This window comes from Schistocerca serialis, chromosome 2, assembly GCF_023864345.2.
Source record: "Schistocerca serialis cubense isolate TAMUIC-IGC-003099 chromosome 2, iqSchSeri2.2, whole genome shotgun sequence".
NCBI classification, from domain to species: Eukaryota; Metazoa; Arthropoda; class Insecta; order Orthoptera; family Acrididae; genus Schistocerca; species Schistocerca serialis.
In genome coordinates this window covers 148,119,342-148,391,796 of record NC_064639.1, presented here as the reverse complement: position 1 = coordinate 148,391,796, position 272,455 = coordinate 148,119,342, and the positions used below count along the sequence as shown (strand labels likewise).

General features: G+C 42.0%; 1 protein-coding gene across 6 annotated transcripts; it reads right to left on the bottom strand.

The window, feature by feature from the left end:
- Positions 1-99,210: 99,210 nt before the first annotated feature.
- On the bottom strand, positions 99,211-267,438 carry LOC126456864 (protein transport protein Sec31A). Of its 6 annotated transcripts, none has more exons than XM_050092683.1 (26): positions 267,351-267,438; positions 266,925-267,141; positions 264,403-264,595; positions 249,724-249,859; positions 238,762-238,859; positions 230,165-230,307; positions 219,206-219,308; positions 212,957-213,118; positions 207,330-207,455; positions 195,098-195,412; positions 191,828-191,914; positions 181,285-181,399; positions 181,042-181,196; positions 178,791-178,941; positions 177,901-178,046; positions 173,632-173,796; positions 161,817-161,957; positions 147,160-147,544; positions 144,371-144,469; positions 133,009-133,212; positions 131,208-131,323; positions 127,237-127,260; positions 116,203-116,292; positions 105,492-105,731; positions 103,081-103,152; positions 99,211-100,365 (listed from the first exon to the last, which is right to left on the bottom strand). In XM_050092683.1, the coding sequence occupies exons 2-26, from the start codon at positions 267,125-267,127 to the stop codon at positions 100,177-100,179; spliced, it is 3,858 nt and encodes a 1,285-aa protein (XP_049948640.1). In that variant the 5' UTR covers positions 267,128-267,141; positions 267,351-267,438; the 3' UTR covers positions 99,211-100,176. The 6 variants fall into 6 exon arrangements, with proteins under 6 accessions (XP_049948640.1, XP_049948637.1, XP_049948639.1 ...); XM_050092680.1 differs by lacking the exon at positions 127,237-127,260 and adding an exon at positions 118,587-118,667; XM_050092682.1 differs by lacking the exon at positions 127,237-127,260 and adding an exon at positions 118,587-118,667 and having other exon boundaries at positions 178,791-178,938.
- Between the last annotated feature and the right edge of the window lie 5,017 nt (positions 267,439-272,455).

Below are 272,455 nucleotides of genomic sequence, written 5' to 3'. Positions count from 1 at the left end.
AATACCTTTAGTAGATTTTCGATACGACCTCACTCAATATTGGCGTTTATCTGATAATAAATATGCTACCAGTAGCTTTTTTGCGATTTATTCAACCACGAACATGTTTTCGAGCCACTGCAGGCTCATCTTCAGATGGAGGTGTTACAGAAACATTATCTTGTGGGCCAAGTGTAGCTACACAGTGTGGTCCACTGATCGTGACCGGGCCAAATATCTCACGAAATAAGCGTCAAACGAAAAAATTACAGAGAACGAAACTTGTCTAGCTTGAAGGGGGAAACCAGATGGAGCTATGGTTGGCCCGCTAGATGGCGCTGCCATAGGTCAAACGGATATCAACTGCGTTTTTTTTAAATACGAACCCCCATTTTTATTACATATTCTTGTAGTACGTAAAGAAATATGAATGTTTTAGTTGCACCACTTTTTTCGCTTTGTGATAGATGGCGCTGTAATAGTCACAAACGTATAATTACGTGGTACCACCTAACATTCCGTCAGTGCGGATGCCATTTGCTGGGTGATACATTACCCGTGTTAAAATGGACCGTTCACCAATTGCGGAAAAGGTCGAAATCGTGTTGATGTATGGCTATTGTGATCAAAATGCCCAAAGACATCATCCAAGTGTGCGGACCGTTCGCCGGATAGTTACGTTATTTAAGGAAACAGGAGGTGTTCAGCCACATGTGAAACGTCAACCACGACCTGCAACAAATTATGATGCCCAAGTAGGAGTTTTAGCTGCTGTCGCGGCTAACCCGCACATTAGTAGCAGACAAATTGCGCGAGAATCCTGAATCTCAAAAACTTCGGTGTTGAGAATGCTACATCAACATCGATTGCACCCATACCATATTTCTGTGCACCAGGAATTGCATGGCGACGACTTTGAACGTCGTGTACAGTTCTGCCACAGGGCACAAGATAAATTACGGGACGATGACAGATTTTTTTGCACGCTTTCTATATATCGACGAAGCGTCATTCTCCATCAGCATAATATGCACTATTGGGCAACGGAAAATCCACGATAGCTGCGACAAGTGGAACATCAACGATCTTGGCGGGTTAATGTATGGTGCGGCATTATGGGAGGAAGGAAAATTGGCCCCCATTTTATCGATGGCAATCTAAATGGTGCAATGTATGCTGATTTCCTACGTAATGTTCTACCGATGTTACTACAAGATGTTTCACTGCATGACAGAATGGCGGTGTACTTCCAACATGACGGATGTCCGGCACATAGCTCGCGTGCGGTTGAAGCGGTATTGAATAGCATATTTCATGACAGGTGGATTGGTGTCGAAGCACCATACCATGGCCCGCACGTTCACCGGATCTGAAGTCCCCGGATTTCTTTCTGTGGGGAAATTTGAAAGATATTTGCTATCGTGATCCACCGACAACGCCTGACAGCATGCGTCAGCGCATTGTCAATGCATGTTTGAACATTACGGAGGGCGAACTACTAGCTGTTGAGAGGAATGTCGTTACACGTATTGCCAAATGCATTGAGGTTGACGGACATCATTTTGAGCATTTATTGCATTAATGTCGTATTTACAGGTAATCACGCTGCAACAGCATGCGTTCTCAGATATGATAAGTTCACAAAGTTACATGTATCACTTTGGAACAACCGAAATAAAATGTTCAAACGTACCTACGTTCTGTATTTTAATTTAAAAAGCCTACCTGTTACCAACTGTTCATCTAAAATTGTGAGCCATATGTTTGTGACTACTACAGCGCCATCTATCACAAAGCGAAAAAAGTGGTCGAGCTAAAATATTCAAATTTCTTTACGTATTACACGAATATGTAATAAAAAATGGGGGTTCCCTTTTTAAAAAAACCTGTTGGTATTCGTTTGACCTATGGCAGCGCCATCTAATGGGCCAACCATAGTGCCATCTGGTTTCCCCCTTCAATCTATACGAGTTCCGTTCTTTGTAGTTTTTTTGTTTGATGCTTACTTCGTGAGATATTTGGCCCTATCACTATCAATGGACCACCTTGTATACAGTTCTGATGAGTGCACTGCCTTGTGTATTCACATCAGATTGCTTCTTAACGTGCATTATTAAGCTACTTACACAAATAACCACAGTATGTAGCTACACTTGGTTTTACACTGGCACACAACAAAACGTAAGTACAAATATGAGCACCACACCGTTACATTCCATAAAAACAGGTGACATTAGTCACAAGCGTCACACAGTAAACAATATTGGGCGATGTAGAACATATGGGCGTCTAATATTAATGGAAACTATTACTTACATCGCTGAACAGAAAAAAATTTTACGTCAGAGATGTGTGGTGCCCTCTATTGAGACACCGGTGAATAATTAAATAATAGTCAAGTTATATAACTTTTAAATTTTTTTAAAATTTTCTGGGCAATAAAACAACAAATAATGGTTAAACTATGGGGAAAAAATCACATATGTGGACCCACAAGTATAGCATGCTCAATAACAATTAATTCAGGATGGCATGTAATTTATTTTTGCATTACAAACTAATCCATTTACAATTCGATACACTCCAAAAGAGTAATATTAAAAATAGTGTACCAAAATAATTAAAATTTAAAGGAATGAAAATGGCACAAGAAAATACGTTGTGCCCTTCCTGGGCATAAATTAACATCATAGAGATCGTAAAAATACATTATCAGCATCTGTGAGCTTACAGTATAAACACTACAATGACGGCAGCTGTCTGGCTAGCCAGTGGCGCATAAAAATGAGCAAATAAGTAAAATAAAGGCAATAAAATAGTACAATAAAACATCATGTGCCCTCCCTGATCATAATCATACAGATTGCAAAAACATATTAACGCCATAATTCCACTGTTATTTAGCTATTCACCAATCCTTCAATAGAGGGCGCCACACATCTCTGACATCACATTTTCTTCCTATTTAGTGATGTTAGTATCAGATTTAGTTCCTGTTACACTCCTGTACGATCTACATCAACCAATATTCCACAATGTGGTGCTTATGTTTGCATTTAAGTTTCGTTGCTCACTACCTTATATTTGTTCCAGATGCTCCTGTTGTGTAATTTTTAACACTGAAGATAAAATATATATCTCTTGTAATAAAACGACGGGTTTCGCGATCGATAGCTGTTTTGTTTTGTTTCTCTCTCTCTCTCTCTCTCTCTATTGTGTACATTCAGTGATCGCTGCATGTAATGGGACCATACGGATTCCAATCTAATTATTACATATCTTTCCAATGAAACAACCTTTCACACTCTTAAAACTGCTTACCATGCTCATTTGCCCAGTGTTTTTCAGCATGAAATTTTAACCTCAAAATCATACTGTTGGGAAAAATACCAACTATGCTAGATATTTTGTAAGAATAAAGAAGACAGTATTGAGAGCAATACATCATTTTCAAGAAAGTGAAACGAGCATAGATCACTTGATTCTGCACATTTGTGCAATAGCAAACAAGTGAGTAAAAAAAAAGAACTTGGATCTTCATGAGCATGATACAAGACAAGGTAAAAATTCCATGCCAATTCAGCTCATACATCCTCTGTTACAATTTTTGTTGTATGATTTTAGAGTGGTTTGGCGTATAAAACAAAAATATTTCTTGTTTCTTGCTGTACAGTAAAATCATAAACCATTTTTTGTAGGTTATTGATTATGTTAAAAGCAAGGGTTTTTAGAAAGTATAAATCCAAGAAATATTTTTTCCAGTTACCTAAATAGTTAAAAATTAATTTCTTTACTTCATTACTGCTTAATGCCTTGTAAATGAGAGGTCAGTTTCATTTTCCATTAAATTCTTGCAGTTTTACTTCTGTTATCAAAAATGTGTCATATAACCTGTCACAGTTTGTTGTTGGAATAAGGAAACGAAGTGTTCTGCAGTGGCTGTCATTACCTGGACAGTGTTGCACAGCAAAAAAGTATAGGAGTTCCAGCAGAACCACACCATAATGTAATTCACATACCAGAATGCCTCTCCTACTTATTTCTCGTGATATCACCTTCACTGTGACTAGAGCATGTTTTCCATTTTTATCCTTATTGTTTCAGTAAACTTTCTTTTCCAAACTCGTGAAGTTTTTGTGTCACTCAGTGTAACTTGATTGCTACTTCCTTTCTCTTTGTGTTTATTCCCTGTAGTGTCATTATCAGTGTTAGTCTTGAATTGGTATAAAATCTTATTAAATTTCTGACAACAGCTTATGTGTCATATTTCATTTATACCCAAAAAACGAACTATAGTTGTTTACATGAAAGAGTGAATTTCGCAACTATGTTTCAAGAGCAAGCAAGCAAGCAAGCAATCACTCAAAAGATAATTTTTGAAAGAAATTTCTGCCTTTGACTGTTAATTTTTCATTTATTTTACACAATCATGTTTTCGGATTTGTAGCCATTCCCAGGTGCATATTTGTCAGTTGATGAAAAGAGTGACAAATGCAGGTCACGAGAATGCATTGGCTGTTAAATACGCTATACTGTGAACAATGTCAGCCATATTACGTATCTTAGATATGTACTCACATCCTGTAATACGACAGCTGGTCTATAAAACCATAAATCTGTTTTTTTCAACGATGACATGTTGCAGACGGGTCAGATTTATATTGACTTCTCAATGTGCACTTGCGAATGGCTATAAGCTAAAATCATGATTGTGTATAACAAATGAACAATTAAAAGCCAAATGGCGGAAATTTCTGTCAAAAAAATTCTACATGAATGTGGTCCACCACGAAGGAAAGATCATTAACTTGGAAGACAATTTAACAGGTAACGCATAGATCGTATCACACTTTGCAAACGTCAGCACATGGCGAGAGTTGAGTGTCTCTACCTTCACACTCTTTGCATGGACGGCTCTCTTCTGTGTCAAAGCCAGTGCAGCAGAAAGAACGCCCACTCGGATGCGAGCTCGCTCGTCTGTCGTGATTAATTCCGTGGAAGTCGGCGCACAAAGAGATAAAACCCCAAGTAATCGTTTAGCTGAATTCAATTTCCATCTATCGTCCGGCCCTCGCGCAGTCCGACGAATCGCCGGCGGGCAGCCAAGTGTAAACAAGTCCGCATCTTCAAAGAATAAGCTAAGCCGCAGGGCCAAGTCAGAAACAAATTGAATTAGATCGTTTATGCGATGTAGAAAGGGATCGCGGAGAATCGTAGTTTAAATGTAAATGGGACTCCCTCGGGGCCTGACGCTCTTTCTAAAACTGCCCACATGAGCAAAACCAGTGTTCGGGAAACATCGTCGACTGAAGGACCGGCTTATATCTCGGAAAGAGCGTCTACAGCACACGGTGAATTGCATGTCCGTGGCAATGGCAGATCTCTGACAATTTTACCGAACTTGCCAGAAAGAAATTGTGTGATTAAATTCATCATGCGCCGGTGAATGACATTTTGTCCATCTCGACGCTCTTGTCTTTTTACCACATGAAAACCAGTCTCAGTTAGTTCAGTTGCACATTACAGCACAGCAAAATGGCGATTTCCCGTAGTTGCAAGACTTAGGTTGATTTACTGGGTCAGAAACAGAAGGAAAAATTCTGTGTTTGAAAATGCAATTAACCATAACGATCCAACCACTACATACATCGAGTCCCACGTGCATTCTCAAATGGGAAATACTGAAATAAGGTCAATTACTATTGACAAACAGTCCGCCTCCGTAGAGTAGCGGTAGCGTTACCGCCTACCACGCAGGGGGCCCGGGTTCGATTCCCGGCAGGGGACGGGTGTTGTGCGTCCTTTTTCATCATTATCATCATCATTGACTCGCAAGTCGCCGATGTGACGTCAAATAAAGAGGACTTGCAATACGGCGGCCCAACTCCTCCGGATCGGGCCTCCCGGCCAACAATGCCATACGATCATCTCATCTCATCTCTATTCACAAAAAACATGCTTAGACTGCTCAGGGCTAACAAGGCGCCAGTACGACATAATTTCGATTACTTTCTATAACCGAACATGATGTAGAATTAGCCCTTTTCCAAACTCAGGCACATCAAAGATCTATAATGCAGCAAACAATCTAACGCAACTGGAAAAAAACGCTGGTGCATTACGTTTAAAAGTTTAGGGCGTATACAAAGAAACACATATACACAAACGTATATTTCTTCCAGAATCCTAGAGCTTATTCTAAGTTTAATGGTGTTGCTCTGAAAGAAGTCCCTCCTCTGACAAAATCAAAAAAAAAATGGCTCAAATGGCTCTAAGCACTATGGGACTTAACATCTGAGGTCATCAGTTCCCTAGACGTAGAACTACTTAAACCAAACTAACCAAAGGACATCACACACATCCATGCCCGAGGCAGGATTCGAACCTGCGACCGTAGAAGCAGCGCGGTTCCGGACTGAAGCGCATAGAACCGCTCGGCCACATCTGACAGAATCGGCTTTGGCTCAGGAAACACAGCTTTTTCACGCGCATCATTTTTCAAACAGAATAGCTACGTTTCGTCTGCGTACACTGCTCAATGGCGTTTCCGTTGCGACACACTGGCGTCTAATAATGAAAATCTGATCATATGGAGAAATTTTTGAAATTTATAATTGTTTGGAAGAACTTTTGACTCTTCAAAGCCAGTAAGTTTGGCTAGATGCGAATGTCGACCACAAACGAAAGCAATATTGCATGTACTCCAACAAAACGTAACAGTGTGCATATAGAAGTTATCAGGTCTGACCATCAAGAGCCTCAGACTGATGCTGATGCTGTCGTTTAGTGAAAAGTACCATCTCTAACTAACTGTAGAGAGGTAGACAGAAAGACTTTTCGTTTTATAGATCCATGACATGTATAGATTCACAAGAATGTAGAACATGTCATAAAAAGTTACGTAATATAAATTTACAAAAGAACAGATACTCTACTGCTTCCTTCAAAAATCTTAAGTGACGTGATCCTCCTTTGACTCACTTGATTCATGTAATAGGTCTCATTGTGGTCAATTAAGCATTCCTGTAATTTGAGCTGTGGCATCAATGACATGTCTCTCTGTGCTGAAAATGTAGTTTTATTGAACCTGTCTCATCTGTTGGATTTTGAATTCAGGAACGTACTGAAATAGCTAGGTACACTAACTACTGCTTTTAATTTTAACAGGGCCAGCGGAAAAGTAATGTGAAAACTCTTAAATATTTTTTAAATGAAACAAATTTTATTAACATTTACATCTTTATTCCTCATATCTGCATATTTGTCTCTCGACATAGTCACCCTGGCGACGAACAGATTTCTCCCAACGAGATATCTGTTTGCTAATACTATCACTGCAGAATGCTTGACTTTGATGACCGAGTCACAACCTCACCTGTGCTTACTATCAAAGTGAAGTCCTCGAAGGCGTCCTTTAACTTCTGGATCGGTTCTAAGCGCTACAGTCAGGAACCGTGCGACCGCTTCGGTCGCAGGTTCGAATCCTGTCTCGGGCATGGATGTGTGTGATGTCCTTAAGTTAGTTAGGTTTAAGTAGTTCTAAGTTCTAGGGGACTGATGACCTTAGAAGTTAAGTCCCATAGTGCTCAAAGCTATTTGAACCATTTAACTTCTGGAAACAGATAAAAATCGGATGGAGCCAAGTCGGAACTGTATAGAGGATGATCGAAGATAATGACCCGAAAGCGTCGGATTATTGCCGATGTCATAGCGCTCGTGCGTGGTCTGGCATTGCCATGCTGAAATTGAGGGTCTTCCATGTGTGGACGAACTCTTCGTGTTCGTAACTCAACTACAGCACGCTGTTCCTCGCGCACCGACCCGACATAGATTCATTACACACCGCCATGTTACACGCTACAACTCGGAGCTCTCCAGCGGTAGAGGACTGGAAATATGTAGAATTGAACAACAAAGATATATTATAGAACGATAGCAAAAATTCTTTATGTAATGAGCCGTAAGTGTTTTCACATAACAAATTCCGAAAGATTACTTTTCTGCAGGCCCCTCGTACTTCTTCCTTAATGAAATTTGCAATAGTTAGTGTATCTCTTTCTTTCAACACCCTCAAACATCATCGTCTCTCTTTCAAATAAATAGATCAGTTCACAGATCCACACATATTATAAAAGCGGATATATGCATGTATGTATGTTCTACATGTCCTCCTAAACCAATGGTGTGAATTCAACTAAACTCGGGACCCACATCACTTACTGTCTGGAAATAATCTCTGTGGCGCTAAGAACCACCTACCTATCAAAGGGGTTGGAGCACGGGCAAGGGTGGGAGTGACGATTTAAGTTATTATTTCTTTACTACTAACTCTATTCACAACACATTTCGCCAACAGTAGCCAAATGTACCACTGGATGTACCTGCAAAATGATATCATTGTGCAGCACACAGCCGGCCGCATGGATGTGTGTGATGTCCTTAGGTTAGTTAGGTTTAACTAGTTCTAAGTCTAGGGGACTGATGACCTCAGATGTTAAGTCCCATAGCGCTCAGAGCCATTTGAACCATTTGTGCAGCACACAGTTCAGGAAATATCACGTCATAAACATTCAGCTACATGAAAATAAAATTGCAGGATGAAATATTTTAATTATAATTACACATGAAATACATTTGATATGTGGGTACGCGGGAAAATCCATGGGTAAAGAGCTCATCCTAAACCTCTGGGACGATTTCAATCAAATTTGGCACACATTTATTTATGGTGTGGAAAGAAATCCTATGGGATTAGAACCATCAGCCTCATATTGGAGTGAGCATGATAGCGTGGAAAGAGAGGGGCGGAGGAGGAGACGGACAGAGGGGGGAAAGTAGTAGGCGAACTAATAGCAGACTGGAGTAAATACATACCCAGTCAATGCTGAGTACTCAGCTCGTCATTAATATAAGTATGTATAATCATAATGAGATCGACAGGAAGTGCAAAATGGCTAAGCAGAGATGGCTAGAGGACAAATGCAAGCATGTAGAGGTTTATCTCACTAGGGGCAAGATAGATACTGCCTACAGTAAAATTAAAGAGACCTCTGGAGAAAATAGAGCCAATTGTATGAATATGAACAGCTCAGAGGGAAACCCATTTCCAAGCAAAGAAGGGAAAGCAGAAAGGTGGATGGAGTACATAGAGGGTCTATACAAGGGCGATGTACTTGAGGACAATATTATGGAAATGGAAGAGGATGTAGATGAAGATGAAATGGGAGATATTATACTGCGTGAAGAGTTTGATAGAGCACTGTAAGAGCTAAGTCGAAACAAAGCCCCGGGAACAGAAAACATTCCATTAGAACTACTGACGGCCTTGGGAGAGCCAGTCCTGACAAAACTCTACCATCTGGTGAGCAAGATGTATGAGACAGGTGAAATATCCTCAGACTTCAAGAAGAATATAATAATTCCAATCCCAAAGAAAGCAGGTGTTGACAGATGTGAAAATTACCGAACTATCAGTTTAATAAGTCACGGCTGGAAAATACTAACGCGACTTCTTTACAGACGAATAGAAAAACTGGTAGAAGCCGACCTCGGGGAAGATCAGTTTGGATTACGTAGAAATGTTGGAACACGTGAGGCAATACTGACCCTACGACTTATCTTAGAAAATAGATTAAGGAAAGGCAAACCTACGTTTCTTGCATTTGTAGACTTAGAGAATGTTTTTGACAATGTTGACTGGAATACTCTCTTTCAAATTCTAAAGGTGGCAGGGGAGCGAAAGATTATTTACAATTTGTGAGACAGGATTGTAGCCTCTCCCCGATGTTTTTCAATCCGTACATTGAGCAAGCAGTAAAGAAAACAAGAGAAAAATTCGGAGTAGGTATTAAAATCCATGGAGAAGAAATAAAAACTTTGAGGTTCGCCGATGACATTGTAATTCTGTCAGAGACAGCAAAGGACTTGGAAGAGCAGTTGAACGGAATGGACAGTGTCTTGAAAGGAGGATATAAGATGAACATCAACAAAAGCAAAACGAGGATAATGGAATGTGGTCGAATTAAGTCGGGTGATGCTGAGTGTTTGCAGTGTTTGTTGTTGTGGTCTTCAGTCCTGAGACTGGTTTGATGCAGCTCTCCATGCTACTCTATCCTGTGCAAGCTTTTTCATCTCCCAGTACCTACTGCAACCTACATCCTTCTGAATCTGCTTAGTGTATTCATCTCTTGGTCTCCCTCTACGATTTTTACCCTCCACGCTGCCCTCCAACACTAAATTGGTGATCCCTTGATGCCTCAGTACATGTCCTACCAACCGATCCCTTCTTCTGGTCAAGTTGTGCCACAAACTTCTTTTCTCCCCAATCCTATTCAATACTTCCTCATTAGTTATGTGATCTACCCATCTAATCTTCAGCATTCTTCTGTAGCACCACATTTCGAAAGCTTCTATTCTCTTCTTGTCCAAACTATTTATCGTCCATGTTTCACTTCCATACATGGCTACACTCCATACGAATACTTTCAGAAATGACTTCCTGACACTTAAATCAATACTGGATGTTAACAAATTTCTCTTCTTCAGAAACGCTTTCCTTGCCATTGCCAGCCTACATTTTATATCCTCTCTACTTCGACCATCATCAGTTATTTTGCTCCCCAAATAGCAAAACTCCTTTACTACTTTAAGTGCCTCATTTCCTAATCTAATTCCCTCAGCATCACCCGACTTAATTAGACTACATTCCATTATCCTTGTTTTGCTTTTGTTGATGTTCATCTTATATCCTCCTTTCAAGACACTGTCCATTCCATTCAACTGTTCTTCCAAGTCCTTTGCTGTCTCTGACAGAATAACAATGTCATCGACGAACCTCAAAGTTTTTATTTCTTCTCCATGAATTTTAATACCTACTCCGAATTTTTCTTTTGTTTCCTTTACTGCTTGCTCAATATACAGACTGAAAAACATCGGGGACAGGCTACAACCCTGTCTTACTCCCTTCCCAACCACTGCTTCCCTTTCATGTCCCTCGACTCTTATAACTGCCATCTGGTTTTTGTACAAATTGTAAATAGCCTTTCGCTCCCTGTATTTTACCCCTGCCACCTTTAGAATTTGAAAGAGAGTATTCCAGTCAACATTGTCAAAAGCTTTCTCTAAGTCTACAAATGCTAGAAACGTAGGTTTGCCTTTCCTTAATCTTTCTTCTAAGATAAGTCGTAAGGTCAGTATTGCCTCACGTGTTCCAGTGTTTCTACGGAATCCAAACTGATCTTCCCCGAGGTCCGCTTCTACTAGTTTTTCCATTCGTCTGTAAAGAATTCGCGTTAGTATTTTGCAGCTGTGACTTATTAAACTGATAGTTCGGTAATTTTCACATCTGTCAACACCTGCTTTCTTTGGGATTGGAATTATTATATTCTTCTTGAAGTCTGAGGGTATTTCGCCTGTTTCATACATCTTGCTCACCAGATGGTAGAGTTTTGTCAGGACTGGCTCTCCCACGGCCGTCAGTAGTTCCAATGGAATATTGTCTACTCCGGGGGCCTTGTTTCGACTCAGGTCTTTCAGTGCTCTGTCAAACTCTTCACGCAGTATCGTATCTCCCATTTCATCTTCATCTACATCCTCTTCCATTTCCATAATATTGTCCTCAAGTATATCGCCCTTGTATAGACCCTCTATATACTCCTTCCACCTTTCTGCTTTCCCTTCTTTGCTTAGAACTGGGTTTCCATCTGAGCTCTTGATATTCATACAAGTCGTTCTCTTATCTCCAAAGGTCTCTTTAATTTTTCTGTAGGCGGTATCTATCTTACCCCTAGTGAGATAGGCCTCTACATCCTTACATTTGTCCTCTAGCCATCCCTGCTTAGCCATTTTGCACTTCCTGTCGATCTCATTTTTGAGACGTTTGTATTCCTTTTTGCCTGTTTCACTTACTGCATTTTTATATTTTCTCCTTTCATCAATTAAATTCAATATTTCTTCTGTTACCCAAGTATTTCTACTAGCCCTCGTCGTTTTACCCACTTGATCCTCTGCTGCCTTCACTACTTCATCCCTCAAAGCTACCCATTCTTCTTCTACTGTATTTATTTCCCCCATTCCTGTCAAATGCTCCCTTATGCTGTCCCTGAATCTCTGTACAACCTCTGGTTCTTTTAGTTTATCCAGGTCCCATCTCCTTAAATTCCCACCTTTTTGCAGTTTCTTCAGTTTTAATCTACAGGTCATAACCAATAGATTGTGGTCAGAGTCCACATCTGCCCCTGGAAATGTCTTACAATTTAAAACCTGGTTCCTAAATCTCTGTCTTACCATTATATAATCTATCTGATACCTTTTAGTATCTCCAGGGTTCTTCCATGTATACAACCTTCTTTCATGATTCTTAAACCAAGTGTTAGTTATGATTATGTTGTGCTCTGTGCAAAATTCTACCAGCCGGCTTCCTCTTTCATTTCTGTCCCCCAATCCATATTCACCTACTATGTTTCCTTCTCTCCCTTTTCCTACACTCGAATTCCAGTCACCCATGACTATTAAATTTTCGTCTCCCTTCACAATCTGAATAATTTCTTTTATTTCATCATACATTTCTTCAATTTCTTCGTCATCTGCAGAGCTAGTTGGCATATAAACTTGTACTACTGTAGTAGGTGTGGGCTTCGTATCTATCTTGGCCACAATAATGCGTTCACTATGCTGTTTGTAGCAGCTTACCCGCATTCCTATTTTCCTATTCATTATTAAACCTACTCCTGCATTACCCCTATTTGATTTTGTGTTTATAACCCTGTAGTCACCTGACCGGAAGTCTTGTTCCTCCTGCCACCGAACTTCACTAATTCCCACTATATCTAACTTCAACCTATCCATTTCCCTTTTTAAATTTTCTAACCTACCTGCCCGATTAAGGGATCTGACATTCCACGCTCCGATCCGTAGAATGCCAGTTTTCTTTCTCCTGATAACGACATCCTCTTGAGTAGTCCCCGCCCGGAGATCCGAATGGGGGACTATTTTACCTCCGGAATATTTTATCCAAGAGGACGCCATCATCATGTAATCATACAGTAAAGCTGCATGCCCTCGGGAAAAAATACGTCTGTAGTTTCCCCTTGCTTTCAGCCGTTCGCAGTACCAGCACAGCAAGGCCGTTTTGGTTATTGTTACAAGGCCAGATGAGTCAATCATCCAGACTGTTGCCCTTGCAACTACTGAAAAGGCTGCTGCCCCTCTTCAGGAACCACACGTTTGTCTGGCCTCTCAACAGATACCCCTCCGTTGTGGTTGCACCTACGGTACGGCTATCTGTATCGCTGAGGCACGCAAGCCTCCCCACCAACGGCAAGGTCCATGGTTCATGGGGGGAGAAGTGCAGTGTAACTAACCACCCTCACATATGAGGCGCAATTTGTCAGCACCCATGGAATATTTAATAGTGCAGTGTAACTATTAAATATTCCATGGGTGCTGACAAATTGCGCCTCATATGTGAGGGTGGTGAGGGATGACGCAACTATGAGAGACCTCTGAGTGGCAATAATGGCTTAGGTTGGTTGTAGTTGCCAAACACAGGGCTGTACTGAAGCGGTACTGGAAGGATTAGGACATTCACGACGTAGAACGGCAGTGGCAGAACAAAGTTTCTAACACGGCCACTAACAAGTCGAATAGTTGCCTCTATTCATGACAACCTCGAAGCCGACGGAGCTGTTACAGTTGTCCAGTAGCCAACAGGTAGATTACTAACAGGTACAACTCCAGCGTCCAGTACGCGATGTTGCAGAAATTATATCTCATCATCACAAAAATTGTTGAACCAACGGAGCTCGTGAAAGTGGCATGATGTAGCCAAGTGTAAGGAGCATTCTTAAGGATGCAAAGTGGAACCTGTGAATTCCAAGACTGCTACACACGATGGACGAGGGCGATTCGGATCGAAGTATGAATACTGCGAAATGTTTCCGCACATAGTTCGCAAAGGTGTGGACTTTGAAGAAAATGTGTGTGGTCTGGCGAGACACAGGTCATATATATATATATATATATATATATATATATATATATATATATATATATATATGTGTGTGTGTGTGTGTGTGTGTGTGTGTGTGTGTGTGTGTGTGTGTAAATCTCTTTTCACCTAGACGAAATAACGGCCAATGGCTGTGTTTTCGTCTTGGTCTGGTCTCAGATCATGAACAAGGTATTTTGTGAACTTAAAGGGGTTGGACAAAATTATGGAAACACTGTGAGAAATACATGCTTGAACATAAACGCAGAATCTACCCAAGCCTTCATTTTGTACTGTTCCATTTGACCACAAACAGCACCTGTGCAATATTATCAATATGTTTCAAGTGTCAGTCGTAGTAACTGTTCTGTGAATTACGTTGGAGCTAAATGAATTCGAATGTGAGCGAATTGTTGGTACTCTTATAGGGTGTGGTCCCATAACCAAACTAGCTGAAGTGTTCAGTATATCAAAAGACACCATATCAAATGTTTGTAACACATACTGGGAAACTGGAAAAACATCGTCCGCTAAGTCGTTATGTGGTCGAATGTGTTTGTTACGCGCTTGTTGCAGATGATCTTTCAAGACAATTGTGACGAAAAGTAAGATGACAACTGAAAAATTAGCTACGTAACTGAATGACGCACTCACAAACCCTGTCAGCACAAAAGTAACACGAAGACAGCTTCATAAGCAGATAATTGCAGGCTCGCCTGGTTTTCTAAAATCAAACATCAGCAACGCAAATGCTGGTAATAGGAAATGTGGTTCAAAGCTGTACAATTTGGGCTATAGAGCAATGGAAGAAAGTCGCTCGGATGAGTCTTGTTTCGCACTGTTTCCATCTTCTGGTCGAGTTTGCATCCTGAGAGTGAACAATGGCGGGGGTTCGGTGATGGTTTGGACAGCCATATCATGGTATCCCATGGGCCCCATGATTACTCTGCATGATCACATTACTTCCAAGGCTGGCCAGGTCCATCGCATGGTACAATGTTTGTTCCCCCATGGTGATGCTGTGTTCTAAGAAGATAGATGACATTACTTCCAAGGACTATGTGTCCATTTTGGCTGGCCAGATCCATCGCATGGTACAGTGTTTGTTCCCCCATGGTGATGCTGTGTTCTAAGAAGAAAGATGACATTACTTCCAAGGATTATGTGTCCATTTTGGCTGGCCAGATCCATCGCATGGTACAATGTTCGTTTCCCCATGGTGATGCTGTGTTCTAAGAAGAAAGATGACATTACTTCCAAGGATTATGTGTCCATTTTGGTTGGCCAGATCCATCGCATGGTACAATGTTTGTTCCCCCATGGTGATGCTGTTCTAAGAAGAAAGAGTTGCTGTTCACACAGCTCGCATAATCCAGGTCTGAGTTTGTGAGTTGTCCCATCTCCTCTGGCCATCATAGCTCCCATACCTCAGTATTTTTGAGCCTTTGTGGTCTACTTTGGAGAGGGAGGTGCGTAATCGCTGTCTACGTCCATCATCGTTCTCCGAAATTGTCACTGTTTTGCAGGGAGGATGGTATAAAATTCCCTTGAAAGGCATCAGGCCTGTATTTAACCGAGGCGTCTGGAAACTGTTCTGAATGCCAACGGTTTTCCTGCTCCACATTAGGGGTTGTAATGTGTTGTATTTTTAGTGTTTCCAAACTTTTGCACGCCCACTGTATCTAACTTGGTATTTCAGTTAGTTCGTATAAGTCGTTCAATAAGTCGTTAATTGTGAAAATTTGTACTATTCGCGAATCGTGGTTATTCGGCATTTTCGGTGTAAATTCATGTGACTGATCGTACCATGCTTTGTTCTAAGAAGTGACCGTTAGACCCAAGTGTTGTGTTAGAATCTGCAGCGTAAAGATGAAGCAGTGCACTGCATTGCAAATTGCGTTATTATTCATTCGTTTGGTCCCAATTCTGTTTAGTCATCAGCGATCACGCATACTCAGAGTTCATGCTAATCCACTTCAACTAAGTTTATCCCACAGATCTTATCTTTCTGAATTCATTGAGTCCCTGCACATCCGCCTAAAAAGAATTTTGACGAATTTATATGATGTTATGCAACTGATAGATTCTGGCCGTCAGCATCACATTTTCCCAAGATTCTTGAAAACTCCTTTTAACTATGTTTATAAGACAGATATTTTCTTTCGGAGTTCAGTGAGTCCCCGTATACCCATCTAAATCGCATTTTGACGGAGCTATAATATTTTTACGCACCTGAAAGATTTTGGCTATCAAACACCATGTATACTCCAACTACACGCTATTTCATTTTAACCGTGTTTGTTACACGGACCCATATTTTCAGCGGTCAATGAATCCCCATATGCCCCCGTAAATCGAATCTTGACAGATTCATGAGTTTTATGTGACGTGCATTTTGTCCATCCACCACCAAGTGCCCTATGGTAAGTGTGCCCGTTCCCATAATATTAATCGGCTCATGTTTTAAAGAAGAGCTAGTAGGAAATTGGTTACGCACATATGTGGAAGGTTCGTGCCATTTTTGTTCTTTAGTATGTGTCAGTGACAAATTCGCGAACAACGCAAACCTCTTTGTTGCACCGCGGTGTGCTCTAGGTCCTATCATAAGTTCCAGTTTAGTCAGATCACAGAAGCATGCATCTCTTGTGTTTGTCACACGTGTGAATCTGATTCTGACATCCGCCTCGTCGTCCACACTCTGATAAATCAACCTGTTTCTGATTAATTTATAACCCGGCTGTTTCATTCCGAAATGTATGTGTCGTTTTAGCTGCATGACAGATTCCACTTGACATTAGTAATAGATATTTGTGAAATAGTGAGAGGATCCTGATGTGTTTAGTAATAAATTAACGATATAATCATGCAATTTAGTAAACGTCCGCTGAACTTCTTCGCCATTTGTTTGTCCCAGTCATTTTAATGAAATCGCAAATGAGAATAACAATGATAATGAGCTTCATAGTAATTGATAAGTAAGGAAGATTGTCCCCTCACCTTGTTACTGTTATTTGCACGAGATTATCTTCCATTTGTGCCTGTATGCCCATAGTGTATTCAAACGAGTCGTTAAGTCATTATACATTGCGCTACAGATATTCAATATAATCATTTTACTGGCCTTCTCATGCCACCTATTGTCAAGGGTTGGCACACAAGCTACTGAAGAGCGTGCACATTAGCCACGTCTGGCTACAACAGTAGGTTAGAGCCAGCATCTAAATCTAACAAATGTCCCTGAGATTAATTTCCCATCCAGTACGAGGGCTCTCACATGAGGAGAGCCTTTCACAAGTGCATATAATTTGGAAACCTAACGACATTCCAAAGTCTTCTGAAACTTGCTCCACCGAGATGCTTTATGATGGAAACATGAGGACCCGCCATTCTCTCACTGCACCTCAGAGACAGGGAGGAACCACTGGTAAAAGGGCGGGATTCAGGAAGCGATATTTCGACGTTCCTGTAAAAGTACCTTGCTCTGAGGTGCGTCACAGGAAAATAGAATGGTATCCTGGGGCTGTGATCTGCAGACTGGCTGCAGATGGCGATGACCCTCGTAAATACGTGGACCAGATCCACTCTCCGTATCACGCAATTGCTCCTTCCAGAAACTACAGGCAGTTCTCAGTTTTAGGTGAAGTCATCCTATATTCTTGGAAGGGGAATGAGGATTCACAGAACTACAAGTGCTGTTGCCCCACCATGAATGGAACCTATGGTGTTTGAGCCAATCCGGGATAATTCTGCCCATCATACTGGCTGCAGAAGAAGAAGAGGCTTTGCCTCTCTAACTAGGAGGAGAATAGGGGAATGGGTAGGAAGGGAAGTTGTGACCCATATCACAGCCTGTAGTGCATAGACTACCCGGTAACCACAGGTAGCCACAGGGGTGCATATGCATCAGGCGGAACTGGGACGGCAGTATTCTGGCTACACTGAGCAGAGGTCGCCAACGGCAAGTGACTACGTTGCACGTGATACGTCTCTACTCAAGGCATAGAGATAAGAAGGTAGGAAACGGTAAGCTAGAATTTGTTTTCTAGTCTATATAGCGGGATTGAAGACGGTATAGTAAGAAATACTTGTTGCTTGGTGGCCGTATTTATGCCATTTCGTTGCGAGCAGCCGGTTAATGATGGTACTACACTGAGATAGTGCAGCTCCGTATTCTATGCCACTCATACCCTTATCTCCCTGTGAGAATACAAAAACAGCAGTGGGTGTATTTTGACCGCATATATAGTCATGAAGTTTTTACTATCATCTCCAAAAACTCTGCAGTCGTGGTACACTTTTAAACCTCCGCGCCACAGAACTGCAGCACGCCAATACTGGAGCCAAGAAACAGGGCGCAGCCCATTGAAATAATGGAGTACTGTGTGGTAATTTGGTTTCCGTATCAGAAGGGGAAAACACAAGAAATATCCATACTGAGTTCGTAGAAGTGTACGGTAACAATGCATCATCATATGACACCCTACTAAGGAGCCGCAGACGCTTCCATTATGGTCAAACGTGTCTGAACGACGAATAATGAAGTGGCAGACCATCTCTTTGTGGAGATGCTCATGTGCTTAAAGACCAGTGTATCACAATCGAGGCAATAGTGGGAAAAGAGGAAATCAGTCACGGATAAGTTTTCAGGGTCTGGCATAACATTTTGATCATGAGAAAGGTTGTTGTCCGTTGTGTACCGTGACTGCTCACACCTATTCGGAAAGCCCAGCGATCCACGGCAGCAGTGGAAATGTTGTAGCTGTGTCAGGCCAATCGAGATGACTTTTTTAGGCGCCTACTCACCATGGACGAGTACTGAGTGTATCACTATGGCTCCGAGACGAAGAAACAAAGCAAATAGTGGAAACATGTTGATTCACCACCTGTGGAAAAGGCACAAGATCATCCATTATCAGACAAGATGATGCTGAGTGATTTTTGGGGCTCTATGGTGTGGTGCTAACAGATTATGCTAGCCAGTACAAACAAAAACAGGAGCATACTACCATAATCCCCTGACGAAAACAGTGGAGACTGTCAAGACGAACACTCACGGGAGATTGTCGAAGGTGATCCCTGTGTTCCACAACAAGGCCTAGTTCATTACGTACGTATACAGCCGCACATGCTGCTTGTCTGGGCTGTCAAATTTTGCCTCGCTACCGTGTCCTCCGGACATGGCCCCCAGTGACTTCTTCCACTTTCCTCGCATGAAGAAATCATTGCATGACTGCTACTTCCATGTTGAGAACGAGTCAGTTTTTAACGTATAACGCTTCCCGAACAGCCAAAATGCAGTCTTACAGAACAAAAGTCACCGCCAAGTCATCAACCGTTGGAAAAAATGTGTCACATTGCAGAGTGAACATGGAGAGGACTGATTATCAGTAAATTTTATGGTTGTAGCTTGATTTTTTCGATCTCTATTGATCCATAGTGAGTACAGGACAGTAGCCTGTCAGATATTTACCAAAGAAAAATCACCAAACGGCCGTATGTTTTCAGAAATTGTTATTTTATTTACACGACCAGTTTCGGCATCTCATTAATGCCATCTTCAGGTGAGGTGATAATCAGAGCTTCACGACTACCCATCATAGTGTAACAGCTTGTCTCAAAATGGTGCTGTACAACAAATCGAACTGAAATATTTTATGATGTAGGAGAAGTCAAATGGTGTGGGCTATCATCTCCAGCGATGGATTACTGAAGAATATTTGATGGTAGTACAGACGCTAATTACTTCCAGGCCACATCAGTTCACTTAGAAACGTACAGGGTGGTCCAAAAAAACGTAATAGAAAGTATGTTAAGTCCCACAGCCGGCACGGTAGCTCAGCGTGTTCGGTCAGAGAGCCGGTTGGCCTCTGTAATAAAAAACTGAGTGGAAGGATCAACCACCGAACTAGAACAGGATGTCTTGCGACGTCCGCAACGACTAAACACAACGATCAATAAAAAAAAAAAAGGTAACGTACTTGCCTCCCATGCATCGAGCCCGGGTTCGATTCCCAGCCGGGTTGGAGATTTTCTCTGCTCGTGGACTGGGTGTTTTGTTGTCCTCGTCATCATTTCATTCTCATCACCGGCATGCGAGTCGTCTAGTGTAGCGTCCACAGGAATAACATTCGCACTCGGCGGCCGAACTTCCCCGGATGGGACCTCTGGGCCAACAATACCATACCATCATTTCATTTTTTTGTGAGAATAGCCGCAGTAATGTCACCGTTAGACGGACATGTCTCTCAGAATTCGGGAAGAAAAGAGCACCTACTGAAGTGGCTATCACGTGGTAACATATAGCACTCGAAAGTCGCAGTGATTTTGAAGCCATCAGATGGTCGACGTTCTGGTCCTCATTTCATAATGATTTTCTTTGTTGACAGGTTGATGGCCAGATCTGAACCTACCGGGAGTGTTTGGGATGCAAGAATCAAGGCGTCGTGACGAAAATTCACAGTCGTTACCGATGACAACTGGGAGCATGTCCGCGCAGTCTTTGAGAATCAGCCAACCACATCCACTCGACAGGCGTGCGAACAATTAAGCATATCCATAACATCATTACAAAGGCTAGAAGGCGATGTTGTTGCGTCCGTACAAGATCCAAATGTGCCAGGCAGTCAAGGAGCGGCCGGCCGGTGTGGCCGAGCGGTTCAAGGCGCTACAGTCTGGAACCGCGCGGTCGCAGGTTCCAATCTTGCCTCGGGCATGGATGTGTGTGATGTCCTTAGGTTAGTTAGGTTTAAGTAGTTCTAAGTTCTAGGGGACTGATGACCTCAGATGTTAAGTCCCATAGTGCTCAGAGCCATTTCAACCATTTTTTGAACCAGTCAAGGAGGGGGACACTGTGCGGCGGAGAGATTCCGCAAACCACATGATAGAGGAACTTGGAAATGATGCTATCAGAGACCACAAGATTTGGTTCAGTGATAAGGCCATTTTCGGTTGAATGGTTATGCAAACAAACAAAAACTGGTGCCGTTGGGATATGGAAAATCCTCATCTCAGTGTCGTCTCACCACTGCATCCTAAAGGGTCACAGTATGGTGTGCCATATCGTCATTGGTCCGATATCCATTGGCGGAATGGTCACGGAAGTGAAGAGTTGCTGGAACGGTACTTTGGCCGAGAAGCGGGTCGTCTCAACATGACTCTCCAGAACTGCTTCACGTAGGATGGGGCTCGTCCCGAACTGCTGACGTCTTCAGGCGGCTTGAAATGACGTTCGATGACCGTCTGATTGCACTGCATGCAGAGAAATTCACGGGGCACGGTATAGAGTAACCCCCATACAGTCCAGGCCTCAATCAGTGCGACTTCTTATGGGGATGCATCAAGGACAGGATCTATAGGAGTTACCTTAAGTCACCGGAGGACCTGAAATCCGCAGTTAAACATTTCGAAGATCTTCTGCATTAATTGCCATTCACATCTTTATTCAATAAAATAGGGTTCATGTTATTGCGTGTTGTCTTTTTTCCGCAACGACGGCTTACTTGCTTTTTTGGATCACTCTGTACTCATAGACAATCATCGAGAAAAACAGAAGTAATATCTGGCGCTCTCCAAGGTAGTGCTTGTGCCATGTGCGCGTGACATCCTGGTGCTAGGTAATAGACTGCACATGCCCTATGTGCGTCTCTGCCCCATTGCTGGGATACCTGAGGATGGCTGCCCAGAAGAGGGCGTTTACGCAGCGGCGGACATTGCTTTCTATTACAAAACGTTTTATTATGGGAGCAGAATGAATGACTCTTACAGCTCAAAGAATTTTTTTAAAAAATTGAAGGACTGAGAGTGCTAGTTAGTGAGTAATAATAATTTAGTAAAAGACTTCTCTGTTGAATAGTATTTAAGCAATTGAGAAACAACTTAAAAACATTGAGAAATTAGTAACATAATTAGAGGAGGTAGGTGAAGGTGAAATTTAATTAGTTGTGTTTTTCGTAGCCCCTGGTTCAATCTATATCAGACAAGCAACACTAAAACAGAGAAAAATATTACACAAGACATACTAATGAGAAGTAGCTTTCAAGAACGATCAAGAATCGGCCCGGGATCAACCAGTGAGCCGTCGTAACCAATGACTATAACAACCAGTGGGCGCAATACAATTTATAAATGCTAATAAGTGTACATATCAAGATGGTATCAGGTGCTCAGGTGGGTCTCCGAGGCGTTTTTCCTACACGTAAAATGAGAAATGCCTGGATTCAGAGAAAAATGTGTTTTATTCCCAAGAACTACCACCAAAGGGTACAATGTTCATGAAAACTTGTTACGACCGCGGAGCTAATCGCACATGGTACGGAAAGAGCACTTCACCCTCAATAGGAAGGACTGGTGGATCCATCCAGAGGGTAAGGAAGCTGGCAGGCAAGAGAGCGACCGGCTGTTGAGGCCGCTACCTCGCCGACGCTCTTGCGTACCTCACGCGACCACACCCGGTCCACCCATTGGGGGGGTTGTGGCAGAAAGTTGGCGTCTCTCACTCAACAGTACCTTGGTGGTGCGCCTAGCTCAGTGTAGTAGTGTAGGAGCCGGCCACAAGTACTGCGGAGTAGTTTACGTAACTGCTCACTGAGCCGTGCCTGGCTCGCGTCACGTCTTCTTTTAATTATCATTGGTTGCAGTCCTGACGTATCTTATTTCTTCTTCGGTTACCGCCATAACCGTGCTGTTTTCTCTCCGTGAGTGGCAGCAGCAGCGTGTATCGATACTATTACTGCTGTACCACCTTTGAGGTGGCGGATATATTTTCCGGGTGTGCGGTGTGTGGCAGTCGATCGCTTGGCACAGAGCAGCCAGGAGGTCCCCGTCGCGCGGAGTCGGGCCGGAGCCGCTGGCGGCGTGCACGCGAGGTTGGAGTTACGAGGCGCTTCTTGCGAGGGTTACGAAGTTCGTCGCCCACCGATCCTGGACACTAAAGTTGAGTGCTCACTTAGCCTACTATCAAGCCTCAACTGCTATCACTTCTCTTCGTTTGATCGTGGTGGTTGCTTTCTGCGAGATTCCCACGAGCAACAACGTATGTGCATTGAAGTCGGCTAGAATTGCAGCCGTTTTCTTGGATGGGGTTTAACTTTATTTAATTCACTCCTTCATTAACGAAGTGCACCTGCGGTATCTTCTGCCTTGTGCCCGTTAACATTCCAGTTACCTGCCCTGGTCATTGACGTAGTTTTTGGCAGTGTATTTTCCTCGTCGTGTTGTTGCTGTCCAGCGTGGCCTGTAGTTCGACAGCCGAGGTGTGATAGTAGTTTTGGGCGTTTATTCTGACTGGGATGGATTGGGCACCAGTATCCAGAACGTTGAGATATTGACGTCTTCTTGCCGTCTTGCTCGTCGGGTGGAGCAGAACTGATTTTGTTGGTTGGTTTGTCGGCTGGTCTTCGGCAGGGTTGCCTTCCGATTAAGAGATTGTCAGTCTGGCTGCCTGTCTCACCTAAACGTGCGTTACTGTTACCTACTCAGACGGACCCTTGGATCCTTCTGGGCGCCGCTCCTTGCGTTTTACGTAGTGATTCCCTTCTGGTCTTAAGTATTCTGTGTGGCCTTCAGCTGAGTTTTGGTTTGTTAAAATTGTAGGATTTTTTTCACTTTAGGCCTTAAGCCGTGAAATTGTTTTCTCCATGGTGTGTGGCCTTCAGTCGAGTTTTAAACTCTCTTAAACTGAAAATTCAAAATCTTGCTCTTGCCGTTAAGTCATAACACTGTTATTTTTTGGGTATGAGACCTTCAACCGACTTTGCATGAAATGTTTTAAGCTAAGGCCCTCAGCCTTTTCAAATTGAAAGTTCTTCTTCCTAGGCCTTAAGCCGTAAAATTGCTTTGACATGGTGTGTAGCTTTCAGCCGAGTTTTAATTTCTGTTGAATTAAAATTTCAAAATTTTGTTCTTACCCTTAGGTCATAAGATTGACATTCTTTAGTATGTAGCCTTCAGCCGAGTTTAATCTCTCTTAAACTAAAAAATGTAATTTTGACTTGCCCTAAAGTCATAAGATTGTTATTCTTTAGTATGTGGCCTTCAGCCGAGTTTTAATCTCTCTTAAACTAAAAATTTAAAATCTTGGTCTTCCCTTAAGTCATAACATTGTTATTCTTTAGTATGAGACCTTCAACCGAGTTTGCATGAGATGTATTAAGCTAAGGCCCTCAGCCTGCTAAATCGAAAGCCCTTCTTAAGCTATTAAATTGTTTGGTTGATATGCGGCCTTCAGCCGGTTTCCAGCCTATTTAGAACTAACATTGAAAATCTTTGTTTTGGCCTTAAGCCGTAACACTGTTCTTGCTTAATGGGTGGCCTTCAGCCTATTTTTATTGAAGTAAAAAAAATTTTTTTTTGAATGAGGTGAAACTTCCAGATGAACACCTATACCACAATTCCTTGCTTAGGCCTTGGGCCCTGGATTTTCGTATGTGGCTTTCAGCCGATTTAAATCAAATCAAAGGAGCTCTTTCGTTAAAACTTTGAGAGTTTTTAATTCTTGTTTATGTTATTGTGTGTTTTAACTAATAAAATTTGTATGTTGAGAGTAACTGACAGCAACTTATTTTGGCCCCTTTCCACAAATATAATTTCACCCGCTCAGTCCCGCCAAACCAGGGATTTCCCTCACACCACTGCGTGAGGCTAAATTAAAATGATGGAAGCAGAATACAATAAAAATTTTGACCATTATTACCCGTTATCATGTACATAATAAAATGGGATCGCAGCTACTGCACGAAGAAAGATACTGAGGTTCAAACGAAGTCCACACTAAACATTCAAGAAAGTCTTTTCAATAATCATGAACTTCAAGCAAATTACCACATTACACCAATTTCTTTTAATGGCAATTATTGGGCAACTAAAATTTGACTCAAAAAATGGTTTTTCAGTTTAAATAATACTTAAACAAATGAACAGAGGATTAAAATATAGTATCAATGACTTAGAGTTTGAAAGACATAACTGACTGACGCTTAACAAAACCACTTCACCTGCTCCAGCACGCGTAAATATGGCGATCACAGATCACTTCAGTGAGCTAAAAAATAAAATAAAATAAAATATTAGAAAGCATGAGCTTGACCGTGCACTATACACATGTGGCAGACACAAAGGCAAGTGCTGCCGTTGGACGTCGATAAAGTAACCCAATAACGCCACAACTCGTAAACCTGCATAACGACTGAGCACAAGCACGCCACAGGACCAAGCAAGATGCTCACCAAACAAATCCGTATGCGTCCACGGCTCCACTCTGTCCGTATACCCATGGACTAAGCAACAGAGGCGAACCAAGGCCGCGCTGAAACTCGAGTGTCGTGTTTCGCAGTCAAGTGTGCTTAGCAGTCCAAGACAGCACAATGCCGAGAAATGCTCGTCGATTTTCAGATCCAAGGAACAACCACTTGTGGCTGCTCAGGAACTTCCTTCTCCGATTGGTGACGAGACGGTCCTCCCCAAGAGCCAATGCAGCTCGGTGCTAAGTCACCGCCGCTGGTCACTCGCGCAATCTTGCGAGACGTCCGGTTGGTTGGTTGTTTGGGGGGAAGAGACCAAACTGCGAGGTCATCGGTCTCATCGGTTTACGGAAGAACGGGGAAGGAAGTCGGCCGTGCCCTTTCAAAGGAACTATCCCGGCATTTACCTGGAGCGATTTAGGGAAATCACGGAAAACCTAAATCAGGATGGCCGGACGCGGGATTGAACCGTCGTCCTCCCGAATGCGAGTCCAGTGTGCTAACCACTGCGCCACCTCCCTCGGTAGACGTCAGGAAGGAGGTTGCTTAGCGACCGCCAAAACCGTAGCCTCGCGCAATCGATAAGGAATCGATAGTCTGCGCGGCTCAGAGAGGTAGTCTCGATACAAACAAATGGAATGTTGACGATCCACAATTGCAGTCTACACAGGCAATCTGCAGACAAGTTGTGGGCCAAGCCACAACTACACGAAAAGACATAAAAATCGAACATAAAGAACGATAACTATTCCAGTCCCTGGAGAGAGTTCTGATGCAGCATAATAAAGACGAACTACAGGATTAGAGTCACAAATGAAGGTAAAGAGTCTTGATTAGAAACAAACTGCATGACATAGACAGGGGCACAGCAAAACTTACCAATTTAACATTGATAAAAGTGCGTAACTATTGCCTTGCCAATCGAATATATGCATCTTAAACATGGTCGGCTTGGCTGTCAGCATTCTGCTTGATAAAAATTGGCCTTAATTCTGCAGGGCTGCTTCCAAGGCGGTGGAAACGAACAGATGAATTGCAAAATGGCAGTTACAATCATGTGACTATTGATCACGATGTAAAGCCTACCAAGTAGTGAAACGAACTGCTGCGAGAGGGCGTCTCTCAGCTGTTTTGCAACATCGCATCAATGCACACTCTATGCTTCCTCTGACAGCAAAAGGTCCCTGTTGCCAATATGAGTGGGGGCAGGAACGCCGATGGTCACTTACGCCTTCAGCCGAGGGCCAACCAACCCGCCCACACACAGGTTGGTGTTACTGGTGTGGCACCAGGCGTCTGTCAGCCATGAAGGTCGGCGTCCCTCCTCACAACCGTCGCGTCGCCTTGGCTTGGATTTTTTAAACCAACAGCGTATTTGTACCATGTTGAGGAATTTATGAATTAACTGATTGGTGATCACAGAAATTTCTCCAGCCCACCATTTGACAGTCCTGTGCTCAGGCAAGCTATCTGTTGTTAAAGGCGGCTTAAAAAAATCACTTTAAATGCACAACCAAGCAAATTCAATTCATTATATTTTTAAAAAAAGTGTATGCAGTCCTGTGCCTACTACCACTGAACTCATAATTTTACAAACAACCCGAACCTGAAATTGTCAAAGTAGCTGTAATTTTATTTTATTCTCTCTCTCTTTGAAAATGGGCTGAGTTGAACAGCTATAGAGACTTCGACACATGCTCTAAACGTCTCTGGAAAGTCTGCGTGTTGCAATAGGTTTTCATTCTGGAAGAGAACCACGAGAGGAATAAATAATGTGATGTAGGGGTACGGCCAATCCTGTCACAAGGGATCAAGTACACTATCAGCTATAAACAAGAGGATTGCCATGCGCCACCGCCTCCGGCAGAAATTCGTGGTCCGAATATGATCTGATAAAAAGATCGAAACTGATAAACACTAAAAAAGTTAACGATCAAGACTGCTTCCAGTTTATTCATTGTATCTCCCTTAATTTCAACCCCGCTACCACCACTCATTTCATGCCAGTGACATTAATTCAGCTGATATGTACAGCTTCGCGGTAAGGCATAGTTTCCTGTCAAATCTGTCCCTCTAGTGGTACTATTCCTGAGTGGAGAATCCCAGAAGCTTGTTCAGAAGCAATAATTGGAAATCCTGTAACAGCGAAAGGTCATTAATGCCTCGAGCTGTGCCAAGATACCATTGTCGTCTACTGTGGTGCACCGGTTATAATTGTAAGCTGGTGCCTTGCACGTTCACACCCATAGCAGTTATTTATAAGTACGTAATGTACTGTTATTGGCTTTTTGTTTATGGGTGCTAAGACTCTTCCGTTTTTGTGTGTAATCTTGAAACACTGGAAATTGTCGTCTTAAGTACCCACCTCCTACAAAAGACATAAAACACCAACAGTGCGTTACTGTAGCATACATTAACAACAGAGTAATTTGAAAGACCTGCCTTGATAAGTGAGGTGGCTAACTCACGCCTCTGGAGAGGCGCTCATTTAGGAAGTAAATTAACTCCGTCAGAAAAGGCCTCTGAAATCCCGAAGTACCGACCGACCGCAGTGTCATTCTCACACTATAGATGTCACCAGACGCGGGTAGGGAGGGGGCGTATGGTCAGCACATCGCTGTGCCGGACGTCGTCAGTTTTCGTGACCTGAGCCGCTATTTATCAGTGGGCCTCACAAGGGCTGATTGCACCACGCTTGCCAACAGTACTGGACAGACCGGGACGGCCACCCGTCCAAGTGTTAGCCAAGCTCGACAGCACTACGACGCTCTGACCATTGCAGCAAGGTCATAGTTCCGGTTAGGCGATACGCAGGTTTAATCCTGGTGGTGGAACATGCTCACTGCCAATATTTGGCCAACAAGGAGAAGATATGTAGTGGCCTAAAGTTCCTCATCACCAGTATTTGCGCCAGTCTTTCCGCAGTGCATGAAGTGAAGGCACGCGACACTATCGATGGGGACCTCCTTGGTGCGATTCGAGAGGAGCAGCTATGTGCTGGCACTGGGTTTCGCCCTTTCCCTTCCCTTCAGGCATAACAACATAACACCAACACCACACTGTTCGTCGCATTTAGGCACGAGATAGCGATACACATTTGACACCTGATAACAGGTCGGAGACAGGCAACAGCAAACCACCACCACTAAGGCCGTGCCAAGAGCGACGATACAGGATTGATGCCTCTGCACCCTTGCGCTCGTTTGCTGAATATGTCACCACACTGAATGGAAAAGGCACTTGGTTTTGCGCCGGCCACTGTGGCCGAGCGGTTCCAGGCGCTTCAGTCCGGAACCCCGCTGCTGCTACGGTCGCAGGTTCAAATCCTGCCTCGGGCATGGATGTGTGTGATGTCCTTAGGTTAGTTAGGTTTAAGTAGTTCTAAGTCTATGGGACTGATGACCTCAGATGTTAAGTCCCAGAGTGCTTAGAGCCATTCGAACACTTGGTTTTGCAAGAAGCCCCCACTCGTACTAAACGTCCCTTGTTAAATGGAGACGCTCTCGTAGTGTCATGACCCTTGTACAGCCCTTGCAGCACCATCAGATTCTGAAAGTGCAATACTACTGTCTATGTTTTACGTAATGAAGCGAGAAATAGTTCTTTTTTTTGTACAAATAATTTTTACATGGGATGCCATTATGGTGCGTTTATTTAAGAAACACCATAAAATGAACTTGTTCACACTGATTATAAGCTAACTATTAACGGTACGAGAGCATAGTCTACCGCATGACTAGATCGAAGGGCATTCTATCCACAACTGCCGACTATGACCCGCAGTCTGTAACTTGAGTGTAGACTCGGTATAGTTCGTATAAGATCGTATAGCTTTCATTATTCCAAAGTTATTCATTTATTTATTAATATCAACGTTTCCTGGCATTTTAAAATTATTGAAAGATTTTATTTATGACCCGTAGACTGCTCCTAAGGTCTGAGTGGCAAAAGGCAAGTTTTGTTAGTATACACTTATTATTAACAATTACTTGATTCGCGCCAGAATAAGTACAATTTCCCTACGTATCTCTTTGCTGACGTAACGAGCTATTTCTGCATCGACATCTCATCCCACTGGCTCTGAAAGTGCTGATACAGTCACTTCACGTATGTGAAATAGTAATACTGGAAATGAAGTAAAATGCACTCTTATCTGCAAATACGAGATACTTTACAGCCTCTAATAGGCAAACGACTGCGTTGGTTAGCTGTTTCCTTACAGTACCCTTGCATTGCTTGTAACACAACTGCGAGTATACAGTGCCTCACGTATTTTAAAGTCACTTCATTCTATAATTTTAAAACCATTTTTAATTACGTGTATTTATGAGTTTTGTCAGTAGTTTGTGTTTACGGAACCGTAGTATGAAGCTAGAAAACAGGTAAGAAATAATAATGTCAAAGATTTCTACTAAACAAGCTGCCAATGTCAGGGAAATTCATAGTGTACAGAGCCCAAAGAATCTCTTTTACGGTAACAATAACATCGATGGCATGAGCGCACGCAGTCGTTGTAGTGGAGGCAAAGGAGTGAGTTGTGAATCATCTGTGGCAGGAGGGGCCCAAATGGCCTGCGCAGATCGGCGAATATTTCGTCGTTCTGCGCATGACGTCAGCATAGGAGCACGTTGTGTCGAGGCGCCAAAAGAGCTGTTTTACCGGTGTTGTTTTGCTTTAGTTTGTGGTGTTGTTGCGGTGATTTGTAAAAGTGTTGCGTTAAAATGCCTGGGTGTGCTGTAACAGGGTGTCTGTCGTACAGCGGAAAGACAAAAGGCACGGATATAATTTATCATTCGTTCTCAAAAGACGTTAAAGTGCAGAAGGCCTGGATTATGAAGTGCCACCGAAAAGATCGCTTCAATGTTGCGACGTCAACTGTTTGTTCATTGCATTTCACATCCGATGATTATCTACGTGACTTGCGAGCAGAACTCAATCTACCGCCGAAGAAAACACTTAAACCACACGCAGTGCCGAGTGTGAATATACCAGGAAGTGTTCCCAGTGTTAGTGGAAATTCAGGCCCTGATGACACAGTTTCTCCGAATAGAGTAGACAGGTTGCAGGCAAGAAAGACAATGAAAAATGCAATTGAGCACCTGGTTCGTGTGTCTCCGAAAAAAAGAAAAATAGACCAGTCAACAGCGACAGATGACTGTGACACTGATAGTAAACAGATCAGCGAACTCTGTAAAGGTATAGAAGAATTGGAATACAGGAACCGCAGACTGACAGCTATGTGTGCAAATCTCAAGTGTAGTGAGAAGCGTTTGAAACTCAAAGTGAAAGCTTGTGGTGAGAAAATAAAATATCAACAAAAGTGTCAAAAGAAGCAAGTAGAGGAGAAAGTGACTCAAATATTAGGCAAATTGTTTTCGAAAACACAGATAAACTGCTTGTTGGGTGGAAAGAAACGAGCAAAATGGCAAAGGGAAGATATTTGTAAAGCGGTTGCAGTTCGTGCTGTGTCTAGGAAGTGTTATTTGTTTTTAAGAAATCAGGTCGGTTTCCCACTTCCAGGACTGTCAACACTTAAGAGATGGACGTCACGCTCTTTCAGATGCTTTCCTGGTGTGCTGACATACGTTTTGCAACTAATGAAAGCCCACTCATCTGTATTGACAAAAACTGAACGTATGTGTGTGCTATCATTCGACGAAATGAATGTAGACAGCAATATTATTTATGATCCTGTTGAAGAGCGTGTTGTAGGGCCACACAGTAACGTGATATTTGTTAGGGTACGTGGTTTGTTTTCTGGGTAGAAGCAACCCATTTACTATGATTTTGACACACAAATAACAACTGATCGGTTAAACAATATTATCTGCTCTGTACAAGATGTTGGTTACGATGTTGTTGCGGTAGTGTGAGACCTTGGAACAAAAAATCGATCTGTGTGTAAAGATATTAATGTGACAGAAACAAATTCCTGCTTTTCCAATCCGCAGTATGAAAATAAACGAATCTGGGTGTTTTCAGATGTTCCGCATTTGTTTAAATTAATGAGGAACCACTTTCTGGATGACGGACTAAAGCTTCCAAGTGGGAAAATTGTTAATAAATCTATTGTAGAAAGACTGCTCGCATTAGATAGGAGTGAAATGAAGTCGTGTCCTAAACTGTCACAGCTTCATCTCAGTGTCAAGGGGACAGAGCGTCAAAGGATTTATTTGGCAATGCAACTTTTTTCGAGTACCACAGCTAAAGCCATAAAGTACCTAATGCCTGAAGAAGAGGAAGCAGCAAATTTTTTTCCAGTTAGCAAACGACGTATTTGACATTCTGAATGCTCGGAGGTACAATAAGAATGTGTTATCATGTGGTTATGGGATACATAAGGATGTTCAAGAAAGAATATTGAGAGAACTGTATACGTGTGCCGAAAAAATGCGCGTAGGCAATGCAAATCACTTGCTCCCATTCCAGAAAGGCATTATGACAACTGTTCGGTCATTATTTGGACTGTTTTCAGATCTTCAGCCATTACAAATAACATATATTTTAACTGCAAGATTGAACCAGGATGCACTGGAAAATTTTTCCTCACAGATCAGAGAAATTGGTCATTTCCATTTGAACCCTTCTCCAACAGAAGTAAAATATCGATTACGGCTGTTACTGCTGGGACACAATGCTCATGACATTTCTCTGTCAAGTGATACATCACTAGAGGCATATGAGTGTGACGGATTTTTGACGTCACATCTGTTCACAGGAATTTTGCCTGACATGAGCGAAGCACTGCAAATGATAGATGATGAAAAAGAGCTACGAGATATTAACTTTCCTGTTCAACCTGCACCAGAAGAATCTGCTGTCAAAGAGGGATGTGACTGCTCTGCAGAAGGATTCCGTTACCTGGCTGGCTACATTGCATATCGTGCAAAGAACTGTGACAAGACACTGGGAACGCCGTCTGCTGATATTTTAAGTCCTCCAACAAATGAAAATTATGGTTGGATTGAATTTCTATCTCGCGGTGGGCTTACAGTTCCAACAGATGAGTGGCTACATAAGGTGTCTCAGTTTGAACTAATTTTTAATGAATTTAATGGTTCTAGGCGCGCAGTCCGGAACCGCGCGACTGCTACGGTCGCAGGTTCGAATCCTGCCTCGGGCATGGATGTGTGTGATGTCCTTAGGTTAGTTAGGTATAAGTAGTTCTAAGTTCTAGGGGACTGATGACCACAGATGTTAAGTCCCATAGTGCTCAGAGCCATTTGAACCATTTGAATTTGAATTTAATGGATTGGATAGTATTTCCAAGGAAAAAATATAGTGAAAACAATATGCACTGCTGTCCAAACTAAATATCCGGAATTTTCGTCACACGTTATAGAACTGTATGTCAGACCACGACTTTTCATTCGTATGCGGTGCCTCAATACGAAGCACAAAATGCAGAAAGCAGCAGCAGCACAGAAGCGGAAATCAAGACAGTGGCACTTTTCTTCTACTGCAAACATCTAAACAGGTAAATCAACTATTTTAAATAATTTCCTGAGAACTTATTGGTGTTATAAGTAGTTGCTTGTCCTTAGTAAGAGTCGGTTGCTGCGCTAGCCGCTGCCTCGCTTTGCTCCTACAGTGACGTCACTGCGCCAGTCAATCACAGCCGATTTAGCTTCGGGCCCAACCTCCCTTTTAAATAACCTTGATCTGTGGTGTGTTACGGACGCGAAGTGCTGGCGCACTAATGGCGAATGGAGATTGTTTTGGAGTTGGTTTTGTAATATGTGCCAAAGCAAAATGTGTAAGCGAGTGAGCATGTGTTTGGGAGCAGTATATAGCTATAAGAAGATATGGTAATTAAGGAAGATTACTGCATGAACCAAAGTTATTCAAGCTGCTGGCTAACAAGGAAGAGCCTCTTGCCAATAATCGATATCATAAAAAGTATTATGTCGCACCACAGGCACCTCGTCGCAAAATAAGCTCAGGCCAGTTATTTTGTAATTGCATACAAGGCTTTCCAGCCTAGTAGCTTTTTTTTACACTATAGTGTTGTTTAGTCAAATCATAAACTTAGTGATTCAAATCATTACCCATCAGCAGTGTCCTGCCCTTTCACCAAACCTTCCGAGAAACTCACAAGTGAAATAAAAATTAAAAGAAAATAAATTCAATTAATTTTAAAGTTAACTTTCATTCAAATAATTATTGGAATCAGAGGCAGCAGTAATTATAATTCTGCATTACTACTTCAGACAATCAGTCAAACCAAAAGTTATTTAAAAGCCGTTTATATTTCAATGATAATCGTATAAAGGCGGTACAGCAGCCAAAGTACTTTTATGATTTTACACTACTGGCCATTAGAATTGCTACACCAAGAAGAAATGCAAATGATAAACGGGTGTTCATTGGCCAAATACAGGGTGTTACAAAAAGGTTCGGCCAAACTTTCAGGAAACATTCCTCACACACAAAGAAAGACAATATGTTATGTGGGCATGTGTCCGGAAACGCGCACTTTCCATGTTAGGGCTCATTTTACTACTTCTCTTCAAATCACATTAAACATGGAATGGAAACACACAGCAACAGAACGTACCAGCCTGACTTCAAACACTTTGTTACAGGAAATGTTCAAAATGTCCTCCATTAGCGAGGATACATGCATCCACCCTCCGTCGCATGGAATCCCTGATGCGCTGATGCAGCCCTGAAGAATGGCGTATTGTATCACAGCCGTCCACAATACGAGCACGAAGAGTCTCTTCATTTGGAACCGGGGTTGCGTAGACAAGAGCTTTCAAATGCCCCCATAAATGAAAGTCAAGAGGGTTGAGATCAGGAGAGCATGGAGGCCATGGAATTGGTCCGCCTCTACCAATCCATCGGTCACCGAATCTGTTGTTGAGAAGCGTATGAACACTTCGACTGAAATGTGCAGGAGCTCCATCGTGCATGAACCACATATTGTGTCGTACTTGTAAAGGCACATGTTCTGGCAGCACAGGTAGAGTATCCCGTATGAAATCATGATAACGTGCTCCATTGAGCGTAGGTGGAAGAACATGGGGCCCAATCAAGACATCACCAACAATGCCTGCCCAAACGTTCACAGAAAATCTGTGTTGATGACGTGATTGCACAATTGCGTGCGGATGCTCGCCAGCCCACACATGTTGATTGTGAAAATTTACAATTTGATCACGTTGGCATGAAGCCTCATCCGTAAAGAGAACATTTGCACTGAAATGAGGATTGACACATTGTTGGATGAACCATTCGCAGAAGTGTACCCATGGAGGCCAATCAGCTGCTGGTAGTGCCTGCACACGCTGTACATGGTACGGAAACAACTGGTTCTCCCTTAGCACTCTCCATACAGTGACGTGATCAACGTTACCTTGTACAGCAGCAACTTCTCTGACGCTGACATTAGGGTTATCGTCAACTGCACGAAGAATTGCCTCGTCCATTGCAGGTGTCCTCGTCGTTCTAGGTGTTTCCCAGTCGCGAGTCATAGGCTGGAATGTTCCGTGCTCCCTAAGACACCGGTCAATTGCTTCGAACGTCTTCCTGTCGGGACACCTTCGTTCTGGAAATCTGTCTCGATACAAACGTACCGCGCCACGGCTATTGCCCCGTGCTAATCCATAAATCAAATGGGCATCTGCCAACACCGCATTTGTAAACATTGCACTGACTGCAAAACCACGTTCTTGATGAACACTAACCTGTTGATGCTACGTACTGATGTGCTTGATGCTAGTACTGTATAGCAATGAGTCGGATGTCAACACAAGCACCGAAGTCAACTTTACCTTCCTTCAATTGGGCCAACTGGCGGTGAATCGAGGAAGTACAGTACATACTGACGAAACTGAAATGAGCTCTGACAAGGAAATTAAGCGTTTCCGGACACATGTCTACATAACATCTTTTCTTTATTTGTGTGTGAGGAATGTTTCCTGAAATTTTGGCCGTACCTTTTTGTAACACACTGTATATTAAACTAGCACTGACATGTGATTACATTTTCACGCAATTTGGGTGCATAGACCCTGAGAAACCAGTACCCAGAACAACCACCTCTGACCGTAATAACGGCCTTGATACGCCTGGGCATTGAGTCAAACAGAGCTTGTATAGCGTGTGCAGGTACAGCTGCCCACGCAGCTTCAACACGTTACCACAATTCATCAAGTATAGTGACTGGCGTATCGTGACAAGCCAGTAGCTCGGCCACCATTGACCAGTCGGAGGTGACCGAGACACGTAACCAATGGCACCCCATACCATCACGCCGGGTGATACGCTAGTATTGCGATGACGAATACACGCTTCCAATGTGCGTTCACCGCGATGTCGCCAAACACGGATGCGACCATCATGATGCTGTAAACAGAACCTGAATTCATCCGAAAAAATGACGTTTTGCCATTCGTGCACCCAGGTTCGTCGTTGAGTACACCATCGCAGGCGCTCCTGTCTGTGATGCAGCGTCAAGGGTAACCGCAGCCATGGCTCCGAGCTGATAGTCCATACTGCTGCAAACGTATTCTAACTGTTCGTGCAGATGGTTGTTGTCTTGCAAATGTCCCCATCTGTTGACTCAGGGATCGAGGCGTGGCTGCACGACCCGTTACAGCCATGCGGATAAGATGCCTGTCATCTCGAATGGTAGTGATACGAGGCCACTGGGATCCAGCACGGCGTTCCGTATTACCCTCCTGAACCCACCGATTCCATATTCTGCTGACAGACATTGGATCTCGACCAACGCGAGCAGCAATGTCGCGATACGATAAACCGCAATCGCGATAGGCTACAATCCGACCTTTATCAAAGTCGGAAACGTGATGGTACGCATTTCTCCTCCTTACACGAAGCATCACAACAACGTTTCACCAGGCAACGCCGGTCAACTGCTGTTTGTGTATGAGAAATCGGTTGGAAGCTTTCCTCATGTCAGCACGTTGTAGGTGTCGCCACCGGCGCCAACCTTGTGTGAATGCTCTGAAAAGTTAATCACTTGCATATCACGGCATCTTCTTCCTGTCGGTGAAATTTCGAGTCTGTAGCACGTCATCTTCGTGGTGTAGCAATTTTAATTGCCAGTAGTGTATGTTCCATTTTAGAAATAATTTCATGTGCTTATATTCTCGTGCCAATGGCACTGCCAAATGATTATTGCTAAGTGAAACCATTTAGGAAATTAATCTGAGAAATACCCATTAAGGAACAGTCATTAGTTTTGGTCATTGAAATGTCGGTGGACGGCTCAGGACAAAGGAACAACTGAACAGGCATGGGAGGGAGCAAGCCATAAATCACAATTCATTTGTTACTTCACGCAAGTTCAACTATACAGGGTTATTACAAATGATTGAAGCGATTTCACAGCTCTACAATAACTTTATTATTTGAGATATTTTCACAATGCTTTGCACACACATACAAAAACTCAAAAAGTTTTTTTAGGCATTCACAAATGTTCGATATGTGCCCCTTTAGTGATTCGGCAGACATCAAGCCGATAATCAAGTTCCTCCCACACTCGGCGCAGCATGTCCCCATCAATGAGTTCGAAAGCATCGTTGATGCGAGCTCGCAGTTCTGGCACGTTTCTTGGTAGAGGAGGTTTAAACACTGAATCTTTCACATAACCCCACAGAAAGAAATCGCATGGGGTTAAGTCGGGAGAGCGTGGAGGCCATGACATGAATTGCTGATCATGATCTCCACCACGACCGATCCATCGGTTTTCCAATCTCCTGTTTAAGAAATGCCGAACATCATGATGGGAGTGCGGTGGAGCACCATCCTGTTGAAAGATGAAGTCGGTGCTGTCGGTCTCCAGTTGTGGCATGAGCCAATTTTCCAGCATGTCCGCGGGCTACGCGTGAAACTTGCCCGCACGCGTTCAACCGTTTCTTCGCTCACTGCAGGCCGACCCGTTGATTTCCCCTTACAGAGGCCTCCAGAAGCTTTAAACTGCGCATACCATCGCCGAATGGAGTTAGCAGTTGGTGGATCTTTGTTGAACTTCGTCCTGAAGTGTCGTTGCACTGTTATGACTGACTGATGTGAGTGCATTTCAAGCACGACATACGCTTTCTCGGCTCCTGTCGCCATTTTGTCTCACTGCGCTCTCGAGCGGTCTGGCGGCAGAAACCTGAAGTGCGGCTTCAGCCGAACAAAACTCTATGAGTTTTTCTACGTATCTGTAGCGTGTCGTGACCATATGTCAATGAATGGAGCTACAGTGAATTTATGAAATCGCTTCAATCATTTGTAATAGCCCTGTATTTTATTGCACAGATAAATCTTGATTCAGCTGCCTGACAAAACACATCCCCATTGAATCCTGTTATCCAATCTTACAACCACAAATATAGAGCATTGTTCAAACATACAATAAAAATGGAAACTCTTCAATTCAGATTTACAGGTAAACAGGACACCAATAAGTTCAATATAAATAAATAAAAAGTTGTTTATAACACTGGCCAAAGATAACTCACAATTCTGAAATCCTATTTGATCAATCAGAAACGTCTACCTGGCGAAACAGGTTTCTTCTGAATTTTTTTACTCCATCTTACCATCATTAATACACAGCATTTCTCAAAAACACATTAAAAATAGAAACTGTTCAATTGAGATTTACAGATAAACAGTACGCAATAGGTTCAATATAAATAAATAAATAATAGAAATTGTTCATAACCCTGGCCAAAGTGAATCACAAAATTTTAAAACATATTTACAATTAGGGAAGAGGAACTTGATAGTCAAGGAAGGCAGGATTCGGTTACGATTGTGGATGGGGCAGTAATCAGTTACTAATGGTCCCCTTTTGCAATTACACACATTTATTTTAAATCGGTAATTCCAGACTCAGCAATAAATAAAGATACCACACGTTATTAATGTAGGAATAAACAGCCGTCTAATAAATACTGCTTTCAGTGCATTACAATTTACCAAATGAGTATAAAATACAGACAGAGCAAATAATGTTTTTAAAACAAGCCAGTGTAACCCCAATTAGAATTTTAAGGCAAGTAACCACTGTCACAGCTGAAGGCTTTTAACGCCAAGAACGGCAGGTATAAAAAAATTTAACAAACATACTGTAAAACAACAATGCTATAGCAAGGCTGATTTTTAAAGGACAAGCAACTGATCAAACAGGTGAGACAAAATGATGGTAAACTTGGTAGCACAATCATTTAAACCTGCTGTAACGCCAAGAACGGCAATTATATAAAAAAATTTAGAAACATACACTAAAACAGCAAATACAATAATAAAACACAAGGGCCAGTCTCACAAGATGGTAACTCAGACTAGTGGCAGTCTAACAAATGACTAATGATAACCTTGCTGAGGCTACCTGACGTCCAATAAACCAAACGCAAAGATGTGATAATACGCCAAAGCCGGAACCGGCGGTCTTGACTTCGCCCGCAGAATACAGTGCTTAGGGCGCCCAGAACGAGAAAGGAATCACTACCACCAAACTAGAAGAATCGCCTACCAACCTACAATCAAGAAAACTGTCAAAACTACGCCCCTCACAGGACAGCAGCGGCAAGGCGAGGCAACGTACCCTGCTGTTACATACACTAACACCCAGGGCAGGTAACTGGAGCATTAGCGGCCATGAGGTAGGAAAAATACCGCTGGTTGAACTTAACAAATAGTAAAAACTGAATGCAATAAATAGCAATTAGAAGTCCAGGAAAGCTAATCAGATCCGCCTTCCCCACGCACTCCACTCGCCCCTCTTCAAACTTGCAGGGTCCGGTTACGACGACGTCGTGCACCCTCGTGATCACTGCCTTCGATCTGGCAGTCCATATGCGCCGCAAGCGGTCCCGGCATGCTCCCGTACTGCGCTGACCTCACTCCTCTTCAGTCCCCAACCGAACTGCACACTGACACAACCCAGAAGAATTACGACGTCGCCCCAAAGATAGGGCCACAGTTACTATATATCGATAAACGCCGCTGCTGCCACTAGCGGACAGGCAACGCTTGCGAAACCAAGTGGCGCCAGTCAACACGAGAAGAAGACAAGCAACTGCAACCATGTCAACTAAACGATACGGTCTGGCCTCCAACAGAGGACAGAAACCTACAAACAGCACCAACGCTAGCCGCAGCACGGCTCAGGAAGGCTCTTCACCATTTTCAAGATACTGGCGTGGAAAAATAATTATAGACAATTTAACAACTGAGCATTACATCAATATTGAGCATACACGTGTACATAAAAAAAAAGAACTTCAGACAGGAAAACGACGGAAGGGACAGAAGCGACAGGTCAGGTCTAAATAAGATGAAAAAATAACTGGCACTACTGGGTAAATTAACAGCCGACTGACACGAGATAGGAACTCGATTTATAAAGGATGCTGTAGCAAGCCAGGAGGCCGTAACGTCTCAGAGGCTACGGTGGGACGGGAAGCGGCGCGCCGCCCGCACACATGACTTGCACAGCCGACGCGGACAGGCTACGCCCGGTGGACCGGCGCGTAACAAATAGGACCCCGGAGCAGCGCCGCCAAACGCTACGAACAGCTCGGACGGCCGAGAGAAAACAAGCAAACATATAAATCATGTGTAATGATCATGGAACATATGAAAATGCTCAGACCAAAACAAGAAGCTCAACGGGAGCGTGGCTCCAAGCCACAACTAAACCTTACGTGTAACTACCAGAATTTTACCAAACGTTATTAATGATTAACCGGTTAATCCTACAATAAAACATAACAATTTCTTGTAATAGTCACACAGAACCCTCAGTCAAATTAACTTAAGTGGCTTGGAAGGTAACAGGCGAATCTCAATCAAATACAATCGTACTCATATTTGAAACAAATATTAATTTTCCTAGAAGGGTAAATCTCACCAAAGAAACCCAATTATCCAAAAAAGCCAAGATTCACTGGCCGCTAGCATTTGCTTACCGCAGCTGTAGGAAATTTTATATTCGCTAGATTGGTCAGGGAAGCAACAACTTCCATTACAAAACAGGCTCAGTTTCGATCACAGTGACCATTAACTTACGTGGCGGCCTAGAACATTTGACAATTAATATCAGACGCAGCTGAAAAACAAGCAGATATTGAAAAAGTTGTAATTAAAAGAAATTTTGAAACACGCAAATGTGGCACTCAAATAAAGCCAAACAGAGGCACCATACGGTAAATTCAGTTGTTGAAAAAGAGTGTTGGAGAAACACAGGCAATCCAGAGTAGCGGGAGCAACTTCAACAAGGGGGCACATGCGGCAATCCAGTAATGAATACCTTACCCGCAAGGACAGACCAGACGGCATTAGAAAACGAACAGCTCTCCAACGCCCGAATCAGCAACTGTGCTTCCTTAATGCAGGGTGGATCGGCTACGTCGAGCTTTGGCTCAAGTATTGGCGACCAACAAGACTTTAGTGACGACCGGCCGCCCAGACAATCGTGCGCCAGTAATCTCCGTCCACTGCCCGCCTACATCACACGTCTCTCTCCCCTGACTACCACCGACCGAATCCAATGTCGTCAACACGCTGCCCAAGGAACTACAACCAAAGACAACTGCATTGGGCAGCATTGCTTCGACGAGAGGGTAGCTAACGTAACAAGTATTGTTCTTTGTAGCGAAAAAAATATTCTGCTGAATAAAGATTTACAAGATAACACCACTTCATATGTTAGTAAGGAAAATATTAATTGAGTAGTAGTTGAAACTAAAATGGCATGCGAAGCGGCTGGGGTGACGAAATTAGAAATTGCGGACACAGCTGTTAATATCAATAAAGCTTTATCTGTTTAAAATGTTTCTTGTGAAGTGGTGAATCACGAGAGCCATATTTTAATGGGCTCAATATCAAGTTGGAGAAGAAGAAAACAACGGTCATTCGAGCTGACAAGTGGAATACGGCAGTTCTTATACACACATCAAAAAGAGTTTTGCATCACCTCGGTTCCGAGAGTTCTGGAACCTGTACAGAAAATTGTAATAGAGACCAACATAAACATCACTTCCACCCTTTTTATTGCTCATGTAAACCACACATTGCGTGTTGTACCAACACACTGCGAGACCTTCAGAGGTGTTGGTCCAGATTGCTGTACGCACCAGTACCTCTAATACCCAGTAGCACGTCCTCTTGCATTGATGCGTACCCGTATTCGTCTTGGCATACTATCCAAAAATTCATCAAGGCACTGTTGCTCCAGTTTGTCCCACTCCTCAACGTCGATTCGTCGTAGATCCCTCAGAGCGGTTCGTGGGTCATGTCGTCCATAAACAGACCTTTTCAATCAATCCCAGGCATGTTCCATAGGGTTCATCTCTGTAGAACATGCTGGCCACTCTAGTCGAGCGATGTCGTTATCCTGAAGGAAGTCATTCACTAGATGTGCATGATGGGGGCGCGAATTGTCGTCCTTGAAGACGAATGCCTCGGCAATATGCTGTCGATATGGTTGCGCTGTCAGTCGGAGGATTGCATTCACGTATCGTACAGCCGTTACGGCGCCTTCCATGAACACCAGCGGCGTACGTCGGCCCCACATAATGTTACCCCAAAACATCAGGGAACCTCCAACTTGCTGCACTCGCGTAAAAGGCGTTCAGCCTGATCGTGTTGCCCCCAAACAGTCTCCAATGATTGTCTGGATGAAGGCATATGCGACTCTCGTCGGTGAAGAGAACGTGATGACAATCCTGAGTGGCCCATTTGGCATGTTGTTGGGCCCATCTGTACCGAGCTGCATGGTGTCGTGGTTGCAAAGATGGACCTTGTCATGGACATCGGGAGTGAAGTTGTGTATCTTGCAGCCCATTGCGCACAGTTTGCACGACGTCCTGTGGCTGCACGAAAAGCATTATTCAACATAGTGGCGCTGCTGTCAGGGTTCCTATGAGCCATAATCCTTGGGTGCCTTGAGCGAGGCATGTCATCGACAGTTCCTTCCTACCTGTATCTCCTCCATGTCCGAACAACATCGCTTTGGTTCACTCCGAGACGCCTGGACACTTCCCTTGTTGAGAGCCCTTCCTGGCACAAAGTAACAATGCGGACGCGATCGAGCCGCGGTACTGACCGTCTAGGCGTGATTGAACTACAGACAACACGAACTGTGTACCTCCATCCTGGTGGAATGACTCGAACTGGATGGCTGTCGGACCCCTGTAAGTAGGCTGTTTAGGTTCTTATATTGGTAACGCCACCGCCACGTAGCGCTCTGTATGAAAACCACTGGTTGTGCTGTGTGCAGTCTGTGGCTGGGTGGCATTGTTGTAATATTCGCTATTGTAGTGTTGGGCAGTTGGCTGTTAACAGTGCGTAGCGTTGCGCAGTTCGAGGTGAGCTGCCAGCAGTGGTGGATGTTGGGAGAGAGATGGCGGAGTTTTGAGAGCGCATGATCTGGGCGTGTGTCCATCAGAGACAGTAAATTTGTAAGACTGGATGTCATGAACTGCTATATATTATGAACTTTGAACACTATTAAGGTAAATACATTGTTTGTTCTCTATCAAAATCTTTCATTTGCTAACTATGCTTGTCAGTAGTTAGTGCCTTCAGTAGTTAGAATCTTTTATTTAGCTGGCAGTAGTGGCGCTCGCTGTATTGCAGTAGTTCGAGTTACGAAGATTTTTGTGAGGTAAGTGATTCATGAAAGGTATAGGTTATCGTTAGTCAGGGCCTTCTTTTGTAGAGATTTTTGAAAGTCTGAGTGCGTTGCGCTAAAAATATTGTGTGTCAATTTAGTGTTGATCAGGACAGGTAAAGAGCGAAATGTCTGAGTACGTTCAGTTCTGCTCGGCTGTTTGAAAATCAAATAATGTAAGAGGTTTATCAGCACAGTCATTCATAAATTTTTCTAAGGGGACGTTTCAATCTTAGTTCTGGGCCTAATTAACGCCACCTGACCAATCATCAAACAATGCTAACTAAGAAACAATCCATAAAGGACAAAGTGAGGATTAATTATCAGCGGGCGAGAGAGCTCACAATGCCTTGGTATGTTATAAATTCCTTCAAAAATTCTATCTTCTTCATTGTCCTCGCAGTTTTCTGGTGTATGGGGATGCATAGCCTGGCATTCACGTTTGTATGGTAGACTGGGACTGGCATTCCCTTGTTATCGGGTACAAAATTCGTTTTGCATCGTTTCAGGATTTTGTTAACATTTTCATCAGGCTCGGTTTCTCCTTCTCCATCTATATGCGTGGTCAACATGATGTCAGTGAACTTCCGTGGATCCGACTGCTAATCCTTTTATATTGCAAGCAGAGCCTATAACGTACCTACTCTAATCCACCAGAACATTACGATCACCGACTACTACCGATATAAGCCCGTCCAGGCGATAGCAACGTCACCTTGCGAGGGATGACTGTTAGTCAGATAAGCGAACAGTCAATGTAGTACGAGTGTGCTGTCCGTGAGTAGAATGGAGAAGGCGCGCGATCTATCTGAGTTTGACCTGGGGCAGATTGTGATGGCCCGCAGATTTGGTACGAGCATTTCGGAAACGACACGACTTGTCGGGTGTACGAGGACTGCTGTGGTGAGTGTCTTCAAGACGTGGCGAAACCAAGATGAAACCACGTCCAGAAGTCCTGTGTTTCGGCGGCCACCCCTCATTACAGAATTCGGACGTCGTAAGATTGGCCGGCCTCTGTGGCCGAGCGGTTCTAGGCGCTTCAGTCTGGAACTGTGCGACCGCTACGGTCGCAGGTTCGAATCCTGCCTCGGGCATGGATGTGTGTGATGTCCTTAGGTTAGTTAGGTTTAAGTAGTTCTAAGTTCTAGGGGACTGATGACCTCAGAAGTTAAGTCCCATAGTGCTCAGAGCCATTTTAACCATTTCGTAAGATTGTCAGACTGATTAAACAGGACAGGCAATGAACTGTGGTGGAACATCAGACTTTAATGCTGGGCAGAGTACAAATGTGTTTGATCACACAGTGCACAGAACACTCCTAACGATTGGTCTCCGTAGCTGACGACCCATGCATCTGCCAATGTTAAGACCACAATGTCAGCAATTACGGCTGAAATGGACACGTGACCATCGGCACTGCACTTTGGTGCAGTGGCAGAGCATTGCGTGGTCTGATGAATTCCAATGTCCACTCCCGAGAGCTGAGAGGTTCGATTCCCGGCCGGGTCGCGGATTTTCTCCACTCAGGGACTGGGTTTTGTGTTGTCTTCATCATCATTTCATCCCCATCCCCAGGTCGCCCAATGTGGCGTCGAATGTAATAAGACCTGCACCAAGGTGTCCGGACCTGCCCTGCAAGGGGCCTCCCGGCCGATGATGCCAAACGCTCATTTCCATTTCCATGAACCCTGATACCTTCTTCATCATGCTGATGGGAGCGCGCGAATCCGTCGTCTCCCAGGGGAGCAGCTCCTTGAGACCTGTACTGCGGGACAGAGACAAGCTGGCAGCGGCTCCATTACGCTCTGGAGAACTTTGACATGCGCATTCATAGGTCCAGTGGAGCTCTTGCAGGGCACCATGACGGCTAAGGAATATCAAACACTGGCAACAGACCGCGTACACCCATTCATGATGACCATGTTTGCCGACGGCAGTGGCTTTTTTCAAGAAGATAATGCGCCATGCCATAAGGTCAGGTGTGTGATAGATTGGTTCGAGGAACACAGCGGCGCGTTCCAATTGATGTTCTGGCCCCCCAACCCGCCAGACCTGAACCCGATCGAACACATTTGAGATGTGATGGAAAGTTGCGTCATAGCTCATCGCTCCTCTCCCCGGAATTTACGGGAACTAGGTGTATAGTGTGTTCAGATGTACTGTCAGCTCCCACCATCGACCTACTAATGCCTCATTGCTTCCATGCCACGACGCGTCGACTCTTTTATCCGGACCAGAGGTCAACATGCCGGCTTTATTACGTAGGTGGTCATAATGTTCTGGCTGATCAGTGTATACTCTCCGTTGGAGAGTATATATATATATATATATATATATATATATATATATATATATATATCAGTTCATGACATCCAGTCTCACAAATTTACTGTCTCTGATGGACACACGTCCAGATCATCCGCTCTCAAAACTCCGCCATCTCACTCCCCACATCCACCACTGCTGGCGGTATATATATCAGTTCATGACATCCAGTCTCACAAATTTACTGTCTTTGATGGACACACGTCCAGATCATCCGCTCTCAAAACTCCGCCATCTCACTCCCCACATCCACCACTGCTGGCGGCTCACCTCCAACTGCGCAACGCTACGCGCTGTTCACATCCAACTGCCCAACACTACAATAGCAAATATTGCAACAATGCCGACCATCCTCAGACTGCACGCAGCACAGTCAGTGATTTCCATATAGAGCGCTGCGTGGTGTTACCAAAACAAAAACCTAAACAGCCTACTTACAAGATGTCGTAATTAGTTTACTATATCCTTTGTCGAAAGTTTCTATTGGCTTATAGTAACACAACCATGCCGCAAGATTCGAAAAAAAAACTTCAACTTTTGTTAATGTTTCAATCTTGGACGACACTACTCGGCTACCGTTGGAATGCTTCCTCCCGACGACTGTTCCATGATTGTCCACATCTATTGACCCCACTGTAACGACTGCTGTGCTGGTATACGCCCAAAGTAAAGCAACAGAGCTTAATTTTTGGACCTAGAGATGCTTAACCTAACAGGTTGTACTCGTATAAGATCTCATAAGATGTGCCAATTATCATTAACAATTTTTCATTAATTGCTGCAAAGGACCACCAGCAGTAAGAACAAGATTAGCCACTGCAAAGAAGAGTTAGGCAGTTTGGAGCTCTTGTTTGTTAGTCACATAATTAAGAACTTACTAGTATCAAATCTTTCCTGTTCCGTTCTTTTTACTTGTTATCTACATTTTCTCATTTACGTTTGCTTATAAACATAACTTCATGAATCTATTAGGCTGGAGAATTAGTTCGTGGCGATTTTGTTTTGCCTGTTGCTATTCCGGTTGCTATGGATTTTTATTCTAGTTCAGTGTTGCTGTTTGAGTTCACATACTGTCATTTTGTCTTTTGGAAATAGTGAGTGGAGCTGTGGGTGTTAGAAAATGGAGTGCCAAGGGAAAAAATCTGAACATTTACGACATATTCTCCTGTTTGAGATCAGTAGATGGTTGACATAGGCAACCAGAAACATTTGCGCAGTATATGGGGATAATGCCATTGGGTAGTACATTGCAAAAAAAAATGGTTTTCTCGTTCTAAGGAGAATCATCTTGACATTAGTGACTCTCCACGTTCAGGAAGACGTTCGGGGTTTGATGAAGATCGTTCAAATGCATTAATCTATCATGATCCACGTCATTGTACTCGAGAATTGGGAAATGTGATGAACTGAGATCACTGCACCATCATGCAACATTAGCATGCAGTGGGGAAGGCTCAAAAATTGGGTGTACGGGTACCGCATGCTCTAAGCCAAAATCACAAAAATCAGCAGGTGACCATTTGTGCATTTGTGCTTGTTTGTCGTCAATTGGCTCGTGAACAACACCGACCATTCCCAGCCTGCATCGTTAGTGGACAGGACAAATTGTATCTTTATGCTAAAATGAGGAAGAGAAAGGAGTAGTTTCGCCCCAACATAGCACCAGCACCCCGTACAAAGACTGCGAGCATCCACGAAAGACAATGTTGTGCATCTGGTGGAACAGCGGCGGTGTGCTGTACTAAGAATTGCCCCCCCCCCTTCCCCCAAGATGTTACCATCACTACTGACACTTATTGCCAACAAATAAGAGACGTCTTGCAAACGCGTTCCAAGAACAACGGCCAGGAAGACTGGTTGAGGCGGTGCTACTCCACGATTATGTCCGCCCGCACTCTGATAGACTGAACCGGCCGCTGTGACCGAACGGTTCTAGGCGCTTCAGTCCAGAACCGCGCTGCTGCTACGGTCGTACATTCGAATCCTGCCTCGGGCATGGATGTGTGTGATGTCCTTAGGTTAGTTAGGTTTAAGTAGTTCTAAGTCTAGGTGACTGATGACCTCACATTTTAAGTTCCATAGTGCTTAGAGCCATTTGAACCATTTGCTAGACTGACAAAAAAAACACTGTTCTGTAGTTGGTTTGGGAAGTCATTCCGCACCCACATTATTAGCCTGATCTTTCGCCCTCAGATTTTCAGCTTTTCTGATCTCTGTAGAAAATCTTCAAGGAACTGCCGTCGGGATGAAAATGCGCTCCGAATATGGCTCTACGAGTTCAAAACCACGTGATTTCTACTGTCGTGTAATCGAAGAGCTACCCCAGCATCAGCCGACTGTTGTAAATATTGAAGGAGTATATATTGTTGATGACTAAAGTCTCTGTTACTTGTACCTGTTGGGTTTATGAAAAGACGCTAAGAACTTGTGGACCAACCCAATACTATTCATTTATACAGCAGCAAAACATTTCTGATTTTAAATTTTAAACATTATTCTTATTTCTTTTACAAAGTGGGAGACCGAATGTTGGAGTAGTCCCCTTAAACGGGGAGAAAATTCTAAATTTCCTCTGTAATAAAGTAGTCAATAACTACGAGGGTAATCCCAAAGGTAAGGTCTCCTATTTTTTATAAGTACATAGACCTGTTCATTTCTACAATGGTTTACATCAGTTTACAGCTTGAACATTTAGCTATTTTTCGACATTATCACCATTTCTGTCGATGCATTTTTGTAGACGCTGTTGCAGTTTTTATATGCCCATGTCATACATGCTCGCCGCCATGCTGTTCAGAAAGTTTTGAACCTCTTCTTCCACCTCGTCGTTGGAGCTGAATCGCATTCCGGCCAAATGTTCTTTTAACCTAGGGAACAGGTGACAGTCAATGGCGCCACGGCAGGACTATAGGGTGGGTGGCTGAATATGTTCCACCGAATCTACTGCAGGAGAGCAACGGTTTGCTGAGCGTTGTATGGGCGAGCGTTGTCATGGAGAATGTGTACGCCCTTGCTCAACATTCTTCTTCTCCGGTTCTGAATTGCCCGTTTGAGTTTTTTCAGAGTCTCACAGTACATGTCAGCGTTAATTGTGGTCCCAGCGATTCAGCTCCGACGACGAGGTGAAAGAAGGGGTTCATAACTTTCTGAACAGCATGGCGGCGAACTGGCATGACATGGGCATACAAAAACTGCCACAGCGTCTACAAAAATGCATCGACAGAAATGGTGATTGTGTCGAAAAATAGCTAAATGTTCAAGCTGTAAACTGATGTAAACCATTGTAGAAATAAACAGGTCTATGTACTTATAAAAAAATAGGAGACCTTACTTTTGGGATTACCCTCGTATAAACGTAGGCTTCTGTGGCCATTGTCACAATCAATAAAACTTTAATGGGTTTGTGACCGCATTGTGAATATTTAATCTACCGACGTTTTGATCACTATTGCAAGTGACCCTTCAGAGTGTTTTTGTTTACAAACACAGCCTGAATAAGGTCACTTGCAAAAAATGGTTCAAATGGCTCTGAGCACTATGGGACTTAACATCTGAGGTCATCAGTCCCCTAGAACTTAGAACTACTTAAACCTAACTAACCTAAGGACATCACACACATCCATGCCCGAGGCAGGATTCGAACCTGCGCCCGTAGCAGTCGCGCGGTTCCAGACTGAAGCGCCTACAACCGCTCGGCCACACCGGCCGGCAGGTCACTTGCAATAGTTACCGAAACGCCGGTAGTTTTACATAAACCGAGAGCCTAATGCTCAAGTCAGCTTCACGCGAAAAGGAGGAAATCCGGGTTCGTGACCCGGTGGAGCTCAGACTGTCAGTTGTCATGAAATTTTCAGTCTTAGTTATTTCTTTACGCAGAATTTACATCTAGGAGATAAAACTGTTCCAAAATTTTCCTGAGTGTGATTAGTCTGAGGAATTTTCGACTAAGGGTGAAAGGTAAAAAAAAAAATAATAATTTCGCCCGTCTTCCGCCTAAACTGAAAGGCTGCTAAGACACAGTGTTGGGGGGCCGGGAGGAAAGAACAAGTTCAGAGAGTGGTGGTTTCCGGTTATTGGCGGACTTTTTACCTGTGGGAAGGTGGACAGGAGCGGAAGGCGGAGGCGCCGTCGCGCGCCCCTGTGTAGGGAGAACCCCTAATTGCCAGATTCCTGCCGGCAGGGGGCGCCAGGGTTGGAAGAACAAAGGACGGCCGAGAACGAATGCATAAAGGGCGCGCCGCAAGTGTGGGGGACGAGGGCGATAAGGGGTGCTGGAGCTTAGGCCCCGGGGAAACGAACGCTGCGGAGGGGGCGATTTAGCGCCGCCAATGACGCGAAACCTGACGCCGCTGCGGAAGGACAGAAGAAAGAAACTGCCGAGACCGAAACGAGTTTTACGCCGCATTAAATGTTGTTTCCTTCTACCTGCGGTGGCATCAGCTCGTCCTCGCTTCAGTACCAACGAGCTGTTCTGTGTGTCATTTTTTCTGCACTGCTAATGCTGTAGAACACGGAACTGACAAAAGTCATGGGATATCAACTAATATCGTGTCGAGCCTCCTTTGCCCAGCACAATGCAGCAACTCGATGTGGCATGGACTCGATAAGTCCGCTGCAGAAATACTAAGCCATACTGCCTCTATAGCAGTCCATAATTGCAAAGGAGTTGCTGATGCAGGATTCTGAACACGAACTGACCTCTCGACTATATCCCATAAATGAGATTCATGTCGGGCGATTGGGGAGGCCAAATCATTCGCTCTAACTGCCCAGGATGTTCTTCAAATCAGTCGCCAACAATTGTGGCCCAGTGACATGCCGTATTGTCATCCATAAGACGTCCATCGTTGTTTGGGAACATGAAGTCCATGAAATGGCTGCAAGTGGTCCGCAAGTAGCAGAAATGACTATTTCTAGTCAATGATGGGTTCAATTGGACCAGTGTATCTAGTCCATTCCATGTGAACAAAGCCCACACCATTATGTAGCCACCACTACCCTGCACAATGCCTTGTTGACAGGTTTGACCCATGGCTCCATAGGCTCTGTGCCACATCCGAACCTTTCCATTAGCTCTTTTTTTTTTTTTTCGTCATCAGTCTACTGACTGGTTTGATGCGGCCCGCCACGAATTCCTTTCCTGTGCTAACCTCTTCATTTCAGAGTAGCACTTGCAACCTACGTCCTCAATTATTAGCTTGACGTATTCCAATCTCTGTCTTCCTCTACAGTTTTTGCCCTCTACAGCTCCCTCTAGTACCATGGAAGTCATTCCCTCATGTCTTAGCAGATGTCCTATCATCCTGTCCCTTCTCCTTATCAGCGTTTTCCACATATTCCTTTCCTCTCCGATTCTGCGTAGAACCTCCTCATTCCTTACCCTATCAGTCCACCTAATTTTCAACATTCGTCTATAGCACCACATCTCAAATGCTTCGATTCTCTTCTGTTCCGGTTTTCCCACAGTCCATGTTTCACTACCATACAATGCTGTACTCCAGACGTACATCCTCAGAAATTTCTTCCTCAAATTAAGGCCGGTATTTGATATTAGTAGACTTCTCTTGGCCAGAAATGCCTTTTTTGCCATAGCGAGTCTGCTTTTGATGTCCTCCTTGCTCCGTCCGTCATTGGTTATTTTACTGCCTAGGTAGCAGAATTCCTTAACTTCATTGACTTCGTGACCAACAATCCTGATGTTAAGTTTCTCGCTGTTCTCATTTCTACTACTTCTCATTACCTTCGTCTATCTCCGATTTACTCTCAACCCATACTGTGTACTCATTAGACTTCATTCCGTTCAGCAGATCATTTAATTCTTCTTCACTTTCACTCAGGATAGCAATGTCATCAGCGAATCATATCATTGATATCCTTTCACCTTGTATTTTTATTCCACTCCTGAACCTTTCTTTTATTTCCATCATTGCTTCCTCGATGTACAGATTGAAGAGTAGGGGCGAAAGGCTACAGCCTTGTCTTACACCCATCTTAATACGAGCACTTCGTTCTTGATCGTCCACTCTTATTATTCCCTCTTGGTTGTTGTACATATTGTATATGACCCGTCTCTCCCTATAGCTTACCCCTACTTTTTTCAGAATCTCGAACAGCTTGCACCATTTTATATTGTCGAACGCTTTTCCCAGGTCGACAAATCCTATGAAAGTGTCTTGATTTTTCTTTAGCCTTGCTTCCATTATTAGCCGTAACGTCAGAATTGCCTCTCTCGTCCCTTTACTTTTCCTAAAGCCAAACTGATCGTCACCTAGCGCATTCTCAATTTTCTTTTCCATTCTTCTGTATATTATTCTTGCAAGCAGCTTCGATGCATGAGCTGTTAAGCTGATTGTGCGATAATTCTCGCACATGTCGGCTCTTGCCGTCTTCGGAATTGTGTGGATGAAGCTTTTCCGAAAGTCAGATGGTATGTCGCCAGACTCATATATTCTACACACCAACGTGAATAGTCGTTTTGTTGCCACTTCCCCCAATGATTTTAGAAATTCTGATGGAATGTTATCTATCCCTTCTGCCTTATTTGACCGTAAGTCCTCCAAAGCTCTTTTAAATTCCGATTCTAATACTGGATCCCCTATCTCTTTAAATCGACTCCTGTTTCGTCTTCTATCACATCAGACAAATCTTCACGCTCATAGAGGCTTTCAATGTATTCTTTCCACCTATCTGCTCTCTCCTCTGCATTTAACAGTGGAATTCCCGTTGCACTCTTAATGTTACCAACGTTGCTTTTAATGTCACCAAAGGTTGTTTTGACTTTTCTGTATGCTGAGTCTGTCCTTCCGACAATCATATCATTTTCGATGTCTTCACATTTTTCCTGCAGCCATTTCGTCTTAGCTTCCCTGCACTTCCTATTGATTTCATTCCTCAGCGACTTGTATTTCTGTATTCCTGATTTTCCCGGAACATGTTTGTACTTCCTCCTTTTATCAATCAACTGAAGTATTTCTTATGTTACCCATGGTTTCTTCGCAGCTACCTTCTTTGTACCTATGTTTCCCTTCCCAACTTCTGTGATGGCCCTTTTTAGAGATGTCCATTCCTCTTCAACTGTACTGCCTACTGCGCTATTCCTTATTGCTGTATCTATAGCGTTAGAGAACTTCAAACGTATCTCGTCATTCCTTAGTACTTCCGCATCCCATTAGCTCTTACCAACTGAAATCGGGGCTCATTTGACCAGGCCGCAGTTTTCCAGTCTTCTAGGTCCAAGTGATATGGTCACGAGCCCAGGACAGGCGCTGCAGGCAATGTCGTGCTGTTAGCAAAGGCACTCGCTGTGGTCATCTGCTGCCATAGCCCATTAACGTACAATTTTGCCGTACTGTCCTAACGGATACGATCGTCGTACGTCCCACATCAGTTTCTGCTAGTTCACTCAGTGTTGCTTATCTGTTAGCACTGACAACTCTACGCAAACGCCGCTGCTCTCGTCAGCCACTGCGTTGTCCATGGTGAGAGGTAATGCCTGAAATTTGGTATTCTCGGCACACTATCCACATTGTGGATCTCGGAATATTGTGTGACATCTCTGCCAATGTGCTGCCTTTTATACCTTGTGTACACGGTACTACCGTCACCTGTATATGCGCATATCGCTAGCCCTCTGTGTAACGAGCGGATAAAGTATCCTGAACCTCTGAACTTACAAATATCTTTTGATAGAATGCATATGTAATTGTAGAATTAAATACAGTAAGAAGTAAGATAAGGACACCAGACACAAAATTATCAACCCCAGGAGATATCTTGCTAATACCAACGCTGTCCTTGATATTGTTGTGGTCTTCAGACCGATGACTGGTTTGAAGCAGCAGCCTACGGCAATCTATCCTATGCAAGCTACATCATCTTTGAATAACTACTGCGACATACACCCATTTGAACTTGTTTACTTTATTAGTGCATTGGTTCAAATTGTTCAAATGGCTCTGAGAACTATGGGACTGAGGTCATCAGTCCCCTAGAACTTAGAACTACTTAAATCTAACCAACCTAAGGGCATCACACACATCCATGTCCGAGGCAGGGCTCGAACCTGCGACCGTAGCGGTCGCGTGGTTCCAGACTGAAGCGCCTAGAACCACTCGGCCACACCGGCCGGCCGTGCATTGGTCTCCCTCAACTTTCCTCCATAACCAAACTGTCGATTCCTTGACGCCTCAGGATGTCTGCTGTTAACGGATCCCTTCTTTTGCTTGACTTGTGTCATAAATTTCTTTCTTGCCGAGTTCGATTCAGTACCTCTTTAGTAGTTATTTGATTTATCCATCTAATCTGCAGCACTCTTCAGTAGCACCACATATCAAAATCTTGTAGTCTCTTTTTGTAAGAACTGTTTATCCCCCACATTTCACTTTCATACGAGACAACATTCTGTACAAATACCTTGAGAAAAGATCTGCTTACTTGTCAACTTATATTCGATGTTAAAAAATTTCTCTTTTTGAGAAACGCTTCTCTGGCTATTTCCAGGCTGTATTTTACGTCCTCTCTAATTCAGGCATCATCAGATATTTCAGAGCCAAAGCAGCAAAACTCTTATACTACTTTTACTCTCTCGGTTCCTAATCCAATTCCCCCAGCATCGACTGATTTAATTTGACTACATTTCAATACCTTTAGTATACTTCTGCTGATTTGCTTTATAGGGGGGTCCATTGATAGTGACCGGGCCAAATATCTCACGAAATAAGCATCAAACGAAGAAACTACAGAGAACGAAACTCTTCTACCTTGAAGGGGGAAACCAGATGGCGCTATGGTTGGCCCGCTAGATGGCGCTGCCGTAAGTCAAACGGATATCAATTACGTTTTTTTTTAAGTAGGAACCCCCATTATTTTACATATTCGTGTAGTACGAAAGGAAATACGAATGTTTTAGTTGGACCACTATTTTCGCTTTGTGATAGATGGCGCAGTAATAGTCACAAACGTATAAGTACGTGGTATCACGTAACATTGCGCCAGTGCGGACAGTATTTGCTTCGTGATTCATTACCCGTGTTAAAATGGACCGTTTACCAATTGCAGAAAAGGTCGATATCGTGTTGATGTGTGGCTATTGTGATCAAAATGCCCAACGGGCGTGTGCTATGTATGCTACTCGGTATCCTGGACGACATCATCCAAGTGTCCGGACCGTTCACCGGATAGTTACGTTATTTAAGGAAACAGGATGTGTTCAGCCACATGTGAAACGTCAATCACGACCTGCAACAAATGATGATGCCCAAGTAGGTGTTTTAGCTGCTATCGCGGATAATCCGCACATCAGTTGCAGACAAATTGCGCGAGAATCGGGAATCTCAAAAACGTCGGTGTTGAGAATGCTACATCAACATCGATTTCACCCGTACCAGAGTTCTATGCACCAGGAATTGCATGGCGACGACTTTGAACGTCGTGTACAGTTCTGCCACTGGGCACAAGAGAAATTACGGGACGATGACAGATTTTTTTGCACGCTTTCTATTTAGCGACGGAGCGTCATTCTCCATCAGCATAATATGCACTATTGGGCAACGGAAAATCGACGATGGCTGCGACACGTGGAACATCAACGATCTTGGCGGGTTAATGTATGGTGCGGCATTATGGGAGGAAGGATAATTGGCCCCCATTTTATCGATGGCAATCTAAATGGTGCAATGTATGCTGATTTCCTACGTAATGTTCTACCGATGTTACTACAAGATGTTTCACTGCATGACAGAATGGCGATGTACTTCCAACATGACGGATGTCCGGCGCATAGCTCGCGTGCGGTTGAAGCGGTATTGAATAGCATATTTCATGACAGGTGTATTGGTCGTCGAAGCACCATACCACGGCCCGCACGTTCACCGGATCTGAAGTCCCCGGATTTCTTTCTGTGAGGAAAGTTGAAGGATATTTGCTATCGTGATCCACCGACAACGCCTGACAACATGCGTCAGCGCATTGTGGATGCATGTGCGAACGTTACGGAAGGCGAACTAGTCGCTGTTGAGAAGAATGTCGTTACACGTATTGCCAAATGCATTGAGGTTGACAGCCATCACTCTGAGCATTTATTGCATTAATGTGGTATTTACAGGTAATCACGCCGCAGCAGCATGCGTTCTCAGAATTGATAAGTTCACAAAGGTACAGGTATCCCATTGGAACAACCGAAATAAAATGTTCAAACGTACCTACGTTCTGTATTTTAATTTAAAAAACCTACCTGTTACCAACTGTTCGTCTAAAATTGTGAGCCATATGTTTGTAACTATTACAGCGCCATCTATCACAAAGCGAAAAAATGGTCCAACTAAAATATTAATATTTCTTTACGTACTACACGAATTTGTAATAAAAATGGGGGTATCTATTTTAAAAAACGCAGTAGATATCCGTTTGACCTATGGCAGCGCCATCTAGCGGGCCAACCATAGCGCCATCTGGTTTCCCCCTTCAAGCTAGACAAGTTTCGTTCTATGTAGTTTTTTTCGTTTGACGCTTATTTCGTGAGATATTTGGCCCGGTCACGATCAATGGACCACCTTGTATACACTGCTTGACAGTTGCTGAGGAATAGAGACATCGTTGGACGAGGATAATCAAAGGCAATGACGGGCGCCATGGAACATACTACATACGTAATAAAGGTGGACTGGTATATTTATAATGACAAATGGTACAGATTTCACCACATGTGAAAGCAGAATAAGAAGCATTTACAACGTTCATGTTAGACATAGATCAAATTGCCAACATGAAGTTCGATATCGGACTCCCAGTAAGGAATACTTTCTTCCGGGGCACTAGTGCACATTTTGCAGAAATTAGTCTGCTGGCTACCAAACTGTTGAGTCCTTTGAGGATATTGTCGCACTCCCGTCTCAAATCGATTTCAATGCATGCGCTTTTCAGGGGGAGGTGTTCGTTGACAAACGCGTCTGCCAAGAGCCTCCCAGAAATGCTCTATAGGGTTTAGGTTCTGGGAGTACACAAGACGTCCCATACGTTCAGTATCTTCACCTACCTCTGCGATCCTGTATGGGCGGGCATTGTCTTCCATAAACAGAAAGGCGGGATCTGCCGCACGCTTAAACAGACGGACATGATGGAGAATAGTCTCCCTGTAATGCCACTGTGCTGTAACGGTACCTCGCGGGAAGATAGGTAGCAGTGTTCGGCCATTGTGCAGACTGTCCTCACCATAACGCCTAGGCCATAACGATGAAATCATGAATTGTTTGTGGTACGTGACGTGTTCCCCTCTGTTTCCGCTCTAACTGGTGGCCAGAATCACCTAGCCATAATGAAGCGGGATTCGTCTGGCCCATAGTTGTCGACCGCATCCTCTATGCTCTCTACACAAACGAACTATTTCTCGACGAGGGTAAGGTTGAAGTGAGATACATTTAACTGGCTTTGAAGCTTGCAAACCAGCCTGATTTAATCGTCGCGAAATGGTCTTGGCAGAGACGCGGGTACCTGTAGCAGTTTCAAGGTTGCAGCGGTCTGCCTAGGGGTGAGATGTCTGTTACTATTCGCCACTAGGACTACATACCGACTTTCTTGAGGTGTGGTGATCCGTCTACGACTACCGGCCACTTTGACCGGCTTCAGAGAAGTTCAGCTACTCGTCCATGAATGTAAGCACTCAAAAGATGTCGTACACACTTTTTGCCGTACAACGCAAAATGTCGCACTAATCGGTTCCACAATAACCTTCGTCACACACCGTATGGCATGAACTGTCGGATGCATAAGGAGTATTTGTGCACGGGTTTCGCCGCAGTGAACACATCCCGTCTTTTACATTTCCTTGGTCGGGTTTTCTGTAGCAATTGCAGATTGTTCCGTAGCAGCTGGATGACAATGGCATTGAAACAGAGGATGACACGCGCAAAGCTGAAATACTAAACACCTTTTTCCAAAGCTGTTTCACAGAGGAAGATCGCACTACAGTTCCTTCTCTAAATCCTCGCACAAACGAAAAAACGGCTGACATCGAAATAAGTGTCCAAGGAATAGAAAAGCAACTGAAATTACTCAACAAAGGAAAGTCCACTGGACTTGACGGAATACCAATTCGATTCTACACAGAGTACGCGAAGGAACTTGCCCCCCTTCTAACAGCCGTGTACCGCAAGTCTCTAGAGGAACGGAAGGTTCCAAATGATTGGAAAAGAGCACAGGTAGTCCCAGTCTTCAAGAAGGGTCGTCGAGCAGATGCGCAAAACTGTAGACCTATATCTCTGACATCGATCTGTTGTAGAATTTTAAAACATGTTTTTTGCTCGCGTATCATGTCATTTCTGGAAACCCAGAATCTACTCAGTAGGAATCAACGTGGATTCCGGAAACAGCGATCGTGTGAGACCCAACTCGCTTTATTTGTTCACGAGGCCCAGAAAATATTAGATACAGGCTCCCATGTAGATGCCATTTTCCTTGACTTCCGGAAGGCGTTCGATACTGTTCCGCACTGTCGCCTGATAAACAAAGTAAGAGCCTACGGAATATCAGACCAGCTGTGTGACTGGATTGAAGAGTTTTTAGCAAACAGAACACAGCATGTTGTTCTCAATGGAGAGACGTCTACAGACGTTAAACTAACCTCTGGTGTTCCACAGGGGAGTGATGTGGGACCATTGCTTTTCAAAAATGGCTCTGAGCACTATGCGACTTAACTTCTGAGGTCATCAGTCACGTAGAACTTAGAACTAATTAAACCTAACTAACCTAAGGACATCACACACATCCATGCCCGAGGCAGGATTCGAACCTGCGACCGTAGCGGTCACGCGGTTCCAGACTGAAGCGCCTTTAACCGCACGGCCACAACGGCCGGCTATTGCTTTTCACAATATATATAAATGACCTAGTAAATAGTGTCGGAAGTTCCATGCGGCTTTTCACGGTGATGCTATAGTATACACAGAAGTTGCAGCATTAGAAAATTGCAGCGAAATGCAGGAAGATCTGCAGCAGATAGGCACTTGGTGCAGGAAGTAGCAACTGACCCTTAACATAGACAAATGTCATGTATTGCGAATACATGGAAAGAAGTATCCTTTATTGTATGATTATATGATAGCGGAACAAACACTGGTAGCAGTTACTTCTGTAAAATATCTGGGAGTATGCGTACGGAAGGATTTGAAGTGGCATGATCACATAAAATTAATTGTTGGTAAGGCGGGTGCCAGGTTGAGATTCATTGGGAGAGTCCTTAGAAAATGTAGTCCATCAACAAAGGAGGTGGCTTACAAAACACTGGTTCGACCTATACTTGAGTATTGCTCATCAGTGTGGGATTCGTACCAGGTCGGGTTGACAGAGGAGATAGAGAAGATCCAAAGAAGAGCGGCGCGTTTCGTCACAGGGTTATTTGGTAAGCGTGATGGCGTTACGGAGATGTTTAGCAAACTCAAGTGGCAGACTCTGCTAGAGAGGCGCTCTGCAGCGCGGTGTAGCTTGCTGCTCAGGTTTCGAGAGGGTTCGTTTCTGGATGAGGTATCGAATATATTGCTTCCCCCTACTTATACCTCCCGTGGAGATCACGGATGTAAAATTTGAAAGATTCGAGAGCGCACGGAGACTTTCCGGCAGTCGTTCTTCCCGCGAACCATACGCGACTGGAACAGGAAAGGGAGGTAATGACAGTGACACGTAAACTGCCCTCCGCCACACACCGTTCGGTGGCTTGCGGAGCATAAATGTAGATGTAGATGTAGCTGGCTGTTGTTCCTTAGCAAGTGTCGGTTGTCCCTCAGCAGTTGTCAAGCATTGTATTATTATAGTGTTGATGCTCTATAGCAGTGTTTTTCAACCTTTTTGAATACGCGACCCCTTTCCAAGTAAAATTCTCTGGCGACTCCCAGAACCATAATAAAAGTATGTCAGCGATTTCAAAAGCAACGTATTTAATTATCTTTCTATTGATACTATACTGATCGAGAAATCAAGTGTAATGTGAAAAAAGGTCACAGTGCTCTGCGGGCAGAGATATAATTATATTCTTTGACGCGGTAGAAGCGTGGGGGTGAGAAGAGGTCAGCGGGGGTATAGTCGCGCGTATTCGGTCACTACAATCAGTTGTCCTAGTACGCCAGCAAGGACGGACGCGATTATTGTCTTTGTGTTTCGCTCTGAGCGAGCATAAAATGGACAAGGTTCTTAAAAGATCTGTGCAACCCTCCACGTTTGGTGCAAGTGGCAGTGGCGGAAGCGAATCAAAATCGGAAAAAATAGACTTTATGACGACAGTTATAAGTATGGTTTTACTGTCATGAACAATAAACCTCAATATGTAATTTGCGGCAAAGTATTGTCACGTGAGAGTATGAAACCATCAAAGCTTCTGCGTCTCCTCTCAACTAAACATTCCAAGGAAACTGATAAACCGTTGCATTTATTCTAAAGGGTCCGGCCCCGGTAGCTGAGTGGTCAGCGTGACGGAATGTCAATCCTAAGGTCCCGGGTTTGATTCCCGGCTGGGTCGGAGATTTTCTCCGCTCAGGGACTGGGTGTTGTGTTGTCCTAATCATCATCATGTCATCCTCATCGACGCGCAGGTCGCCTAAGTGGCGTCAACTCGAAAGGCCTGCACCAGGCGAACGGTCTACCCGACGGGAGGCCCTAGCCACACGACATTTCATTTCATTTCTTCAAAAGGAACCTGAAAACACCTACCCAGCAGCAAACTATTATGATTCAGGTAATAAAATAGTAACGTTATTTGTTGATTTAAAAAAGTATTAATTTTTCAGGGTTTTTATTCGTTTTTCTGATTTAACGATTTTTTAATCTGGTTTTAGATATCCAGTGTCAACGAGAAAGCGTTCCTAGTAGTAGCTGCCGAGTCGCATTCCCAGTCGCTAAGGCAGGGAAGCCGCATAAAGATGCAGAGAATCTTATTTTGCCAGCAGCCCTGGATATGGTTGAAATTATGTGAGGTAACAAGAGGCAAGGGAGCTAATAATCATACCACTTTCTGATAATACCACTGAACGCAGAATAAACGATATGGCCGGTGAGATTCGAGAACAGTTAGTCGAAAAATTAAAGAAGAGCCCACATTTTGCTCTGCAGTTTGATGAATCCACTTATGTTTCAGACTGTGCTCAAAATGGCTCAAATGGCTCTGAGCACTATGGGACTTAACTTCTGAGGTCGTCAGTCCCTTAGAGCATAGAACTACTTAAGCCAAACTAACCTAAGGACATCACACACATCCATGCCCGAGGCAGGATTCGAACCTGCGACCGCAGCGGTCGCGCAGTTCCAGACTGTAGCGCCTAGAACCGCTCGGCCACCCCGGCCGGCCAGATTGTACTCAATTTATAGTATTTGTGAGCTTTGAAGCGGATGAGAGTATCGCAGAGGACATTTTATTTTGCAAAGCACTCCCTGCGAACACTACTGGCCACTGTTTGTGCGACGTGTTTTTGGAAAGCACTGCAGCTACGAAATTGATTGGACAAAGGACCTTAGTAGTGATGGTGCTAAAGCTATGACTGCCAGTAAAAGTGGGCTCGTCGCGAAATTAAAATCAATAATGCCAAATTTTCCGTGAACACACTACTTTCCTCAGCGACAAGTTCTGGCAGCCACGATTTTAACTTCTGGTTTAAATGATGTGCTTAAGGAGGTGATCAAAGTTGTAAACTCTATCAAAGGTAAAGCGTTGCACACTCGACTGTTTAGGATCGTTTGTGAAGACATGGGTTCGCTCCATCTAAATCTCCTTTATTAGACAAAGGTCAGGTGGCTTTCCAAAGGGAAGGTATTGACACCAGTTCTGGAACTACTGCAAAAGATGAATTTTAATGTTCTCACAAAATTCTAAATCTGGATATGCGAATTAATTTTGTGGCCCTGTTTGGCTATTAAAATTAGCATTTCCCGCGTATCTTTTTAACCACCTAAATATTTTAAACAAGAGCCTCCAAGGGAAAGAAGAAAACATTATAACAGCCAAGGCTGAAATTAAAGGATTCCTCGCAAAACTTAGTTTGTGGTCAACGTTTTTACAAAAGATGATGTTTGAGTCTTCCCTTGTATTCAGACGATTGTCGAAGAAATTGCAATGGACCAGTCGGTGGTATTAAGTTCTCACATTCCTTACATGATACAGAGCTTGCAAAATTTGGAAGAGAAACTGTTAAGTTACTTTCCAGAGCCGAACTCTGACACTGACAACGGTCATAGATGGATACTAAATCATTTCTTAGATGTATCAGTACAACTGGCTGATCTGAGCACAATGACGAAAGAAACACTTGTAGATTTAGCAGATGATGGGATGCTTAAAATGGAATTTAATTCGAAAAAAATTGACGTCTTCCTGATGAAGAGAAAAGAAGAGTATCCACAGCTAGCAAAGGAAGCTTTGAAATTATTAGTGCCCATTTGCCACTTCCTACCTTTGTGAATCAGCGTTCTCTTCAATGGTGAGCATAAAAACTAAGAAGAGAAATAGACATCAACTAGAAAATTGTTTGGTGATCTGTGTCTCAAAAATAGAACCACGATTTGACAAATTATTAATAAATAAACAGGCACAGCCTTCTCATTGAAACTGTTGTATTCTCATTGTAGTCTAGTACCTATAACCCTTGCTTACTTTCATCTGGCTAAGTGGCACCCTTGCAGATATCGCTGGTGTCACCCAATGAACGAAAACTGTTCAAAACAATAAAATCTTATTAGGTGTCAAGTATGCTTTCTAATAATACAAATGAGAGACATTAATCATCAGACATCAAATTGCAGTTGTGCGGATAAAGCGCTGTGCATTTGCGTATAATCACTGGATCGTAACATCATTGATATTGACTTTACTCTTGACGGTATGGCTTATGTTACGCAGGAAAGAAATGACACTGAAATAACGGAAAACGCGGAGGAAACAAGAGCGTGTAATGTTTTACATCAGTGTTATAATAGTAATAATAATTATTATTATTACTAAGAACAAAGAACATTAGACGCTCCGACAAAGACATCGCCGCCGTCAATACAGTATTCAGCTGTACCATTAGCGACAATCCTCACATTGCAATTGTTGTAGCCGATACCTCCGCAAAGAAAGTTGTACACATGGAAGAATCCTGGAAATGCTAGAAGGTATCAGATAGATTATATAATGGTAAGACAGAGACTTAGGAACCAGGTATTAAATTGTAAGACATTTCCAGGGGCAGATGTGGACTCTGACCACAATCTTTTGGTTATGAGCTGTAGATTAAAACTGAAGAAACTGCAAAAAGGTGGGAATTTAAGGAAATGGGACCTAGACAAACTGATTAAACCAGAGGTTGTACAGAGTTTCAGGGAGAGCATAAGGGAACAATTGTCAAAAATGGGGGAAAGAAATACAGTAGAAGAAGAATGGGTAGCTCTGAGGGATGAAGTAGTGAAGGCAGCAGAGGATCAAGTAGGTAAAAAGACGACGGCTAGTAGAAATCCTTGGTTAACAGAAGAAATATTGAATTTAATTGATGAAAGAAGAAAATATAAAAATGCAGTAAATGAAGCAGGCAAAAAGGAATACAAACGTCTCAAAAATAATATCGACAGGAAGTGCAAAATGGCTAAGCAGGGATGGCTAGAGGACAAATGTTAGGATGTAGAGGCTTGTCTCACTAGGGGAAAGATAGATACTGCCTACAGGAAAATTAAAGAGACCTTTGGAGAAAAGAGAACCACTTGTATGAATATCAAGAGCTCAGGTGGAAACCCAGTTCTAAGCAATGAAGGGAAAGCAGAAAGGTGGAAGGAGTATATAGAAGGTCTATACAAGGGCGACGTACTTGAGGACAATATTCTGACAATGGACGAGAATGTAGATGAAGACGAAATGGGAGATACAATACTGCGTGAAGAGTTTGACAGAGCACTGAAAGACCTGAGTCGAAACAAGGCCCCGGAAGTAGACAACATTCCATTAGAACTACTGACGGCCTCGGGAGAGCCAGTCCTGACAAAACTCTACCAATTGGTGAGCAAGATGTATGAGACAGGGGAAATACTCTCAGACATCAAGAAGAATATAATAATTCCAATCCCAAAGAAATCAGATGTGAAAATTACCGGATAATCAGTTTAATAAGTCACAGCTGCAAAATACTAACACGAATTCTTTACAGACAAATGGAAAAACTGGTAGAAGCCGACCTCGGGGAAGATCAGTTTGGATTCCGTAGAAATGTTGGAACACGTGAGGCAATACTGACCCTGTGACTTATCTTAGAAAATAGATTAAGGACAGGCAAACCTACGTTTCTAGCATTTGTAGACTTAGAGAAAGCTTTGGACAATGTTTACTGGAATAGTCTCTTTCAAATTCTAAAAGTGGCAGGGGTAAAATACAGGGAGCGAAAGGCTATTTACAATTTGTACAGAAACCAGATGGCAGTTATAAGAGTAGAGGGGCATGAAAGGGAAGCAGTGGTTGGGAAGGGAGTGAGACAGGGTTGTAGCCTCTCCCCAATGTTATTCAATCTGTATACTGAGCAAGCACTAAAGGAAACAAAAGAAAAATTCGGAGTAGGTATTAAAATCCATGGAGAAGAAATAAAAACTTTGAGGTTCGCCGATGACATTGTAATTCTGTCAGAGACAGCAAAGGACTTGGAAGAGCTGTTGAATGGAATGGACAGTGTCTTGAAAGGAGGGTATAAGATGCACATCAACAAAAGCAAAACGATGATAATGGAATGTAGTCGAATTAAGTCGGGTGATGCTGAGGGTATTAGATTAGGAAATGAGACACTTAAAGTAGTAAAGGAGTTTTGCTATTTGGGGAGCAAAATAACTGATGATGGTCGAAGTAGAGAGGATATAAAATGTAGACTGGCAATTGCAAGAAAAGCGTTTCTGAAGAAGAGAAATTTGCTAACATCGAGTATAGATTTAAGTGTCAGGAAGTCGTTTCTGAAAGTATTTGTGTGGAGTGTAGGCATGTATGGAAGTGAAACGTGGACGATAAATAGTTTGGACAGGAAGAGAATAGAAGCTTTCGAAATGTGGTGCTACAGAAGAATGCTGAAGATTAGATGGGTAGATCACGTAACTAATGAGGAGGTATTGAATAGAAGTGGGGAGAAGAGGAGTTTGTGGCACAACTTGACAAGAAGAAGGGACCGGTTGGTAGGACATGTTCTGAGGCATCAAGGGATCACAAATTTAGCACTGAAGGGCAGTGTGGAGGGTAAAAATCATAGAGGGAGACCAAGAGATGAATACACTAAGTAGATTCAGAAGGACGTAGGTTGCAGTAAGTACTGGGAGATGAAGAAGCTTGCACAGGATAGAGTAGCATGGAGAGCTGCATCAAACCAGTCTCAGGACTGAAGACCACAACAACAACAACAACCTCCGCTTGGGTCTTCTCGACGAAGTTGCCAAATTCTCTGTGACGGTGTTGCAAATGAGACTCGTGTTACTTCATGGCCTTGATATACATCTATATGAATTCAATTTCAGATATGACGTCGTTAACCTACACGAATTCAATAAAGCTGCCCATTAACCAGTACGTAGGCAGATATTTCATTCAGCTAGCCGTCTTCTGTATTTATGACTCATTTTGAAGAGAAGGTAAAAACGAATGTCTTTAGACGACTTCTTTTAAAAACGGATGAACGTTTTATAAACCGGTTTTGTATTTTTTCGGAGTGGAATGCATTATCCTTTGTTTTACGTGAATTCCAACACAAAAATGTGTTTCGCATAACGAGTGTTTCGCAATGTTGGTAAGACTCAGAAATGAATTGTTCTCGTTAAATGAGGTCCCACTGTATAGTCAGTTTGTAAACAAGACGATCTCTTTTCGAATTTCTCACAGTTACTTATGGGATGTTCTTCATTTAGTTATCAATCGGTTCCTGAAAACGGTTTTCCAGTTTTGCGTTTATTTATCGTTAACACGGTGTATTTACTATAAAACAGTCTACATTATGCTTAATTAAGAATTAATGTTAAACAAGGAAGTACAATTTTAATACAAAACAAATACCACTTTCCATACGCCTATGTTTTTTGTATTACAGAACCCCTTGTTTTGAGACATGTAGCGGGATGGTTATTTCATTTACATTCATTCAGTTTCAAAAGAAGACAACATTTCTTTTTAATTGATTGCGAGAATACGTAGTATATATTTCTACAAATGATGGTGCAAAATTTTTTGTAAGATATTTTTCAGCTCATTTATAAGGCACTATCAAAAAAACAACTACACGAAAGAAATGAGAAATGAACCAGGTGACCAGCAACGACGATTTTCTGGTAATCCTGATAAAGCCACAGAACTAAGAAAATAGAAACAACGTCAACATGTAGTGCGTGAATTTAAGTCTGAGTTGAGCTCAGGCATCCTAGATCCGCTCGGCAGAAATTGCTGTACTTTGTGCCTTGCCTCACTGCTGCCAATCCTAGCGATCTGTTGTTTGGTTGGAAGCTTGTTACTGAAAGGCATTCTAGTAACCGTGGTGCCAAATCTTGCAAGTGAGCTGTATGAGTGTTGTTGCAGCCATTTTGTATCACATTTGAACGTGAGCATCTTTTAAATACGCTTTCATAAATTGTTCTCGTTCCGTGTGATATTTTTATCACAGCAGGTGATTTACACGTAAATTGTCAGTAACACATAAACCCTGCCACTGCACCGCCGTTCCAGCCCGGAAGTTAATACGGTCCTTTCCCTCTCCCTGCAAACCTCTCAGAGGTAAATACTATCTATACAAGACTTAGTGACTCTTGCCGCCCTAGTTCCATTCCGCAGAGTGGTAAGAGATCGATAGACATCGTGTTGCTTCTGACTGCTGCAAGTGTTTGCGTATTTGAACTCTTCCACAGGTTTAAATTAAATTCGTACTCATTATTATAAATAAGTACCGGATCTGGACCTGAGCGAATTTGCAAGGTGCCTTCACAAAACATTGTCACTTCCGTGTGACATTTATACCATAGCAGATGATAGTCATGAAACGTACGTTACCAGCAGCTATGCTGGAACTGCTTTCTACTGCGACCGCGACTCCCTGAACAAGGCTTTGCCAACCCCCAGGGGATCGCGACCCATAGGTTGAAAAACACTGCTCTATGGGATTTGCGCAGCCTCTCTGAGCAACCGTGGAATCTTAGAGAGTAGAGTTCGTTTTCATCTAGAAAGTACTGAAGTGTAAGGTGCTTGTGGTGTATCTCCTTTCTCTCGGGGAAAGGATGTATTCAGCTGTTGCCTCCTTCCCTACAGAAACGGGGAAGAAGTGGTAGCATTCTCCTCCCGACATAAGGTTTGCTTAAAGCAGGAGAGAGGCCTCTCCTGTTCTTCTGCCGACGGCACATGTGTTTAAGAATGTGACAGCTCACCAGAATAAATTTCATATTGTAAGAGATGTGGAAATCTGCCCAGTCTTTTTCTAATGAGAACAAAACGGCTTATGAGCTTCGTAAAAATTGAACTGCTGCCTGGATTACTGTTTAAGTTTTTAAGTTCAAGAAGATCTTCCGCTGTTTTATCCTTGAGAGCAGTCGCCCTTATATTTCTACTGTTTCTCTCATGAAATTTTAACGTATGTTTAACTATCAAATCAAACTTTATTACGCATCTACCGCACATAAGTTATACAAAATATACCGGTTCGTCTGATACCGGTTCTGATTGCAGCAATACGAAATTATGGCATCAAAATTTAAGAATACTCAATACGAATCGCGAAAGTTGATTTTTCCAAGGTCTGATGCACAGTGTAGAATCTGTTAAAGACAATACGAGAGTCATTCTGAAAATAGTAAGAAGTCCGTTGTTAAAATACCAACTCCAACAATGTAACAAAAACGATTGCAGGATCGAAATCTACAGCTTGTCCGCCACATGTTGCCAGATTGTGATCTCATTAGCGTCTACCACGGAACCACAGACAGTACTTCCAAAATGGCGGATATCGATGATTCGCTTCGACAACGCGGTATCATTGAATCTCCTAATGAAGAAGGAAAGTTTGCTGCTAAAACCCACCTCTGACTTCAACGTTCCTATGGTGATGTCTGAATTGATGCTAGCAGTGTTTCTAAGATAGGAATACGGGGATATCCAAGATGGGCCTCGTAGCGGTCGCCTGCGAGCTTCCTCGAAAGAATGCAACCAGAAAAGAGTGAGCTCATTAGAGATGACAGGTGTATCACATTGAATGAAATCGCCGCTAAATAGGACACAGGGCAGAGCAAGATATTCAAAGCTTAGGTAATCGAAAAGTTTGTGCCAGTTGAGTCCCACGTTTATTGACTGAATACCACAAACTTCAGAGAAGAACCATCAGCCAAAGCCTTCTTCAGAGATTTCAAAATGAAGGTGATGGCTTTTCGATGAGAATTGTGACAAGCGATGAAAGCTGACTCCATCATTACTAACCTGATACAAAACGCCAGCGTATGGAACAGCACGCACGACCGCTACGGTCGCAGGTTCGAATCCTGCCTCGGGCATGGATGTGTGTGATGTCCTTAGGTTAGTTAGGTTTAAGTAGTTCTAAATTCTAGGGGACTTATGACCACAGCAGTTGAGTCCCATAGTGCTCAGAGCCATTTGAACCATTTTTTTTTTATGGAATAGCATCATTTGGCTTCGCCATAGAAGAAGAAAGGAAAGACAGTGCATTCTGCTGGAAAGGCTATGGGTAGTGTCTCCTGGGATACACGGGGCTGCATTCTGGTCGATTTTCTTGAACCTGGTCAAACCATAAATGCTGCCCGCAGGATGCAGACACTTAGAGAGCAATAGTTGTGCATTGCGCGATAAGTGCCGTAGAAAGAAGACAATCCTGCAACACGATAAAGCGCGTCCTGACACTGCCTGTGTCACAAGGGACAAGATCAGAACATTTGAGTGGGAAACTCTCCGACATTCTCCCTACAATCCCGACTTGGCACCCACCGACTACTCTCTTTTTGGTTCTGTAAAGGAACAGATGTGAGGCCAACACTACGACACGGTGGAGCATATTCAGAATGCAGTGCATCAGTGTCTCTGTGCAAACATGCAAAACGATGGGGAAAATGTGTGCAATGAAATGGAGACTATGTTGAAAAGCGAGAGAAAAGTCTGTAGATTACGATGATCTACTTGCTTTCTCCAAAAAAAAATTAAGATATTTATAAACTTTTAGTCACTACTTTCAGCACGACCCTCATACATTGTTTGAATGCACTAACCTACGTTTCAGATGTCAATGATTACTTCTAGTACTTTGGAATGTATGTTCTGTAACCTGTAGGATTTTTATTATACATTTACCAAGATTATTTTCAAAACTTTATAAAAACCGTGGAAAAGGAAGGACCTATGACTGATAATCATCCAAAACAATGATTCTTGAGGGCTAAATCATGGTGATCCTTTCCAATCTCATGGACCCTCCTACATCCAGATTCATGAAAATTTAAAATTCAACCAGAAAATTTAGTTAGACGAGACAGGTAACCCATCGATACTTCATGTCTTTCCGAAACTCGCCTAAAGTCTACAAATCACTTCTCTTTGTGGCATTAAGTGGTCTGCACATCTGCCTGTGTAGAAGAGATGTTGCGGTAGGGCAAGGCCTGCTTTCGCACTCTAGACCTACCACAGGTACAGTCACTCAACACAGCCATTCTAACATACCACGTTCTATTCCCTCCCGAGAATTCCAAACAAAGACTGATAAATTGATTTCTAATGTTACTTGTCAACAGCATATAATGCTTCTTCGGAGAATACAATCGTTATCACAGCACTGTCCTACTTGTGTTTGTAACACGCCTGAATAATCCTACAAATTAGTTGACTAAAATAAAAAAGAGAAGCGTTTATCTTAAATTTATTGAAATTTTTTGTCTAGGAGAACAACCACTTGTTGTAAAAGGTACGGGGCTGGATTTTTCCAATATCGATTTGTAAATAAACTGCTGATACATTTTCTATTATCTCACATTCAAATTTATTTATCCAATTATCGAACTATTATTCATTTTAACATCAAATTATACTGTTGCCAACCTTCATAAATTCTTAAATATCATAACATAGAGTGCAAGACGTAGATGTCCCTACCACACAGTGTCTAGAAATGAGTTCAATCATCATACATGCTCATAGGCACTCTTGAAAACTTGACTGCTTGTACAATGTAAGTTTTAAATGTAAATTTCTTATAGCAATAAATATCGTTTGAATATGTTGTACATGTGTGTAAAGTTACGTATTCCCTTTCAGGTAATTTTAATATAAAAGTTAAGAACGGCATTATGCAGTCCACATCTGTAACGGTATACTTTATTAGGGACAGTCGATTTCGGTCTAGGATCAGACTATCACCAGGTCCGGAAACTATCTCAGCTATGCATTGGCGTAACTGGAATAAAAGTTATCAGATGTAAATTCTTTCATCGTTGATGTTAGCTGTTTACGCATAACATCATGTCCCTTTATCCTCATAGACGTTTATCAAGTTAAATGGGCAAAATGTTACGTAAATACGGCTAATATTAATGATGGAACGATGTTCATCCGACAACTGTTGTTCCAGTTACGCCAGAGCATAGCTAAGATGGTTCTTGGACTCGATGATAATCCGATCCTTGACCGAAATCGATCTTCTCCAATAAAATATACCGTTAAAGCTGTGTGTTGCATAATGCAGTTCTTAACATTTTTTAAAGCTATTTTTCTCATTTCCTCTACAACTATTACGTAATCTGCATGAAATATACAATGTACGATGGTTTAGACGTTTGCACCAAAATGTCACACTAAAATCGCACAGCCAACCGTTAGCCCAGTAGCTTCTGTGCCTGTGCGTAGCGTTCAGACCGTGACGCCACTGGAGGCAGTCATAGACCTCCCTCCACGTAGGTCTCGACTCTACCCGCCTACGCGGGTAGAGTCTACGGCTCCATAACAAGCTATAAACGGTGTAACATGAAATCATTGTTGACAGAGCAGTTATTATAGTCGAAGTATTCAAAATGAAAAGTTATATCAGTATAACTTTGGTCCCAAACGAATAATCTGTGTCTAAATAATCGCAAGTGACAAAATGACAAATGTAAATAAAGTGTGTCACAGCACTGAAATTGCAGACATTAAAACGTCAATACAAATAATTAGCTAGTGTCAACCATTAGGATTTTATCATAAACTACATTTTTAGGCCTAAGTAAAAATGGTAAAATTCCATTACACGGTACAGAAATCAACGTATCTGGAAAATCACTTCGGCCTATCGTGCAGTACAGCCATATCAGAACAGAACATTCAGGCAACACCAATCGTGCATTCATAACATCCGACCCATGATTACACGATTGGCGATGCCTTAACTCGAAAAATAGAGCGTGGGGCTGTCGTTCAGAGACAGTAAGTGGACGGAGGATGTTTAGACCTGTCAAGAGACGTGCCACCTTTTGACGTCATTACGCCCGATGAGCCTACACACATACCTCTCTATTCGAGAAAAAAAATCCAGACGTTTTGGGTATTTTCGTGAGAAAATGTTTGGTTTTAGACGCAGCAGCCAATGTGCGCTATGGGATGGATTCCGATCAAAATCCGGTCGTTCTGGACTCAGCCAGTGTAGAAGATGGAGCCGAGAGGGTGTCGAAAACACAAATCATAAACCACTGGAGGAAGAACATCCGGAGGATATCCTACTGCTGCAGACTGAAATTGATGTGAACTCGATAGTTGAGTATTTGACTGGATACTCCACTGTACGATGAACAAGAAGTTAAAAAATAATGGCTAAATCACTAGAGCTGTAATTCTCAGCTCATGTCAGCGACGTTGACGCCATTGTCAAGAAGGCAACAACAGTATTCTTATATGTACTTATAACTCACAATCAGATAAGAAAAACCAGGCCAACAGTTACAACAAGCCGTCACTTTTGGTGTTTCTGTTAGGTAAAGTAAGTACAGTGCGAATTACACTGCACTGGCTGTTACCCCCTGCTTCTGACATTTCTTCGAGAGGAAGGTGTTGTGCTTTTTCAGCAGAACAATGCACGTTCACATACGGCTGCTTCGTCGCAATGTGCTCTTCATTGCTTAGACTGCCCTAGCCAGCAAGATCACCAGATCTCTCGCTAACAAGCACGTATCATGATAAAGCGAGAACTTGTTCTCCAGAGTCTGCGAGAACCATTGTCGAACTGCAACAAAAGGTGCAAGGTGGTGGGACAATCTATCGCAGGATGCCATTCGGCATCTTTGTGATCATTTTCATGCTAGAATACACGCCTGCGTTGGCGTCAGGGGAGGAAAGGGAAGGGGGATTCATTTTTTAATGTGCGACTGTCTGGACAGCCTTTACTGCGATGTGTGTGTTTCATTAGGTCTGAATTTGTCACGGTATACTCCTACAATGATGAACTATGTCACTTCTCTTGTGTGAAAGTTGACCTTGTCCTAGAGGATGTTGAATCTTTTTCCGGTCTTGTTCGACGTCTATTCAAACAATAGCGGAACGCTCGTAGTTTCGCGCCAATGGTGAGCGAAATGCCGTTGGTATCCCTGCACACGCCTGTGTTTAATATAACTGCCGGAAGTTTCACTGCTGTACGTCTGTTGCTTATTGTTCAGTGCTGCATTGGGTAGAACGTTGTGTCGCACGGTTTGCTATTTTCGAGACGACAGAGTTAGAGGAGCAACGCATCAAATCTTTGCATGAAACTCAAGAAAACCGTTACAGAGACACACCAAATGATGCAGGAACCCTACGGTAATGAGTGCTTAAGCCATACTCTGTGTTGCAAATAGTTCACATGGTTTAAACTGGCTGGACGGAAGTTAAAGATGATCCTCGTTCAGAAAGCCCTTTGACGTTTACAGATGACACTCACGTCGGGGACATCGACGAAATTGTGTGTGCCAATCGAAGACTGACTGTCCGAGAGATTGCAGAAGAATGTAACATTTCAGTTGGATCATGTCATAAAGTACTGACACAGCATCTTGGAACGCATCATGTTGCCGGCAAGTTCGTCCCACGGCTCAAGAGTCAAGACCAAAAAGATCTTCGCCTCGCAATCTGTGAAGACCGTTTGGATCGCGCAAATGAGAACGGGATGTTCCTTAAGAGAAACATAACTGGTGATGAGATGTAGGTCTACGGTTACGATGTTGAGACCAAAGTTCAATCTGCACAGTGTGTCGGGAAAGGTTCTCAAAGACTAAAAAAAGCTCGTCTGGTGGGGTCAAATGTCAAAGCCATGCTGATAGTTTTCTTTGACTTTGAAGGATTACTTCCTCGTGAATTCGTGCCACAAGCAAACTTTTGATCGATGGTACTGTAGGACATGTTGCGATGCCTGAAAGGAAACGGCCTGAAAAGTGGCGAGACAATTCATGGCTCTTGCAGCGCGATAACGGATCCCTGTTGGTTGTTGGGACTACTGCACAAAAAACGAAATCACTGTGCTGCCTCGTCCTCCGTACTCTCCAGACCTGACTCCTGTGGACTTTTTATTTTATTTTCAAAGTTGAATACTCCGTATCAACGACGAAGATTTGCAACGATAGACGAGACAACTTGCAGACAGCACTTCGTGCGGTCCAGCAAGAGGCGTACCAAGATTGCTTCCGGAAATGAAAATGGCGTTTGGAGCGGTGTATCAATTGTGGAGGAGAGTATTTCAAAGAAGACCATGCACAATAAATAAAAGATAGCCATAAAAAAAATTTGTGCACGAAGTTCCGGATTTTTTTTTTAACAGACCTCGCATATTACTAAACGACTATAAAATGTCACCCCGTCAACCGACCGGTGTTGCAGGTTGCATATCTGACAGCTTCCAGGGGTAACAAAAATTTGATTTTTAGTATACCACGTAATTATTGACCGAATTTAAAAACTTAAAATGTTGTCATAATCTACTCATTAACAGGTATAATCTTACGCTGGAGGTTTAACGCAGTAAGTCTAGTATCAAAGTTAAAAACTGTGTACATTTCTAGAGGCAGTGTAACTCCCGGCGCGTAAATTACACAGACTATATTTGTCCAGCATTTGAAAATGAGAGCACTTAGCGACTTGCGGTAGACTTTATACATAATTTCGGACCTTTGTGAAACTTTTTCTCGTTACAACCCCCACAAAATAAGAAAACGAAAAAAGTTTGTTGCTTACTGTATTTTCCATGTTCGTGTAGTAAGCTTCAGCATCAGGTACGACGTTTTAATTTGTTAATTCTTTACTACTAACTCTTTTCCAAATATATTTTGCAGATAGTATACACATATACCCCTGAACGTATCTGCAAAATCATATCATTGTTCGACAATACTTCAGGAGATATGACGTCAAGGACATTTGTGCGTCTTGCTTCCCGTAGGATTCACTTTCCCCCTGAAATGAAAACGAACGAGGTATGACGTAAGGTACCACCAGACGCCACAAAAAATATTTTTAAAACTATCAGGCTTCTGAAGATGTTTTACACATGGGAATTAGATACTTTAAAGAATCAGAAGTGGTGGGACGGGGGAGGGGGGCAGGACGAGGAGGGGGGGGAGGGGGGAGGAGGTTGCTGCTACGCCGTAATCATCAAGCAAAAAGATAACGACAATCTACGCTTTTACCTTTTTTTCCACTGCCGCTACTCTTTTTAACTACCCGCCATCTTTCTGCATGAGACGGGTCCTTTCTAAACTTATGGGCTGGTCTCTTAGCCGACACACTGTTTGTGTAACGACAAACTACAGCAGCAACTGGACAAACTTATCCAGAGGTACAATACTGGGATTATCAAAATAAAATCGATCATGTTTCAACCTTATATTTCACGGCCAATTAAAAACTCCCCGACTGCTAACTCCGTATTGGTGACAAGGGTTTCATTTGGCGTGAATCGGTAACGTATTTGAAACCGACAGACGTATTACACGGAAGAATCCTGTGGTTAAAATTACCAACAAAAATTACTCACTCTTATTGCTCTCATATCTTCTGTTCAAGTGGCAAAAACTAACCACAAACTGCAGATTCCGACTCTGGTCCCAATTCATACTTCCGGCTGTTATGCACGGCTTGGAAGTGTAGTGTATGCCATCGCACACAAATCTCTCGCGCCCGCATACCCTTCCGAATAGATCCTTTCAGGATAATGTTAGGTGCTAACAGATACGTCACCAAGTTAGATATGGGAGCACAGGTATACAAATCCATTTGCTTCTTCATTCATGAAACATTAGATAAATTCTGAAATTACTTACTTCGGTTGACAATCTTACCAAGAATGTAGGTTATGAACCCAATTATGCTTATTTTCAAAGACAAAACTGACCCATACGATATTTTAGGGATTAACACACGTCTGTGCACAACAAAAATAGTTACCCGACACGCAGGATAGGAACAGCACAGAGGCTCTGAAAAATTACCAAAATATTCTGGGTGAGAGACGAGATTATTTGCTACTTTCCTTATTCTGAGCTTTGTTTTACTACATATATCTCGATATCGCAAGACTTCCTTTACATAAAAGCAGATACGTAATCAATTTAGCCTCGATGCTGCTAGTATGCACTGCGTGATTGCATCTGCATTACAGTTTACTTAAGTGCCAAAGTGCAGTTACACGCCTCTTCACGCGCCTCTATCGCACGTCACTGGAATTAAAATTTGTTTATTTTGTAATGGAAGCCATCAAACCTGTATTCAGGATAGTGGAAATTAAGATGTCCTCTGGTGCCTCTCCGCTCCAAGTCGGCCGGTTTGATATCCTGCCCCCCTTTAAAAAAAACTCACATTTAATACTGGGTGAGATTATTTGTAACCGGGAGAATAAGAACTCTTCAGAAAATTTCTATTCTTTATTGTCTACTAGGTAATAACTTTCTCTTTTGTGTGACATAAAATTAAATATAGGAAACAAAAAACTAGCAAACACAAGAGGAAAGGAAGACAGTACACGTTTCTTCAATCCTTAGGTCCCAGCCATTTTTTATCTCTAATCTTGCTGCAGCTTTATACGGCGTGCTTTCCTTTCTGCGAAGAATCTGTTACCTCATCAAAATTCGTCAAACATTTTGCTACATTGAAAAATCAAAATGTCGTTGTCTAATATTGAAAAAGCTGTTAATACGAATAGTACCCCAAGACTGGTGTGGTTTCTCGATTTCGTTACGTTTATTTTGTCAATGTCTGCTATATAAAACGAAATAGTCCTTTCTAAGATTACAGCAGTTGTAACACACGACAAATACGCGAGACTATTTTGGCACAAATGGTGGTTTTTATATACTTCATGAATTACACGACAGAATATAATTCACGATGTGGTAGATTCTTTTATGTGTTTGTCTATTTTCTGTTTGTCTGTTGTCGATGTATTATGCTCGCAGTAAAAGGTCGTTAACAACGTGATAAAATTGTCTCAGATAGTACTGTTAAAAGAATTACTGTTTGTTGCGCGTATGAAGAGTCTTGGGAGAGACGGCTGGATATTTTTAGGAACTATTCATACATGAGATTGCAGGTTCGAGTGCTGTTGTCCACGTCTCTTCCCGTACACGTCGCATTCAATCTGAAACAATTCTGCTATTTCAATACTTCCAAAAATACTAATAAAGGACGTGACGCTCACCTTTGTTCTCATGAAATAATAACGGTTTATTGTGTCTCTTGTACAATTCTCCACATAACATCAAAAGAAGCGAGCAGAAAACTCTAGTTACCCTAGTTACGAGTAAACCACCGAGAGAGTAATATTCCGAGTCAACGATATAATTGTCATAGAGTCTCTCAGATAACGTCTTTGCCATTTAGCTTTCTCACAGTCGATTCAGTACACTGCATATTTATTACACTACAACGACGTACCAGTATCAAATGCCAATTATTTCACGTTTCATTCATACACTCCAGTTTCTCAAGCACGAGACCGAAAAGATATAGTACGAAATTTTTATATAAATTTGGTATCGCCATATTCTTCCATGTAAGTTGTGTGATGTACTCGTTTCTTCTTCTTCCTCGTTCTAACAAACAATCTTCTCGTCGCTTATTCTGCAACTATTCTTTCCTTTGACAAAACTTTTTCTCCGGTTAGCTTCACTAACCCTGCGAAAATCATCGGTTTAATTGTCCCGTGTGTATTCTCCGGTTAGGCGTTATTACGTGTTCGTACTACGCGTTTTCCGCCGTATTCCTAGAACAGAAAACTGCTGCTATCCAAGGACTAGCCCTTAGTAGTGTAGTTATCTGGTAAAAATTTTCAGTCACGATTTCATTTTCTTGGTCACATCGAGAATATAATATGTATTCTTTCTTACCCGTTATTCCTGTTAGTCGTTTAGTTTCACTCTGATAGTCTGAATCTATGGGTTTTGTGAATTATTATAACAACGCTGATCATTTGCACACCCAGTCAACCGCATAAACAAACAGCGATCAGCATTCGCCTCGGGTCGTATATAGCCCCGTCCCGTGTTGTCTGCGGTAAAGTTTTGTTATTTCAAGATGCGACGGTGATTCCCTTGACAGAGACATCACGTACACCAAGCACGCATTGAAAAATCATCTTATGATTCGTTTAGAAATCAGCTTACAGTGTGTTCAAAAATGTTCAGAAACCAACATAGATGCGTTTCAAAATAATATGAACAATCGATAGACCCACGTGCGCTGGATGCCATATCCTTTGTGCATCAAGGGTTTTTTTTCTTTTTTTTTTTCGAGAATATGAATTTGGCGCACCCTGAAATTGCCACTCGGGGCAGATACTCTGGTTTGCACTCACCACAACCACCATACACCTGGGCCTGTTTCCTGGCAGATCAACACTGTGCAACGGACAGGGCCTCGAACCCAGGATCTTGCCTCTCAAGAACATTTCTCTTATGAATTGAACAGTCCATGCGTGAGTCGTGACCTGGCCTCACAGTTTCAATTCTGCGAAAATCACTTACCAAACTTCACAGAAGGTCCTGCACATTGTGCTGAACTGGCGCTACTTTCTCCCAGGAGTATTTCTTTATGTTCCGATTTTGTTCTACATCATCACTGAATCGTATAATGTTGCCAGATTTACTCGAAGTGATAACAGATGGAGGTGGCAGTTCTAATACACGTTTTATTTCCTCTCAAAAGGCGAAAAAGCTCGTGTACCTCAAAGAATGTGCAACAAAAGGTTTGACGGGATAGTAATAAGTTCAGTGTGTAGTTCTCGCGGCAAATTACTGCCATTAATGAGAAATTTCACGGAATGAGGAAAGGAAGCGCTGTCTGCCGTTAATGAGTGTCTTTTAGTTCTATGAAAGCAACGAGGGTCGTGAGCTCCGACTGAAAGAAAAATGAAAGGCCGGAGCAACTTTCCCCACAACTGTCGTTCCTCCAGTGCACAAATCCTCCCCTTACCCCATCCTCCCGTCTACCTCATGGATCTTTTAGAGTCGCTTTAAATATTCATCTTGCACCTCCCCCCCCCCCCTCCCTCCCTCCCTCCCTCCTTCCCTCCCAGACGCATAACTATATCGAGGGCATTAATGAGTTTCTTGTTCTGATATTTTCCCTTCCATAACGCCCCAAGTCCTTTCCTTCACAAAAGTTGTATCGGTCATTATGTTATGAAGACTTGTAACTTTTTGGACCAATATTGTCTGTGTGTCGTACTGTTCATGGCTACAAATCTCAAAACTTACCAGTCCATACCTTTCTTTCACTTCGTCAGTATAGCTGGTAACAGTGACGTCAGCCCGTCGTGTATTAGGTAAGCACTATTAATCAACAAAAACTAGTCAATGAAGAACCACGTTTATTTCTGTTCGCCTTTTCTTCGTTCTATTTTTCAGATTCCTCACTCTAACCGGTGAGCGTCCGCAGTATTTTATTCCAGAGCGAGCAAGACTTTGAAATTGCCATTTTTTGTCTAATTGATTCAGTGCCTTTGAGAATGTGCCGTGCCCAAGAAGTAATAGTTAAACATTCAAAATGGCTTTGAAGCTAAATTACTTCATTGTATATGCAAAATACATTTTTATGTTATTAATGTGATTGTGGAAGACACTTGTTTTTGTCAATGGACTAAAATTATATCCTCATTTGATTCAATGCAGCGTATTCCAACGAGCTATTAAATTAAGTTAGAAAACAATCACAAAGATATTTTATTGATTACTGACAATGTTGGATCGACACCGAAAATCAGATTCATGAAATCCTGTTGGATATCAACAAAAATAAACATCAGAAGATTCTTCTGATTAATACTCTTCACAGTGGAGAGACAGGAAAGGAACTTCAGCAAAAGCTTATTCAGCTTTGAAGCTGTCTATAACTATGTTTGCTTACAAAACTTTGCATCTGATCATGTTAATAGAGGTATGAGGGTGGTTTGAAAAGTTATCGGAACGGAATAGAAAAAAAGTACTTATATCACTGAAACTTTTTTTTTACTTTTCAATGCAGTCTCCTTGTAGAGTAATTCACTTGGTCCAATGATGTTACAGTGCCTTGATCCCATCTCGATTATGAGTTTCCTCCAGGCCTGCAAAATAGTTGTCAACTCTGGCAATCAATTCTTCGTTTGAAGTAAATCTTCGTCCACCAAGAAAAATTTTCAGTATTTGTAAGAGATGGAAGTCTGACGCACCCGTATCACGTGAATAAGGCAGGTTTAGCAACAATTTATACCTTGGTTCGTGTAATTTTGGCATCGCGATGGCACATGTGTGCGGGCCGGAATTGTCTTTGTTTCTTTGGTGGCGGAGAATCAGCATGTTTCCACTGCTTTGACTATTGTTTTGTCTCTGTGGTGTAGTAGTGCACCCAAATTTCATCTGTGGTCACAAACTGGCGTAAAATATCTTGTTCGCTTCTCCTAAAATGGGCCAAACATTGTTGCAATATGTTCATTCTCATGCGTTTTTGATCCAGCGTCAAGAGTCGCAGCACCCATCTTGCAGATAACTTTTTCATTTCCAGTTCTTCAGTTAAAATGTGATATACCCTTTCAGATGACATCTGGAAAGCGTTAGCAATTTCACACTCTTTCAATTGGCGATCCTCCATAACCATTTTGTGCACTTTTGCAATGATTTCTGGAGTAGTGATGCCATCTTGGGCGACCATTGCGCGTATCGTCACCTAAGCTCTCCCGACTAAATTTAAATTCATTTGTCCACTTGGCAACAGTTGAATATGAAGGACCAGTCCCCCCCCCCCCAGTGTATTCTGGAAATCGGCATGAATGTTCATTGCTTTCATACCTTTCTTTACGAAGTACTTAATCACTGTTCGAATTTTTTTCCATCTTCACAAATCACTACACGGGAGCAACAACAGAGCCACGTAACCTCACAGCTCTCTTCCAAGAGCACTGACATGGCACTTGTTTACAGGCAACAGTCCAATGAATATCACATGAACAACTGGTTGCACTAACGCTGACCTCTCGTGGTGATTCCGAGAACTTTTCGAACCACCCTCGTAGGTTCGGCATCGTTTTGATGTCTTGCACATTTTGATGTTGACTGGCGGAATTAAAGTTGAACAAACCTGTTTCAAACGCTATATTTTTTATAGTTGTTTGTGTAAAGCGTAGCTGATGTCCAGAATTTAACAACGGTACATGAATGCGTGAAACTGACCCAAACCAACCAGCAGTCGGTTAGCAGAACTGATAGGTAACAGTCTATAATTGAAGCAAGGCGACTCTCTTCTTTCTGTCTGACACATTGTGTAGCAAGGCTTTGTAACGCAGAAAACAGTATGTGTAGAAGCATGGGATGATCTGCTGTTTTTATCAAGTTGTGCAACTTGAGGAAGGAGTGGCCTTGTGGTAATCGTATACACCAACGCCAAAGTTATGTGCATGTGCGGACTCAGGGAAATGTGCTGCGAATTGGAGATAGACTCAGTGCGCCATTTTGTTGGTCCGGCTATTTTCTCCAGCATGATGAAGGTTGCATGAGGAAATATATTGAGGTGTCTGTTTCGACACTAGCTGTATAGGTTTATATCCATCTAGACTGCAAGACAGCATTGTAATGCCAAGGAAAAAGCATAATTTCCCATCAGCAGCCAGACAACCAAACAGACCAGCGTTACACAGTGATTGTTAAAAGCACATTAATTCTCATTGCACATGACTATGCTGAATGCGATTTAGTAAATTCACAATCATTTCTAGAAATGCGAGAGAATTCTACAGAATGATTTTGCGATGATGCCACAAACTTTTGGGGATGATGGAGAAGGGCGAATGTTTCAGTTTGAGGCAAATCATTCTGATACCTCTGACAGTGGAACTGATGTACTGGTAATATTGTTGCTAAGATAGTAGGGAAGGCAACTTTCTAGTAAATGGGCTCTACAATGCACACTGTAAGAGCAATGATCACTTTTACACCTTTGATGCCTGCACACCTTTGATACCTGCATGTGAAACACATCTCTTTCACACGTCACGTGCCCATAGCCCTTAAAGGTATGCATTTAGAGCATATATTTACAGGACTTTTTTTTCTTCTTTTAGTCCATACTACCACCTCTGAAAGTTATCTACCCTACAATCTCAGAAACAACAGTACCATTGCTTGTATTTCACTGTCAAAGGTATCAGAACAGTCTTCACTTACAACTTCCACTCAGTCATTTCCACACCACGGTCCCTTGCCTCAAATTCATACATTCACCCTTCTCCACCATCCACGGAAGTTTCCATCATTATCTCAGAATCACCCTGTATAGTGAATAATCGATTGCTGATGGGGGACAAAAGTGGCCAACATCATGCACCCCCTCCACTCCCCTCCATTTCATCCTGGAATTCACTCACTGCTCACACCACAAGAAATATTGTCATGAATACTTCTCTGGGGTCTCCCACAATCGCAGTGACAGTTTTCTACAAGTTTTGTGTGCAGCACCTCTCAACATGTAACGCATAGCCAACCACTAGCCTCCACAAATCTCAACACATATGCTTGACCTGCGCATGTGTAGAGGCATTGTGAATTATGTAAGACCAGACAACTGTCTCATCGCCTGTGGCCATTATGCCACTTTGGGCCCTGTGTTGTCTGCCACTATCATTTACACTATTTGACAAAGAGCAACAGTGAATGCTTACCTTCTCTCAACACTTACTATTACGTTGCTGGCCCTTAAGATTGTCACACCATAAACGCAGCGTGCAATCCGTCAACATAGCATGCCATTTTCTTCACATAGTAACACTCCCTTGCAGTCTACGTGGATATGAACCTTTACAGAAAGTACTTGGATATGCAAATATTGGCAATGCTCTGTAGCCCCACAAAGAAGATAGTACAGATAAGAGTAACACCATGTGCATTCTGTATATAAGGAATGATCACACAATAGGTTTTTCATCTAGCACTACAAAATATTGGTTGTTTGTGAAGGAATAGTGTTATGTCTTGTGTAAGGTGGCAAACCGTCTACTACCAGCATGTGTCATACTCCTAAAGCAGCAGGATCGTGGCCTATCAAGACTGCAGTATTGCTGCTTGAGCTAGTCAGGAACCCACAAATGCCATGCAAATATTCAATTGTTGGGTTCAAGAGGCTCACACACTATGCCACACAGGATCGCAATAGCTGCAAATGATTAGCGCACAGTAAGACAGACATATTGCTCACTCAGCTGTGCAGGATCATACAGCCATGTTACGTACCAAGTCCTACCAGCAGACAAGCATCCACTTGGACAGTGTGACGTCTGTATCACTGCCGATTGTCAGCACAGCAGCAGAGACAGGTGTGCAGACAGTTGCACTTAATGACAACACTGTACACTGAAGTGATAACATTTCATCTTTTCAGATGAACTGGTTCTGCAATTGTGTCATGCTGTGAGGAAGACAAACATGGCAGATTACATTCGTCATATTCATATGGTCCTTGCACCAGTCATGATGGTATGGTATGCTGTGGGATTTACAATGACACAAGACCCCACATGGCTTGTGCTGTCCTTACCTACTTCAAGACAAGCATGTTTAACTTTTGGCCTGGCCAGCATATTCTGTGGACCTCACACACACTGAAAACATCTAGACAATCATGGGTTGCCAAGATACCGGCATGCCACAACTCACCAGCTGCTACAATTAATGAACTCCGACAAATAGTTGAAGAAGCATCAAATAACATACTGTAACATACCAGACAGATTCCTTCAGTTTATCACTTAATACCAACACTGAAGCAACTGATCCTGTGTTGTAAACACCACAGTTTCGCAAACTTATGGTAAGTGCTTTATAAGTCAGCACCCAATTTTATAATTACCTGCAAAAATCATTATTTAACTTATAATGCATTATATTTATTCTAAATTTGTGTCTCAGTTGAAAAAATACCGTGATCTTTCGTACACATTCAAAACCAATTTATTTTATTTTATTTTTTTATTTAGAAAGTAACTGTTACAACACATTAAATATTCACTTTTGTCTTCAAAAATATATCAGAAAATTATATATTTATGTAATTAAAATGTATTTTATGTCTAAATTGAAAATATTGCTAAACATACTAATTTTGTAAATTTTAAACTACAGAAAATTGCCTTCAAGAACAGTTTTTGTAATAAACTTTGCCAGATGGTATGTAGACAGTATCAATGTAACTCATGTTCTGTAACATTATAATTTGTAATTATAAGTCCAGTTAACTGTGAAATCAAACAATGTAATATAATACCTGATTTATTGCCATGTTATATATTTCAACAAAAGCACTAGGTACTAACTACTGTATTGTATGAGTACATTATTCTTCTTGCACCTGTCAAATTTAGTGCAGTTAATACAGAGAGTGTTAAGTGCAATGTAGTTGGAAAGATGTATGGATTTGTATAATGAAGAAATATTGTTTTATTTAAATTGAAATGACAAAATGGCTAAAAAAACCATGTTCATCATTTAGTGAAGTGTATGGAAGAGATCCTAGATGTAAGAACTTTCAGGCTTTCTATTTGCAGTGAAATCACCACCACCAACACGCCGTTAATGTAATTATCAAAATTTAGATATCCATTGTGTAACATTCTCCTACTATTTTATTGGAATCTGTGATAAACTTTGAAACTCAAAAGAACCAAAATAGAATATTACTGGATTTTAATTTTAATGAAACTACCATTTGTACTGGAATGTTAGAATCATCATCATCTGACTGATTTTCATTAGTTTCCCACTACAAGATTGTACAACCAGGGCCAGTCTTAGGCATGTGCAAACGGTGCAACTACACCGGGTCCTGCACTTCTAGGGCCCCACATAAAACATTATAAGGTATTTTTAAAACAGTCACCTGAAATTTTGTTATTACAGAAAAAAAAGTAAGATGTTCCTGAAACCACTTTTGGTGTAACTTAATTCAATTATATACCCATTGTGACGTGACTATGGCCACTGGAGTATGTCTTGGAAAATTATGCCTGCATTGGAGTCGAGGGAATCAGGGGCTAAGATACTGATGTGCTACAGTAATAACTACTGTCAATACGACTATGGCTCAAGCGTACATTAAGAGGTTTGTAAGTCATTGTTTCTCAGCACCTCTCCACGTCCTTTGTACTCATTTTTGTGACTAATAATCAAGCATTACATTCCTCTGCCAGTAGGTGTTTCCCACAGAATGATTTGTTCATTGTTGTCAGTTTAAATGTACTGTACTTTTCCAGTTCACACAATTTCACACGTTGTGTGTGCACTCTGTGTGAAGAAATAGTGTTTCTGCCTGTCCTATGCAGTTCAAAGTGCCAGTAGGGAAATGTCTCATGAAAGGGTCATTTAGAAAATATGATTCAGATGCTCAGTAGATAAGGAAAAAGCTACAACATGAACAATTTTTGAACTTACTAAAAGGCATTTACAAAAAATTTCTTCAACCAACAATTTCAGACTAAAGGATGATGTCATTAACAGTAGCCTCTCATCATATGATACTTTAGATACAAGTGAACATGTAGAATTGGAATGCGGACCTCCTGCTATCCCACATTCAGGCAGACCTAGTAGTAGCAGTTTTGAAATAATCACAAATTTGGACCCATGCACTTGGCCTAATGTGTTAACATCCTCCATGATAAATGAAATTGTACAGAAAGGTGCTACTAAAATTCTAAATTTTGAGTATTCATTACATGAGAGCAGAAGAAAATTTTTTACATAAGAACTTTACCAAATGGAGAAAAAAGGGATTGGCAGTGGCCTGCACTATTCAAAATCTACCGATAAAGTTATATGTTTTTTTAGTATATGTTTTGGATCTCCTTCAAACAAGCTGTCAAGTGATTGACTTTGTGATTAGGTTCATTTAAGAATCTGCTTCAAGAGCATGAACAATCATTTAACCACAAAAACTGTACAAAAAAATGGATAGAATGTTAGATAGTTTGAAACAAAAAAAGTGGTACTGATGAAATTGATCTTGAACTACTGGAAAAAGAGAAGGAACACTGGCATCAGGTTGTAAAAAGAATTATTCTCACCATCAGGTACCCAGTTCAACCCAATATGGCCTTAAGGGGAACCAGCGACCAGCTCATATCAAGAAAATAATGGTAATTTTCTTGGTTTGATAGAAACGATAGCAGAATTTGCCCTTGTTTTGTAGGAACATTTAAGGTGGGCAAAAACTCAAGAAATTCATGAGCATTATCTTGGGAAAAACATTTAAAATGAACTCAGAAATTTGCTTGCCAACAAAACAAAAAACAGCATTGTTAATTTTGTAACAGAAAGTAAATTTGTTCTGTCATACTTCATTGTACTACTGATACAAGCCACAATGAACAAATGACAGTGATTTTCAGGTTTATAAATTTATCATAAGGTACAGTGACTGTAGAAGAACACTTCCTCTTCTTTCTGAACATCACATCAACAACAGGAGAAAGTTTGACTGAAACCCTTCTGTCGAAACTAGATCAACTACAACATGATATTCATGATTGCAGAGATCAGAGTTATGATAATGGCACAAATATGAAACGTTATCGAAGTGGTGTTCAAGTCAGAATCCTAAACTGTAAACCAAGAGCATTTTGTATGACATGTGCCAGCCACAGTTTTAATCTTGTATTATTGGATGCAGCAAAATCTACAGTGAAAGCACTCACGTTTTTTTATGTAATTCAAATAATATGCATTATTTTCACTGCATCCACACAGAGATGGAAAATATTATTGAACAGGATACCAACAGTGAAGAAGTTTCCATATACTCAATGGGAAAATAGGGTGGAGAGTGTCAAAGCTCTAAGGTACCAGACAAGAGAACCCAGAGATGCCCTTTTTGAGATGAGCAGATGCGCTGTTGAATCAAAAGCAAACAGCAAAGCATACTAGCTTGCTACGAACGAATTAGAAAGCTTTGAGTTTACTGTGGGCATTGTCATATGCTATGACCTCCTCTTTGCCATTAATGCAGCAAGCAAGGCACTTCAAGCAGAAAACATGGATGTGAAAGTAGCAACTAAATCCCTCAGAAATCCAGTGAATTTTATTGAGAATTTCCATGAAGTAGGTTTCATTACGGCACAGATAACAGCAACAGAGATACCGGTAACTGAAAGTTCATGGATTAAACCAAAACCTGGAAAAAAGAGAATTAGCAAGGCAAAGCAATTTGATTATGAAGGAGACAGCATGGTTTGCAGATATCAACCTTCAGAGGAGGAACACAAATTTTCTTTTTCTACCCTGTCATTGACACAATGTTAAAATGTGTGAAAGAAAGATTTGGCCAAATAGCTAAGTATTTCAAAATATCAGACTTTTTGTTTTCTCCAGAAAGTTTAAAATACATACAGGATGATGAACTGAAAATGCTATGTAAAAACCTTCAGGAGGAACTAAGTGTAAATGTAATGGTGAATATTTGAAAGATTGTATTGTATTGTATTGTATTTTTATTGATCCAGGCAATCATAGTATTGTACAGCTGTACATATGATATTGGATAGAGCATTTTGTATGACATGTGCCAGCCACAGTTTTAATCTTGTATTATTGGATGCAGCAAAATCTACAGTGCAAGCACTCACGTTTTTTTATGTAATTCAAATAATATGCATTATTTTCACTGCATCCACACAGAGATGGAAAATATTATTGAACAGGATACCAACAGTGAAGAAGTTTCCATATACTCAATGGGAAAATAGGGTGGAGAGTGTCAAAGCTCTAAGGTACCAGACAAGAGAACCCAGAGATGCCCTTTTTGAGATGAGCAGATGCGCTGTTGAATCAAAAGCAAACAGCAAAGCATACTAGCTTGCTGCGAACGAATTAGAAAGCTTTGAGTTTACTGTAGGCATTGTCATATGCTATGACCTCCTCTTTGCCATTAATGCAGCAAGCAAATGGTGTTGCATCAGCCCTTCTGACAGAAAGTGTTCAGAGAAATGATGCCCAAGAATGTGAAAACTCCTATGTTAACACTGAAATACTTGAATGACATTGAAAACCCATTTCCTAACATTTATATTGCATACAGAATTTTGTAACCATGCCAGTGACAGTCACCTCTGCTGTACAATGGTTTTTGTAATAAACAGTTTTCAATGCCAAGTATTGCATTACAGTGATGACCTTGCTTTCAATTTGGAACTTACTGTTGTTGCTGTTGTTGTTGTTGTTTTGGTTGTTGTGGTCTTCAATCCAGAGACTAGTTTGATGCAGCTCTCCATGCTACTCTATACTGTGCAAGCTTCTTCATCTCCCAGTACCTAGTGCAACCTACATCCTTCTGAATCTGCGTAGTGCATTCATCTCTTGGTCTCCCTCTACAATTTTTTTCCTCCACAGTGCCGTCCAATACTAAATTGGTGATCCCTTGATGCCTCAGAACCTGTCCTACCAACCGATCTCTTCTTCTAGTCAATTTGTGCCACAAATTTCTCTTCTCCCCAATTCTATTCAATAGCTCCTCATTAGTTATGTGATCTAACCATCTAATCTTCAGCATTCTTCTGTAGCACCACATTTTGAAAACTTCTATTCTCTTCTTGTCTAAACTATTTATCGTCCACGTTTCACTTCCATACATGGCCTAACTCCATACAAGTACTTAGAAACGACTTTCTGACACTTAAATCTATACTTCATGTTAACAAATTTCTCTTCTTCAGAAACGCTTTCCTTGCCATTGCCAGTCTACATTTTATATCCTCTCTACTTCAATCATCATCAGTTATTTTGCTCCCCAAGTAGCAAAACTCTTACTACTTTAAGTGTCTCATTTCCTAATCTAATTCCCTCAACATCACCCAAGTTAATGAGACTACATTCCATTATCCTCATTTTACTTTGGTTGATGTTCATCTTATATCCTCCTTTCAAGACATTGCCCATTCCATTCAACTGCTCTTCCAGGTCCTTTGCTGTCTCTGACAGAATTACAATGTCATCGGCGAACCTCAAAGTTTTTATTTCTTCTCCATGGATTTTAATTCCTACTCCAAATTTTTCTTTTGTCTCCATTACTGCTTGCTCAATATACAGACTGAATAACATCGGGGATAGGCTACGACCCTGTCTCACTCCCTTCCCAACCACTGCTTCCCTTTCATGCCCCTCGACTCTTATAACTGCCATCTGGTTTTTGTACAAATTGTAAATAGCCTTTCGCTCCCTGTGTTTTACCCCTGCCACCTTCAGAATTTGAAAGAGAGTTGTCAAAAGCTTCCTCTAAGTCTACAAATGCTAGAAACGTAGGTTTGCCTTTCCTTAATCTACATTTTAAGCTAAGTCGTAGGGTCAGTATTGCCTCATGTGTTCCAGCATTTCTACGGAATCCAAACTGATCTTCCCCCGAGGTCGGCTTCTACCAGTTTTTCCATTCGTCTGTACAGAATTCGTGTTGGTACTTTGCAGCCATGACTTATTAAACTGATAGTTTGGTAATTTTCACATCTGTCAACACCTGTTTTTTTTTTTTTTGGGATTGGAATTATTACATTCTTCTTTAAGTCTGAGGGTATTTCGCCTGTCTCATACATCTTGATCACCAGATGGTAGAGTTTTGTCAGTGCTGGCTCTCCCAAGGCTATCAGTGGTTCTAATGGAATGTTGTCTACTCCCGGGGACTTGTTTCGACTTAGGTCTTTCAATGCTCTGTCAAACTCTTAGCGCAGTATTATATCTCCCATTTCATCTTCAACTACATTCTCTTCCATTTCCGTAATATTGTCCTCAAGTACATTGCCCTTGTATAGACCCTCTATATACGCCTTCCGCCTTTCTGCTCTCCCTTCTTTGCTTAGAACTGGGTTCCCATCTGAACTCTTGATATCCATACAAGTGGTTCTCTTTTCTCCAAAGGTCTCTTTAATTTTCCTGTAGGCAGTATCTATCTTACCCCTAGTGAGATAAGCCTATACATCCTTACATTTGTCCTCTAGCCATCCCTGCTTAGCTGTTTTGCACTTCCTGTCGATCTCATTTTTGAGACTTTTGTATTCCTTTTTGTCTACTTCATTTACTGTATTTTTATATTTTCTCCTTCCATCAATTAAATTAAATATATCTTCTGTTACCCAAGGATTTCTACTACCCTTGCCTTTTTATCTACTTGATCCTCTCCTGCCTTCACTACTTCATCTCTCATATTTCTTTCCCCCATTCTTGTCAATCGTTCACTAATGCTCTCCCTGAACTCTCTACAACCTCTGGTTCTATCAGTTTATCCAGGTCCCATCTCCTTAAATTCCCACCTTTTTGCAGTGTCTTCAGTTTTAATCTATAGCTCATAACCAATAGATTGTGGTCAGAGTCCACATCTGCCCCTGGAAATGTCTTACAATTTAAAACCTGGTTCCTAAATCTCTGTCTCACCATTATATAATCAATCTGAAACCTTCTAGTACCTCCAGGCCTCTTCCATGTTACAACCTCCTTTTATGATTCTTGAACCAAGTGTTAGCTATGATTAGGTTATGCTCTGTGCAAAATTTTACCAGGCGCCTTCCTCTTTCATTCCTTAAATCCATTCCATATTCACCTACTATGTTTCCTTCTCTTCCTTTTCCTACTACCGAATTCCAGTCACCCATGACTATTAAATTTTCATCTCCCTTCACTATCTGAATAATTTCTTTTATCTCATCATACATTTCATCAATCTCTTCGTCATCTGCGGAGCTAGTTGGTAAATAAACTTGTACTACTGTGATACGCGTGGGCTTCGTATCTGCCTTTGCTACAATAATGCGTTCACTATGCTGTTTGTAGTAGCTTACCTGCATTCCTATTTTTTTATTCATTATTAAGTCTACTCCCACATTACCCCTATTTGATTCAGTATTTATAACCCTGTATTCACCTGGCCAGAAGTCTTGTTCCTCCTGCCACTGAACTTCACTAATTCCCACTATATACAACTTTAACCTATCCATTTCCCTTTATAAATTTTCTAACCTATCTGCCCCATTAAGGGACCTGAAATTCCACACGCCGATTCGTAGAACGCCAATTTTCTTTCTCTTGTTATAATGTGATAATATCACATAAAAACTGCGGCATTATTCTGCCCCTCCTCCCTGCCTTACTTTGTGTGTCTTTAACCACTCTCTCTTTCTTTTGACTAGTCCCACAACATTATCTATTTTTGAAAACATCGTTGGAGAAATCAGTGATCACTACATAATATTTTAAATTAATTATATAATAGTGTAGATCACAAGTTACATTTATTAAAAGGTAACCAGTTTTGAACATGCATGATATCTTCAAACCTACAGCGATAATGATGGGCAATGGCTGTGCATGAAGCAGGAACCGCTGAATGACAATAGTTCCATGCTCCATGCACACCCATTGTCCATCAGTATTGTTGTAGGTCTGAAGATCGTCTCGTTATGATCAAACCAGGAGGTGCATTTTAATAAACATGCCTTGTGGTCTAGACTGTTTTATTATTAATTTCAAATACAACAACATTATTATTATTATTATTATTATTATTATTTGTTGTTGTTGTTGTTGTTCTTGTTCAAAATGATTACATTATTTTCAGTGATTTCTAGGTGATGCTCAGGTAAAAGCAGGCTTCATACTTGTGACTCATAAATGCTATGTAGAAAACAATACACTTATGGTTGCCTAATGTTAACTTATTTTCCAATAACTGAACCTCAAACAAGCGTTATACAAGTATACAAAAATTGCAAACCCACTTCAGAGTTCCTTAGTTTTTCAATATTACAGTCTGTAATTTGATCAAACAACGGAAAATCCAGGATGGAATATAACAATAATATTGTTAATGGAATGTAACAAGTGGACCACCATGTTGCTGAACACGCTGCCACACATGACATCCTTCATTTCAGTGACTGCTTCACAGCCTGCGCCATGTGGATCCTTCCCACCAACACTAGCTTTTCTGAATTGCCTGGTGGGAACTTTCCCTGCAATACATCCTATGTTCCCATAACCCTCCTGGCCTCAACCTTCATTTGTCACTGTCATCACCCATCCAGCCCCTTCCCTGTTCCCATTCCAGCACTACACAGCCATCATTCCACAATCACACTTAGTCATTTTACTTCCCTCCTTTCCACCCTAGCCTCTGCTTTAACTCCCATCCAGTTGCCACTCCCATCATGCACTGGTGCAGCTGCTTGCAGAGAGAGAGAGAGAGAGAGAGAGAGAGAGAGAGAGAGAGAGAGAGAGAGAGAGAGTGTACGTGTACACACATCTATTGTTGATGAAGGCCCTAATGCCTGAAAGTTTTATTTGTAACAGTCTTTTTGTTGTGCATATCTGCGACTCAGCATCTCCGCTACACTGTAATTGAACATATGTGTGTCTCTGAGATCTGACACACTTGACACTTCAGTACGTACTGTTCTCACAATTGCTGCCAACAAAGAAACTACTACTTCACAGTACTTCGTAATTCTTCTTCTTCTTCCTCCTCCTCCTCCTCCTGATCTCAGTTACTATTTTTATCTGCTACTTCATAGTGTAACTTAACTGATTTAAGAGATCACTATCAGGTATTTATACACTGAACAAGTCAATAACCTGTTTAATACGAATATTAATTCACCAGAATACGTGGATTTGGGAATGTGAATTACTATTGAAACCGTAGAAATGACCAATGGGTAATAAGGTTCTCTTTTACTGTGTTTTCAAAAATGAAAATTTTCAGTTTCCTGTCTGATGGCTATTGGCAAACTGTTTGAAACTTTTATGCCAGAATAGACAACTCCTTTCTGGACCTTAGATAAGAATTCAGAGTCTACAGGGTGCATCAGCAGCAAAGGTACATGCTTTGAGGAGTGTAAGTATTTGTGATACTGAACAAGAAACTTCATATGCCCTATTCCAAATTATTTTCATGATAGAACACCTTTATGTCAGTTTTGTTCATTTTTCTTGAATAACTCTTAAACTGTAGCCTCTAATGAAAACCCATCAGTATACAAAATTAACTATGTTAACTTTCCTACAAGAAAGGTCCTATTCATTTTCTCTTTGGGGTTAATGGTATGCGTGGAGAGAACAATCAAAAATCTCACATGCCGCACTTGGGCTGTAGCTTAAGTTTTTATAGGCCAATATGTGATGGTTTCCTGACTTGATAGATCAAAAATGTCTTATACCAAATTGTTTGTCTCAAATTCTTGTACACTCATGTGGTACTTTGCAAACAATGACAATGAACTGAATAACATGGAAAATACGCCAAGCACATTAAATGTGTTCTAACTCATAAACTAAAGGAATTGGGCATATGTCCATATGGAGAATAGTCAACACTATCAGCCCTCGAAGCCTGTACCTTTCCTCCTGACTCAACCTGCAAATGGAAATTATTTTTACTTCTACTATTCTGATTGTGCTTTTTCCAATTCATCATAAATTCATTCTCTCTATTAACCACAAAAAATATTAAGGGGTGTATAACTGGCATTTTTAAGTTTAACAATGTCTACTTCCAAGCAGAGGTAACTGCAAGTTGTTCATTTATCAACTTTACCATTTATTATTGCATATTTCTATAGAATAAACAATTTTGAACTTCAGCTGCACTGCAGTGTTACTTCTGAGCAAGGTACAGTAGGAATCCTGTCTGCAGGTCAATGCGCAACGACAGAGATTTTTAAGTGTAAAGCACACACCGACTGAGTTACTTGGTTAACTTATCAATGTGGTGGTGCCACCTGTGTGTATTATCCATCTGGATGCCGAGTAATTTCACACGTGGAGCTTCATCCCATGTGTGCACATTGATCTCTACTTCTAGTTCATTCTTGCATGTTTGGAACATACAAATACCCATCAAACGGGGTGTTTTCGGATACCGGGGCGAATTCGGACAGTATGGCTTATTTGCTCTTTGCCACTGCATAGAAACAAAGAGTTACGTATTTTAACATCCATGCGCCAGTTATTTTAAGTGCAAGATTGCATTTATTGCTTTCCACAACTTTTATTTTGCGTCAATTGTTTCCCTTGGTGAATAACTGACGAACAGTCTCAGTGTTAAAAATCCATGCATTATCGTAAAGTGGAAACTTTCTATTGTAGTGCTGAGCGGGAAGTTATTGTAACCGTAATTGTCAACGCACTCAGTAGCTAACAGCATTGAGACAATTTCTGTACAAGTTTGTCGAGTTTCTCATGCAAGGTTATAAAACAATGACCGTTTTTGTAAAACTGTGTACTGTGTGGGGTGATTTCGGACAATGCCATGAACATATAAGAGCAGGAGAGGTGCTGCAGTACGGTGTAATTATGACCCGCAACTTTTAGATAAAGCCGTTCGTGATATTCAGAGTGGTAAATTATCATACAGAAAACTGTATGATTTGTATGGTATACCTAAATCAACCCTACAAAATAAATTGCAGGAAGCACATCCGAAAAAAATGAGAGGACAACCAGTGCTAAATGAAGAAGAAGAAATGTTGAAGCAAGGTATCTTGAGAAATTTCGTAATAATTTGCCAGGAGAAGAATGGGTGCATTTATTCCTCAAATGACAGTCAGAAGATCTTTCCATTCGCTTAAGCACAAATATTAAACAAGCTCGTGCAGAAGTGAACAAAGAGACTGTTAAGATGTTTTTCTCCAATATCAAAGCAAAGCTGGAAAATCTCCCACCTAGCAACATGATCAACTATGATGAAACCAACATGTCAGATGATCCAGGCACGCAGCAGATAATTACGAAATGAGGGAGTAACCATGCTGAAAAAGTAATGGACTCATCAAAATCTAGTGTCTCAATAATGATGGCAGCTAGTGCTGATGGTAAACTGCTTCCTCCATACATCCTTTACAAATCCGAGCATTTGTGGGACACGTGGCAAGAAGGTGGACCACAAGGAACCCATTTCAATACAAACAAAAGTGGATGGTTTCACCTGCCAGTATTTGAAGACTGATTCTTTACAATTGCTTTGCCCTATTTGAAGAGGCAAAATGGGCCAACAGTCATGATTGGAGACAACTTATCCAGTCACGTGTCTTTATGTGTTATTGAAGAGTGTGAGCAGAACAATATTTCATTCATTCTCCTTCCCCCCAATAGCACGCACCTCCTCCAACCACTCGATGTAAGCTTCTTCAGGCCAATGAAAGTAGCGTGGCGAGCAGTATTAACTTATTGGAAGAAACACACTCATGGGACCAGTTCCAAGGCTGCTTTCCCATCTCTTCTGAAGCAGACACTGACTAAGATTTCGGCAAACTCCAAGGAAAAAATAAAGGGTGGATTTTGCGCCATGGGCCTAATCCCTTTTGATCCAGGTCATGTCTTAGGAAAATTGCCTGATAATGAGGAGACCCAGCAAAGCAACGCAGACGCATGGTCTTCCACTTTTGAAGAAATGCTCAAAGAAATTCGTTATCCTCCAAATAAGCTTGGTAGCTCCCGCCTCCACCACAAACTAGACGTTCAACCTGGAAAATCAGTCACTAGCTGAAATTTTCAAGGAAACGAAAACAGTGCTGAAACAAGTAACAGTACTTCTAGCAGTAGTGAAAGTGAAAATGACACATCATCCAATGAAGTTTTACTGCTGAAAGAAGAAGCTTTTCTTGTTGCAGATTACAAATATAAACATGGAAACAAGGAGCAAACAAGGCAGTATGTTGGAGTGGCCACAAATCTTGGTGCTATGGAAGTAAGGGTGAAATTCTTGCGCCCACACGAGAACAGTTGTTTCCTAATGTCCCAGATGAAGACACAATACAAAAATTGCAAATTTCGAGAATACTTCCCACACCAGTTGAGAAGAGAGGAATGTTCATTTTCCGAGACGATGTGCTGTAGACTCGAAGACAATCATTTATTTAAAGTGTTTGCAACTTAATTTAGAATGATGAGTGAGAAAAATTATTTTGACCTTTTAGTTAAATTACTTTGTTTCTGTCTGTTTCTAATACTTCAGTTAAAATCTGTAAAAAAAAATTATTTAAATTCTTGCAAAATAAAAACTTATCTGTAATATATAAAATTCATTATATCATTCCATATCACTTATTCGTAACAAAGGACTGCCTTAAAATGTGTGAAATGTCACCAAAATCAAATAAAATGCATGTAGAATTTAAAAAAGGCAGTAACTGTCCGAATTCGGCCTCTACATACTGTAACTTCGGACAGAGATTTAAAAAATACGTGTCCGAAATCACCCCAATCCATGGGGTGACTCCGGACATTTTATTTAACTGCCTACACATACACTTTCTGGTTCTGTGATTTTATTCGTTACACATATACCCTACCACTTCCATAACAATCAGTTTGATCTAACAATATATACGAAAGTTACAATCCCGAAATCACCCCGTTTGATGGTACCATAAAAATGGTTGTATATATGCTCCATATCTCCTCCTAAACCACTGGATCAATAATCCGATTAGTAAATGTAACTGTTGGGGATGCTTTATTTTCTGTAATCAATATGAAGACCTAAAAAACAAATTAAACAAAATTGAACTGATCCGTGGCATTATAAACACAATGTTTACCAATAAAACACGTAACAACACAAAAAATGAAATTTTATGCAGTGATGGCAGTGCCCATGCTGCTGTTAGTTGAGAGAAATGGGATAGGGAGAGAAAGGAGAAGAGAGGTACTGAAATGGCAGAATTGAAATCCCCAAGAAGAACAAACAATGGAAAATCCAGGATGGAATGTAACAATATTATGGAAAGGATAGTTGCTACTCACCATATAGCAGAGATGCTGATGCGCAGATAGGCACAACAAAAAGACTATCACAGAAAATAAACTTCCGGTCAACAAGGCCTTTGTTGAAATATATGACACACACACACACACACAACACACACACAAATGACCTCCACAGTTTCTGGCAGCTGAAGCCACACACATTGCAGCTTCAGCTGCCACAAACTGTGGTCATGTGTGTGTATGAGATGCATTTGTGTGTGTGTGTGTGTGTGTGTGTGTGTGTGTGTGTGTGTGTGTGTGTGTACATGCGATCTATTTTTGCCAAAGGTCTTATTGGCCGAAAGCTTATTTTGTGACAGTCTTTTTGTTGTGCCAATTTGCAACTCAGCATCTCCACTACATGGTGAGTAGCAACAATCGATTTCATAATATTGTTACATTTCTAAGAAAAACAGTTGGATATACCATCATAGACAAAATAAGAAATGAAAACATCAGACAGGAATTAAAAATATCTATGCTTATTACTAAATTAAAATCCACCACCATTTTATCTGCCTATAAGTGAAGGCTGATTTCAGGAAATATTTTAAGGATGAAACTGCTTGGCAGGTCAAAACTGTGTGCAGACCAGAATTTGAGCTCAGGACCTTTGCAAAGCCTCAGAGTTCAAGTCTTGGTCATGCACACAGTTTTAAACTGTCCGTTTCATGTCAGCTACTCATACTCCACTGCAGAATGAAAATTTCATATTTTAGGGATTTTGATATGGATTTCACCAACAGATATACTGGTTCACAAGGAAGGTTTGTGTATATTATTTAATACCACTTCACCAGATAAGATGCCCAGGCATAGATACTTAGTGTTACCTCTGTGAAACTATGGCAGATTGCTATTTTAATATAAATAATAAATATAACAAACACGCCAGTAGTATGAGCACCTACTACAAATGGAAGACAAAGCCAGCAGAAAAGGCTTTCCTCCACAGACATACATGTCTTAGAGACGGACATCTGTGAATTCCTATTTGAATGGTGCATGAAGAAGAAGAAGCAGGAGGAGGAGGAGGAGAAGAAGAAGATGATGATGATGATGATGATGCAACGAACTATTTTTTAAGTGTCCTTAAACATTTTTAATATGTTGAAAGCTATTCCTGATCCCACATTCACTCATGGCAATCTACCTTCTGGGACCAAGTGTTTCCACAGCATCAAACAAAATAAAAAAACTGTATCTACATAGAATTTCAAATAAATACATAATACGGATAATTTATTTTTGGAAGAAACAAATTTCATCTCAATTGTTGAAAAACATTAATTGTGTTCATAGATGAATCTTCAATCAAGTGGCACACATCTGTAAATCAATAAGTAAAAGAGCAGTTACTGTTTTACTCAATCATGTGCTAGAAAAAGGAACTACTGTAAGTTTACAAGTCTTGGGTGATTCATAGCAAAACTTGTGTACAACAATTATTATGCAAACATTTTGTTGAACTCTATTACAAACCTGGTATCTGGAAAACATAATGAAAAAAATTGCTCAAGAAACTTCACATTATGCACAGAACAGTGATCCAGTTGGTTCTCAATGACAGACATGCCATACTTCTAAAACAACTGCAAAGTTTGTCATTAATTTTTTTTTCAGAGTATGGCAACATAATTAGTTTTAGATGTGTGTAATATCACCCAAAATAAAGTAGAAATAGTAAAGTTATCAGGATGCAACTAAACTATGTCCTGGCAGAAGCCAGAGTTTGTGGCCGGGCACATTTACTCAGAGGGGGTAGCGGAGGTGGTGTGTGTGAGAGAGAGAGAGAGAGAGAGAGAGAGAGAGAGAGAGAGAGAGAGACTGGAGCATGTGTAACCTCTTCCAATGAAGCCACGAACCAACAAAATATCTGAGTAGATTAGTTTTCAAGGTAATGGGGTAGAAAATGCAATTTTTCAGAGCCACACAATCAATCCATAAGTCACATGAAGGAAGTTGTTAAACAATTACGTTCATTAAAGCTGAAACTGGCAAGAAATAAAGTTGAATGTGAATTTACAATCAGTAAGCTATCTCAGGGGGACAATTAATTTACAAATAGCTGTAAGTCACAACAACTTTAACTGTATGTGAATCCCTCACAAATATGTGAACACATTAACTAAAAATGAGAATTAACTAACTCCAGTAAAAAATATTATGATTGACAGGGAAGTATGAAAACATTCTGCAGCAGTTAAGTGATGCTGTGGTAGCTAGTTCTGCGATAAATGAATATTTCATGTTCTTAAGCTTAAGTCCAATTAGTTGAAAATGAGATTACACACAACAAACAAGATCACACCTCCTGCAAACCTTTTTACGCGTTAATATATGTTAATTCTCCTTCGCTACTCACTGCCCTCCACTAACCTATCCGCTTCCCTGCTCCCACTCTAGCACTACACATTAATATTTGTGTTAATTTTAGAGAGTTAAATGATCCAAACTTATGGCTGTCGGCCTACAGCAAAGCCATAACATAGGCATGAGAACTACTTATGGTCTCTTTAAAGGAAATTGCAGATAACATGATTGTTATCACTCATGATTCTTTGAAATAAAGTGAGTCTTGGTCAAAATAAAGACTTAATGCCATCTTCTTGCATTGTTAAGACACATCTTGTAGTACACCATGAACTGCATCTAAAAATGATTTTACATGCCACTCGTGAAGTAGAGTAAGATATATTTTAACAAATTCTTACGAGTTTTGCTGCACCAAACACACATTTACAAATTTTGCAATTGTAATATCAAGCTTATTCATAAACTTTAATGAAATTTGCACTTGACAAATTCCTTATAGTTTGCAGCCAACAGTGTTATACATAATCAACCACTGCTTATTATAAATTTCTAATCACAGGAATTGTTTTTATTCCCTTGATTTCTATAAACTGTGAATGATTATAATTATTTTTTTAATGATCTTAACAACTGTAATATCACAAATACCACTACTACTACTACTACTACTACTACAAACAATAACACATTTTCATACTGCAAGGCAATAATTAAGTATCAATTGGGGCTTTTTTTTTATGAGGCTGTTGTGATGCCCCTGGTCTTTGAGTACTGTGTACCTTCTGCTTTCAACCTGCCTGGATTTATTTTGCTGTATTAATATATTATTCAGCTGAAAATGTCTTGATGCTTCTCCCAAAGTCACTATACATTGTGATGACACGCTGACAGGTAGAGATTAGAGATAAATTTTGAACCAATTACAGTTAGCCATATGATTTAGGGACGGACACACTTGCTAAACTTAACTGAAATTGTGTGAATGGTACATAAATCTGTTACAAAAATATTCTGTCAAAGACTTGTATTGTGTATCCACAAGTATTCAAGTGTATCATGCTCTGAAGACCACACGTGACATGTGCTCAGTCCCTCTCATCCTATGGTCTGAATGACCTGGCCTTCTTTTTTTTAACCTCCAAAAACCTGTCAATCCCTCCTCTCTGACAATGGAACTATTCATTCTGAAAGCTACGTAGTCTCTCTCTCTCTCTCTCTCTCTCTCTCTCTCTCTCACACACACACACACACACACACACACACACTCACTCACTCACTCACTCACTCACACTTTCATATATGGGTAATTTTGCATTCTGAAGATAAGTAATGGTCAGCAATTCTGACTCATAATTTATTAGTTTTATCGAGTGAATGTTCGTTTGATACAAGTGTGAAGACAAGGGGGAATAGAAGACATGACTTCCTAACAGTGGACATAATGTGAAACGGCCACAACCACAGTCAAATTTTGCCAGTGATTACTGAAAGAATTACCGCTATTGTAACTTAATTTTATTGAAACATTGTGAGCCTCATAGTATTTTATCAGAATTTATTCATCAGTATCAAATTTTCATTGTTACTAAAACAAATCACATATTCCTGTTGTGTTTATGCCCACAGTAACACACTTTTGAGGATTTTCACAATTAGACAGACAACCATATAACAATAATACAAATTATTAATTTTTGGCTACTTTACAAACAATTACAAAAAGCTGATCTGATGCTTTTATTTTTACCAACGGCTTCAATGGAAATTGTCAGAACACTGATAAGCACAATTCTGAAAACACAATTCTGCCATAAAAATTTATGATACACATTGTATACAGATCTACTGGTATGAAGAAACAGTCTTCCACCGTTTCCATATACCAAGAAAGCATGTACAGTGTTTATGATGTCTCTCACCCACAAATCTCTAACAATGAAAGAGGCAATATTACATCTCTGTGTTTGGTGGAAAAACAATTTACTAGCTTTTAGGCAAAGTTAGAATAAAATTCCAAAGAATTCGAGTGTCAAAATTAAACCCAGCTTAATTTTGTGACAAGAATGCATTTTGTGTAACTTTGCTTTGTCTTACAGATTCCAAAAACTCACAGACTAATGGAAATAAATATAAATCTAAATGAATTGGTGAAGTGAAGTAAACATGATTTCATTTTCATCAATATACAAAATATTTTGCAGCACCATTAAAATGTAACACATATTTACAAACTGATGGTAGTCACAAAAAATTCTTTTCTTTTCCTTAACACCTAGTACAATTGAAAATGTCCTAAAAGTCTGCTGCTCTTAGCCCAACTTCATGTGGCATTAACTCCCTCCAGTTCCACACATGTACCATTTTATCCCCCTACTTTTGCATACACATGCAGATAGATACATGTGGAGAAAAATAATGGCTTTGTAGCTTTACTACAGTTCATTTAATTCTGTTGCTTGATTTTAGGATTACTGCAAGTACACATTCAGTTGCAATGCTGACTGAAGCAAAACTTTCAATCCAGGCATGAAACCAGCAATCTGTGAGAAGTCTGGTCCTGAAACCAGTTTTGTATGGAGTCCCAGGCCACCAGTGTAATCACCAATCTGCGTCATTTGTACCATCTGGTGTAAGTCCGTTAGAGTTGTGGGAGACAGCTGAAAATAAATGTGATATGAAAACAACTATTTATAAGAAAGACACACGGCATATAATACAACCATAAACTATTGGCAACAATTTAAATTATCTGTAAAGATCTTGAGCTACTACACTCTTGCATAGTCAGCAAAAGGGCTGCCACTGTTTCAGTCACATCTCTTGGTCAATCAGCTAAGCTACACTAAGAGGATTCTTACAGGCAAACAAAATAAAATAATTAAATGGAACAATAAGTCCACTGTTACGAGTCAGTGTTTATTTATCTGCACAACACGTTTAAAAGGTTTAACCCTACATCATCAAGTAGATTTACATTTGTTAGTATGACATTTGTATGTGTGTTGTGTTACGAATTTTCTGAGGAGCTTGTGGCACTGTTTAGTGGAGAAAACAAAGCGCTTTTTCAGAACATGATTTTGGGTTTCTTTGGACAAAAAATTAAATGTATATCAACTGGTAAACATAAAATAAGTAAAATAGGTTACCTCCAGTGGCCACAGGTTCCTTTCGCTGTCCTAACACATCACATGTATACTGTCACACTTTATAAACAAATATGGTGCCTGGAAACTATTGGGTGCAAGGATCATATAGCAGAAGAGAGAACATTATCACAAAGTACAAAGAATATACGTCATGACAACATTATAACAGAATTTTTTTAAGGTTTTGGAGGTGTTTGTTTTGATTGAGGTGTCAAATACATGCGCTGGAATAAATACTTCAGGTGGTGTATAAAGCCGATTTTGACAATTTAAAATAGCTTAAATTTTACGAACTTAAAGTACAATAATCATATTGGCCACAGAAGTAAAATTATACATAAATAACCATTTTGATTGGGATTAATAGATAGATATGAATGGCCGCCTTTAGGCAGTTATTGCTATCATACAATCACTCTTTCCACCCTCTCTCTCTGTGTCATTTTCGCTTTCTCTTTCTCTCCTTCGGCCTCCAGCCTCTCATATCTATCTATTAATCCCAATCAAAATTGTTATTTGTGTACAGTTTTACTGCTGTAGCCAATATGATTATCGTACTTAAAGTTTGTAAAATTTAAGCTATTTTAACTTTTCAAAATCGGATTTATATACCACCTGAAGTATTTATTCCAACGCATGTATTTGACACCTCAGAAACACCTCCAAATCCTTTAAAAACTAATAATAATAATAATAATAATAATAATAATAATAATAATTCTGTAATAATGTTGTCATGATGCATATTCTTTGTACTCTGCGATAATGTTCTCTCTTCTGCTATATGATCCTTTCACCCAATAGTTTCCAGTATGATAGTACACATGTGATGTGTTATGACAGCGAAAGGAACCTGTGACCACTGGGGGTACTCTATTTTACTTATTTTATGTTTACCAGTTGATATACATTTAATTTTTTGTCCAAAGAAACCCAAAACCATGTTCTGAAGTAGTGATTTGTTTTCTCCACTAGACAGTGCCCCAAGTACCTCCAAAAAAATTGTAATACAACACACATACAAATGTCATACTAACAAATGTAAATCCACCTGATGAGGTTTAAACCACTGAAACGCATCCTGGAGATAAATGGACAGTGACTGATAACAGTAAACTTATTGTTTCATTTAATGTCAGTAACAGACACAGTAAAGCCTAACCTAAAATTTTCACAATAAAATAATTTTTGTTCAATGCTACAGAACGCATTTCTGCCAAGGGAATGAAGAGCGTGACAGAGGAGACTATCAGAACTGAACGATAAGTTTCCTCAATAATGTTATATCTTTTGATAACAACTGAGTAAGAAAACCACATTTTGGACTGGGAACACAGTTTTAATTGTCCTGCAGTGACTAAGCCTTTTTTGCACTTCTTTTGGCCGAGGGAGTATACAATAAGTGCGTGCAAGATTACAAATCCAGAGATCCTGGGCTCGATCCCCAGTTGGATATAGAATTCCTAATGTCACTTATTAGTTCCTTCATCGCCGGCAATAATTCGTTGATGTGAAAAATACCAAGCTGCACCATAGTACAAAGTGCATGTTAAATTGTACAACGTCATATGATTTGCTACGTAAGTCTGTTCAAAGGTAGGATGAATGCACTAAGTGTCCTGCTTCTCCTTTCTAACGCTCCCCAACCCGTCGTCCTTTTCTCCCAAAGGGAGCAACTAACAGTCCTGAAAGCTAGTATAGGTATTGTCAGTACTTAGAATTTCACCTCCTGAAGGCCTTCTTGTAATTTCATAATTTTCTCAGGTGAATTCATTCTCTCTCTCTCTCTCTCTCTCTCTCTCTCTCTCTCTCTCTCTCTCTCATTCTCGTATATAGGCACGCACTAACAGATTTAAAGTTAAATAGATTGTACTAAATGACCCAATCGAAGAGATGCCCTGATAAGTGTTACTGGCAGGGGAGGAAGTAACGCAAAAATCTGCGTCACTGCAGTACGTGCAGATGCTGATTTAGTCTTGACACACACACACAAGCAACATGTGGATGCAATCAGTTTCAAATAGTTCTCTGTCACCAGGACCTAACCTGCTGTAAATTCACACACAAATATAACTGTACCAGAAATAGAATGAAACACTTACAGGTAGTGTGTGACAGTACACAAAATGAAAGGAGTAAAGACAGTAATAATCTAATTACAGAATTTTTTTCACTATCTATAAAATCAGAAATATTCAGTTCTGATCCTTAATAATTTCCACTTACCTTATGTTCCCTTAAACAATCATACAGGACTTCCAGTTTCCGTGCAACTTCCTCCAGTTTCCTTTTGGTTTGCTGTAACATATTAAAATTATTTCCGACTGTGTGGAAATTAACTCTAAGACTTACTATCCTCTATAAAAGAAATCTTTAGGAATGACAGGTAAGAATATAACTAAAATATAACCGTAACTGGTGGCTGTTCCTTCGGTAACAGTTGACAGGAGCACTCTCCGATTACAGAATTGTCCCACAGCTTCGTTCTAATGTCAGTTCTATGATACTTTTACAGGTACTAGTGTGTTGTGCATTCTTTGCTGCATTCCTGTCTTGGCATATTATGCAAAACTAATGTACTATAAGAAAATGCAGTACAGAAATTTTATAATATGGTGCTTAGTTGTGGTTGTCAACAGTGAACGAAAGATAGAAATTTAGTTACTTATACAGTCATTTCTCTGCATGAGACTCAAGTAACAAAACTACACAGTGAGCATTTGTGGTCAAGCATTATGTTTTAAAACAGCTGTAAGTAAACTGAAAAAAAAATTGGAGCAAAAGCATCCACAACAGTGTTAAAGACATGCTCAGTTAAAATATACAGTGACTGCTTAATCAACTATGACAAGTTTTGTTTGTGGCACTACTGATGATATCAAAAGACAATATAAATCAACAGACTCAAAGCTCTTCTGCACAAACTGATGATTACAAGTCACATGAATATGTGGCATAACCCACAAAAATTCTAACTACGAAAGTAATCCAACAGTCTGGTTGAAGAACTAAACAAACTTCTTTCACAGTTATTCACAATGGACTTCCAGCCTTTTCCAGTAATCCAAGGAGGAAGTTTTATTGCATTTGGCAAACATATTGTTCGCTGAGCAGAAACACAATATCTGGAAATATGTTTCCACCAGAATACGAAAAGTGTATGAATGCTGTATGAGAATTGCTTCTTACAGCTGAAAGCATCTGGTCGATCACAGATACATGGATATCTGAAATAATGAAAGCTATGTAGCCGTAACATCACACTTCATAACAAAGGAGTTTGAATTCCAGCGAGTTTTGCTACAGTATGCCTCGATATAGGGTTATACCTAATTCATTTATGGGGGGGGGGGGGGGGGGGGGGCAAGATTACTGGCTGTAATAACTCATAATGTGACAAACACGAAAAATGAAATAACAAATGAATCCAACTGATTCGCTCACATACTGAATCTCATTGTGCAAAATATGTTGGAAGAAGCAAAACTGGTTGCTTATTTGAAATGTCATACATCAGGTATGGGAACACTTGGTGCACCTCAAAGAAATCGGATTGAATCCACAAAAGCTCATTCAAGATTTTCCAACAAAGAGAGGCAATTTTCAGAACAGGCTTCATAATAAATATTTGTTGTACTCATGCACAAAACATGTTAAAAAGTTGAAGAGATTCTGTTATTAAATGTGAACTACTACTTGTTGAAGGATACATGAATACGCTGTTTCGAATTTTCAATTAAGCTAAAATAAGCCAAAATTTAAAATATCTGCTTAACCACACACATACTTAGAAAACATCACTACATTATCATAAATTATTTCACTAGTTTCAATGTACTTCCCGGACTATGTGGAAAACCTGTTACTTGGCTGGAATTAGCATCTACAGTAACATTATCGACATGCTTTTTATCCGTTATCTTCGCTGCTTTCTCTCCCTTCTTCTATGCATGATAAAAACAAATACACACAACTAAAAGAATTCCATAACCATTGTGACAGAATCTGTGCAATAAAATAATACTTCTGGCAACAAAACTAGAATACTGTCCTTTACTTGCATTGGATGTTAAATTTTTTTGGGTACCACGTCCCTCTGAGATAATATTCAATAATAATTTGAACAAATACATAAAATCTACTTGCAATCTGTACTTCATGTACTGTCTGAAAAGAAGTCCATACCCTCTCACCTAATTGTACAATTGATTGTGTATCACCTAATTATACAATTGATTGTGTAAATATGTATCTTATCTACCAATCACTAGTTCTCACTTGCATTGTGAAGTTGTGGGGGACTTCCACTATAAACAATCTTCCAGCTTTGATGAGCAGGTAGGAAATGGACACAATTTCACTGCTAGGTAGACTATAATAAAAATGAGGATAAATTTATCAATCTATCCAGGTGGTAAACTAAATTTCTTTTGTGTGATCCAGAATAGATAATCCTGGATTTGTTACATTCCTATTCCAATATCTAGTTGATAAAAGCAGAAAAAATGCGTAATAAATCAGATGAGACAATGGATCAACAGACCGGAAAAAATGCCAATTTTCAAGAGATCAACAATTGTGACATTCTAGCTAAATTATAAATACTTAGAGGTATTTAAGAGAAACTGTTTCCTTACTGGATTTGTGGCGGTATTGTAGCATCTATTCCTCAGTTCATCAAAAACTGTCTGCAGATACATGTGCTCTTCCGGTATTGGTCCCTTTGGCTTTGGAGGCTCCACAGCTTTTGCAGTGACCACAGGGCCTGCAGCTGGTGGTTGTTGTTGTTGCTGCTGCTGTTGCGCATGAGGTGGTGCATTATATGGTACATACGGCTGTTGCTGACCCATATTTCCATATACACCATTCACCGCAGCCTGCAAAGGCAACAAACATCTCACTGTTGTTATACTGTTATTGATAGATGCTTCTCTCTCTCTCTCTCTCTCTCACTCACTCTCTCTCTCTCTCTCTCTCTCTCTCTCTCTCTCTCTCTCCCCCCCCCCCCCCCCTCTCCCCCTCTCATCCCCCCCCTCTCTCTCTCTATCTCTCTCTCTCTCTCTCTCTCACCCCCCCCCCCCCCCCCACACACACACACACACATTGTATCATTTTATCACTTCCAGACTGAAGCTGTCAAGCACTTATCAATATACTATCTCTGATATCCTCCTCTCTCTATTATCTTCCCCTTCATCTTTCTATTCTGTTTTCCTAATATATCACTTCTGTCAGGCCCAAGAGTCCTTTTGCCATGGTAAAAATTCAGCAGAACCTTAGGAAAATTCAATTAATTGAATGTTTGAGTTTGTATGTGTAGTTATTTTTGTATTACCAACAGGCAGTAAAGCAGAGAAACTGTTTATGCTGGCTCCATTCATATGGCTTATAAACCACTGAAATAAGCAAAGACAGAAAAAGCAAATAATACTGAATAAAAGAGTGTGGCTTAGAATCCTGTAGAAAGCAGATGCATTTTCAGGAATTTCTAACTTTACATGTAATATTGTTGTATGACCAATATTGAATTACCACAAAGCAAAGCCTGTGTTGGACATCATAAAATTGCAACTAGTGTACAAGAACAGAACTACATTTGTCTCTTTGAAGACATATTTTGAATGTACAATATTAGTAGTAATACGAGGGTCACTCCAAAAGAAATGCACACTACTTTTGTAAAAATACAGTTTTCATTCTGCATGTGTGAAAGTTTTACAGTGTGTAGATACATCCTTCTCACTTGTTTTCAAACTTAGTTCAACCTGTTCCCATGAGTGGCGCCATCACAGCATGTCTTCAAGATGGCTGCTACACTTGACGTTCGTCAGAAGCAACGTGCTCTCATAGAATTCCTGTGCTGTGAAAACAAGACAGTGGGAAACATCCACAAGAGGTTGAAAAAGATGTATGGAGATGCTGCTGTCGATTGCAGTACGGTTAGTCACTGGGCAAGCAGGTTACGTGATTAAAGCGGGCACGGCAATATTGAGGATTGTCCTCACAGCAGCAGGCCTGGTACTGCACACACTCCAGACAATGCGCTGAGAGCTAATGAATTGGTGACTGCTGACAGACGCATCACAGTGAACGATTTGTCACACTGCGCTGGGATAGGGGAAGGAAGTGTTTGCAGAATACTGAAAGTGTTGGCGTTAAAAAAGGTTTGTGCTAGGTGGCTTCCCAGGATGTTGACAGTGGCTCACAAAGAAATAAGAAAAACGGTATGCAGCGAACTTTTGGAACAGTACGAGAATGGTGGAGATGAATTTCTTGGTAGAATTGCGACAGGTGATGAAACATGGCTCCAACATTTTTCACCAGAGATGAAGAGTCAATCAATGGAGTGGCATCATGCAAATTCACCCAAGAAGAAAAATTCAAAACCACACCTTCTGCTGGAAAATTTATGGCTACGGTGTTTTTCGATTCTGAAGGACTCTTGCTTATGGACATCATGCCAAGTGGAACTACCATCGGCAAAAGCAGGATGTTTTGCTGTTGTACGACAACGGACGGTCACATGTCAGTCAAAAAACCATGGAAGTGATCACAAAACTCGGATGGACAACACTGAAACACCCGCCTTAGAGTCCTGACCTGGCTCCATGTGACTATCATCACTTTGGGAAACAGAAAGACTCTCTTCGTGGAACAAGGTTTGAAGATGATGACTCCCTTGTGCACGCTGCCAAACAGTGGCTCCAACAGGCTGGTCCAGAATTTTACTGTGCAGGTATACAGGCGCTGGTTCCAAGATGACGTAAGGCAGTTGAAAGGGATGGAAATTATTTGGAGAAATGAAAATATTGTTCCTAAAGGATATATCTACACACTGTAAAATTTCAAACATGTAGAATAAAAGATGGATTAAAAAAAAAAAAAAGAAAAATTGTGCATTTGTTTTGGAGTGACCCTCGTACATATTACTAATACTTGTGCACCTGTGTTTCATGCTCGAAAAGTTACCTAGAACCTGTCAAGAAGGAAAAGAGAAGAGCATTAAAGTAATGGAAGAAGAGCTTAAAGTAATGGAAGAAGAGCAATACTGAACTTCTGTGAAGACAAGTGCTAGTTGAAGTCGCGCACGTCGACAGATTGTAAACTGGTATAAAAAGGCTTCCACTAAACAGTGGTTAGTTCGCAGTTCTACATCTACATCTACATCTACATTGATACTCCGCAAGCCACCCAACGGTGTGTGGCGGAGGGCACTTTACGTGCCACTGTCATTACCTCCCTTTCCTGTTCCAGTCGCGTATGGTTCGCGGGAAGAACGACTGTCTGAAAGCCTCCGTGCGCGCTCTAATCTCTCTAATTTTACATTCGTGATCTCCTCGGGAAGTATAAGTAGGGGAAAGCAATATATTCGATACCTCATCCAGAAACGCACCCTCTCGAAACCTGGCGAGCAAGCTACACCGCGATGCAGAGCGCCTCTCTTGCAGAGTCTGCCACTTGAGTTTATTAAACATCTCCGTAACGCTATCACGGTTACCAAATAACCCAGTGACGAAACGCGCCGCTCTTCTTTGGATCTTCTCTATCTCCTCCGTCAACCCGACCTGGTACGGATCCCACACTGATGAGCAATACTCAAGTATAGGTCGAACGAGTGTTTTGTAAGCCACCTCCTTTGTTGATGGACTACATTTTCTAAGCACTCTCCCAATGAATCTCAACCTGGTACCCGCCTTACCAACAATTAATTTTATATGATCATTCCACTTCAAATCGTTCCGTACGCATACTCCCAGATATTTTACAGAAGTAACTGCTACCAGTGTTTGTTCCGCTATCATATAATCATACAATAAAGGATCCTTCTTTCTATGTATTCGCAATACATTACATTTGTCTATGTTAAGGGTCAATTGCCACTCCCTGCACCAAGTGCCTATCCGCTGCAGATCTTCCTGTATTTCGCTACAATTTTCTAATGCAGCAACTTCTCTGTATACTACAGCATCATCCGCGAAAAGCCGCATGGAACTTCCGACACTATCTACTAAGTCATTTATATATATTGTGAAAAGCAATGGTCCCATAACACTCCCCTGTGGCACGCCAGAGGTTACTTTAACGTCTGTAGACGTCTCTCCATTGATAACAACATGCTGTGTTCTGTTTGCTAAAAACTCTTCAATCCAGCCACACAGCTGGTCTGATATTCCGTAGGCTCTTACTTTGTTTATCAGGCGACAGTGCGGAACTGTATCGAACGCCTTCCGGAAGTCAAGAAAAATAGCATCTACCTGGGAGCCTGTATCTAATATTTTCTGGGTCTCATGAACAAATAAGGCGAGTTGGGTCTCACACGATCGCTGTTTCCGGAATCCATGTTGATTCCTACATAGTAGATTCTGGGTTTCCAGAAATGACATGATACGCGAGCAAAAAACATGTTCTAAAATTCTACAAGAGATCGACGTAAGAGATATAGGTCTATAGTTTTGCGCATCTGCTCGACGACCCTTCTTGAAGACTGGGACTATCTGTGCTCTTTTCCAATCATTTGGAACCCTCCGTTCCTCTAGAGACTTGCGGTACACGGCTGTTAGAAGGGGGTAGTTTTAGTGTAGTGTGTGTATTGATTATTTGTTATGTTGAAGCAGTGTCCAATATTAATTTTTGTTGTTTGATGGTGTCAATAACAGAAGCCTTAGTGAGCATGTGCAAGCTTGCATCAATAATTTGTTTCATGTAAGCAGCTTGAGAACAGTTGAGTGTCATTGTGTGTCAGGGGTAAGTATTTAAATTTTTGAGCTAGTTTAAGTGGTTTTTCTCTATTTTACCTTTTCCATAATTTATGTTTGGAATAATCTGACTTTGTGTATATGGCCACTATGGAATAATTCACTTTTTTACTAACTTTTTTCATGTTTACTGCTAAAGTAAATTTGTACATTATATTTTAACATATGATTTTAACAGTAACAAGTTTATTTAATATCCAACTTCCTAAATCATAATATAAACCGCAACAATGCAAATTTTTTTTTTTTTTTTTTTTTTTTTTTTTTTTTTTTTTTTTTTTTTTTTTTTTTTTGTGGTTTTCGGGCGCACAACTTCAATGGTCATTAGCGCCCTGACTACTCTAAGAATGCACCGCGAGGCACAAGTTGACAACAACAACTAAAAGGGAAAACACAATAAAAGACAGACTGACAGGCATAGGATTAAAAAACATCATCAAATGTCCTTAGCGAGGTGTGTCAAATTGATAAAACAAAGAACACGAGCAGCTGCTCGTGGGTCATCCGCTAAAATGGCATCGAAAGTATTAGGCAGGTTAAGATCGAGGCGCAGTGTGTTAAGATCAGGACAGGACATTAAAATGTGTCTAACCGTCAGCAAGTGCCCACATGGGCAGAACGGCGCCGGCGCAGCCGTCAGCAGATGGCGATGGCTGAACCGGCAGTGTCCAATTCTTAACCTTGCTAAAATGACCTCCTCCCGCCGAGAAGGGCGTGAGGAGGACGTCCAAGCCACGGGAAGAGGTTTTAAGGCCCGAAGCTTGTTGTCGGTAAGTGCAGCCCAATCGGCATGCCACAGCGACACAACGCGCCGACAAATGACCCTGCTAAAATCGGACGAAGGGACACAACAAGAAGCTGTCCGAGGCTGGAGGACCGCAGCCTTGGCCGCGGCATCTGCAGCTTCGTTCCCAGGGATACCGACATGGCCAGGAACCCACATAAAGCTAACCGGCGTACCGACGTCCACCAGCTGCTGAAGAGAGCGTTGGATCCGGTGTACGAAAGGGTGAACCGGGTACGGATCACTGAGGCTCTGGATGGCGCTCAGGGAATCTGAGCAGATGACATAAGCAGAATGTCGGTGGCGGAAGATGTAAAGAACAGCCTGGTAGAGGGCAAAGAGCTCAGCTGTGAAGACCGAACAATAGCCATGGAGCCGGTATTGGAAACTTTGTGCCCCGACAATAAAGGAACACCCGACCCCGTCATTGGTCTTAGAGCCATCTGTATAAATGAAAGTCATGTTGTTGAACTTCGAACGAAGTTCCAAAAAACGGGAGTGGTAGACCGAACCGGGGGTGACCTCTTTTGGGAGCGAGCTGAGGTCGAGGTGAACGCGGACCTGAGCCTGGAGCCAAGGTGGCGTGCGGCTCTCGCCCACTCGAAAGGTTGCAGGGAGTGAAAAATGAAGGTGTTGAAGGAGGCGACGAAAGCGAACTCCAGGGGGTAGCAAGGCAGAGACATACAACCCGTATTGAAGGTCAAGAGAGTCGTCAAAAAAGGAACGATAAGACGGATGGTCGGGCATTGACAGTAGCCGACAGGCATACCGACAAAGCAGTATATCGCGCCGGTGGGTGAGTGGCAATTCGCCAGCGTCAGCATGAAGACTCTCTACGGGACTGGTATAAAATGCTCCGATCGCAAATCGTAAACCCCGATGTTGTATGGAGTTGAGGCGGCGTAAGATGGATGGCCGTGCAGAGGAGTATACGAAGCTCCCATAATCCAGCTTGGAGCGGACGATCGACCGATATAGACGAAGTAGGACGGTTCGATCTGCTCCCCACGACATACCACTGAGAACACGGAGGACATTTAAAGAACGGGTACAACGGGCGGCCAAATATGACACATGTGGAGACCAGCTAAGTTTCCTGTCAAAGGTAAGGCCTAAAAATTTGATTGTCTCCACGAGTGGGAGAGCAACGGGACCGAGTCGTAAGGACGGTGGGAGAAACTCTTTGTAGCGCCAGAAGTTAATACAGACCGTCTTCTCGGCAGAAAAACGGAAGCCATTGGCGACACTCCAGGAGTAAAGACGGTCAAGAGAACGCTGAAGACAGCGCTCCAGGACACGTGCACACTGCGCGCTGCAATAGATGGTAAAATCGTCCACGAAAAGGGAGCCTGATACATCAGCTGGGAGGCAATCCATTATTGGATTGATCGCGATGGCGAAGAGAGCGACGCTCAAAACTGAGCCCTGTGGCACCCCATTCTCCTGGCGAAAGGTGTCGGACAGGACAGAACCCACACGTACCCGAAACTGTCGATCCATTAAAAAGGAATGAATAAAAAGAGGGAGGCGACCGCGAAAGCCCCATGTATGCATGGTGCGGAGAATGCCCGCCCTCCAACAGGTGTCGTAAGCCTTCTCCAAATCAAAGAACACAGCCGCGGTCGGGCGCTTCCGCAAGAAGTTATTCATAATGAAGGTCGACAAGGTAACCAGATGGTCAACAGCAGAGCGGCGCCTTCGAAATCCACATTGTACATTGGTAAGTAGGCGTCGAGACTCGAGCAGCCAAACCAATCGAGAGTTAACCATTCGCTCCATCACTTTACAGACACAGCTGGTAAGCGAGATAGGTCGATAACTGGAAGGCAAGTGCTTGTCCTTCCCCGGCTTAGGAATCGGGACAACAATAGACTCGCGCCAGCATGCGGGAACATGTCCCTCAATCCAGATGCGATTGTATGTACGAAGAAGAAAACCTTTACCCGCAGGAGAAAGGTTCTTCAGCATCTGAATATGAATAGAATCAGGCCCTGGAGCGGAGGACCGTGATCGGCCAAGTGCGGTTTCGAGTTCCCGCATGGTGAATGGGGCATTATAACTTTCACAATTCGAGGAGCGGAAGTCAGGTGGCCTAGCCTCCTCTGCCTGTTTGCGGGGGAGGAAGGCAGGGTGGTAATGAGCGGAGCTCGAAACCTCGGCGAAAAAGCGGCCGAAGGCATTGGAGACAGCCTCAGGGGCCACAAGGACTTCATTCGCGACCTTCAAGCCAGAAACTGGGGAGTGGACCTTAGTGCCAGATAGCCGGCGCAGGCTACCCCAGACAACAGAAGAAGGAGTAGAACTGTTGAAGGTGCTTGTGAAAGCAGCCCAGCTGGCTTTCTTGCTTTCTTTAATAATACGACGACACTGAGCACGTAATCGTTTATAATAAATACAATTCGCCACTGTAGGGTGGCGCTTAAAGGTGCGTAAAGCACGTCGACGAGCACGTAAAGAGTCTCTACATGCTGCGGTCCACCAGGGGACCGGTACGCGACGTGGAGAAGAAGTAGGGTGAGGGATGGAATATTCAGCAGCAGCGAGAATGACTTCCGTGAGGTGTGCGACCTGACGATCGCAGCTTGTGAAGGTTTGATCCTGAGAGGTAGCCCTGGAAGAGAAGAGCTCCCAGTCTGCCTTGGAGATGGTCCAACGAGAGGAGCACGGAGAGGGAGTATGCTGCAGGAGATGGATAACACACGGGAAATGGTCGCTCGAATATGTATCAGAAAGTGCATACCACTCAAACCGGCGTGCAAGTTGGGGAGTACATATAGAGAGGTCTAAATGGGAATAGGTGTGAGATGTGTCCGAAAGAAAAGTAGGGGCGCCAGTATTGAGGCAGACAAGATCGAGCTGGTTGAAAAGGTCTGCTAACAAGGAGCCCCTCGGGCAGGATGCTGGAGAGCCCCAAAGGGGATGGTGGGCATTGAAGTCTCCAGTTAACAAAAATGGTGCAGGTAGCTGAGCAATAAGTTGCATCACGTCTGCCCTGGTAACGGCAGATGACGATGGAGTGTAAACGGTACAAAAGGAAAACGTAAAAGTGGGGAGAGTAATGCGGATGGCAACTGCCTGCAGGCCGGTGTGCAACGTGATGGGATCGTAGTAAATATCATCCCGGACCAGCAACATAACCCCTCCATGAGCTGGGATACCTACCACAGGGGGTAGGTCAAAACGCACAGAGGTGTAGTGTGCCAAGGCAATTTGATCGCATGGGCGTAGCTTCGTTTCCTGGAGGGCTACGACAAGCGGACGGTGCAAGCGGAGCAGCAACTTCAAGTCCTCTCGGTTGGAGCGAATGCTGCGAATATTCCAGTGAATAAGTGCCATCGTAAGAAAAGAAAGATGAGAGAAGTGGTCACCTCGAAGGCCGCTTAGGGCCTGGCTTCGAGCGAGCACTGCCGCCGCTATCAGTAGGCGGACAGTCATCGTCCATTGGGTCTATAGGGTCATCGGCCATCTCGGGAGGATGGACGGGAGGGGGAGCTTCCTCCGCCAGTGAACGGCCAGATGTACGGCGACCAGCGGTGCGGCCAGGCGAAACGGATGACGGCCTGGGGCGGCAGCCGCTGGGTGGCGCAGGAGAAGAAATGCGCCGTGGCGGGGAAGGAGAACTGTGCTTCCTATGCGCCTTTTTGGAAGGACGTGTAGTGGAAGTACCGGTCGAAGGCTGTGAGGTCGAGGTACGGAGGAAGTCTGCACGGGATGGTTCCTTCTTGAAGGCCCGTGCATCTGACTTCGGTGTCTTCGTTTTAGCAGAAGCTGAAGAAGGTGCTCGTGTCTGTGGGGTGATGGGAGGAAGAGGAGACGTCGACCGCGCGATCTTAGCACTGGCCGAACGGACGACCGTGGTGCTGAAGGTCAGATCGCATGTCTGGGTTGCTACCTCCCGGGTAGTCCGAGGAGAGGCGAGGACAGTACTGTATTTCCCCGCTGGGAGCAGCGTGGGCTTCCTACTAGCCAATAGCTTGCGAGCAGCCGAGGTGGACACTTTCTCTTTGACCCGAATTTCCTGGATACAGCGTTCTTCCTTATAGACAGGACAGTCGCGGGAGGATGCTGCATGGTCACCCTGACAGTTCACACAACGAGGAGACGGAGGTGGACAGTCACCCTCATGGGCATCCCTGCCACAGGTGACACATTTAGCCGCATTGGAACAAGACTGTCGAGTGTGATTGAAACGCTGACACTGGTAGCAGCGCGTAGGTGTCGGGATATAGGGGCGAACAGAAATAACCTCGTAGCCCGCCTTGATGCGCGATGGCAGCTTAACACTATCGAAGGTCAAGAAAATTGTCCGGGTCGGTACAAGGTCATTGTTGACCTTTTTCATGACCCTATGGACAGCCGTCACGCCCTGCTCAGCGAGGAATGATGGAAGCTCCTCGTCAGTCAATCCGTCGAGGGAGTCAGTATAGACCACACCACGAGACGAATTCAAAGTTCGGTGGGCCTCCACCCGGACAGGGAACGTGTACAGGAGGGTGGCCCGAAGCAGTTTTTGTGCCTGAAAGGCATTCTCAGTTTCCAGTAATAAGGTGCCGTTACGCAACCTGGTACAGGATTTGACAGATCCGGCTATGGCATCTACGCCCTTCTGAATAACGAAAGGGTTGACAGAGGAAAAATCCTTTCCGTCCTCAGTTCGAGAAACTACGAGGAACTGTGGGGCAGGCGGTAGTACTTTTGTCACTGTTGGCTGGTCACGTTTCCGTTTTTGGGTCGAAGTCGAAAGAGATGGAGTAGAATCCATTGCGGAGGAATCCCCCATGATTGCCAGCGTCTCCGATGGCGCGCTCCTTCCTTGTGGGGACCCTCTCAGAGGGCACTCCCGCCTTAGGTGAATGTTTACACCTCAGGTCACACCTCCCGAGAAACAGACGGAGGGACCAATCGGCATGGTCAGAAGGTATCAGCTCAGGCAATCACCCCTCCCCGGGCCTGGCCTTTACCAGGGGGTACGCGCGTGCCTTACATGTCTACCCAGGGCGGGGACTTACGCGTTACCCCGTCACCGGCTACGCGTGCGAACGCGTGGGTCGGCCTTCAGACACGCACAGGGAGGAAGGAAGAAGAGGAAAAAGAAGAGAGAGAGGGAGAAAGAGGACAGACTGTCTCAAACGCCGAGGCGGAGACCAGAGAAGGCAAGGAGAAGAAGGCAATGAGAAAGCAAGGGGAAGAAGGCAATAAGAAGGCAAGGAGAAGAAGGCAATGAGAAGGCAAGGAGAAAAAGGCAATGAGAAGGCAAGGAGAAAAAGGCAATGAGAAGGCAAGGAGAAGGCAAGGGAAAGAGTAAGGAAGACAGTGAGGTGGAGAAGAGCAAAGAAAGGAACCAACAAAAGGAAGGAAGAAACGAGAAGTGAAAAAACCAAAAGGACCACGATGATAGGTCGTGGAACCGTCCGTCTCCGGACGCAGGCGCGAACTACCCCCGTGAGGGGGATGGACTCCTTTTAGTCGCCTCTTACGACAGGCAGGAATACCGCGGGCCTATTCTAATCCCCGGACCCGCAGGGGGGAACAATGCAAATGTCTGGTCACAATGCCTGGAGATGACAGCGACCACGTGTATGTCAATTCGTGTGTGTGTGTGTGTGTGTGTGTGTGTGTGTGTGTGCGTGTGTGTGTGTCTACGTACATCTGATGAAGGACCTGGGCTGACAGCTTAGTAATATCCACAATCTGCTCATAAATGTGCCTGTCTGCCTTCTCTATGCTGTGAGCAGCAATCCATCCTAATTCTTCATTAATAAAATAAAAAACCCATTATTTATAGTGCTTTACTTAAAAAATACTCACATTTTGGAAGTTTGCTGCTGGAGGGTCTGGTTGCGCACTCCCATAAAGTGGGTGAGTTATTGGGTTCTGAGGAGCATATTCTGGCTTTGGCTGTGGGAGAAAAAAATTTTTAGTTCATAAGACAAAATAGTTTGACTCTCAATTAAACTTATACTAACAAACTTCCTGTTTCCAACTAATTTTATTTTCTATGTCATGCACAATGTATCACCATGCAAATTCATACTTATATATTCTTTTCATCGTACTATTGTGCATGATGCTGCAGTTCTTGTGAATATTCTTTAACAATTAGTCTGAAGTTCATCTGCACTTATCACTGATCTTTATTTTCAGCAATCATATGATTCAAAAGCTTACAACAGTTACGTTAGGTGTTTGAAATCAAACCAATTCTCTCAAACTCTAAACTGATGAAATACTAGGGAGATTCAATTACAGAAACTCATAACAGCTCACTCCTATTATCAATAGGAGGATACATTAACAGTGTACAAGCTCCGAGTGAGTACTCACTTTTCTGGATGCTACACGAAAGCACAAATAGACAGCAAGTCATGACGTGAGTGTCGGGTGTGTGGAAAATAAAAGTCCAAGAAACGCGTCAATCAGGTTGGAGCAAAATAAACATACAAACAGCAAACTGAAGAAATTTTGATACAACCAGTAGGCAGGCTGTCCTGGGACAAATGGTTAATATTCAGGGGTATGACAGCAACGATCATTCGAAGCAAAAAAGTCTAGTAAACATTGGCTCTAAAATGCATACCTTACGAGGTATGAGTAATTCTCCACCTTTGATACTGTGGAAGAATTTGCTTCTCCTATAGTGCATTGTCTCTTTCAAAATACTCTCCTCCACAAATGGTACACCACTCCCAATGCCATTTCCACTGCCAGAAGCAGTTTTGGTATGCCCCTTGCTGGACCACGCAAAGCGCCATCTGAGAATTTTCTGTTATCTTGACTATCGTTGCAAATCTTGATCCTTTCAATGGGGTTTTCAACTTCGGGGGAGAAGAAGTCTGTAGGGGCCAGGTATGGAGGATGAGGCAGCACAGTGATTTCATTTTTTGGGCAATAGTCACACATCAACAAGGATGAATAGTTATAATTCTCTTACGGAACATCTTGTTTTCATTTGCGTGATACAAAAGCTCTTCACAGATTGCGAGGCAAAGATCTTTCTGGTCTTGACTCATGAGCCATGGGACGAACTTGGCAGCAACACGATGTATTCCATGATGCTATGTCAGGATTTCATGACATGATCCAGTCTTTGACTGGCACACTCAATTTCGTTGAAGTTCCTGACTTGAGCATTGCCAACAGATGTCAAAGGGCTTCCTGAACAAGGGTCATCTTTAACTTCTGTCTGGCCATTTTAAACCATGTGAACCATGCATAAGTATGGCTTAAGCACTCATCTCCATAGGCTTCCTGCACCATTTGGTATGTCCCTGTAAAGGTTTCCTCAACTTGCTCAGAAAATTTAATGCAGACGTGTTGCTTCTCTAACTCCACCATCTTGAAATTTGCAAACTGTACGACATAATGCTCTACTCAATATAGCACTGAACAATAATTAACAGACATACAGCAGTGAAACTTTGAGCAGTTAAACATTAAACACAGGCATGTGCAGGGATGCCAACAGCTTTTTGCTCCAACACACCATTGATACAAAATTACAAGTGTTTCGGAATTTTTTGAACAGACCTCGTAAAACAAAGACTCTAAAATGGAGCTATGAGCCCTTGTTCAGTAGAAGCTTAATGGGCCTTTTTTTTTTCCTTGTTTCGATCCATACTACAAACTCTCAAAATACGCAAAGCAAAGAGCTTCCAGTAGAAGAGATTTGTTTCACAGTATCAAAGATGAAGAAGGGCACACAACTCTTAAGGTATGCATACTAGAGCCTCTGTTTACTAGGCTTTTTTTGCTTTGAATGATCGTCCCTGTCATCCCCCTGAATACTGCACATTCTTCCAGAGACACCTTGTATAAACTGGGGAACAAATTTTTCTAAAATGTCTAAAATGGAAAAGTGGTTTTAAACGTGGTAATGGAAAGTCTTTGATTGAATACAAATAAGTTCAATTATCTGGGCATAAAGGTGAAAACTCACCAAGTAGTTGAAGTGATGAGCCGTCAACAGTCATATAAAGATCTCAGTTTTGTATATGTACCTATTAATGACTCAGCACTTCAATTACTAAGTTAAAAGTGGTTTTTGTTAGTTGCACATTACAACCTCTCAACAGCATGAAATACAAAATTTAAGGAGAGCAAGCTAATGTAAGAAAACTGCCAGGGCTTTCTAGGAGAAAATTAAAGCTCAACCCCATGCACGGTGCACATAAATCTACACTACAGATGAATACCTGTAAATGGTTGACCACACTATTCCATTGCCTTGTACCAGAATGCACAGCAGACATTTGAGGAAGTATGTTATATTCGAACTGTATAGTAAATAGAAAAGAGAAAAAAAATCAGAAGTAAAATGTACTCTACTAGAAAGAGCAGGAGAGGACAACACAGAAAATGTGCATATCATCTTACGAGTCAGACACTATAGTGCATTCAGCACCATTTATTGGGAACACGGACAAATCTCAAGACAAGAAAGAAAGAAAGGCTGGAAGAGTGGACATTCACAGTCATGGTAAACAGAAACTTCACAGGATTGAAACAAAGTTCTCATTAAGCTGTCTCTATAAGCTACAACAGTTCTTAAACATCTAGTGATGGATCAATCTGACAGAGGCTCCATTTCAATTGCTTCATTGCGACTAATTAGCTGCCTCACAACATACACTCTTCATTGGTAACTGGAGTAGCTGATCAAGATAAAAGCAGTACCTGCCAAGAGACCCCAAACAACAGAGTACAAGCATGCATATTTTGCCTTGAAGTTTTCCCAGTGGATGGAATATTTCATCATTTTTCAGGAGAGCAACATGTGTTGTTGACCTGACTCAAAAAAGCACACATACTTACCTTTTCCAACACGAACCAGGTTAAGTGGAATTCAGCATGTTTGTCAAAATTAGGAAATAATTTTCTCAAAATAGTTATTAACAGAAATCCTTGACATATAGTATTTGAGTACTTTGGCTGCCTAGTTGTACTATAATAAGCCCTAAATAAATTAAGGACTACTCACATAATTTTGTCTCTGAAAAACTTTTTAATTTCTCATATGTAGTGTTTGAAGAGTAATTATTCATAACATCTATTATCTATTTCATCAACCATTAGATGACTGAACAACTTATTGAATACTTTCATGTGAAATTCCTTGGTAACATGTTTGTTTGTTTTAATACACAAAATATTAGGAAATGAGCATTAAACATGGATATGAGACAAGCTGCATCGTGTTCCAGTTTTCTGTAAATTTAAGTGCATTGAGTAAGGATTTTCTTCTGTCTATCATGAATTATGAAAATTTATCTTTCCACCCAACTTAACTGTAAAGAAACTAAAAACTCGAATTCCCATATTCAAAATAAAAGTATCTTTAAAATACAAATAAAACAGAAATTTTTGTTAATCAAGAGAGACCCAAACTGTAACAAATTTAGTTTGTTATGTATGCAACCCCATGGTATGTGGAATGTGTCAAGAGTTGGAAAGAGTTAGTTTGACATCAGCAATTACACAATGTATTTGGCCTCCTGTATGCTCTACCAAAGAAGTTTCTATTGTCTCCAACTTCTTACTAATTTGTGTGTGGAATACTTTTATGCACTACAAAATGCATGTTAGATGGCTGTCTAACTGCTTCATTATTTCACTAGACTGCATTTTTTAATATTGAAATAATAATAATAATAATAATAATAATAATAATAATAATAATAGAAAATCTCATATAAGATGTGAAACAAATACTAACAAAGAGATAGAGGGGCTGGCCAGTACTTACCTCAGCTCAGTACAGCCGATAGATACACATAAAACAGAACTGAAAATTTACATTCCTAGCTTTCGGAACTTTGTTCCTTAATCAGGGAGGAGAGAGGGGAAAGAAAGGGAAGAAGGGAACGTGGATTCAGTTATTCACAACCCAGGTTATGAAGCAACAGGGAAAGGAACACAGGGAGGGTAGCAAGGATGGAGGCATGGTTGTCAGAGGGAAGCCAAAGATATTCTACTGTAAGTACTGTGCCAGCTTCAAACCAAAGAGGATGCATACAGAAGTAAAGAGGTATATAGTATAAAGATAAACACAACTATGTAGGATGAAAAGATGTGTGAATGGCTAAAGAGGAAAGGGAAAGAGGAGAAGACTGAAGAGTGAATGGGAGTGAGGTTGTTTAATGTAGGTTCAGTCCAGGGGGATGGCGGGATGAAAGGATGTGTTGGAGTGCAAGTTCCCATCTCCGCAGTTCAGAGGGACTGGTGTTGGGTGGGAGAAGCCAAATGGCACATACGGTGTAGCAGGTTCCTAGGTCCCTAGAACTAGGGACCTAGGGACCTAGGAACCTGCTACACCGTATGTGCCATTTGGCTTCTCCCACCCAACACCAGTCCCTCTGAACTGCGGAGATGGGAACTTGCACTCCAACACATCCTTTCATCCCGCCATCCCCCTGGACTGAACCTACATTAAACAACCTCACTCCCATTCACTCTTCAGTCTTCTCCTCTTTCCCTTTCCTCTTTAGCCATTCACACATCTTTTCATCCTACATAGTTGTGTTTATCTTTATACTATATACCTCTTTACTTCTGTATGCATCCTCTTTGGTTTGAAGCTGGCACAGTACTTACAGTAGAATATCTTTGGCTTCCCTCTGACAACCATGCCTCCATCCTTGCTACCCTCCTTGTTTACCTTTCCCTGTTGCTTCATAACCTGGGTTGTGAGTAACTGAATCCACTTTCCCTTCTTCCCTTTTTTCCCCTCTCTCCTCCCTGACGAAGGAACAAAGTTCCGAAAGCTAGGAATGTAAATTTTCAGTTCTGTTTTATGTGTATCTATCGGCTGTACTGAGCTGAGGTAAGTACTGGCCAGCCCCTCTATCTCTTTGTTAGTATTAATAATAATAATAATAATAATGATGATGATGATGATGATGATGATGATGTGCTCTAATTATAACGATGAAATAGCAAACTGTGGTAATATTAGATACCTACTAATCCCAAGGTAAACATCACTTACAATGAAAAAGATATTAAAAACAATGATTGCACAATAATTCTGCTATTACAGGGCTACATCATTGTGTAATTGAGTGATGTGATCCTGGTGAGAAAAGGGAAATGTTGGGAGTGTGGAGCAAGGGGATATTTGCTTTTGTTTTGCTTTAGGGCACAAGAAACAACTGGGGTCACACACGCCGAACTCAAAAATATAGAACACGAAGACAGAGAGGAGTTTAAAAAATGATTATATGTCAGTCCCTATTGACATAATAGAAGACAGCTAAAAACAGGCACATGGAAAAAGGGCTAAAAAAAGACATCATACTGAAATGGAGGTCAATAACTCAAAATTAAATGGCCATCGCCATATTGCTTTGGCAGATAAAAAGTAAAATGGGGTCGGCAGCCTGTGTGTCATTTGCTAAAATGGCTGATAACTCAGATGGCAAACCCAAGTGGGAACGTAAGCAGTTAAAAAATTGGGCATTCCATCAGGAAGTGGCCAACAGTTAAAACTTGGACACAATGTGTACAAAGTGCTGAGATAGTGCCACTTATCAAATGATGATGGCTAAAAAAGCAGTGCCCAATACGCAGCCTAGTTAAAATGTCCTCCTCCAGGCGGGAGGGCCGAGAGGAGGTTGTCCAAGCCGGTGGGAGAGGCTTCATAATCCTGAGCTTATTCCCATGAAGGGAGGACCATTGGCGATGCCAAAGGGACACCACCTCCTGACACACAGCAACACGGAGATCATCAGAGGGAACAGAGGAACTTGCAGGCTGAGGAACGAGGACTGCAACCTTGGCAGCAGCATCAGCAGCCTCGTTTCCTAGCAGACCGACATGACCAGGAACAGCGCACAGACTTTGAAGGGCGAAGAGTGAGTCTGAGCAGAGAACACGATTGAAAAGGCTGTGTCTCCAGATGTACTCCGTGGCCTGATACAGGGCGAAGAGCTCGGCTGTGAAGACTGAGCAGTTTGCCAGACGCCGATATCGAAGCAATGGGTGATAATGACGAAGGCACACCCAACCACACGGTCAGTCCGAGAGCATCAGTGTGTACAAAGGTGCTATCGCGAAGTTCCATGCGAATGTTGTGAAACTGTAGGCGATAGACCGAGGATGGAGTAGTGTCCTTAGGAAGAAAATGAAGGCCAAAGTTAACATGGGCCCTTCACGAAGCCAAGGTGGTGAAGGGCTCACACCCACTAGGAAAGTTGCAAGTAGTGTGAAGTTAATCCACTGTAGCAAGTGCCGAAAGCGGACTCCAGGAGGTAACAGAGAACAAGGATGCACCCCATACTGGTGATCAAAGGAATCATCGAAGAAGGTGGCACAGAATGCGTGGCCACGCATGGCATACAAACGGCATGCATACCTGCTGAGGAGAAAGTCATGGTGATAGGACAGTGGTAATTGAGCAGCCCCAGCATACAGACTCTCAACCGGGTTAGTGTAAAAGGCGTCCCTGGTCAAATGGATGTCATGATGGTTGATAGTGTTGAGACAACATAAGAGGGATGGACATCCAGACGCATAAACAGAGCACCCATAGTTGAGTTTCAAATGGACACGGGACTGGTACAAACATAGGAAGGTGGTTTGATCAGCATCCCAGGAAGTACCATAGAGGACACATAGGACACTGAGGAACAGTACAGCGAGCTGCCAGGTAAGACACATGGGAGGACCAAGAGTGTTTCCTATTGAGCATGTGCCGCAGGAATTTCATAGTTTCAATGAACAGAAGGGCAACAAGCCCAAGATGTAGAGACGGCAAGAGAAACCATTTGCACCACCAGAAATTCATACAGATGACTGTCAGTGGAAAAGCGAACGCCATTGTCGATGTTCCAGGAGTAAAGATGATCAAGACAGCACTGAAAACGTCACTCAGTGAGACAGGTCTGTGGAGAACTGCAATGGTTGGTAAAATTGTCAACGAAAAGGGAGCCGGAGATGCCCGGCAGGAGACAGGCCATTATAGGGTTAATAGTGATAGCAAAGAGGACGACACTCAAAACGGAACCCTGAGGCACACCATTTTTCTGGCTAACGGTGTCCAACAAGGCAGAACCCACATGCACCTTGAAAACTCGGTCTTTTAAAAATACCTGAAGGAAACAGGGCTGGCGCCCACAGAAGCACCACGTGTAAAGAGTACGGAGAATACCAGATTCCAGCAGGTGTTGTATGCCTTCTCCAAATCAAAAAACACGGTCGCAGTCTGGGATTTCCATAGAAAACCATTCATGACAAGGGTGGACAAAGTAATGAGATGGTCAACTGCAGAACGCCGCACTCAAAATCCACACTGTGCATTCATTAGTACATTGCAAGACTTGAGTCACCACACCAGCCAGCTACGGATCATACGTTCCATCACCTTACAAACAAAGGTGGTAAGAGAGATGTGGTGGTAGCTAGAAGGAAGGTTTGTGTCCTTACTGGGCTTAGGTATGGGAATGACAGTGGTTTCACACTAGCATCTGTGAAATGTGCCCTCTGCCCAGATGCAGTTGTACGTTTTAAGGAGAAAGTGCTTGCCCACAAGAGAAAGGTGCTGCAACATCTGGATGTGGACGGCGTCTGGCCCTGGGGCAGAGGATTGGGATGAACTGAGAACATGATCTAGCTCCCTCATAGTAAAGGCGGCAATGTAGCACACACTATTCGGAGAAGAGAAGGGTATCACCCGAGTCTCTCTGCTTGCTTCCAATGGAGGAAGGCAGGATGATAGTGGGAAGAGCTTGAAACTTCCACAAAATGGCAGCCTAAGGTGTTGAAGATAGCAATAGTGTCCACGATGACATTGTCAGGCCAGAAATTGGGAAATGGATCTTGGTCCCAGGGAGCCATCTGAGGTTGGCCCACACAACAGAGGAAGGTGTGGAACTGTTAAAGGAACTAGTGAATGAAATCCAGCTAGCTCTTTTGCTATCCTGAAGAACGTAACGACACTTTGCATGCGTCTAATTGTAATGAATGCAGTTTGTCATCGAAGGATGGTGGTTAAAAAGGCAGACAGCATGTCTCCGTGCGCAAATTGCGTCGTGGCATGCTTTAGTCCACTAAGGGACTGGGACATGACGTGGTAAAGAAGAAGTGTGGGGAATGGAACGTTCCGCAGCAATAAGGATAATGTTTGTGAGATAGTCCACTTGGTCATCATAACTGGGGAAATCTTGTTCTTCGAACATCGCCAGGGAGAAGTAAAGCTGCCAGTCAGCCTTACGAAACTGCCATTTGGGAGTGCACGTGAATGGGGTAGGAGTCAGTAAACGGGAAATGCTCACTCAAATAGGTGTCAGAAAGAACAGACCACTCAAGACGACGGGCAAGCTGGGCAGTGCATTAGGACAGGTCCAAATGGCAATAGGTGTGCGAGGAGTCGGAAAGGAAAGTGAGTGCTCCAGTGTTAGGGCAGAAGAGGTTAAGCTGGTTGAGGTTAAGCTGGTTAAGGTCAGCCAAGAGAGCACCTCTCTGACAGGTCATGGGAGAACCCCAAAGGCGGTGATGCACATTAAAGTCACTGAGTAGCAAAAACATGGGGAGGTAGCTGCCGAATAAGCTGAAGGAAGTCTGTCCTGGTGACAGCAAATGACAGAGAGACATAAATGGTACAGAGGGAAAAAGTCAGGTGGGGAAGGAAAAGGCAAACTGCAACAGGTTGAAGACTGGTAGTCAGGAAGATGGGTGGACTATGAATGTCATCCCGCATGAGCAGCATGATGCCCCCATGAGATGGAATGCCATCCTCAGGGAGAAGGTCAAAACGAATCGGTAAGACATGTGAAACCTCAAAGTGGTCGTGATGGCACAATTTTGTTTCCTGAAGGCAGAGTACAAGGGGACACTGCAATTCTAAAATCAGCCGTAAATCCTCTTTGTGGGACAGAATGCTGTGAACATTCCATTGGAGGAGAGTCATGATGAGGATGAGATGTAGGGGTGGCACCTCGATGGCTGCCGAGTGACAGCTGGGGATGAGTCACTACTACAGGGCACAGAAGCAGGATGATCCTGCCCCATGGGGTCCGCAGAAACATCAGCTTGCTTGTGAGGTCAGTCTGTGGGGTCTGTGATGAAACAAGCTGGGGTATTTTTACTTCCCCTCTTGTTTTGCCATCATTTTTTAATTAATTACCATTGATGTATGTGAATATAATCTGTATTTTCATAAAAGAAAAAGGTTGGCGCCCAGTTTAAAAGAACAAACACCAGATACAATTTTGTGCTTAGTTTTATGTACGTAATTGATTTTCTACTTTTTTCGACTACTCCCAGTTCGTACCTTTCTTTATAGGGTTAAATCAGTAATTGTTTCATAACTTAAATTCTACTGTTGGCATATAAACAAATATAAATTCTGTACTAATTATACAGATTTGGTAGACGAAACAACAGCATTCTTAAAGGATACATTTGGCTCTATTCGAAAACATGTTAGCGAAACCAGCCCTTCATTAATTCCAAAGTAATTAACAGTTTTGTCAAAAGTATTGTTTATATAACTATGTATGTTAATTTCATCATTTAAACAAATAATTTGGCTTAACTCTTGTAGTAGAAGAAACTGTTAAAAAGACGGAATCTTTTGATGTATTTAGTTAATTTAATGAGTTAAGTTTTAATTTAATTTCTGTAAATTTAACTTCGAACACTGTGTAGTTTCAGCACATATTATTGTGAGGATATACAAGGGCCCGGTTTTTGGTCACGAGACAGTCAGTCCATGACCGAGTTTCAGACGACGAACCTATGTTGGTTAGAATGATAACAATGCATCAACCTAACAGTGAAATAAGTGTTACACCAATAGGCCGTGTGTTAAAGCAGTGATAATGTCTGTTCCATAATAACTGATTATTCTGAAAGAACTGTGAATTATGGGGTTATGTTTTTACTGCTCATTGATGTTCAACAGGAAACTATTGTAGCAGTATGTGGATGCTCGCCTGCTAACTATTAATGAGGCTTACGGGAAGTTATAACAATAGTGCACTGGCCAAATAACTGTGTATTATCAGGGAGTTGTGCAAACGGTTCAAATGGCTCCAAGCACTATGGGACTTAACATCTAAGGTCATCAGTCCCCTAGGCTTATAACTACGTAAGCCTAACTAACATAAGGACATCACACAAATCCATGCCCAAGACAGGATTCGAACCTGTGACCATAACAGCAGCATGGTTCCAGACTGAAGCACCTACAGCCACTCGGCCACAGCAGCCAGCCAGGGGATTGTGAAAAGTGACGTTAACATGCGAAACGCAACTGTGTATCTGTCAGCTACATCATTTACAGTAGACAGTAGTTGCACATCCAACCCCTATTTTTTTCAGCCAGTACGTCAAAACTGAGGACAAGAAATGAAGAATTAAAGAAAGTGGAAGGGGGGGGGGGGGGGGGATATGACAACACAGCGAGTAACATATTGTTTACTCTTTTAAAAAACAATTCCTGCGCATCAGTTGCAGAAAAGACACCACTTTGCCAAAACGCATCCATATAATCCAATGAAACTGATAAACTCTTGAAAGCAAGAATCCATCAGTCAGAATTACAGAGCTGAAGGAGACAGTACAAGCTTTCCGAAATTTTAAAACCAGAAATAAGTGGCACATTCACAACTGAAACTATAAAACAAATGAACCAACATTTGACAAAAACTTTATACCATAACATTAGTGTTTCTTAAGTTTCTGTAGAAAATTAACAAATTTTTTTGTCTCTTGACAATGATGTGTACAAGGCAAACATGAATTTCAGAATTCCTTATAATACTGTATACAGATTTCACTTAAGTTCATGAAGTATTAGCTTGTTATATATATCTGACATATGTTAAAAATATGTATCTGACTCACCGGAACAGCCTCAAAGTAAGCTTGCTTAAAAGAAGGAACCCGTTAGTAGTATAATTAATTGGGATAAAATCAATAAAAAATACAATGTAAACACACCTGAAAATATGGTTTTCAAAAACCCATTTCTTTCATGGCTCATTTCCACTTTACTGCTTTTTATATTTACTTAATAATCTCCCTTCTTGTTAAATAGAATAGGATTAACAAGAAATTCAATACTAATTTAAAGGAAAAACTTTTCTTTCTTTAGCAAAATTCTCTTACATAAATCACACTGACTTTCTAAAATAAATCAATATATCTTTTTGCATTATTTTTCATGGTAGTGATTAACAACCATGATATACATCTATAACTTACCAGTTACTGCTTAAAAATGGTGAAATATATTCAGTGCTAATACTGTCACTCATTTCCTTCTTCAGTTCACAAATAAAGCGATCAGATACATTCATTCATGGGAATATCTTTACAGGCACTACTCTTTGTATAACTCACTTCTGATGCTAAAGTCAATGGAGCTCACTAAATACTAACTTTTCAGAAGTAACCATTTTCTAGATGTTCCTTCCTATAAAACTTACTTTTTCATAATTGTGATATTTGCATGACAGTTGCACAATAACTAATAATTCTGGTCTGTCTATATTACTGGCAACATATCTCTGGAAACATTAACAACAATAAACTATCTGAGAGTGGCCATTTGGAGAAACTTACAGTTGAGTGACTACATGAAAATAATTATAACAAAAGCAGATACCAGACAGATTATGGGACAATCCAGCACCTGGAGATAGTAGCCATGTGTGTACACGTTGGGCTTGTATGAATGTGTGTGTGTGTGTGTGTGTGTGTGTGTGTTTTCTATTTCAGAAGGACTTCATTTGAAAGTTTAATATTTTAGCAGTCTTTTTCATTTTGCCTGTCTCTGTCTCAACGCTTCTTCTACGTAGTGAGTAGCAATCTATTCTTTCCACATTGCTGTTAATCGATCCAGGACTTCCCACTGTTTTACATTTCCTTAGAAAAATCATTCACACATAAATTAGGTATCTTCCAAATTCTTTGTTTCACAAATTCTTGAGTAGTGTCACGCACTTTGAGACCCTTATCACACCAGATTAATACAAGATATAGAGAAGATCCCGTGGAAACTGGAACATTTTGTTTAGTAAATGCGAGAGCAAGGTGCAGCTGCTCATCAAACCCCTAAGGCAGACACTACAAGAGGGGCACTGTTCATCACAGAGAGATTTACTGTTAAAATTCCAAGTGCATATGTTGCAAGAAGATTTAAACAGCGTATTTCTTCCTACCTGCTTCACAAAATGACCATGACAAAAAATGTATCCAGAGATCCACTAACAGTTAACATTCCCACTCATCACTGAGACAGGTGATAAATCATAACTGCACCATAAGTACTCCCCACCACACACTGAAAGGTGGCTTGCAAAGTATAGATGGAGATAACCAGAATGGTAAGAATATATTCTTAATGAAACTGAAACTCTAATAGTATGTTATTGCAGGGTAACATGAGAAGGATATGAGTAAGAAGCCAAGACTTAATTAGTATTAACAACAGACTGTCTTCAAAAGTTTGAGACGGCTGCAAGCTTCTGATACGTGCCATGATGAGGAGATGCACCAGCCAACTCAAGTCCTGTTTCAGAGCCACACATTTGGCATTACTCAAGTGGGAGATTCCTCATGGCAACAAACTTTAATGTTTGCAGCTGCTGTAAATTTCTGTGTGCTGGTGGGAAATAGCACAAAAGTAATGGGAACCAACAATGAAAAGCACTTAGAGGCAAAACTAAGAATCAGTCAGATTATGTGTAACTGAATAAACACCTTCAGAGAAAATGGTCCTTTTATCACTTAGAGAAAACACATTCAGAATATGTATGTCACCACCATCACCATATGACATCTATGATTATTGTTTGAATGCATGTACATTCATTCCAGAGAAGGATAAACTTATTGACACCATTCCAAGCCACCTGGCACACAGCATTTAAAGAAACCAAGAACGGCAATTGCTTACAATTACATATACATTTACATACATGCTCCGCCTGTTCCACTCCAAATAAAGTGAGGGGGAGGGCAGTGGGGGGAGGGGGGGGACTATCTATGTGCTTCCATAAGAGTCCCTAATTTCCTTATGCAAAATGTATGTTTGCTGCACTACAATTACTCTGCAGCCAACTTCAAATGGCGATCCTCTAATCTTTGTCACTAGTGTTACCAGAAAAGAATGTTACTTTCCCTCCAGGGATTCCAATTAGAGTTCCTGAAGCATCTCCACAATACCTGCATATTGACTGAACCTACCAGTAATGAATCTAGCAGCCCATCTACAAATAGTTTCAATGTCTTCCTTTAATCTGACCTGATCGGGATCCCAAACACTCAAGCAGTACTCACGAATGAATCACAATAATGTTTGATGTGTGGCCTCCTTTACACATGAACCACATTTTCCTAAAACTCTCCCAACAAATCGAAGTCAACCATTCGCTCTTCCCTACTACCACTCTTACATGCTTATTCCATTTCATATCACTTTGCAACATTGCACCTGGATATTTCATCAATGTGAGTGAGTCAAGTAGCACAATACTAATTGCTGTATTCTAATGTCAAAGGATTGTTTCTCCTGTTCACCTGCAGTAACTTACATTTTTCTGCAGTTGAGTTAGCTGCCATTCGTCACATCAACCAGAAATTTTGTCTAAATCATCTTGCATCCTCCTACAGTCATGTAACGATGACACATTCCCGTACACCACAGCATCAGCAGCAAACAGCCACAGACTGTTGCTCACCCTGCCCATCGGATCACTTATGTATGTAGAGAAAAATTGTGGTCCTTACCCCACTTCCCTGGGGCACTCCTGACAATACCCATATCTTTGATGAACACTCACTGTTGAGGGCAATATACTGGGATCTGTTACTTAAGAAGTACACATATGCTTATTGAACACATTTCAGTGGTGCCTGGCCTAGTGTCTTACTAGAGCCATCACACTTCAATAGCATCCAACATAGTGCTCAACTAAATCAAAAAATCATTTCACTACACACATTGCAAAGCCACTATGAACTCCTCTATGACAACACTAAATAGGATGGGTATATGTAAGTGACCACTGATAGATATACACACCGATCAAAAACACCCACATACATAATTTCTGCATAGTTTAAGTCCTGTCACCAATGTGACAAACCAATGCTAACAGCATATGTGTTTTAAGCTAAATAAAATTCATAAGAGCACACTAATGTTACAATGCAAGTCACTGAAAGGATCTTTGTTAAATAAATATGTGTTTATTACATGTGTGATGAAGGAATAAGCAGATGGCTAAGGTGAAATTATAATACTTATATCAAACAAAATTACATATGGTGAAGAGATAATCAAGGGCACTAGTCAACTTCATAGAGAAACCAATGGAGAATGCAATATAGGACAGTAGACAACAATTGTAACATTTGTATTTAGTGTAGAAAAGTTTAAATTTTCTAAAAATATAGGTGTATTATGTAGAACTAGATTATTACCCAGAGAAGAAGCATGAAAAAAGAAGAAGGGGTAGAGAGAAAGCAATACCTACTTAGTTTTTAATTATCAAATAACATGTGGAAAACTTTTCTTAGTATTCCGTGAAAAGACTCAAAAGCTACTCAACTTTGGATTTGAAAGACGGAAAGATACTAGGAGAAAACAGAGGGCAGAATGAATGAAAGGTCAGGATTAAGATCATTACAGATGAAGCACAAGCTCAGACTGGGGAATGACTGAATAGGAATTTGATGTGTCCCCCTCAAACAAACAAGCACATCATTTGCTGTAAGTGATTAAGCAGAACCACAGAAAACCTAAATCCAGATAACTTACAACAGATCTGAATCTTACTTTCTCAATACACAGGCTTTTCAGAACTTACCTGGTTTTTTGCAAAGTTTTTCAATACAGGTGGGTCATTCCACCCTGGTGGAGCACCACCTGGAGGGACAGGGATTGGCTGAACTGGATTAAATACTGTCTTTGAAGCTGGTGGCTCTGTAAGTGGTGAAAGGGAATAGTGTTTAGTGCCTTACATTCACCATTTATATTGTCATAGTAGATCTAGTTTTGCAAAGCAAATTATTTCTATTTGCTCAGTTGTGTTTCATTAATATTGAAAAATTGTGAATGCTAAATATACATTACTGCAAGCAATGATGATAACCTCTCACCACAGAGGATATTTTATTATTTTACAGCCTCTTGTGACGTGTTAGACTGCATGTGACCCTCACTATCCCCCACAAAATAATAATGGGAACAGTTTCCTTGTGGAGTTCCCTTCCTGTTGCTCTCTCCATTGACATAAAAATGCCCAACAGCTCTCAACATTGTTACTGAATTCATTTATTCATGGAACTTTTCTTAAAACATTCATTCACTTAGCACCCCTTAACGAACCCATTTACTAAGAACATGCATACGCTGTACATAAACTGCTGGTAATTTTCTCAATTCATGAATTCCTGTCGCACAAAACTACAGAATTAAACTGCTTATCTAGGCAGAGCTCTGCATGCCTGACTAATGTTAGGTAATACCCAAAGATTCCACACCAACTCTTGCCATCTACATTTGTTGCCCTGGGGTTAATAAGCATATTAATGATAAGTGGCAAAATAGACAGTTTTCTGCATGTTCCATGGATCATATTGTGATCTGTCACCACTCTGTTGAACAAGTGAGTTAGTTTAGAATTGCAATACAAGTGTGTTCAAACAGGGCCAAAGTAAGTGGATTAACTTCCTTTTCTGGTGTTGAATGAACACGTTTCATAACATATAAAATTACCCAAAATAAAACTTTAACCTAGGTACCTAATGTCAACACAATCGCAGCTTTGTTGCAGCCATAATTTAGTAACAGAGAAAGGAACTATCCAAAAATCAAGACGTTCACTGCTGCAGAGACATCAAATTATGTAGTGCCTAGGAAGCAAATTAAAATTATTACTACAGTCACAACAGCAGCTCTGGCATAACTCTGGAATGCCTGGAGCAGTGCAATTTGAAAACATAGTCTAGAACAACCAATTTTAACATGGAACTTGTGGTTTTTGCACTAGTTAGACTAATTTGTTACAATCCTGTTGACATTTAAGTTCATATTTGATGAAATAGAAAGAATAGAGCTACAAAGAGTTGTTTGTGCAGGAATTCATTTATCCAGTCTTTACATTCTGATAAATCCTTTCTACACATACACATAAAATCACTAGTACGGAGGCTGGAAATTTCAAAAGGAATGGGGGAAGTGGAAGCAAGAAGGGAGCACACAAAGAAGTAACCGGGCAACACCACGTAAGCAATTAGTAACAATTAATAGGTAAGTAATGTGATGAACTTCAACTGGTGGCTATACAGGCAAATAGCAGCAGGAGTTGTTGGGGAGAAAAGGGGGGGAAAGGAGGAGGGGTGAGGGAGAATTACATTCTAATAGTGGAAATGCAGTTCATGTAGCCCAGAGTGTTCAGCACGGCACAGCAACTATCGGGAATCTATTACAAATGGATGTGTATGCATATATGTGCCAATACATAGCAGTGCACTCACTTCTCACTGATAAAGATTTGTCTGACAAACTCTCTCTTTGAACTGCTACTACTCTTTCTGAAAGTTTGCTTTAATATAAGCAGCAAATAAATCACCTACAGTTCATGACCATTACATAACATATGTAACCTTGAGGATTGTAGACATCTGCCTGAGGATAGGAGGCAACCGGCTGTGTGGTGAGAGGAGCAGCAGGTGACCCTGGATAAACCTGTTGTCCACCTCCATATGGTGCTGGCATCCCATATGATGAAACATGGTTGCCAGACTGTACGGATGGATCAATTACATAAGGCTTATTTCTTGGTCCTGTTCCAGCACCAGTATTGCTACCTGAAAATATAGTAGAATGCTTTATTTTAATTAAATATTACGATCTTTACCAGTCTAAAAGACAAGCCTTACAAAACCAGGACACAGTAAGGATCATAGTTTTTTTTTTTAAAGTAAGTCTTCCTGACGTCTCTTCACTGAGGGACTCTAACAATAACAAAAGTCTTCTCAGTAGTTCATAACCTTAATGAGAACAATATGTCAACATTTATTCTTTATAATTATATTTTACATACTATTGCATTTTCATCATTCATTTAAGTAATATTTCCAGTCTATTAAAGTAACTATTAATGCTGTGTCAATTTGGAAATTTACTTTTAGTTCACAAGCAACCTTAACTATAGAATACAAAATAAGCTTGCACAGGAGACATTGCTGCAGATTTTTGGTAATGCGAAAATTATTTCTACAGTATATAAAAGTAATAACAAATGTTTTAAAACACAGAAAAATAGACTTCTGGAATGTGTGGTTAATTGAGCATTTGTAAAATAGGTTGAAAGCTGGCCACCCGATAGATCTGATGAAGATGCACATGCAGTAAAAGAACAAGCAAGAACAAACTTGCAACACAAGAACTCAATGAGGAGTAATGTAAGCATATCAGCAGAATTTAGTATGGTATTTAAAAAATAATTGTGTGCACATGTAACACACATGGTAATGCAAAATATGAAACTTTCAGAAAATAAACACACAAAATAGAACTGAAAAACATTACTGTTTCTCAACAGGCAGAATAACAAAGTAGCCCAAAAATCCCAGTGAAAAAAGAAGAAGAAAAAAAAAACCCACAGAGGAAGAAGAGTACTGGACAGGAAATGCCATGACAAACAAAGTCTTTGGAAGATATACATTTGATTTTTTGACAAAGCTCACAACCTCCAGCTTTTCATATTTGCAGGCAAGCTCAGATTGTAATTTCTGGAACAGCTTAATAACTTTCCTAGCTGTATTCTCCAACTGCATCAAAAACAGTTTTCATATGCTCACTATCTGTATTCCAGATGAACTGGAAATGCCGACAAGTCATATGTTACCTTTTAAGGACTGTAAAGTAATGTCAACAATGATTTTCCATTATGCATCTCGCACTGAGGTGGACCTCCTATCAAATTTGTAAAATTTCTGTTGATGTCCAAGAAAACCGAAACACAGATCTCACAATTTACTTAAACAAAAGCCCTCACTGCCACTGATCAAATAATCGGACACACTAATGTTGAACATCTCCTAACGGATTATCTTTTAAGCCTGGTGCCTGCTTGTACTATCATATTTCATTTCCTGCTCACAAATGAGGCAGTGCTCAGCAACCAGTACCTTAGCAGCTTGTGTCAGTTGTAATAGTTAAGATCTTTGTTCAACAGTTCTTATAATAAGCCAATAGAAACATACAAAAGTAGGCAGCACCTACGCCTAGCTTTTGTAATAGTTACTTCTTTCCTCAGTGAGACTAAAGGGACACGCTGGGAGAGGCTGGAAAGGAGCAACGGGTCACTCTGACCACAAGCTGAGAAGGACACCTGAGGGGGTAAAACATCAATTCCAACTTCTCTCATCCTCACAACAGATTTACTTTCTTCCATTGTTCCATGGACTTATGACTTCGGCAACATGTTTCCTGTTAGGGGAATTTGCACCACTGATGAGTGGTTTTGGAATACCAGCCTCACCCTACTTATGGAGCTCTCTTCACATTGTTTTGGTGCTGGCAGGGTTCAAGAGCACAGTGTTCAGTTCTGCGGTGATTTCTGCAGTTGTTCTTTTATTTTTTGTTGCAATCCTATTCAATGACCATCTCGATCATTTAAGAGTAGAGTTGCATTCTACCAAAACTACGGTTTGACAGTTTTGGTACACTACATACATGACATAGCAAACGGTAGGATTGACACTAGCATTGGTAGGGAAAGAAACGTAAGTGATGTATAAGAGAGAAACTGGGAGCCAATGACTTCTCTTTGTCTTTTGTTTGTTTGGTTGTGTGTTTTGCACACAACTAGAACCGCACACCATTCAGTGTTCGTCCATTGTGTATTTTATATCCTTACAAAATATAAATTGCATGTTATAAGAAATAAAACGTAGTTGATTGAGTAACTTCTGCACTTTTATGTAACCAAAGCAATTACTTTTGATGCAAGTGCAGTTTACATGCATACACTTAAAAAATACATTACTATTGTTGTTATTATTATTATTATTATTTTGCACTCAAGAGAACATTCATCATCTTGATCAAAGGCAAGAGTTTCCTATCATTTTTGATAAACGTGAAAGTTGTTTATGAATAACAGAAATGTGTTTTATATAAGTTCAACAAAGGAAGAGAGGTTTGATACATTTTCATTTTCCAGTTTTTCATTTAACCTTTCTGTTGAGTAAATTGCCTTTTCTAGTTATGTTTGAATTAAATAAAGATTTTCAGAAATTAGCTAGAAGAGATAAAAATATATTCTTTAATGAACAGTGCAAGGAAGTTGAAGATAGTAATGTAATGGGGAAGACAAGAGATCTTTATAAGAAAATTAGAGAAATTAAAGGAAAATTCCAGGCAAAAATTGGAATGATAAAAGATAGAAATGGGAAAGATCTGAGTGAAGCAGAGGATGTTATGGAAAGATGGACAGAATATGTAGAAGACCTATACAAGAAAGAACTGCATCATGACAGGGCTCCTACTGCTGATGTTAATGTTAATTTAGAACTAGAGCCAGATATTTTGGAGAGCGAAATCCAGTGGGCCCTTGAAAATATGGCTGATAACAAAACTAGTGGACATGATGAAATACCAGCAGAATTGTTTAAAGTCACTGGAAAGGATGCAGTGAAAGTGCTGCACTCAATATGCCAAAAATATGGATCACACAGCAGTGGCCAGAAGACTGGAAAAGATCAGTATTCATCCCCATTCCAAAGAAGAAAAGTTCTAAAGAATGCTCAGATTACCGAACAATCGCACTTATTTCACATGCTAGCAAAGTTATGTTGAAAATCTTACAAAATAGACTTCACCAATATCTAGATCGAGAGCTGCCAGAAGAACAAGCTGGATTTAGGAAAGGAAGAGGAACTAGAGATCAAATTGCTAACATTCGGTGGATTATGGAAAAAGCGAGAGAATTCCAGAAAGATGTGTACCTCTGCTTTATTGACTACGCCAAAGCCTTTGACTGCGTCAATCACAACAAATTATGGAACGGACTGAAAAACATGGGTTTACCAGATCACCTCATTCATCTGATACGGAGTTTATACCTTGACCAAGAAGCCACGGTGAAAATTATGTATGGAACAACGAAATGGATAAAGATTCAGAAAGGGTTCCGGCAAGGCTGCATACTGTCACCGTACTTATTCAATCTGTATGCAGAACATGTCATGAGGAATGCGAGGCTAGATGAAGGAGAAACAAGAATTAAAATAGCTGGAATAAATGTAAACAGCCTCAGGTACGCGGATGATACGATCCTGTTGGCAGAAAGTGAAGAAGAATTGAGAACACACTTACTGAAGGTGAAAGACGAAAGTGAAAAGGCTGGTCTTATGCTGAATGTGAAGAAAACGAAAATTATGGCAACTACACCTACCAATTTGTGGGATATAGCAGGAGAAACCATGGAGGTAGTGACCACATTCAGTTATCTCGGTTCCTAGATCTCTGCTGACGGTGACTGCAGCCATGAAATCCAGAGATGCCTGTTGCTCGGTAGACAGGCGATGTCAAACCTTGACAAGGTTATAAGGTCCAGAGATATAACACTAGCAACAAAGATCCGTATTGTGAGGGCTATGGTCTTTCCAGTTGTGATGTATGGATGAGAGACCTGGACCATTAGAAAGGCTGAACGGCGAAGAATTGACTCCTTCGAATTGTGGTGTTGGAGGAAACTTCTTAAAGTTCCATGGACTGCAAAGAGAACCAACAGATCAATATTGGAGCAAATTAAACCAGACTTCTCCCTGGAAGGTCTAATCTTAAAACAAAAGCTGACCTACTTTGGACACACAATGCGAAGGCATGCCTCGCTGGAAAAAACATTAATGCTGGGGAAGATTGAAGGAACTAGAAGAAGAGGACGTCAGAGGATGAGATGGATCGATGGCATCACAGAAGCAATGTGTTCCAGCCTGGAAGGTCTACGGGAGAAAGTGCAAGACAGGAAAAAGTGGCGCGATTTGGTTCATGGGGTCACGAAGAGTCGGAACCGACTAAACGAATAGGGAGAGAGGGAGAGAGGGGGAGAGAGAGAGAGGGGGAGAGAGAGAGAGAGAGAGAGAGAGAGAGAGAGAGAGAGAGAGAGAGAGAGCATTATACTATAAACCTGTATTTGTTTTCTTTATTACTATAAAATACTTCTATTTCGTGTTAAAAATCAAGAAGTTTCAAATAAAAGCTAATTTAACACTGACTAGTTCAGTTTTGCTATAAAAATTATTTATTTTTGAGTATCAGACAGGGGGATAACTACGTAAAATAAAAATGTTCGGCAGGTTATGCGGGCTTTTATATATCCACATTCAGTTTCTAGATGGTTTATCACTTCCAGTTTTTAAGGGAATCTAGTAGGACTCTGATCACAAATGTAAAGAAAGCGATCATTACAAAGTAATGCCCGATAGGCAGTGAGCCGTGCGTGGCTCGTGTTCCTGCCATCATGTATTTTACACCCTGTTTTTAACATATTAAATTACTACTATCACTGAGTTGCTGCTTTGCCTGACCGTGAGCGGCGTTAGCAGTGCATATCGATATATTCCCTTTCACAGTACGAGGTGCATTCAAGTTCTAAGGCCTCCGATTTTTTTTCTCCGGACTTGAAAGAGATAGAAATATGCGCATTGTTTTAAAATGAGGCCGCGTTCATTGTCAATACGTCCCAGAGATGGCAGCACCGTATGGCAGATGGAATTTTACCGCCAGCGGCGAGAATGAGAACTGTCTTAAATACTTAAAATGGAGACTTCTTCCTTACTTGAACAGCGTGCAATCATTCGTTTTCTGAATTTGCGTGGTGTGAAACCAATTGAAATTCATCGACAGTTGAAGGAGACGTGGTGATGGAGTTATGGATGTGTTCGTGGGTGCGACAGTTTAATGAAGGCAGAACATCATGTGACAACAAACCGAAACAACCTCGGGCTCGCACAAGCCAGTCTGACGACATGATCGAGAAAGTGGAGAGAATTGTTTTGGGGGATCGCCGAATGACTGTTGAACAGATCGCCTCCATAGTTGGCATTTCTGTGGGTTCTGTGCACACAATCCTGCTTGACGACCTGAAAATGCAAAAAGTTTCATCCAGGTGGGTGCCACGAATGCTGATGGAGGACCACTTGGCTGCCCGTGTGGCATGTTGCCAAGCAATGTTGACGCGCAACAACAGCATGAATGGGACTTTCTTTTCATCGGTTGTGACAATGGATGAGACGTGGATGCCATTTTTCAATCCAGAAACAAAGCGCCAGTCAGCTCAATGGAAGCACACAGATTCACCGCCACCAAAAAAATTTCGGGTAACCGCCAGTGCTGAAAAAATGATGGTGTCCACGTTCTGGGACAGCGAGGGCGTAATCCTTACCCATTGCATTCCAAAGGGCACTACGTTAACAGGTGCATCCTACGAAAATGTTTTGAAGAACAAATTCCTTCCTGCACTGCAACAAAAACGTCCGGGAAGGGCTGCGCGTGTGCTGTTTCACCAAGACAACGAACTCGCACATCAAGCTAACGTTACGCAACAGTTTCTTCGTGATAACAACTTTGAAGTGATTCCTCATGCTCCCTACTCACCTGACCTGGCTCCTAGTGACTTTTGGCTTTTTCCAACAATGAAAGACACTCTCCGTGGCCGCACATTCACCAGCCGTGCTGCTATTGCCTCAGTGATTTTCCAGCGGTCAAAACAGACTCCTAAAGAAGCCTTCGCCGCTGCCATGGAATCATGGCATCAGCGTTGTGAAAAATGTGTACGTCTGCAGGGCGATTACGTCGAGAAGTAACGCCAGTTTCATCGATTACGGGTGAGTAGTTAATTAGAAAAAAAATCGGAGGCCTTAGAACTTGAATGCACCTCGTATCTTTGCTCGACTGCTATTCCTTTCCGGTCGTTGTCTGTTGTAAGCCAGTTCGGATATCAACATCGGGTCCGTCCGTCAGTTGGAACGCATCTGGAGTGCACCCCGGACCTGCCAGTCAGGGAGTTTCAATGTGGCACTAGTGCAGTCGGGTTGGAGCAGTGAGGTCTGCGCCGAAATGGCTCGCCCGACCATTGCCGCCATGCATCACTTGAGCGAGGTGGGCCATGGTCTTGGTGGATCGTCGGTCAGTCGTCCTACCAGATGACCCGTTTTGGCTCACCGATCATTCATGAGTCAGCTGTGTGTGTGTGTGTGTGTGTGTGTGTGTGTGTGTGTGTGTGTGTGCGTGCGTGCGTGCGTGTGTGCACGCGCGGGGTGTGCGCATCAACTCCTGATTTGTCTTTGTGCGTGCTTAGTTACTGTCGGATACCGTTCAGGTGTTCGTGGAAGTGTTTTTCAGGTTCTGTATGTAGTTGGTGTTATTTCCTTTGACAAGTTACTTTAAATGTTGTCGGCGTAGTGGCTCTGAGAGGTCAGTCGTCTCATCGGGCGAGGTGTAACTCGTTCTCCGAGCGCTTCTGGGCCCATCTTGTGGAACTTGGGTCAGTGCTTTCCTGGTGCAGGGATGTCGTTTAGCCAGTAGGCGTTTTTGCTCTGCATGGTTGGGTGCGCTGCCGGGCCCTGCGCAGTGTCGCAGCATGTGTGGAGATGTCCGATCGCTACGAGCTTTGTGGTTCACCGACCCAGGATGTCAAAGTTGAGTAGTGGTTTCAACTACCCAAGCCACATCCATTCATGTTGTGTGATTCGTTTCGGTGGTTCGCTGTTGGGAAGGTTTTCCTGTCAGCAACCTCGAGTGTTTGTATTGCTGAAATTTAGCTGCCATGCGGTGCAATTAACCAAGCTGTTGTGTCGGTCGGTCTGTGGCTGTCCCATGGTTGGGTTCCGACGGATCAAGTGTAGTTGGCCTCACCACCTGTCTCACCTAAGTGAACGAGGGTAGACCGACCTCCCTGGAGGCTTCCGAGTGCCACCAGTGTTTAATTAACTGTTTTTAGCTGCTTAAAATTTAAGGCTTATGGTTATTTCCTTTTATCTTAAAAAATGTTTGCAAAATTAATTCTTAAATTCATCTTTCAAGCTTAAACATTGCGGCCTTCTGCCTTTAAAAGTCTATGGTAATACACTCTAAAATTTTAAAACTTAATTGTGGCCTTCAGCCTTTGGTATTGCACCTTGCATATGTTTGTTCTATCTACTTTGCTGTGATGTTTTTTTTTTTTTGTCTTAATTGGAATTTTATCTTGTTGATTTGTTAAGATTTCCTGTTTGGAGGCCTTCAGCCGTGAAAGAGTTGCATTCGGTAAAGGTCCGGTTATGAGCCACTTTCGTTGTAAAAGTGTTATTAAATTACGATAAATTACAATTAGAAGGTGAAACTGACCCCAACCTTATTTGGCCCTTTCCACAATCCTAACTACCTGTTCTGCCCAGCGGGTTTAGCGGGCACCTCAGGCACACCACACACCGAACGTACATGTAAGCAGGTAATCTTAATTGACCAAAGCTACTAGGAAAACTACATTTACACTTACTTATGACAGTCTATGGTGACCTACAATAGTTTTACAACTCTACTCGATACACACCTTTGTACACGTTGTGACTTAGTGAATGATGTTTTAGCAAATTTCCTGTACTCTGTATAAATCTTCAATACGGTGCCTTCTGAAACATCAAATACTTCAAGCAACCATCATTATGGAAACACCCACCATATAAGCACCAACAATTTTCCCACCTTGGGATGCACTGAGCTCCAACATAACGCTCACTCAACTACACAGAAAAGTGGACAAATACAACAGGACAACCTGCGTGTTTGGATAGGATCTGCATTCATGTTCAAGCATGCACTACTCACAGAGTTTTCATATTTTTGTCCACCCTTCTAAATATCAGTCAATATGCCTAACTTTTTTGAGGTACCTTGTCATTAAGTTTTTGTCTTATACTGTGAATTTTGAAAGTGACATTTTCACATCAATAAAGTACAGGAAGTTCTGGTGGAATGAAAATAATTCAGAAGTAAAGGAGACCCACTCACCGAATAGCAGGCGAATGAGTCACTGAGAGGCATACATAAAAGAGAACGGAAACTTTTGATTGATTGATTGATTTAACAGGAGAGGTAAAACAGCTTAGGTCTGAGCTGCCACTGCCCGCACTGAAACTAGGTTTATTGTGCGGTATCGCTCCCTGTACATCTAGTAAAGCCAACCAGTGCCCTTAATTGGTGCATGGAGTCCCTCTACCAGTTTTTGTTAGACACAATTTCTTCAGATGTAGTTGTCCCGAAGAGTCTGTATCTTTTACTCTCCAACGCCATGCATTCAAAGATTATGTGTGATGCACGGAAACTTCAATACTGTAAACTCTTTATTATCTGTGCGCAAATGTCTGATTTGCGGAAAATTTTTCTTTAATTCAGAAGTGGTCATGGGTGAGCAATAATGTCACATTACAACACAAATGTAGCAAAGAATGTGCTGCCCGAACACTGTAAGCACTGAACTGTCATTGTTGCAGAAGATAGTCGCAGGTTTCTGTTTGTGCCAAACAATGTTTGTAATACAAAAATGTGTTTTGTTAGCGATATAGCAGAAACTGGAAATAATATACAAACTGAGAGAGGCAGTATTGGTACATGAAATCTGGTATTGATTTACAGTGTAGGTGAAACTACAACATGTGATAGCAGGAAAAACAAAGACAAACTAGCTCATTTGCTAGCAGTTCTGTTGCATCTCATAGTTCGTCTGAAAATATCTACGTAAGCAGAACACGACAAAGCAATGTTGGAATGGTTTCAACAGTGAAGAGCAAAGAGCACACAAGCATCTGTCCCAATATGTGGTAAACAGGTCCAATTGTTCTTCAAAACCTTGTGGACTGAGGAGTTTTTAACGCATCTTCCAGCTGGTTAACAAAATTTAAAGAGCATCAAGGTATTTGGAAGACTGTCATCCAATGAGAAAAGTTAAGTGGGGATAATACGGCTGCTTCTGAATTTTTTAATGATTTCCATGTTTATTGTATGAGAAAATTTAAAGCTAGAGCAAATATACAGAGGATGAAACCGGATTGTGTTGGAAGGATCTATCAACAAAGAATTTAGCTTCCGAGACAGAGAATTGTGTGCCTAGTTATGAATTAAGCTAGGAAAGGTTACCCGTGTTGTAAGTTAAGCTTGGTTTAATAGCTAACACTAAAAGAAACAAACTATTTCAATGGAAAAGAAGCACACAATTCAGCTGTCTATTATTTCCGCCACAAAGGGACATGGATGGACCGCACAGTATTTCAAACAAGGCTTGCTTTGTGTCTCAGGTGTGAGAACATTTAATGTCGAAGGGCCTACTTACAAGAGTTGTATAGTTACTGGATCAATGCATCAATGCATATGACCAAAAATGTTCTTAACTTGATTGTTGGAATGGAACTTGCAAAATATTTATCCCCTAATGTGACAGCTTCATTCCAGCCAAAGGATCAGATTGTCATTGCTGCCGTGAAGAAAATTTATAAAGGAAATCTCTACAAAAACTTTTCAATGAAGGCAGCAATCTTTAAACATTTTGGAAACAATTAACTGTGTTAGACCCAATTCACAGTGTCAAAAGTAGGGTAAAACAGTCAACCACAGCCAAGTCATGGAAACACATTAACCCTAAAATTGATATAATCTGTAATTCTGATGACAACCAAGACTGTTCATTAGCACTGTTAGCTGCTGTTTTTGAAAGTACTCCAGGATATTAAACTGTTGACAAAGAAATTATTTGTGAATGGGTTGATATCAAGTACACAGAGCCACCTCATCAAATGTTGAGTGACAGTGCTACTGTTCGGCGAGTACAAGAGAAATCTGAGGTGGTGAACAACACTGATGAAGATGGTAACATTCCTCTAATTCCACAAACAGTAATGGGCCATATATCAGCACTTCAATGAGCCGAAGGGTAACTGGACTCCCTTTCTGGCAAGTTGGTGATGTCTAAAATTCATAATGTGATATGCGAAAGACAAGCTTCGTCACTGAGACATAAATCAATTCAATGTGAAATTGGATTGTACTATATTCTTTGTAAGTACTGCATTTTCACATGGACTATGACAACTTAAGTAGAATTTATTACAAATATTGGTTAAGTGGTTTTTATTATGACACTGTAGTTAATTTTTGTGCTTGAACAACTAACACATTACTGTGTACTTCAACTGCAGATTATCCATGAAATTCGATTATCCAAGTTTTTTGAGTTCCCAGTTACTGTGGACAATTGACCCTATTATTAAAAGAATAGATTGCTGCTCACCACACTGACAGGGTATTGAGTCAAAGACAGGCACACTGAAGAGACTACTAAACACTGAAGCAACATATGTTCCTTGTGCCTGTCTGCAACTCAATACCTCTTCTATGTGCTGGGTAGCAATCTTTTTTATAATACTGTTGTTATTCCATCCTCGGCTTTCCATGGTTAAAGTTTTCATTTTCTTTTATGTATGCCTGTCAGTGATTCAACACTTATTCACTTATTCAGTGACTGGTCTCCTTTATCCAAAAAGTTTTTTCACATGAAGCATTATATCGGGTTTGAGATAGTAATCTCTCATAGCAACATTCAATTTTTAACTGAGTTTACAGCACTTAGAGCCCAGCTGTGCCTGAGAATTAACACTCATACACACAAACATTTGTGTAAATGAAAAAAAAATTGACACGCCCAAAATAGCACTACAACAACTGTACTCACCTGTAAAATTAACATGTCCAATGGGGTAATATCCTTCCTGAGAGAGAGAGAGAGAGAGAGAGAGAGAGAGAGAGAGAGAGAGAGAGAGAGAACTAATTTTTCAAATGACACTATCTAACTTATGAATAAAAGTAAATCTACATGTGCATATCACTCTTGCACACTACAGTCAACTACTACTTGTACCAGAAACTACAACTTCTACCAGAAATTACAACAGCAAATGTACCGCATTGTGGAGCGTTACTTACTCCACCTTGCACAGCTGTTGACCCTATCAGCCATATGAGGCGATTCCGAAAGCTTCTGGCAAAAACTGGGATCAGCTGAAGGGTATGATCTAACTGAACCTAAAAGCCATGAGATTATATTACCATACTGATACAATTATGCATGAGCTCATAATAGTTTAGCAGTGTTTATAGATGCTAACAGCAAATATTAAACAATTCTGGATGTATCAATTCCCAAGTAGCACAAAGAGGCTAATGGGTTTTCTATGATAAAAATGCCAAGCAAGTTAAGTTGAACAAAATAACAGTCCACAGTAACAAAAATAGAGCATAAAAAATCTGTACAAAGAGTTATTAGGCAAATGGCTCAATTGTCATGGCACACGCGCACAGTATTTTGACGAAAGACCCGATTATGACTAGCAAGTCTGTTGTTGAAATATTGTGCATGTTTACAGCAATAATCTGGTTATTCCTCCAAGAACTCACTGTATGATATACATGCTCTGAAAAACTTGAGAATCATATCGAAAGTACTTTTTCAGCCATTATATTTATTTCTTCTCATTCAAGTCTAGTGTTTTGCAGACATGAAACTGTATTAATCACAGAGAACACTGGTCTTGCAGATCAGAAAGAAAAAATGTTTATGTGGTATTTCTGCTCACCACCTATAGACTTTGAGGCTCACATGATTAAAATAGGATTCATGGGACAGACATTCATGAGACACTGTTTGGAATGTCTTTTCTGAAAGTTGCCTTGAGTAATTAGTTACAGAACTTGCGTCATGAGAGCACTGTCTCATATCTCCTAATACTTAATAATACCGAACTTCTCAATTCAGTTAACACAGTGGAGGGAGTAAATTACCACAGTATGACTCCTATAGCATAATTAATGACATGTTAAAAAGGAAGCTTAAGAAAAGTATATTTCTGCTTAGAAACTGTAACAGGAAATCAGATTACCTGAACAATCATCATCAAACATTTATCTCTTTGGATGAAGCTTTGGTACTTTCCATGGATATAATTGAAGAGAGTTATGCAATATGCTTTAAACTTATATGTGCTTAGTAAAGTTTTAATGAATGGGAATTTCATGGATTTGAACATCAAAATTTGCTTACTGATTTAACATGAAATCCTACAAAGTTTTCATCTTGTGTAAAGTAAGTAAAGTGCAACTGTTTCTGCCACCCATTGGCTATTAACTTATCTTGCACACTTCACAGCACTGCTAGCCACTAGACTCTTGCTTTCCATATGGTGTAACTACTTTGACAATCTTATCATAGGACTAAGCTGTTGGATGCTTATCTACTTTGATGTAAGCATTGTATTGTACACTGACATTTCTTGCTTGATTTTCACTTTGAATGTTGTGCATGGATTATTTGTCTACGAGCTAGGTTAAAAAAGTTTCTGGCCTGACTACATTTTTAAAGTTGTAAAAACAAAACAATAATGTTATTTTTCAATGTAAACAACCTTCATTCCAATACAATTTTCACATCTGTGAATTAACAACTCTATGCCTTTCAAAAAGTAATCTGATTCTTTATCTGCAAAATGTCCATTACAGCAGCTTTCACTACACCACCACCACCACCACCACCACCACATTATCATTATCATCGTCATCATCGTCTTCGTCATCACCAAATTTCCTTCTGCGAAATTTGGAGATGAGATAGTAGTCACTTAGGGCTAGATCTGGACTACAGAGTAGGTGGTCAATCTCCTGGAAGCCACATTACTTTACTGCAGACTACACAGCTGCCACCATTTTCACTAGCACATTGTTGTGGGGAAGACAAACACCATGTGACAAACTTCTTCGCCTCTTTAGTTTGATGGAGTCACATGATTTGTGCAGAAGTGAAGCATAGTATTGTGCATTCACAATGATATTCCTTTCTTTGAAAAGAACTATGATAATTCCTCTGTAACCACAGAAGATTGTTGTCGTGACCTCCTTTGTGGACTGAGTGACCTGTGCCTTTCTTGGTGGAGCTTCACTTGGTTTGCGCCATTCAAGCGATTTTCTTTACGACAGAGGATCATCATAAAGAACTATACTTTCCTCCCTATAGCAATGGATTCCAGTACTTCTTTCTAGTTGCCACAGTACAGCTCCAAAAACTTGGTGCAACAAGTCACACACTACTCCTTCTGCACTGCATAGAGACGTCTGTGCACCCATCTTGCACTGACATTTTTCAAGTGCAAATGATCATTCATTATCCAGAAAACAGTTATTTTAGATAACCTTAACAGTGCTGGAATTTCCTCAAGTTTCAACTGCCTGTCACTCACAACTTCACTTTTAACAACAGCAAGGGTTTCCTCAGTCACCGCCTGAACAGGTTGACCAACACGTGGATCAACAACAATTTTCTCTCTGCCTAGATAAAACTGTTTAGACCATTCCTTCACTGTGGAGTATGAAGTAGAAGCATCATCATTAACAACACCCAAATGGACTTTCATTTCATTTCACTAATGTAACCCTTCTTTTGTCAGGAACTTCATCGCTGCATGGTACTCTATTTTTTCCACTGCAGCTCGTAATGTTTTACTCTAACGAGTATCCTCATTCAGCTGAGGCAAGTACCAGGCTACAATTCATGTGCGCATCTACTTGCAGATGTCGCAAGCAGCCCTTCAAGGAATTTTAACCTTCGAGCTCATATTCATTCAAGGTCATGCTGGAAACTTATGGAATCTACTTCTTATGTTACACACATATTTGATTTTTCTGACACATTACATCACTTGCCTTTGACAGCGGATGTTACTTACCTTGAACAGCTGCCACTGGTGGTGACTGCTGAACAGGCACAGGTGGAACAGGAGCAACAGGTGGAGCTGGTGAGAATGTTTTTGGAGGCCCATAATGCTGCTGTGTCATGACTGGTCCTGCAGTGTTGTATGGTGAAGTTGCAGAAGGTGACTGGTGTTGTCCAGGCAGATAAGAGGATTGTATTGGTGGAACAAGTTGCTGCTGCTGCTGTTGCACAGTTGGAGTGAAAGATCGAACAGGAGGTACAGGAGCAGTGGGTGTATATGCCTGGGCCTGAGGGCTGTTATAGGACTGCTGGGGTATCTGCTGAACAGGGGTTCCCAGATATGAAGGTGCGCTGCCAAGTTGTTGCTGATGCTGTTGTGGTTGTTGTTGTTGTTGTAACTGTTGGAGAAAGAGAAAGAAAAACGTGTTTACTACTTTTAAGTTGGTTACAAAAAGTCAATTTAAGCTTATGTAAGTTACTTTTAAAACTGATGAGCATCATCTCTGGGACCCAGTAAGGATTTGATTGGTACGAATAACGATGTGAACTCTGATTGTTTGACTGCTACGTTAAGGCTGAATGTCAGAAGTCACTGAATAATGATACCATGTATCATTTTTTTGTTAAAAGCTGTCTCCATCTATAGTTTGTAGCACTAAACCTTAAAATTTCTGTAATATTAAATGCCTATTTCAAGCAAGTCGCTTAAGAACTGACACTCATCTGCTGTGTGTCATGAACAGAAGTAACCATATACTACGTGAAATACGCCATTTCAAGAAGAAACCACATTGGTCCAGTATCAGTTGGTTACAGGAAGTACCTCTTTGACAAACAGAAATAAAAATGTATCTACTTATTTTTATAATATAAGTGGATAACCAAAAAACTTCCTCACCAAGGAGCGGCCCAACAAAACGCACACAAAAGTTAAGGTAGTGTGCAATCTTTCAGAACCAGTGGCTCCTCCTCCTGGCAGAAGGGTTTAAGAGAAAGGAAGACAGATGAAGGAAAAGGACTGGCCAGGTTTAGCAAATGGGGAGAGTCAGGGAAAAGTCACCCAGAACCTTGGGTCAGGGGAGACTTAACAGATGGAATGAGAAGGAAAGATTGACTGTTGGGAACTTCATCAGACAAGATTTGAATACCAGAGAGCTTAGAAGTGGAAGATAGAATAATAAACAAGATAAAGATTACTGCAAAACATTTTGCAAGAGTTAATAAGGGTGGAAAGTTAAGTGTACTATATATGGTAGAGACAGTTGAAGGTTGGGGAGGGGGGGGGGGGAGATAAGACAAGTCAGAAAATTAATTTCATAGAAAACTAGGAGGAGAGTGAAGAAAGGAATATTTAAGGAAAAGAAATGCTGAAACCAAAGAAATTAACGTAAGGTTATGGCGAGGTGGGTGGCGACAATGAAAGACACCGTGTAATGCCAGTTGCCACCTGCAGAGTTCTTAGAAACTGCTGTCAGGGGGCAAAATCCAGATGGCACGCTGTGATGGGACAGGCACCAAGGTCATTACTGTCATGTTGTAGAGTGTGCTCTGCAACAGGATATTGTGTTTGCCAATACACACACACTGTCCACACCCATTAATCCTAAATGATAACTTGGTAGTAGTCATACCAAGTAAAAGGTCTAACAGCTCTTACCTAACAGCTGGTACACAATGTGTCATTTCACAGCTAGCTCTCCCTTTGATAGAAAATGTTTCATCAGTTACAGTGATGGTATAGGTGATGGTAAGTGGATACATCTGCTGACTTATAGCATGGTAGGGGCCACAGGGTAGGGTGCAGAAGGAGATAGGGTCTGACCAGGAAAAGTGCAGAGATTTGGTGGGGAGGGGGGGGAGGGGGGGTCGAAAGCTATTTTATATATTTGGTGAGCAAAGTGGCATGGGATTCTTAACAGGACCATGTCGAATTTTATTGGGAGAATGAATATGCGCCTGCCAAAAGTTTTAGCAGGTCCATCTCACTGTGTGTCCATATGGCAAAGACATTATCAATGTATCTACGCCAAACAAGACGCTCAAGGCTTATGGATCCCAGGAAAGCCCCCTCCAAACAACCCATGAAAAGGTTGGCATAGGAAGGAGACTTCCTAGTTGCCACCGCTATGCCGCCAATCTGATGATGATTAGTGTTTTAGGGCGCACAACAACGAGGTTATCAGCGTCCGTTCCCAAAAGAAATGTTGACGAGTGCAGCCAAGATCTGTTAAACAATGATCAATTCAGAGCCAATCTTTGCGAGAATTGTAAATGTTCAAATTGCAAGATTGGACACAGCACATCAAAACAGGTAGATAAAACTAAAAATAAAATAGCTAGCAGTATAAAACAGGTGAAAATAATTAACGGTGGCTGAGTGACCACTTACAAATAATGGGTGACCAAACCACTTTACAGCACATTAAGATCTCAATCCCAATATGTTGGGAAGAAGTCCAGACATCACACAAAAACATAAAACTCTAGCGCGACACTCGCCTCATTCTTAGTTAAAATAGAGGGCAGGTCTGGTGGGACACTAAAGTCTTCCCTCAAACCCGCATATAAAACACACTCAGTTAAAATATGTCGTATCAACAGCTGTGTCCCACATGTCTGACATGTTGGTGGCTCCTCACAACGTAACAGAAAACAATGTGTCAACGGACAATGTCCTATTCTAAGCCGTGTAAGGGCTACTTCCTCAGCTTGTTGTTGTCGGAAGGAGGTAAGCCACGGTCGGACAGAATCCTTTACTGCTCACAACTTATTATCCCTCACTTCCAGCCACTGAGCCTCCCACCAACACATGACCTTCCAAGTCACGAATGATGTTATTGCCTGCAGGGGGACAGAACAGCGAGCAGGAGGTGGGATGGAGCAAGCCTCCTTGGCAGCTGCGTCTGCAAGTTCATTTCCAAGAATCCCTATGTGCCCTGGAACCCCGCAGAAAATTACATCCTTACCCTGCTTTTGCAAGAGCAGGAGTGCGTCCTGCACTACTTGCACCATCCGATCTGCTGGGTACAGTTGTTCAAGAGTGTGTAGAGCACTTTGGGAATCGGAGCAGATGATGAATTTCGTGCCATGATGTCGCATATGCTCTAATGCTTGCAGAATGGCAAACAGTTCTGCACAGTAAACTGAGAACTGCTCTGGGAGCCCTATCCTACAGACAGTATCGGGAAACACAGCAGAGCAGCCCATAAAATCCCCCTGTTTAGACCCATCCGTGTAAACAGTAATAAAATCTGAATGGCGGTCTAAAATCTCAGTAAATTTAATTTGAAAAAGGTGGTCCGGGGTACAATACTTCTAGTACGCAGCCAGATCAAGAAGTAATCTTGGCCTTTGTAGCAGCCAGGGAGATCCCCTACTCCATCCCTGGTGGAGGACCTTAATGCCCTCCAGGTGTACTGACTTGAGACTCTCCTTTGCACGGATGCCAAACGGCTTTGTTGCCTTCAGATGGTGGCGGAAGAGACGTTCCAGTGCCAGCTGTGAAATGGTGTTGGACACCAATGAAAGAGGAGTGGACTTGGCCCTGTATGCTAGCCGTACCATGAGGAGAAGACGCCGAATGGACGGCAGAGGCTCTCCAGCCTCGACACATAGACTAGCAACTGGACTCGTGCAATAAGCCCCCGTTGAAAGCCTAATACCCTCATGGTGAATCACATCCAACATTTTGAGGTACGAAGGTCTTGCAGATCCATAAGCTTGACATTCGTATTCCAGTCGAGGTCGCACAAAGGCCTTATAAAGTTGGAGCAGATGTGCCCTGTCAGCGCCCCAGGACCTATGACTGACGCATTTAAGGACATTTAAAGCCTTGAAACAGCGGACTTTGAGATCCTTTAGGTGTGGCAACTATGTGACCTTCTCATCAAAAATAAGCCCGAGATATTTAACTTGTTCCATAAAGGTGAGAACAGTGTCTCCTAGTTTTAAAACAGGGAGATTAAAAAGAGTACGGGAACGGTTAAAATCTACACAAACAGTCTTCTCCAAAGAGAATTTAAAGCCTGTGGTCGTAGACCATTCCTCCAATCGCAGGATCGTCAGCTTTAATTGGCATGTAGCAGTTGTAAGGGAGGAAGACACACAGAAAATGCAGAAATCGTCCACAAACAAGGAGCACTGTACGGGCTGTCGTATTGTGAACGCAATACTATTGATTGCAATTGCGAAAGCTGTCACACTGAGGGCACTTCCTTGACGGACACCGTTCTCCTGCTTAAAACGGTCAGACAGAACATTCCCAACCTTATACCTAAAGTACCTGTCCGACAAAGGATCTGATGACTGTGGGTAAACACCCACGGAAACCCCACTCATAAAGCTGCCGCAAAATGTTATGCCTCCAGGTAGTATCGTACACCTTCTCCAGGTCGAAGAAAACCCCGATAAGGTGTTGCTTACATAGGAAAGCATCTTGTATCGCTGTTTCGAGTAGGATCAGGTTATCTAGAGTGGAATGATACCTCCTGAACCCACACTGGCAGCGGGTAAGTAAGGATCTGGATTTGAGAACCCACACCAGGCACCTATTGACCATATGCTCAAATGTCTTTCCTACGCAGCTCGTGAGACTAATGCTACGAAACTACTGGGATCGGTCCGATCCTTCCCTGGTTTTAAATGTGGAATTAAAATTGATTCTTTCCATGAACTAGGAAAGTCACCTGTCTTCCAAATTTCATTAAAAAGTTGAAGGAGGACTTCCTTTGACCGTAGATCCAACTGCTGCAGCGTGCTATACAATATCAGGTCTGGACCAGGTGCAGTATCCCGAGATACTGACAGTGCAGAGTCCAACTCCCACAAAGAGAAAGGCTGATTGTATTCCTCAGTGTTGTTTGAATGGAAATCAAAACCAGCCCGCTCCTGTGTACCGCGATAGCGATGAAATTCTGGATCCTTGCCAGAATCGGCCATAATACACTCCTGGAAATGGAAAAAAGAACACATTGACACCGGTGTGTCAGACCCACCATACTTGCTCCGGACACTGTGAGAGGGCTGTACAAGCAATGATCACACGCATGGCACAGCAGACACACCAGGAACCGCGGTGTTGGCCGTCGAATGGCGCTAGCTGCGCAGCATTTGTGCACCGCCGCCGTCAGTGTCAGCCAGTTTGCCGTGGCATACAGAGCTCCATCGCAGTCTTTAACACTGGTAGCATGCCGCGACAGCGTGGACGTGAACCGTATGTGCAGTTGACGGACTTTGAGCGAGGGCGTATAGTGGGCATGCGGGAGGCCGGGTGGACGTACCGCCGAATTGCTCAACACGTGGGGCGTGAGGTCTCCACAGTACATCGATGTTGTCGCCAGTGGTCGGCGGAAGGTGCACATGCCCGTCGACCTGGGACCGGACCGCAGCGACGCACGGATGCACGCCAAGACCGTAGGATCCTACGCAGTGCCGTAGGGGACCGCACCGCCACTTCCCAGCAAATTAGGGACACTGTTGCTCCTGGGGTATCGGCGAGGACCATTCGCAACCGTCTCCATGAAGCTGGGCTACGGTCCCACACACCGTTAGGCCGTCTTCCGCTCACGCCCCAACATCGTGCAGCCCGCCTCCAGTGGTGTCGCGACAGGCGTGAATGGAGGGACGAATGGAGACGTGTCATCTTCAGCGATGAGAGTCGCTTCTGCCTTGGTGCCAATGACGGTCGTATGCGTGTTTGGCGCCGTGCAGGTGAGCGCCACAATCAGGACTGCATACGACCGAGGCACACAGGGCCAACACCCGGCATCATGGTGTGGGGAGCGATCTCCTACACTGGCCGTACACCACTGGTGATCGTCGAGGGGACACTGAATAGTGCACGGTACATCCAAACCGTCATCGAACCCATTGTTCTACCATTCCTAGACCGGCAAGGGAACTTGCTGTTCCAACAGGACAATGCACGTCCGCATGTACCCCGTGCCACCCAACGTGCTCTACAAGGTGTAAGTCAACTACCCTGGCCAGCAAGTCCTCCGGATATGTCCCCCATTGAGCATGTTTGGGACTGGATGAAGCGTCGTCTCACGCGGTCTGCACGTCCAGCACGAACGCTGGTCCAACTGAGGCGCCAGGTGGAAATGGCATGGCAAGCCGTTCCACAGGACTACATCCAGCATCTCTATGATCGTCTCCATGGGAGAATAGCAGCCTGCATTGCTGCGAAAGGTGGATATACACTGTACTAGTGCTGACATTGTGCATGCTCTGTTGCCTGTGTCTATGTGCCTGTGGTTCTGTCAGTGTGATCATGTGATGTATCTGACCCCAGGAATGTGTCAATAAAGTTTCCCCTTCCTGGGACAATGAATTCACGGTGTTCTTATTTCAATTTCCAGGAGTGTAGTTTGAAATGATTCTGCCACTGCCCGGGCGATGTCTCTTTGAGATGTTAGGAGACATCCATGCTCACGTGTAGCTGCTATTGGCGGCCAAGAGTATCGCTTTTAGATCCTCCTAACAGCTTCCCATACTTTGCTTGAAGATGTGGACCTATTGATGGAGTTCAGGAACTCTCACCAAGACCTCCGTTTACTCTCTCTAACGATTCTTTTCGCCCACGCCCGTGCTATTCGGAAAGTTGCCAGATTCGCATCAGTAGGGCACCGATGGAATCTTCTCAAAGCTGCCCTTCTGTCTCTGATTGCAGTACGACAGTCATCATTCCACCAACGGACAGGCTGCCTCACAGGTGTTCCCTTTGACTTTGGTATGGATACATCAGCAGCATGGAGCATCACTGCCGTAATGTGATCCACCCAATCCTGGACGCCTTCACACTGTTCAAAAACAGCCAACTGCCTGTACAGTGTCCAGTTTCCCTTCTGGAACAACCATTTCAGTGGCTTGTCGACACGACCCATTTCAACTGGCAGATGGAGCCAGATAGGATAATGGTCGCTGCCATGAAGGTCGTCGTCTATGATCCACTGAGCAACGTCCGCAAGCACAGGCAAACAAATAGAGAGGTCTATGGCAGAGGACGAACCTGAAGTGGTGCTAAAATGCGTGGCCTGACCTGTGTTCAGCAGTATGATGTCGGAAGTCCTGATCGACTGCTCAATCATCTGGCCTCTGGGGTAGGTTTTGTTGGAACCCATAATGCATTATGAGCATTAAAATCTAAAATGAGAAAGGGACAGGGTAGCTGATCAATGAGCTGTGCGACGGCTTCACTCTCAATGAGCTCAGTGGGTGGTAAATACAAGGAGCACACTGTGACATTAACATGGGCCAGGATCTGAGCTGCAACCGCTTGTAGCATTGTGGTTAAGCGCACAGGTGAAGAGTGTAATGTGTCCATAATGAACACTGCCACCCCACCCTGCGCTCTATTACCAGTCAGGTCGTCTTTCCTGTACAAGTGATATCCTGTAAGTACAGGTGTGTCATTCTCTTTAAAATGTGTCTCTTGCAAAGAGATGCAAAAGGGGTTTTCCTGTACTAACAGCCGCAATTCTTCAAAGCGAGTTCTGACTCCATTCAGATTCCACTGAAGTATGGGAGCCATATCAGCGTTTCGGTGTAGATTTCCCCCTGTCTTTGTGCTGCGCTGGTGAGACACTTGTGGAGCGAGTGGCAGCAGACGGGCTGCCAGGTTCTGGGGAAGAGGTATCAAACTTGATGACGATTTCCTCCTCATCAGTCAGGGATGCCATGACGATATCCGATGCTGCCTTTGGCAGGTTTGACACCAAACGTCGTGCCCCTATCCCTGGTCCCTTTTTCTTGATGGAAGTCGGGGATGGGGGAAGTGGAGAGGCACTCCGTTTCTGGAGGGCCTTCGAAGTCTTCACTGTAGCTTTCTCTGCAATAGCTTTTGGTTCAGTCGGAGCAGCCTGAATAGCTATATCTTTATTGGTTGTTCTCTGGCAGATACAAACGCAGGTACAGGTATTGGTGGAGGATACTGCTACACTGGACATGGTCTGCATCGAAGCGTCTACTTTTGACGCACTTTTTTGCACCAAGGAGGCATAGGATGTGGCAAAGACAGTGGGTTTTGTCACCTTATACTCTTTTTTGGCTTCCACATAACGTATCCTCTTTGTCACCTTTATCTCCTGAATTTTTCTTTCCTCCGCAAAGATGGGGCAGTCTCTGCTTCAAACAGGATGGCTCCCAGAGCAGTTGATACACAGCGCTGGAGATGTGCAGTTGGTCCCAGCTTCACGAGCTGCCTAGCCATATATACCACAGGTCAGTTCATCCCCACAACTCATCATTGTACGGCCAAATCGTTGACATTTGAAACATCACATAGGGTTAGGCATATAAGGCCTCACCCTAAGTCGGTGGTAACCAGCCAGAATGTATTCAGGCAAGACAGGCAAATTGAAAGTCACAATGAATGTGGCAGATTTCTCAACAACTCCATTATTCCTACGTGTCCGTTGTTCCACGTCTACAATCCCGTGTTGCCCATTCTTGCTTCAGCTCTTCTACCTCAATATCCATTAAATCCCGGCAGGTGACAACGCCTTTACTGGAGTTGAGGGAATTGTGCAACTCGACAATAATATCATACTCGCCTAACTTGGTTGACTTTCGAAGCAGCTCCACTTGCTTTGCCCTAGTAGTCTCAACTAACAGGGTACCATTCCTCAGGCGTTTGATAGATTTCAGCGTACCTGCAAGTTCTTCTAAACCTTTATGTATATAGAAAGGAGACACTTTTTCAAATGAGCCCTCGTTCCTCTTAGTCACGATGAAAACATTGTCATTTATGACTCCATGAGCCCTGTTACTCTGTTCTATCTGCTCATCTGAAGGACTAGCCTCCCTCATATGCTTTACTGATTGCGAAGTAGGTGAAGGGAAATACGTGGTTGCCATGTGCGCCCCACGAGCAGCTAGGGAACTAAACGTCCGCCCAGACAGAGCCCTGCATGGCTGGGTAAGCCTTATACAACGGAGGTGCGGTAGGTTCCTCAGTCACCCACTAGCGACTGTTCCACCTCCAACAGCCATGCATCTTATCGGCACGCAGCACACCTTAAGATAGAAGGGTTTTTTATAGAGCAAACCAGGCAATCAAGCCAAGTTCCCCAGTCCCTGCGACACACAACGTTCCACCATTGCGCCACATGGTGGTCGCTGAAGCATGTCCAGAACTTACGGTGTCAGAGGACTGGCGGCGCACACCAGTCCACAGCTCGGGGACCCCAGGTTCGCCAAGCCCGTACCCAGCAAATGAATGCTGAGTCTGCTGAGGGGTCCCCAATCTGTTTGTATGTCTGTCCCTCAAAGGTAAAGTAGGGGTTTGTAAAAGTATAAAGTTGATTCAAGTAAGCAAGAAGGACATAATGTGCTTAGAATCAGCCGGATACTGGCTGAGCTAACATCAAGCAGCACACAGACCGTGTACACAGGAAATGTTGGTATAGAGGGAGGTAGCATCAATGATGTGAAACTTCCTGTCAGATTAAAACTGTGTGCCGGACCGAGACTCGAACTTGGGACCGTTTGCCTTTCACAGGCAAGTGCTCTACCAACTGAGTTACCCAAGCACGACTCATAACCTGCCCTCACAGTTTCAGTTCTGCCAGTACCTCGTCTCCTACCTTCCAAACTTCACAGAAGCTCTTCTGTCAATCTTGCAGAACTACCACTCCTGGAAGAAAGGAGTCATGCTTGGGTATCTCAGTCAGTAGAGCACTTTCCCGTGAAAGGCAAAAGGCCCCGAGTTCAAGTCTCGGTCCGGCACACAGTTTTAATCTGCCAGGAAGTTTCATATCAGTGCACACTCTGCTCCAGAGTGAAAATTTAATTCTGGAAACATCCACCAGGCTTTGGCTAAGCCATGGCTCCGCAATATCCTTTCTTCCAGGAGTGGTAGTTCTGCAAGGTTTGCAAGAGCTTCAGTGAAGTTTTGAAGGTAGGAGACTAGGTACTGGCAGAACTGAAGCTGTGAGGGCTGGTCGTAAGTTGTGCTTGTGTAGCTCAGTTGGTAGAGCACTTGCCCGCGAAAGGTCCCGAGTTCGAGTTTCGGTCCGGCACACAGTTTTAACCTGCCAGGAAGTTTCATATCAGTGCACACTCCGCTGAAGAGTGAAAATTTCAGCATCAATGATGACAAGCAAAGTGTGTGAATGGAGTGGGCATGAACATGGCTGATGTCTTTAACAAAGGAGGGGAGTCATCGTACTATATGTTGCAGGCATTGATCAACTAATGAAGATATACATTCAATGAATGCTTTGAATCCAGCAACTACAGGATGGCCAGGGTAATTAGGTTTGTGGATCTTACGAAGAAGGTGAAAGGTGAGAGTATGGGGTTTGAGTGGAGTAAGAAATTCTATAGACTGAAGTGTTAGTCCTTGTGAGGAGCAGAAGGTTTTAAGGAGGGCCTGCAGTTCAGTTTGAATCACAGGGATGGGATCTTAATGGCTGATGCTGTACATAGAAGTGTCAGATAGCTTGGGTGGATTCTCACTTACATACTTCCATTAGTGAAGTACAGCAATGGTAGATCCTTTGTCCACTGGGAGGATAATGATGGAGTCATCAGTTTTTATGAAAAGATGCACCTATATTTCTGCAGAGCACAGGTTACAGTAGGGATCTCACAAAGAGTTGTGAAGCAATGCAGCATGTTAGAATTTCTTGGAAGGCTTTTAAGAGGTGGTTTTGAGGTAATGGTGTTGGATTAAGTTGAGATCATGGCGTAACTGTTCAAGGCACGGTTCAGTGTCAGGCTCTCTGTTGGATAGATTTTGGGATTGGGCTGCAAAGAGGTATTTGCAGCTGACATGACATGTGAAGGAGAGCAGGTTGCTAACCAAAGCATCATGATCAAATGCATGTTCACGGCAGAAAATGAGGCCCTTAGATAATACAGATAATTTAAGAGAGAAGAGTGCCTTAGATGAGAGGTTGAGAACACATTATCATTGCTTGGGGAGGCAGTGGTGAAGGTGGAGGGATATTTAGAATGTTGGACAAGCTCTGTTTGTAGGAGAGGATTGGGAATAGAAAGAAAGAAAGAAAGAAAGACTGTTGTTGCGTTTGAAGCTGACTTGATGATTTATACCAGCCAAGGAAACATGAGGGGCAAAGTATGAGAGAAGTCTGATAGAGTGGAAACTGGCAGATGAGGCACTTAGGTCACAGATCAGCTGGGTAACTGCAAGAGACGGTTAATTTGAAAGTGTAAAAGAGGATGGTGTAGAGTGGGATTACATCCAGAAAAAGGGATGTTCAATGCTCGGGCTTTTGGGATACCTCCCATGGACAAGCAGGTTCAAGAAACAGAATGTGGGACTATAATTTAGATAGTGCAAAAGAATGTATTCGGAAGGACCAAATGTAATGTGTGATAGACTTCATCACAAGGTAAGGGGGTTTGGAGTGTTAGAGATGGTGGTAGTGGTGAAAAAGAAGCAGAGGGTGTAAAATGAGACAAAAAGGGAGACAAGACAGAAAGACAAGCAACAAAAAAGATCAAAAAATCAGAAAAATTTAGAAAAATTCACACAAAGATCATGGAAAAGACAGGAGTTAAAAGATGATCAGAGAAGGCCCTGCAATGTATAGTCAACCGTAAACAAAGAGTTGTATGCAATTTCATAAATAAGAAGTACCCATCTAAGCATGCAGAGATCAGTACTAGAAAAGATGTAGGGTAAGATGTCGGTTAGTAAGGGTGGTACAATTAAATGAATGGGTGAACTACCATAAAAGATTGAAAACCGATGACAGTTTGAACAAGGCTAATGATAACAAAGACTGACAAGAGAATGATGGCCACAAGAGCTAATATATAAACGAAAATAATCAAATTTTCAAAATATAATGTAACTGGAAAGATAAATATCTACTCACAAAGCGGCTGCAGGAGAACACACAGAAGTTACGGAAAGTGCAAGCTTTCGGAACCAGTGGCTCATTTTTCTTATAGAAGGGTTGAACAAGAAGGAAGAGAGGGCTGTAGGAAAAGGACTGTCCAAGATTTAGGAAATGGAGAGTGTTACACAGAAGTTATCCAGGACTCTGTGTCCGGGGAAATTTACCAGACAGGATGAGAAGGAGTGGGGTGGGGGTGAGGGTATGTAAACACTGTTCAGCCTTCTACATCGTTATGACTACCACCAATTCATCAGTTAGGATGAATGGCCATAGACAGAGTGTGCATACTTACTGGTAACACACAATATTCTGTTGCAGAGAATACCTTACAACACGACAGTCGAGATCTTGGAGCCAGTTTCACCACATGTACTATCTGGATTATCCCCCCTGGCACCAGTTTCTTACAACTCCGCAGACAGGAACTGGCGTTACAACTTGACCTTTGTTCTTGCCACCCACCTGGCCTTAACTTAACGTTTATTTCTTTGGTCTCAGCATTTCTTTTCAGTAACTGTTTCTTTCTTCACCTCCTTCTAGCAGTCTCTATATTTTATTTTCTGACCTGTCTATTTCTCCTTACCCCCCCCCCCCCCTCCTCCCCTCACCGTCACCTGTCTAGCACATATAACACACTTATATTTCTACTCTTATCAACTCTCATGTGAAACCTTATCAGTATCTCTATATTTCTTATTACCCTATCTTCCACCTTTAAGCTCTCAGGTTACCAAATCTCATCTGTTGCAGTCCCCAGTCAGTCAGTCTTTCGTTCTCATCCCTTTTGGTAAGTTTATCCTGACCCAGGTTGGTTGGTTTTTTGGGGAGGAGACCAGACAGCGAGGTCATCGGTCTCATCGGAGTAGGGGCGGATGGGGAAGGAAGTCGGCCGTGCCCTTTGAAAGGAACCATCCCGGCATTTGCCTGGAGCGATTTAGGGAAATCACGGAAAACCTAAATCAGGATGGCCGGACGCGGGATTGAACCGTCGTCCTCCCGAATGCGAGTCCAGTGTGCTAACCACTGCGCCACCTCGTTCGGTATCCTGACCCAGGCTTCTGGGCAAATCTTCCATACCGCTCACTATTTTGTAAACCTGGCCAGTCCCTTTCTTTCATCCTTCTTCCATCCGTTTCAACCCTTCTGCCAGAAGAATAAGCCACTGGCTCCGAAAGTTTGCACATATCCTTAACTTTTGTGTGTGTTTTCTCCTGCCGCCACTTCATGAGTAGATTTTTCATCTGTCTAATTATAATATATTTTCTGACTGTAATTAGTTATTTCTGTAGGAAATGTCTATGAATACGAGATTTATCATGTTTATGCCACATGTTGAACACTGTAGTTCTTGTATCATTTCTTCTGAGCAAATTATGTCACTTTTGAACAGACTTGCTGACTAAAGTGTGACAATATGTGACTTTTGAGTGTCCAGGCAGTGGATTTGACATTTAAAATGACTTTGTGGAACAAACAGTTAATGAGACAGCAAGAATGCACTACTACTTCCAACTGTGGAATATGCATGAATTCAGATTAATTGAATTTGGGAAATAGTACGAGCTGTTTAAACAAACCTTAAACACAATAAAAGTTAGTCCTTAAAATTTCCTACAAACTGTTCTTCAATGTTGTGTGCCGACAAGGAATTTAAACAAAATGTTCTATCATTAACTAACTGGCTAATTCAATTACCACCAGCAAATGACACCATGGTCACAATAGTTTCTGTTTTATGTCAAGTGTCATTCCCAAGAAAGAAATATTAGTAAATTTGCTCTCTATATACCACAGAATAGGTATATTGCTTATGTGCTGTACCAATACACACACAGCTTTTCTTTTGCCTAGAAAGAATCACACAAGAAAGCTGCCACTTTCCTTTGTCTTTTGTACCAAAATCTCATCACGAAAATTCAATTAATATACAGTCTCTTGCAACCCGAATCATGACTTCAAAATATTGTCTTTAAACTTTCCATCAATAATACTGTAATGACTGTTAAAACTTGGTGTACAACATTCATAAACTTCATTTAAAAGTATATAAAACCCAACTCAACACCGAAAATAAATGTTTAAAATACAACCATTTATTGCTAAGATTCTTATATATGCTGGGGGAAAAGAACTAGAGCAGTTAAAGAGACTCTTTCAACAGATCTAGCACCCAAAAAAATTCGAGATGCCTGAAGAGATACAAAATATTTAAATATTCAATAGTGTTTATATTGCTTAACAATTAAAAAGCCTTTTACATCTACATACACAATCAGCAAGCCACAATAAAGTGCATGGTGGAGGGTACCTTGTAATACAGGTACTCATTCCCTTTCCTGTTTCACTTTCAAATGGAAAGAGGGAAAAATTACTGTAGATACACTTTCATATGAGCACTAATTTCTCATACCTTATTTTCACAGTCCTTACACGAAATGTACATTGGGGGCAGAAGAACTGCTCAGAAATCTATCACAAATCCTGGTTCTCTTAGCTTTCTCACAAGTGTTCCACAATGAGGAAGTCTTTCTTCCTTAACGGATTCCCATTTGAGCTCACACAGCATTTCCATAATACTCGCATGTTTATTAAACCTACTGATGATAAATCTAGCAGCATGTCTCTGAATTATTTCAATGTCTTCCTTTAATTCAACCTGGTGTGGATCCCAAAGATATGAGCAGTACCCAACAACAGGTTGCACAAGTGTTATGTATACGACATCCCTTATAGGTAAGCTACACTTTTCTCCCGCTACACCTATGTCATAATTATTCCCAGAATGTGAATGTTTACCCACCTGACCAGGGTAAAACCCTGCTGAAGACCTCGACACTGAACCTCTTGTTGCCCTGGTGGTTGGCTGTGCAGTTGGCTGAGCATACACAGGCTTGTATCCTAAGGCCTTCTCAATCCTGTCCCTAAGAGCTGCAACTTGCTCCTACACAAACAAAACAATAACAAGAATTAATAAAACAGAAAGAACATTGAAATTATTACAAATTTTGTATTTGAAATAAAAATTTAAATAATTTAAATATCCTCTACAACTATAGTGCTATATTGTTACAATTATAAATGTAGATAAAAACAGATGTTAAAAGTGAATTTTTCCAGTCACTCGCAGTTCCTGTTGAATGGGGTATGAGAGGTACAGGTCACCGTTACAATTACCAATAACACCACATCATCAGACATCCATTAGAGAGCAATGTGGTATTGATTAAGGCACCAAGCCAGAACATATATGGGATTGAAAGCCACAGTAAGATTCAAATCAATGTCAAGAAGTAATTCCCAACCCATCTGCCTAATTGTAAATTTAATGCCTAGAACTTCAATACTGGATACTTTATTCAGTTTACTCCCATTTGTACTTACTTCACTTCCACATTCTCTTGCATTCCTGTACAGTGGTAGAGGTCTTTTCTGCGTACTTAGACTTCAAGAGCTAAACAATAAGATCCAGAAAAAAAGCATCCAAATCCATCATGTTCAATGATGCACACGAAAGGAGCTTTCCAGAAAATTGTAACATTTACTTGTAATTGGGCATCCCTTAGTCAACTGTAAAATTACTGACAGATGCTTTCAATACAAAAGCATTCTTTGAAAAGAAGGATAATCTTTCAGCTAAACTTCAGCCTTTATTAGGGCCAAAGATGAGGAGGTTTATCTCCAACCAAATCTGATATGTTGAAGCAGCTATCCATAGATCATAAATGTGATGTCTTTTGTATCCAAGAAATCCAAAGAGAGAATTGTCAACCCTACCTCAGGATCCCTGGTACATTTCTCATTGCTAAGAGGCCCAATCGACAGTTTGGTAGTTCACTGTTTGCCAAACTGGATACAGCTTTGGAACTTTCTTAAAGGAAAGATGAAGTTCATAATTGGAGATTTCAGTAGTCATTGTACTGAACAGGGCGTCAATACTGATGACAGAAATTGAGAAAATGTTCTCCAATGCGCAGACTCTGATCATCTAACATTAATTCATACCAACAAACAACCTACACTGCTCAGTAGCTGCAGACGAGGTTGTGTTTACAATTTTGACATTTTGTTCACGGACAATAACATAGCTGAACACTGTACAAAGTTCATATGCACTCAAACACTCACCATCAGCCAACAATATACCAAATTGTGTCAGCCAAAAGGCCACATGTTGCACCATGCTGTCAAAGATTTAACTTCAGAATAGCTCACAGAGAGAAATCCAAAGTCGTGCTGTATCAGAAGATAACTGAAATAGTCCTTACACCTGAGTCCTATGACCAGTTTGTTGAAATAATGCTCATGGATGACTATTACTCGACGTTGCAGAACCAACTACATACAGGGACTTACTATGAGCACAATGCAACAACTAAAGAAGTAACCTTCAACTTTTTGAGAAATAACCATGGAACAACTATAGAAGTACCTTCAACATTTTGAGGATGAGCTGCAGAGTGAAGAAATGACTAGCTGGCCAACAACTTAATCACTGAAGTCAAGAGAGAGAGAGAGAGAGAGAGAGAGAGAGAGAGAGAGAGAGAGAGAGAGAGAGAGAGAGAGATGGATCAAACTCGTGGAAGAACTAGACACGTCCAGAAGAAATCAAGACGTATAGAGACTGCTGAAGAGATTAAACAGTGTTCTTACTGAAAAGATCTGTACATCTGACATTTATGCTGATCGAATAGTTAGCATCCTGCTTAAGAACAGTAAACCACACTGTTGCTTTCATAAGTCTTCAACTACAATATGCCTATCTCTGGAAAGGGATCTGACTGACCTCCCTGAACAGTTTACTCAAGAAGAACAGGGAAGGACAATATAAGTTGCTAAAGTTAGGTAAGCTACTGGCTCATATCATAGATACAAAGAAAAACAAATGACTGGCTCATATGTTTCTTCCATAACTGTCTCAGTAAATGGTGGAACCCAATATTATGGAGGAAGTGTCGTGTAGTTACCATTCTGAAACCAGCAAGCAAGTTGATGGCATAAACAGCTCAACCCCTCATAATTCCACAGCAAGCTGGATTTAGGCCAGGTGAGAACTGTACAGTACAATTATTAAATCTAACCTAGCAATCACAGGCAACTTTGAGACAGAAAGGCCATTGTGGTAGCATCTATTGATCTAACAGTCACTCCTGTGCAAAATGTACAGTATAACTGCAGATTACCTCCTTCAAAATAGAAGATTTTTCATATAATCAAAGACCAGTGCAGCTGATTGAGCGTCCAACAGAACTTGTTACCACAGGACAATATTTTGACACTCCTGCTATTTAATATTTATGCCAATGATCAACCCCTGCCCAATAATATATGACGTTACATCTATGCTGATGATCTTGCTCTCTCTTCCAAGGCAGAGACCTCTGCATCCAAATCCCAGCGAAACACGTGTGCACATTCCATATGAGGAACAGATATGTCATTAGGAAACTTCAAGTGGCTTGGAGAGGAATGCAGCTGGAACACAGTTTCCAGCCCCAATATCTTGGGGTCATACATTAACTTTCGAGCTGCAATGTTAGGAAGTAAAACAAAGAGTATCTAAAAAGAAATAACATACTGCACAAAATTATAGGAACATCATGAGGTGGAGCAGCAAAAACAGTTAAAAAACTACAACTTTACCTCACTTTACGTAGCTTGCTACCCATCCCTGATACAATTTTGCCCATACTAAACAAGTGGATATTGCTCTTAACGAGATATGTAGACTCATTACTGGATATCTGAAATACACACCAAAGCATAACATCCACAATGTAACTGGAATTCCCCCTCCAGACATCAAGCATGTGGTAGCTGCATGCAGAAAACGATACACGGTACCTATTTCCATTAATAACCAATTATATGGTCACTCCCCTCCCCTTTTCACAACTAATATCCAGGAAATGTTTCATAAGAACAACAGATGACACTGTCCAACAGATCTGTTCCCAGTTATCTATGTGGATGATAAGGTATGAACACTACTGACTACTGGGTGACACCATTGGAAAATGTAGCTGCTGGTTTCACTGACCAATGTCCCAAGTGGTAACTCTGAACACGCTCAGAACACAGGCAGCAAAGACAAAAGAAAATCAGCAGTAATGCTTTATCCCACATCATTAATCTTTTGTGACTGTGGATTTTAACAAACTACAGAGCACTTACCCCAAAGTAGACTACGTCCTGCAAGATGTACCACTGATGACCTGATATCTTTAAACTATGAAGTTGTACGTAGTAACTATCAAATATTAGGCTTAAGTTGCTTGGACAGCCATGTTTGCCTTTATTTCTTTCGTTTCCATATTCCTTTAATGTAGTCGTCAAATTCCAATTAAGTATCAATTTATAAGTGACTGTGTAGATCAACAAACTACACCAGTGTAGGCTTTTTCTTACAAGCGGTATGATTGTCTTCCAATTTTAAAGTAGCAATTAGTTTATAAACGTTATTATTTTTGTTTATGCATGTATCTTGTATGCTGAAGTTTGATGCTTTCGATATGAATAAACAAATAATGTTCAATGAAGTAAATGCAATCAAATCCAGCATGCAGTTGATAGAAGGTTAGAGCTAAACATCACATTGCACACATGTTATTAACAATCGGGCACCAGCTCAAAGTTAGCAAATATTCTGTGGTCTTGTTTAAGGAACCATTTTGGCATTTGCCTGATAACATTCAGGGAGTATCTGGTTGACTGAACAGAGCCTATATCATGCTCCTCTCAAATTCAAGTTGAATGCCAGTGGAGTACCTCAATCAGTTAATATGCAATCATTAGAAAATAATCCGAACTCACTGATACAAGCATCTGATTGATTCACTTTTTCAACTTATCTGCAAGACATCGATACTGACATCTGAATATAGATTGTTAGAATCTGCTCACTTGATTCATCCGTGACAACTATCCCTTATCTATTATGGGTAACGATAAACTATTCATGGTGAAGCTGGTTGTCAGTTCCAATGGGCACAATATTTTGGCAAGGGACCACACTGTCATCATCAGGTGCACTGGTGAACTCCTACATATTTCCCCATTTCCTCTGAGTTTGTGCTCTCTCCACAGTTCGCACCCAGATGCTTGTGTGTTGCGCGAGTATAGCATCCTCCCTAGAAACATCACTCTGTATAAGGTATATGTCTCTTCTTTCTTAATCTAAAAACAGCTTCCCACGCTCTGCTGAAGGATGCAATCACTACCATGACTAATCAGCAGTTCCCTCACTTGAATCTTGGTAGGTCCTTTAATTATACAGTTCAAAAAGTGTCCAAACCTTAGCAAGGCCATAATTCATAGCATTCAATTCTGATAGGCAACTTTTCCATGATTGGTGACTTGCTAGGAGGTTGCAATCTGGTGTGCTATTGGTGTTACAGTCAACGATCTTTGACAGAGACCGTTTGAGCTATGTATGTCACACCCCACTGGCAAGATATCTGATAGACCCCAGACTTCCATAGCCCAAGTTTGTCCTTGACAACACCAAACAGTGCCCTTGCCCTAGTTTTACCTGGTGGGAGGAGAACAGTCTTCAACCACTCTTCCCGAAGAATTCGTCTCATCTTTCCTGATACTATGCCACAAAATGGAATAAATACAATGGTCATATCCTTCTGAGGTTCCTCTTCTGTTTTTGCCAGTTGTGCAGCTGGTGTAGGGCATAGCACTCTCCCAGTTTGCCATTCTGTGTCGCCGTTCTCCTGGAACACTGTGCGTCAAATCTTCAAGATCTCTGTTGAGACTCTCATTGTTGGAGAGGCGGCAAGCCCTATGTACCAGTGTTTTGAGCACACCATTTCTTTGTGCCAGATGGTGGCAGCTGTCTATATGTAACTATAAGTTGGTTTGAATCAAACAATGGAAAATCCAGGGTGGAATGTAACAATATTATGAGAAGGAAAGTTGCCACTCACCGTATTGTGGAGATGCTGAGTCGCAGACAGGCACAACAAATAGACTCTCACAAAGCTTTCGGCCATTGGCCTTCATCAACAATAGACACACGCGCACGCACGCGGCCGTGTCGTCATTCTTTTGCATTGCATTCACCTGTCTTCATTATGTTTATAACTGTTCTCAAAATCTCAGTTTTAATTCATTGCATATTCTGTTCAATGTCCATGATCAGTAATTTAGAGCTTTTTTATATTACTTTTTATATAAGTTGTATGTGACATATATTTCTTCAAGCAACGAACACTTTTTTGATTATTTATTCATCATTTTGATTAACTGAGCAATGTGTGCTTATCACAAGGCAACTCTTTTTTTTTTTTTTTTTTTTTGTTAATACATTTTTTTTTTTTTTTGTCTGGTTGAGTTAATAACTAGTTTTTTAGATTACTTTCAAATAATTTTTTTTAAACTGTAATATAAGAAAGTTTACATCAAAATTGTGATTTTCACATTTATTCCAATAATAAGGCTATTATTTTCAAGTTTGGCTGTTTCTTTGTGATACCCCCAAGTTTGGTTTCTTTGTGAATGATTTCGACTCAGTACGGGAAGGGGAAAAGTCTCCCTCCATTTGAAAAATTATAGAATGGCATAAAATCATATCCACTTTTCACCTCAAAAAATCACATTTTCCTTTAAAAATATTTTTGTTAAAGTCACAACCTTATGGGGCTACTCATATGCAACATCATATAGCTTCTGTTCCTCGTCTTTTTTTTATGCATTATTTGGTAGAGTATTACGTGAGCTTGAAGCCTGTCTCAGATGGATCATTTGCAACTTTTAGTTTAGTAACTGATGCACAGCACTGATGAAATCATTTTCATACCACTGTCTTACAGAACTTGTCACACAAATCAAATCTGTTTGAAGATATTCTCATTTTATTAAAAACAAACTGTTCAGTCCTATTATTCATAGTTTTTGGTATTTGATCGATTCCTGCTTGGATCCTTATATATTTTCATCTGTTGTTCTGCTTCACGATTCAGAGTAGTTTTCATTTTTTAGTCAAATGATTAAGGGGACCAAACAGTGGACAGGGACCATAAATGGTTATCCAATTTTCATAAGGCCACACTCAGGATACCACTATCAATGACTTGATTAAAGTTTTGAAAGAATTAGAAATCCAAATATGTTTCTTTGGCTTCTGAAGTGGCACAGGATCGTACTTCATCATGCACAATGGTAAGGGAAATACAAACAGAATGAACTGCAGTATGTTCTTGTGGTCATAATTCAACTTCATCACGGAACATAAACTTTTTATTACATGAATGGCTATTGTCACCAATCTTGCATGATAGCTCCCCTTAAGAGCACAGAAAGACTGTTCTTTGAGAAGAGAGTTCACAATTAATTCAAAAACTATCAATATAATCCAATCATCTATATGCCAGCAAAGAAATTAAAAGAAATCTTTTTTTCCAAAATGTTTTCAATCATAACACATGCACCACTAAAAGTGATCCTACTTTACACTGTAGAGACAAAAAATTAATGATTTAACTAAAATATCATTCCGCACGAGTTTCATGGACAACTTTTTGATGCCCTTTTCTGTGGTAAATTAAAGGACTGAAATATGCATAAATTTATCATCATTACACTAGCAGTGGACTTTTTGCTTTTCAAATATATTTGTGTGTAATATTTGAATATAATAGAGGGAAACATTCCATGTGGGAAAAATATATCTAAAAACAAAAGATGATGTGACTTACCAAACGAAAGCACTGGTACGTCGATAGACACACAAACATACACGCAAAATTCTAGCTTTCGCAACCAACGGTTGCTTCCTGAGGAAAGAGGGAAGGAGAGGGAAAGACGAAAGGATGTGGGTTTTAAGGGAGAGGGTAAGGAGTCATTCCAATCCCGGGAGCGGAAAGACTTACCTTAGGAGGAAAAAAGGACGGGTATACACTCGCGCGCACACACACACACATATCCCAGAGATCAGCATATCCCAGAGATCAGCCCAAACTCTTTGCCTTTGAATATGCCTGCTTGTGTCTGTATATGTGTGGTGGGATATGTGTGTGTGTGCACGAGTGTATACCCGTCCTTTTTTCCCCATAAGGTAAGTCTTCCCGCTCCCGGGATTGGAATGACTCCTTACCCTCTCCCTTAAAACCCACATCCTTTCTTCTTTCCCTCTCCTTGGAAAAAATCACAACTTCCAACTCTGGACGTGAGACAGTTAGAAGCTATGTATCAGCAATGGCAGCAACTAGATAAATTTGTTGGAAGATCTTCGTAACTTTATAAGTGAAAAGAAACTAGACTCTCTCTCTCTTTCTTTCTTTTTCTCTTTCTCTTTTTCTTTTCCCCTAAACCTTGACAACTTAGCACACATTGTTCCTTTAAAGATCTTTACAGTAGAAAAGAAAACCAAGTTTTTGATCAGTTGATACTAGAAAGGGGTTCCAAAGGTCATGCATGGAATTGATCATCAGTTACCTGAGAAAGAGAGCTGTTGAGTGAGCACAGAAAGCCATTAAAAAAATGAGAATGAATTGAATATTAAATTCAGTGCTTCAGTAAATTAGATGTTGTTATTGTTGTTGTTGTTGTTGTTGTTGTTGTGGTCTTCAGTCCTGAGACTGGTTTGATGCAGCTCTCCGCGCTACCCTATCCTGTGCAAGCTTCTTCATCGCCCAGTACTTACTGCAACCTACATCCTTCTGTATCTGTTTAGTGTATTCATCTCTTGGTCTCCCTCTACGATTTTTACCCTCCGCACTGCCCTCCAATACTAAATTGGTGATCCCTTGATGCCTCAGAACATGTCCTACCAACTGATCCCTTCTTCTAGTCAAGTTGTGCCACAAACTTCTCTTCTCCCCAATTCCATTCAATACCTCCTCATTAGTTATGTGATCTACCCATCTAAACTTCAGCTTTCTTCTGTAGCACCACATTTCGAAAGCTTCCATTCTCTTCTTGTCCAAAAAATTTATCATCCATGTTTCACTTCCATACATTGCTACACTCCATACAAATACTTTCAGAAACGACTTCCTGACACTTAAATCTATAGTCGATATTAACAAATTTCTCTTCTTCAGAAACGCTTTCCTTGCCATTGCCAGTCTACATTTTATATCCTTTCTACTTCGACCATCATCAGTTATTTTTCTCCCCAAATAGCAAAACTCCTTTACTACTTTAAGTGTCTCATTTCCTAATCTAATACCCTCAACATGACCCAATTTAATTCGACTACGTTCCATTATCGTCGTTTTGCTTTTGTTGATGCTCATCTTATATCCTCCTTTCAAGACACTGACCACTCTGTTCAGCTGCTCTTCCAGGTCTTTGCTGTCTCTCACAGAATTACAATGTCATCGGCGAACCTCAAAGTTTTTATTTCTTCTCCATTGATTTTAATACCTACTCCGAATTTTTCTTTTGTTTCCTCTACTGCTTGCTCAATATACAGATTGAATAACATCAGGGAGAGACTACAACCCTGTCTCACTCCCTTCCCAACCACTGCTTCCCTTTCATGCCCCTCGACTCTTATAACTGCCTTCTGGTTTCTGTACAAATTGTAAATGGCCTTTAGCTCCCTGTATTTCACCCCTGCCACCTGCGGAATTTGAAAGAGAGTAGTCCAGTCAACATTGTCAAAAGCTTTCTCTAAGTCTACAAATGCTAGAAATGTAGGTTTGCCTTTACTCAATCTATTTTCTAAGACAAGTCGTACGGTCAGTATTGCCTCGCGTGTTCCAACCTTTCTACAGAATCCAAACTGATCTTCCCCGTGGTCGGCTTCTACCAGTTTTTCCATTCGTCTGTAAAGAATTCGTGTTAGTATTTTGCAGCTGTGACTTATTAAACTGATGGTTCGGTAATTTTCACATCTGTCAACACCTGCGGTCTTCGGGATTGGAATTATTATATTCTTCTTGAAGTCTGAGGGAATTTCGCCTGTCCCACACATCTTACTCACCAGATGGTAGAGTTTTGTCAGGACTGGCTCTCCCAAGGCCATCAGTAGTTCTAATGGAATGTTGTCTACTCCAAGGGTCTTTTTTCGACTTGCTCTGTCAAACTCTTCACACAGTATCATATCTCCCATTTCATCTTCATCTACAACCTCTTCCATTTGCACACTATTGTCCTCAAGAACATCGCCCTTGTATAGACCCTCTATATACTCCTTCCACCTTTCTGCTTTCTCTTCTTTGCTTAGAACTGGGTTTCCATCTGAGCTCTTGATATTCATGCAAGTGGTCCTCTTTTCTCCAAATGTCTCTTTAATTTTCCTGTAGGCAGTATCTATCTTACCCCTAGTGATATACGTCTCTACGTCCTTACATTTGTCCTCTAGCCATCCCTGCTTAGCCATTTTGCACTTCCTGTCAATCTCATTTTTGAGACGTTTGTATTCCTTTTTGCCTGCTTCATTTACTACATTTTTATATTTTCTCCTTACATCAATTAAATTCAATATCTTCTCTGTTACCCAAGGATTTCTATCAGCCCTCTTCTTTCTATCTACTTGATCCTCTGCTGCCTTCACTATTTCATCTCTCAAAGCTACCCATTCTTCTTCTTTCCCCCATTCTTGTCAATCGTTCCCTAATGCTCTCCCTGAAACTCTCTACAACCTCTGGTTCTGTCAGTTTATCCAGGTCCCATCTCCTTAAATTCCCACCTTTTTGCAGTGTCTTTAGTTTTAATCTACAGCTCATAACCAATAGATTGTGGTCAGAGTCCACATCTGCCCCTGGAAATGTCTTACAATTTAAAACCTGGTTCCTAAATCTCTGTATTACCATTATATCTGAAACCCGTCTGTATCTTGAGGCTTCTTCCATGTATACAACCTTCTTTTATGATTCTTGAACCAAGTGTTAGCTATGATTAGGTTATGATCTGTGCAAAATTCTACCAGGTGACTTCTTCTTTTATTCCTTACACCCATTCCATATTCACCTACTATGTTTCCTTCTCTTCCTTTTCCTACTACCGAATTCCAGCCACCCATGACTATTAGATTTTCGTCTCCCTTCACTATCTGAATAATTTCTTTTAGCTCATCATACATTTCATCAATTTCTTCGTCATATGCGGAGCTAGTCGGCATATAAACTTTTACTACTGTGGTAGGCGTGGGTTTCGTATATACCTTGGCCACAATAGTGCGTTCACTATGCTGTTTGTAGTAGCTTGCCCACATTCCTATTTTTTCATTCATTATTAAGCCTACTCCCGCATTACCCCTATTTGATTTTGTATTTATAACCCTCCCTGTATTGATCTGACCAAAAGTCTAGTTCCTGCTGCCACCGAACTTGACTAACTCCCACTATATCTAACTTTAATCTATCCATTTCCCTTTTTAAATTTTCTAACTTACCTGCCCGATTAAGGGATCGGGCATTCCACGCTCCGACCCGTAGAACGCCAGCTTTCTTTCTCCTGATAACAATGTCCTCCTGAGTAGTCCCCGCCTGGAGATCTGAATGGGGGACTATTTTACCTCCAAAATATTTTACCCAAGAGGACGCCATCATTTAACCATACAGTAAAGCTGCATGCCCTCGGGAAAAATTACGGCTGTAGTTTCCCCTTGCTTTCAGCTGTTCGCAGTACCAGCACAGCAAGGCCGTTTTGGTTAGTTTTACAAGGCCAGACCAGTCAATCATCCAGACTGTTGCCCCTGCAACTACTGAAAAGGCTGCTGCCTCTCTTCAGGAGCCACACGTTTGTCTGTCCTCTCAACAGATACCCAATCCATTGTGGTTGCACCTCTATATCTGTATCGTTGAGGCACGCAAGCCTCCCCACCAACGGCAAGGTCCATGGTTCATGTGGGAGGGCGGGGGAGGTATTGTCCTTGCAGAATGTTTCTGTGCATCTGAATACTGTGTCTACATATGGAATTGCCCCAGAAAATTATTTCATACGACATCAAAGAATGGAAGTATGTAAAGCAAGGTAATTTTCTTATGTTTTCCTCACCAAAATAAGGCAAATGTTACTGAATTCATGCATTTGAGAAGGCCTATGAAATGAGATTTCCAATTCAATTTCTGATCAATATGCACATCCAGGAATTTTGAACAATCAGTTTTACATATTTCTTGTCCCTCGTGATGTATTGTTACTGTTGATGATTTGTGTAAAACATAAGCCCAATTCATGTACAGCTCCCACACCATTATGTTTGGAACATGTATATCGAAACAGGAATAACATGTAAACAATAAAAGCTACAATTTGGCAAGACGTGCATTTTACATGGAAAAAAAAAAAAACATTACCAGCCATGTTAAAAAAGGAAAATCATCTTGTCTGAATGTAAATGAAGGTATGGAAACCATCCACAAGCAGAACAGGAAAGGATAAACAAAATATTATAATAACATCTCTGAATCCGTATAATATCATAGACCAGCGAAAGGAAAATAGTCAAAGTAGTTGGCATAGCAAACAATAAAAGATACAAGAAAGAATATCAATAATGGTAGAAGAATGAGTATGAGAGAAAAACAGTAGGAGTAAATGGAATGAGATGATGTAAGAACAGAGTTATCCTTCAACACAAGGACCACATTACTGGTACCCTACGATTTGATATTAATATCAAGAAACAACATGCACTTACACAAAGTAATACTTACATCCTGTGCACTGCCAAGATATGTAAGAGCATCCACCAGATTTCCTTGTGAAGCTAAAATTGCTGCATAGCGCGAGAGAAATTCTGCTAGTGACCCACTTATTGTCACAGGGTGTCCTTGAATTTCTGCAGCTTTTTGTAAGATCATTACAAGTTCCACAAAGTCCTAAAAGATAAACCAGCAATGTGTAGCACAAATCCATATTTTCAGGTAAGAAATATTTCTTATTTTGGTATGTATGTACACATAACTGCTAAGATAAGAACTAAAATAATTACATAAAAATAATAAAATAATAATTCATTACTATGAACCAAGCATATCAACAATATTTCCAAGGTTGCCTTGCTGACAGTAATAACAAAAAAAAATAAAAATAAAACTGAAACAATGGAATTCATTGCCTCAACATAAGAGCAGGCATAATATCAAACAAAGCTGAAATATTAGACCATTAAGTGTTTATTATACTAATTTACAAGTGCATACAGCAACCAATCAATAAAAACAACTTTTATTGGTCCCATTCCAGTTCTGAGCAAGGAAGCTTATCAAGCGAGGTGCATACATGAGAATCCACACATTGAACAATGTCATCTTTTCAGTGGCTTCTGCCTTTGGTACGAAAAAGTCATGTGTTACTCTACATCTACATCTGCATTTACATCTGTAAGGATACTCTGCAAAGCCACATAAGTGCTTGGCAGAGGGTTCATCCAACCATCTTCACAGTAATTCTCTATTATTCTAGTCTCTAACAGCATGTAGGTAAAAACAAACGCCTGTAGCTTTCCGTGCGAGCTCTGGTTTCACTTATTTTATTACGATGATAGTTTTTCCCTATGTAGGTCAGTGTCAACAAAATATTTTTGCATTTGGAGGAAAAAGTTGATGATTGAAATTTTGTGAGAAGATTCCACCACAATGAAAAACGCCTTTGTTTTAATCATGTACACCCCAAATCCTGTGTCATTTCAGTGACACCCCCCCACCCCCCCTTATTTTGTAATAATACAAAATGTGCTGCCCTTCTTTGAACTTTCTGATATAATCCATTAAACCTATCTGGTAAGGATCCCACACCACGCAGCAGTACTCTAAAAGAGGACTCACAGGCATAATGCAGGCAGTCTCATTAGTAGATCTGTTACATTTTCTAAGTGTCCTGCCAATAAAATGCAGTCTTTGGTTTGCCTTCCCCACAACATTTTCTGTGTGTTCTTTCCAATTTACATTTTTGTAATTTTAATTCATAAGTATTTACTTGCATTTACAGCCTTCAGATTTGACTGATTTATCATGTAACTGAAGTTTAATGGATTACTTTCAGCACTCATGTGGATGACCTCACACTTCTCGTTATTTAGGGTCAAATGGAAATTTTTGCACCATACAGATACTATTTTCTAAATCATTTTGCAATTGTTTCGATCTTAGGATGACTTTACTAGATGATAAATGGCAGAGTCATCTGCAAACAGCCTAAGACAGCTGCTCAGATTGTCTCCTAAATCGTCTACATAGATAAAGAACAGCAGAGGGCCTATAAGACTATCTTGGAGAACACCCAGAAATCACTTCTGTTTTATTCAATCACTTTCCATCAATTACTCTGAACTGTGACCTCTCTGACAGGAAATCACATAACTGAGATGAGATTCCATACGCTTGCAACTTCACTACAAGCTGTTTGTAGGGTACAGCATCGAAAGTCTTCTGGAATTCTATATATACAAAATCAATTTGAAATCCTGTGTCAATAGCAATCAACACTTCATTTGTTGAAAGACTGAATTTTATTTAACAAGAACAATGTTTTCTAAATCCATGTTTGGTGTGTGTTAATAAACCGTTCTCCTTGAGGTAATTCATCATGTTCTAACACTGTATATGTTGCAAAATCCTGCTGCATATCGACATTAATAATATGGGCCTGTAATTTAGTGGATTACTCCTACCACCTTTCTTGAATATTGGTGTGACTCGTGCAAATTTCAAGTCTTTGGGTTGAGCAAACGGTTGTATATGATTATTAAGTATGGAGGTATTGTATCAGCATACTCTGAAAGAAACGTAGCTGATATACAGCCTGGACCAGAAGATTTGCCTTTATTATGTGATTTAAGTTGCTTCAGTACTCCAAGGATCTCCACTTCTAACTTACTCATGTTGGCAGCTGTTCTTGACTCACATTCTGCAATATTTACTTCATCTTCTATGGTGAAGGATTCCGGAAGGTTGTGTTTAGTAACTCTGCTCTTGCAGTACTGTAGTAGTATTTCCGTTGCTATCACAAAAAGAAGGCATTGATTGTATCTTGAAATCAGTATACTTTACATATGACCAGAATCCCTTTGGATTTTCTGCCAGGTTTTGAGGCAAAGTTTCGTTGTGGAAACTATTATTAGCACCTCACATTGATGTCCGTCCAAAATTTCGAGCTTCTGTGAAAGATCACCAATCTTCGTTTAAATTTGGCATGCTTTTTTCATTGTTTCTGCAACATTCTTCTGATCTATTTTGTGTGCCAAGGATTAGCAACGTTGTTTATTAATTTATTTGCTGTAGATCTCTCAACTGCTCTTGATACTATATCTTTGAGTTCAAGCCATATCTGGTCTACACTTACCTCTTTAATTTGGAAGGAGTGGAGACCGTCTGTCTGGAGGGTGTCATGTGCATTTTTATCTCCTTTTTTGAATATGTATATTTTTTGTTTACTGTGGAGGATTTGGGGTTTACAATATTTAATCTCGCTACTAAAACGCTGTGTTCACTAATCCCTGTATCCATTTTGATGCTTGTTATTAGCTCAGAAATATTTGTTGCTAAGAGGTCAAGCCTGTTTTCTCACTGTTTACTATTCAGCTGGGCTCATGAACTGCTCAAAATAATTTTCAGTGAATGCATTTAGCACAATTTCGGATGATGTTTTATGCTTACCTCCAGATTTAAATATGAATTTTCGCCTACATACTGAGTGCAAATTGAAGTCCCACCAAGAGAATTGTACAAGTTGGGTATATGTTTGAAATTAAAATCAAGTTTTCTTTGAACCTGAGTTGAATCTGAGTTGAGACGTTGGTAAAAGGATTCAATTATTATTTTATTCAAGTTACCAAGAATGATATCTGTCCATACTAATTCACAGGAACTATCTACTTCAATTTTGTTCCAAGATAAACTACTTCTAACAGCAACAAACACACCACCACCAACTGTGTTTGCCTATCCTTTCCGAACACTATTAGGTTCTTCGCAAAAATTTTGGCTCAACTCATCTCCAGCTTTAGCCAGCTGAACATCAGTACTTTCTATTAGTGCTTGGAGCTCTGATACTTTCCCAACATAGCTACAAAAATTAGAACTGTTATACCGATGGTTCCTGTATCTACCTTCTTCCTGTGTTCGGCCTGCAACCTTTGAGACTGAAGCCCTTTGTGTTTTCTCAAGACCCTCTAACCTAAAAAAACTGCCCAGTCCACACCACACAGCCCCTGTTACCTGTGTAGCCACGCCCTGCGTCTAGAGGACTACTGATCTATTCAGAGGAACTCAGAACCCAACCACCCTATGGCACAAATTGAGGAATCTCTTTTGTGTTTGATAGCACAAATTCAACATAATCACACTGTGCAATCAGGGCATTACTTCAGAAAACATTGACAGAAAACAAAAAGTATGCTGAGACTTCCTGGCAGATTAAAACTGTGATCCAGGACTCATACTCAAAACTGGAACCTTGCTTTTGGCTGGCTATGCTCTCAACTGATGTTACGAGTTTGAGTCCTGACCCAGCAGACTTTCAATCTGACAACAAGTTTCAAAACAGACCACATTATGCTGCAGTGTGGAAGATTTGTTTTGAAAACACATGCAACATTTCATTCAAGCCAAATTTATATTTGGTGAATCCTCTTGCCAAACACTGTATTGCAGACAAAAGAAATATGAAGTACCACATCAACATTTCTCAATTGAATGTAATCATTCAGTTACACTTTCACCTATTTGTTTACATAAATCACAAGATAGAATGTGCAAAGAGAGGGAGGGAGAGAGTGTCTGACATTAACACAAATTTCAAAATGTAAAAAACAAAAAGAAAACTAATGAGATTTTTCAGGTACTTTTGAGAACATGCCATGAATCAATCACCTGCAGGTTAAGTGGTTGCCATATTTCTAGTTCTTGGTAGGTACAAATTTTGGAAACTGAGGCAACATAATTTTACTACTCATCACAAACATAGTATAAAAATGAGAGTACCTGTAACTTGTTGAGAGAGGTTGGCTTCTCTGTAGAATTCCAGTTATCTATCAACTTATTCAGGTTCCCAGCACAAATATAACATAGCTGTGCATTCAGCTGCTGTGAACCTTTTCCCTCAGCTTCAATTCGGCTGCCAAGCAGTTCTAAAACAGAAAAGATTGGAACATATAGTACTCCGTTTTCTTGCTGGCAGTATCCCATGGAGGGAGGGAAAAAAAAAAAAAAAAAAAAAAAAAAATATATATATATATATATATATATATATATATATATATATATATATATATATATATATATATATGTGTGTGTGTGTGTGATGTCAATATAATAGAGGGAAACATTCCACGTGGGAAAAATTATATATAAAAACAAAGATGAGGTGACTTACCGAACGAAAGCGCTGGCAGGTCGATAGACACACAATCAAACACAAACATACACACAAAATTCTAGCTTTCGCAACCAACAGTTGCCTCATCAGGAAAGAGGGAAGGAGAGGGAAAGATGAAAGGATGTGGGTTTTAAGGGAGAGGGTAAGGAGTCATCCCAATCCCGGGAGCGGAAAGACTTACCTTAGTGGGAAAAAAGGACAGGTATACACTCGCGCACACACACACACACATATCCATCCACACATACAGACACAAGCAGACATATTTAAATATGTCTGCTTGTGTCTGTATATGTGTGGATGGATATGTGTGTGTGATAGTACTTCAAATCAACACATTTTTATCTCATTTCTGCATAGATAACCGTGTTTTCCTGCCTCATGGTAGAAAATAAATGCACATATTGCTCCTAATGTGCTTTGCTGATTCACATTTTACCAGTAATTAAAAAATAATTTGTAAAAACTGAAGCCTAATGGAACAGAGGTTTCTTACCACAAAGGACTTGGAGTTCTTCATTCTTCGAGTATGTCAAAGCTGCAGCAAGAGCCTCTCTCCAGCTTTCAATTTGACATGACTGCATTACTTGTGTCCAATCTTCAGTAACAACAGCTGAAATGAGTGATGATAGTGGGCCTTTTGACTGCTAAACAGAGGGAAACAATCATATTTCTTAGTATCTCCCATTCCAAAAACAAATCTGAAATAATATAAAAAATTGCAAAATAATCGCAAAATTATTCTAATAAATGCGAGCAAGAATACTACATTCAATCAGATAATTAGTTACATGTTCTATAGAACATTTTCATGATGAACATTATGGTGTGAAACGTGCCAAATGAGAAAACATAACACACACATTACCAAAAAACATTTATGTGGTTACATGTTGGCCACTTACAGGGTTTTTCTGTCAAAATGACCAATTATTTCTGTTCAAGAATCCCTCTACGGTACAGAAAAATTTGTTAAGGAAAAAATTCAATCAATATTTGAAAACACTTCTGCTATCTACAACTGATTTTACTTCCAAGGGGATGTTGTCAAAGAGTTTTGCAACTGCACAGTTCACTCCTTTCTGTGCCAAAGTTAGAATCATTGAAGAATAATGCAGATAATTTTTTCTTCTTAGCTTTGTACTTGTGAATACCTTTATTACTCTCAAACTCAGAGCTAATAAATTTCATAAGATAAAATATGTACTCTGAAGCTGTGGTTAATATCCCTAGTTGCTTAAAGAGATGCCTGCAACTGTACAGGTGTGAACCCATACATAATTCTAATTACTTTCTTTTGTGCAATAACTACTTTTTCCCTAAATGAGGTGTTATGCCAGAATATAATCCTGTAAGATATCAGTAAATGAAAATACGAAAAATATGTTAACTTACTGACTTCTAGCCCCCAAAGTTGGAAACTATTCTTTGACAGAAGTAACCAAAATGAACCATTTCACCAGATCTACAAAGTACTATATGGCTTTTCCAGTTTAAGTCAATAATGCACAAAGTTGAATGGTCTGATGGGTTTCAACATGTTATTGAATTTTTGGTATTTAGTTATCATTATTTTATTCAGGGGTAAGGATTTCGGACCATCACCAACATACTACTGAATTTTTCTTTATCTGCTTGCTGGATGTGCAATGCTGATACCTGTAAGACCACATTGGCTGCTTGGAGGAAAACACAAACAACAGATTGCCAGTACATGTAGGTATTAATGCTTGCATCGCTATATAAAATACTCAATATTCTTTCTTTGGTCTCCAATGACATTGGATAAAGCATGCCCAAAGCTTAGAGTAATAAAAGTTTGCCATTGTCAACCAGCCCCTAATTTTGGAAACCCAGCTTGACTAAACCTAAAACCAGTCTTTGACAACTTCCCACCCAGGAAGATGAAGGGGTAGGTCAGAGTGAGGAGTGTAACTTAAGAAATGTCATAGGTAACTGAGCAATACTCCTCTGAAATATTACAATCTGTGGTCTAGGACCTGTGCTCTTACAGAAATCTGTGACAGCAAATCTCTTTTCCAAAGAATCATCAATTGCATCTGGCATTTCTTTTAATTAAAATACACTGAGATGTAATTTCATTAAAGAATCGTTACAAAACAAACTTAGAAAAAATGCAAGCAGCCTATTTAGCAAAGATGGATTGGACACTACTTCTGTATAAAATTCTGTAACATATTCTCAGCTTCATGAGAAACAATTTCTTAAATTTGGACAGTTATGATTTGAAATACAGTTGCCTCCCTTGAGGCAGCAACTACAAAAGCCACTGAATAATAATACTGAGGTCTCTTTGCAAGAAAAATTCACATGTCACTTCACTATGATTAAGAAATGTTATAATTAGAGAGAAGAATCTTTAAAAGGCAGGACAGAGCACATTACTCTCTGTTAGTTTTGACCCCACAAAGAGGTGGAAGATATTAAGGCAAGTGTCACCACTAACTTGAAAGGATATTGTAATCTTGTATCTTCAACCACCTCAAGGGAAGGTATAGAAATAAATACACAAAGAAACAAAATATCAGTGTTAACATAAAAAATTCATTGCCCTCAGTTTACTGAAATTGTCTAAGAGAGCAAGAAATTCATTTTCATAATTTTGTTCAATATTATTTCAATATGAACAATTAACACTCATAAAAATAATCAAATATGAAAAAACACTAAAGATCTTTTTTTGCTTTAATTTTACTTATTTCTTTCCAATCAACTGCAACGCTTGCCTGGAAGTATTTGTACTGTGTCCGTGCCAGCAAATCACTTCCTCCTGTCATGGCAAGAATAATAGCATCAGCCATTCGTCCATCTTCAAGACACAAGTCAACAGCAGCTTCTATATTGCCAATCAACAGTGCTTGAGAAATCAATCCATTTATGTCTGAAAAAAGCAAATAATAACAGTCCACAGGCTTCAATCAATCATTTATACAGGGATGTAAAAGTGAAATAGGTGCACAACAGCTCACCATCACCAACTGATATCTTGAATGGTGAAGCCGGTGGTGTAGGCCTGCTGGTAGTATTTGAGGCAGCTGCAGCGATAGCATCAAAGGCTGCAGCAGCTGCATCGCCATCTGGAGGCTGAAAGATGACAAAAAATATCACACAATGCCTGTGGCCCATTTAGGGTCATTAATACAAAAAACTATTATGATCATTATCTTTCTGTCATTTGTTATGCCATAGTTTACATTAGAAAATTTAGAAATTATGTGTATGCATACTTATATGAAATTGGTAACTTTACATTTCTAATAAACTGGAATCTTCATATTGAACTATATTCAATTTATAAAAAGGTGTTAACACAATTTTTATTCTTCTCTTTATTTATTTTGTTGTCCACCCTCTCGATGTCTTCAGCTGGGGGAAAAAACCACCCTCATCAATGTGTTCAGGTATGTTCCTTTAACAATTATTTCTTCTTTATTTTTTCTGTTTAAAGATCTGAACATTACTTCCAGGATTGCTGAGAATAGCTTTGGTGATATGAAATTTCCTCATCTGACTCGTTTCAGTTTTATTTTCCTCTACCCTGATGAAGTCTGACAGAAGCTGTGTCATTGACTTACATAGTCTTCAGTACACTGCTTCTAAAATCTTATTTTTCTTTTCTCTCTGATGAGCCATGTAATAATTTTCTTTGGATACAAGGTCTGTTGCGACCCATTATTGTCAAACCCAAAAACATTCATGCAAAAACAAGCAACTTGAACTGACGATTAGAACATTTGCTAAATAAGTGATCACTGCGCATTACTAAAGCCGATTATTATTTTAGTCTGAACTGATTTTTACACACAATTGAGTACATAATCTAGTACGAAAAGTTGTAAACAAAAAATGTTAAAATAGAAAGAAGTTTTAAGAAAAATCATTCCTACTGAATTGAACAAATTGAGCAAGCTATAGTAGTAAAGTAACTGTGGCATACCTAGAAGCGGTAAAGCACAAGGGTATGATTTAATCAGTATCAGTGCACAATGTTCAAAAGATATAAAATAATATTATAATACTTATATACATGACAGAGAGTAGTCATAACTCTTTCTCACAACCATAAGTAGCTAATCAAGGCAGAAATAGCATTCACTGAGTCCAAGAGCCTAAAATTCATAAAGGCAAATAAAAGCATAAGATCCGCAAACCCTGACTAGTAATGGAGACAGAAATAAAAAAAATAGTTGTTGAGCAATGGTTTTTCAAACAAGTACGTCTAAAGATCAATCATTTTATGAGCTTCATAAAGCAGCTGCAAAATTTGGTAAATACTCTCACAAACTATCAACTATTAAAAAACTGAAAATAAATTAAGACACTACAAAACATATATCAAAAGAAACAAAGCTGCCACATACCCGAAGGCCAATTTGAATACTACAGCTGACTAAAATCCCTCCAGCCACCCAAATGGAAATAAATATTACAGCACCAAAAGCACTTGTGATTATGTTTGCCAATATCCACATCAGTGGCACTTCAACTACGCAACAATTTCAAGTGATAGGCCACCATAGCAGCCTGGATTCTGGGTCATGTTTTAGCATATTAACAGCATGTGAGCAGATACACAACCAGAGGAATGAACCAGCATAGGCAGTTCATTGTCTGGTGTTAAATTGTTTAGCATATTCTTTGTGCCACTGGAGAGAATCTGGAAAGGAAGGGCACTATTCGTCTCAATAGAGACTGACCATCATTGTGTATTATTTGCAGAGATAAAGTGTTAAACACTTTTGATACTGACTGCTGTACGACGTTGCCTGGTCAGATGCTCAGATGACATATTTCACTTGCTTTTAATAAGCTATATGTCCAAAAAAAAAAAGGTTGGGATAAGTAAGAAATTTAATCTGTATAAGGAGATTGTTACAGCGTAAAAGTCAAGCACTGGCACAACAGTTAGGAACGTAGAACAGAGAGGGCTGCAAGACAAAGTCAGCCAGTAGTACGCTGACTGACCCCTCTCTAGGACGACACGGAGACAGCAGCGGCCTCTACGTAAGGAGGACATAAGTGCCACACCACCTGGCCACAGTCCAGTTGAAGTCTAGCCGTTTATGAGCTCTACAGCAGCGACTTAGGAACTGTATAATTTCTCTTGTATTAGGAATTGCATATACTGAGAGATTGTCTTATTTTGTCTGTCGCCCATTGCTTGCGGCAAATCACTGTAAATTCTCAAAGTTAAGTATTGTCATTTATCTTACTGTAACAAAAATTCATCCTTACGATTTGCTTGAATTGTTGTCCAGCGATACAAGAAGCAGGTTTCCTAGGCACCCCATATTTGATGAGGAGGCAGGACACAACAGAGATGGTTTGGACATAGTGTACTACACATGCATGTCTATTTTACTGGTAAGACACAGTGTGAGGAAAGGCATAACTGTGGCCTCTTTAGCTTCTTTGACAAGGTAGATTCTCCTGAGAAAATCTGTATGTCACTTTGGATGGTGATTTCATACTCAATGCCACACCACTGTACTATGCCTACTGTCCATTCACAATAACAGTCAAAAGCCTAAATGTTTACATGGTAGTTATGACAACACACACTAAACCCAAATATTTTCATTTAGTGACACTAAACAGCAAGTGTTCTGATGCATCAAAATATGTGAATACAAGTGCATAAGACTTAAGTTGCAATGATGGTCATAGCTGTCAGCAAAGTTTTGGGACTGTATTTCAACCACATATTGCCTGGATACAGTTGTTCAGAATGTCACACTTCTTTATAAGAGGCTTTCAAAAAGAAATGAGCTGGAGCCATAATTACAGAAAAAAGTACCTGTATATTAGAAGTATTGACCCTGGCTGTTGACACACTTGTCCCACTATGACACAAGGCGGTGAATGGCTCTCTCATAAAATTCCCGGGGCTGTAATGGTAAACAGTCCCACACATACAGGTGGATGTCGTCATCTGAGGTGAATCGTTTGGCCCTCAGAGCCTTTTTAAGGGGACCAAAAACAGCCCCCTTCTCATTCACTTCCTGCAGCACAGGACAACAGTGTATGCCCAGTGTTACTCACAAACCTTGACCACCCTTCGCCAAGCGATCAAATCAAAACGACCAGGCAATCTCACCCATGGGGTCATTCTGCTCCACAACAATGCAAAGTCTCATACTGCCAACATAGTCACAGCACTCCTACAGAAATTCAAATGGGAGATTCTTGGCCACCATCCGTGCAGTCCAGACCTCTCTCCCTGTGATTACGTCATTTTTGGCTCTCTTAAAAAGGCTCTGAGGGGCAAACGATTCACCTCAAATGGCAACGAGGTCCAGCTATATGTATAGAACTGGTTAACATCGCAGCCCTGGGAATTTAATGAGACAGCCATTCACCGCCTTGTGTCACAGTGGGACAAGTCTCTCAACAGCCAGGGTCAATACTTCTAACATACAGGTACTGGTACTGGTACAGGTACTGGTTTGTGTAACTATGCCTCCGGCTCGTTTCTTTTTGAATTCTCCTTATAGATCCCAGCAGTACCTGGGTGTAAAAATTACGAACAACTTCCGTTGGAAAGGCCACATAGACAATATTGTGGGGAAGGCGAGCCAAAGGCTGCGTTTCATTGGCAGGACACTTAGAAGATGCAACAAGTCCACTAAAGAGACAGCTTACACTACACTCGTTCGTCCTCTGTTAGAATATTGCTGCGCGGTGTGGGATCCTTATCAGGTGGGATTGACAGAGGACATCGAAAGGGTGTAAAAAAGGGCAGCTCATTTTGTATTATCACGTAATAGGGGAGAGAGTGTGGCAGATATGATACGCGAGTTGGGATGGAAGTCATTGAAGCGAAGACATTTTTCGTCGCGGCGAGATCTATTTACGAAATTTCAGTCACCAACTTTCTCTTCCGAATGCGAAAATATTTTGTTGAGCCCAACCTACATAGGTAGGAATGATCATCAAAATAAAATAAGAGAAATCAGAGGTCGAACAGAAAGGTTTAGGTGTTCGTTTTTCCCGCGCGCTGTTCGGGAGTGGAATGGTAGGGAGATAGAATGATTGTGGTTCGATGAACCCTCTGCCAAGCACTTAAATGTGAATGGCAGAGTAATCATGTAGATGTAGATGTAAATGTACTGGCTTGTGTAATTATGACTCTGGCTCGTTTCTTTTTGAACTCTCCTTATAGATCCCAGCAGATATTGAACTTACTCTGGACACTTTCTCATGAGACGTATGATAGATTCATTATGTATGATGATAACACTAAATAGTTAGAATATCCACGTCTTTCAGTAATCAGTACCAATTAATGTGCACCTAAATCAAGGGGTCATGGTACACATTCCAATAATACATCCAATAACTTTTTGACTTCGTATCACGAGGTATGAAAGAACTATCTACTGCTCAAATACTGATTCTATACCGATAATACAGCTATTGATCTTAAATTTAAGATTTGTGCAGTCACTAAGTCACATGGCATAATCCCCTTTCTTTTCTAAAGGCTCCTATAGCTGTGAGAATATCTCCATATGAAGTATGTATGTACAATAATTGTCTCTCATCTGTTAGGTTTGTGAGTATATGTTTGACATGATTGATTGCTTCTACACAGAAAGAGACTCTACAGGGTTTCATGCAGCCAACAGCAGCAAATACACACAACACTACCAAATCTTTAAAGCTACAAAAACTGGTACCAGATTTAAACTACAAAAAATAGCCTTGGAGCATTATTTACAATATTTAAAAAGGTTGAGTGCAAGATAACCAGTTACAATGAAGGAAGTGATAAATATGACTCAAAAACTGTTGAAAATTGACACAAACTTTTTCTTACCAAACCATTTGCTTGAGTTTCCTCCAATCCCTCAGCATCAGGTAGAGTACCATTCTAAAAATGCATTCAAACTGCTACAGTAATCACAGCGAATGGATCTATTTAATTACTATTTGAAAACATCAAACAAACTGCTGAGGCCCCAAGTACATAAATCTACTCTAGGAATGCTATTAATGCAGTGTATCATCTTAAATGGTCCAAGCAAAGATGCCAATATTAAATTGCTGCAGCCTGGTACTCCACTGCACAGCCACAAACTGGCTCTTACAAGACCCTGAAACTTTACTGATGTTACTATAACATTCTGTGAGCCTTTCAAAAACTTGATAAGTGATCAGTGGTCATAACTAATACACTTTGTATTTATACTGAAGCACCAAAGAAACTGATGTAGGCATGCATATTCAAATACAGACATATGTAAACAGGCAGAATACAGCACAGCAGTTGGCAATGCCTATATAAGATAACAAGTGTCTCGCGCAGTTGTTAGGTCACGAACTGCCACTACAACAGCAGATTATCAAGATTTGAGTAAGTTTGAACCTGGTGTTATACTCAGCGCATGAGGGATGGGATACAGCATCTCTGAGGTCACAATGAAGTGGGGATTTTCCCGCATGACCATTTCACGAGTGTACTGTGAATATCAGGAATCCGGTAAAACATCAAATCTCCGACATTACTGTGCCCAGAAAAATATCCTGCAAGAACGGACCAACGACAATTGAAGAGAATTGTTCAACATGACAGAAATGTGACCCTTCTGCAAATTGCTGCAGATTTCAGTGCTGGGCCATCAACAAGTGTCAGCGTGCGAACCACTCAGCGAAACCTCATCAATATGGGCTTTCAGAGCCAAAGGCCTACTCATGTACCCTTGATGACTGCATGAAACAAAGCTGTATGTCTCGCTTGGGCCAGGCAACACTGACATTGGACTGTTGATGACTGGAAACATTTTGCCTGGTCAGAACAATCTCGTTTCAAATTGTATCAAGTGGAGGGATGTGTATGAGCATGGAGACAAACTTATGAACCCATAGAACCTGCATGTCAGCAGGGGAGTGTTCAAGCTGGTGAATGTTCTGTAATGGTGTGGGGCATGTGCAGTTGGAGTGATATGGGACTCTCAATACGTTCAAATACAACTCTGACAGGTGACTCGTATGGAAGCATCCTGTCTGATCACCTGCACCCATCCATGTCCATTGTGTATTCTGACGGATTTCAGCAATTCCAGCAGAACAATGCAACAACTCACACGTCCAGAGTTTCTACAGAGTGGCTCTAGGAACACTCTTCTGAGTAAACACTTCCGATGACCACCAGACTCCCCAGACATGAACATTATTGAGCATATCTGGGATGCCTTGCAGCCCGCTTTTTAGAAGAGATTTCCACCCCCTCATATTCTTACAGATTTATGGACAGCCCTGCAGGATTCATGGTGTCAGTTACCCCCAGCAATGCTTCAGACATTAGTCGAGCCCATGCCACAATGCCTGCAAACTCGCAGGGGCCCTATACGATATTAGGCACAGGTATACCAGTTTCTTTGGCTCTTCAGTGCATAATACACTTGTGAACTCTCATTTTACAGCAACAGAGAGCACAAGTTTGTTTCCCCGAGTTGGATGTGATTAGTGTCTACAAAAAGGTTGAAGTAAGCTTTGTTTTGTTGAAATAGAGGGGGCCATCTTTTTACCAAACTGTGGATAACTCACACTGAAACATGGAGATACAGTGAATGGACTGGGATTATTTTCATCCTGTAGTGATGCTGTTAGCACCTGGATTAAGTGAGTTATAGCCCGCCTCAATAAAGAATTAACTGCGTAGTTTTGCAAATGGAGGGACTGAAGCACATGGATCTGGGAAAATGATTAAGGTGGGTTTTAAAGTGGGACTATCTACATGAAGGAGAGTTCAAAGCAATGTCAAAGGGATTACAAAGATTGAGTAGATGGCAGAATACTATTTCTCTAGATGATAGAATGATTTCATGTAATGTATCTGTTATTTCACAATAAGACTCACTCAAGTCATCTAGGAAGTTTCAGTACAGAAAGGGTATAAGGAAAGTGAAAGTAAACTTATTGAAAGCATCTGAATCAGAGTACACATTTAATGTTAAGTCTAAGGTTACATGGGGGGAAAAAATTAACTCTGTGGAGGCAGCATTTCTCAAAAGTACAGCTAGTGCTGTTTATTTAGTGGACTTATGTGATGAGTACATAGTGTACAAAGTGTACATATCTCCATCAGATCAACATCAACAAACGTAGTATGGGTTATGGACAAATATCATTTTGCTCACAACAGACAATGAGTTCAGTGGTTCCAGAAAATTATGAAGTTTTGACTCACCATGAAATTAGACAATGAACATAACAACAGAAAAATTCATTTTAAGAATAATTACATAGGTTACAAAAGGTTCACATTTCAGTCTTTTGTATGGAAATCTGCAAGAATTGTCCACTGAGTTATTTCTTATATTGATGGCACTTTTGTACAACTCACATTAAATTTCTTTTTTTATATGAGGTTTTATGTCAAAATATTATCACAAGCTTTATATACCAGAATCTTGAGAAAATTTGCATACATAAGGCTGTATTTAGGATGACAAGTTACTTTCTCATGTTCACCCCATAAGTATGCCAGATAGTGTAAGCTACCCATTAATTTTAAGTCCAAAATTGCCTATGTCATGCTCCATGTCATCATGTGTCACTTTGCTTTGGGAAACAGTTCCCATTTGGGTGTTATAGCATTAGAAACTTGTATACTGTGTATGTCCATTCTATTGATTATTCGAATCCTGTCCACTGCTGTGTGTCACACTGCAACAAATTTCGGGCACTCAAAACATTGTTTGATTGTGTACTCCAAATTGCAATTTACAGATGCAGTTAGCAGTTTTAACTGTATAGAGTAAAGCTTGGAGTTGGTTGTTATTGTCCAGTTTATCACTTTGTACATTGTTGATATGGTGCCTCCCGGTATTATTTTCATCACTAAATTTTCCCGCATGATTTTCCAATTGTGTGGCGATCTGAAACAGATCATAGCCTACCTCTCTTACGACACCAAGAAGCTCCTTACTTAACTGAGTCAACTGACCGTTGCCTTACTATACCTATCTCCAATATATATTTTTTTTTTTTTTTTTTTTTTTTTTTTTTTTTTTTTTTTTTGTTCCAGTTTCACACATTTTGCCAGTAGATGAAGTAGACACTCCTCTTCTATCAAAAATATTGTTAATATTACTTTTACTCTCATACAAACAACCCTTATTACAAAGACCATTCAAACATAACTTACAGCCAAGAGATTTCATTAAATATATTTAATGGTTGTTTTGAACATAGGACACAAGTTTATCATCTTCTCTCAATGTAGTTTCATTTCCAAATATTGTTTTCTCTAAAGAACACCTGTAAATATGCTGAACTGAAAGTAAATGCTCACAGACATATGATAATCATTAGAAACACAAATTTGGACGAAGTACATTAATATGCAAGATGCGATAGAAAGTAAAAAAGAAAGAAATAAAGATTTAGTCAATTACAAGTCTAATGAGAAAGTGAACTCGCCAGAGTAAACAGATTATGAACCACTTTAACGTAATTGCAGTTTATTATTAATTATCTTTTATCTACATGAATCTCATTACACCTTAGAACGGAAAACCCCAGATGGAATAACAAAAATGAAATGGAGTGCTATCACTACATAGAAGCGGCTTTGTGCAGCAGACAGGCACATTTAAAAGTCAACTTAGCTAGTCTAAGCTTGTAATTCTTCAGGCTTTCCCAGCAATCTAAGGACATCTTGGGTTGTCGGGTGTTCTACCGGATATCAGCATCGTACTTGCATGATATTTCGGTAGCGTAACTCATTACCTTCATCAGGTGCGACCTGAGACTATCACTCGAGTGGACCTGGACCAGTATTTATGCCTGTGGCCTTCCCCCTTCACCAGGCACTCCCACTGAGGTCCGCGCACGCTCGCTGTGGTCTTCTGGAGCATTGCCGTTCCCTTTTCCATCCGCTGCAGTCCTGGGTGTTCTCTTTGTGGTGGGGAATGTCAAGGACGGCATGGGTTTACGGAAACAAGGGATTTATAATATACTTTGCCAATGTGGCATGTCCTACATTGGCCAGACAACAAGAACAGTAGATATCAAGTGCAAGGAACATCAGAGGCACACCCAATTAAGACAGGCAACAAAATTAGTCATTGCTGAAAACTGCCTAGAACTACGTCATGCCATGAATTATGAAGAAACCAAGTATCTAGCACAGACGCCCAGATTTTGGGACAGTGTTATAAAGGAGTCAATATAGATAAAAGTGACCGATAATCTCATGAACCATGACGCAGGGTACCAGCTACGTAGAGCCTGGGATCCTGCTCTGGAATTGCTGAAGAAGCAACGAGGACAGCTACAGCACTCCACAAATAGAAGAACTGAAGGTGTGAACATGGAGAACGATCCCCATACAGAGTTCCAGGTGCACCAGACCGAAGATGGAACACCCAGGGTCAGGACCGACAGGCGCGGACAGCAGAGGGAACATCTCAAACTGCAGTGGACCGAAAATGGAATGGCAACGCTCCAACAGATCACAGTGAGTGGGAGAGGACGACAGGGCGAATGCCTGGTACCACAGACAGGATTCCAAATGCACCAGAACGAAGATGGAACACCCAGGAGAGTGTCTGGCAGGCGCGGACCACAAAGGGAACACCCAGGACTGCAGTGGATGGAAAAGGGAATGGCAATGCTCCAGAAAATCCACTCGAGTAGTAGTCTCAGGTTGCACCTGATGATGGTAACGAGTTACGCTACTGAAATATCGTGCAAGTACGACGCTGATGTCTAGTCTAAGCTTAGTTTACTTTTCAATGTACGGTACTTTAAATGTGACTGACTGTTAAGTGACTCCTCTACTTGGTATCATTTCACTGTTGATTATACAACTTACTACACTTAACACTGAAAAGATTAAAATATTTACATGCTACTGGAATGAAATTTTTAACTCTGCAGCAGAGTGTGCACTGATATTAAACTTCCTGTCAGATTAAAACTGTGTGCCGGACCAAGACTCGAACTTGGGACCAATGCCTTTTGTGTGCAAGTGAAAGTTGCAAAGGTAGGAGATGAGGTACTGGCAGAAGTAAAGCTGTGAGGACGGGGTATGAATCGTGCTTGGAAAGCTCAGTTGGTAAAGCACTTGCCCGTGAAAGGCAAAGATCCCGAGTTCAAGTTTCAGTCCAGCACACAGTGTTAATCCACCAAGAAGTTTCACGTCAGTGCACACTCCACTGCAGAGTGAAAATTTCATTCAGGAAACATTGCCCAGGCTGTGGCGAAGCCATGTCTCTGCAATATCCTTTCTTCTCAGAGTGCTAGTTCCACCTTCCAAACTTCATACAAGCCCTTCTGCAAAACTTGCAGGAGATGAGGTGCTGGTGGAAGTAAAGCCATGAGGACAGGTTGTGAGCCATTCTTGGGTAGCTCAGTCAGTAGTGTACTCGCCCGCAAAAGGTATAGGTTCCGAGTTCGAGTCCTGGTCCAGCACACTATTTACATGCTACTGAAGAATAACTATGAAGAAGATCTTAATGAAATCCAGTTTTCATCTAACAAACAAAGTTGCATTATACTTACTTCTCGTCCAAGAGCTGCCATCCTGTCATTCAAGCCATCAAGCATTGGGCTGGATCTTGCATTAGCAGGTTTTCCAAATTTGCTAAGCTGCAACAAAATAATTATTTTCAGCACCTTTGTCTAAGCAGTTGCAAACGTACATGCACATTGTTTGTATGGACTTATAATACAACTAAAAACAGTCCTGGTGGCCTATTAAAATAAACTGCGTGTATTTCAGAATTCTAAAAATAACTTCTTAGTTGTTAAATAGAATAGGTGGAATAAGCATTTGTCTCACTATTTACAGAAGAAAGGTATTTCATGCCACATTCAAAGAAGTCTAGAAGCTTGAAGAACCATAAATACAGTTAGGTATCATTACAAGGCACAAATGCAACCTAATGTGATTAAAATAGTGTAATTGTCAAAATCATTACACTTGTGCAATTTCTGAAGATGCAGGAAAATGGATTACAAGAACGTCATTCAAAAGCAGATAAATGGGTCTAGACTCCTACATTCAGTGAGTAAATATAAGCAAACAATTTAAATAATTTAAGAATAATGATAACTTGCCAAATAGCAAAGGCACTGAGCCATCTGAAAGCACATCAACAAGACCAAGAACTTTGCTAGCTTTTGGACAAATTTTTTTTCGAGCTATATGGTATACATATGGCCAAAAGCTATGAGCCTTTTGCCAACTCAACACATATGCTATTTAGTGAGCTGTTATCTTTATTCTTTAAATTATTCACAGTCCACCGGGAATTTCAATTACCATAAGAAACCAATTTTTTCTGTCAAAGTTATGGTATGCATTTCCCATCTGTTTTAGTAAATATTGATTTGACAATTTCTGAAGTAACATTCTGTAAAATACAAATATGGTATGGAAAGTTCTGATAGAATGTACATCATTCAGGAGTGAGGATAGCAGCTCGCTGAATAATAGACACATAAAGACGTTGACAGGCACACAAAACAGAATGAAAATAGACAGCTCACATTCGGACAAATCGTATGTATGTGTGTGTGTGTGTGTGTGTGTGTGTGTGTGTGTGTGCGATTAATTGCATTCTGTAAAATATTCTGAACTGTTGCAAACAAACATGATAAGGATATCCCATTCTGAGAAGATGGGCATGTGCTACAAGGGCCATGTTCAGATCACACACAATACAGGTTCGGACACAGTTTTGTCAATATTTTTAACTCTTTGGCAAGAGAATTTATTTATTTATTTATTTACTTTGCACACCTTAAGAGCTATGAGCATTTGTTCAGTTAGAAGAGATGTGCTCCACAGTAGTGAAGATGAAGTGCTCATATATCTCTTAACTCGATTTTGTTAAATTTCATCATAAAAGCACAGAAGGCTGAGAAATTCTTAACACCAAGCGTTCTAACTGAAAGCAATTTTCCTGCATGCACATATTTTATGCCAATTATGGTTTACCTTCATGAACACCTTTCTCTTCGTGGTTGATTTTGACACATACCACATGTGCTATAACACTATATGAAACATATCTTGTTGTCAGAAAGAGAGAAAAAGAAATATCTATGGCAGCTGTGTAATGTACATAAACTAGGAGTAGTACCTATGAGGATATACAGAGACCATCTTTTTCATTGCATTTCGGAAGCCTCAAGTTATACAATTTAGATAGCTAAACTGAAAAAATACAATAAAAAGATTTTAATTGTGTAACATTTCTGGTCATTTTTTCATCTTCAAAAAAGGGTAATATATGTTGTGAGAAAAAACACATAGAATACAAAAAATACAATATGTACAGGTGATCAAACATGTCTCATAAAAGTTCACAGATGCCTACACTGATCTATAACTTTCACAACAGTTTACATCCTCTTGCCTAAGAATAAAAAAATATTGTAAAAAGTGTGATCATAGTTGTGTGCTTCGAGTGTTACCTATACATTTAAATGCAGGCCTCATACCACTTGCCAACCACAACAGTTAGTGTGGGCTTTTCTAATGATGTACATTTGTGACATTAAAATGACCAATTCTTTGATTTCTTAGAAACTATTAGATTGCAGATCTGATAGGTATAAATAAAATTTCCTAATTGTTGTGTGTTCTAACAATTCCATCTGATCCAAAATTGATTGCATGTAATGGCACAGGCATTGTAACCTAAACATTTTCACAGGGGCAACTTTTGAGGGCTCCTAAACTAGTATCTCACAAATGCTCAAAACTGATGGGTTGCAAGGTCCGGCTCCTCCTTGTTAATCAGAAACAGCAGAATAAGGTTGGCAAACATAGTAACTAAAATGGAATGTTCAAAATCTTTGGCTGTGAATATTGATGAGGAACTGAAATGGATGCCTTAAATCACAGTTTTTAAATAATTTGATGAAGGCTAGTGAGATAGAATGATAGAGAAGCTATCTGTGGTCTCCTAAGAAAGTCGTTCTCGATTTTGAATGTTCTAGCAAACCTAATTCAGGACAGCCAGATGAGGATTCGAAATAGACTATCTGATGACAAACTACACAGCTAACCCGTGTGCCATATCACCTTCTTTCAATTAATGTACCTGAGTAGAATAAAGAAATGAATACCACCCGTCAGTTAAACATGGGGTCCTGAAGAACCATCTAAAAATGCAGTAATGACAATCTGCACAGGTGCCTTTTTTCCTCTGACTTATTTTGTATCATGCTTTACAAATGTAGCCCAATATGTGGGATAAATCATTTGAATGGAAAAACTGTAGTTTCACACTAACTTCTGTATTTTTACCACTTCTGCCAAACTGCTTTACACTGATAACCTCTTCCTACTGTACAGTCATGATTTACAACATTTCATGTCAATAAGGACAGTTCCTTACTGACACTGTCTCTACCCCACTGTGTCACATTTAATTTACAAGTACTGATCATATTGTTGTCGCTGCAAACTATTTTTGATTTTCAAATATAAAATAACAAGGAGTGAACTAACAAAATCAACAATTAGTACAGCATTAGCATATTCAAAATAGAAACAAATTTTTAAAAAATTATGCACGAAAGTAACTTCCAAAATAAGGATAAAATTGGTATTAAAAACATTTACAAAACATTTAACTACAAATACATTTGGTGAAATGTCGATGTTTCCTTAATGCCTCTAATTTCACACAGCATCACAGCATGCAGGGGCACATGCTTCCATGTTTTCTAATGTTAATTCAAAAGCAATGGAAAATATATATGTTAGAAAATGCTTTCCTTGATGGAATATCAATGGAGTCAAAATATAACAGAAACCTTAACATTAAGTTCATCCGGCCTGAAACCGAGTAAGTCGAGAAACTCGGCCCTTGGGTTGCTCTCAAAACTAGCACGAAGGAAGCTCCACACAGCCCTCTCATGTGCCGTGCTGCTGCTGGCCACTTTGGTCCTACAGTAGTCCACAAATTGCCCATACTGCAGAGCAGCCTCCAACTGGTTGGAACGAGCTACAATCTCTGGCTCTGTCACCACCCGGCACAGGTACACAACACGTGACTGTTGCACTGGCTGCTGCTGTTGCTGCTGGGCTGGAAGAGCTTCATTTGCAAATGTAACCAATTTACCTCCAAACTGAAACAGAAGTGCACCAAAAACAATAATTTTTTTCTATTTTACTCATACATGGTTATCTATGTACAACTTAAGTAAAGTATCAAATGTCTATTTTCAGTTATCTTAAAGTAATTCTTGATTTGTCATTCACAAATTTGGTAAGTATGGTCAACACTGCCTGATAGCTAAATTCCTAGGGAGTACACAGCAAATAACACTTAGTATAGGGCACATTATAGTTCTTTCATTTGTCATTTGTACTACAACAAATTATGAAGAAAATAATCACATTCTTCAGCTGCCAAAAAAAAAAAAAAAGGTTAAAATGGCTCTGAGCACTATGGGACTTAACAGCTGAGGTCATCAGTCCCCTAGAACTTAGAAATACTTAAACCTGCATGAGGCAGGATTCGACCTGCGACAGTAGCAGTCGCACGGTTCCAGACTGACGCACCTAAACCGCTCGGGCATGGCAGCCGGCTTCAGCTAACAAATCAATCACTTATTTTCATGGTGTCAAAAATGAAACCACATATAGATATGTTTTCTGCAGACAGAAATTGCTGTGTAGTTGCTCATGACTGTATGTGTTATCAGCAAGATAAATATTCTCCTTGATACAGTACTAGTGAAGAAAACCACATCTCAGACAGATGACATTTTCACACCGAGCAACATACGTAACCTGCTACTCTATTTTATGTCATTCACTACATAGTGCAGTGTAATATAGCATAGAACAAGTCACAGCAAAATGTTTCAATACTCATCAGGTGTGGTACTTCTCTACATTTGCTCAGATATTAACCACATAACAAATTTTACTGAAGAGGTAGGTTTTGCAATTGCCCTCACCACAAAAGAAAAAAAGAATCATTTAAAATCTGGCCTAATGAAATGTGTGTGCGAGAAACACCACTCAATGGTGGGTCCTCTACTCGAGAAAAATGAGATGGCAATTACCTATGGAGAGTCTGATGAAGGCCATTTCATCTCATCTCAGTGTTCAGGAGGGATAAATTCAGAATCAGATTCTGAAATCAATAACTGCAGCTTGTCACTGCTCCCAACTTAAAACTCACAATAAATCTGCAAATCAGCTTGTAAACTCACAACTGAACAAGCAAAGCCTGTACAATGAGGAGGAGGATGTGTTCAAAAGAACCATTCAATAAGCCATCCAAGGTTAAAATGACTAATAGCATCTCAGGCAAACTTCAGATTAAAAGAAAGGCATTTATCACGAGACATTTGAACAACAAAGTCTGTTTAAGTGCTTCTTGCTAGGTTCAGTTACCAAGAGCAGACGAAACCTCATGATCTCTCTAAAAGAGATGAGGGGTACACTTTTATTCTCCTCCTCCTCCATCTCCTCCTTTCTTCCTTACAGAAGCACACCCGAAACAAACATCTTTATTATGTCTTTTCCAAGATATTTGTCTATGCAGATGGTAACTTCAGCTGTTTCCCTCTGAATGAATCCATTGAACGAGACAGGAGAAAATGAACAGCCCTGTATCTTTAGCCTTCTTTAGTCTTTGCTAAAGAATTAATCATAAGGCAGGTATTGGTTCTCATGTGTCTAAACCTCTTCTAAAGCCAAACTGGTTGTCCACGATGATACTGCATCTATCATGCCTTCAGTCCTCCCTAGAATGATAGACGTCAAGATCTTGGAGGTGTGAGTTACCAAACATGGCTGTATTACATGCACATTTATTTGCAGATGCCTTCTTTGGTATTGGCACTGTAAGAACTTTTTTTAAATTATATTGGGAGCTTCCTGGTTTTATACAACTTGTATGAGTTGGAACAGTTCTCCATGTAGCTGTTTTCCAGTAGCCTTGAAGATTTCTGCTGGTATATAATCAACCCCAGTAGCTTTCCCAGATTTTAACCGTCCATGACTGCAAGGTCACACTCTTTGCGCAAGATATAATCTCCCTCTTCTTCCAGATCAACTTCCTCAGTGTTCTCCAGCTGTAGATCTTCATTATTTCCTGCATATCGATTTTCAAAGTATTATTGTCATCTTTGTACTGCATCTTTCTGCTCATATAATACAAGAGTAGTTCAATAAGACCTTAGAACATCCAAGAGACGCCACTCACAGTATCGAAATGATTTGGTGGTAATAAGCATCATCTGTTGCTTCAGGGCAAATGAAGTTGAAGCCGTATCCATCACTTAGTTTCATTGTTCCTATCAATTGAAGCAACAAGCTAGTGTTTATTTCTCAACATGGAAAAAGTGAGTTTCAAGCAGTAATTAAACATTTCTATTTACAAGAATTAACATTGAAAGAGGTCAAAACTGAGTTGGATGAAGTTCACGGCACATCAGCTCCTGTGTTTGTAACTATTTACAATTACATGAATGAGTTTAAATGTGGCCGCACATTCACAAAAGATGAACATTGTTCAGGACATACAGTGGAAGTTACCACCCCCAAAATAGTTGACAACCTCTACAACATGGTTTTGCCTGATCGACAAATCAAAGTGCACGAAATAGTTAAGGCCACAGGCCTATGGCAAGGTACAGAGTTTTCAAATCTGCACAGAAAAATTTGGTGTGAGAAAAATCTCAGCAAGATGAGTGCAATATTAGCTCTCAGTGGAGATTAAACACAACCGTGCTTTCCACACTGAGGGTTTTTTGAAACTTTTCCATCACAATCCTGCCAAGTTTCTATGTCAGTATGTAACTGTGGACAAAATATGGATACACTACTATACTCCAAAGACTAAGGTAGAATCAAAACAGTGGGTTTTTGGGGGCAAACAGGCTCCGATGAAAGCAAAGATGGGGAAATTGATCAAGCAAGGTGATGGCCACAGTTCAGTGGGATGCACACAGAATCATCCATGTCAATTACTTGAAAAAGGAACAAATAATAACTGGAGAGTTTAGTGCATCATTATTGCAAAGGTTGGGGTTAAACCATCCTCATTTGAAAAAGAAAATCATCATCTTCCATCATGACAATGTCCCAGTGCACAGCTGTACAGTTTTGATGGCAGTCACATTGAACCGAGAGGTCACTGCCCACATATGCCTATTTTGCAGACCTTACAAGATCCTACTTTTGCAGATGGCTTAAAGAAGTTGGGACAATGCTTGGAAAATTGTACAGAGTTAAAACGAGTTTATGCTGAAATTTTTTTTTTAAAAAATCCCAAAATAATCAGTTTTTCTATCTTTTTATAAGAATTTACTGAATGACTCTCATACTATTCCATATTCATTTTGGACTCCACTGCATTTTATTCATCTACTTTCAGAGAAATGCGAAACTGATTTATAGGCACATTTCAGCTTCCCTACTTTAATTACTTCATTCACATTTTTTGCATTGATCCTCCAACACTTACAGGATCTATACATGGTAGCAGTTCACTATTTGCTTCAGTATCATCCCAACAAAGCTACTGAAGTTAACACTAAGATCTTGCTTCAGTTTTATGATGGTTTCTTCCCAGAGTTGGGCAACTGATATGGTTAAATGAAGGTAACTAGAATTTTTCTTAAATTCTGTCATGAGGTGCCTTACCATGTTCTAAAAAGTCTTGCTATAACTGTATGTTGTGTGCTGACAATGCAGAATCCACCTCCAGCATGAAGGAGTAAGAGTTGTATGCTTGGGCCATGCTGAGCCAAAGTCTCAGGTGCCCTGCTCCATTCCCACCTGGCACTGATGGACTGTTAGATGCTGAATTGCTTTGGCAATAATTCCAGAAAAAATAGCCATTGCCTACTACACTGTCCCCTAGGCGGGTCTGGGGACTGACATTCTACACTACAATGCAAATCTAATACCTTGCCTGAAATCTTAAGAGTGATTTCCAATACAACAGCAAACACACTATGCCACAATTTATTGATATCAACAACTCACATCCTTCCCTACATCTCAGCTACAGAGTGAGAATAAGGGTGAGAATTATGGTGGTTAGGCACTGTATAAGAATCATAAAAGAAGGTTGTATACATGGAAGCATCTTGGAGATACTAGAAGGTATCAGATAGATTATATAATGGTAAGACAGAGATTTAGGAACCAGGTTTTAAATTGTAAGACATTTCCAGGGGCAGATATGGACTCTGCCCACAATCTATTGGTTATGAACTGTAGATTAAAGCTGAAGAAACTGCACAAAGGTGGGAATTTAAGGAGGTGGGACCTGGATAACCAGAGGTTGTACAGAGTTCCAAGGAGAGCATAAGGGAACAACTGACAGGAATGGGGGAAAGAAGTACAGTAGAAGAAGGATGGATAGCTCTGAGGGATGAAATAGTGAAGGCAGCAAGGGATCAAGTAGGTAAAAAGACGAGGGCTAGTAGAAATCCTTGGGTAACAGAAGAGATATTGAATTTAATTGATGAAAGGAGAAAATATAAAAATGCGGTAAATGAAGCAGGCAAAAAGGAATACAAATGTCTCAAAAATGAGATTGACATGAAGTGCAAATTGGCTAGGCAGGGATGGCTAGAGGACAAATTTAAGGATGTAGAGGCTTATCTCACCAGGGGTAAGACAGATACCGCCTACAGGAAAATTAAAGAAACCTTTGGAGAAAAGAGAACCACTTGTATGAATATCAAGAACTCAGATGGAAACCTAGTTCTAAGCAAAGAAGAGAAAGCAGAAAGGTGGAAGGAGTATATAGAGGGTCTATACAAGGGCGATGTACTTGAGGACAATATTATGGAAATGGAAGAGGATGAAGATGAAATGGGAGATATGATACTGCGCTAAGAGTTTGACAGAGCATTGAAAGACCTAAGTCGAAGCAAGGCCCCGGGAGTACACAACATTCCATTAGAACTACTGACAGCCTTGGGAGAGCCAGTCCTGACAAGATGTATCTGGTGAGTAAGATGTACGAGACAGGCGAAATACCATCAGACTTCAAGAAGAATATAATAATTCCAATCCCAACGAAAGCAGTTGTTGACAGATGTGAAAATTACCGAAATATCAGTTTAATAAGTCACAGCTGCAAAATACTAACACGAATTCTTTACAGACAAATGGAAAAACTGGTAGAAGCCGACCTCGGGGAAGATCAGTTTGGATTCCGTAGAAATGTTGGAACACGTGAGGCAATACTGACCCTGTGACTTATCTTAGAAAATAGATTAAGGACAGGCAAACCTACGTTTCTAGCATTTGTAGACTTAGAGAAAGCTTTGGACAATGTTTACTGGAATAGTCTCTTTCAAATTCTAAAAGTGGCAGGGGTAAAATACAGGGAGCGAAAGGCTATTTACAATTTGTACAGAAACCAGATGGCAGTTATAAGAGTAGAGGGGCATGAAAGGGAAGCAGTGGTTGGGAAGGGAGTAAGACAGGGTCGTAGCCTCTCCCCGATGTTATTCAATCTGTATATTGAGCAAGCAGTAAAGGAAACAAAAGAAAAATTCGGAGTACGAATTAAAATCCATAGAGAAGAAATAAAAACTTTTGAGGTTTGCTGATGACATTGTAATTCTGTCAGAGACAGCAAAGGACTTGGAAGAGCAGTTGAACGGAATGGACAGTGTCTTGAAAGGAGGATATAAGATGAGCACCAACAAAAGCAAAACAAGGGTAATGGAATGTAGTCGAATTAAGTCGGGTGATGCTGAGGGAATTAGATTAGGAAATGAGACACTTAAAGTAGTAAAGGAGTTTTTTTATTTGGGGAATAAAATAACTGATGATGGTCGAAGTAGAGAGGATATAAAATGTAGACTGGCAATGGCAAGGAAAGTGTTTCTGAAGAAGAGAAATTTGTTAACATTGAGTATAGATTTAAGTGTCAGGAAGTCGTTTCTGAAAGTATTTGTATGGAGTGTAGCAATGTATGGAAGTGAAACATGGATGATAAATTTTTTGGACAAGAAGAGGATGGAAGCTTTCGAAATGTGGTGCTACAGAAGAAAGCTGAAGTTTAGATGGGTAGATCACATAACCAATGAGGAGGTATTGAATAGAATTGGGGAAAAGAGGAGTTTGTGGCACAACTTGACAAGAAGAAGGGACCGGTTGATAGGACATGTTCTGAGTCATCAAGGGATCACATATTTAGCATTTTAGGGCAGCGTGGAGGGTAAAAATCGTAGAGGGAGACCAAGAGATGAATACACTAAGCAGATTCAGAAGGATGTAGGTTGCAGTAAGTACTGGGAGATGATGAAGCTTGCACAGGATAGAGTAGCATGGAGAGCTGCATCAAACCAGTCAAATTTTAGACTGGCCAAACTGGTAGGAGTTTCAATGTATAATACTGAGAACATGTCGATGCTCTCAAGCTCAACAACTCAAATAAATCAACCTTCACTGCTCACTTGGTCAAACACAGAAAACACAGAGATGAGCATTGAAGAATACTTAGAAAAATTACATTTTACAGAAAAAGGAGTACAAATTGATTTGTTAGAATAATTAGAAACTACAACCACACTCACTGTAAACCTGACCATGTCCTGAATGATCAACAAGAATAAAGAAACAAAATGTACCTCCAAAATTTCAAACCACTCATAATTTGAAGTGACAGAAAAAAAAAAAAAAAAAAATTATGGAGAAAATATTCTTCAGTGGCCATTACCAGCAGCTTTCAAACTTAAAAAATTAAGCGTATGGCTTTAAAATGATCTTACTACAAATAACTATTTTTGCAGTAGGTCCGTAAGTTTACCATATCTGTACACATACATTCTTTGGCACATCAAATCACCAGCCAATGTAAACAAAGGTAGCTCTTCTTTTGTATTTAGTTTATCTCATGGATTAGCATGGATCAAAACTGAGAATCAAACTTATCTCTTATATAACATGTAAAGGATATGGAGCACAGTCTTAGATCAGGGAAGGAAGGAGAAGGAAATTATCCGTGCCCTTTCAAAGAAACCATCCAGGCATTTGCCTTAAGCAATTTTGGGAAACCATGGAAAACCTAAATCAGGAGGGCTGGATACGGGTTTGAACCATCGTCATCCGAAATGCGAGTCCAGTGTGCTAAACACTGCACTACCCCACTCAGTAGATGTAAAGGAGAGATTTTCATGAATTAAGTACAAGTTCACTGTACAGAGCTTATATACAATGTAATCCATTTGTAAATTATGTAATCAATAAAACTTGGTTACACTTTAGGACACAATGTAAGACTTGCCAAGAAATCAACACTACCATCTGACAATGGGCTCAGACCTGGAACTAGTAATGGTACAGTAAAATCATTTCCAAAAAAAGTTGTGGCCTGTTGCTGTATTTCCTACCATGTAATTCATGAAAACACCTGTGGTGTTCTCTAACCATAATGGATAAAAATGTGTGAAAAGAAAATTAAGACTAAGAAGATGGAGGAAACAATGATAAAGATTGAAGAAAATGGGCCAAATGACATAACAATAATTCAAATTTTGCTGATGATGTCACACTATTGACCAACAGCATGGACGAGGCTATTCTACAGTATTGTAGCAAAAACCGGCTTGAGGGTCAACATACAGAAGACTGAGCTCATCACCAATATCAAGCAGGCTGCTTCTACAATCCCACTAGGAAACAATACTATCTGTAAAGTTCCTGCAGTCAAGTACTTGGGAGAATGGATCTCAGCAAGTGAGACCATAGAAGCCAGGTGCACCAAGTTAGAGGGGGCCTGTCATTCCTGTAAGAACATCTATACCTCCAAGTACCTATCCAAGAACATAAAGCTGAAGCACTACAACTCGATAGTAAAACCCTCTGCACTCTATGCCTCTGAGTGCCTCTCTCGATGAATCGAAAGGGCCCACTCAGGAAACTAGAACTTAAAGAGAAGAAGATCCTGAGGAGAATACTAGGACCCATAAGAGAGGAAGACGGTACCTACAGAATCAGGCAAAATAACGAGCTCTACGAAGATCAGGAAAACATAGTCACATGTATGAGGAAAAGGCGGCTGACCTTCTGTGAGCACATGACCCACCTGAATCATCCAGGTTCACCAACAGGATCCTCACAGTGACAAGTAGGGGGACAGTGTCCAAAGCCAAGTGCATCGTCTCTGTTAAATCGGACTTAGAGGAACTGCACATCCCATTAAAAACAACTGAGAACCAAACTCAATACTGGCAGGCCATCCTGCAGGTAGTCTTCCCACTGTCTCTCTCAAGCAAGAAGTGTACACGCACCACCAGGCCTAAGGGGACTGATGAGAGGAAGCAGGCTCACAGCCAGAAGATGAAGGCCAAGGAAAAGCAGAAAACCCTAGCTGAGAGTTAAGATGAACCCCATGGTCCCTAGTAGGCCAAAACAAAAAGAAAAGAAGTCATTGAAATTTACACAATCAAACCCTCCTACACAGATACAGAAGTATAAGACATGTATATAGTATTACTAGAAGTAGAATGAAAGTTCCATTGAGGATAAAACCATTAAAGACAGAGCACCAACTAACACTGCGCGAGAATCGAAGACCCAGTAGGCTTGTTCTCAATGGAATCATCCCAGAATTCACTGTAAGATATTTGGGAAATCATCGACATTCAGTCTGGGTGGATGAAAAGTAAAATGAAAGAAGAAGAAAAATAGATAGAAGGAGAATACAAACTCACAATCATGTGAGAAAAAAATGAAGCAGTGGGAAAAGATAAGAGATGGTTATACTCTGGAAGAACTTGCCCTTGGAAATCAAGGCATACTGGTATAACACTAGAATATAGGAACAGCAACTGGCTGTAAAAAATAGTAGCCAAGTGATGTTTAGTCGCTACATGGGTAAATATCAGACAACATATCCAAAGTACAGATGTACACTCATAGGCCAACCCAACACTGAGGCTCACAGAGGCTTGGAGAACATGTGACGCATTTCTGTATTGTCTACGTACACAAGTTGGTAACAGTGGAGCATAGCATCTTCAAGAAACAGACATTCAACTTCCGAGACACAAAGATGCTCTATTGTGCAAGGGCTTTCTGGGATTCTCTAATCACAGACGCAGTAAAAATAAAGAGTGCATGACATGTGGCCAATCCTCTACCATTTGGAACTTCCACTTCAGAGTTTTTACCATTGGCCCTTCTAGTGTGATTCTGAGAGAAGGAAGATAAAACCCAAACCAGATAAATAGCAGCATCCAACAAGATCCAGACATTAGGTCAGATGAAAAGCAAGAAGCTTGTTGAAACTTCATTCTGAAATGAAGATATTACTCAGTTGTTATCCTTTGTTGGTCCTAGGGACTTCTGGATTTTTTTATACCTCTGGTAATGTGGCAATGATTTGTATATTTGCAACATGCCTTACATCAGCCAGTTCAAATACTGAAGGAAGGCAAAGGCATATCATCACCAATAAAACATTGTGGCTTTTCAAATTGAGTGCTAAGAACAGCTTTAAATAGAAAGCACAATCACATGTTACGCTGATTCACATTTGATTTCAATCAATTCAAAACATATCACACACTTTAAAAAAAGGTACTAATGATGACATGCATCCGATCTGCAAATAATTTCAAAAAGGTTACAACTGAGGTACTACAGTCCAATAGTAGCAAGTACGGAAACAAAAAATAGCTGGAAATCAATTAAGAAAGCCGTTTGGAAAACAGAAGACACGCCATTCTTACATAGCTGACAGTCTGCTAGTTGGTGCCTGTTTAACATTCCAAATACAAAATCAAGAGTTCAGATCCATAGCATGCTGTTGGTGGGATATGCATGGTCAGCAGTGTTACATTTTGACAAATAAAGGTGATATGACTCTTGCCCTTTTGGCCACATCTCCCCCCCTCCCCCCCCCCCCCCCCCCCCCCAATCCCACCCCAACCTTATCCTTTTCCGAGAACGGACCCTGTTACAATTTCCATTCATTCTCATTTACTGTTTACTTTCCCTACAGCATTGTTTTGTCTTTACACTAAGTCACTTTTTTCTTACTTTTGACTATTTGACACTTTTTCTATTAGTGCTTCTGCCTTAGGGCCCTACTAAAAACCTCTCTTTCTGCCACTTCTTATTCTGCTTGTGTGTTGGATATATATTTCTTTTAACTTCTCAGATCCAGTTTGTTGTCAATTTACTTTCCCAGAGATTCTCTTTCCTTGGCCTGTTTGCATTTATCATGTACAAATGCCCACAAGATACCACATATGCACGAATATAGGCTGTGTACAAATGTAGGCCATACCTAAACTTTTGACACAAGATTACAGTAAAAAGTAAATCTCAAATTTATGCCATACTACTAAATTGACCTCCAATTACAAGGTATTACTACTAAGTACATGATGCAGACACTAAATTATGTTGGCACCCAACTTAACAATTGAGCAACTTCAAGTTATCAGCTATGAATTATGCAAAGGGGCATGGGAAATAGGAAGCTGAATGTAGATTTCATGTAGATGACCAAAACATTTGTCAGTGGTATACAACGGAAGAGAAACACTAAATAGTTCAAAAAGTTGGTGTACATTGCGAGGGCAAAACTGCAAGTACCCAGATGTGAAAAAAAAAGAATTTGCTTGATTCTGTAGTTCAAAACAGGAAATATGGGTATGCTGCCACAACTGAAATGATTCAAAATGAAGGCTCCAAAATAGCACATACCAGTACAATAAACATTTCACCAATGGTATTTAAAGTTTTGGATGGATGGGTCTGACACTTTATGCACCAATATGACCAATCTGTTCATTGCAGAACTACAACTGCGCAAAACCTGCCTCAAGGTTACAAAAATAGTTTCTTATCTTTCCAGTGTTATGTGGTGAGCTTTGATGCAGAAGTTATTTATATCTCGAAATAGGGAATTCAGACGAAGCACCACTGGTCTATTTTGATATGCCAAACAGCAGTAAACTAAGTAGCAGAGTATAGTGGGCAAATACATACATGTGGCACTGAAAAGCATACATGTGATGCTGAAAAGCACTGCCGCAGTGGTTTCTTTTTTCAAGGATAGTTACTGTATTTGCAAACAATGTACAGGTTTCTCTGCAATTTTCTTCATATGTCTTTGATGGTTTATAAAAATAACTACAGTAACTTGCAATGGTATTAATTTCAACCCACAAGATAGGTGAACATGTTATTTTGCAATTGACAATTTATGATCTGAAAGGGGAAAAATCTATTATACGTCGCACCATAATTTTTCGAGCCAAAATTTACGAAAAAAAGTGCTGCCTATATTCGCACAAATACTATATCAGTCTTCTTTTCCTTGTTGGTTTGTATTTTGACATTTTGCAATTCCTCCTTAATTTTGCGGCTTCTTTGCTTCATGTTGGACCTAAAAGTTTCCATGTGATTCTTCTCTTTAACATACCTAGTTTACCTAATGTACACTTCAGTAACAGGCATTCACTTGGGTAAAAGCATTCCATTTTCACAGTCATATTCCATACTCTCTTTCTCTTTGTGTATCTGTTTTCTTGAATTCTTTCTCCTAGATGTCTGAACAGTGCCTGTCTATTTGACATACGTCTCTCTGTAAAAATGTTGGTGTAATTTTATGTAAAGGATAATTTGGTTTTCTCCTTACTTTCTAATAAGTGTAATGTACCAGAGCCATTACTTTGGCCATTTTATGAATGACAAGAAGAGTTATTCCTTCTCATGAATGCATATGCCTATCACTTGATAATGAATATAGTGCACAATATAGTCACAGTTCACGATAAAGTTTACAATTTGGCCAGAAAGATCATAAATCCATATTTTATGGCTGCAGTATTCATAATGGATAAATCATTTCAAAAACTGAGCAAAATTGGTAAATGAAATACAAGGGAGTGTTTGTAGCTCATATACAACATCAGGGAGAGCTTGACACATTATCTCATTAAGTGGCTAGCTGTGGTCAGAGTATCCTGGAGAAGAACCATACCACACACAGAATTTAATGATGAAATCAATTACAAATGGTGATCTATCCATATGACTTACCCCAAAAGAAGCACCCACAGGTCTTCTCAGCCATTTTGGCGGTTTTCGTAAGTCAACAGTGACTTGCTGCTGAGCTGGCACTGGTGCCTGAACATATGCGTCCATCCCTGGAAATGAGTCTGCTATCTGTAAGAGAATACACAGCTTTATAAATGTAATTTCTCAGTGCTACACAAAGGCACTACAGACAACCTTCAAAATCAGGCATTTTTTTCTGTAATTATGAGAGTTGGAAGACTGCCTTAGCTTACCCATAACAGTACATTTAAAAAATGGTTTGTCTCTTATATTTAACTGTTTTTTTTTTTTTTTTTTTTTTTTTTTTTTTTGTGGTTTTAGGGCGCACAACTTCAATGGTCATTAGCGCCCTGACTACGTTAAGAATGCACCGCGAGGCACAAGTTTAAAACAACAACTAAAAGGGAAAACACGATAAAAGACAGACTGACAGGAATAGGATTAAAAAACAGCATCATCAAATGTCCTTAGAGAGGTTTGTCAAATTGATAAAACGAAGAACGCGAGCAGCCGCTCGTGGGTCATCCGCTAAAATGGCATCTAGAGTACATGGCAGGTTAAGATCTAGACGCAGTGTGTTAAAATCCGGACAGGACATTAAAATGTGGCGGACCGTCAGCAATTGCCCACATGGGCAGAACGGCGCCGGCGCAGCCGTCAGCAGATGGCGATGGCTCAACCGGCAGTGTCCAATGCGTAACCGGGCCAAAACGGCCTCCTCCCGCCGAGAAGGGCAGGAGGAGGACGTCCAAGCCGCGGGAAGAGGTTTCAAGGCCCGAAGCTTGTTGTCTGTAAGTGCAGCCCAATCGGCATGCCACAGCGGTAAAATGCGCCGACAAATTACCCTGCTACAATCCGACAAAGGGACACAAGAAGAAGCTGTCCGAGGCTGGAGGACCGCAGCCTTGGCCGCGGCATCTGCTGCTTCATTCCCAGGGATACCGACATGGCCAGGGACCCACATAAAGCTAACCGGAGAACCGACATCCACCAGCTGCTGAAGAGAGCGTTGGATCCGGTGCACGAAAGGGTGAACCGGATACGGATCACTGAGGCTCTGGATGGCGCTCAGGGAATCGGAGCAGATGACATAAGCAGAATGTCGGTGGCGGCAGATGTAAAGAACAGTCTGGTAGAGGGCAAAGAGCTCAGCTGTGAAGACCGAACAATGGCCATGGAGCCGGTATTTGAAACTTTGTGCCCCGACAATAAAAGAACACCCGACCCCGTCATTGGTCTTTGAGCCATCTGTATAAATGAAGGTCATATTGATGAACTTCGATCGAAGTTCAACAAAACGGGAGTGGTAGACCGAACCGGGGGTAACCTCTTTTGGGAGCGAGCTGAGGTCAAGGTGAACGCGGACCTGAGCCTGGAGCCAAGGTGGCGTGTGGCTCTCGCCCACTCGAAAGGTTGCAGGGAGTGAAAAATTAAGGTGTTGAAGGAGGCGACGAAAGCGAACTCCAGGGAGTAGCAGGGCAGAGACATACAACCCGTATTGACGGTCGAGAGAGTCGTCAAAAAAGGAACGATAAGACGGGTGGTCGGGCATTGACAGTAGCCGACAGGCATACCGACGAAGCAGTATATCGCGCCGGTAGGTGAGTGACAATTCGCCAGCGTCAGCATGAAGACTCTCTACGGGACTAGTATAAAACGCTCCGATCGCAAGTCGTAAACCCCGATGTTGTATGGAGTTGAGGCGGCATAAGATGGATGGCCGTGCAGTGGAGTATACGAAGCTCCCATAATCCAGCTTGGAGTGGACGATCGACCGATATAGACGAAGCAGGACGGTTCGATCCGCTCCCCACGACATACCACTAAGAACACGGAGGACATTTAAAGAACGGGTACAACGGGCAGCCAAATATCACACATGTGGAGACCAGCTAAGTTTCCTGTCAAATGTAAGACCTAAAAATTTTGTTGTCTCCACGATTGGGAGAGCAACGGGACCGAGTCGTAAGGACGGTGGGAGAAACTCTTTGTAGCGCCAGAAGTTAATACAGACCGTCTTCTCGGCAGAAAAACGGAAGCCATTGGCGACACTCCAGGAGTAAAGACGGTCAAGAGAACGCTGAAGACAGCGCTCCAGGACACGTGTACACTGCACGCTGCAATAGATGGTAAAATCGTCCACGAAAAGGGAGCCTGATACATCAGCTGGGAGACAATCCATTATTGGATTGATCGCGATGGCGAAGAGAGCGACGCTCAAAACTGAGCCCTGTGGCACCCCATTCTCCTGGCGAAAGGTGTCTGACAGGACAGAACCCACACGTACCCTGAACTGTCGATCCATTAAAAAGGAACGAATAAAAAGAGGGAGGCGACCGCGAAGGCCCCATGTATGCATGGTGCGGAGAATGCCCGCCCTCCAACAGGTGTCGTAAGCCTTCTCCAAATCAAAGAACACAGCCGCGGTCGGGCGCTTCCGCAAGAAGTTATTCATAATGAAGGTCGACAAGGTAACCAGACGGTCAACAGCAGAGCGGCGCCTACGAAATCCACATTGTACATTGGTAAGTAGGCGTCGAGACTCGAGTAGCCAAACCAATCGAGAGTTAACCATTCGCTCCATCACTTTACAGACACAGCTGGTAAGCGAGATGGGTCGATAACTGGAAGGCAAGTGCTTGTCCTTCCCCGGCTTAGGAATCGGGACAACAATAGACTCGCGCCAGCATGTGGGAACATGTCCCTCAATTGTAAGTACGAAGAAGAAAACCTTTAACCGCAGGAGAAAGGTTCTTCAGCATCTGAATATGAATAGAATCAGGCCCTGGAGCGGAGGACCGTGATCGGCCAAGTGCGTTTTCGAGTTCCCGCATGGTGAATGGGGCATTATAACTTTCACGATTCGAGGAGCGTGCCTGTTTGCGGGGGAGGAAGGCAGGGTGGTAATGAGCGGAGCTCGAAACCTCGGCGAAAAAGCGGCCGAAGGCATTGGAGACATCCTCAGGGGCCACAAGGACGTCATTCGCGACCGTCAAGCCAGAAACTGGTGGGTGGACCTTAGTGCCAGATAGCCGGCGCAGGCTACCCCAGACAACAGAAGAAGGAGTAAAACTGTTGAAGGTGCTTGTGAAAGCAGCCCAGCTGGCTTTCTCGCTTTCTTTAATAATACGACGACACTGTGCACGTAATCGTTTATAATTGATACAATTCGCCACTGTAGGGTGGCGTTTAAAGGTGCGTAAAGCACGTCGACGAGCACGTAAAGCATCTCTACATGCTGCGGTCCACCAGGGGACCGGTACACGACGTGGAGAAGAAGTAGGGTGAGAGATCGAATATTCAGCAGCAGCGAGAATGACTTCCGTGAGGCGTGCGACCTGACGATCGCAGCTTGTGAAGGTTTGATCCTGAAAGGTCGCCCTGGAAGAGAAGAGCCCCCAGTCTGCTTTGGAGATGGTCCAACTAGATGAGCACAGAGAGGGGATATGCTGCAGGAGATGGATAACACACGGGAAGTGGTCGCTCGAATATGTATCAGGAAGTGCATACCACTCAAACCGGCGTGCAAGTTGGGGAGTACATATAGAGAGGTCTAAATGGGAATAGGTGTGAGATGTGTCCGAAAGAAAAGTAGGGGCGCCAGTATTGAGGCAGACAAGATTGAGCTGGTTGAAAAGGTCTGCTAACAGGGAGCCCCTCGGGCAGGATGCTGGAGAGCCCCAAAGGGGATGGTGGGCATTGAAGTCGCCAGTTAACAATAATGGTGCAGGTAGCTGAGCAATAAGTTGCATCATGTCTGCCCTGGTAACGGCAGATGACGATGGAGTGTAAACGGTACAAATGGAAAATGTAAAAGTGGGGAGAGTAATGCGGATGGCAACTGCCTGCAGGCCGGTGTGCAACGTGATGGGATCGTAGTAAATATCATCCCGGACCAGCAACATAACCCCTCCATGAGCCGGGATACCTACCACAGGGGGTAGGTCAAAACGCACAGAGGTGTAGTGTGCCAAGGCAATTTGATTGCATGGGCATAGCTTCGTTTCCTGGAGGGCTACGACGAGCGGACGGTGCAAGCAGAGCAGCAACTTCAAGTCCTCTCGGTTGGAGCGAATGCTGTGAATATTCCACTGAATAAGTGCCATCGTAAGAAGAAAAGGAAGATGAAAGAAGGGGTCACCTCGAAGGCCACTGAGGGCCTGGCTTCAAGCGAGCACTGCCGCCGCTATCAGTAGGCGGACAGTCATCGTCCATTGGGTCTATAGGTTCATCGGCCATCTTGGGAAGATGGCCGGGAGGGGGAGCTTCCTCCGCCGGTGAACGGCCAGATGTTCGGCTACCAGCGGTGCGGCCAGGCGAAACGGATGACGGCCTGGGGCGGCAACCGCTGGGTGGCGCAGGAGAAGAAATGCGCCGTGGCGGAGAAGGAGAACTGTGCTTCCTATGAGCCTTCTTGGAAGGACGTTTGGTGGAAGTACCGGTCGAAGGCACATTTAGCCGCATTGGAACAAGACTGTCGAGTGTGATTGAAACGCTGACACTGGTAGCAGCGCGTAGGTGTCGAGACATAGGGGCGAACAGAAATAACCTCGTAGCCCGCCATGATGCGCGATGGCAGCTTAACACTATCGAAGGTCAAGAAAAGTGTCCGGGTCGGTACAAGGTCATTGTTGACCTTTTTCATGGCATCTACGCCCTTCTGGATAACGAAAGGGTTGACAGAGGAAAAATCCTTTCCGTCCTCAGATCGAGAAACGACGAGGAACTGTGGGGCAGGCTGTAGTACTTTTGTCACTGGTGGGTGGTCATGTTTCCGTTTTTGGGCAGAAGTCGAGAGAGATGGAGTGAAATCCATTGCGGAGGAATCCCCCATGATTGCCAGCGTCTCCGATGGCGCGCTCCTTCCTTGTGGGGACCCTCTCAGAGGGCACTCCCGCCTTAGGTGAATGTTTACACCTCAGGTCACACCTCCCGAGAAACAGACGGAGGGACCAATCGGCATGGTCAGAAGGTATCAGCTCAGGCAATCACCCCTCCCTGGGTCTGGCCTTTACCAGGGGGTATGTGCGTGCCTCACATGTCTACCCAGGGCGGGGAATTACGCGTTACCCCGCCACCGGCTACGCGTGCGAACGCGTGGGTCGGTCTTCAGGCACGCACAGGGAGGAAGGAAGAAGAGGAAAAAGAAGAGAGAGAGGGAGAGAGAGAGAGGACAGACTGTCTCAAACGCCAAGGCGGAGACCAGAGAAGGCAGGGAGAAGAAGGCAAGGAGAAGAAGGCAATGAGAAGGCAAGGAGAAGAAGGCAATGAGAAGGCAAGGAGAAGAAGACAAGGGAAAGAGTAAGGAAGACAGTGAGGTGGAGAAGAGCAAAGAAAGGAACCAACCAAAGGAAGGAAGAAACGAGAAGTGAAAAAGCAAAATGACCGCAAATAGAGGTCGTGGAACCGTCCGTCTCCGGACGCAGGCGCTAACGACCCCCTTGAGGGGGTGGGACTCCTTTTAGTCGCCTCTTACGACAAGCAGGAATACCTCGGGCCTATTCTAATCCCCGGACCCGCAGGGGGGGTTTAACTGTGTGTCAGATGCATTCATTCCCTTTGAATAAGGTAGGTTCAAATTTGCCTCTACATGAGTAACATTTACTAACCTTGGTGCTGGTTTGCGCTTGCTGTGTACCTCCAGTGAGTGAGTACACACTTACATGTCCATCAAAACTAGAGCTTGCAATTAGTGCCGGATTCCTCGGACACCATGAAACATCAAAGTGCCACTGGTTTGTTGTTGCTATGTCACACACTACCTCACCACTCTGAAAAACCAAGTAAACACAGATTTTGAAGCAGATTTGCTGTATATCAGCAAAGACACATCACTCCTATTACTACTGATAATAATACATTTAGTATCTCATTAAGAATAAATAGAATGGACATATTAGGAGCTGTATAAAAATGGAAAAATTCATACATAAATCCCAATCAATTCCAAAACTGCATAATGATTGCTGACAAGTGGACATGGAGTTTAGTTGAGAAACCAGCTACATGAAATTACACAAGGTGGACTACAGAAATTCTTTGCTGGGTTCATGATGCACAAATGGAAGATACATAGATATTATCAGGAAACAGCAAGATAAATATGAAGGTGAAAGACAGAATATCATAATGTCTGAAAATGCCATTTAGCCTATCCACAAACAGCAGAGAAATGAGCAATGATGATCTAAAAATCTGGATGTAGCAGTTCACAATACTTAGTCTGATGTTAATTTTGTTATGTTGCAGTATCAATATGCTGTATAGCACAGATACTAAGGAAACTTACTTGTCATATGTAAAACTCAAAAGAATAATTACTGATATAACCACAGAGAAATTTTCAATAAAATTAAGTTTATTTCAGTCGACACTCGCAAAATTGTTTAGTGCTTATACTGGTTTCGACTGTCTTACTCACTATCAATAGTCCATAAGTAATGCAGGCTGACGACTGTGCCAAAACATGCTAGGAGTCACCATTTCAATGAGTTACCTACCAGAGGACAATATTCATGGGCTACTAGCCTTTTACTTGCAGCATCAGTTGTGAATGCGAACAGCTCATATATTGTACACATCTCTTCCTCCCCCTTCTCTATCTCCATCTCTTCTTCCCACCTCTTCCTTTTCCATCTGCTCACTACCCCTCTCCATCTCCCAACTGCCTCCTACACCTCTCACTCCTATTCCCTCTACTCTCTGTTTATCTCCTCCTCCCCCTCTCTGAGAATCTTCTTCTTCCCTCTCTTCTCTGTCCATTTACTACTCCATCACCTCTCTTCGTCCATCTCTTCTTGCCTCCTCTCTTTGTCCATCACTTCAGCCCACACTCTCTGATCAATCTTCCTCCCCCCCCCCTCTCTCCCTCTCTCTCTCTCTCTCTCTCTCTCTCTCTCTCTCTCTCTCTCTCTCTCTCTTTCTGACCATCAACCTCCTCTCCACTTCCTACTCACATCTCATCTGCAACCCCCTCACCCTCCCCTCTCTCTCTGTCCTTCTCATCCCTCTCTCTCTCTGTCTATTTCCTCTGGCCCCCTCTCTGTCCATCCCACCCTCCTTTACACTCCCCTTGTCCACCTCATCCTCCACCATCTCACACTATACATTTTCTCTCATGCCCTCCATCTCCTGAACCAGACCAATCCATATGGGCACCTATTGCACGACACACTAATATTGCTCACACAGTGTGCCTCTGCCCCCCTCTCTGACAATCTCTTCCTCCCTCCTCTCTCTGTACATCTTCTCCTCCTCCTCCTATCTCTGACCGCACCCTCCTTGTCCCTATCTCTGTGTATCTCCTCCTTCCCCTTTCTCTGTTACATAATTCCACTCTCCCGCAATCCATCTCCTCCCACTCCCTCTCTTCTCAGCCATACCCAACCGTAATGCGAAACCCCTGAAAAACATTGATATGGTAGGCCAAATATACACCAACACACCTGTTGCACATGGCAGCCTACACATCAGGGGCTTGAAAAATATATTTTCCCCTGCAAATCAGGTCAATACGGCAGGCTGATACTATTCGCACATAAAACACCTGTCGTGCAGGGCAGCATCCATGGTAGTGGCTGAAAAATCATTTATCACCTTTATTTTGATTAAATGGGGCTCCCATGACTAGTGTCAGTAGCCATTCATTTACTTTTCTTTTCAGTTGCCAGTAACTACACATAAACAACAACATGGCTGGAAATTTGTTCTTGGAGCAAAGAAAGTGGATTTTAAAGTGTTACTGGAAATGTATAAACATGAAAGAAGTGCAGAGACAATGGCATTGTCACGTGTAACAATAACGAAATTATGCAACAAATTTGAGAGTGAAGGAAGTATACACGATCTGAAGAAGCAACAGTGTGGCAAAAAAAATAAGTATTGGACAAAACAGTGGCAGGTGCAGCAGTACACACTTTCACAAAATCTCAAAAGTAGTCCATACAGAAAGCTGCTCATGAATCGGGTGTAAGTAAATCAAATGTTGACCACCCTTTCAAGCAAGCAAAGTGCTAACCCTATTTTCCTAAGTTGTTTCATGCAATGAATGAGAACAATGCGAATAGGCATGTCGAGTTTTCTGAATAGATTGGTCTTAATGAATACCTGACTGATGTCATTATTTGGTCTGATGAGGTGACATTTAAACTGAATTGAACCATCAATTGCAATAACTGTCTGTGTTGGGCAAGAGAGAATCCCTACGTTAACCAAACTGGGTTGTCAGTGTGGTGTGGTGTGGTGTGGTGTGGTGTGGTGTGGTGTGGTGTGTCTCTCAGAGAACTTTCAAGGCCATTCTTTTTTGAAGAAATAGTGACAGGTGTAAAGTACCTTACCATGTAGCAGCAACAAATTGTACTTGATGTTCACCAACTGTGCCAAGCTGAGGCAATAATTGGATGACATATTTATTGAGAGTTGGATTGGCCAAGGAGGAAGTGTTGAGTCTCCACCAAGATTTCCCGATCTAATGCTGTTAGACTTCTCTCTGGGGGGAATTCTGAAGGACAACATGTAAGAGACAAAGTAATGTATGCTGGATGAAATAAGAGGTGATTGCGACTGGCTGTGAATTCATCCCAGCACCATGTGTAATACATGTGTGTTGATCTGTACTGCAGTGTTACAGAGCTGCGTTGCTGCCGATGGAGGAAATTTTGAACATATTTAACAGTAAAACATCATCAGTAATACCATGACCATCTATGCGACTTAAAATTTTGTAACTTTTGTTCGAGTTATTAAAGTTCAAACAGTGTAAACCACTTCATGGGTCACTCTGTGGTATACTAACCTTTTCTCCAAAGCTTTTCCCCCATACACATTTAACACACATATTGTACACATCTCCTCCTCCCCCTCTTTGTGTTCACCGCTTTCTTCTCCATCTTTCTCTCTTTCTCGCCTTCCTGCCTCTATCTATCCATCTCCTCTGGCCCCTCTTCCTCTTCCTCTTCCAAACAATATTCACCTGCCCCTGCATCTCCCCCTCACCCCTCTATCTGCCATCTCCTCCTATCCCCCCTCTCTGTCCATCCCCTTCTCCCCACTCTATCTACTTCTCCTCCCCCCTCTTGCTGCCCGTTATCTCCTCCATCACTCTCTCTAACCTACACCTCCATCCCTCTCTTTACCCTCCACTCTTTCCCCTTCTCTTTACCCTCCCTTCTTTCCCCCTCTCTGTCTGTAACTTCCTGCTACCCCTCTCCATATCCACCTCCTCCTCCTCCTCCTCCTCCATCCATCTCAACCCTCCCCAACTATGTCCATCCACACATACAGTCCCTGCAAAACAGGTCAGTAAAACACACTGATACTGCCCCCACAACACACCTACCGTGCAGGGCGGCCTACACACTGTGGGCTGGAGAAACCATTTCTTGCTCCCCTTATTCACAGGTTGCCTTGCAAAGCAGATTGTTATGTCAGGCTGATACTGCTCTTATACAACATTCCTGTTGTGGAAGGCAGCTACATATCAGGGGCTGAAAAAGAATCATTTTTCCCATAACCCTGCTCCCATGGCAGCTAGCCGATTCTAATCCACACAGTGCTGATACTTATGAAGGGTGTTGTTTGCAGTTACACACACACACACACACACACACACACACACACACACACACACACCAGATACACTTTGAAAAACTTTTATGGGTGTTGAAGGGTAGGTTTACTGACAAAAAAATTTCAATAATTTGCACCATTTATGACTGACTTTAATTAATTAATTAATTAATTGAAGTTAGCCAACCAATTCATTGAATGCACAAATTCAAGTGGCCCACCAGAGATGGTGTCGCAAAATGAGTTCTTCATTTGGTTTCCTAAAACTAAACAAGATAGCAATACAAAATTTGGACATGGGACAGCAGTAAGAACCAAACCCGAGCCAAAGGCTGAGCAGTCTCATGCAGTATCGTCTACACTACGAGAACAACTGACATTAATTTATCTGGCAAGCTGCTTGAATTTGCATGTGCAGCCACATGACTGGATAATTTCAATGCTAATTAACCTTGATATATCACATAGGAGTGGAATTATGGACAAAAAACTTTTTTTTCCAGCCCCTGACGTGAGATTTTTAGGGGAAATTTACATGTGTATTGAAAGGATAAGCTAATGGGAAATGGAGATGGTGTATTTGTTGCAGTAGACAAGAAATTAAAACACACTGAGGTAGAAATTTAAGCTGTATGTGAGACTGTTTGTGCAAGACTCGGTATCAGGGGTGGGGTGAAATGATAACTGGATCCTCCTATCGTCCACCAGACTCATCTCCTGACTTGGATGTAAATTCCCCAATCATAATGTAATTATTGGTGGAGACTTTAATCATCCAAATATTAACCGGGAAAATTACCGTTTTGTTAGTGGTGGTGGTGGTGGTGGGGGGGGGGGGGGGGGGGGGGGGGCGATAAGACATCTTGTGAAACATTACTATATGCCTTTCTCTTGAAACAATCGCCAACAGATAGTTATGAACCCAACATGGAAATATACTGAACCTAATGGAAACATACACACCTGACCTCTCTGAGGCTGTCCACATCTAAATTGATATCAGGGACCATTACGTGGTTGTGGCAACAATGATTACCAAAGTACGAATGACAACTAAAACAAGCAGAAAGGTATATATTTTGAGTAAACTAGCTAAACAATAAGTCAAACATGATGAGATATCTTTAACAGAATGATCTCCTCAATGCCAACCAGCATGGATTTTGAGAACATCAATCATGTGAACCCCAATTCCCACTTTCCTCACGACACACTGCAAGCTTTGGATCAAGCAGTCAGGTAGAAGTAGTTTTTCTTTGTTTAAAAAGGGCATTTGACTCAGTAACATACCTACACTTTTTGTCAAAAGCATGATTGTATGTGGTATTAAGTGAAATTTGTGACTGGATCAAGGACTTTTTGGTAGAGAGGATGCAGCATGTAATCTTGGATGGACAGTCATTGTCAGTTGTAGAAATAACTTCGGGGAAGTGTGCTGGGACCCTTGGTGTTCATGTTGTGTTTTAATGACCTCGTTGGAAATAGTAACCTCAGACTTTTGTAGATGATGCAGCTACCTATAATGAAGTAATATCAATGAGTCATCATTGGAATCAGCCCACTCATACAAATACCTTGGTATTTGTAGGTATGTGAAATGGAATGATCACATAGGTTGAATTGTGGGTAAAGCAGGTGGTAGACTTTGGTTTACTGGTATAATACAGGCCAAGTGCAATCAGTTTACAAATGAGATTGCTTACAGATCATACCAAGTAGGACTAATGGGGGATATTGACAGTACACAGGAAAGGGCAGCACCAATCGTCACAGGTTTCTTTCATCCATGAGAGTGAGTCACAGGGACTCTTAAGGAACTGAACTGGAAGAGTTTTGAAGATGGGTGTAAAATATCCCTAGAATGTCATGTAGGTCACATTGACCTCACTAAAAGGTTCCAGAAAATTTAGACTGTAGCTTGGCCCTTGAGACTTAGTGGAAGAGCCAGTGTGACCCTTAGGCTAAAATGTTTGAGGTGCCTACTATAGATGATTGATCAGTATAAGAACAGAAATCACATGGACAACTGCATGCTGATGGAGATTCAAGGAAAGTTTAAGTAGACAGCACGCTACATACATGCAAACTAGTGTCAATGACAACGATGAATGAGAAGAGAAATAACATATTTGCAAACATTTTAAGTGAAAATTATTTACAAAACAATGAGACTTCCTACATATATCATAATTCTAGAAATTCTGTTATTCTGTTTTCTGAAAATTTAACAAATTTCTTTGTACAAGCAGCTAATATACACAAAAAAGCAGCAGCTCAAATGTAATACCTACTGGAAGGGTGCTGTTTGGATTCCAGCACAATATGCGATTGTCTTTGCCGCAGCTAACAAGCAGATCAGGGTCCTGAGCACACCACGCAATTGACAACACTCCTCTGAAAAAGAAAATTACATGCTTATAGTTACTAACATCTACGCATACTGGAAGCCCTCAGCTTCTTAGAAACATTGCAATATGATTCAGAAAGCTAAGCATAAGTGGTTTCTGGAAACTCAGAAGCACTTTCAAAAAGGCATAAAAAATAAACAGTTATGACTTACGACTAAAATGAAATTGAAACGATCGGGAGACTTGCTCGAAAGCTAGCAACTTTCTGTCTCTTTGGTGTGTGCCTGTCAATGATAACACTTCTGCTAATCAGTGACCCGCACTCCTAAATTATTTACATTCTGCCAGACCGAAGTCATATTTACTGCACCTCTGGCTTAAATTAGGAAAAATCATCTGATATGGAGATGAAAATAATTAAAGATAAAGATTAAATTCAAATTTTAGTGTACTGGTCATAATCAGGATCAATTCAATATCCCATGTTATACATATTATGATTTTTACAAAATACTGTCACTGTAACTGATCCATGACTGATGTACAAAAAGTTCCCTCCAGGCAAAGAAATCAAGACCGAATTTTTGTTATAATCTCATTGGTCATACAGGTTTCCGGATACCCTGAGGACACACAACCTTCAGCAGGTAAGACCTTGCTTAAATTCAGCAAGTCACTTCACAATCATCTAAAATGAGAGATTAAAAACTGATGTTGAGACACATGTTCTGTACCTGTTGTGCTGAAACGTTACAGGCAAGGGACTTCACCACATCCCGTAAAGCAAATTTTCCTGTTCGTTATATAAACCTCGACACTATGATAAAAAAGTACAAGTAAATTGCTGTAGTTTAATACTGCACTATGTAATGGTCATTCGTTCCAAAGATATTTGCCACATTCCTGCCATTTTTACATTATGCTGATAATTCTTAGACTGTCCCACTTATAACAACTATCCGTGTGAATATGACAGTTAAGGTTTATGAGGCATTACAAAGTGAACACCATGCCACACCCAAATACACTAGGAATGGTTTTTATTGTGTATAAACTAATAAATGTATATTTCTAATTAAATGGACACTTGTACAACAAATAGTGCTGAAAGTGTCATGTATTTATCAATTGTAATCCAGATAAACAGTGGAGAAATTAGAATTCACTAGTGCACACAAAATAACTTGCCCCTTACCTGAGTTGAAGTCACAGGAGAGGGAGGAAGGAAGATTAGTGTTTAATGTCCTGTTGACATCAAAGTCATTACAGACAGTACAGAAGCTCAGGATAGGAAAGAAAATTGTGCATGTTCAGTCAGAGGAACCATCACAGCATTTGCCTTAAGCGATTTACGGAAATCAAAGAAAACCTAAATCTGGATGGTCAGATGGTGATTTGAACCGACATCCCCCCGGATGTGCAGCAGAGTAGGGGATCATGTTAGTGTTTGGGTTCCACTGCCATTGCATGCAACAGGGACGGGGCAGTTAAACAGCTGATGCCTATGCACAAACGCATATCTTACAGAGCTTCTAATTTACATCTAGCGAGTTGGTTAATGATAGTATTAATAATAACTCAACAAATACAGTTGTCCAAAATCAGCAATCTCTGTCTAGATTACTTTTACCCATAAATCCTCGTTTTGACACCAGCACACATTCAACCAGAGTGATTCTCCTTATTCAGCTAAACTGTTCTGAGGTATTCAGTTTTACTTTGCTAACCAAATCTAACTCTGAAATATGGTAATAGTAACTGTACATTTATTTAAAATGCCCATTAGATGAACCTATATAACAGAATGAATTTTAACAATTTATTTTACCAACGCCTTATTTTATGTTCATATACACATGAGATAAGGAATAAAAATTTCTCTAGCATAGAAAAAGCATATGTTTTGAAGACATGAAACTAGAAGTTGAGCTCTTCTATTAAAATTGCAATTCTGTAAAAAATGAATTTTATAAAAAGTTTAAACAGAAAAAAGAAAAAGGTTTAAAGATAAAGGTAAAAAGACTTTTTCAAGCCAAGAGTATTTTAGAAACATAAGGAGGGGTGGGAGGGCAGATCAATCAATGCAAAACCAAAGGTCAAATGATGGCCTGAAAATAATAATTTGATGCCCCAGAATTGGGTTGCTTGGGGAAGGAGACCAGACAGCAAGGTCATTGGTCTGATGCCTTAAGAGTCATTAAAATGCAAAGGGACTATGGACAAGCATATTCACTTGCTATGGGTGTCACCTCACACTTTCAACAAAAAAAAAAAAAAAAAGAAGGATGACATAAAGAGGGGTTAGGATCACATTCAGACCTGTAGATGGGTGCTTGACACTTGCAGGGAGACATGAGTGACAGTTTAAAATGTGCTGTCAGCCCAAGGCACCAGATGTCACTTGTCCCACAGCAGACCAAAGTTGTTACAAGCTACCCAATTCGTCTTCCCCATATGGATCACTTTGACCCTCCCTAGAAGGTTCCAGATGCTGCTATTGCAGCTACATAAGCAGAATACCATGCTAGTCTCGGCACTGGTTGGTTGGTTTAAAAGATGGGGGGAAGGGACCAAACTGCAAGATCATCAGTCCCTTGTTCCCATTAAAATAATTACACAATGAAAAGAAGAAAAGAAAGGAGACATACAGCACAATAACAAGAGAAAGGAAGAATGAGAAGTACAACAGAAGGACAACGAACACTACTATGGACAAAAACAGGAAAAGAAAACCATAGAGAGAAGCAAAACACAGGTAGAAGGTATAAAAACAAGAGAGCAGATGACTGTGGCAGGCTGACCAAGAAGATAAAAAGGAAAAGCCAGCCACTATGGGACACATTAAAACATCCACCCTAAAAGCATTAGAGTGGAGAACACAAAGGGACAAAGGACACACTCTAAAACTTATATAGAAAGATAAAACCCACTGTTGCGTACAAAACGTAAAACTAAATTAGCCGATGAGGCATTGTCAGCTAAAATTAATGGCAACGAGTCCAGTAACTGAAGAGTCCATTGCAGGGCAGCCAAAGAAGGGCAGCCGGGTGCCGCACCGACACTGAGGTGGGTCATCACGGTGCAGGAGGTAGCCGTATGTCACCCAAGCGTACCCAAAGCGGGAGCCGGCAGAGAACCACAGAATCCCTGCGAGAGGCCCGCATGGAGGATTGCCACACATTCATAGTCTCCTTAATGGCACGCAGTTAGTTGTGCATGCTGAGGTTATGGCATTTTGTCTCCCAAAGCCGCAAAACCTCGAGGCGTCGTACTGAATGCAAGTCAGTTGCCGAGAAGCCAATCTCCATAAGCGGTTTCTGCGTAGCCTGTTTGGCCAGCCTGTTGGCAAGTTCATTGCCTGGGATTCCCACGTGACATGGATTCCAGACGAACACCACTGAACAATCGGACCATTCCATGGCATAGATGGACTCCTGGATGGTTGTTATCAAAGGATGACGAGGGTAGCATTGGTCGAGAGCTTGTAGGCTGCTCAAGGAGACAGTACACAGAAGAAATGACTCCCCAGGGCATGAGCGGATGTGCTCAAGAGCACGAGATATAGCCACCAGCTCGGCAGTGAAAACACTGCAGCCATCGGGCAAGGAATGCTGTTCAATATGTCCTCCATGGACATACGCGAAGCCAACGTGAGCATCAGCCATCGAGCTATCAGTGTAAACCACTTTGTGGCCTTGGTACTTGTCAAGAATCGAGAGGAAGTGGCAGCGGAGAGCTGCGGGGTTAACTGAGTCCTTAGGGCCATGTGAAAGGCTCAGGCAAAGCTGCAGCCTAAATGTACACCATGGAGGTGTACGTGAATGGACCTCAAGTATAGGTGGTAAACGCAAGGACTGCAGTTCAGAAAGAAAGGATTGGACACAAACTGCAATTGGAAACCCTGATCTGGGCCACTGATGCGGGAGATGAACTGCTGTGGTTGGGAAAAGGATACAGTGATTCAGATGTGCAGGAGAACTACAAATGTGTGCTACATAACTGGCCAGCAGTTGTGCACACCTAACCTGCAATGAAGGCACTCCGGCTCCCACAAGGACACTGGTCACCGAACTCGTCCTAAAAGCTCCTGTCGCTAGGCGAATACCACAGTGGTGCACTGGGTCGAGTAAATGCTACGCTGAGGGCACCGCTGAACCATTACCAGACTCCCATGGTGAAGGTGGGATTGAGCAAGGGCTCTGTAGAGCTGTAGCAGCTTAGAGCGATCTGCACCCCAGTTGGTGTTGCTCAGGCAGCGGAGGGTATTGAGGTGCTGCCAGCACTTCCACTTAAGCTGACAAAGGTGAGGAAGCCAAGTCAATCCAGCGTCGAAAACCAGTCCTAAGAATTGATATGTCTACACTACAGTGAGTGGATCGACATTAAGATAAAGTTCTGGTTCTGGATGAATGGTACAACACCGACAGAAGTGTAGAAGTGCCCAAAACTGGAAACCATGGACTAGAGCCCATGACTACACCTTGTGGATGGCTCCCTGTAGGTGCTGCTCAGCAACACCAGTACAGTGGAGCAGTATGAAATGCACAAGTCATATGCATACAGAGAAGGTGAGATGGACAGCCCTACAGCTGCTGCTAGACCATTAATGGCCACTAAAAATAGAGAGACACTCAATACAGAGCCCAATGGGACCCCATTCTCCTGGGTATGGGGGGAACTATGGGAGGCACCAACTTGGACACAGGAAGTATAAAGCAACAGGAAATTCTGAATAAAAATCGGGAGTGGGCCTCGGAGACCCCACTTGTATAACGTGGCAAGTATATGGTGTTGCCAGGTCGTATCATATGTTTTTCGTAAATCGAAAAAGACAGCAACCAGGTGTTGGTGTCTGAAAAAGGCTGTGCGGATGGCAGACTCTAGGGACAAAAGATTATCAGTGGTAGAGCAAGCCTGGTGGAAGCCAGTAGGCCACGTGACTCCAGGACCCAACCCAACAGCCGACACACCATAAGTTCCAGCAGCTTACAGACAACGTTGGTGAGGCTGATGAGCCAATAGCTATCCACATCAAGTGGGTTTTTACCGGGTCTGAGCACCGGAATGATGGTGCTCTCCCACCATTACGATGGAAAGACGCAATCACACCAGATTCGGTTGAAAATGACGAGGAGATGTCGCTTGTAGTCAGATGAGAGATGTTTAATCATCTGACTGTGGATCCGATCTGGTCCAGGAGCTGTGTCGGGGCAATGTGCAAGGGCACTGAGGAGTTCCCACTCTGTAAATGGGGCGTTATAGGATTCACTGTGGTGTGTGGTAAATGAGAGAACTTTCCCTTCCAGTCGCCATTTGAGAGTCCAAAAGGCTGCGGGGTAATTCTCCGACGCAGAGGCTCAAGCATAGTGCCCAGCAAAGTGCTCGGCAATCGCTTTTGCGTCAGTAGATAAAACACCATTTATTTTAACACTGGGAACACCTGTTGGGGTCTGGTACCTGAAAACATGTTTCATCATTGCCCAGACTTGGGAAGGTGACGTATGGCACCCAATGGTCAAGATATATCTTGACCAACACTCCTGCTCCCGTCATTTGATAAGTTGGTGAATGCAAGCACGAAGCTGTTTAAAGGCTATGAGGTGCTTCAGGGAAGGGTGCCGCTTATGCTGCTGAAGAGCTTGCCGATGCTCCTTAATTGCTTCAGCGACTTCTGGCGACCACCAAGGGACAGCCTTCTACCAGAGGCACCTTAAAGAGCGAGGGATCGTGTTTTCTGCCACAGAAACAATTGTTGTAGTCACCTGCTCAACCATCACATCAATGTTCCAGTGTGGAGGAGATTCAACGGTGATAGCAGATGTGAAAGTTTCCTGGTCCACCTTGTTTAAAGCCCATCTCGGCAGGCATCCGTGGGCTTGATGCCGGGGCAGTGACAGGAAGATGGGGAAGTGGTCACTACCACAGAGTTGTCATGTGCTCTCGAGTGGATAGATGGGAGAAGTCCTGGGCTGCAAATGGATAAATCAATGGCCAAGTAACTACCTCCAGCCACACTGAAACGTATGGTGGCCCCCGTATTCAAGAGGCAGAGGTCGAACTGAGACAGTAAAGTATCAACATCTGTGCCTCGGCCAGTAAGCATGGTGCCACCCCACAAGCGGTTATGGGTGTTAAAACCTCCCAAAAGTAGGAAAGATTCAGGAAGTTGATCAATCAATGCAGTTGATACATTCAGGGATACTACACCATCTGGAGGAAGATATACATTGCAGACAGTTATTTACTGCACCATCATTCTGACAGCCACAGCTTCAAGAAGTGTTTGAAGGGGCACAGGTTCACTACAGGCCGAGTTTAGGACATAAACACAAACTCCACCTGACACTCAATTACAGTCGCTATGGTTCCTGTAGTATCCCTTATAGCCGCGGAAGGCAGGGGTCTGCACTGCCGGGAACCAGGTTTCCTGGAGAGCGTGCAGAAAGCAGTTGTAAAGCTTAACAGTTGCCATAGCTCACCCAGGAGGTGGAAAAAACCACAATTCCACTGGAGGATGACATCATCATGAGACTTGGAAGGAATGGAACATTCAATGAGGCAGTTTACACCTCAGGGTCACCTGCTGCCACCGACTTCTTGTCTGAGCAGTTTATATCCATTGTGTTTGAGGGTCCAGCGAGATCTAGGTCCTCAGCAGATGCCAGAATCTCCACCACATCTGCAGACACAGAGCTTGGAAGTAGCGGTGGTGTGGGTGCCACTGTACTTCCCTTGGTCTTGGGGACCTTCTTTTGGATTTCTCTCACAGTTCCTTGGGTTCCCCTGGCTGGGAGGACTTCATTGATTCAGTCTCCAGGACCAAGGATAAGTGTGAAGCTCTGCGACTAGCTGCTTTTGGGCTCTTCAGCCACTGGCAGGTGTCATCTTTCCCACTAGCAGAAACCTGGGAAGGGAGTGACCCAAGGGACCCCTTCCTAGCGAGAGCAGCTAAAGAAGTTGTATGCTTCTAGAGCTTAGAAGTGGGTATGGACGTCGCCGATGATTGGGGGATGTTGCTCCTGTAGTAGGTGGTGCAGGAGCAACAGGGACGGAAGTCCCCCCCCCCATCAAGGGGACAGTTGTAGTCTTCTGGCTCTGAGAGGTGACTGGGGTTGGCAGAGCTGATGGGGCTAGAACTGTTTTAGAGGCAGCGTAAGACAATGTCATGCGTACAGGATGTAAACGTTCAAATTTCCTCTTAGCCTCAGTGTAGGTCAGTCAGTCCAGGGTCTTTTACTCCATGATTTTCCTTTCTTTTTGGAGAATCCTGCAGTCTGGCAAGCAAGGCGAATGGTGCTCTCCACAGCTGACACAGATCGGAGGAGGGGCACACGGAGTATTGGAATACGATGGGCATCCGCAATCTCGACATGTGATCCTGTAAGTACTGTGGGAAGAGATATGACTGAACTTCCAACATTTAAAGCACTGCATTGGGTGAGGAATATAGGTTTTACAGCAGTAGACCATCACCTTGACCTTCTCAGGCAATGTATCACCCTCAAAGGCCAAGATGAAGGCACCGGTGGCAACCTGATTATCCCTCGGACCCTGGTGGACACGCTGAACGAAATTTACACCTCACCATTCTAAATTGGTGCGCAGCCCATTGTCGGACTGCAAAAGAAGGCCCCTGTGAAATATGATACCCTGGACCATACTTCAGCTCTTATGGGGCATGATGGTTACAGAAACATCCTCCAGCTTCTCACAAGCGAATAACACCCGTGACTGGGCAGAGGATGCTGTTTTGATCAAGACTGACCCAGATCTCATTTTGGACAAGCCCTCCACCTCCCCAAACTTGTCCTCTAAACGCTCAACAAAAAACTGATGCTTCATCGTCATGAAAGATTCCCATCAGCTCTCAAACATACAAGGTACCGAGGCGAATAAGAGCCGCTGCCATCCTTGGCCTAACGTTCGTCACATGGTGTGGCCAGGGAGGTGAACAATTTGGAGTCGTTCTTCTGTGCATTGAATTGAGCCCATGAACGCTTAGAGACTGCTGGTGTTTGACCACCAGCAAGAGATGAAGTACTATGCTTCATTGCGTGTCATCCACCCTGATGCCACCCATTTTGACCAGGGACCCTCCCCACAGCCGCTAGCCAGGCCCAGCAAAGACCACCTGGCAGGATGGCCATTGCTGGGAGTCCCGATGCCCCAGGGGGATGGGCATCTACCCCTGGGCATACATGGGGAGTAACGCACAAACATCAGCAGAGCGATCCCTGTGTGGTCAGGGGGCTACAACCAACAGGGTACATGGTGGCCCCACCACAATGGACTGGCTACCGTGCTGAATATCAGGTGCAACCAAGCAAACAAGTCCATTATCATCATCAGCAAAGAAAAGATACTGCACAGTTGATGGGAAAATGTGCACCCAGTTGAAGAATGAGCAGAAGTGCAGATCCATGTCGACGAAGGATGCGATAGGTCTCGGTGCATGATGGACACGATGCACCATGCAAGGCACCCTCCCCCAATTGGCTTGCTCTTCGGGAAGATTTTGAAAAATGGAGGTCGAACCCTACAGGGGACCATCAAAAAGGCCGAAATGTGAGAGACTCCTTTTAGTCGCCTCTTACAACAGGCAGAAATACCTCGGGCCTATTCTAAGCCCCAGGCCTGTAGGGGGCCATTCCTGGCAGTCAGTGTTTTATACTCCTGATGACAATGGCAGAGCAAGTCACTGAAAGCCCGAGTAATATATTCAAAGAGATGTGGGTTGTTAACTGAGAAAATTGATTGGAATAGACTCTTTGAAATTCTGAAGGTTGCAGGTATAAAATATGGGGAGAAAAAGTTATTTATAGGTTTTAAAAAGGCCACACTGTGGTTGTAAGAATTGAAGGAATATGAAAGGGAAGCAGTGATTGGAAAGTGAGTGAGGCATGGTTGTAGCCTACTCCTTATGTTTTTAATCTGTACACTGAGCAAGAAGTAACGGAAAACTAGAAGAAATTTCAGAAGAAGAAGTTTAGGGAAAGGAAATAAAAACTGCATGGTTTGTCCATGACATTGTAATTGCGTCAGCGACAGTAAAGGACTTGGAAGAGCAATTGTGTTGAACAATAGTGTCTTGAAAAGAGATTATATGACGAATATCACCAAAAGCCATGGAATGCAGTTGAATTAAATCAGGTGATAGTGAAGGAATTGGATTAGGAAATGAGATACTAAAAGTAGTAGACAAGTTCCGATATCTGGACAGCAAAATAAATGAGAATGGCTAAAGTACATATGATTTAAAATGTAAATTGGTTATATCAAGAAATGTATTTCTGGAAAAGAGGAATATAAAACGTGTAATACAAATTTAAGTGTTATGTATTTTCTGAAGATATTTGTACATAGTGTAGCCTTGTACAAATGGGAAATGTTAATTATGAGCAGTTCAGACAAGAAGAAAATAGAAGTTTTTGAAATGTGGTGTTACAGAAGAATGCTGAAGATTAGATGAGTAGATTGAGTAGCTAATATGGAGCTACTGAAACAAATCAGGAGCAAAAAGAAATTTATGGCATAACTTGGACAGAAGAAGGGATCGGCTGACAGGAATGAATGAAGTTAGCAGGTTCAAATAGATGTAGGTTGCAGTAGTTACAAAGAAATGAAGGGACTTGCACAGGACAGAGTAGTGAGGAGACCTGAAACAAATCAGTCTTCACTCAGAAGACCACCACAATAACAGCAGCAAATCATACATGAAAGAAACTTTGAACACCTAGTTCTCTGTAAATACACAAAGAAACAGCAAATGAAATTCAAGGTGATAACAAAGATACACTGTTGGCACTCAAAATAGTCTCACATTGGAAAAAATACAGACTGTTGCTGCTGGTCATGTTATTAACATCTGGAGAAAGCAGTATGGTTTTTCAGAAGTCTGATGTAAGAATGTCATTTGACTCTCAAAATAGTACTAAACTGCTGATACATAACTAAAATTGCTCAAGAACACGTTGCTGAATGCATCTTGCACAAAAACAAATAACAATGCTAATACTGCGCTCACTCAATTAATATTTTATTAGCATTCAAGGCACTGATCTCGTCAAATAAATGTACGATAAAAAATTTTTTCTTGTGCCTAGAAGGTGGCAACTTTATTTTATTTGTTGCTACAGCTCTTTATGCTTTATTTTCATTTTACTGCCAGTTCTCCAACTCATGGTTTCCCAAACTGTGTGAATAAGTGCCCTGTGAAAGAAGCTGTTAATAACATGTTAATTATTGTTTCTGATATTTTGAGATAGTAATTTTTTAAATTTTTTTAATGATATCTGTGTTATTACTTATGATGTAAAATTGAAGTTGGCAATGAATAAAACAAGTTTTTTTATTTGTTAATCTTCAAATTAACAAGGTGTTCCATCAAACCACCAGGATCCTCAAATTGTTCTGTCAGACTAAAGTTTGGGAAACCTTACTCTACCTACGCATTCTTCAAGGGTATTCTATAGTCTGCAAATGTTCCTCTATTTTCGTACCTCGAATTCCACCAGCAACATCACTTCCTACACCCAAATTACTGAAAAAAAAACAAGATTACTAACATTAAAAAATAAATAAAAGAGCACATTTATGTTATGTTCATCTACAATCTCTCCACTGCAGGATGCGCTATATAGATGACTGTTTGTTTTTACAGATAGAGTACACACTCTTTTAATGGAAAGAGCTAGGCTGTATTGTTTTCAAAGGAACCGTTAATGATTTACAGAAGCCAACAGAAACCTATATCTGATAGACAGGGATATGAACAACTGCATTCTCAAATACAAGTAAAGTAGTGTATCACCTTGCTTGGCAATTTCTTTTTAGTCCTTTACGCACAGCTTTGTTATTTTTTGGTTTTTACATGTAAAAATTAATTATTGAAGGCAATAATACCTCTGATGATTCTGCATGACCTTTAAAGGTGAAGTAGCAAATCGAAGATCCCACAGCTGTATGACTGGAGTCTGGTCATCTTCAGAAGCCAGACACATTTGTGTAGCAACATCAGGATGCCAGGCTACAACTTTCCACCTGACCTACAAATAAATGTTGTGTTACAAACATTTACACAATCTGTCTTCAGGAATATCAATAATTATGTAAAGGATATATTGCTACCTTCTGTCAAGATGACACATCGAGTTGAAAACATGTACAATTAAAAGAGTGTTACACATTAAGCTTTTGGCCAAAGCCTTCAGCAGAAAAGAGGATGTGCTTGCATGAATGCATGAGTCCTCTATGAGATTTCTCCTCTCTCTCTCTCTCTCTCTCTCTCTCTCTCTTTTTTAATGCGTGACACACAGCCATTTAATTGTCTTATTTCAATTTCTAGTTTTGGTATTACCCCACAAGAAACCAACAGTCGTTAATCTCACATCATAGTATTTATCAATATAGCAATCCATATAATTCCTGTCTCATTTAAACTGCAGAACATGTATCCAAATACAGCCATTTGTGCAAAAAAGGTGCTGTATCCAATCAGAAATCACAGTTACAACCCAATTGCAACTGTGGTTTCTAACTGGATACATCACCTTTTGTGCACAGATACCAGTTGCATTCTCATGTTCTGCAGTTTAGATGGGACAAGAACACTGGTAAGTGTTGTGGCAAGTGATTAATAATTGATCTTTTACACCATGATAATGGCATAATCCCAAAACTGGTAACTGTAATAAAATGTGTGTGTCACACATTTAAAAAAATATTTTAAAGTTGTTGGAAATCGTGATCAAAAAATGTTCATCCATAAATGTATAGGCTCAAAATTTTGGAGCCACTAACTGTTTTTAGATATGGCCAGAAACTCTTTTGGTTTTATAGGAGCCCTTTTTATACAATTCTGCTGCGGTAGCTGCTTCACTAAGCATCTATACAGCCCCAATGCTTTGTATCTCACCCATTTTGCAACAGATGCTGTTTCTTAAGAAGTTTCTTTATGAAGACTACCATAGAGTATGCCTCCCACCAAGATTGAGTCACAGATCCTCTACTGTCTCCAGTCCAGAGCTAAATGTTTCAAGTTCCCCTTTGAGATATGATACAACTGCCAACTGGCTGTTAATACAGTTTGCTGAACACTTAAATCTTGCCACTTGTTTTAGATATCCTCTGTACTTTGTTAATTGTGTTGCTGCAACCACCTTGTGGTCACTGATACTCATTTCAAAATGGACATTCTCTAAGAGGTCATGTCTATTTGTTGCCATTAGATGTATTATATTTCTGTCACGAGTGGGCTTCCAAACTATTTGTGCTAAGTAGCTTTTGGAGAATGTATTTAGTATTGTTCTGGAGCAGCTTATCACACCCACCACTTACAAACTTGTCACCCTAATTCAGTGTTGGATTATTAATGCCTCCCCCAATGACTACAAAAGATTGAGAAACACGCATATTCCGAACTCGGATATGAAACAGCCGATGTCAAATGGTTATCGTAAGAAAGAGTGTGGTACATTTCTCACAATTAGTTAAGAGAAAGGTACACTGAAGATGGGAAACATTTGTTGAATTTGGGCCAAAATTCGGTACAAGAACTAATTCTTCATGGAAGTTTGGATTGCATGAAAGTAATTAAATAAATTTTGTATTTGTAGGTTGGTTGGTTTGGGGGATTAAAGGGACCAGACTACTATGGTCATCGGTCCCTTTTTCCAAAGACAAAGAACACCCACAGAGAATAAAAACGAGGAACAGAAGAGATCACAGACGATACAGAACAGGAGAGACTGAGACAAAGACAAGACAAAACGAACTAAAACCACATAGAGATTGACGGTGGTTGGCCGACCATAGAAATAAAAAAGGAAAAGCCAACCACTTAGAAACACATTAAAAAATCAGTGTAAAATCATAGGCCAAAGGCCAGAATCAACACAAAACAATAAAATAAAACAGAAACACTCAGATTAACTGATAAAATCCCCCTGCCCGAATAAAACGTAAAACTAAGTCAGCCATAGTGGAGTCGTCTGTTAAAAGGGCAGGGAGCGTATCAGGCAGCGCAAATGTCTGCCTGACCACAGCTAAAAGGGGGCAGGCCAACAGAATGTGGGCCACTGTCAGAGCCGCCCCGCAGCGACATACAGGAGGGTCCTCCCGGCGCAGTAAATAACTGTGTGTTAGCCGGGAGTGGCCAATGCGGAACCGACAAAGGACGACGGAGTCCCTGCGGTTGGCTTGCATGGATGACCGCCACACAGTCGTCGTCTCCTTAATGGCACGGAGTTTATTGGGTGTAATCCGATCGTGCCATTCAGCGTCCCAAAGCGCAAAAACTTTTCGGCGGAGGACTGCCCGCAAATCAGTCTCTGGGAGGCCAACATCCAGAGATGGTGTACACGTGGCCTCTTTCGCCAGGCGGTCAACATGTTCATTGCCCGGGATACCGACATGACCGGGGGTCCACACAAAGACCACAGAGCGGCCGCAACGCGCAAGAGTATGCAGGGACTCATGGATAGCCATCACCAGACGAGAACGAGGAAAACACTGGTCGAGAGCTCGTAAACCGCTCAGGGAATCGCTACAGATCACGAAGGACTCACCTGAGCAGGAGCGGATATACTCTAGGGCTCGAAAGATGGCGACTAGCTCAGCAGTGTAAACGCTGCAGCCAGCCGCCAAGGACCGTTGTTCGGAATGGTCCCCTAGAGTTAGCGCATACCCGACACGACCAGCAACCATCGAACCGTCGGTGTAAACAATTCCAGAGCCCTGATACGTGGCAAGGATGGAATAAAAGCGGCGGCGGAAGGCCTCCGGAGTGACCGAGTCCTTCGCGCCCTGTGCCAAGTCGAGCCGAAGGCAAGGGCGAGGAACACACCACGGGGGTGTACGCAGAGGCGCCTGGAAAGGAGGCGGAACAGGGAAAAACCCAAGCCCGCAGAGAAGCTCCTTGATGCGTACGGCGATCGGACAACCCGACCGGGGCCGACGGTCCGGCAGATGGACGACCAACTGCGGGAACAGGACACGGGAATTTGGATGCCCGGGCAAACTAAAAACATGGGCAGCATAAGCAGCCAGTAATTGTTGGCGTCGTACCCGCAGTGGAGGTACACCTGCCTCCACTAGTACGCTGTCCACAGGGCTGGTGCGGAAAGCACCAGTGGCAAGGCGTAACCCGCTGTGGAGAATTGGGTCCAGCACCTGTAACGCAGATGGGGATGCTGAGCCATAAGCCAGGCTCCCATAATCCAGACGGGACTGGATTAACGCCTGGTAGAGCCGCAACAGGGTAGAGCGGTCGGCGCCCCAGCGGGTGTTGCTCAAGCATCTCAGAGCGTTTAGATGCCGCCAAGACGTCTGTTTCAGCTGCCGGATATGAGGCAGCCAAGTCAACCGGGCATCGAAAACCATCCCCAAAAAAACCTGTGGGTCTCCACCACAGCAAGGAGTTCGTCGGCAAGATAAAGCCGCGGCTCAGGATGGACTGTTCGGCGCCGGCAGAAATGCATAACGCGGGTCTTGGCAGCCGAAAACTGAAACCCATGCGCGACAGCCCAAGACTGCGCCTTACAGATAGCGCCCTGTAGCTGACGTTCAACAGCTGCAATGCCAGTAGAGCTGTAATAAAGGCAGAAGTCGTCAGCATACAGGGAAGCGGAGACAGAATTTCCCACGGCCGCAGCAAGCCTGTTAATGGCTATTAAAAACAGACAGACACTTAAAACAGAGCTCTGTGGCACACCGTTCTCCTGGACGTGGGAGGAACTATACGAGGCCGCGACTTGCACGCGGAAGGTACGACACGACAGAAAATTGCGGATAAAAATCGGCAGAGGACCCCGAAGACCCCATCCATGAAGCGTAGAAAGAATGTGATGACGCCACGTCGTATCGTACGCCTTCCGCATGTCAAAAAAGACAGCGACCAGGTGCTGACGGCGGGGAAAGGCAGTACGGATGGCCGACTCCAGGCTCACCAGATTGTCGGCGGCGGAGCGGCCTTTACGGAACCCACCCTGAGATGGAGCCAGAAGGCCCCGAGACTCCAGTACCCAATTCAAGCGACGGCTCACCATCTGTTCAAGCAACTTGCAAAGAACGTTGGTGAGGCTAATGGGACGGTAGCTGTCCACCTCCAGAGGGTTCTTTCCAGGTTTCAAAACGGGGATGACAATCCCTTCCCGCCATTGCGACGGAAACTCCCCCTCGACCCAAAGACGGTTGTAAAGATCGAGAAGGCGCCGCTGGCAGTCCACTGAAAGGTGTTTCAGCATCTGACAGTGGATGCCATCTGGCCCAGGAGCGGTATCAGGGCAAGCAGCGAGGGCACTGCGAAATTCCCACTCACTAAATGGAGCATTGTAAGATTCTGGGTGGTTGGTGCGAAACGAAAGGCTCCGACGTTCCAGCCGCTCTTTAATGGAGCGGAAGGCCTGGGGGTAATTCGCAGAAGCGGAACTCATAGCAAAATGCTCTGCTAAGCAATTTGCAATGACGTCGGAGTCAGTATACACGGCTCCATTCAGTGAGAGCGCAGGGACGCTGGCAGGGGTCCGATAGCCGTAGACGCGTCGAATCTTGGCCCAGACCTGCGTTTTGTATTTGTATTTGTTACTGTTACTAATATGCACGTCCAACAGTTTCATTCCAGAAGGGAAACAGCAACCAAAAGTAGTAGGGGAAGATGGTGGGCCTGTGCACAAGAAAGTCTATTTCATCTGTCACAAGGTTATAACCCACCTTTCTGTGAACCAAATAACACATTAAACAAATAAATTACATTACTGTACCATGCTGGATTTTAACTTGGGCTTAACCCTTGCACTTTGTAATGCAGACACAGGACGTCTCCATACATTCTTATTTCAACAGCCTCCACCTAAGTGGTGAGCGCATCACACAGATTTGTGCTAGTCTCTTTGGGAAACAATGACGCCACTGACCAACAATTCGGGTATACATTAAAACAAAAATTGCACTTTCGTTCAACTATATTATATAAGGTTTACAATACAAAACTTTTTATCACATAATTTTTTTGAAACACTTCACAGTGGACTTTTTCAATTATCATTTCACTTGAACTGTTTACAAATTAATCGCTGTCATCATCAAAATCATTGTCTCTTTCACTGTCACTTAGAGATTTCTCTAAAAGTTCTCCAATCTCTTCCTTAGAAAGGATTTGGCATAAAGAACTAGCCATTTCACACCTACTGACTTTAATGTAATAATTACAACCCTAATCTCGAAACAAATGCTCAGTTCAACACTGAATTAACACAGACTTCCCTAGATGGCAGTACATGCATCGTTGATGCATAGTACAGTCAGATTCGAGAATGAAACATGTGAGAGCTACAAATATTGTGCCGAACACCACTCAATGGTGGAGTGGAAAGGGTTAAAGCAATACAACAGAAAATGCATAATGTCCTAGTACTCATATGTACAGAAGGACAAGCATGAAACATATGCTTTAAGGGGTACACACAATTTTCATACATCACTAAACAAACTGGCAATACCATGACCAGGTGGGGGGGGAGGAAGGGGGAGAGGGAAGGGGGGAAAGGAATAGAGGGGAGAGGGAAGGGGGGAAATGAATAGAGGGGAGAGGGGAGGAGGGAGAGAGGGGAGAGGAGAGGGGGGAAGGGAGAGAGGGGAGTGGGGAGGAAGGGAGAGAGGGGAGTGGGAAGGGAGAGAGAAAGGGGGAAGGGGATGGAGAGAAAAGGGAGGGGGGAATGGGAGGGGGAGGGGAAGGGAAGGGAAGGGAAGGGAGGGAGAGGGAGGGGGAGAGAAGGGAAGGAGAGGAAGGGGCAGAGGGGGAGAGGGGAAGGAGAGGAAGGGGCAGAGGGGGAGAGGGGAAGGAGAGGAAGGGGCAGAGGGGGAGAGGGGGAGAGGGGGAGAGGGGGAGAGGGGGAGAGGGGGAGAGGGGGAGAGGGGGAGAGGGAGGGGAGCGGGGAGAGGGAAGGGAGCGGGGAGAGGGGGAGAGGGAGGGGAGAGGGAGGGGAGAGGGGAGAGGGAGGGGAGAGGGGAGAGGGGGAGAGGGAGGGGAGCGGGGAGAGGGGGAGAGGGAGGGGAGCGGGGAGAGGGGGAGAGGGAGGGGAGCGGGGAGAGGGGGAGAGGGAGGGGAGCGGGGAGAGGGGGAGAGGGAGGGGAGCGGGGAGAGGGGGAGAGGGAGGGGAGCGGGGAGAGGGGGAGAGGGAGGGGAGCGGGGAGAGGGGGAGAGGGAGGGGAGCGGGGAGAGGGGGAGAGGGAGGGGAGCGGGGAGAGGGGGAGAGGGAGGGGAGCGAGACGGGTTGGAGGGGAGGGGAGCGAGACGGGAGGGAGGGGAGGGGAGCGAGACGGGAGGGAGGGGAGGGGAGCGTGACGGGAGGGAGGGGAGGGGAGCGTGACGGGAGGGAGGGGAGGGGAGCGTGACGGGAGGAGGGGAGCGAGACGGGAGGGAGGGGAGCGAGACGGGAGGGAGGGGAGCGAGACGGGAGGGAGGGGAGCGAGACGGGAGGGAGGGGAGCGAGACGGGAGGGAGGGGAGCGAGACGGGAGGGAGGGGAGCGAGACGGGAGGAAGAGAGACGGGAGGAAGAGAGACGGGAGGAAGAGAGGCGGGAGGAAGAGAGACGGGAGGAAGAGAGGCGGGAGGGTGAAGGAGGGGAGGGAGAGAGAAGGGAGGGTGAAGGAGGGGAGGGAGAGAGAGGGGAGGGAGAGAGAAGGGAGGGAGAAGAAGGGAGGGGGCAGAGGAGGGAGGGGAGGGATGGGAGGGAGGGGAGGGGCGGAAGAGGGAGAGGAGGGGGAGAGAGAAGGGAGGGAGAGGAGAGAAGGGAAGGAGATGGAGAGGAGGGAGAGAGAAGGGAAGGAGATGGAGGGGAGGGAGGGAGGGAGGGAGGGAGAAGGGAGGGAGGGAGAAGGGAGGGAGAGGGAAGGGAGAGGGAGGGGAGAGGAGAGGGAGGGGAGGGAGAGAGACGGGAGGGAGAGGGAGGGGAGGGAGAGGGGAGGGGGAGAGAGAGGGTAGCAGGAGGGGAGAGAGAGAAGGGAGGGGGGGTGGAGGGAGAGCAGGGGAATAGAGGAAAAAGATACTGCGAGTTGTCATGCCAGCCCATGATAAATTTCTAGTGTGAGAACTATAAGCGTACAAAAACCAACTCCGGGAATTCAGTTCTGGTGACTGACCAAAAAAAGCTAAAGATAACACAAGTACTTTCTTAGCATGCCTTATCACATCTTTGCTCTGAAAGGAAAATAGTGTAAATACAAAACAGGATCATTTGGAGTGAAATGCATCACAAGATCAATAATTACTATCTATCCATGAAACTAAAATGACATGATTCATCACCCAACACTAGTGCAAGTAAGTCACTCTTGAAATACAGGGTGAACATTAATAAAACCAACAAACCACTGGGACGGATTCCTGACTGGAAATGGAGGAAAAAAGGTTCTATGAACATGTGTCCTGAAAGTCGTCGTTGGCACAGTGTATGGCACTGACAGTTCCTCTGACCACATGCCATGTGTTCCTTGTGTGTTGCTGGGCATGAGATTGATGCAGCGTACTTTGAACAGCAGAATGATCCAGTATTCATGTTGGGAACAGGCCAAGGTGGTGTTGATGTGTGGCAATGCAGATGAAAACAATCAAGAGGCTGCATGGCTGTACCAAAACAAGTACAGTCACAAACACCAACATCACACAACATTCCAAACCCCTATCGTGAGTTTGCATGCTCTCGGATCCTTTCAGTGAGATGAATGTGAAGGGAGGCAGTGGACTGTGCTTACATCAGATTTTGAGGACCAGGTTCTGCAGGATATTCAGACAAACCTTAGTACAAGCTCCAGGCAAGTGACCCACCAACATGGTGGAAGTCAGAGTACAATTACATGTATCCTGTATGATAACTGCTACTATCCCTGTCACAAGCAATCCCATGGAGGCCACTTTGAACATCTGTTGTGATGTGGAAGCATTGCAGCTACATACAATCTGGGACAATTTGTTGCTGTTGCACACACACCGTCCATTTCCAGACACACATTCTTAGGATCTTTTTGTCTCCATTTCCAGTCAGGAACCCATCCCTGCAGTTTGTCAGTTTTATTAATGTTCACCTTGTATCAGTGGTCTACTATCCTACTGTTTCCAAATACTGTGTTCCTGAAAATAATCTTTGTTTGCAATTGCATAGTTCTTTTTTATTTTTTACTGTTAACACAATAATCTACTTTGACACGTGCACAGATGTAACACCAACTACACTACTAAAATTCAAACCTGCAATCTTCCAATTTATACGCACTGTTCTGTCTATACAATTTCCCAAATAATTCATGAGCCAAAGTAAAGACAAAGAAAAAATGTTATTCGTTTCTGCAGCTTCTTGTCATCCAAGAGCATAACTATACTGAATCGTAATTGCTAACTCACATTAGAGATGAAATGATTGCACTATTCAATTGTACTTCTGAGGTTATAATTTTAAAACAAAAATATGTTCTTTGCGTTTCAGCTGTCCTGCCATATACTTACACGAGAAGTTGTGTCACTAAGTTTAATAATGGGTTCATTTTTGCGCAAATCCCAGACGACACACCGCTGAGTGAACGTAGATGCCAATATGTGCTGCACTGGAACAAACATGTTTATTCAAAATATGACTGATGTCTGAATATGACTGAGTCTGTATATCACACAAACTTACACAATACATAAAGGAATTTACTTGATAACTTGTACATTGATCAAACTAATCAGAACGATCAAAATAGGATGACGACATTTTGAACAGTTTGATGTATATTTGTTTTAAATTAATTGAGGATATAGGTAAAAAGTAATTGATTGGGGATTAGCTAAATACATAAACAGATACACGGATATCGTCACACAGCAACCATTAACAGAAAATTCTTCCTCAACAACCACCAAGGGAGACCAACAAATAAGACTGATGCCTTTTTTATGCTGAAGACAGGCTTGTATCTGCTAGCAGCCATTAAGAAAGGTATCTGCTAGCAGCCATTAAGAAAGGTGGCCCTAAAAATGACTGATGCCAACAGCTATTACGGTCATGCCACACAAAATTTAACTTCAGCCAGAACAATTGTGATGTGCAAGTAATGAATGACACTCAGGCCATAGTTATGGAAGACCTCACATGCAGCTGACTGCCAATTGCAACAACAACCTCTGTCCAGAAAGTTCAGTGAATGACGTCATGTTGGTCTCAGTCATAAGAATGCATCAATGCCAAATTCTGCAGTGGGCAGGTCAAAACATGTCTGAACAAGTCACCAAGCGGCACTGGAAGTGTGCTTCTTGTGTGTAAACAGTATGCTGTAGAGTGAAGGTTTAGTGCACGTGGTCTAAACCAAAATGGATCAGCAAACAAATATGTTGTTCTGCTTCAAAACTGTAAAATCGGTAAAAGAGGATTGAAATGCTGCCAACAGTTACAAAGTGTTATATCCTAGCCAGTCATGCCACCCGAGCCCGCTGCCAAAAGGTTGGCAGCATCAAAGTCCGGACGCCGTCCGCATAAGCAGCGCCAGCGAGACAGGAAATCGCCGCAAGTCTGCGCGCGCCATCGCTGGCTTCTGGCTTCTTAAGCGCTGGAGTCGCGAGCGCTAGGACAGTTCTGTATTCGCCGCTCAGTTGTATACTCGCCACCGAATTGTGTACCTGCTAGTACGTTGTGTGTTCATCGCAGCAGAGTTGCTGTTTGTCGTCAGCCGACGCTGACCTAGCCGCTCCGACTCGAACTAGACAGATTTCTGTAGACACGGAGTTCACTACTGTGTTGCTGTATCTTTGTTAATAAAGATAAGTACTGACTTTTATTTAATCAGAGTGTTTGGGTTTTCATCTTTCTGTTCACTGTTCCAGCAGACCGGTCGGCCCGCTATTAAAAGTGTGGCGGTGACTTCGTAAGCCGTTTCTACAGCGAATTGCTTGTCGCTACGAACGCCGCCACAAAACTGGCGACGAGGGCTTCCGAACTCGTGTGCAGGGCTGGTTCAACTTGTTTCTGGTTATACTAATTATAGCGATAAAATTTTGGGGGCTGGTTTAATTTGTGTTCACTATGTCTACCGAATTACAACAGTTGATCTTGTTACAGAGTCAGCAAATACAAAGTCTGGTGGAAGCAATCGCCAAACAAGCGGCTAATCCTCCAACACAAAAGGAACAAGCACAGGCAGCACCACCTTTCCGTGCTTTTGATGCATCACGAGAAGAATGGTGAGAATATTTCGCGCAGTTGCAGGCGCACATGACAGTCTACAAAATCACAGGTACTGAGCGGCAGCTTTAATTTCCACTGCAGGCGTGGAAGTCAATCGACTACTTTGTAAGTTGTTCCCGGAATCCCAGCCAGAAGCTTTAGACTATGACGTTGTTGTTAACAAGCTTGCTGAGTATTTCGAGTCGCGAGTCCATGTGGCAGCAGCCAGATTCAAGTTCTTCAGATTAAAGAAACTGCCACATCAATCTAATAAACAGTGGTTAACAGATTTACGGGGCCTCACCCGTCAGTGCCGATTTAATTGTGTGTGTGGAGCTTCCTACAGTGATGTCATGTTACGAGACGCTATTACTCAAAACATTGCAGATTCTCGTATTCGTGCTGCTATCTTAAAGTTGCCTGACCCGTCATTAGAGACTGTGATGAACATCATTGAAGCCCAAGATACTTTTGACTATGCTGAGTGTGAGTTAGATCAGCCATGTATTTCTCAAATTGCCTGTGCTAAGCAAGTTATGTCACGCCCGCGGCCCCACCGGCAGAGTCAGACTGTAAACACTAGCCGGCCGCGTCATGTTAAACACATTCGTCAGCCGCGTGTGCACAATGATAGAGTTAAGTCTTGCCCTAAGTGTGTTCTTGCTCATCCTCGTGAACGTTGCCCGTTAAGAAACGCGGTTTGTCACTTTTGTCAAAGGAAAGGACACATCCAGACTGTTTGTTTGCGTAAACGCAAGATCAATTCTAGTGCTGCCCAGCCCATGGATATTCATGTTCTTCAAAGCCAGCCCGCCCAGAAGGTCGCGTTTAAAGACTCTTCCACGGTTCGTGTGGGTAATAAACTTGTTCGCAATAATCCGCCCACCCAGCCCTCTGCTATGCGACCCAGGCGTAATTCAAACGCTGTAAAAAGTAATGTACAGACTGCAAGTGAAGCGGGAGTTGTTGTTCCACCCGGCCAACCCACGAGTTGTCGTAAGCAGTGAACACGCGCTAAACGCGCTGATTTTGTGTCTTCCGCCTCCACTGCACCGATCCAGAGACAGTGTAATAAACTATTTGTGAAGCTACGCATCCAGGATAAGACCTTCAATTTTCAATTAGACACTGGTGCGTCTGTGACTCTCATAAATAGTGCTACGTATGCGGCTATCGGCCGCCCTAAACTTTCAGCGGCAAAACATTCTTTGGCTACTTATAGTGGAGAACAAATTCCTGTGTTAGGTGTATGTAGCGTGCCAGCCACATTCCGTGGCAATACAAAAACAGTTTCATTCACAGTGCTCCGCGCTACAGACAGTGTAAACATTTTCGGATTAGACTGTTTTGACTTGTTTGGCCTGTCTATCCAAGACAATGTGTTGCAAATTAATTCTGTTGTTGTTCCTCAAGACAGCATAACCGATTTGTGTAAATGATACAGTGACATATTTAAAGACGAACTAGGTTGTGCTGCGAACTTTGCCGCTCATATTACGTTAAAAGATAATGCTCAGCCTTGATTTTTTCGTGCTCGTCCAGTGCCTCACGCCCTCCGGGCACCTGTAGAAGATGAACTTCGTCGTTGGCAAAACAACGGTGTTATTCAACCCGTTTCAGCGAGCCAGTGGGCTTCTCCCTTAGTTATTATAAAGAAACCGTCTGGCAAGTTACGTTTGTGTGCTGATTTTAAGTCGACAGTTAATCCTCAGACTGTCATTGATTCTTTTCCTTTGCCTAGACCGGACGAGCTGATGGATAAGTTAGGGGAAGCTCGGTTCTTTTCCAAAATTGATCTCCGTGAAGCATATTTGCAATTGCCCCTCGACGAGCAATCACAACAGTACTTTGTCATAAACACGTCGTTGGGGTTGTTCCGTTTTCTGCGTTTGCCTTTTGGTTGTGCGTCAGCTCCAGCTGTTTTTCAGCGTTTTTTGTCACAACTTCTGGCTAATGTGCCATCGTGTTGCAACTATTTAGACGATATTGTTGTGTCCGGTCGGACGCCTGCTGAACATTTCCGTAATTTGCAGTGTTTGTTTAAAGTGTTGTCTCAGGCAGGCCTACGTTGCAACATCGATAAATGTTCATTTTTCCTTACGGAGATGGAGTATCTGGGACATGTTATTAATGCTCAAGGCATTCATCCCTCCCAGTCACATTTAGCAGCTATTCGTGATTTGCCCGCCCCTCGCAATCTGCATGACTTGCAAGCAGTTCTTGGCAAATTGACGTATTATATTAGGTTTATACCTAATGCATCACAGATTGCTGCACCGTTGCACCGTCTCCGCCGTAAGAATGTTCCGTTTGTGTGGTCAGCTGATTGCCAATCAGCCTTTCAGCAGCTTAAAGAGGCTTTATTGAATGATCGTTGTCTGGTCCATTACGACCCTAACAAGCCTCTGGTGTTAGCTTGTGATGCCTCTTCTTTCGGCCTCGGTGCTGTGTTGTCTCACCGAGTCGGTAACACCGAACGTCCTATTGCGTTCGCATCTAAATTGCTAAACAAAGCTCAGTGTAATTATAGCCAATTGGACAAGGAAGCGTTGGCTATTGTGTTCGGTGTCACAAAATTCCATCACTACCTCTATGGTAGACCATTCTATTTAGTAACAGATCACAAGCCCCTGACGTCACTGTTTCATCCGTCTAAACCAGTTCCTCAGCGGACAGCTCAGAGACTACAACGTTGGGCTCTTTTGTTATCACAATACCAGTATGAGATACTGTATCGCCCTACAGCTCAGCATGCAAATGCTGACGTGCTTTCTAGATTGCCGATTGCTGCGGATGATGTCTTCGATTCCTCTGACGACTCTTGCCATCAGATTGACGCCGATGAGCATCAATCCCTCCGGGATTTTCCGATTGATTATCGTCAGGTGGCACGTGAGACAGCTACGGATCCTCATCTGAGTTTACTATTACGTTTTGTTCAACGTGGTTGGCCGTCCAAGGCAAAGGACATATCGGATCCTGTGGTTCGTCGCTATTATCCGCAACGTCATCTGTTGTCTGTTTCGCACGGAGTTTTGCTGTTACGCACCGAGAATGACCAGCTTCGTGTAGTGGTTCCCCAAGTGCTCCAATCCAAGGTCCTCGACTTGTTGCATCAAGGTCATTGGGGAGTGGTCCGCACCAAGCAGCTTGCCCGCCGTCATTGTACATGGATCGGCATTGATAAGCAGATTACGCAGATGTCCACAGATTGTTCGACGTGTGCCGAACACCAAGCTGCTCCGCCTCAACGCTATTTTGAGTGGGCACGCCCTGCCGGTCCCTGGCAGCGAGTACATATTGATTTCGCTGGTCCATATTGGAATTCTCGTTGGCTCATCGTGATAGATGCATTTAGTAATTTTCCGTTTGTTGTGCCCATGCAGTCTACAACGTCTGCACAACTATACAGGCGTTGACTTCAATTTTTTGTATTGAGGGTCTTCCAGAAGTTTTAGTGTCTGACAATGGTCCACAATTTACCTCTGCTGAATTTGAAAGTTTTTGTTCTGCCAATGGCATTCGCCATGTCGTTACTCCGCCGTTCCACCCTCAATCGAATGGTGCAGCGGAACGTTTTGTACGCACATTCAAGGATCATATGGACCGCCTTCGTGCTACGCACTCTTGTCAGCAGGCCCTCATCACGTTCCTGTCGTCGTACCGGACCACGCCACGCGACGGCCCTTCGCCTGCGGAGCTTCTGCACGGCCGTCGTCATCGCACCCTAGTACGGTTGTTGCACCCCCCGGATCGACCCGCCGCTTCTGAGCATCGCACGCGTTTTCAGCGCAACAACGCCGTTTTTTTCAGAGTTTATCACGGTCGCCGTCGTTGGGAACGTGGTACCGTGATAAGTGTCCAGGGTCGCGGTTTTTATACTGTTCAAGGTGCTACTGGGGTGCACAGGAGGCATCAGAACCAGTTGCGCCGCGCTGGCCGCCCGGATTCTGCCGCTCATTCTTTGTCCACAGATTTGGTCCGCGGCGGGTTCCAGCCGCGCCTTCCGACTTCGCTGCCGCCCGCAGGGCAGCAGCAGCAGCCGTCGCCGCTACCACGCCGACAGCCCGTCCCATTGATGCCTCCCGCGCAGCTTCATCCGGGAACGCCCCAGGTGGTCGCTCCGGCGCCTGCGGTCCCTCTTCCGTCGCCACCGCCTGCGGAGCTGATGGACGTCGACCCCTCAGCCGGGCCGCCTTCCCAAGCGGTGGCTGTGCAGCCTGTCCTGCAGCCGCTTTCCTTGGGCACCCCCAAGGAGTCTGACACCGCAGCGCCTTGTCCGGCGCCCACTCAGCAGCTGTCGACGCAGCGTCAGGAGACGCTGCCTCTCTTCGTGGGTCCCGACGCCCCGTCGCGTCCAGTACAAGAAGCTGCGCCCGTGGTCACAGGCGTGCACCCTGACCTCGGTTTTCAGTCGGTGTTTCCCGAGGCCCCGTGCAGCCAATGCTGGGGTGCGGACCGGGGACTGCGACCGACAACAGTCTCCGCCCCGGTCTCTTCTGCTACGCCTGCGGCCAGACCCCTCCCCCGCCGTCGACGCTCGCCACGTCATTATTCAACGACGGTGCGGCGATTTGGGGGGGAGGAGTGTTATATCCTAGACAGTAATGCCACCCGAGCCCGCGGCCAAAAGGTTGGCAGTATCAAAGTCCAGACGCCGTCCGCATAAGCAGCGCCAGCGAGACAAGAAATCGCCGCAAGTCTGCGCGCGCCACCGCTGGCTTCTGGCTTCTTAAGCGCTGGAGTCGCGAGCGCTAGGACAGTTCTGTGTTCGCCGCTCAGTTGTATACTCGCCACCGAATTGTGTACCTGCTAGTACGTTGTGTGTTCATCGCAGCAGAGTTGTTGTTTGTCGTCAGCCGACGCTGACCTAGCCGCTCCGACTCGAACTAGACAGATTTCTGTAGACACGGAGTTCACTACTGTGTTGCTGTATCTTCGTTAATAAAGATAAGTACCGACTTTTATTTAATCAGAGTGTTTGGGTTTTCATCTTTCTGTTCACTGTTCCAGCGGACCGGTCGGCCCGCTATTAAAAGTGTGGCGGTGACTTCGTAAGCCACTTCTACAGCGAATTGCTTGTCGCTACGAACGCCACCACAAAACAAAGAATCTGCTGTCACCTTGAAGCATGTCTATGAGTGGTGTAAACACTTTCGAGAAGGGCGGGACACCATGGAAGACAAACCCCCCCCCCCCCTTTCCACTCGAAGTGCCGGCTTGCAACTGCATGCACCCCAGACAATGTACAAAAAGTGAAGAAACTTTTGTCCTTGGTCTGTCATGCCATAGTGTGGGGTGAATGATACCAAAGGAAGTGGAAATTAGCAGTGAGGTGGACCAAGTGGGTACAATTCCCAGTACACCAAACAAGGCAGCTGGACCCGGCTCCACGACAACGCCCAGCCACTCTCTGCCTTTCTTTGGCAGCAGCAGTTCCTGGCCAACAGGGGACTTTTATCACTTCACCACCCACCCTACTCTCCAGATTCCCCCCCCACGCCAAAATTTTTTCTTGTTGACTTTTTGAACAGCCAGTTTAAATGTTACAATCCAACTGAAAGCTACAGCTAAAGACAATTATTCCAGAAGTTTCCAGGATTCGATTAACTTCTCATGGTAGAGGTCCACAGTCACGCAGAATTTTTCCCCTTGAAAACAACAGTAACTGCTGTTTCTAGAAAGCTAACAATCAATTCACAATAGACAAACTTCCACAAAAATTTCTGGACAGGCACTGTACAATGGCTTATGGTACATCAATCAGACCACTGCCACGTGTAAATACCCTCACTAAAATTAATGGGCTCATATCCATAGCTGACTTAATGTGACCAAAGCCATGTGAAACTGACCTTCATAAAAAATTCAGAAATAAAAATCATTAATAAACAACATTAGAATATTACAGATTTTTTCTTATTATATATGATGGTGTGTTTTGTGGGACTGGTAATTCAAAATTTAAAGTAATGTTAACAAATCAACCTTTTCCTAATACATTTATCCTTTCCAGTGTCTTACACTCCACCAGCTGCAGTGCAAAGTCTACTCAATTAATTTATGACAGCTCTTTCTGCCTATACTACATCGTAGCAGCACCAAAGTCAGAACAGTCACTACACCACAGTACAATGTGTTCAATGACATACTGCAAATAGAATCTCAATTTTAACAGAACTGTTACAAAATTTTCCACACACTATGTAAATGTGATCCTTAAGCTAGTGTTATGGAGCTGATGACTGCGCTTCAGAAAGAATGAAAAAGTTTTCTTTAGATTTTACAGATAATCTCTTACAATCCATTATGAAGGTAAAATGTAGTGCTAGCACTTCTGGTATGTATCCCCACCAATTGTAATTCAACTGTTAAGCGAACCACACAAACTGAACTTGCAATTAGTCACATGCAAGGAAAATAAGACTGCCAAGGTCGTTAGGATAGAGAGGGAATTTCCTTGCCATGGTTTGACTAGATACACACATGCACACCCACACCCGCACGCCATGTAAATGCAAGTCATCATCACAGAATCTCAACACAGAAACAACATGGTGTCTGACTGAAGATTATCATTGCTTGCCAATAGTACAAATTCAACAAGAAGTTGACGAACTACTAAAAAAGATGAAATATTTTTAAAAAATGCTTCTTTAATCAACAAACTGCTGAGTGATGGTGAAAAGACTCAATGCATCAGATCTTTAAAGACTTCTGGCAACCAAAGGCAAGTAAGGGAAAAAGTTTGGGCAGGATACTGACACCTGTAATGCAACCTACCTGCACCTTAACAGAACTGAGTTGAAATAAAAGTGAACAAAAGATGAGTATAACGAATATTTCACTCTGCAGTGGTGTGTGTGCTGTTTTGAAAATTACTGGCATATTAAAATAGAGGTTGGGCCATGAGTCATGCGCGGATAGCTGAGACGGGAGGAGCATTGCCCAAAGAAGGAAAGAATTCAGGTTTAGGTCCAGTTCAACACACTGTTTTATTCATCCAGGCAGTTTCAAAGAGGAGTAGTGTCTATACTCTGTTAATCATAAGAATAAACCTGATGTAAACAAACACAAACGCAATGACTGGTCAGAAGCCATGACATATGCATACTGGTTTTGTTACGCTCTTGGAAGTAGGTCCTACTCACGTATTAGAGATCTTACTACTAAGTTATGTTACATGGAAGTTTCGGATATTCTAATGTATTAATAGCCATCAATGTTTTTCTTAATCACACTGTAGCTATGTAGTTTTTATTTTAAAAAATTATTTACAGTCACAGTCTCTGTACTGTTATGCTCTGACTGTTGCGCTGTTAATACGCAGTATGAAAATGGCTGAGGCTGCTTCCTGTTCTGTAGTGAACCATGCTTGTGAAATGTGGTTAAAAAGTGCCCAAGAAATAGGTTGTTCTTAATTTTTCATTAATTTACAGGAAAATATAGGCTCTGAAGTTTCCCAAGGCACTGTATTTGCTAAATTTGATAAACAAATATGTGTTGGATATATAGCAGAATTGGTAACACAGGAGAATGATAACTTAGTGCAGTTCATGGGTCACTGGTTCAAGTCTCGCCCTAGTCCTTTTTTCTTCTTTTTTAATAACTACATTTTATAGTTTTAAAATTCATCATCATTTATTTAATGAATAATGCAAGTCTTCTTGTTTATAATTACATATTGCAAGCAAAATTCCTGTTTTCATTTCAAATATAAATTCTTAATTATCGATATTTTTTGAAAGATTGTTAACAAAGGTTGCTTAAATTAAGAAAACATAATTTAATTTTTTATAGCAAAAATGAAAAACCAATTATTTTTTATTTGGACTATGTCCATTATTTTATACTGCAGATTTAGTCTCATATGAACCAGAGTGATAAGTGTCATAGAAATATGAAAAACAATCATTTTCACAGCATCAAGCACACCATACAAATCCTGTATTTTCACATTTTTCACTGTACCATCACAATATGAACCCAACAGAACTGATATGGAGCCAAGTTACGGGATTTGACATGAGAAATAAGAAGACAGTTAAGGTGCCAGACATACTGGAACTAACGCACGCCGCTTGTTCACTTGTCACTGCTGAACCCTGGTGGGATATAGAAAAGCACATCGTACAAGAGGAGGAAATATGGTGCCTGCAGGTCTTCACAGATTCTGTTGTTGATCAGCTCATTATCAATGCAGCAGATGACAAGTTCAGAACTGAAATGTATTTCTCGTATTCAGATGAGGAAGGAACTAAGACATCAACAGACGACTGACAGTGATTAATATCTTCAGTGGCTTCAGTATTCAAAATTATGGTGAAATCCCTCCAGTATGCTTTTGCATCAAACACAGTTGCCCAGAAAAATTACCCTGTGTTCAAGTTAGGAATTTTCATCACTCTTTTTTGTAATTAGTACACTATGTTAGGTGAGAATGAGAGCATTTCATGCTTTCTGTCTGGTCACCTAAGAAGGGCACAGTAGTGCTGGAGTGTTGCTGAATATTGTTTCATTCTCTTTAAAAATTAAATGACATTTGGAGCTATACTCTTTGCTCATCCCTTTTTAGGTCTGAACTGTAACTGCACACATCGTTGCAGGTTAGTCGGACAAGTGGCCGGTCAGTGTTGTCCAAGTTAACTGCACGAGTAAAGCCGGTGTCCCGCATTACTGCTCAGTCTATGTGCTTATAATACAGCGTAAAACGTGTCCTTATGACCGTACTGAGCACAGCTTGGCTTCTGCTCCACACGAAACGAAATTCAATGAGACTCTAGCAAACACGGAAGAATACGTGGCGTAATCTTTACATCAGGTTTATTCTTATGATGAACAGAGTATAGCCACGCTGAAACTTTACATGTCAATAGGCAAAGTACAGGCAATGGCTTTTGGGATTTCAATGGTGTTTAGATTGTTTACTTCCTTAAAGATCTGGCCAGTAGTTACTGCTTCAGATGTTTAGACCCATCAGTCCAAATAGTGGAGCTCCAGCATCTGAACCAAGCTGCTCATGCACAATGTCATGTTCTATTCTGTGGTGCAAAACCACCAAAACCCTGTTAAACTGTTCTCTAATTCTTAAAAACAGCAACTACCTGCTTCACAGCCACTGACCCAACAGTCGAGATCCGTCGCACAAAAGAGAGAGAGAGAGAGAGAGGGGGGGGGGGGCAGATGAGTGGGGGGAGGAAGGGGGGAAGAAGAGAGGGAGAGAGACCTTGGCAAAATAATTTGAAACCCTCTAAAGATGAATTCACCTTGTCTGTTCCATGCAATCCACACAACATCATCTGATGGTTGTGCCTTTGCTCCAGGACTCATGGGTGTTCCCATGTTATTGAGATCCCACACATATATCTCAGATTCCGCTGCTCCTGTGGCCAAAAGATTTCCCTGAAATTGCAAAAAAGTAAACAATCAGATATTTTGTAATTTTAGTAGTCCTTATTCTCTTATGTCATCACAATATATTAAAAATAGTCCATTCGTTTCTAAGTACTTAACCTTCTGCACTCAGTGTCCTATCCAGCCACTTATACGTGGACCTACAGCTTAACATAGATTCCAAGCCATGGGGCACCACGACACTTTTCACATTAACATTGCCAGAGATGAAGGAAGTAAAGGAGACAGATAAAATACAACTCATATTATTTTCTTCACTTTCCGAAATTAAAAGAAGAACAAAATCAATATTAAAAATATACTACTTTTGTCTTTACTGAATTGTTATGTGTGGTCTAAACACAGTCTACATTGTAAGGATATTTCCTTTGCTGTTTCACAAGAGGATTTTCCCAATTGTCTTGTTTCATTGGGTGATGGTGTTAATCATTTCACTACAAGCTCATCATTTTCAGTTCTTAACCTGTCTCGAAGTCTCACACAAATAACTGTGCAATAATTGTCCATATCTGGCTCTTAGACAAGATCTGAGACTCCAGTGTTGCAAAGACGTAAGATCAATATATTCCTCTATGTCAAGTCCCGTAAGATTTCCAAGAAAAATATAAAATGACTGACAAATAAAGCAAAGACATTGTGGTTAGTGTCCAGGAAAAAGTTTCAAATCTGGTTGCAAAACTTAGTTGACATTTATAATATTCACGGCAGTCCTCATGTCGACAGAGTTATTTCTTACGCAATTCAAAATGATGATCACTTTCTTGTAAAGATATATATCTTCTATATTCCTTTCAAAACTACACATTTCACAAAAAGCTGAGGGGATCAGTTTAATTTTATATTTGTTAGCAAGAGTTAGGTCCATTTCAGTGTGATGTCTATCCAAAAAGCTCCAACATTTATACGCAGAATTTCTGCCCAGATATTTCTCCAAGCTCGTGACCGAAGTGTGTGAAGATATTTATTTGCCACAGGATGCTTTGGGGCACCTTTTATTAATTGATGACAGAACCTTACAGAGGACTGCCATTATGCATCTTCTCCTTTGTAGCTTGCATCTATGTAGTAGATACAGACCTGTACATTTTCTATTCTGGATCAAAACAAACTGGCGACCTTAAATCTGAAAGTTTATACATTTGGATGATCATTTCTGCATTGCTGCTCAGCCTTCACTTAGTATCTTGGTTGTCCATTTCAGTCATATTGCCATGCATGCTGGTATGGATTTCTCAACCCCAGTCTCCTACTGGTAGACACGGTAGCAGTTTTGAAAAAAAAAGACAATTCCAACATACTGAACCTTCAGAGATGTCACGCCATCACAAAAAGTATGTCTCTCATAATTTTCAAGTACAAGTATGATTCCGGCTACACGACTGAGCTGCACAGCTACGTGGCAGAACTTGGATAGAACATATACCCTGAAGACATGATCGGAGAACACTATTTAAGAGCAATGTGCACACTGGGGGATGATTCAGCGATAGTACAAGTTGGGGAAAGATCACATAGAGTTACCAATTACTTTTAATGACTTCAGTACATGACGAAGTGAGCCAGGCAAGCCTCTCCTCACTGTCCCTGGCTGTGGCTGATTAACAGGCAGCAGCTAGTGCCCCCAGTTGCTGAGGTTGGCAGCCTTTGGAGACCAGGGTGGTTGAGTGGGACCACATGTGCTGCGGTGGTGTTCCACTTGGGAAACAGTTCCTTGACTCTCCAGGCAGTCGCAGTGGCACTTATGGAGTCTGCTATGGGTAGGTTTCAACCTGCAGCCTTCAGAAAGGCGTTGGATGGCAGCTGAACTATGGCACTATGTCCCACTAAGAATTCAGCGTCAATAGCAGCACACAAGGATTGCGGACCAGAAGGGCTCTGTGAAGTATTTAGAACAGACAGCAGGTGCAGCCTGGTCTCGAACCCATGCCTCTGCTAGCGGAACCCTGTCATCTCTCTGATGGGTGTTGCTGCGGCAGTGTGGTGGTGCTGTAGGCTTCCAGTGACAAGAAATGCTCCCTGCCTTAAAATCCCGACTTATTTATACACCTCTGGGGCCCATTTGTTTCACCAAAATCCGGCACCCAGTCATGTTGCCATAATAAGATACTCACACTGGTGTGGTGACACCACCCGACTTGCTACACATTTGCCACTGAGAGGCACATTTACTGCTGAGATCTGCTGCCTTGCTTTACAATTCACTGGTGCATCAGTTACATGTCACACAGGCGGCTGCCAACCCATGGCTGTTAATGTAACACTCTATGGTGGCTTCCACATTGCTTCACCTTACTTTTGCTGAAGACTTGTAATTTTCTGTCCAAAGACTGGGTCACTGTGCTACACTGACCTTCCATATTGAGAAGACCCGGTCCCTCGGGTCCTTCTTTGGGAAGCCTTCCCGGAAGGTTAACTCTAACCCTTTATGTAATTTGCATGGAATGTCACTCTGCTGTAGCTCTATTTACCCTGGCCAATTCTTTCACAGCTTCTGTAGTTTCATTCAATATGTTCACATCACTTGCATCCACCGTCACAAATAAAGGTTTCAGTATCTTGCCCCCTGCAGATATCCATCCCCTCTTTACCCTCCTGGCTTCACATGGTATGCCAACTGCTGGTACCAGTCTGATTACCTCCTGAGCATATGCCCTGAGTAGCTTCCTGCACTCCTTGGTGACTTCTCAATCTACTGCATGGGGCTTCAAATCTAATAACCACTTCAAAGCAGCATGGTCCATTACTACCTTGAATTATCCACCACACAGGTAACATTGAAAATATGTTATTCCATACACCAAGCTAAGCATCTCTCTCTCCGTTGTGGGATAATGCCTCTCCACTCTGCTCAGCTGCCTCGATGCAAAAGCAACAGAATGTTCCTGATACCCACTTCTTGACTTAAAACACACCGAGGAGCAGGATACAACATACTGTATGACAATACGAACTCCTTTTGAAAATCTGGAAACATCAATAGTGGACTAAGTCAATACCTTCTTCAATTTGACAAATGCTTCCTGGCATTCTTCTTGTGGTGGTGTACACACAGCACACACCACCAGGCAGCGCCACAGACTCCAACAGGTTGGCAACCCACTCCAGAGACAGTGTATAGGCCAGTGATTGCTACACCAAGAACTCAAAGCAGTGCTGATATGCGACAGCATCACAGCAGAGGGGGCAGTTCCAAGTCAGCTCCACTACTGAGAAGACCACCTTCTACTTGTGTACTTTGTACCGCATTGTCTGCTTCTAGTGAGTCCACACCAGCTCATCTTCAGTGAACATTCTAGTTTACTATCCAGCCTTAGCTTCTGGAATAGCAGTTGAATTTCAGGATCTGCTGCCTGAGCTGATAAGTACAAAGTTGAGTATTCATCAATAAATGTGTATGTTCTTGTCACTAATCATTATCTGTGTTTCAGGGTTATCCTGTCATAATGTTTCCCTCAGCATGCTATATCTAGTCAAGGGAGGCAATGAGTAACATCTCCTCCTGTGGTTGTATCAAAAATACAACACAACACTTCTAACCATACAAAACTAACACTTTTGTTTAACCAGTGTGGAATATCTGCAAATCCACTCAAAAAAATTCCTATAACAATTTGTAAGATCAAGAAAAGATTGAATTCCTTGGTTGACTGTGGCAGCAGAAAATCTTGCACTGTTGCACTAACCTAAGATCCATCCTCACGCCATTCTTACTAATGACATGGCCCAGTGCAAAGTGATATTTTTCTATGCTGAGTGGCAAAAGGTCTGCTCTTAGCCTACTGAATACTTCCCTCGACACTCTCTATAAGCTTGCATATCCCTTGGAAAGCCTAGTCATCAAGACACACTAGACACTGCTGTAGTTTCAAACCTCTCAGCACCCCATAAAATAACCGTTGGAATGTTGCCAGTGCACTCTGCAACCGAAAATGCATCCTTCTGTATTGGTGATGAACCTATGGTGCAGAAAACGCTGTTTTCGGCCTACCCTCTTGAACAATTTCTAATTGATGGTGTCCACTCTTCAAGTTGAGAAGTATCAACATTGCCCCATGTTATCTACCATCTCCATGATGTCTGGAATCGGGCAAGCATCTCTCACAGTCTTACTAATTAAGACATGGTAATCACAACAAAAGCAATACTTCCTAGTGTCATACACAGGCCTTTTGGGCATTTTCTACCCTCCACTGTCTTATTTTCCTCTATTACCCCACTGGCCAATTTTCAATTTATAAATTCCTCCAACGCAAACTACAGGGACCATGGCACTCCATATAGTCTTGGTGAAGCAGGCAGTGGTCCTTGCAGAAATAATACGATCTCTAAACTCCAGCAACATGTCTTCCATCCTACAAATGCTTCAAGTTTTCTCAAAATGCAGTTCTAGTAGCATCCTGTGCCCTCCCATGGCCTATACTCTCTGTGTGGCAATCTTCCTCATCTGGAATCTTCAACATGACCAACAATGTTCGTTTTCAATAGCTTCACTTTCTCAGCACCAAAATTGTCTATATTGAAAGGTACTACATTGCCTCTGTCCCTGTCCCGTATGCATACAATACTTTGCTTTATTAAACAACATGCTTTATCCGATACCTCATTATCCTTCTTGGGTACCAATATGCATAATGCATAAACTGGTAAGTTAGGTTCCACATTCACCCACAGCGACTTTCCAGTGCCTCCTGACACACAATAATGTGAATTGACCTTAATTTCATTATTCCTGGTTTAACTGGATTGCCTCGTATACCAGAAGCTCCCTGCAGCAGATCAACATTGACGGCAGCTTCCCCTGACAGAATGTCCTCCATTATACGTCGTCGAAGGTCAAGTGTGGCACGATGATGCAGAAAGTCTAACCCATGGATCACCCTATAGCCCTCATTTACTTTCACTGGGAACTCCTGTCAGCAGCCCTGATATTATCTCTTAAGTTTAATGGACACTTCCTACTCCCTGGACTATCTCTACTACTACCATCTCTTTTCTCTGTCAACGGCCTAAACCACTTCTGCTACCGTTCCCATTAAATTTCTGGTAACCTCCATCACTTCTTTGTGGCTGTTACCACTGCCTCTGCACATGCACATGCACCTTTTGGCCACAATCAAAACACTTTACATTTTAAACAAACACACCTTCAATCCCTCACCTCCCACTAACCTATCAATTTCCACCTACTCCATCCTCAATTTAACCTCTGCATGGAAATATTTAGGTACGTCCTCATTCTGTGACAATTCATAAATGTGCACATTCATTTTCCTAATTCTTCGCACAAAGTATTCCACTGCCTCATTAGGCCTTCTCGACACCATATCCACCTACCCCACAAAAAAAGCTGTGCACTGTTTTGCTTCCTATACTGTTGTTCCAACTCCTACCACAGCTGATCAAAAATTTCCACTTTGCGTAATGCTTCTGTGCGTCTCAGCTAATAATTTCATCTCCCTCATTAAACATAAATTTGCAACTTGCAATAATTGTTTATCTGACCAATTACCTCTTTCAGCCGATGAGTGGAGATCCTCAACAAATGCTAATACATCCTTTGATGTCCTGCCAGAGAAGGGGATCTGCTCCTAAGTTTTGCAATTTCAAAATGCCCGCATCACCACACTTTTCTGCCAAATCACTACATAAAGTTACCCCATCTGCCCTCATTTGAGCTAGCTGATTCATTATGATTCTACGGTCTCATCCCTGGTGACATCTTGTGTGTCTGATTTTGCCATTGCCTCAAATCTACTCATTTTTATGATCCAGAAAAACATGGGAAAATAACTACAATAATATAAATAAAACATGTAATCACAGAGTAATCTATTAATCCACTTTTTCTGTCTAATCATGAGCCACCTTGACTCTCAACCTTGCCTAGCTATGTGCCCAAAATGATTACAAGTAAAACAATTCACTACAAGGGACAGAATACCCAAATAAATTACACTGAATACAACTCTCACACACCAGCCATTCATCCCTAACATTACCCCTAAACTGCAACAAATCCAATGGTTCATCCAGTTTAACAAAGGCAGCTCTCGTATAATCACACCCCCTCAACTGTGACCCAATGACAGTCTCTACACAAGGACAAAGTGGTCTCACTGACCCAAGGTGATGATACTGCAGAGTCAGGCTTGAAAGTCACACCGTGTGGGCAGCATCCCCTCTGCTGCTGATTGTGGCAATGTCAGCACCTGACACCATCCCGAAGAGTGCTGTGTCGACTACGGGATGGGGTCGACAGAAGCGTCCGATCCCACGCGTCGGCTTTGACCCGTGACATAAGGGTGTTGTCGTGTGTGACGTCATGACAGCGCGGAGTTTGGTTTGAGTGTGGCTGTCTCCAGTTCTGTTTTATCTTATTTTATTTACTTTTCTGATCTGTTCGTGCTATCTCGTGAGATTTTTTTTTTTTTTAATTTAAAAACACTTATTACTTGTTTTAATTATCTGTTTCCTCGAATTTCTGTTTTAGTTTATTATATTTATCTTTCTAATCTGTTCATTCTATCCCGTGAGATTTTTTTTTTTTAAGGAAAAAAAAAAACGTCTCCCATAAGTCCAACCACTCGTCCAAGTCGTGGGAGATGGGCAACGGCACAAAGTAGGGGACTGCCTATAGGGGCGATGTACAGCGGTCCTGAAACATGACAGCTAACGGGGCTCTGGTGAAGCTACGATAGGCCTAGCAAGCCAGTAGTGGATAAATCAACTGCTTTTAAAAAGGGAACATGCCTCGGACCACGGAACGGATTTAAAGGAAACCGACCAAGCAATGGAAAAGGATTACGAGATGGTTTACGACTGGGAACCTTAAACGTAAGGACTCTAACTGGGAAGTTAGAAGAAATTGTAGAAATGATGGAAAGGAGGAAATTGGACATCTTGGGACTTGCTGAGACTAGGTGGAGAGGAGTTGGTGAAAAACCATTAAGTAAAGGATGTAAGCTGTACTGGATAGGGAATGAGAGGGGAAGAAATGGAGTGGCAATAGTTGTCAGAGAGGGTCTGCAGGAGGAGGTGGAAGGTATCTATGATCGAATGATAAAAGCCAGAGTACGAGTGAAAGGAAAAAGCATTGAAATCATCCGAGCATATGCCCCACAGGTGGGGTGTACAAAAAAGGAGAAGGAGGAATTTGAAGATGACATGCAAAAGCAGCTAAATGGAGGTAATCAGATTATAATAGGGGACCTCAATGCACATGTTGGCACAGACAGGAAAGGATTCGAGGAGATAATGGGACCAGAGGGCTGGGGGAACCGAAATAAAGAAGGAAAATTGTTGCTGGAATTCTGCAAGAGGAATGGGCTGGCGATCGCAAACTCCTGGTACAAGAAGAGAAGTAGCCACAAAATAACTTGGTACAGTGGAGACTGGTCCCAAACTTCAGTAGTAGATTATGTACTAGTGGATAGGCAGATGATGAGCAGCCTCACAGATGTTAAGGTCATTCCATCTGAGGCCTTAGACAGTGACCATCGGCTGTTGGTAGCCACACTGAGAGAGAAAAAAAGATAGGAGGGCAACAGATATACAGGAGAAAAGGTTGAAGACATGGATGCTGAAAGAGGATGAACGGAGGACACAGTACCAGACACTGATCAGGAAGAAGCTGCCAAAGGAAGATCAGAGAACAGTGGAAGAAGAATGGGGAGATTTTAAGAGGGCTCTAGTTGAGGCAGCTGAGACTGTGTGCGGAAGAACTAGCACAAAGAGGAGAAGTAAGGAAACCCCATGGTGGAACAACATATGTAAAGAGGCAGTACTTCGAAAGAACAAAGCCTTCAGAGAATGGTTCCAGACCCAAACAGAGGAAGCTAGGGTAAAATGTAAGGAAAGCAAGAAAGCGGCACAGACCATAGTAAGGGCGGAGAAGAATAAGTGGATGGAAAAATGGACAAGAATGTTAGAAGAGGACAGTGAAGGGAACAAAAAAGTACTTTACACCATGGTAAGAAATAAGAGGAACGACAGAAGCGAGTGCCTGAGGATCATGGATAATAACGGAAGAGTTGTGGAGGAAATGCATGAGCTCAAAAAGATTTGGAAGGAGTACTTTGAAGATCTGTTGAATGCCGCCAAGCGGGTAACTAACAGCAATGGAGAGCCTAAGGCAGCAGACGATTATAATAGTGGGGAAATTGATGATCTAACTTGGAATGAAGTGGAAGAAGCCATAAAGAGGATGAAAGGGAGCAAGGCACCAGGTTGGGACGAAGTAACAGTGGATATGATACGAGCAGCAGGAGAAGTAGGAACCCAGTGGCTATACAGAGTGCTGAGGGTGGTGTGGAAGGAGAACAGAATTCCTGAGGATTGGAAGAAAGGAATTATAGTCCCGATCTTCAAGAAAGGGGGTAAAAGGAGATGTGAGAACTACAGAGGAATCACCCTGCTATGCCACTGTGGAAAAATCTATGAAAAGATCCTGGAGAAGAGAATAAGAAGCAGTATTGAAAGTAGACTGTAAGAGGAGCAGTATGGTTTCAGACCGGGAAGATCAACAACGGACCTCATATTTGCGGTAAGGCAACTGCAGGAAAGGCACTATGAGTACGGGAAGGACTTAATCATGGCCTTTTTAGATACTGAGAAGGCGTATGACAGTATCTATAGGGACAAGCTCTGGGATGTGCTGAACGCAAAAGGGATAGATGAAGAGATAACACGAAAAGTCAGAAAAATGTATGAGGGAAGTGAGAGTTGTGTGAAAGTGGGGAGGGAACGTACTGCATGGTTCAAGCTGGAAAATGGGCTGCGACAGGGAAGTGCACTTTCGCCTTTATTGTTTATTATTGTTATGGATGAAATCCTACAGCAAGTATCAGATGCAATTGGAGATCATAAAATGAAAGCAGTGCTTTTTGCCGATGACCTGATGTTATGGGGAAATTGCGAGAAGGAGGTGCAAGAGCAGTTAGATGTATGGGAGGCAACAGCAGCACAATATGGAATCCATTTCTCTGCAAAGAAAAGTGAAATAATTGTCACAACAAGGAAGAAGAATAGGCCAAATGTGGATATAACTTGTGGAGGGGAAAAACTACAAGTGGTAGAGAACTTCAAGTACCTGGGAAGCATGATTGAAAGTAAGGGGGGAAATGCAATGGAAATAAATGAAAGGTGCAGAAAAGCAGGGCAGTTCTACAAATGCATTAGGGGGCTTATTTGGAGCAAGGAGGTGCCACAGAAATCCAAGGGAATTATATACTGAACCTACTTTGTCCCCATATTGGCATACGGAAGTGAGACATGGGTAATGCACAAAAGCGACAAAAGTAGAATACAGCCTAGTGAAATGAAGTTCCAGAGGAGCAGGTTGAGTGTAACAAGATGAGACAGATTGCGAAATGTGTATGTGAGGGAAAGACTAAAGGAGGAACCAGTACAGGACAGGATAGAAAAATCAAGACTGCAGTGGTATGGACACATGAAGAGAATGGATGAGGGAAGAATTCCAAAGAGGATGTTTGATCTGCAACTGGAGGGGGAAGAGGCCCAGAGGAAGACCAAGAGATAGATGGGTGAAGGGAGTGAAGGAATGTGTGACGAGAAGAGGAGAGAACTGGACAAAGGTGGAAGAGGGGGAATGGTCGAAAGACAGAACACGATGGAGAGGCTTGTGTTCCCGACAGACCCAGCCAGTGGCTGGAAACTGTCCAAGATGATGATGATGATGATGATGATGAAAAAGACAAAAAACACTAATCAGCTACTGAAGCATCTTTATCTTCTATGGGTTGCAGGGGTTACGACCCCTGGGGAGGTGGGTGGGTATTCATGCATGGCTGTCTTCACTTACACGTTGTAGCTACGCAAGGCGTCTAAATTTGTTTATATTTAGTTTGCCCCCCACCCAAAACACCCCATTTCCTGCGCTTGTCCCGTTAGTGTCATTAGGCTTTTTGTGGAAAGTGTGTGTGTTTGTTTTTGTTTCCGCCATATTTGTGACGTCATGGGTCAAAGCAGACGGGTGAGATCGGACGCTTCTGTATTTCCACGGGATGAGTCAGTGGTAGCAACAAGCCATGGAGCACAGGGCAAACACTGCTAACAGCCACAAATGACTTAATTACTTCAGTACATGATGTAGTGAGGCAGGCACATTTCTCCTCCTTGTCCCTGGGTGTGGCTGATGAGTGAGCGGCAGTTTCTGCACAGAAAAGCTGAGCCAGCAGCCAATGGAGACCACTGCTGTTGATGCCAGTGGTGCTACTTGTTATGCTGTGGTGGCGTTCACTCAGGAAACAGCTCCTTGGCTCCATATGTGGCCATGATGACACATGGGGAGTGTGCAAGCTGCTCAACCCGTGGCCTTTGGAGAGGAGTCAGATGGCAGCTCGCACTGTGGTGCCAAGTCCCACTAGGAAATCTGCGTCAGAGGTGGCAGGCACAGACAGCAGATCAGTGGGGGTGTGGAACCAAGTCCCGTGAAGGACTCAGCATAGACGGCAGGTCCAGCTTGGTCTCAAACCCATGGCTAGATGACACACTGTCTGGTGTCTGATGTGATGGTGGTGCTGTCTGTTTCTAGCAACAAGAAGTGCACTTTGCCTTAATGTTCAGGTTCATTTATTTACATCTGGACACCACTTGTTTCACTAAAACGTAACATACAGCCATGTTGCCATAACAAGATACTTTCCCTGGTGTGGAGACACCGCCCCACTTGCCACACAGTTATCACTATGTGGCGCTAACAACCACTGAGGGCTGCTGTTCTTGTTTCACGATCCACTGGTACGTCTGTTACTGCGATCCACAAGTCACCACACTGGTGGCTATCAACCAATGGCTGTTAATGCAATGCTCTGTGATGACTCCCATACTACTTCTCCTTACTTTTGCTAAAGATTAGTAATTTTCTGTGCAAAGACTGGGTCACGGCACTATACTATTGAACAGCCTAGAGGCCTCCCCTGCTTGGAATCATCAGTTTACACAATTGTCAAACTGTGATGCGTATGTATGTAAAAAGAGAGAGAGAGAAAGAGAGAAAGAGAGAGAGAGAGATTGAAACATAACATCTGGAGTCCAATACCCCTCATAATTTGTCAAGTGTAAAATAATTCTGGGCATCTGTAAAACCCAAGGTGGCGATCTGCTACAGCCTTGGCATAAAACTTTGAAACCAATCACATGCATCACTAAATGGCAATCCTTCCCCAAATGCCACAGAGCCTAATAGATCGTTGCCGCTTATGGAAAAGTCTTTCCGTTGGTGGCTGGGCAACAGTATGTTGTGCAAGTGCGTATCGCGTGAACAATATTTTATACGATTGTCATGCAATAAGGAGTTGTCACCTGATGTGAAGCTGCGGCTCACTAGCCTCAGCGCAAAGGTCCAGTAAAGGACCTGTTTGAAAAGCCCCAATGGTTAACTAAATTGCTTCATTGTGTACAACGTCCAAAATTTTTAAATAAGAGTGTTGTGCAGTCCCATACACCAATAATCAAGGCAAGGTTGCATGAAGGCCCTGTAAAACAGGACAGACATGTTCAGTTATCTCCCAAAATTTGTGGCTAAGACATTATAATGTACTGAGTACTTTAGAGAACTTTTCAGGTCCTTAAGATGTGGCAACCATGTAATTTGTGAGTCAAATGTGAGGCCGAGAAATCACACTGTTTCTTTAAGAATAAGACAGTTCCCCGACCCGCAACTGAAGAAAGTTTAAAACGGAACGTGAATGGTTGAAAAGAATGCACACAGGTTTTTTATTGAAAAATTAAAACCCCTCCTCTGCCCATTCCTCCAACCATCTAACAGTCAAGTTGCAACTGACAAGCTCTTGCAAGGTTCAAGGAGGAACAAAAGACAGAGAAGTTGTCAATAAAAAAAGAACACTGGACATGACGTTTAGCAACTAATGTGACGCCATTAACAGTGATGGCAAAGATAGTGACATTTAAAGCACTACCGTGAGAGACACCACTCCTGCTCAAAGCGATCAAAGGACAGTATTGACAAGGTATCAAAAATAGCATGATGAGAGAAAGAACCATATAAAGATTGGAAGACATCAAAAACCTGATTCATGGAGCTGCCCGAAGATAATACGATCCCAGGTAGTGTCATAGGCCTTCTTGATGTTAAAAAATTTACACATTAGCCAACGCTGGCACAGGAAAACTTGTATAGCTGCTTCCAGGATGATCAGTTTCAAAGGTGGAGCAATGTCTCCTGAAACCATACTGAAAGTGATTAAGGAGCTACCTGGACTCCAGGATCCAGATAGGGCAGCAGTTGACTTTCCACCCCAAGTTCTTTCTGAAGCAGCTGGTGAGAGCAATAGTACAGTATCTACTCAGGTGTCTACAGTCAATCCCACGTTTGAAAAATGGAAGTAAAACTGCCTCTCACAATGAGTCAGTAAAGTGGTTCTATTGCCCAAACAAGGTAAAAAAGGGCTAGGACAGTGTCTATTCTGCCCTATGAGGTTCCTTAGCACACCATAATGGACCCCTTCATGACCAGGTGACAAGTCACAAGCTGCAGATAACGCAGAATCCAGCTCTCACAGGGAGAAGAGACAGTTGTATTCTTAATCAGTGGTGAAACTAAAATTCCAGCTTCTCCTTCCAGCAACCACTCTGCATCATCAGGAAGCTGCATCCTGACTGGTAAAGGAAAAACTGGCAGAATAGGTTGCCATTTCTAAGCAATGTCTCGCGGACTGGTCTGAAGACTGTCATTCCCCGTTTCAGCAGCCACTAGGCACCTTCCTCCTCTCCCAGAAATCCTCCTGATGGTCTCCCTTATTGCTGTACTTTCCGTGGAATGGTTTATGGTGGTTGGTAACTGTCGCCACAGTCTCTTTTTGCTGTCCCTAATAATTCAGTGACAATTCATTTTCATTACCCAAGGCTGTGAGGTCTCTACAGCTGAGTAGCACCCGAGACACACTGCCTGGCAGGTGAATCAAGACAAAGAAGTCATCATTTGGTGGAGTAACCTACCACTTCCCACTGAATGGTGTGTGTGAATGCCAGAGAGCATCCAGAGAGACTGACAGCAGTGAATGATCCTGCTGCAGTGCCACAATCAATGGCACAGAAGCTCTTAAGTCCTGCTATTTCTGTGGTAAGAAATTCCTTGTATACCTGATCAGTGTTTCCCCAAAAAGTATGTAAATATTAATAATTTGGATGCCTAAAAGGCCTGTTGCCAAGCTGTGACATAACTCAATAATAGTCACAGTTGTGTATGGTAGCCTGTCTCAAAACAATATTGGTCAGGCGACTTCTCTGCCCACGTTCAGTATTGGTCATTTCCTGACATAGTCATTAGTTTATCTGTAGTAATTTCTTGTATTATGTCTGTTTCCATGTCAAGAAATGTTGTTGGAAACTTGATCTTAGTCATTAATTTGATTCCATTTACATCAATGATCACAAGGATGTAGCTTCACTGCATGCTTCTCGAGGACCTTATTCGAACTGTGGCTGTAATGAGGCTTCTGCTTATTCAAGTTTTACCATGTCACCAAACAGCAATAATTCTATTTTTCCCCATTTTTCGTACCCGTGTTGTTCTTGCTGTCCCTTTCCCTACCCTGCTTGCTGGTTGCCTAGCGTATTTATTATAATTTCATCATTCATTAACACGAAGGTTAGAATGAGTTCTCATGGTGCATTTTATCTAATCTGTTGTCACTGGCTCAGAACAGTCGATGTTACACAGACCTCTTCATGACATTGCCTGCAACAGTCCCTGCCCCAGATCACCTAGAACTTCAATCATTTTGCAAGCCTGTAGTGGGGTGATGTTTTGTGCAATACATGCTCTGTGTCCTCTCAGTATCATGTTCCTTGTCTGGGTGTAACTCTAGCATTGCACTAGATACTCCCCAATGTACTGCATACTGGTATTAGTGTACCTTCCAGGAGCATAAGATGAACAACTGTACGAATGTCTCTCTGTGCTCCAAAATTAATCTCAACTTTTTATCGGTCTGTACAGGAGAGAGATATATGGGAGAGAGAACGGATGGAGACTGTAATATATTCCTCATTTAATATCAAACAATGGAAAACCCAGGATGGAATGTAACGATATTATGGAAAGGGTTGTTGTTACCATATAGCAAAGACGTTCTGTCGCAGATAGGCAGAAAAAAAAAGACTGTCAAAAAATGAGCTTCCGGCCAACAAGACCTTTGTAAAAAAAAAGGGCCTTGTCAGCCAAAAGCTCATTTTCTGACAGTTTTTTGTTGTGCCGATCTGCGACTCAGCAACTCCATTATATTGTGAGTAGCAACAATCCTTTTCAAACTATTGCTTCATTTAACACTGGTTCTTGAAACTTTGCAAAAATGCGCAAATAAAATTCCAATTTGAAAAATACTTTGGTTCTAATGAGAAACAAATAAATATTTTCTGCTGAATTTGGCCTGACATTAACAACATAAAAGGCATAGGAATAAAGTATCAAATATGTACCAAACCATTATCCCTGTGTGTGTGTGTGTGTGTGTGTGTGCACGCATTCACTTTCTGTATATATTTCATACCTGGTATGGGTTGAAATCTAATGCCCTCACAGGTCCAGTATGCTTTTCCTGAGAAACAATGAGTCCATCTTCTCCAGATAATAATTTGGAAGCACTATAGAGCTGTAGACGCCCTCCATCACAACCACCAACAATGACACCAGTTTCTCTGTCTGGTCCCACACCGCATGAGCTCCAGGTAATTTTGTGAAATCTGAAAATATCAAATTATATAAAACCAATATACAGAGAAGGAGTTCCAATCTGAGACCATAACATCAAGACAAAAAATGATATTTAATTCTCAAGTAGCAGCAGACATTCACCAACAGCAGCTAACAAAGGTACTTTTTTTTTTTTTAACCCAAACACATCTAAATGAAATGGAAATTTTTCAGGCATCATTAAGTAAAGCAGTCAAAATAGATTCTGAGTCAAGGTAGACAGGATAAACTAGAAATTTAAATAACTAATAAAAAAAACCTACAATGTATGGAGTTTTGAAAATTGCACAAATTATAAGTGTAAGAACAGTCAGTAAGTCAAAATGAATGTCAAAAGTTACCAGAACAGATGTAAAGTTGAATGATCAATAAAAAGCAAAATAATCTCCAAAAAAAATAATCACAGGCTCTAAGAAACAAATAGCAGGGTTTGAGGAAGCTATGTAGCTTAAACTTAGCTTAAAGTGAATGGGAGGGGCAAGATGAGGCAAATGAGGAAGACTTGAAGGTGGCCACGAAAAAGGAATTAATTTGATACAACGTGGGCTGCATTCACTTGCAAAGCTGTTATGGGTTTCATGACATGTGCCTTGCCAGTACACACATTGTGTCAACTCATCCTAAGCATGTGGGTGTTATGACATTAGAAACCTTCACAGCAATTACATGTTGGGTGATACATTACATAGACAGTCTCATATGTATTTCTCAGTTTGATGAACATCTCACTAGTGACTGAGCTATACTAGATAATGGGAAGAAAGTGTTTGTTGGCACAGTTTTACAGCTGGTTTTGTCATAAGGATATAAGTCATACAATAAGGAAATGGAAATACGGAAGCGTCCGATCCCACCCGTCTGCTTTGACCCATGACGTCACAAATATGGCGGAAACAAAAACACACACACACACACACTTTCCACTAGAAGCCTAATGACACTAACGGGACAAGCGCGGGAAATGGGGTGTTTTGGGTGGGGGGCAAACTAAATATAAACAAATTTAGACGCCTTGCGTAGCTACAACGTGTAAGTGAAGACAGCCATGCATAAATACCCACCCACCTCCCCAGGGGTCGTAACCCCTGCAACCCATAGAAGATAAAGATGCTTCAGTAGCTGATTAGTGTTTTTTGTCTTTTTTAAAAAAAATCTCACGGGATAGAACGAACAGATCACAAAGATAAATATAATAAACTAAAACAGAAATTCAAGGAAACAGATGATTAAAATAAGTAATAAGTGTTCATAAACTTAAAAAGAAAATCTCATGAGATAGAACGAACAGATCAGAAAAGTAAATAAAATAAGATAAAACAGAACTGGAGACAGCCACACTCAAACCAAACTCCGTGCCGTCATGATGTCACACACGACAACACCCTTACGTCACGGGTCAAAGCCGACGCGTGGGATCGGACGCTTCTGTCGACCCTACGGAAATATGTCGAGGGGAGGTTGCTAGAGTCCAACCAGAATTTGAGAGAACAAAAAAGGTGCTCTTATATGTGTGTGAAGCATAGTAATAAGTAGACTCTGATTTTGCAACACATGAGAAAATCATATCGCCAGTTAAAGACATGGTTAACTGGTTTCAGACAAAGTTACTGCTTGTGATGAAAGGTCCACTGTTTTAGATGAATAAGTATCAGCAAACTTCAAACTGCTTGTGAATGAGCAAGCTTCCTATGTGACATTAGCCAGTGCTCCTACCAACTCCAAAATACATGCCAGACCATGCAACACAAAATCACTCTTAATACTCTACTGCATAAATCAGTTACTGTTACTTGCACTACCAAAAGCTCTTGAGGCAATCACTGCAATAGTTTTTGAGGTTCAAGAATATTTCTTGCTATAATACTACACCAGTGGTTACAGCTTCAAAGTTTGAAATTTGATAAGCATTAGAATAAAACCAAATACAAACATGAATGATCTAAACTCGCAATTCTCTCCAACAATTTTGACAGCTGCTTAACTAACATGCAACAGAGTGAAAAATGAAATATATTTATTAGTTCTCCTACATTACAAGTAAGAAGAAACAGGTGGAATAATATCTGTGTATTACCCTGCACTACAGTGCATTCTGTTTTTATTTTGGAGGCACTAATGTGCAGAGTACTTTCATGCCCTATAAAAGGAGTTTGGTATAACTGTGCGTTTGTTTACTAATTTCATTCATATCTAATGCATAAGGAAAAACCACACGTCAAAAGAACTCCCATCGGATTGACAAGATAAAGTATTTTGCTAATTTCGGTACTTGTTTCCAGAGCCTCACTTATGCAGCCCTTTTCGGCACAGTTTACTAACCTGTAATCGCTTGGTGCTGATGCTCTTAACTCCATGTCCAGGCCGGGCTCCCCTAAATTTAGTGAATAAATTTCCATTGCTGCAGACGTACTGAATGATGCATCTAACTGCTGTGCTGCCGTCCCGGCAGCCAACAGTATTGGATGATGCGATGCCGGTGACCATGATATGTTTACTGTGCGGTCTAACTCCTTTATCTTCATTTTCTTTGGGGTTTCTGAAACAATATACTGTTACAGATTTACGTAAATAACGTCATGTTACCACGTTGTGTAAGATATAGCGAATTAGTCCTATTTAATGGGATGTCTGTGACAGTTTAAAAACATGACATAGCAGGTAGGCTGGATCTCTATTTTAATGTATTTTGGTTCTGTATAGAAAGCACAAATGACCGGTGAGCAGAAACAACAACCACAAACTTACATAAACAATGTTTCACTACTGTCACCACAAAGTTTACAATTCAGTCATCAACCCTTCCAACGTGGCTCTACAGCTTGGCGTATGTGTTATTATCTCTGGACATTGAGTTAGCTGATCTACATTATCGCTGACTGAGTCAAAAAGTGCAAAATGCAGACGACGTTCAGGTTGTATTCATCAAAAATTGAAATGTCCTGTTCTCATACACTCACATACAGAAGGGAAAACTAATCTCAGCAATTATCTTGTTACTTTCTTGTTAATTCTAAATAGAATACACCAAGACACAGCTTCCAGCTAAAGGGTGTTTCACAGTTGGGAGAACAGAATCATACGGAACAAACCGCCAAAACATTCTTCAATGCCTTTCAGATGGCAGGATTCAAATAAGAACAGGGTGGTAAGAAAATTTTGACTTTCAAGTCTGTCGTCTGCTAACATCAGACGTTAACAAATTTTCGCTTCACTCACTCATTATATTCCCGATACTTGAGTTTTTCCCGGCGTATTTGATAATCAAAATATCCACGGGTGTACTGCCGGTCTACAGTGTCCAACGGTCACAATATTTCGGCGATCATACATGTCGCCATGGGTAGCCCACTCTCACCGGTGGTAGCGAATTTGTACATGGAGAACTTCGAGGAGGAAGCCCTGTCTTCATCCGAATGGGAACCTACTTGCTTTTTCCGTTACGTGGACGACACGTTCGTCATCTGGCCACATGGTATGGATATACTCCTTGACTTCCTTACACATCTAAACTCCATACACCCCAACATCAAATTCACTATGGAGACTGAAACGGAGGGTAAATTACCTTTCCTTGACGTCTTGGTCAAGAGAAGGGCTGACGGCACCCTGGGTCATGGAGTGTATCGGAAGACAACGCACACTGATCTGTATTTGCACGCAGACAGCTGCCACCACCCTTCACAGAGGAACGGGGTACTTAAAACTCTAGTACATAGGGCGCGCACTATCTCTGACGCAGAGAGTCTACTCCAGGAATTGGAACATCTGAGAACTGTATTTCGAAAAAATGGGTACTCAGAGTGGCAGATTCAACGTGCTCTCCGCCCAACCACTACAGCACAACCTGTGGAGATGGATGAAATCACGAGGGAGAAGGTAGGCACTGCGTTTATTCCATATACAGGCGCACTCTCGGGGAAAATCGCCCGCATTTTGAAGAAACACCGGGTCGGTACTGTGTTTTGTCCTCCGAATAAAACTCGTGGACTGTTGGGGAGCGCCAAAGATGACCTCGGTTTGAGGAAGGCCGGCATGTGCCAGATTCCATGTCAATGTGGCAAGTCGTATATTGGTCAGACGATGCGTACCGTCGAGGATCGATGCCGTGAAGACCAGAGGACACGCGACTGATGTGTCCGAGCAAGTCGGAGGTCGCTAAACATTGTTTGTCGGAAAATCACGCTATGGAGTATGAACGCACAAGGATTCTGGTACAGATGTCGAGACACTGGGACAGCGTTGTTAGAGAGGCCATCGAAATTCGCACAAATGACGACCTCATAAACCGTGACTGTGGCTATAATCTTAGGAGGCTTGGGAACCAGCGATTGGTTTAATCAAGAGTAAATGGAGCAAACGTATAATTGTGACGACCACGGCGGACAGAGCCATCACACCGACGTCATCTCAGACGCCGTCGCAATCTGTTCCACCGCGTGACCGTGGCGCGGGGCGCGGACGCCGGAGGGAGTGCGTCGCGGGCGGAGGGTATTTAAATCGGCCGCCGCCGCGACCGAACCCAGTTCCCCCTGAGCAGCCATAGTGTACAGATCTCCGTACCGGCACGTTCACAGGAGCTAAGTCCGTCAGTTCACCTGATGATGGCGACATGTATGAACGCCGAAATATTGTGCCCGTTGTACACTGTAGACCGGCAGTACACCCGTGGATATTTTGATTATATTACCGATAGTTTACTTTGTGCTTTTGCATCCTCTTAGTCCTTATTTTTATCCTTTTGCTTCGTTTTCATGATACACTGGAAATGTTCCATAACGATTTGGATATGTTTTATGTTGGATGTTCCTCCATAAGAGGCTATCTTAAAGTAATAAATGGCTTAGATATTGCAGTTACTGAACAGAGCTGACACTGCAGTCCTGAAGTGTGAAATGCATTTGAATTCACAAAAAAAGCATCAATTCTTGAGAGGCATTTTGTGTGCCGTTGTCAGTGACAATATATTTCGTCAGTCCTTCAATAGAGAAGACACTATGCTAAGCTTGAGTTTTATTGTACATATCAATGACATTTATATCAAAAATTGAAATTTAGAGCAAGCATCACTTGATTGAGAAGTAGTGGCTTCAGTCTAGTAAACTGACATACGGTTGGGAGAGCGTTGTGCTGACCACATGCCCCTCCATATTCACATCCAGTGATTCTTGTGGGCTTAAGATAACAGTGCGGGTAGTCGCTACCATTGAGCCTTCAGGGCCTATTCTGACGGAGTTCAGGTTTAGAGCAAGCATCGACGAGGATGAGCCACTAGCTTCCGAAAAATGGTCCTACAAAACCAATATGCAGACATGACCAGGGCTCTGATGCGTGTGGCCATGGAAAATATTTTCAAGATGGAGCTGATCGGTATTTTTGACGTATGTTCCATTTAACCACCGTCATTTCAATGTTTTTGTCAATATTGTTCCAGTACGAGCGCTCTTCAAAATTGTATTTGGTACAAAAAATGCCCCAATGACATTGATGTACCGTTTGTGTTACCTTAGATTTATGCATTGCAGAAGTAATTAATCGTGTCTTGCCTGATTCTGAATGTACTAGAATGACACCTGTGCATGCCTCATATCCAATACGACTTAATCTCAGGTTGATTAAGTAACCTCTTATCGATAGCTCACTCTGTCTGAGCATGCTGATTGATCTTATCAAAACAGGATCTAAGGCATATGTTTCGCAACTAAAGTTGAGTTTATTGTGAAATTTCCTGCAGTGTCTTGAGTGCTGACATACACTGAAAAACAAATGACAGCTGATGAGCCAAGTTTTCTGTCTTGTCCTATTGGCAGATGTGAAAATAAATCTCTGTTGATGTGTTGTGCTGTGGAAATTAATATAATTTCATTGTCTTAATTCAACAGATGAAGTGCCCGGTGTTGTGATATTGAGCTGTCCATGTAGGAACAGTATTTTCCAGTCTAAATGTAGCCACTGAAGGTTTTTGGTCTGTGAGGAGGATAAATTTACGTCTGTGAATGTAATCACGAAATTTCTTGAGTTTAGATATAATTGTGAGAGCCCCCTTCTTGATCTAAGTGAAGAAAGCTCAAAACAGTTTACAAATTTCGTAAAAATCTTCCTGGGAAAGAAACAGATCAGCAGTCGTAGAATATATAGATTAAAGCTACATAGTGTTGCCACAAAAACTGAAATTATCATGCACTCACTGGAAGTAAAAATAAAATGTGTACTAATTAGTTGTTGTTTTCTTTTCCTCCAAACTGTTATTTTTACTCATGGCCTAATGTTGACAAGACTGTTGTGAGTTTGTAATGATCAGCAACTTCCAGTTTGTCTTGTAGCCGAATACTGAGTATTGTCGAAAAAGTTGTCAACATTTTTTGGCATCATCAAAACATTGACTGCAACTAGAACATCAGGATCTGTCATCTATTCTAGTGTCTCTTCCAGTCATGTGGAATACACATCCCAGCTAAAGCTACACATGCTAATACCATGTTGGCAGGTGAAGGGTGAAGTTGGTGGCAAGGTCAAACATGATGAGAATATGGTATAAAGATAACCCATCCCTCATGCTTACATACACCAACCTCGGTAGTCCCTCACAGATACCAAAGTCGATGACGTCAGGCAGTCGTCCTGGCGTTGGAAGGAAGATGATCGATGTATGGTCCAATGCCTTCCACCTATTGTACCTCAACCACCCATAACAGGCACCTCCTGCTAGTATTGGTGACCATGGAGTGACAGACCAAATACTTGCCATTAAATTCTCTCTTTAGGAAACTCCTACCAGGGATACATAACAGGATGTTTAAGTCGACCAGCTTTATAGTCCCTCGGGGTGGCCAACTGTTAGCAATGAAGCTGTTTTGATCATTTGCTCTAAGGAACCTTCGTCTTTGTCCAAATGTGCCAGTACTTAAAGTGGTTTATTTTGCTTTAATACACAGTCACATTTCCTACAGCACAATATTGTGGGGACACCAAAGCAAAGCAGCTGATGTCTTCAAACTACAAAAGAAGGCAATAAGACTGATATGTAGCTTGGCACCCACAGCTCACTGTATGCCAAGCTTTAAAAAATTACAGATTATGACCCTACCATCAATATTTACACTACAGTGCGTAATGCATATTAAGAAAAACTATTCCAGTTATCAACAGTATGACATGCGACATAATTATAACACAAGAAACAAGTAGGACATAGTTTCTTTCCAATGTAACTATAAAAAATACACAAAAGGGGTTCCTATACAAGTCCATAATTCTTTTAATGCCATACCCCAACATAACAGGGATCTTCCAATTCAACAACTCAAAGAAAAAGTATAAGAATTTCTTCTTGAGCTCAGCATTTATGAAACTGACGAATTTTTAAGAGAGGCAAAGAATAATGTATGGCTACACTTTATGTGATCAGTTTGTATATGCTTCTATATCTATGTCTGAAATTGGCTAAATTTACTATGCAATACCAATTTGTACCAGAAGTTTCTCTGTTTTGTATTTGTGTAAAGGTACTATAATTATTTGGGTAATAATTACATTGTGTAATATTTTTCTTGTTTTTGTAATTATTTGTGTAATATTTATACTGTGTAATATTTTCTTTCGTAATGCCTCAGATGATCTCTGAGGTCTCTAAATCAAATCATATCAAACTGACTGTGTCAATCGTTAGCCTCATAACCTCCACTGTTTAGACTGGTGGTAACTGCAGCTGGTGGTGATGAATCATTGTACGCAGGTAGGTAGTCATGCCGCCACCTACTGTTCAATTGTCAGAGTGATAATATCAGTAATTTGCTATGTGGTCTTTGACAGTGCCTTCAGATATGTTTCTGTCTGCAGACAGATGCCTATTG

Coding starts and splice junctions, on each gene's coding strand:
- LOC126456864 (XM_050092680.1), bottom strand. CDS start 267,127: ATGAAGATAAAGGAGTTAGACCGCACAGTAAACATATCATGGTCACCG. Junction 219,309..230,164: donor GTCATGCAGAATCATCAGAG/GTATTATTGCCT, acceptor TTTCTTTTTCAG/AGGAGTGTTGTCAATTGCGT. Junction 100,366..103,080: donor ATTGTTTAAGGGAACATAAG/GTAAGTGGAAAT, acceptor ATTTATTTTCAG/CTGTCTCCCACAACTCTAAC.